Source organism: Crinia signifera, chromosome 6 (genome assembly GCF_055691185.1).
Source record: "Crinia signifera chromosome 6, ASM5569118v1, whole genome shotgun sequence".
NCBI lineage: Eukaryota > Metazoa > Chordata > Amphibia > Anura > Myobatrachidae > Crinia > Crinia signifera.
In genome coordinates this window covers 30,277,375-30,543,175 of record NC_139222.1, presented here as the reverse complement: position 1 = coordinate 30,543,175, position 265,801 = coordinate 30,277,375, and the positions used below count along the sequence as shown (strand labels likewise).

At 48.1% G+C, this 265,801-nt stretch overlaps 5 protein-coding genes and 1 long non-coding RNA gene across 8 annotated transcripts in view; 1 reads left to right on the top strand and 5 right to left on the bottom strand.

Moving 5' to 3' along the window:
- Positions 1-22,224: 22,224 nt before the first annotated feature.
- LOC146007474 (uncharacterized) lies at positions 22,225-56,226 on the bottom strand. Its single transcript, XM_083145849.1, has 2 exons — positions 56,099-56,226; positions 22,225-25,674 (listed from the first exon to the last, which is right to left on the bottom strand). Exon 2 carries the CDS (start codon positions 25,594-25,596, stop codon positions 23,566-23,568), a length of 2,031 nt encoding a protein of 676 aa, XP_083001975.1. The 5' UTR covers positions 25,597-25,674; positions 56,099-56,226; the 3' UTR covers positions 22,225-23,565.
- A 180-nt stretch (positions 56,227-56,406) lies between these two features.
- LOC146010238 (uncharacterized) lies at positions 56,407-110,124 on the top strand. The gene is made up of 2 exons (XR_014444754.1): positions 56,407-57,007; positions 108,929-110,124. It is a non-coding gene; the product is annotated as an uncharacterized LOC146010238 (long non-coding RNA).
- Positions 110,125-111,747: 1,623 nt separating this feature from the next.
- Positions 111,748-166,880, bottom strand: LOC146009567 (uncharacterized). Its single transcript, XM_083150014.1, has 4 exons — positions 165,514-166,880; positions 133,758-135,421; positions 133,188-133,338; positions 111,748-115,022 (listed from the first exon to the last, which is right to left on the bottom strand). Exons 2-4 carry the CDS (start codon positions 135,341-135,343, stop codon positions 113,355-113,357), a joined length of 3,405 nt encoding a protein of 1,134 aa, XP_083006140.1. The 5' UTR covers positions 135,344-135,421; positions 165,514-166,880; the 3' UTR covers positions 111,748-113,354.
- A 4,749-nt stretch (positions 166,881-171,629) lies between these two features.
- Positions 171,630-185,029, bottom strand: LOC146010196 (uncharacterized). Of its 3 annotated transcripts, XM_083151203.1 has the most exons (3): positions 184,234-185,028; positions 183,414-183,631; positions 171,630-174,477 (listed from the first exon to the last, which is right to left on the bottom strand). In XM_083151203.1, exon 3 carries the CDS (start codon positions 174,397-174,399, stop codon positions 173,149-173,151), a length of 1,251 nt encoding a protein of 416 aa, XP_083007329.1. In that variant the 5' UTR covers positions 174,400-174,477; positions 183,414-183,631; positions 184,234-185,028; the 3' UTR covers positions 171,630-173,148. The 3 variants fall into 3 exon arrangements, with proteins under 3 accessions (XP_083007329.1, XP_083007331.1, XP_083007332.1); XM_083151205.1 differs by lacking the exon at positions 183,414-183,631 and having other exon boundaries at positions 184,234-185,029; XM_083151206.1 differs by lacking the exons at positions 183,414-183,631; positions 184,234-185,028 and adding an exon at positions 183,040-183,404.
- A 12,627-nt stretch (positions 185,030-197,656) lies between these two features.
- LOC146010186 (uncharacterized) lies at positions 197,657-230,939 on the bottom strand. The gene is made up of 2 exons (XM_083151180.1): positions 230,767-230,939; positions 197,657-200,469 (listed from the first exon to the last, which is right to left on the bottom strand). The coding sequence occupies exon 2, from the start codon at positions 200,389-200,391 to the stop codon at positions 198,817-198,819; it is 1,575 nt and encodes a 524-aa protein (XP_083007306.1). The 5' UTR covers positions 200,392-200,469; positions 230,767-230,939; the 3' UTR covers positions 197,657-198,816.
- A 25,543-nt stretch (positions 230,940-256,482) lies between these two features.
- Positions 256,483-265,801, bottom strand: part of LOC146010185 (uncharacterized) — a 13,728-nt gene continuing 4,409 nt past the window's right edge. Inside the window, exon 2 of the mRNA XM_083151179.1 lies at positions 256,483-260,711. Within this exon, the coding sequence (XP_083007305.1) occupies positions 259,056-260,645 (1,590 nt within the window). The 5' untranslated portion in view covers positions 260,646-260,711 and the 3' untranslated portion in view covers positions 256,483-259,055. The remainder of the gene's footprint in view (positions 260,712-265,801) is intronic.

Sequence of the window (265,801 nt, the reverse complement as noted above, 5' to 3'; positions counted from 1 at the left end):
TGGTGATGGGGATGGAGTGAGAGATGCAGAGATGATGGAGATGGAGAAGTGGAGGTAGTGAGAGATGCAGGGGTGACGGGGATGGAGAGGAGGAGGGAGTGAGAGATGCAGGGGTGACGGGGATGGAGAGATGGAGGGAGTGAGGTGCAGGGGTGATGGGGATGGAGAGGTGGAGGGAGTGAGAGATGCAGTGGTGACGGGGATGGGAGAGGTGGAGATAGCGAGAGATGCAGGGGTGACGGGGATGGAGAGGTGGAGGTAGTGAGAGATGCAGGGTGACGGGGATGGAGAGGTGGAGGTAGTGAGAGATGCAGGGGTGACGAGGATGGAGAGGTGAAGGTAGTGAGAGATGCAGGGGTGGCGGGGATGGAGAGGTGGAGGTAGTGAGAGATGCAGGGGTGACGGGGATGTAGAGGTGGAGGTAGTGAGAGATGCAGGGGTGATGGGGATGGAGAGGTGGAGGGAGTGAGAGATGCAGGGGTGATGGGGGACGGAGAGGTGGAGGTAGTGAGAGATGCAGGGGGGATGGGGATGGAGAGGTGGAGGGAGTGAGAGATGCAGGGGTGACGGGGATGGAGAGGTGGAGGGGTGATGGGGATGGAGTGAGAGATGCAGAGATGATGGAGATGGAGAAGTGGAGGTAGTGAGAGATGCAGGGGTGACAGGGATGGAGAGGAGGAGGGAGTGAGAGATGCAGGGGTGACGGGGATGGAGAGATGGAGGGAGTGAGGTGCAGGGGTGATGGGGATGGAGAGATGGAGGGAGTGAGAGATGCACGGGTGACGGGGATGGAGAGGTGGAGGGAGTGAGAGATGCAGTGGTGACGGGGATGGAGAGGTGGAGATAGCGAGAGATGCAGGGGTGACGGGGATGGAGAGGTGGAGGTAGTGAGAGATGCAGGGGTGACGGGGATGGAGAGGTGGAGGTAGTGAGAGATGCAGGAGTGACGGAGATGGAGAGAGTGAGAGATGCAGGGGTTACGGGAATGGAGAGGGGGAGGGAGTGAGAGATGCAGGGGTGACGGAGATTGAGAGGTGGAGAGAGTGAGAGATGCAGGGGTGACGGAGATGGAGAGGAGGAGGAGTGAGAGATGCAGAGGTGATGGAGATGGAGAGGTGGAGGTAGTGAGAGATGCAGGGGTGACGGGGATGGAGAGGTGGAGGTAGTGAGAGATGCAGGGGTGATTGAGATAGAGAGGTGGAGATAGCGAGAGATGCAGGGGTGACGGGGATGGAGAGGTGGAGGGAGTGAGAGATGCAGAGGTGACGGGGATGGAGAGGTGGAGGGAGTGAGAGATGCAGGGGTGATGGGGATGGAGAGGTGGAGGGAGTGAGAGATGCAGGGGTGATTGAGATAGAGAGGTGGAGATAGCGAGAGATGCAGGGGTGATGGAGATGGAGAGGTGGAGATAGCGAGAGATGCAGGGGTGACGGGGATGGAGAGGTGGAGGTAGTGAGAGTTGCAGGGGTGACGGGGATGGAGAGGAGGAGGGAGTGAAAGATGCAGGGGTGACGGGGATGGAGAGGAGGAGGGAGTGAGAGATGCAGTGGTGAAGGGGATGGAGAGGTGGAGGGAGTGAGAGATGCAGGGGTGATGGGGACGGAGAGGTGGAGGTAGTGAGAGATGCAGGGGTGATGGGGATGGAGAGGTGGAGGGAGTGAGAGATGCAGGGGTGATGGGGACGGAGAGGTGGAGGTAGTGAGAGATGCAGGGGTGATGGGGATGGAGAGGTGGAGGGAGTGAGAGATGCAGGGGTGACGGGGATGGAGAGGTGGAGGGGTGATGGGGATGGAGTGAGAGATGCAGAGATGATGGAGATGGAGAGGTGGAGGTAGTGAGAGATGCAGGGGTGACGGGGATGGAGAGGAGGAGGGAGTGAGAGATGCAGGGGTGACGGGGATGGAGAGATGGAGGGAGTGAGGTGCAGGGGTGATGGGGATGGAGAGGTGGAGGGAGTGAGAGATGCAGTGGTGACGGGGATGGAGAGGTGGAGATAGCGAGAGATGCAGGGGTGACGGGGATGGAGAGGTGGAGGTAGTGAGAGATGCAGGGGTGACGGGGATGGAGAGGTGGAGGTAGTGAGAGATGCAGGGGTGACGAGGATGGAGAGGTGAAGGTAGTGAGAGATGCAGGGGTGGCGGGGATGGAGAGGTGGAGGTAGTGAGAGATGCAGGGGTGACGGGGATGTAGAGGTGGAGGTAGTGAGAGATGCAGGGGTGATGGGGATGGAGAGGTGGAGGGAGTGAGAGATGCAGGGGTGATGGGGACGGAGAGGTGGAGGTAGTGAGAGATGCAGGGGTGATGGGGATGGAGAGGTGGAGGGAGTGAGAGATGCAGGGGTGACGGGGATGGAGAGGTGGAGGGGTGATGGGGATGGAGTGAGAGATGCAGAGATGATGGCGATGGAGAGGTGGAGGTAGTGAGAGATGCAGGGGTGACGGGGATGGAGAGATGGAGGGAGTGAGGTGCAGGGGTGATGGGGATGGAGAGATGGAGGGAGTGAGAGATGCACGGGTGACGGGGATGGAGAGGTGGAGGGAGTGAGAGATGCAGTGGTGACGGGGATGGAGAGGTGGAGATAGCGAGAGATGCAGGGGTGACGGGGATGGAGAGGTGGAGGTAGTGAGAGATGCAGGGGTGACGGGGATGGAGAGGTGGAGGTAGTGAGAGATGCAGGAGTGACGGAGATGGAGAGAGTGAGAGATGCAGGGGTTACGGGAATGGAGAGGAGGAGGGAGTGAGAGATGCAGGGGTGACGGAGATTGAGAGGTGGAGAGAGTGAGAGATGCAGGGGTGACGGAGATGGAGAGGAGGAGGGAGTGAGAGATGCAGAGGTGATGGAGATGGAGAGGTGGAGGTAGTGAGAGATGCAGGGGTGACGGGGATGGAGAGGTGGAGGTAGTGAGAGATGCAGGGGTGATTGAGATAGAGAGGTGGAGATAGCGAGAGATGCAGGGGTGACGGGGATGGAGAGGTGGAGGGAGTGAGAGATGCAGAGGTGACGGGGATGGAGAGGTGGAGGGAGTGAGAGATGCAGGGGTGATGGGGATGGAGAGGTGGAGGGAGTGAGAGATGCAGGGGTGATTGAGATAGAGAGGTGGAGATAGCGAGAGATGCAGGGGTGATGGAGATGGAGAGGTGGAGATAGCGAGAGATGCAGGGGTGACGGGGATGGAGAGGTGGAGGTAGTGAGAGATGCAGGGGTGACGGGGATGGAGAGGAGGAGGGAGTGAGAGATGCAGGGGTGACGGGGATGGAGAGGAGGAGGGAGTGAGAGATGCAGTGGTGAAGGGGATGGAGAGGTGGAGGGAGTGAGAGATGCAGGGGTGATGGGGATGGAGAGGAGGAGGGAGTAAGAGATGCAGGGGTGAAGGGGTTGGAGAGGAGGAGGGAGTGAGAGATGCAGGGGTGACGAGGATGGAGAGGTGGAGGTAGTGAGAGATGCAGGGGTGACGGGGATGCAGAGGAGGAGGGAGTGAGAGATGCAGTGGTGAAGGGGATGGAGAGGTGGAGGGAGTGAGAGATGCAGTGGTGAAGGGGATGGAGAGGTGGAGGGAGTGAGAGATGCAGGGGTGATGGAGATGGAGAGGTGGAGGGAGTGAGAAATGCAGTGGTGAAGGGGATGGAGAGGTGGAGGGAGTGAGAGATGCAGTGGTGAAGGGGATGGAGAGGTGGAGGGAGTGAGAGATGCAGGGGTGATTGAGATGGAGAGGTGGAGGGAGTGAGAGATGCAGGGGTGACGGGGATGGAGAGGAGGAGGGAGTAAGAGATGCAGGGGTGAAGGGGTTGGAGAGGAGGAGGGAGTGAGAGATGCAGGGGTGACGAGGATGGAGAGGTGGAGGTAGTGAGAGATGCAGGGGTGACGGGGATGGAGAGGAGGAGGGAGTGAGAGATGCAGTGGTGAAGGGGATGGAGAGGTGGAGGGAGTGAGAGATGCAGTGGTGAAGGGGATGGAGAGGTGGAGGGAGTGAGAGATGCAGGGGTGACGGGAATGGAGAGGTGGAGGGAGTGAGAGATGTAGGGGTGACGGGGATGGAGAGGAGGAGGCAGTAAGAGATGCAGGGGTGAAGGGGTTGGAGAGGAGGAGGGAGTGAGAGATGCAGGGGTGACGAGGATGGAGAGGAGGAGGTAGTGAGAGATGCAGAGGTGATGGAGATGGAAAGATGGCCACTCAGCGCCATGGCTCTGTATGGTGTGCGCTCAGCTTCTTGGCTGCTGAGGGGCTTAAACCAGCGCCAACAAACATTTGAAATATGGCTCCTGCCCACCAGTCTATAAGAGCTCACGGACTGGCAGCCACAGTTAGCGCTTAACCCCCGGACCACAAGTTCCAATTGGCTCACTAGCTTGAGCTATATTTCAAATGTTTGTCAGCGACAGAATGAGCCGCTCAGCAGCATATGAGCTGAGCAAACACTGGGCCATGGTGAGCTCTCTCCTCTTATATGGCACTAATATGGGAAGTCTGTAATAGGCAATAATGTGGGCATTGTTTAACCCCTTCCCGACATTTGACGTATATATACGTCATGGCCGGGATGTACTTCCCGACACATGACGTATATATACGTCATGACTTTAAACTGTCACCGCGTCTATAGACGCGGTGACAGTTTAAACATGTCTACTGTCCCTGACAGCAGACATGTCCCTGCATGCCCAGGGGGGGCGGCGATGCCTCCCCCCCGTCGGCGATCGCTGTGATTGGCTGTTCAATGTGAACAGCCAGTCGCAGCGTTTTCCTGTGTTACCGGCGAATCAGACGATCGGTAACACAGGGATCAATCACCGCCGGGTGGGAGGGGGCGTGAGGGGGTCACCGGTGATGACCACACCTCACCCCACCTGCCCCCAAGGCTGTGATTGGTCCGTCGGACCGACGGACCAATCACAGCCATGGCGCGTGATTTAAACTAACGGTGACTGCGCTGCAGACGCCATTCCGGTCTGGAATTGCGTGCAGAGCGGTCACCGTGCCAATCTGTCGTGATATACTGACCTGATCCTTGCCTGATACTTACCTGATCACCGCTGGTAGCGTGCTGCCAGCAGCTGGATGCTTCCTGGAACTTGTGACTTCCTGTGTGCTGCTGCTGCAGTGTCATAGAGTCACAGATAGTGAGAGATAGTGACAGAGAGTGATAGAAAGTGCTATATTTTGTTTCTGCTGCCCCCCCCTTTTGTGCTGATCAGTATATCTGTGCTGATCAGCAACTTTTTGGGGGTGCAGGGTTTTTTTTTATATATATATATATATATATATATATATATACCTGTCAGTTGCACCAAAGGTTGTGCTGCCTGTGCAACTGACTGCTGCCCCCCCTGCTGCCCCCCCTTTTGTGCTGATCAGTATAAACTAAGTGATCAGCACCTTTTTTTGGGTCCAGGGTTTTTATTTTTTTATATATATACCCTGTCAGGTTGCACCCACAGTTGTGTGCCTGCTGCCCCTCACTGCTAATCAGTGTTGCATCACTGCATCACTGATCTGCATTTTTTTTTTTTTGGAGAGTGCAGTGGGGTTTTGTTTTTACACCCACGTTGCTTTTGTGGGTGTCCTGTGGCCGCTGAGCGCTGATCAGTGACATACATCACTGAACAGCATTTTTGGCACAGGGTTGATATAATTTTTTTTCTGCAGTTTTTTTAAATTGTTTTTTTTTTTTTGGAGAGTGCTGTGGTTTATTTTTTTTAAATTGTTTTTACACCCACGTTGCTTTTGTGGGTGTCCTGTGGCCGCTGAGCGCTGATCAGTGACGTACATCACTGAACAGCATTTTTGGCACAGGGTTGATATAATTTTTTTTCTGCAGTTTTTTTAAATAGTTTTTTTTTTGGAGAGTGCTGTGGTTTATTTTTTTGAAATTGTTTTTACACCCACGTTGCTTTTGTGGGTGTCCTGTGGCCGCTGAGCGCTGATCAGTGACGTACATCACTGAACAGCATTTTTGGCACAGGGTTGATATAATTTTTTTTCTGCAGTTTTTTTAAATTGTTTTTTTTTTTGGAGAGTGCTGTGGTTTATTTTTTTTAAATTGTTTTTACACCCACGTTGCTTTTGTGGGTGTCCTGTGGCCGCTGAGCGCTGATCAGTGACGTACATCACTGAACAGCATTTTCGGCACAGGGTTGATATAATTTTTTTTTTTTTTATTGGGATCAAATTCCTGTATAAAGTATTTTTTTTTCTGCACTACATACACACTACACACTACATACCCCCCGTGTTGAAATAAAGTTTGTACCCCCCCTACACTATACACGTGTTGAAACATTACACTTACAGAAACACAAAAATAAAAATGGCATCCCAAATGTCATCCCAGTCATCCAGAAGAATGTATTCAGCGGAGGAGGCATATGCCATGCTTGCCTCTGACTCTGACACAGCCAGTGATGCAAGCGGGGAATTTGAAGGATTCGTCTTAACCTCATCTTCCTCCTCTAGTGATGAGGGACCCCCTCAAAGACGCCCCCGTAGAGCAGCTGAGACCCCCCCCCCCCAAATGATTGATCCCGTATGGACCCCACCACCAGACAATTTAGAGCCCCAGGTTCCTGAGTTTTTGGCCATCCCAGGAATCCAATTTGATTCAACAGGTCTCAGAGAAATTGACTTTTTCAAATTATTTTTCTCTGATGATTTTATCAATTTAATGGTGGACCAAAGTAATTTATATGCCCAGCAGTTTATTGCTCAAAACCCCACGTCATCATTTGCTAGGTGGACCCCTGTAGATGCAGTAGAGATGATGACGTTTTGGGGTCTGGTGTTACATATGGGCATAGTAAAAAAAACAGAAATTAGGCAATATTGGAGTACAGATGTTCTGTACAGCACCCCACTTTACCGTATGGCCATGACTCGGACTCGTTTTGAGACAATCCTTAAATTTTTACATTACACCGATAATGCACAGTGCCCACCCAGAGATGATCCCACCTTTGACCGGCTATTCAAAGTCAGGCCGGTCATTGATCATTTCAGTGCCAAATTTGCAGAGTTGTACATCCCTGAAAAATTTATTTGTATCGACGAGTCCCTTATACATTTTAAAGGAAGGGTTAAATTCCGCCAGTACCTTCCCAGTAAGAGGGCAAGGTATGGCATAAAAATGTATAAACTGTGTGAAAGCACCTCAGGGTACACTCACAGGTTTAGGGTATATGAAGGGAAGGATTCAAGAATTGAACCGCCAGAATGCCCCCCCTCCCTCGTAGGTGTTAGTGGAAAAATTGTCTGGGATTTAGTGCACCCCTTCCTGGATAAAGGTTATCACCTCTATGTGGATAACTTTTACACTAGCATCCCCCTGTTTAAGGCCCTTGGTTCAAGAGGTACAGCAGCTTGCGGTACTGTGCGCAAGAACCAAAGAGGCCTCCCAAAAACGCACATTGCCCAAGTACTGAGAAGGGGTGAAAGCAGGGGAATATGCACCGAAAATATGTTGTTGGTCAAATATAAGGACAAGAGGGATGTCCTTATACTGACAACAATTCACGGAGACAGTACCACCTCCGTCCCTGTACGAGGTACCAGTACCCACACCTCAAAACCTAATTGTATCCTAGATTACAATCAGTACATGGGCGGAGTGGATCTTTCAGATCAGGTACTGAAGCCGTACAGTGCCCTGCGGAAAACAAAAATCTGGTACAAGAAGCTGGCCGTGTATATCATCCAGATGGCACTGTATAACGCTTACGTGCTATTCCGTTCTACCAGCCAGAGGGGGACATTTATGCACTTTCAAGAGGAAGTCATAAAGGGCCTAATATTTGGGAACCAGCAGGCAGAGGGCCACAGTACTTCTAGTACTGGCCCCCGTATTGTACCAGGGCAGCATTTTCCTGATGAAATCCCCTCCACTGCAAAAAAGGGCAGGACACAAAAAAGGTGCAAAGTTTGCTATAAAAAGGGAATAAGAAAGGATACTATTTTCCACTGTGAAACTTGCCCCGACAAATCCGGCCTATGTATAAAGGAGTGTTTTAAAATATACCACACATCTATGGATTATTAGGTTCATCATTTCACCGTGCTTCGGGGGTCTTGCTAATGCCACATAGCACCCACCATTCATTCCACCAGAATCTGAGCTGCAAAATCCAAAAATTACTCCTTCCCTTCTGAGTCCTGCCATGCACCCAACTGGTATTTTTTGGTCACATATGAGGCATTGCCATACTCGGGAGAAATTGGGGCACAGATTTTGGGGTGCTTTGTCTCCTTCATTCCTTGTGAAATTGAAAAATTTTGAGCCAGAACTGCATTTTTGTGTAAAAAATGTAATTTTTCATTTGCACAGCCCAGTTGTACCACAATTGGTGAAACCCCTGGGGGTTTGAAATGTACACTATAGCCCTAGATGAATTCCCTGAGGGGTGTAGTTTGCAAAATGGGGTCACTTGTGGGGGGGTTCCACTGTATTGGTGCTTCGGGGGTCTTGCTAATGCGACATAGCACCCACCAACATTCCACCAGAATCTGTGCTGCAAAATCCAAATATCACTCCTTCCCTTCTGAGTCCTGCCATGCACCCAAATGGTATTTTTTGGTCACATGTGAGGCATTGCCGTACTCGGGAGAAATTGGGGCACAGATTTTGGGGTGCTTTTTCGGTACTCTTTACCTAGAACGGCGCCCGTCGCGGGCATCGCGGGTACATTTATGTATGGCCGCGACGCGACCGACGCGATGCCCGCGATTTCCCATTGAAACCAATGTTAAACTTTGAAATCGTGTCGGTCGCGTCGCGGCCGTCCATAAATGTACCCGCGATGCCCGCGACGCGATGCTCCCGATTTCCCATAGGAATCAATGTTAAAAGGCGCGATGGACCCGATTTTACTGTTAAATGGCTCAATCCACACGATTTGGCCATAGGAATCAATGTTAAATGGGCCACAGAGCCCATTAACCCTTAAATGTCCCCCCAAATTTTTAACGCCACCCCACGATCCACGCCAACCCGAAGCGTGGCGAGCGCAGCGAGCCCGCGATGGGCGGCTGTACGCGTCCTCCGACCTTTTCATGCCCTACTATCCACTAGGGCGTGGTGTGAGAATATAATAGTGTGGCGAGCGCAGCAAGCCACCGAGCCCGAAGCGTGGCGAGCGCAGCGTGCCCCGCGAGGGGACGCGGATACCTTCACAGGTAGACGCGTCCCCTCGCGGGCTTCACAGGTGTCCGTGGCGAGGTGGACACCTGTGAAGCCCGCGAGGGGACGCGTCTACCTGTGAAGGTATCCGCGTCCCCTCGCGGGGCTCGCTACGCTCGCCACGCTTCGGGCTCGGTGGCTCGCTGCGCTCGCCACACTATTATATTCTCACACCACGCCCTAGTGGATAGTAGGGCATGAGAAGGTCGGAGGACGCGTACCGCCGCCCCTCGCGGGCTCGCTGCGCTCGCCACGCTTCGGGTTGGCGTGGATCGTGGGGTGGCGTTAAACATTTGGGGGGACATTTAAGGGTTAATTTGGCCTATTTGGCCCCAAATCGGGTCCATTGAGGCATTTAACAGTAAAATCGCGGTCAATCAGCCGTTTTAACATTGTTCCCTATGGGAAAATCGCGGTCATCGCGGGCATCGCGACCATCCCGATTTACCCGCGATGACCGCGATGACCGCGATCACCGCGATTTTTACCCACGACGCCCGCGATTTCAATCGCTGGCGCCGTTCTAGGTAAAGAGTACCGCTTTTTCTCCTTCATACCTTGTGAAAATGAAAAATTTTGAGCCAGAACTGCATTTTTGTGTAAAAAAATGTAATTTTTCATTTGCACAGCCCAGTTGTATCAAAATTGGTGAAACCCCTGGGGGTTTGAAATGTACACTATACCCCTAGATGAATTCCCTGAGGGGTGTAGTTTGCAAAATGGGGTCACTTGTGGGGGGGTTCCACTGTATTGGTGCTTTGGGGGTCTTGCTAATGCGACATAGCACCCACCAACATTCCACCAGAATCTGTGCTGCAAAATCCAAATATCACTCCTTCCCTTCTGAGTCCTGCCATGCACCCAAATGGTATTTTTTGGTCACATGTGAGGCATTGCCGTACTCGGGAGAAATCGTGGCACAGATTTTGGGGTGCTTTGTCTCATTCATTCCTTGTGAAAATGAAAAATTTTGAGCCAGAACTGCATTTTTGTGTAAAAAATGTAATTTTTCATTTTCACAGCCCAGTTGTACAACAATTGGTGAAACCCCTGGGGGTTTGAAATGTACACTATAGCCCTAGATGAATTCCCTGAGGGGTGTAGTTTGCAAAATGGGGTCACTTGTGGGGGGGGGGTCCTAACTTTTAGCATCTTATGGTGCCTAGAAACCTACATGGTGCCTAAAAAATATTCTCATAAAAAGGAGGCTCCAAAATCAAGTAGGTGCTCCTTCTATTATGAAGCCTGTGGTTTGGTCAACGTGCACACTAGGGCCACATATAGGATATTTATGAAAACAAAAGAATTGGGGGAATCAATTTTTAGTCACATTTCTCTAGTAAAATCTACTGTGTTCCTTAGAAAAATGTATTAAAATTTAAAATCTGCTAAAAAAATGAAATTTTGAAATTTCACCTACACTTTGTTTTAATTCCTGTGAAACACCTAAAGGGTTAACAAACTTCCAAAATGCTGTTTTGAATACTGTGAGGGGTGCAGTTTTTGAAATGGCATCATTTATGGGGGTGTCTCACATACAAGTCCCTCAAAGTCACATCAGAACTGAACTGGTCCCTAAAAAAATCAGTGTTTGAAATTTTCTTGAAAATTTGAGAATTTGCTAGTCATATTTGAAGCCTCCTAGTGTCCAAAAAAATGAAAAGGAGGTTGAAATAATGATTGCAACATAAAGTAGACATATGGTCTTTGTTAGTTATTAACTATTTTGAGTGGTATGTTTATTTGTCTCACAAGCAGAAAATTTAACATTTTGAAAATTGCTAAATTTTCCATTTTTTTACGACATTTTGGTATTTTTCACAAAAAAACACAGACTATATCGACCCAAATTTACCACTAACTTGAAGTACAATGTGTCACGAGAAAACAATCTCAAAATCACTGGGATAAGTAAAAGCAAAAAAAAGTTATCCCCACTTAAGTGATACATGTCAGATTTGAAAAAAAGGGCTCTGTCAGGAAGGCAAAAACAGGCTACGGCGGGAAGGGGTTAAGGGACACTACTGGGGGAATACTATGTAAGGGGCATAATGTGTAATGGGTACTGTAGTGTGTGACAATCTGTAATGTGCAATATGGTGTGCGTCAATGTGTAATGGGCAATACGGTGTGCGTCAATGTGTAATGGGCAATACGGTGTGCATCAGTGTGTAATGGGCAATACGTTGTGCCTCAATGTGTAATGGGCAATATGGTGTGGGACAATGTGTAATGGGCATTACAGTGTGCAACAATATATAATAGGCATTACGGTGTGTGGCATAATGTGTAATGGCCACTACAGTGTGTGGTAAAATGTGTAATTGGCATTTGTGTGTACGTAATCCGGGCGCAGTGTGTCTAAGGGGCTCTTTCAGATTGCTATCCCCAGTGGGACCCAGTATTTTGATCCTGGGTCTGACCCTTTCACACTAAAACCCGTGTCGCCCTTTATACACAGGGCGACCCGAGTTTAACCCTTCCTATAACATTCAAAAAGAAAAGAGAAAAGAAACTCTTTTTTGCTGGGGCACTACTTACTAAATCTATACAATGTTTAAAATATTTTATTCAATTTTGATAAAAAAACATACATCACATATAACTAAGACAAACATACAGTGCGAGATTAGTTTGTGCTACTAATATATACGTTTTATCTATGTGTGTAGCACAAAAATCAAGTAGAATGAACCGTGCTAGGCGAAGAATTGTACATTAGAATTCAAGAAGATATGGGTAAGAAAATTATATTACCACTTTAATAAGTTAGAGATGTCCCTGTGATCTGGTAAGTCTGAAATTGGATATTATGTATCACACAAAAGTATATTGCAACAAATTATATTATAACTTAAATCCTATTTGTGGAAAGTAAGAGTGGATAGTACAAGTAAGAAAAGATAAGGCTATCAGGGCAGATTACCTGCTGTGCTGCATCATATAGAATTACATTGGATACAGCATGAGTTTCTTCTGCTTACCAAAAAACCTTATATTTTTAAATATAGAAAACAGAGCAGAAAAAGGATTGGAGAATATTAAAGGGGAGCTTGTACAGGACTAGCCACTAACACTTACTGGTTCCTCTCATGTATGTAACAGCGGAGAGGGAGGTTCAGTGTCTAAGCTCCGTGTCTCAGAATCCTGACAGCTCTTAAGGAGTTACTGCTGTCGGCATCTAGCCCTTTGTTAACCCGCCGATGAGTGAACTCTGAATAAGTATCAGAAAAGAAAAGATTGAGAAAGTCCACAGAATATGTGGATTCTAATGTTTATAGATTGGTTAGTGTGTACAGAACACAGAATTGGTACAATATAAGTCTGGTTGGATTGTATTTTAAATATATAGCCACAAAGTTTCCCTATAGAGAATACAAGCTCAGGTTACTGGTTTTTTATGCATTACTGTTGCCCATTCCGTGAATTCACACACAAAAGTATCTACTCAAATTATTAAATTTTCATACTTAAACAATGCATATATAGCATCAAATTTCCCAAATCGGACTGGATCGCCCATATATGGATTAAGGCAATAATCAACATGTATAGAGAAGCACAAAAAACCACAAATTTTTTGCAGATTGGTCAGTGTGTATGAAACACGGAATTGATACAATCTAAGATTGATAGGTTTGTATTCAAATATATATCAACACTAGTCTTGCGCTTAAAATCTGTAAATTTACAAATTATAGAACAATAGTCAATCTATACAGAAAGACAGGAGTATTAGATTTATAGGTTAGTCAGTGTATATGAAATACAGAGTTGGTACAGTATAGGTCAGGTTTTAGATTGTATTTAAATATATATCGACATTGGTCCTGCACTTAAACTGCTATCCATAAATATACATAGTCAATCTGTACAGAGAGGCAGGAGCATGAGATTTGTACATTGGTCAGTGTGTATGAAACACAGAATTGATACAATATAAGTCTGGTTTAGATTGTATTTAAATGTCTACTGACATTAGTCCTGCGCTTGAACTGCTGAGATTGTTCAACTAAATATGGACATTAAGCAACCCATCAATATAAAGTAACGTTATGTGTGCAGACTATAACAATAGTAGTACTATCTGTTCTCAGCTATATCAACACCATCGCCATCCAATATATTGTACAGTCTGTATGCAATTAGTTCAAAAAAAATTACATAAACCTTTTAAGAGATAGTAGTAAAAGGTAGATTGCTATATGAATAAAGCGATATTTTACATTACCACTTCCCTGAGCTGAAATATGCCGCGTATAGGTCCTGGAGCGTTCTCAGCTTTTTGCAAGGTAGAAGGCTGTATCTGGATTTATTCTGTGGACGGTACTGCTGCTTGCAGTGTCAGCTTCGTTTTGGAGCAATCTCAGGCTGCTGGGGGGAGAGGAAGGCTGTATCCTCTCCTACATACACACTGACCAATCTGCAAAAAATGTGTAGTTTTTTGTGCTTCTCTATACATGTTGATTATTGCCTTAATCCATATACGGGCGATCCAGTCCGATTTGGGAAATTTGCTGCTATATATGCATTGTTTAAGTATGAAAATTTAATAATTTGAGTAGATACTTTTGTGTGTGAATTCACGGAAGGGGCAACAGTAATGCATAAAAAACCAGTAACCTGAGCTTGTATTCTCTATAGGGAAACTTTGTGGCCTCTCTGTACAGATTGACTATGTATATTTATGGATAGCAGTTTAAGTGCAGGACCAATGTCGATATATATTTAAATACAATCTAAAACCTGACCTATACTGTACCAACTCTGTATTTCATATACACTGACTAACCTTTAAATCTCACACTCCTGTCTTTCTGTATAGATTGACTATTGTTCTATAATTTGTAAATTTACAGATTTTAAGCGCAAGACTAGTGTTGATATATATTTGAATACAAACCTATCAATCTTAGATTGTATCAATTCCGTGTTTCATACACACTGACCAATCTGCAAAAAATTTGTGGTTTTTTGTGCTTCTCTATACATGTTGATTATTGCCTTAATCCATATACGGGCGATCCAGTCCGATTTGGGAAATTTGATGCTATATATGCATTGTTTAAGTATGAAAATTTAATAATTTGAGTAGATACTTTTGTGTGTGAATTCACGGAATGGGCAACAGTAATGCATAAAAAACCAGTAACCTGAGCTTGTATTCTCTATAGGGAAACTTTGTGGCTATATATTTAAAATACAATCCAACCAGACTTATATTGTACCAATTCTGTGTTCTGTACACACTAACCAATCTATAAACATTAGAATCCACATATTCTGTGGACTTTCTCAATCTTTTCTTTTCTGATACTTATTCAGAGTTCACTCATCGGCGGGTTAACAAAGGGCTAGATGCCGACAGCAGTAACTCCTTAAGAGCTGTCAGGATTCTGAGACACGGAGCTTAGACACTGAACCTCCCTCTCCGCTGTTACATACATGAGAGGAACCAGTAAGTGTTAGTGGCTAGTCCTGTACAAGCTCCCCTTTAATATTCTCCAATCCTTTTTCTGCTCTGTTTTCTATATTTAAAAATATAAGGTTTTTTGGTAAGCAGAAGAAACTCATGCTGTATCCAATGTAATTCTATATGATGCAGCACAGCAGGTAATCTGCCCTGATAGCCTTATCTTTTCTTACTTGTACTATCCACTCTTACTTTCCACAAATAGGATTTAAGTTATAATATAATTTGTTGCAATATACTTTTGTGTGATACATAATATCCAATTTCAGACTTACCAGATCACAGGGACATCTCTAACTTATTAAAGTGGTAATATAATTTTCTTACCCATATCTTCTTGAATTCTAATGTACAATTCTTCGCCTAGCACGGTTCATTCTACTTGATTTTTGTGCTACACACATAGATAAAACGTATATATTAGTAGCACAAACTAATCTCGCACTGTATGTTTGTCTTAGTTATATGTGATGTATGTTTTTTTATCAAAATTGAATAAAATATTTTAAACATTGTATAGATTTAGTAAGTAGTGCCCCAGCAAAAAAGAGTTTCTTTTCTCTTTTCTTTTTGAATATTTAATTAAAACTCTATGGGAGCACCGCCAGACATGTTATTTAGTTTATAAAATAATCCTGTATAACATGGTTAGGGTCTCCATAAATTAATAGGATATACCCTTATTTTTCCAAAAATTCTGGCTGAATGAAATTGTTTTAGCCTGTGCATAGTAACAATCCCCCCCCTTCCTTCCTATAACATACCTGCCTACTTTTCAGAGCTCCTCTTCGGTAGAAGCCCAGAGAGGAGTGAAAGGGGGAAGGCTACGTTTCGGGAGATGTAAAAAACCCCATGTCGACCTAACCCATGTGAACCAAATGACCCCGTCTCAACCCAACCCATGTCCATACCTCCCAACAGTCCCGATTTTAGTGGGACAGTCTCGATTGTCAGGGCCTGTCCCACCCGCGGGCGGCAGTGTCCCGTGGTGTGGGGGGGGGGGGCTGTTGGGAGTCCCCCCTGTCAGCTGCTAAGCAGCGGGGAATAAACGCTGCGCGCATGCGCACAGCGTCTATTCCCGCAGCCAGGGGGCTGGGGGCATGGCTAGAGGCTCACAGAGCCTCTGGGTCATGCCCCCATAGCGGCAAAATGGGGGCGTGGCCTCATGGGGAGCCGCAAGTATAGGCCACCCCCCCAAATTAGACCACACCCCAAAAAAATTTGCCACGCCTCCGGCGCGCAGCAGCAGCGTCCCGGCTGCTGAGCTACAAAAGTTGGGAGGTATGCATGTCGACCTTCCTACATGTCGACCTAGACTCATGTCGACCTACATGCTGGAGACCCAATGAACGTAGCCCTTTTGCACCCGGGTCCACAGCTTGCTACCTCTGAGACACGCACAGAGTATTTCAGCAGGGGTGTGCTACCCTTTAAGGAATGCAGTGATCAGTCTCAACTGATGGGGTCAGGCGTGTGAGGGGTGGGGAAACTGTCCGAGTATCAAAAACGGGGTCCCGTGAGGCTACGCCTATTCCATTTGGCCACACCCCTTTTCAGGTGGCATGCACGGCAGTGACTAATGGTGTTAATGCAGAGTGGGCAGCAGGTGTAACCACCCTATTGAAGACTTCTTGTCTTAACTAAAAGCTAACAGCTGGAGAGCCAAAGGTTCCCCGCCAGCTGCTCTAGTGTGGGGTTAACCCAACATTAGGGATGGGTAATCATATGATGTTTCATCGGTAACATCGGATTTATGGTTCCAATGTTCGATGTTTAACCCTGCAATGTTGAGGACGTCTACATCGCTAGATTTCTCCCCCGATGTTTTTCTCAATCTTCCAATGTTTTTTCTTTTGTGTGTCAATGTGTGCTGCTTTCAATGCTTTGCAGCCAGCTCACTCCTTGATTTATATTCATTAAAAACTTAAGAGACTGATAAAAAAAAAACATGACAGTATCACTGCTGGCTGGGCTTTCATATGTGTGTGTGGCTGTGTGCTGCTGCTGTGGGTGGTAGCTGACAGTGAAAGACAGTCTGGCCAGCCATTCAGCAGCAGCACACAGGACAGCCCCACCCCTGCCTCACTGCAACTGGTGCTGTTAGTGAGTCACTGTCGCACAGGTCTGGTTTGCATATCAGTGCTGATATACAGACCACACTGTGCTAGAAGCACTACAGCAGACAGCGACACTCCAGGAAGGGAAGAGGAACTGCATGGGTTTTCAAAGATAGTGGGTGCTAGAATGAACAGTATAATACGATATTCACTAGTAGTGACATTGTGGTGAACTCCCTTCATATTTATTTATTTATTTATTAATAGTTTCTTATATAGCGCAGCATATTCACTTGCGCTTTACAATAGGAGACAGTGATACAACAAACTGGGTATTTACAGTCAGTCAAAGGTATGAGGGCCCTGCTCGCAAGCTTACAATCTATCAATTGATTTATTATTATGCAGCAAGCATATCACAGCACCTTACAAAGGGCCTGATTCAGTTGTGGATGCAGACATTTGCACAGTTTATTTCTGTGCAGTGATTTATTAGTAACAGCGGCTGCAGATACTGATTGACAGGTACAGTAGTTTCTATTTGAGGGAGGGGATGGGGGCTTTCAAACATTAATTTGCAGTTGCACTGGCTCCAGCGTCTTTGTTCTGATGGTTATTGTAAGCAACAATAGGGTTGCTCAGATGTTTGATGTTGGCAATGTTGCATCTTTTATACTTAAGTGGTGGATTTGAGAGTGCAACTGCATCCACCTCTGAATTAGGCCCAAAGTTTTTCCATATTTAAACAATCGTGATACATTTATTTAAATTAAAGATTTTTTTTTATGAATTAGCAATAGCTTGCTATTACAAATGCCAGTATAGTCATGTTTTTTTTTATAATTTGCTACGGAGAGTCATGAAGAACCCACTAAGATTCTGGAAACTGATGGAACCAACATACCCAAATCTTGCCAAAATAGCTAGATGATATTTAACAACTGTGGCCACTTCAGTACCTTCAGAACGCCTGTTCTCTAAAGCTGGTGAAATTAAAATTAAAACCAGGAATAGGATAGATGGGAAACTAAATTTACTAAAATTACTATTTCTGCACAATGTGGATAAGAAAATTTGGGGGCCAGTTTGAAAGTATGCTGGACTGGAGTCTCCCCTTCCCCAATTTCTGTTATTCTCCTCCCAGTTTTTATTTTGTTTTATCCACCTGTATTGTGAGGCCCTTAATTGATGTACCTCAATAGTAGATTTCTATTTTGCTACAACGTGTTTTTTTCAATGTACTATGTGATTGTTCTATGTAGTATGTTCTATGTTGCACTGTGTGTACGTTTTTTTTGTTATTTTCTATGATCAGCATAAGTTATTAGCCTGTTGCTACAGTTAAAAATCTAGGTAAAAATAGCAGATTGTGAGGGGTATGGGTAAAAACCAGACCAGGATAAGACCCCCCGACCGCCGGACCGGAAATCAAAATCTGCAGTCCGGGGCTTGTAGTGTCCGGTCCGGGGGGTGTCCTGTCCAGGGGGGCTGCCTGTGACACCTGTCACCAGGTAGAGGAGGAGGGGGGAGAATAAAGCCTCCCTGTATGGTCCGGGCATGTAGCAAAAACCGGACGGCCCGGACCACACAGGGAGGCTGTAATCTCCCCTGCCCCATGTCCCTAATGATAGCTATCACAGGCACCCCCCGGACAAGACACCCCCCCGGACCGGACACTACAAGCTCCGGACTGCAGATTTTGATGTCTGGTCCGGCGGTCCGGGGTTTAGTCCGGGTCCGGTTTTTACATAGTCCCGATTGTGAGTTGTTGCAATAAAGTTTTGATAGTTAATGCTTAATGTTTTTTTCCTTCCGTAACAAATTTGATTTACCACAAAACATGAATCATATATCCATTGTGTGTGTATAAACTGTAAGCCTCCAACAAGATTAACTTAATAGAGGGATTATTTATCATTTCAGAAGCTTATTAGTGTATTATATGCTTTGGTAACCAGTTTATTTAAAAAAAATATCGAAACATCGGTTAACATCGGTTCAGAGTACCAATGTTTAGGTCTAAATGATGTTTTGCAACCAATGTTGAAAAACATAATTTGACCAATGTTTTCTTTCGATGTCCCATCCCTACCCAACATCATTCTACTTAAGCCTGCAATTTCCCCAAATACCACATGAGGGCAGCACCTCTCTAATTTTTGAACTCTCCACACAATGCTTTCTGGCCATATTGTCGGTGTTACTGTCCTAAATTTCACACCAATATTATCACAGTAATGCAAATAAGGCTCAGTGGGCAAGATATACCTTTATTATAGAGGCACGATTTACCTCAGTTGTCAGACTCGCCGGCTCTCGGACGATCAATACATTTTTTAACACTTCGGCATTACAGTAAAGTTGCCACTTTTCATAGCGTCAGATATAACTCGGTACAAACCCAAAGACGGCAACTAACCGGATTACACATTACTCGAACGCATTTGTTTTATTGCCACATAAAAATTGCTTTAAATCAGGGGTATTGAACATGCTGTTGTAGAACTGCACATCCCAGCAGGCCCTGCTCCAGTTTTCATGTATAGGCATACTAATAATGTGGCAGGGCATGCTGGGATGTGTAGTTCCACAGCAGCCATAAGGCCACATGTGGAATACACATGCTTTAACTCTTTTGGCAGAAGTGCCATAAAGCAGCATTAAATCTGCCCCTAGGATTGACATTTAGGAAGATGGACAATAACAATGTATTTAGGCCTGAAATGCTTTGCTTATTCAGCTGCTGGGGGACCCAGTTTAGTCATTACTGAGTGACCTGAAGGTGATTAGAAAGATATTCTTTAGCCCAGTGGATCTCAGAAAATACCGCACAGTAGAATGGACAAGAGGTGCAGTCTATGAGGTAAATTTACTAACATGGGAGGTTGCCTATAGCTACCAGAGACTATTATCTTCTAGAAGGTGCTAAATAAACACGTAAAATCTGATTGGTTGCCTATAGCAACATCCCTTCAATAGAACTCCAACCTTAGTAAATGTACCGCTGTAAATCTGTGGATTTCCCTTGAGTTGGCGTTCTTTAGACCCCATTGAAGTAGTCCGTTGGGTGCTGACGTCACTGCTTTCTTCACCAAGTAGGATCTCTAGCATCTGTCTTCTCCAAGGCGGCTGCCATTTTTGAAGGGACATTTTCTGCAGATTTCATAGGGATGGCCAGACCCATTGGAATCGGAGGAGACCACATGCCCCACAGCGCCGGCTCCCCCAAACCACCACTTGGGTGCCATTGTTACGCCTCTGTCCCTCCCACTTTCACCTACACCTGGCAAAAAAGGATCAGAACGCAGAATTTTATATATCTATACTCAAGTTCTGTTGCAAAGCTCCTCAGTAGTTGAGGCACAGGTACTTGTTTCCTAGCACGGCCACAATCTTGTGGATCGTGTACCTTTAAGTTAAGGTACACGATCCACACGATGGACCCGATTTCCTTTGAAATCAGGTCCATTTTGCCGGCTAAGGCACAATATCGGGGGCATCGCGTCGGTCGGGACCATTAACATTGGTCCCGACGCGACCGACGCGATGCCCCCGATTTTTCCATAGGCTTCAATGTTAAAAAATATTTTAACATTGAAATCGTGAGGAACGTGTCGGGAAAGGTAAAATATCGGGGGCATCGCGTCGGTCGGGACCATTAACATTGGTCCCGACGCGACCGACGCGATGCCCCCGATTTTTCCATAGGCTTCAATGTTAAAATATTTTTTAACATTGAAATCGTGAGAAAATGTGAAAAATGTGAAATGGGCCAATATGACCCATTTCACATTATAGATGTCCCCGTCATCACCCCACGATAGACGCCAACCCGAAGCGTGGCGAGCGCAGCGAGCCCGCGAGGGGCGGCGGTGCGCTTCCTCCGACCTTTTCATCCCCTACTATCCACGTCGGCGTGGAGTTGAGAATAGAATAGTGTGGCGAGCGCAGCGAGCCACCGAGCCCGAAGCGTGGCGAGCGCAGCGAGCCCCGCGAGGGGACGCGTGTAACTTCACAGGTATACGCGTCCCCTCGCGGGGCTCGCTGCGCACGCCACGCTTCGGGCTCGGTGGCTCGCTGCGCTCGCCACACTATTCTATTCTCAACTCCACACCGACGTGGATAGTAGGGGAATGAAAAGGTCGGAGGACGCGCACCGCCGCCCCTCGCGGGCTCGCTGCGCTCGCCACGCTTCGGGTTGGCGTCTATCGTGGGGTGGGGTTTACGCCGTTAAATTTGGGGGGGTTGGGAATATTTTACATTGAATCCAATGTAAAATCGGGTCCCAGGGACCCGATTTACATTTCATTCAATCAAAAAATCGGGTCGGTCGCGTCGATCGCATCGCATGCGACCAAATCGCATGCGATGCGATCGACACGATTTTTCCGACACGACCACCCCGATGTAAATCGGGGTGGCCGTGCTAGGAAACAAGTACCGAGGCACATTCTAAATTCTTTACACGATGGTACAGATGCCCGAGGGTGGGATGTACCACAAGGCTTGGCCACTTTCTGCATTGGTACTATGAACATATGTACTAACATATGCAATTAGTATGGCAAAGGACAGCTCTCCTGATAAGAGATGTCCTTTGTGATGCCCACACTTACATGGATGCACAAAGGGATGTGGTATGCTGCAGGGCATGCTGGGAGGAAATAGTTGCAGGATCGCAGGAGGGCCTTGTGCATGACTACTATGAAGTGTGCGCATGCACAAATCATTTGCAGTGCGAACTCGTAGCTGCGCGATCGGGTCTGAATCAGGCCTTTAGTACATATGGGAAATGTGGCCAAAGATAGATACAAAGAACATAAGGAAAAGTGGGAGGAGGGTGCAAGTAATTACTAAAGCCCCATACACATGACGCGACCGCGACTGATATTGCACACTGAATGGTATTGGCCACAATACCGTTCAGAGACGTCACCGGGACCCGCTAAACATGCCGGTCGTTTGGCTATGTTGCCAAATTGACCTGCATGTTCAGGAGATATCACTTATCGTTAACGACGTGCAGGCGAGCATGCATCGTTAACGATATTGAGTGCCCACATGAACAACATCCTCTTGTATGTGTGTATGGGGCGTAAGCCTTTCCATATAATAAACTGCCTCACAGCACTGAGGTCATGGGTTCGATCCCCACCATGGCCCTAAATGTGTAGTTTGTATATTCTCCACATGCTTGCCTGGGTTTCCTCCGGGTACTCCGGTTTCCTCCCACAATCCAAAAATATACTGGTAGGCTAATTAGCTTCCACCAAAATTATCCCTAGAGTGAATGTGTGTGCGTGTACATGTGGTAGGGATCATAGAGTGTAAGCTCCACTGGGGCAGGGACTGAGGTGAATTTTCAACTATTCTCTGTACACCGCTGCGGAATATGTGTGCGCTATATAAGTAACTGTTAATAAATAAATAGTTAGAGAGTATATACAACACAACACGTAGCCTACACCTCTTTCATCAGTTACTATGCATTTCATTATTAATAAAAATAATAAGAATAGTAATAACAGACTGATTTAATCATCAATTATTTATTCATCACATTGGGCAGTATTCAATGAGAAAAATTCGCTGTGATTTCTGGAGAGTTTGTGCTTTTCACGCGGTGGAGAGAGGTTTTTTTTCTCCAAAGGCGAGCCACCCTATTCACTGGGGAGTATTCAATGAGAAAAATTCGCTGTGATTTCTGGAGAGTTTGTGCTTTTCACGCGGTGGAGAGAGGTTTTTTTTCTCCAAAGGCGAGCCACCCTATTCAATGTGAAATGTTCTCCGTCTTTCTAAGTGATTCTCGCCGTCTCTCTCCGTGTAGAAATTCTCCATCTTTTGATGGAGAGCAGGAATGTGAACTTTTAAACTAAAAGGGTGTTTTTTTTAATTTTGGTGTAAAAAAATCAGGTTTTTTTTTCTGTGAAGGGGCATGTTATTTTTATTCATGTGCCTATAGCACATGAATATATATTTAATTTTAAAAAAAATATTTTTTTACATTTTTTTTTTTTTTACACAGTGCAGCCAGCAGGGGGCCGGAGCGCTCGAGCCGCTCATTAGATATTCATATATTCACTGCACCCGATGCACGTTCGGGTACAGTGAATACTGGGCCCCCCGCTGGCTATAAGGGGGGCCAGCCTGTGCTGTCTGGGTCCAGGGGAGCCCTGCTCCCCTCCCCATATCCCCTGCAGCAGCCAAGAGAGACTTTAATCTCTCTTGGCTGCTACGTCCCCCGGCTCCCTGACAGCTCCCTGCCGCGGACGCTCGTCCGCTGCAGGGGTTAAGACTCGCCGCGAGTGGCGGCGAGTCTTTAACACGTTGAATAGGGGGAGCAGGAGGCTCCGGAACACGGCGAGTGCATGGCGAGAGAAAAAATCTCTCGCCATGCACGGAGAAAATTTCACATTGAATACTGGCCATTCAATCTTTTTTTTTTCAGGTATAAATTATTTACATGGTGCCACAAGGATTCTGCAGCGTCGAAAATTACATAAATGAGCAAAAAACTAATAATGACAAACAGTAGATGGCTAATAGACAGTTGCATCATGGGAGAGTACACTGAAGCAATTATTAGGATGACAGAGATATAAAGGGGCAATCATTTACAATGCGTGGTTTTGCCTTGTAAGGGATTTCCCCTTTAAAAAAAAAATGTCAGAGTCTGGCCGTCTTCCTGCACGGATCCGGCCTCTGTACTGAGGGTCCTCAGTTTCCACTTGGATCCTTATTTCTTGTGTAAAACCTCTGCCTTGTAAGGGGCTATCTCTGCGGTAAATCACTTTCCACATGTGACCTTTTGATGATGAGCCAGAAATGAGGGATACGTGAACGCTTTCCCACATGTGGTGCACACGTACGGTTAAACTCCTGTGTGATTCTTTTTGTGCAGTGCAAGGCTTTTATTATATCTAAAGCGTTTCCCGCATTCCGCACACTCGTACGGCATCTCCCCGGTGTGGCTTCTGTGGTGCACCCTCAGGGATTTCTTGCTTGTAAAACGTTTCCCGCATTCCAAACATGGAAACGGACGCTCACCGGAATGGGTCATCTTATGTCTAACGAGCTCTGAGTTTATTATGAACCGCTTGTCACATTCTGAACATGCAAATGGCTTCTCTCCAGTGTGAATTTTCTGATGGTTGACGAAAGTTGCCCTGTGTTTGAAGGACTTGCCACACTCGGAACAGGTGAAAGGTCTCTCGTCCGTGTGGTTCCTCTGATGTACAACAAGCTCGCCTTTGCTACTAAATGCCTTTCCGCACTCCGAGCACACAAACGACTTCTCCCTGTGCACTCTCCTGTGCTTAATAAGATCACCGTTATCACGGTAAGATTTTCCACACTCCGAGCATGAGAAAGGCCTCTCGCCGGTGTGGCGCCTCAGGTGAACAACCAGACTCGAGCGGATTCTGAAACGTTTACCACATTCTGTACAGGGAAAAGGTTTTTCTCCTGTGTGGACTCGTTTGTGTTTCTCCAGCTCAGCCTTGCGAACAAAACCTTTCCCACATTCCTCGCATGCGAACGCTTTCACCCCGACGCCATGTAATCTCTGCCTATGTGAAATCATGCCTATTTTCTGTGTGAAGCGTTTGCCACACTCCGTACACACAAACGGTTTTTCTCCTGTGTGTGTTTTCTTATGCTGCTCAAGGTGACTTTTATCATAAAAGTGTTTGTCACATTCGCCACACACAAACTTTGCCTTGTGGCTTCGTATGTGCTCTCTGATCTCCGACATGTTCTGGAAACAGCCGCCACATGTGGGACATTTATAGGATATTTCTCCTGCATCACATAAGATAGTTTTTTCCCCTGTTTGGACTTTTGTGTGTCGGACAAATTCAGATATTTTAGAGAAACACTTTGCACATTTGTTACATGTAAATGTTTTTTCTCCCGTGTGTGTTTTCATGTGGGTGGAAAGATGAGATTGGTCAGAAAAACTCAGTTTACAATGTTTGCATTTAAATGTAAGTTCTGTGTGGACTTTTGTGTGTTTGGCAAGATCGGATTTGCGAGAAAAGCACATTTCACATTCGCTGCAGGCAAACGTTTTTTCTCCCGTGTGGGATTTCTGGTGGAGGCGAAGATAGGATTTGCTCGCAAAAGCTTTCTCGCACTCAGAACACTTATATGGCTTCTCCCCCGTGTGGGTCATCTTATGGGCACTGAGATGTCCATTTGTAGAGAAACGTTTTCCACATTCAGGACACTCAAAGTTCTTCTCTCCCGTGTGCACTATCTGGTGCATTCTCAGCTGGTATTTGGTAGGGAAACCTTTCCCACACTCAGAACACGGAAAGGGATTTGCGCCGGTGTGGGAAGCTGTGTGTAGACGACGGTGTGAGCTGGTGGTGAATCCTTTCCCACATTCTGGACATTTATATGGCTTCTCTCCCGTGTGCGTTCTCATGTGTGTTGAAAGATCGGATTTAGTTGAAAATCCTTTACCGCACTCTGAGCACGGATGCGGCTTCTCTCCGGTGTGCGTACGGTGATGTGTCTGGAGATGCTGCTTCTGCACAAAACATTTCCCACATTCTTTGCATTTATATGGTCTCTCCCCCGTGTGCACTCTCATGTGTATATTTAGGTAGGTTGTATAAGAAAAGATTTTCCCACATTCCGGACAGGGGTACTCGCCCTTCCCTTTCTGCTCAGACTTATTGTCCTCCAGGCCGGAGCCAGCCTGGGAGCTCTCCTCAGACTCAGAGCTGTACGTAGGCTCAGTAGTGCAGGCTTGCTTTTGAACCTTTTGAGCTGACCCTTTATTGTTAGGAGTCACAGACGTGGCCTCCTGTGGGTCCTGCACGCCCGCTGTTTCCGTGATGCCCTCGTTATGGTCACCCGGGCTGGGTTTTCTGACATTGCCACGTTTCTTAGACATTCTGCCGCACTCCTGATAATCCTGCCCGCTGCGATCTCCCACAGAAAACACCAGAGGAGGATCCGTGTTATTATGTTCCTGTTGGGAGATATTACAAAAGAATAAATGGTTAAATGCTATTTTGTCATATGGATACAAAATGGCGTCTTTTATGTGACAGTTATGGGTAAACTAGGTGATTCATTGCGCCCTACGGGCACTCTTCACACCGTCGTAAGAGGCTGCGCCCCCTTAATTTGTGAACATTTGTATATGAGAAAGATGGTTAGAATTGTATGAAAGATGCCTGTATTGCAACTTCAGTTATAGGTGAAATGTGTTAAATAGAGAGCATATGATGTGGAAGGGGGTGTGTATTGTTTTGTTTAATTAAAAAGCGGTTACAGAGTAAGATGTACATTGATAGTGTGGATGGTACAGTGACATTTGTGGGTGTGTGGGGGGGGGGGCTGTGTGTGCATGTTGTTTAGGTGTTTGTGTGTGCAATAGTATAGTAGGGTGTTTTTGAGTCAGCGGCTCTCCACTGGCGGAGGTCACGACACAGGAAAAAAGGAGGCTGGTAGGGGTGTGTGGGAATAAGGGGGACTAAAGAGGAGGGTGGGAGATACTGTGCTGCTTCTGCCAGTGAGTGAGGGTCTAGCGTGGCAGTACAGGATGGTGGCCCTTAGTCAGTGTCTCCTCCTACTGGGTGGGAGTTTGGGTGCATGAGAGCAGGAGGCTGGGCTATGAGGCATGATAGGGGCATGTGGGCAAAACAGCATCAGCGACTCCCCAGTGGTGGAAGTTACGGTTCAGGAGAGCAGGAAGCTGGGTAGTGATAGGGGTGTGTGAGTATACGGGGGACTAAAGAGGGGTTTAGGGGTGCCGTGAATTGCGGGAGGGGCGCAGGGGGTGCTGTGAATCAAGGGAGGGAGGGAGGGGGCGCAGGTGTCGGCGAATCGCGGGAGAGGGCGGGGGTCCGCAAAGCGTGGGAGGGGGCGTGAATTGCACGAGGGGGGGTTGCGAATCGCGGGAGGGGGGTGCGCGGGGGGTCCGTGAATTGCGGGAGGGAGGGGGCACGGGGCGCGATGAATCACCTGGTTGGTTATATATTCTTGTAGAAGGATGGTTGGATGTTGCTGTCATTCAGAATGCATTTACATAAACAGTAATAGTAGCAGTAAAAGGTCTGACTTAAAACACCTACAGTAAAACAGAACAGGTGTTATATATTATACAAAGAATTGGTTGATGATGTGTAGGTTGACGTGCACATAGTTCATAGTTGTCACTGGAAAAAAATTGCTACAAGAAAAAATCAACACAGAAAGTTCAACACATGTAAATGTTGACATAAGTGTGGCACTTCATCGGTGTCCATGTCGACATATGAGAATGAATATGAAAACATAAAAAAAAAGAAAAATAAACCTTCAAAAACTCATGGCAACCTTTTTCATTGTCGACCATAGCCGTGCCAGTGTTTTGCATGTGCCATTCAATCCTGGGGTTGCCGTGAATCACGCGCGGGGGTGGGGGAGGGAGGAGGTGAGGGGTGTCCGCGAATCACGGGAGGAGGGGTCGTGGGTGGATGCCGTGAATTGCGGGAGGATGGGTTGTGGGGGGGGGGGGTGTGGGTGCCGCGAATCGTGGGATGGGGGGGGCGCGGGGGGTTGCAGTGAATCGCGGGAGGGTGGGTCGCGGGGGCGGGGGGTTGCCGCAATGACAGGAGGGGGGGTCAGGGGTGGGGAATCGCGGTAGGGGGGGGCACCGTAAACCGCGGGAGGGGGGGTTGGAGCGAATTGCAGGAGGGGGGATGTCACGGGGTGGGGCCGCGAACCGCGGGAGACACCGGGGGTGCCGCGAATTGCGGGGGGGTGTGCTGCAAATCACGGGAAGGGGGTCGCGGGGGGTGCCGCGAATCGCCACAAGAAAAAAATCAAGAAAGGTCAACACATGTAAATGTTGACATAAGTGTGGCACTTCATTGGTGTCCATGTCGACACATGAGAATGAATATGAAAACATTGAAAAAGTGAAAAATAAATCTTGTCAACCTTTTTCATTGTCGACCATAGCCATGTCAGTGCTTTGCATGTGCCATTTAATCGTGGGGATGCTGTGAATGGGGGGGGGGGGGGAGGGAGGGAGGTGCATACCCAATATGACCCTCTCCAGGAGGGACACATTGCTCTGTTTCTGGACTTCTTAATTTATGGATTACCATCACCTGTGCTTAAACACCTTTCTTATCAATTACCCTGTTTAAAATGACAGGTGATGACAATCATAAATTAAGATGGAAGTCCACAAACAGAGCATTCTGTCCCTCCTGGAGAGGGTCATGTTGGGAGGTATGGAGGTGTGGGGCGCTCACCTGATGTGTCTGGTGTGTAGCTGTGTCTTTGCTGTGTAACATGGAGAGGCAGAGGGTGTCTGGCACTGTCTGTGGGCTCACTGGGCTGGTTCTCTGTCATGTGAGTCAGTCATGTGAGTCAGAGGCTCCACCCAGGATTATATCTCCAGACACACTTTGAGTGACAGATGTAGCCAAATATATAAGAGATTAATGTATATTAAAAATGTGTGGGCGGCAAATTGATTATCTAGAATCAGAATCAGCTTTATTGGCCAGGTATACTCACGCATACTAGGAATTTGATTTGGATTGACTGAGAACTGATGTGAATGTTCAAATATTCTCTGTACAGCGCTGTGGAATATGTGTGCGCTATATAAATAACTGATAATAATAAAATGTTTCTGTGCATTATACTGCTGAAGGAAGCACATGCCAAAGATCTGAGGAAACCAGCTGAATATTTTCATAATGATTCCACACAACCGGGCGACCGGGAAAGGAGATAAGAAACCAGACTGCACATAGGGGGCTGATTCAAACACGTTCGGTTGGGTTCATATTGGGCCCTGTTTTCTATGGTGAGCGAATATGTGCATGAATGAACGCCTTTGGTGAGTATCACACTCACTGAAGGCAATCACATCATCTGGGGAACACCCAGCAATTTATGGACAACACCATAAAAACCCTGTGCATCCCCCTGGGCATGTCGATGTCTGTGTGGGGTGGGCGGCTGACATCACATGACATCAGCACCCGCCCCCCAATTACTTATTTTTTTTTAAACCAGCACCAGGCCCAAGGGCCGGTCCTGGTTCCCAAAATACAAGGGAAAAAACTAGTAGGGGTCCCCTGTACTTTAAGAACCAGCACCAGGCCCAACCAGTTAGCAGGGTAATGCCGCAGCCAGGGGACACTTATTATATAAGAACCTGGGCAGGGGTTCTGGGGAAGTTGGGACACCCCCCCCCCCCTATCCAGAACTTACCTGTCTAGGCTGAAGCCTGGGGCTGTCCCCGGTACCCATGGGCTGTGGGTACGGGATGATTATAGTGTAAAAGAAAGAATAAACTATTGTATATAGCTGTGGAACTATAAATAACAAACTGAAAATGCGACACCCACGGACTGACAGGAGGAGTCGTGAGATGTTTGTTTACATCCGGTGGCTCCTCCTCCCAAATACCTATTGGCCAACTAGCGTGGGTGTCGCATTTTCAGTTTGTGATTTTGCCATGTCCCCTGGATGCTACATAGAACCAAGAGGACTTGATCTACGCCGGAGGACCTCCACAAGTATTATTGGTACTTGTGTAGTTTCACGGGGGGCAGGCTACGCTAAGTTACCTGCGGAGGCTGCCTAGTGTAGTCAGCGTAGTCACCGTACTGTCCCCAGGAGCTGCAGCTCTGTCCCCGGCATCCCTGGCAAGCCTAGTGAGCGCCTCTCACACAGCGCCGGTAACCGCCAGATCCCCTGCGCTGATGGACGCCGGCGGAGAGGGGATCATGCAGGCGCCGCTGGAGAGGCGCTCCATTTACCTGAGACGCAGGAGCATCTCAGACGCTTGTGCATCTCAGGAATTATCTCAGTAACCCTGCCCGTGTCCGCTTCAGGGTTCAGTAGCGCGTGCGTCTCCTGCACAAAGGGAGGGTGCGGTGCGCAAGTGCGTCTCATGCACAATAAAGGACGCATTCGCCAGTGCTCCATGTTACATACTGGCAAATGTCTCCATTTCGAACCCACACTATCCACACCAGACCTAAGCGTGGCGAGCGGGCGCGGTAGACGTCCTCCCGACTTGTTCATACCCTCACTATTCACGTTGGCGTGGAGTTGATTTTATAGAGCGAGCCACCGAGCCCGAAGCATGGCGAGCGCACGCGGATTACTGTAGGTGTATTCCGTGTCCCCTCGCCGGGCTTGCTGCATTGGCCACACTTTATATAGTCAACTCCACACCGATGTGGATAGTGGGGGTATGAACAGGTTGGGAGGACGTGTACCACGTCCGCTCGCCACGCTTCAGGCCGGCGTGGATAGTGGGGGTGTTTCAGGAACACATTCACACCTGTCATGTCAGGCAGGTTAAAATGGTCAATGGTTCTCACACAATGTAATAAGCGCTGACTGACTATGCTAACTGCATAACGCTGACTGACTACGCTAACTACGTAAGCTCCAGCTAGCCACGAATGGGTGGGAACACTACGCTGATACTGACACGGACACTGACTACGCTGACCGTGGGAGCACTACGCTGATTCTGACAGGGACACTACGCTGACTACGTAACTGCCGCTGTGAAACTACACAAGTACCGCATTATTTTCTTCTACAGGTATCCAATATTGGATTTCTTCAGGACCAGCTGATGGACGGACGGAGGTAGACCTACCTACAGGATCAAGGTAGATAAGTATATGTATGAAAGGGCTGTGTATGTAATACAGTTTTATTGTTCTAGTGTCAGTGTGTTTATTTTACTATTTGCATTGCTGTGGAACTTCCAGCGGGCCCTTTGATGCCCGCATGCTGGGACTTGTGGTTCTCCAAGTCCCTCCATGCGGGGGAGGCTTGCTGGGACTCATAGTTCCACAGCAATATACAGTAGTTCATGCTTTCTTTTACACTACAACCAGCCCGGAACCCACAACCCTGGGGTACCGGGGACAGCCCCAGGCTTCAGCCTGGGCAGCTAAGTTCTGGAGGGGATCTTATATAATAAATATCCCCCGGCTGTGGCATTACCCTGTTGGCTGGTTGGACCTGGTACTGGGACCACTACTCGTTTTGTCTCCCGTATTTTGGGAACTTTGACCGGCCCTTGGGCCTGGTGCTGGTTTTAAAAAATATGGGGAACCCCTACATGCTTTGATCCCTGATTTTTTTTTAAACAGAACCGGCTCTTTGAGCCTGGGACTGGTTACGGACATGGGGGTGAACCTACGCCATTTTTTTAAATTACTTATTTAATTTTCTCTTTTTTTTTAAACTGCAGCCATACGAATCCATACGTCATCGAAAAATATGAAGCAATAAAATACGATTACTTTGTAAATTTCCTTCCGGAATACGAATTTGTAAATGAAATACAACGTTGATGCCAGTCGTATTCATTCGTATTTAGAATACCAATTTTTGTATCTCTTATATATTTGGCTACATCTGTCACTCAAAGTGTGTCTGGAGCTATACCCCTGGGTGGAGCCTCTGACTCACATGACAGAGAACCAGCCCAGTGAGCCCACAGACAGTGCCAGACACCCTCTGCCTCTCCATGTTACACAGCAAAGACACAGCTACTCACCAGACACACCAGGTGAGCACCCCACACCTCACCCCCACACCTCCATACCTCCCAACATGACCCTCTCCAGGAGGGACAGAATGCTCTGTTTGTGGACTTCCATCTTAACTTATGATTGTCATCACCTGTCATTTTAAACAGGGTAATTGATAAGAAAGGTGTTTAAGCACAGGTGATGGTAATCCATAAATTAAGAAGAAAGTCCAGAAACAGAGCAATGTGTCCCTCCTGGAGAGGGTCATGTTGGGTATGCACCTCCCTCCCCCCCCCCCCATTCACGGCATCCCCACGATTAAATGGCACATGCAAAACACTGACATGGCTATGGTCGACAATGAAAAAGGTTGACAAGATTTATTTTTCACTTTTTCAATGTTTTCATATTCATTCTCATGTGTCGACATGGACACCAATGAAGTGCCACACTTATGTCAACATTTACATGTGTTGACCTTTCTGTGTTGATTTTTTCTTGTGGCGATTCGCGGCACCCCCCTCCCGCGATTTGCAGCACACCCCCCACAATTCGCGGCACCCCCGGTGACTCCCACGATTCGCGGCCCCACCCCGTGACACACCCCCCCCTCCTGCAATTCGCGGCACCCCGCGACCCCCCCTACCACAATTCGCGCCAACCCCCCGGGCCCCCCCCTCCGGCTGTTCACGGTGTCCCCCAAAACCCCCCCTACCGCGATTCCCCACCCCTGACCCCCCTCCTGTCATTGCGGCAACCCCCCGCCCCCGTGACCCACCCTCCCGCGATTCACTGCAACCCCCCCGCCCCCCCCCCCATCCCACGATTCGCGGAACCCACACCCCCCCTCCCGCAATTCACGGCATACACCCACGACCCCTCCTCCCGTGATTCGCGGACACCCCTCACCTCCTCCCTCCCACCCCCGCGCGTGATTCACGGCAACCCCAGGATTAAATGGCACATGCAAAACACTGGCACGGCTATGGTCGACAATGAAAAAGGTTGACATGAGTTTTTGAAGATTTATTGCATGTTTATGTGGTGACAGCATCTTCGGCGCGGCTGGGCCCGCCCACTTTAGTGACGCCGGCGGCCCGCCCACTTTAGTGACGCCGCCGGGCGGGCCCGCCCACTTTAGTGACACCGGTGGCCCGGCCCGCCCACTTTAGTGACGTCGGCGGCCCGGTCCGCCCACTTTAGTGACGTCGGCGGTCCGGGACCGCCCACAAGTGTGCCCCCGGCGCCCTGCCCAATTTCTAGAGTGAACACTAGAACAAGATGGTGCTAATAGTTGTGACAGTCAAGATATGATAGCCATACAAATCCTAGAGGAATTGGAAAATGAAAATACAACTCCTGCACCAACCCACCCAGTACCATTTGACGCCAGTAAGATAAAAAAGAAGTCCTCGTTCTTTCCAGATCAACAAATCTGCCCAGCAGTCCAAGTTTATCAGGACCCGGTGTCCAAAGATCTGGACAATCTCTTTATGAAGAAGAAGAGACACAGAGATAACATCAGCAGAAGAGAAAGGACAGCTCTCTCTGAGATTAGCAAATGGGAGGACGTAATAGTGAAGCCGTCTGATAAAGGCGGAAATATTGTGTTGTGGCCGAAATCAATGAATGTGGAGGAACTCAATAAACAATTGGGCGACTCAACCTGTTATAAAAAACTTACATTTAATCCAGGTCAGACTTTAACAACACAATATAACAACATGATACAGACCGCATACAGGAACGGCACTATTACAAAGAAAGACCATGATTTTCTCAATACTGAAAAACTCCCACCCTATACTTACTCCCAAAAGTTCACAAGAACAGGAAGACCTATCTTATCGGGAGTAGGAAGCCTAACCGAGAAGGCCAGCATTTTTGTTGACCAATATTTACGTAATCATGTGGTCACGCTACCATCATACACCCGTGACACAATGGATGTGCTGCTTAAACTCCAAAATGTTACAGTCAACCCTGGTGTCTGGCTGGTGTCATGTGACGTTGAGAGCCTGTACACCAGTATCAATCATGATAGAGGTGTACAGGCTGCACGTTACTTTCTTAATACGGAAGCACGCTCGGATTTCAATGAATTCTTGCTAGAATTGTTAGAATTTATTTTAACAAAAAATTTCTTTGTGTGCCAAGAATCCCACTACCTCCAGGTGCGGGGGACAGCGATGGGGACGGCGTGTGCCCCCACGTACGCTTACCTGTACCTGGGGTGGTGGGAGAGAGAATTTGTTTTTAGGGAGTCATTGGAAAAATATACCAATAACATCTTAATTTACATGAGGTATATAGATGACATCCTCCTCCTCTGGGAGGGCAAACAAAATGACCTGGTTAGATTCATCCAGATTCTCAACACCGACGATATGAATCTTAAATTGACAGTGGAAATGAGTCAAAAAGAAATAAACTTCCTGGACTGGACAGTCAGAATAGATGAGGAAGGTATTATCTCAACGGACATCTTTCGCAAGAAAACGGCAACCAACAGTATACTGCATTCAGACAGCTCGCACTTACCATCTACAATAAAAGCAATTCCCAAAGGGGAGCTAATGCGAGTTAAGAGAATCTGCTCTGACACAGATACCTTTCATATTCGAGAAAGGGAATTACAGGAGAGGTTCAAAAAACGAGGCTACAGTAATAGACTCATTAAGAAGGCGACTAAACAAGTTGAAGACCTTCCTCGAGAAAACCTACCGAGACCCAAACAGAAGATGGTGAAAGATGAAGTGATCCGTTTTGTAGGTACATTCAATATCCACTGGAAAGAGATTAATTCCATACTCCAGAGACACTGGAAAGTTCTGAAAACAGATCAAGATTTAAAAGAAACTCTGCCGGATAGAGTTCAGATAAGTTGGAGGAGGTCACGGAGCATTAAAGACACATTAGTCCACAGCCACCTATCAAGTGAAGTGCAACCAAGAACAAACAACAAAGGTTCAAGAAGCTGTGGTCGCTGCAAGGCATGTCAATACATGACCCCAAGAATGACATTTTAGGACAAGTACAGTAAAGAGTGGAAAATTGAAGGTCTGATAACATGCACCACAATAGGCACAGTTTACCATCTCCAGTGCCCTTGTGGTTTAAGCTATGTGGGGAAAACCTCAAGACCCCTGAAGGTGCGAGTCCTAGAACACGCAGGGACCATTTGTAATGCCCAGAGAGACTCCCTAAGGTTTAAAACACTAACCTCGGTGGCGAGACATTTCTTGCAACACCACGGAGGAGACCCAAAAGGCCTGAAAGTGTATGGTCTTAAACATATCAAACGAGGAATTAGAGGAGGAAATTTGGATAAATTACTCCTGCAGTATGAGACCAAAATGATTTTTTTGCTGGATAGTTTGTCCCCAAAAGGCCTTAACGAAGCCAACAGCTATAGCCGTTTCTCTGAAATATCATTGCCTACATGATTCCAACAATAGTCAGTTTCAAAGAATACTGATCTACTTTCTCCACAAAACAGATACCTGACCTGCCCCGGTGAAAATATATATATTTGTTCATATTTTGTTTTTGAGGGTATTTTTCTCGAATATACCAGAACCAGTAGGTAGTAATCTCCCTGTAATTAATCACAAAGAGGAAAATTTATACATAAGCAATAACTCTTATATGGAATGCAACAGTGTATCTTAACAACTTGGATGATTTTTAAGTGACCCAGGGAACAGTAGGAATGAATAACTATAAAACAGTAATTTTTATATATATATATATATATATATACTAGGTGATTCATCGCGCCCTACGGGCGCTCTTCACACCGTCGTAAGGGGCTGCGCCCCCTTAATTTGTGAACGTTTGTATATGAGAAATATGGTTAGAATTGTATGAAAGATGCCCTGTATTGCAACTTAGGTGTCCGCGAGTCGCGGAGGGTGCCGCGAATTGCAGGAGGGGAGGTCGCGGGGGGTGCCGCGAATTGCAGGAGGGGGGGTTGTGGGGGGGTGGATGCTGCGAATCGCGGGAGGGGAGGGATTGCAGAGAATCGCGGGAGGGGGGTCGCGGGGTGGGTTGCCGCAAATCGCGGGAGGGGGTTACGGGGGCGGGGGTTGCGGCGAATCATGGTAGGGGGGGTGTGCCGTGAATCACGGGAGGGGGGGTCACGGGGTGGGGTGCCGAGAATCGCGCGGGGGGGGGGGGTGCCGTGAATCGCGGGAGTGGGGGTTACGGGGGGGGGGGGGGGTGTGACGCGAATCGCCACAAGAAAAAATCAACACAGAAAGGTCAACACATGTAAATGTTGACATAAGTGTGCCACTTCATTGGTGTCCATGTTGACACATGACAATGAATATGAAAACATTCAAAAAATGAAATAAATCTTCAAAAACTCATGTCAACCTTTTTCATTGTCGACCATAGCCGTGCCAGTGTTTTGCATGTGCCATTTAATCCTGGGGCTGCCGCGAATCGCGGGGGGGTGCCGCGATTTGCGGGAGGGGGGGGGTTGCGGGGGGTAGGTGCCGCGAATCGCGGGAGAGCGGGGTTCATGGGGGTTCTGGTGGGGGGTTGCCGCGAATTGCGGGAGGGGGGGGTCGCGGGGGGGGGGGGTGCCGCGAATCGCCGGAGGGGGGGTTGCGGGGGGTGTGACGCGAATCGCCGCAAGAAAAAAATCAACACAGAAAGGTCAACACATGTAAATGTTGACATAAGTGTGGCACTTCATTGGTGTCCATGTCGACACATGAGAATGAATATGAAAATATTCAAAAAATGACAAAAAAACTTCAAAAACTCATGTCAACCTTTTTCATTGTCGACCATAGCCATGTCAGTGTTTTCCATGTGCAATTTAATTCTGGAGCTGCCGCGAATCACGGGGGGGGGGGTGCCGCGAATTGCGGGAGGGGGGGGGTCGCGGGGGTGGGTGCCGCGAATCGCGGGAGGGCGGGGTTCACAGGGGTTCCGGTGGGGGGTTGCCGCGAATTGCGGGAGGTGGGGGGTCACGGGGGGTGCCGCGAATCGCGGGAGGGGGGGTTGCGGGGGGGTGTGACGCGAATCGCCACAAGAAAAAATCAACACAGAAAGGTCAACACATGTAAATGTTGACATAAGTGTGCCACTTCATTGGTGTCCATGTCGACACATGACAATGAATATGAAAAAATTAAAAATAAATCTTCAAAAACTCATGTCAACCTTTTTCATTGTTGACCATAGCCATGTCAGTGTTTTGCATGTGCCATTTAATCCTGGGGCTGCTGCGAATTGCGGGGGGGGGGGGGGGGTGCCGCGAATCGCGGGAGGGGGGTCGCAGGGGGGGTGCCGCCAATCGTGCAAGGGGGGGTCGCGGGGGGGTTCTTTTTGCCGCGAATCGCGGGAGGGAGGTCGCGGGGGGGGTGTTTTCCGCGAATCGGGGGGGGGGGGGGGGGTCACGGGGGAGGGTTTGCCAAGATTCGCGGGAGGGGGAATCACGGGGTGGTGGTTATGCCGCGAATTGCGGGAGGGGTCGTGGGGGGGTTCTTTTTGCAGCGAATCGCGGGAGGGGGGGTCGCGGGGCTGTTTTTGCTGCTAATCGCGGTAGGGGGGGTCACGGGGGAGCGGGTGTTTTTGCCGCGAATCGCGGGAGGGGGGGGGGGCGTGCGGGGGGGGAGGTTTTGCCGCAAATCGCGGGAGGGGGGCGCTCACCTGGTGGCTGTGGAGTAGCAGTGCTGGGCAACATGGGAAGTCAGTGGGTGTCTGGCACTGTCTGTGGGCTCACTGGGCTGGTTCTCGGTCATATACCTCCCAACATGACCCTCTCCAGGAGGGACACAATGCTCTGTTTCTAGACTTCCCCTTAATGTATGATTGCCATCACCTGTTTTAAACAGGTTAATTTCTCAGAAAGGTGTTCAGCACAGATGAAGGCAATCACACATTAAGAGGAAAGTCCAGGAACAGAGCGTTATAGACACAGACACCCACTTTGAGTGACAGATGTAGCCAAATATATAGGAGATATATATATATCTGTGTTTTTTCTATACATCCATAATTAAAGATTTCTTTAGACTTTTTTTTTTTTATATAACGTTTTTATTTCAATACACATTTTCAAATATACAGGACAATAAAGCAGTATAGATCCACCACTTACATATACAAGACAAAAAATTAATACAATGACAATAGTAAAACACTAGACACAAACACATATAGGCCCTTATTCTAATCTATGCGGTACGGCCCGCGTGCGGCCGTACCGCCGATGTTTTCACACTGCACATGCGCAGAGGTCACTCTGCGCATGTGCAGGTGAAATCGCCGCACACAAAAAATATACGCCGCAAAGGGGGCGTATAGGGGCGTGAGGGGCTTCATACCCTCATTTCCCTATGTGTACGCCCCGCGTTTCATGGGCGTTCCCATGCAAACGCGGGGCGTATGCATGGTAATGAGGGTATGACGCAACTCATGGGGGCGGAAAGCTGACGTCGCCGGATGTCAGCTCTCAGCCCCCATACAAGCTATCACACGGACGATTGTCCGTGTGGTCTCAGCTTGCGGGAGCTGCTGGGGCGTGCGGACCTGTCTTCGATGGTCGACGACCATCGAATGCAGGGGGCAGCTCCCACCATGGTGGAGGCGTACGCCTCCACCATTTTTATGCGGATCGCCAGCCGTCCGTGTACGGACGGCCGTGGCGATCCGTCTCGTGGGCGGGGATTGGTTTGTGCGGCCGGAGCACCGTGTGCGGCTCCGGCCGCACCAACCAGAATAAGGGCCTTAGTCATAGCTGCTCTTCAGAGTACTACCTTCCTAAGGGAACCTTCACCCCTCTCATGGTTTAATCCTCCATTCGAAGACCTACCCACATCTTGGAATTTAAGTTACAAGCCTCCCTGTTCCCGTGCCCCCCTCTTACCCCCCTACTCTCCCCACATTTCCCACTGGGACCCGATAATCACCCGCTCACCACCGCAGTTTATAAATGACAGAAGAGGGAAGGGAAGTGGGATCAAGATATAGAAGCCAATCACAGGGAGAAAAAAAAAAAAAAACCGGGAAAACCCTGATGTGTTCCCTGTATAAAGAGGGTGCCTAGTGAAAAACCCCCATACTGATGCCTCACCATCAAGTATGGGGATTTGTGTCTTATGTCCTTGGGGTGAGAAAAAAAAAAAAAATATAAGTGACACCCTACCCCCATTCAAAATACCCTCCCCCCACCCGTCCTCTCCCCCTAACAACAGGAATACCCCTGTTACTACCCTTATGTAAGGCACAGTTAGTGCCCGCCAGTACTGGTGACACCGTCCTATGCTTCCCTACTAAACCATCTACTACTAAGGCCAAAATTCTGTGCCCGTGAAACGTATAAGTGAACGTGCCTATTTATTCAGATCATATATATATATAGGGGCTCTACCTCTGACCGTAAGGCAGTCAAGAGTCTCCCCGTGCCCTTTCCCTACCTACTGCGATTCACCGAGAAAAAAAGAGAAAAAATAAAAAAAGAGAAAAAAAAACCCTGCATGTATTAACCTCGCCTCCCTCCCCCCTCCCTCCCCCCCTCTAGATATTAATCCCCCCGCTGTTGCTAACTGTATGTAACCCTGATCTATTCCAGGGGCCCCAGATTCTCTGGTACTTATCGAGCGTCCCTCTAGATGCATGCAGATACTTTTCATGTTCACTAGTCTGATTTATCAGGTTAACCCATTCCCTATGGTAAAGAGCCAGAGGGGACAGCCACCGTCGGGCAATTATCACCTTGGCGAGGGCCACTAGACTTCTTACCAAATACTTTAACTCCCCGTTAATTGCGACATCTTTCCAAATCCCTAAAATCAAATTAATTTTACTTAACCCTGCTCTCGGTACCCCCAATAACACGAGGGTTTCCTTAATTTCCCCCCAGAACCCACACACCTCTCTACAGCTCCATAATAGATGATCGAATGTGGCCGGCCTACCCCTGCATTTAGGACAACCGTCTGATGCGGACTCAGAGAATTTCTTCATTTTTACCGGGGTAATATAAATCCTGTGGAGGATATTGAACTGGACCTGTTGTGTCCTCATTAGATTAGTCGAATGCCGGGGACTTGCCAGCGCCACCTTCCACCCAATATCATCCAACTGGGGAATATCCTCCGACCATTTAGCACGAAGGGCCCCCAGATCCTCCACTTGAGCGAAGGACTGTAGGTACCGGTACACCTTAGACATTCGCTTCCCTTTAGTGATTTGCTTTATAAAGACCTTGCATGGAGCCTCCTCCATCACCCACCCAACTGGTCTACCGCCCTGTGAGATCGCACTTCTTACTTGCAGGTACCTGAAAAATACTTCTTTGGGTATGCTAAACTCTGACTGTAACTGAGAAAAGGATTTTAATGTCCCATCCTGGCACCATTGTCCCACATTAGTAATTCCAAGTAGCAGCCATACTTTCCCACCTTGTTGTTCTTTAAGTTCCCTCATTCCTGGCAGAGAAAAGATAGGGGTGTCTGGGTCCATGCCCACTGTATTTGTTAGTTTACTGGTCCATCTCCAAACCCTAACCGACTGGCTAATCAAGGGAGGGAGATCCCGACGAAGCCCTCTCACAAATAATCTTTGTAGAGGCGAATAGTCTGGATCCACCCCCTCCACCAGACCTCGTAACTCGTCAGGGACTTCCTCCTCTTTGACCCATGCACAGATTTGAACCAACTGGGCGGCCATATAATAAAGTTTAAAATCTGGGAGAGCCAAACCGCCCCTTTACCTATCCCGGGACATTATTTCTAGTCTAACTCTTGGGCGTTTTTCTCTCCATATAAAGGAGGACACAATACTCTTAATTTTCCTAAAGTATTCATCCTTTATAAAGACAGGGGCGTGTTGAACAATGTACAGAAACATAGGCAGTATAGCCATCTTGACCAGGTTCACCCGGCCAATTTGTGAAATCTGGAGCCGTGCCCAGCTTCTGCACTTTATTCTGAGATCACTGATAAAAGGGATGAGGTTATCGGAAATAAAGTCAGCTGAGTTGCTTGCAACCACTATTCCCAGGTATCTAAATTTCTCCCCCAGCTTAAGCTGTACATCTAACATTGGCCTTGACACTGCTTTTTCCCCTAACCACATAAAGTTAGATTTTCCCCAGTTCATAGTAAGCCCAGAGTATCCCCCATAGTCCTGAATTAAATTTATCACCCCCGGCAGATCTCCAGGGTCCGCCAACCCCACCAAAAGATCGTCCGCATATAACGAAACTAAGTTCCTACAGGGCCCATCTCCCCCATTCCCACCCCCCAGGGCCGCCCGAAGGGCGCAAGCCAGGGGCTCCACCACTACTGCAAACAGCAGAGGGGATAGAGGACACCCCTGGCGCGTACCTCTGGAGAGAGAGAAGAGGGGAGATGTATACCCATTAATGGACACTCTAGCTTTAGGATCCTGATAAAGCAATGATATCCGTTTAATAAACCTTTCCCCAAACCCCAGCGCCCGCAACACCCCCCACAGAAACGGCCATTCAACTGAGTCGAACGCCTTGTTCGCATCAAAAGACGCGAGCAAGGCGTCCGACCCCCCCAGCTCCACACCCTGAAGATAAGTATATGCCCTTTTAAGATTAATCATAGTGGATTTACCCACCATAAACCCAGTCTGATCCGGGTGGACCACCTGATGTATTACTGTCTGAAGTCTGGTTGCCAAAATCTTGGCATATATCTTCGCATCTGCCGTTATTAACGATATAGGCCTGTATGAGTCCACCCGGTTAGGGTTTTTCCCACTTTTAGGGATCATAATAATTGCTGCCTCAGTCATTGACTGGGGAATACTTTCCTCATCTTCCATCTGTTGAAATACTTTCAGGAGGCGCGGACCTAGGTTATTTATAAACTTTTGATACACCTCCCCGGGGAGACCATCCAGGCCGGGGGCTTTACCCCCTGGGAAAGAATTAACCGCCAGCTTGACCTCCTCTAGTAGCAGAGGTGCCTCCAGAATATCCCTTGAGGCAGGCTCCAAGCTGGGAAGGACTATACGAGCCAGGAATCCCTCAATTTCCCCGATGTTCCGCTTAAGTTTGGACCTATAAACCTCCTCCAAATGTGTAGAAAAAAGCTCCGTAATATCAGGGGTCTTGATTATTTTATCACCATTATTTAATTCAATCATGGAAATAGTATTATGGGGATTCTCCTGCTTCATTAAATGGGCCAGGAATTTCCCAGTACGGTCAGAGTTTGCATACCACTTATGTGCCCCAAACCCCAACCTACGACACGTCACCTCTTGAAGATGCTCTACCCATTCTTTCTGGGCCAAAAGCCACTCAGACCTGGCAACATCTGTTTTCGCCTGCAAAAATACATTCTCACGATTGATCATTTTGGCCTCTAGTTCTTTTGCCAATTTACGATTTGATGTTTTTAAAAAGGCTATTTTTTTAATCACAACCCCTCTCAAATAGGCCTTAAAGGCATCCCAGACACAATTATTAGAGGCGGACCCGTCATTTCCCTCAAAGTACTCCTCAATTAAGGTTTCGATCCCACCCAGGTCACCCATTTGCTCGAGCCAGTAGGCCTGTAATTTCCAGTACTTAAACCCTATCGGGGTCTCTAAATCCAAATCCATTATCACCAGGGAGTGGTCGGATATCCCACGAGCTCTATAATCAACATGCCTGATTTTAGTGAGGGCTTTATCTGACACTAGAATCAGATCAATCCGAGAGAACGATCTGTGGGAGGGGGAATAGCACGAGAACTGCTGGGCCTCAGGATTCCTCATCCGCCAGGGATCCTTCCACCCTATTTCCTCGATGAACTCAAAGAACCTGTTGCCCTCTCTATCTATGTCCTTATCGGACCTATTCCATCTATCCAACCGAGGTTGGAGGACCTTGTTAAAGTCCCCCAAGCAAATCACTAAATTTTCTGGGAAGGAAGTCGCAAATTCCACCGCCATTCTTACCACGTCGTAGGAGAATGGGGGTGGAATGTACACAGTCAAGATACAGAACCGCACATGCTCAATAGCACACTCCAAAAATATAAATCTTCCCCCCTGATCGATCTTAACACATCCTACTTCAAATACCACAGTTTTTTTAATGAGGATCGCTACCCCACGGGAGGAAGAGGAAAAGGGGGCCTGAAAGATATGTCCAATCCATGGACGTTTTATGGATCCCGCCCGTTCCTTCGTCAAGTGGGTCTCTTGTAAACATATTATGTCAGCCTCTAGGCCCTTACACTGCTTCATCACTAGAGCTCTTTTAATCTTACAGTTCAGGCCTCTGACATTCCAGGTCAAAAATTTAACCATTTAGAACACATCAAACGTAGCAAGCCACAATTTACCATTATCCGATCCTCTACAGCTGGAACCCGTTACCCCACTAGGCCCGGCCCACAGTACCTGGCACCATGAGACCCACTTAACGGAGGGTTTGTTCTTAAAGATGCTATGACAAAAAACATTATAAGGAAACAAAAAACACATACACAGACACAAACACACAAAGATCCCCCCCATCCCCCCCCCACCTCCCTGTATACCCTGCCCCCCTGGTATACCTAAATCCCCACTCCCCATCCACACCATATCCCAACCCTACCACAGATACATACGCCCCAGGGGCAATTTACTAATGACCACCAAAGAAGCCCGCCTCCCCCCCTTAACACCCCACTCCACAGCACTCAGGATTTATATATAACGGCGGGCGAGAGCTATCGAAAAAGCAAAAAAAAAAAAAAAAAGAATGAGTAACAGTAATACTAATAGCTCTCTACCGCACTTCAGTTTCCCTGTTTCTATTTCACAGGAAACGCTCCTCAGAAATATTTAATCAAGGCATAATTCGAGGCGCCCATACGGAATGTACTCAGGACCTAACGCTCTCTGCCAGGATGCCACACCCACATTCCGCAGAGCCCTCTATACAGTCTAGGCACAGACTTATCTAACAGAGTATATAGCAAAAACAATATAATTACATCAAGAAACTGAAAACATATTATCAGCTTGCTAGGACCTGTTTCCTTCCAGGATAGGTGACATCAAGCCACCTAGCCGCCTCCCCGGGAGTGAAAAAAATTTTCGTAGCCCCGTCCGCCAAAACTCTCAATTTGGACGGATAGAGCATAGAATATTTCAATTCCAACTCCCTCAGACGAATTTTAACATCCCTAAATTTAGCCCGGTCCTTCTGAATTTCTAAAGGAAAATCTGGGAAGGCGGCAATCCTACTGCCATTATATACAAAGTCCTCCTTGTCCCTGGACAGCCTTAGGACCGTATCCCAGTCTTTGAAATTTAAAAATTTGGCAATTAGAGTCCGATGTGGACCTCCCGGAGGGGGGGCCCGCCCGGGGACCCGATGGGCCCTCTCGATAGCAAACTGGGCTGAAAAAACCTTGTCCCCAAATATCTGTAACAGCCAGTCTGTCAGGAATTTCTCTGGAGCTGCACCCTCAGCCCTCTCTTCAAACCCCAGGAATCGAATATTGTTCCGTCGAAGACGGCCTTCCATGTCCGACATTTTATATCGTATTTCAGAGATTTGGCCACACATCGATTTAACCTGGGATTGTAATGGGCCAACCAGATCCTCTACAACTGAGATTCTGGTCTCAGCCTCAGTTACTCTCTCCCGCAGTAGTTGAGCATCGTTCCTCAGCAAGGAGATATCAGACTGGACCTTGCTAATCTGTTCACCCAGGCGAGTCTCACATGTATTAATTGCCTCGAGCACTTGTTGCAACGTAACTTCAGGGACCACCGGAATTTTGCACTCTTTGGTGGGGGTAGATAATGGAGTGCTAGACTGCGACTGAGAACTGTTCCCCGCCTGAGAGCGAGCATATTTCTCCAGCCTTGCTGCAGCGGCTGTCTGGCCCGTTTTCCCCATTTTTACCCTTAATTCAAGCACTTGACGTTCTCTCACAGGTGCCCGGACCACCCCACTGGAACAGTCCGGATGGTACTTAAATACACTTAAGTTTTGCAAGGGAAAAGTCCCGACTGGGATAGGGGTATACCCCCTTTTTTCCCGGCTATCAGACTAAGTTCAGGTAAAATATAGCACTTGTTCAGTCACTTGACGTTCTCTCACAGATACCCGGACCCCCCCACTGGAACAGTCCGGATGGTACTTTAATACACTTAAATTTTGCAGAGGTAAAGTCCCGACTGGAATAGGGGTATGCCCCCCTTTTTTCACGGCTATCAAACTGAGTTCAGGTACAATATAGCACTTCACACTTTTACCCCCTTTCTCCGATTGTTATTATGGGGGTACCTGAACCTGGACCGCCCCGCTATCTGCTCCGGCCAGAGGCCACTTCAGACAGAAAAAAAAAAAAAAAAACCCCACCGGCTCTGATCCACCGTCAACCCCTAGTCCACGCAACAGTCCACAATGTGCTCCAACCCCGCTCCCAGCCAAACTGATACTAGGCTGGCAATATAGGGCCCTAGAGATAAATATAAGCCCAGAGTACCTCCAGATACGACAATAGAGGTCGCCGCTGTTCTTGGACGGAGAAGTCTTACTCACTGCTTCCTCCGAGCTCCTTCTGGAGTAATAGTGCGGCGTACCGGAGGTGCCTTGCTGAAGACAATAGACCCCGGAGTCTGCGCCTCTCACCCGCAGGCTCCCGGCGTCCCTGGACAGGCAGAGGGGGCAGCCCTCATCCACTGCGTCTCACACCCGCAGGCAGCCGCTGGGCACCCCACTCGCGCCCCTCGGTCTCCGGTCACCAGAGAACTCCCTTTCAGGCAGCGCTTCAACCACGGTACCAAGGCCCCCTGCTTCGCGTCACCGCGCGTCACAGCGCCGGGCGCCCACTCACACCAGGCGTCACAGTCCCTCCGACCAGCGAACAGGAGGCAGGAAAACAAGCGGGGGGAGACAGCCCACCGGAGCCCGGACCAGAGCCCTCTCCTTCACGCACGGTGAGGTAGAATTTCGCCGGGGAATACGATATTTTCAAGCCTTGCAGGCAACGATTTCAAACACTAAAACGGAGCGGTCTCCATACACGTGGAGTGGTGTGCCAGGAGGAGGACGGGCGCGCGCTCTCACTCACGTCCTGCCGTGGTCACGCCCCGATGCTTCTTCTTTAGACTTTTTTACATTTTATATTTTCCTTTATTTCTTATAAGAGACATATAAATTACAATGATTTTATTTTACTATGTAATAACCACCATTACATTTTCTCACCAACCAATAATCACCAATTAATTATTATGCACAAGTAACACACACTGTATGCCAAAAAAAAGGAATGATTAATTGATCATTCTGTTACACACAGATTAATTTACCACAGTGGGGTGTATTCACTGTTGGTCGTTAGGTCCATTCTGTCTAAAACAGCATATTTTACGCCTGAAAAAAAATTCTAGATGAATTGTAGTATTCACTATCATTTTTTCTAGACAGTCTAAACCATTTCACCTGTCAACTCTTTTCGTTTGCCTCGCCTGTCTAAATGAGTCATTTAGACTTTTTGTTTCACTTTGTCTAAACTCAGCCATGTTAATCTGATTTAGCCTATTCAGTGTCTGATTGTCTAAATGGATTCTACAGTTTTCAGGCAGGCTTTAGACAAAGTGAACTAGACAATTTCTTCTGTCGGGACTGCTCTACAAAACATAAACTATTAGTTTATTTATGTAGTTTTTTAAATGAATCAATGTAATTTATTGTCATTTTGCTTATAAATAAATTGTGTATGTTTATTATTGCCTATATGAATATATTTAGATTTTTTTTTTCATTTTTTTTACTCTCTCCATGTAGCAGTGTTTAAGAACCAGCACCAGGCCCAACCAGCCAGCAGGGTAATGCCATAGCCGGGGGACACTTATTATATAAGGTCCCGCGGCCGAAGCATTAAACTACTGACCAGTCAGCCTGGGCAGGGGTCCTGGAGAAGTGGGGACCCCCCCCAATGAAGGCGTCCTCCCTCCAGAACTTACTTGCCCAGGCTGAAGCCTGGGGCTGTCCCCTGGGCTTTGGGCACCGGGCTGATGAGGGTGTAAAAATAGAAAGAACCATTGGGTTCTGCTGTGGAACTATGGGTCCTAGCAAGCCTGGTCCGCATACTGGGACTTGGAGAACCACAAGTCCCAGCATGCGGCTTGCTGGGACTCTTAGTTCCACAGCAGAACCAATAGTTAAATAAAAACACAAAGACACCTGAAAAATAAAACTTTAATGCACACAGAGCCCATTCATGTAAATACTTACCTATCTTGATAGTAGTTCGGTCCCCTCGTCCAGTAGAAATCCAGTATGGGTACCTGTAGAGGGAAACCATACTCACCCGGGTCCTCAAGTCCTCTTCATTCCAAATTAGGCATCCACGGAACTTTGCAAAATAAAATAAAGCGGAATAAAATTTTAAAAAGCAGGAGGGTGAAGGTGGGAAGCAGCAGGGGGGTGAAGGTTGGCAACAGGGGGTGAAGGTTGGCAGCAGCAGGGGAGCTGAAGGTGGGTGCTGGTGGGCAGCAAGAGGGTGCAGGGGGGCAGCAGAAGGATGCAGGGGGGTGAAGGAGGGCAGCAGGGGGGTGAAGGAGGGCAGCATGAAGGTGGATGCAGGGGGGGCAGAAGGTGGATGCAGGGGGGGGCAGAAGGTGGACGCAGGGGGTGGCAGTTGGGCAGAAGGGGGTGGCAGGTGGGCAGCAGGAGGGTGCTGGTGGTTGAAATCAGCAGGAGGGTGCAGGTGGGCAGTGGGGGGTTGCAGGGGGGGTGGAGGGCATCAGGAGCATGCAGGGTGGCAGCAGGGGAATGTAGGAGGGCCAGGAGGAGATACATGGGGAGGGGGGGGCATCCATGTTGGCTGCACGTCAGGTGCGCTGGTGGCTATCAGTGGCAACAGACCAAGGTGGGGGTCACCTTGCTGGGCCAGCTGCATCAGGCAGGAGGTGTGGGCGCTGCGGCTATCAGCGAAGGGGGGGTGAAATTGCCAAGAGGGGGTGAAATTGCTTGTTGCCAGGAGGCAACACACACTATATATATATATATATATATATATATATATATATATATATATATATATATATATATACAGAAGCAGTATGATGGCACTCAGAGGATTTTTCACGAGATACACAGGACACTGGAAGTGTAGCAACGTTTCGGTTTTATTAACCTTTTTCAAGCTCCGAAACGTTGCCACACTTCCAGTGTCCTGTGTATCTCGTGAAAAATCCTCTGAGTGCCATCATACTGCTTCTGTATATACTACGTGTACCACACACGCTGAGAGGCACCAGGGGTGATACCATTGGAGATCATAAAGAGTGCCGACCCCGACACATATATATATATATTTATTTATTACTGCTGCTGCTTAAATAACATTTTTGAGGGGGTAGAGGGGTGAGCTGTCCCCGGGTGCTGGGAGGAGGGGGGTGTCTGCAGCTTATGAGGGGAGGTGGGGGTACCTGTCAGCCTGAAGTCGGAGGGGATGATGTGCGCCCCGCCGCCGCTGTCCCCGGGTGCTGGGAGGAGGGGGGTGTCTGCAGCTGCTGAGGGGAGGAGGGGGTACCGGTCAGCCTGAGGTCGGAGCCAGAGGAGATGATGTGCGCTGCCGCCGCTGCTGTACCTCCCCCCGCAGCCGCGAAGTTCCTGCGGCGAATAGACAGTCAGTGTTGGAGGTCCCTCCGGCGCATGGGAACTAGTACTAGTTCCCATGCGCCGGAGGGACCCCCGATGCTGACTGGAACTTCGCGGCTGCGGGGGGAGGTACAGCAGCGGCGGCAGTGCACATCATCTCCTCTGGCTCCGACCTCAGGCTGACCGGTACCCCCTCCTCCCCTCAGCAGCTGCAGACACCCCCCTCCTCCCAGCACCCGGGGACAGCGGCGTCGGGGCGCACATCATCCCCTCCGACTTCAGGCTGACAGGTACCCCCACCTCCCCTCATAAGCTGCAGACACCCCCCTCCTCCCAGCACCCGGGGACAGCAGCGGCAGGGCGCACATCATCCCCTCCAGCTCCGACCGGTACCCCCCCTCCTCCTGCAGCACCTGGGGACAGCTTCCCCAGCGCTGCACGCTGTGGACCCGCTGCGGGTGCCTGGACCCGCAGCGGGACCATTTACACCGGAGTTAGGACAAAACAACAAAAGTTTTAACTCCTCAACTAGAGCACTGCAACAGCACCTGACAGCGCCTCTCCTGCAGGCGAATAGGACATGCCCCCTTTCGCCTCACTGGTGTTTTAACGCCAGGAGGTGTTCCACCCTCAATTCACCCTGAATACACTAAATGGTGAAAGGGTGAAACACAATCCGCCTGTCTAGCTGATGTAAAAGCTAGAACAGGCGGAATTGGATGTCATAACGACGGACCCGGAATATGCCCCAGTATCATATACTAAGCAATTCCTTATTTCATCACACATTTGAGATGTTTTTTTGTATTTCCTCACTTCCACGTTAAGTATTTTCACCAAGGTTTATCACATGTTTTTATTTCTTTCTGACAAAAAGCATCAAAAATTAATAAATAACACGAAATTAATATAATATAAAGGGGTTTAACGATAAAAAACAACTAAAATTGGATATTATGATATAAAATTAATATTAATGATAGTACTAACATCTGATCCATTAAATGAATTAAGTAATTAATGATATTACAATATTGAACTGATATTAACAATAGTATTGTCATCCGATGTTTTTCTTACTTTACCTATGTTCAGAATATTTGTAAATTATTCACTTCAGTTACCTATAAGAATATCAGGTGACAACCAAAAAATTTGTAAATGAAGAATCATTAAGAATCCAGGCTGAAAATTAATACACTGTGACATCTAAATAGGAGATCTCACACATGCAAAATGAATATCTAATACCCTTAAATGCATACCCAATTATGATCTATGCTTGAGGCAGGGCTGGGGCATCACAAAATCAGGAGAGGAATTACTTCCTGATTTCCGTGATGGACCACTTTGATAGGACATCGCAGAGCATGTGACCAAATAGATGATGTCACACAAATAAGAACAACCAATGAACTCGCAGAATAAGCGAGAGGTGGGACATCAGCCCGATCTGACTGATAAGTGGTTAGTGAGCAGTGACTCACAATACCACGTGATCATGTGACAGTATCAGGTGGTCTGGGCATCTGATGTCACAACTACTAATGATGGAACTTCCCCAGGATCAGCATGGCAGCATGCGGATTGGTCCTAAGATACCACATGATGTAAAAATAGGATTTTCATTGGTGGACCATAAATGAATAAAGGTCTCTCAATAAGTACAATCAGGTTGGCCTTGAGAAAGCTGTTTTATTCAGTGAACACACATGTAGGAATGGATTGTAGTACTGTAATATGTGTTAGCATGATTTAACCCACTGTAGAGATCAGTTAGGAGGCGATACTGCATACCCATTAAGGGTGCAGGTAGTTTGTGGAGATTGCTAGGCAGCAGTGTAATAGGAAATAGACTGCACCTATACTGTCAGGTTAACTGCCCAGATTAATTTACTGAGCAATTCATTACTATATTAACCTGAACCAGATTCTATTATACTGATGTGAAAGTTTTGTTGCTAGATAAGAACCACCAGGTGGCAGCCAAATATTGTTGGATTGTTGTTAATTTATATAAATAAATCCACAGCAAAATTGATTACCTATCTAGGAATTTACAAAGCTGCCCAGCCTCCCAGAACAAGTGGGAGACTGAGCCCCAACAAAGGGGAAACCAGAGCGATACTGCTAAAATATCCTAGTGTGTCGGCACTCAGTGTGTCGACTCTGGGAAACCAGAGCAATACTGGTAAAATATCCCATTGTGTTGTCTCAAGCACAAACTTTTATTTCAATAAGTGGGAGACTGAGCCCCAAAAAAAGGGGAAACCAGAGCGATACTGTTAAAATATTCCAGTGTGTCGGCTCTCAGTGTGTCGACTCTGGGAAACCAGAGCAATACTGGTAAAATATCCCAGTGTGTCGGCTCAAGCACAAACTTTTATTTCAAGTTTGGAAAGGTGTCCATCAATAAATCCTTCTGTAATCTCCCTTACTTAAAAGCCACCATATATACAAGCCAATTAAGGCTACAAATAATAACTGTAACTCTATAGAGGTTGTGCTATAATTGACACAATATTTTTCAGTACTACATTGTTGTGGTTTTAAATACACCTCTTTACTCATTTCAAGCACTATACATGTGTGTATGTTATATGTTTCTCGTGTGTGTCCGTGATTTGAACTTCTTTATTTCACTGCTATTTCCCTCAGAATATTAAAAGGGAATTTGAGAATAAATTTATTAAAAGTTAAGTTTTATTGAAAATGTAATAATGTGCGTCCCATAGAACAGTCCCTCTTTTCTTCTTTGCATAAAATGTTTAGCTTATGACGGTACTTGTGAGTTATCTGGACGCCCGATTTTTTGATTGTATGCCTTAAGTTAAGGCATACAATCAGATGCGATGCGATGCGATATCGCATCGCATCGCATGCGACCATCGGATGCGATGACCCGATTTTTCCATAGGAATCAATGTTAAAATGATTCCTATGGAAAAAGGGGTCCTTTTCATACCCCTACTATCCAAGTGGGCATGGAGTTGGATATAAACCTGTGGCGAGCGTAGCGAGCCACCGAGCCCGAAGCGTGGCGAGCGAAGCGAGCCCCGCGAGGGGACGGTATTCCGTGTCCCCTCGCGGGGCTCGCTACGCTCGCCACGCTTCGGGCTCGGTGGCTCGCTACGCTCGCCACAGGTTTATATCCAACTCCATGCCCACTTGGATAGTAGGGGTATGAAAAGGACCCCTTTTTCCCATTGAATTCCATGTTAAAATGGACTCAGTCCATTTTAACATTGATTCCTATGGAAAAATCGGGTCATCGCATCGCATCGCATCGCATCGCATCCGATGGTCGCATGCGATGCGATGTGCCCGATCCGACCCGATTTTGAAATCGGGCGTCCGGATAACTCACAAGTACCCTTATGACTGTTGGGTACAGCACCCCCCAAAATTTCATTGAAAAATAGGGGTTCAATTTTCAATCGTAGGAGAAAATAAGTGCAATCAGTGTGCAGGCCTGCTCCTAGCCACTTAAATGTGGCAATCCGATATCAGGCATGAGAAGATTCCTGTTACATATATCGCATATCACATTAAGCAAACATTTTTCAACCAATGGTTCTCAAGTGTGCATCAGAGATGCCCGACAGGTGCACAGCCATTAGTTTAACTTATAATTTTGTGCCCGGGCAGTGCTGGGTGCTATGACGCTGGCCATGACCTGTGCGTCATGGTGGTGTGACATCATAGGTCTTGCTTGCCATGGTTCTGCTCCATGGGGGACTGTTCCAATGTGTGCAATTTTTTTAATCTTGTTTGGAGTGCATAACAATCACTGCATTGGACCATTGGACGAGCACATATATCACAACTGCTGGGAGCTTAATCAATGCCCACTGATCCCCAAATACACACTAAGGCCCTAATTCAGGTTGGTTTGCAGGTGTCACATGTGCGGAGAGAGTTACATGTTGGGGATTTATTGTGCAGGGTAAATACTGGCTGCATTATTTTTACACTGCAATATAGATATCAGTTTGATTACACCTCACATAAATCTAACTCTCTCTGCACATGTTACATCTGCCCCACCTGCAGTCTGTGATATCATGTGACTCCCCTGCTCCAGGCCCCTTCCCTCCCCTCACAGTGCAAACCCCTCAACAAGCGTCATACACAGCCACAGACCCCCACCATCAAAAACGGTTCCGAATTTGAGATCTTAGTCAGTACTGCTGTGTTATATTGTAGCAGTGTGATATAGGGAAGTACGGGTTACTGTAACAACCATGTCAGGATGTCACATGAAGCAGCTACAACATCACCACAAGCTTCCTGTGTACGTCTCACCAACACCCCCTCCCCCCCTTGGGAATCCTGTGGAACTATGGCCCTTATTCTGGTTTACTCGCAAAAGAAAATTTCTTCTCAAATGGACAAAACCATGCTGCACTGCAAGGGGGGGGGGCAGATGTAACATGTGTAGAGAGTATTAGATTTGGGTGAGTTATTTTGTTTCTGTGCAGGGAAAATACTGATTGTTTTATTTTTACACTGCAATATAGATCTCACTTTGAAGTAACCCCTCCAAATCTAATTCTCTCTGCACATTTTACATCCGCCCCTGCAGTGCACATGGTTTTGTCCAATTAAGTAGGAATTTGCCTTTGCGAGTTGAAAGAGAGATAAACGACCTTCAACTGTATTCAGATATCACAGGCCCAAATGCTGACATGTCAGGAGCACATTAGAAAAATGCTCTAACTTTTATTGGCATTTCCTCATGTTTATACCATAAGATACAGGCATCTCCTCCCTTCAGGGGAGGGGGTATTAGAGAAAAAACCTACTGTACATATTTAAATACTAGGTGATTCATCGCGCCCTACGGGCGCTCTTCACACCGTCGTAAGGGGCTGCGCCCCCTTAATTTGTGAACGTTTGTATTGTGAGTAATATGGTTAGAATTATATGAAAGATGCCTGTATTGCAACTTCAGTTATAGGTGAAATGTGTTAAATAGAGAGCATATGATGTGGAAGGGGGTGTGTATTGTTTTGTTTAATTAAAAAGCGGTTACAGAGAAAGATGTACATTGATAGTGTGGATGGTACAGTGACATTTGTGGGTGTGGGGGGGGGGCTGTGTGTGCATGTTGTTTAGGTGTGTGTGTGCAATAGTATAGTAGGGTGTTTCTGAGTCAGCGGCTCCCCACTGGCGGAGGTCACGACACAGGAAAACAGGAGGCTGGGTAGTGATAGGGGTGTGTGGGAATAAGGGGGACTAAAGAGGAGGGTGGGAGATACCGTGCAGCTTCTGCCAGTGGGTGAGGGTCCAGCGTGGCAGCACAGGAGTACAGGATGGTGGCCCTTAGTCAGTGTCTCCTCCTACTGGGTGGGAGTTCGGGTGCATGAGAGCAGGAGGCTGGGCTATGAGGCATGATAGGGGCATGTGGGCCAAACAGCGTCAGCGACTCCCCAGTGGTGGAAGTTACGGTTCAGGAGAGCAGGAAGCTGGGTAGTAATAGGGGTGTGTGAGTATACAGGGGACTTAAGAGGGGCTTAGGGGTGCCGTGAATTGCGGGAGGGGCGCGGGGGGTGCCATGAATCAAGGGAGGGAGGGGGCGCAGGTGTCGGCGAATCGCGTGAGAGGGCGGGGGTCTGCAAAGCGTGGGAGGGGGCGTGAATCGCGGGAGGGGGGGTTGCGAATCGCGGGAGGGGGGTGCGCGAATTGCGGGAGGGGGGGGGCACAGGGCGCGATGAATCACCTAGTTGGTTATATATTCTTGTAGAAGGATGGTAGGATGTTGCTGTCATTCAGAATGCATTTACATAAACAGTAATAGTAGCAGTAAAAGGACTTAAAACGGAATCGGTACATCTGTCAGAATGAACTTAGGTCTACAGTCATTAGGTCGACCCCATTAGTTCGACTGGCAGGAAGGTCGATCTGATTTAAGGTCGACATGACTTAAGGTCAAATTTGCATAAAGGTCGACATGGGGAAGGTCGACATGGGTTTTTCACTTTTTATCCGAATGTCGACACAGTTGACATGGACACAGTTGGCAATGAGAATCGGACCCTCGCTTCGCTCGCGATGCATCGGGCACGGTGGCTCGCTTCGCTCGCCACAGCTTTAATAACCTCCTCCACGCCCTAGTGGATGGTAGGGCATGAAATACCGCCTGTTGGCACATGTTGGCTCAAAAAACAGTGAAAAACCCCATGTCGACCTTATGACCAGTTGATCTTCCTCATGTCGACCGTTATGCAAATTCGACCTTAAGTTATGTCGACCTTGGCCTATGTCGACCTTAAGTCAGGTCGACCTTCCTGCCAGTCGACCTAGTGGGGTCCGCGAATCACGGGAGGAGGGGTCGTGGGTGGATGCCGTGAATTGCGGGAGGATGGGTCGCGGGGGGGGGTGTGGGTGCCGCGAATCGTTGGATGGGCGGGGCGCGGGGCTTGCAGTGATTCGCGGGAGGGTGGGTCGCGAGGGCGGGGGTTGCCGCAATGACAGGAGTGGGGGTCAGGGGTGGGGAATCGCGGTAGGGGGGACGTGGGGGGCACCGTGAACCACGGGAGGGGGGGCCCGGGAGGTTGGCGCGAATCGTGGGAGGGGGGGTTGCGGGGTGCCGCGAATTGCAGGAGGGGGGGGTGTCACGGGGTGGGGCCGCGAATCGCGGGAGTCACCGGGGGTGCCGCGAATTGCGGGGGGGGGGTGTTGCAAATCGCGGGAGGGGGTCGCGGGTAGCGAGTAGCAATCGCTATCTTTTTATGGAGAAGTGGAATGTGAACTTTTAAAATAAAGTGTTTTATTTTTTACATTTGGTGTAAAAAAATCAGGAATTTTATTCTGAGGAGGGGCATGCTACTTTTATTCATGTGCTGTAAGCACATGAATATATATTTAATTTTTTTTTTTTTTTTACACAGCAGCCAGCAGGGGGCGCCGGAGCCGAGCCGCTCATTACATATTCATATATTCACTGCACCCGATCGTTACGATCGGGTGTAGTGAATATAAGTCCCCCGCTGGCACCCCCGGGGAGCCCACCTAACCCCCACAAACGTTCTGGGCTAGGCAGAGAGACTTCCATCTCTCTGCCTGCCACTGTCCTCAGGCTCCCTGCGGCATACGCCGCAGGAGCTCATATTCGCCAGTCAGGGGCAGCGAACTCCTGACACGTTGAATACCAGAGCCCGCCGGCTCCGGAACGTGGCGAATGTGTAGCGAATCCTAAAAAGGATTCGCTGCACCTCGCAGGTATTCTCATTGAATACCGCCCATTGTTTAATTCCTTGTAACTTATAGTTCTTGTGATACCTTGTAATGGCGGGAATCTTCTTATTATATAACAAAGATAATCTTTACTAAGATAACCTCCATCAGAGTGAACCAGAATAAGGTTTTTTCTCACTTACACATAAAGCGTAACAGTAAAACAGGACAAAACCTGTCATTCGTAGAAACTGGTTTAATCTCGGATGTCACAATTGTTGTCCGGTTTCCAGTGTTTGGGAGCAAATGGTCGATTGTCATTTTCTCCCATCCAAGACCATGGGCGTGGATGCCGCCCCCTGTAATCTGTTGGATAATAATTGTGCAGTCTGTGCCCAGCATAAGGACCCCACAGGCAAAGTCATTATAATGGCTGGAGCCCTTTGCAGTACATATTATTGCATGCAGCAAGACAGATGGCAACGTGGATCTCACTGTGTCACTGGGCACATGATGGGCAGCCTGCCCTGTGTATTAGGAGTCACTGGGCACAGGGTGGACAGCCTGCCCTGTGTGATAACTAGCCACTGGGTACACGGTGGGCAGCCTGCCCCGTGTGGTAACTAACCACTGGGCACATGGTGGGCAGCCTGCACTGTGTGATAACTAGCCACTGGGTACACGGTGGGCAGCCTGCCCTGTGTGGTAACTAGCCACTGGGCACATGGTGGGCAGCCTGCCCTGTGTGGTAACTAACCACTGGGCACATGGTGGACAGCCTGCACTGTGTGATTACTAGCCACTGGGTACACGGTGGGCAGCCTGCCCTGTGTGGTAACTAACCACTGGGTACACGGTGGGCAGCCTGCCCTGTGTGGTAACTAGCCACTGGGCACATGGTGGGAAGCCTGCCCTGTGTGATAACTAGCCACTGGGTACACGGTGGGCAGCCTGCCCTGTGTATAAGGAGTCACCCATCTAAAGTCCCTCTAAGCATGTAAATGTAGTGTTATGTGCTGTATACTGTCCCTTATTGGCTAATGCACCTTATTATCCCCGTATAGTATATAAAAATAATACACTATAACACTCACCCGGGGTTCCTCTTTTTTTGCTGCTGCTGCCTCCTCCGAACTTTACTCTGAGTTGCTAATGCTGTCAGTGTCGGCTGTCCCTGTAACGCTGCTGCTGCAGCAGCTGCCCTGTCAGCCAATAATACGCATCTGTGCTGTTCAGGAGGTCTCCTATTCCCCCCGCGCATGCGCAGGCCATCAGCGCCGCTACCGGCAGCCATATTTGATCAGGGCACCTAAGACAATCACATCACACGTCCTTTCACCGGCTCACCAGGTGGCGGCGCTGTACCGGAATTGCGCATACTGTAAAAAGCCTTCAACAGCACATTCCTGGGTGGCTGCTGATTGCTGGCTGCACTGCATGCACCTCTTCAGCATTGCATATAGTCCTAACCTGCCCTTCCATCTATATGTCACACTATGTAGAGGGTACTTGTAGTTGGCTCTGTAAACTGAGAGGATCACAGCTTACCGAGCACCAGAGACACCGCCCATCCGAGCGTCTGCCCCCCCGCGGAACACAATTCCCCTCATTAACATGGCAAGGGGTTGTGTAATGAAAACACATCCACTTGCATGTCTCTGCAGCAGGAGAAATCATGTAATGGTCGCCTCGTCCTTACCCGCGTACCCATGGGGACACCCATAAGACACTGGGCGTTCCCATAGGCGATCCCCACCAACCAGAATGACCGCCATAGTCCATAATTTGACATTGCATGATGCGTACTTTAGTGTATAGTTGGTCACACATCTGATTCGCGCATCTCCGTGTTTATTACCTGGGGGGGGGGCTGTGACGGGATGCCGATGGCTTCTGTAGCAATAGCAACCGGTTGGAGAACGGAGCAACACTCAACACGTGTGAGCATGGTATAAGTCCGCTCTGTCTTTCCAGCTTCAGAGCCCATTACTTATACAGAACAGGTAAGGGGCATGGTGGGCTCAACATCCAATCATAAAACAATGCACGTGCAAAGAACAATGGGGGAGATTCTCTAAGCGAAAAATGCGGTAAAAACCCCGTTATCAGGGTTTTTACCGCATTTTAGGATGCTGTAAGCATCCCCCGCCGGGTTACCGCGGCTGGGGGCATCGCCAGAAAAATCTGGCGATGCCCCATAGAAGCCAATGGGCTTCTACCGCAACCCTCCGCCGACCCCCCGCCGCCCCCTCCCCCTCACCTGTGTCCGGGCAGCACAGAGCTGTGCTTCCCGGACCTGTGACCTCCTCCCTGCACTGATCCTCTTCCGGGTGCAGGGAGGAGGAGAGCCCGGCGCAGCAGCAGCAGCGCCGGGTCTGGGAGGGAGGGGGGAGCCGCCGGGACCTGCTGGGACCCGGCGACTCTCACCGCAAAGGACAGCTCTTAACGCAAGAGCTGTCCTTTGCCTTAATTATCGCATATGTTACAACATATGCGATAATTAAATATGCGATGGGCGGCGAAGGGGGGCGGAGATTCTTAGAGAATCTCCCCCAATAGGTGATAAAAACATAATATAGGGGGTTTTCCAGTAAAATGCTGAATATTGCTGACATATACGGTAACTTAAGAATTTGCACATTTCAACTAGTTTTGTTCAAGGTGTTTGTTTTTTCTGTGTCATTTCTTCAGCCTTAAGCAGTTTCTGCTATGCAAAAGCAATTTCTTAATATCTGAATTATTTTCTTATGGTACCCATACACGGTACAATTATTGCACCATAGGTTTTGCAATGCAATGAGATGAGATCTAGTACAAGTAGTATGGGCAGCACATACTGTTTGAGCTGTGCGATGAGATGTGACGGGAGCGCGCATCTCATCGCGCATAACAATTGTACCGTTTATGGGCACCTTTAGTCTGGTTCACTCACAAATTCCTTCTCAAATGGTCAAAACCATGCTGCACTGCAGGTGGGGCAGATGTAACAGGTGCAGAGAGAGTTAGATTTGGGCGGGGTTTTACTTCAAAGTGAGATCTATATTGCAGTGTAAAAATAAAGGAGCCAGTATTTACCCTGCACAGAAACAAAATGACTCACCCAAATGTGTAGTGCGTACGCTGGCATGGCTCAACGTGATTCAGGGGCCCGTATGTAGTCCACGGGGACAGTAAAGCATGAAGTCCAAAAAACAGGAAAAAAATAATGGACCTTTTTAATGTCGACATTTAGTCAAAAGTCGACCTTTTACTGTTAACTTATTAACTGTCTACCTAGACATTGTCTGTGAGTCATCTGAAATCCTGACTGCCAGGATGCTGAACATACATATGGTGGAGCAAGTTTTGGTTAGGCCAGGGGAGGGAGGGGGTTAGGTTTAGGCACTATTGGGGACTTAGGGTTAGGCTGCAGGGAGGGTTAGGCATAGGGTTGCCACCTCACTCTTCATCGATTCCTGGAGATTCCCCCACCCTCACCCTAACTCGTGCAAGTGGGTGTGTCCTTGCAAAGTGGGCGTGGCCTATTTAGCAACGTGGGCGTGTCCTCTGAATTTGGAAAAATAAATAAATAAAACGGCATGGGGTCCCCCCCACTGGCATAACCAGCACCAGGCTGAAAGAGCCAGGGCTGGTTCTAAAAAAATCAGGAAACCCCCTTTGTGTTACTTAATATTTGCAGCACCCGTTTTGGGGGATTTAGCGGCAAATATGGTTTGATAAATGGGCACCTGAGTGTTATAAGTTCCCGTAAAAAAAATGAATCTGGAATACGTTGGCTTCTGACCTCAGTGTTCGCGCGCTGATAGCCAATGCTGCTAACAATGTGATGTCATCAGCACCTAACTGTAGAACATCGGCTTCGGGCCTCCGCATCCGCGTGCTGACTGCCAACACCGCCAACCCATCAGCCGCCACCTGCCTGTGAAAATGTCTGTCATTAGTTTCTAAGATACAGCAAACAGCAACAACCCTGTGATATATGATAGATTATATATTGCCTATTGAATCATTTTAGTCCCGTCCCCTCCTCTTAGACCTGAAGGAGAGGCTTGATGATGTTTAGATCAGTTCCCACCCCCTGAAGTGCCCCTGACAATCTCTGTGCTTCTTCCGTAAAGGAGAAAGAAAACGTACGTACAGTAGGTAAGTCAGGGTTGCCGACCCTCCCGGAATTTGCGGGAGTCTCCCGAAAATCGGGTCCTTCCTCCCGGCCCCCGGAAGGGTGGGCAACCCTCCCGGAATCAGGGGGACCCCCACTGAGCCCCCCGATCGCGGCATTTATATGCCGCAATCCGCGGGTCTCAGGGGAGGGGGCGGAGCTAAAATGGCACAATCGTGACGTTTTAGCCCCGCCCCTCCTTGGATATCAGTTATTTAGTCTATTTCCCGTAATGGGGGCGGGGCTTAATGACGTCACGGTTAAGCCCCGCCCCCAAAAATCGTAATGAAAGCTTCCTCTCCGGGCTTCTCCCGGAGAGGATTTTCTAAAAGTCGGCAACCCTGAGGTAAGTATGATAGATTAAATATATAAACAAATATGGAAAAGAAGGGGTCCCTTTACCTGCTACGGGAGCAAGTGGGGGGTCCCCTGGGGGCGCAAGGTGTGACCTGCTTAACTCGAAGCAGCTGCAACAAGATCAGGTGTGTCAGACCTGAAAATATACACAGAAAAAGAAAACCAACATTTTTGCAGCGCTGTTGGAAATGAAACCAGTAACTAGTTGGATTGACTTCACAATTTTTATAATAAAATAATGTTAAAAAGAGTATCACAATTTAATAGGCCTAGGGGCCACACATATAATACATAAACTAATAAAAGTGCATGGGTGAAATAAGCAGAACTCGGATAAACTGAATTACTGTCCGTTCCTATATTGCCTTGGAATAAATGATAGGACCACCTCTGTATTCAGAGTGGGTTATAGTTACCGTCCTCCTTGCTCAATTTGGGGGGAGAATGGATCCTGATGGGGTATAAATTCCCCTTAGTACGTCCAAAAGTCCCTTGTTAGAGTAGAGTGTCCTTATAATGGGAGTGGGGCTTGCCACTTGATGTTAATAGAGCAGGTAAAAGAGGAATATTCGGTCCTTTCAGGCTGGTTCGGGCAGTTGGAAATGCAATTGTGCTGGGATCAGTAGTCCGCTTCTGCTTCTGGGGTTAGTGTCCACCTGACGCGTTTCGCTCAAAACAAGCTTTTTCAAAGGTGTAATGGATATTGGGAGGTAGGCTGCTGGCCTGATATTTATACCCATATGCACACTGGTTCATACATTGCACCTGATGGCTAATTAGTCAATCCAACATTTAAAAATCTGAAAAACAGTTGTATGTAGGGATGAGGAGGAGACACATACAATAACTTCTCAGTATATTAATCAGATATAAGAAACGATTTTTTGTTTTCAAGAAAAGTGACATAAAGTAAAACACTATGGCCCTTATTCTGGTTGGTGCGGCCAGAGCCACACACGGGGCTCCAGCCGCACAAACCAATCCCCGCCCACCCTACGGATCGCCACGGCCGTCCGTACACGGACGGCTGGCGATCCGCATTAAAATGGTGGAGGCGTACGCCTCCACCATGGTGGGAGCTGCCCCCTGCATTCGATGGTCGTCGACCATCGAAGGCAGGTCCGCACGCCGCGGCAGCTCCCGCAAGCTGAGACCACACGGACAATCGTCCGTGTGGTAGCTTGTATGGGGGCTGAAAGCTGACATCCGGCGACGTCAGCTTTCCGCCCCCATGAGTTGCGTCATGGCCTCATTACCATGCATACGCCCCGCGTTTGCATGGGAACGCCCATGAAACGCGGGGCGTACACATAGGGAAATGAGGGCATGATGCCTCTCACGCCCCTATACGCCCCCTTTGCGGCGGACGAAATACGTCTGCGGCGAAGGGGGCTGCACATGCGCAGATTGACCTCTGCGCATGTGCAGTGTAAAAACATCGGCGGTACGGCCGCACGCGGGCCGTACCGCACGAACAAGAATAAGGGCCTTTATTAGTTCCTGTTTTGTTGTGATAGGTGGAATCCGATCATGTGACTATCAAAACGAGGCTTGGCTCTATTCTCCACCATTCATATTACTTGGATGACATTGAGGCTTGTGTATTGATTGTCACGTGATCGGAGTTCAAGGCAAATAATACAATATAATGCCACTCGTTTTATGGGGAAGAGTGACCTCCGGCGCACTAACGTTAAACAAGTGCTTCCGGGTTTGAGGCATAGCTGCGGCGCTTAATGCGCACAAGATAGGGCTGGCGTTCCCCCTTTTGGACTTTTGGACGTACTAAGGGGAATTTATATCCCATCAGGATCCATTCTCCCCCCAAATTGAGCAAGGAGGACGGTAACTATAACCCACTCTGAATACAGAGGTGGTCCTATCATTTATTCCAAGGCAATATAGGAACGGACAGTAATTCAGTTTATCCGAGTTCTGCTTATTTCACCCATGCACTTTTATTAGTTTATGTATTATATGTGTGGCCCCTAGGCCTATTAAATTGTGATACTCTTTTTCTGTATATAAACAAATATAGTCTTAGCACTCAAACTAAACGTCCGGCTTCCACCCCCAGACTCCTACTTCCTGTCAGTCACCTTGATAACGGTGTGCGAAAGAGATGCAGGATGTCTTTGCAGGACTGCATCCGTAGGCTGCACCTATTTAAACAATAACTAGGCATTTCAGTAATATTAATAATTATTATTATTTATAATAATAATAAAAATAAACAGATTTAATCATCAGAATCATTTATCACATTTATTTTTTTGCAGTTATCATCTTTTATTTACATGGTGCCACAAGGGTCACGCAGCATCTAACAATACATAAATGAGAAAAAATAAACAAATATCGAGGCAATTGCAGACAAGTACATGACTAATAGACAGTTGCAGCAGGGGACAGGAATCTGGAGCAATTATCAGGGTGGCAGATACAGTATATATACAGTATACTAGGTGATTCATCGCGCCCTACGGGCGCTCTTCACACCGTCGTATGGGGCTGCGCCCCCTTAATTTGTGAACGTTTGTATTGTGAGAAATATGGTTAGAATTGTATGAAAGATGCCTGTATTGCAACTTCAGTTATAGGTGAAATGTGTTAAATAGAGAGCATATGATGTGGAAGGGGGTGTGTATTGTTTTGTTTAATTAAAAAGCGGTTACAGAGAAAGATGTACATTGATAGTGTGGATGGTACAGTGACATTTGTGGGTGTGGGGGGGGCTGTGTGTGCATGTTGTTTAGGTGTGTGTGTGTGTGCAATAGTATAGTAGGGTGTTTTTGAGTCAATGGCTCCCCACTGGTGGAGGTCACGACACAGGAAAACAGGAGGCTGGGTAGTGATAGGGGTGTGTGGGAATAAGGGGGACTAAAGAGGAGGGTGGGAGATACTGTGCAGCTTCTGCCAGTGGGTGAGGGTCCAGCGTGGCAGTACAGGATGGTGGCCCTGAGTCAGTGTCTCCTCCTACTGGGTGGTAGTTAGGGTGCATGAGAGCAGGAGGCTGGGCTATGAGGCATGATAGGGGCATGTGGGCAAAACAGCGTCAGCGACTCCCCAGTGTTGAAAGTTACCGTTTAGGAGAGCAGGAAGCTGGGTAGTGATAGGGGTGTGTGAGTATACGGGGGACTAAAGAGGGGCTTAAGGGTGCCGTGAATTGCGGGAGGGGCGCGGGGGTGCCGTGAATCAAGGGAGGGAGGGGGCGCAGGTGTCCGCGAATCGCGGGAGAGGGCGGGGGTTCGCAAAGCGCGCGAGGGGGGGTTGCGAATTGCGGGAGGGGGTGCGCGGGGGGTGCGCGATTTGCGGGAGGGGGGCACGGGCCGCGATGAATCAACCTAGTTGGTTATATATTCTTGTAGAAGGATGGTAGGATGTTGCGGTCATTCAGAATGCATTTACATAAACAGTAATAGTAGCAGTAAAAGATCTGACTTAAAGCACCTACAGTAAAACAGAACAGGTGTTATATATTATACAAAGAATTGGTTGATGATGTGTAGGTTGACGTGCACATAGTTCATAGTTGTCACTGGAAAAAAATTGCTACAAGAAAAAATCAACACAGAAAGTTCAAAACATGTAAATGTTGACATAAGTGTGGCACTTCATCGGTGTTCATGTCGACACATGAGAATGAATATGAAAACATTCAAAAAAAGAAAAATAAATCTTCAAAAACTCATGTCAACCTTTTTCATTGTCGACCAGTGTTTTGCATTTGCCATTTAATCCTGGGGTTGCCGTGAATCACGTGCGGGGGTGGGGGAGGGAGGTGAGGGGTGTCCACGAATCACGGGAGGAGGGGTCGTGGGTGGATGCCGTGAATTGCGGGAGGATGGGTCGCGGGGGGGGGGGGTGTGGCTGCCGCGAATTGTGGGATGGGGGGGTGCAGGGGGTTGCAGTAAATCGCAGGAGGGTGGGTCGCGGGGGCGGGGGGTTGCCGCAATGACAGGTGGGGGGGCAGGGGTGGGGAATCGCGGTAGGGGGGGTCGTGGGGGGCACCGGGAACGTGGTAGGGGGGGTCGTGGGGGGCACCGTGAACTGCGGGAGGGGGGGCCCGGGGGTTGGTGCGAATTGCAGGAGGGGGGGGGGGTGTGTCACAGGGTGGGGCCGCGGATCGCGGGAGTCACCGGGGGTGCCGCGAATTGCGGGGGGTGTGCTGCAAATCGCGGTAGGGGGGTCTCGGGGGGTGCCACGAATCGCCACAAGAAAAAAATCAACACAGAAAGGTCAACACATGTAAATGTTGACATAAGTGTGGCACTTCATTGGTGTCCATGTCGACACATGAGAATGAATATGAAAACATTGAAAAAGTGAAAAATAAATCTTGTCAACCTTTTTCATTGTCGACCATAGCCATGTCAGTGTTTTGCATGTGCCATTTAATCGTGGGGATGCCGTGAATGGGGGGGGGGGGGAGGGAGGGAGGTGCATACCCAATATGACCCTCTCCAGGAGGGACACATTGCTCTGTTTCTGGACTTCTTAATTTATGGATTACCATCACCTGTGCTTAAACACCTTTCTTATCAATTACCCTGTTTAAAATGACAGGTGATGACAATCATAAATTAAGATGGAAGTCCACAACAAACAGAGCATTCTGTCCCTCCTGGAGAGGGTCATGTTGGGAGGTATGGAGGTGTGGGGCTCTCACCTGGTGTGTAGCTGTGTAACATGGAGAGGCAGAGGGTGTCTGGCACTATCTGTGGGCTCACTGGGCTGGTTCTCTGTCATGTGAGTCAGTCATGTGAGTCAGAGGCTCCACCCAGGGTTATATCTCCAGACACACTTTGAGTGATAGATGTAGCCAAATATATAAGAGACTAGGTCAGAGGTTCCCAATCTTTTTTAAATCACGGCACCCTAGAGAATCAGAATTTTTTTCACGGCACCCCTAGGTCCAAAAAAAATTAATTAGATTGGGTTTATATGCGATTCTTAGTGGCAGTTATGTGGTAAAGGGCAGGATTTGCTTCTGTTTGTACACATTCTATGATTGGCAGCCACCAGCACTGGTTTTGCTCCTAAATAATTAACCATTAATAGTTTGAATTGGTCCTGGACCACCAAGCCGCGGCACCCCTGCATGTGTCCCGAGGCACCCCAGGGAGCCACGGCACACAGTTTGGGAACCACTGGACTAGGTGATTCATCGCGCCCTACGGGCGCTCTTCACACCGTCGTAAGGGGCTGCGCCCCCTTAATTTGTGAACGTTTGTATATGAGAAATATGGTTAGAATTGTATGAAAGATGCCCTGTATTGCAACTTAGGTGTCCGCGAATCGCGGGAGGGGGGGTCGCGGAGGGTGGCGCGAATTGCAGGAGGGGGGGTCGCGGGGGGTGCAGCGAATTGCAGGAGGGGGGGTTGTGGGGGGGTGGATGCTGCAAATAGCGGGAGGGGAGGGATTGCAGAGAATCGCGGGAGGGGGTCGCGGGGTGGGTTGCCGCAAATCGCGGGAGGGGGGTTACGGGGGCGGGGGTTGCGGCGAATTATGGTAGGGGGGGTCGCAGGGGGTGTGCCGTGAATCACGGGAGGGGGGGTCACGGGGTGGGGTGCCGAGAATCGCGGGGGGGTGTGTGTGTGCCGTGAATCGCGGGAGTGGGGGGGTGACGCGAATCGCCACAAGAAAAAATCAACACAGAAAGGTCAACACATGTAAATGTTGACATAAGTGTGGCACTTCATTGGTGTCCATGTCGACACATGAGAATGAATATGAAAACATTAAAAAAATGAAAAAAAAAACTTCAAAAACTCATGTCAACCTTTTTCATTGTCGACCATAGCCATGTCAGTGTTTTCCATGTGCAATTTAATTCTGGAGCTGCCGCGAATCGCGGGGGGGGGTGCCGCGAATTGCGGGAGGGGGGGTCGCGGGGGTGGGTGCCGCGAATCGCGGGAGGGGGGGTTACGGGGCGGGGGTTGCGGAGAATCATGGGAGGGGGGGTCGCGGGGGTGTGCCGTGAATCACGGGAGGGGGGGTCACGGGGTGGGGTGCAGAGAATCGCGGGGGAGGTGTGTGTGTGTGTGTGTGCCGTGAATCGCGGGAGTTGGGTTGTGGGGGGGGGGGGGGGTGACGCAAATCGCCACAAGAAAAAATCAACACAGAAAGGTCAACACATGTAAATGTTGACATAAGTGTGGCACTTCATTGGTGTCCATGTCGACACATGAGAATGAATATGAAAATATTAAAAAAATGAAAAAAAAACCTTCAAAAACTCATGTCAACCTTTTTCATTGTCGACCATAGCCATGTCAGTGTTTTCCATGTGCAATTTAATTCTGGAGCTGCCGCGAATCACGGGGGGTGCCGCGAATTGCGGGATGGGGGGGGGTCGCGGGGTTGGGTGCTGCGAATCGCGGGAGGGCGGGGTTCACAGGGGTTCCGGTGGGGGGTTGCCGCGAATTGCGGGAGGTGGGGGGTCACGGGGGGTGCCGCGAATAGCGGGGGGGGGGGTGTTGCGGGGGGGTGTGACGCGAATCGCCACAAGAAAAAATCAACACAGAAAGGTCAACACATGTAAATGTTGACATAAGTGTGCCACTTCATTGGTGTCCATGTTGACACATGACAATGAATATGAAAACATTCAAAAATAAATAAATCTTCAAAAACTCATGTCAACCTTTTTCATTGTCGACCATAGCCGTGCCAGTGTTTTGCATGTGCCATTTAATACTGGGGCTGCCGCGAATCGCGGGGGGTGCCGCGATTTGCGGGAGGGGGGGGGGGTTGCGTGGGGTGGGTGCCGCGAATCGCGGAAGAGCGGGGTTCATGGGGTTCCGGCGGGGGGTTGCCGCGAATCGCCGGAGGGGGGGTTGCGGGGGGTGTGACGCGAATCGCCACAAGAAAAAAATCAACACAGAAAGGTCAACACATGTAAATGTTGACATAAGTGTGGCACTTCATTGGTGTCCATGTCGACACATGAGAATGAATATGAAAATATTCAAAAAATGACAACAAAACTTCAAAAACTCATGTCAACCTTTTTCATTGTCGACCATAGCCATGTCAGTGTTTTCCATGTGCAATTTAATTCTGGAGCTGCCGCGAATAACAGGGGGGTGCCGCGAATTGCGGGAGGGGGGGTCGCGGGGGTGGGTGCCGCAAAATCGCGGGAGGACGGGGTTCACAGGGGTTCCGGTGGGGGGTTGCCGCGAATTGCGGGAGGTGGGGGGTCACGGGGGGTGCCGCGAATCGCCACAAGAAAAAATCAACACAGAAAGGTCAACACATGTAAATGTTGACATAAGTGTGCCACTTCATTGGTGTCCATGTCGACACATTGAATATGAAAAAATTTAAAAAATTAAAAATAAATCTTCAAAAACTCATGTCAACCTTTTTCATTGTCGACCATAGCCATGTCAGTGTTTTGCATGTGCCATTTAATCCTGGGGCTGCTGCGAATTGCGGGGGGGGGGGTGTGTGCCGCGAATCGCGGGAGGGGGGTCGCAGGGGGGGTGCCGCCAATCGTGCAAGGGGGGGTCGCGGGGGGGTTCTTTGTGCCGGGAATCGCGGGAGGGAGGTCGCGGGGGGGGGTGTTTTTTCCGCGAATCGGGGGGGGTCACGGGGGAGGGTTTGCCGCGATTCGCGGGAGGGGGGGGTCGCGGGGTGGTGGTTATGCCGCGAATTGCGGGAGGGGTCGTGGGGGGGTTCTTTTTGCAGCGAATCGCGGGAGGGGGGGGTCGCGGGGGTGTTTTTGCTGCGAATCGCGGTAGGGGGGGTCTCGGGGGAGCGGGTGTTTTTGCCGCGAATCGCGGGAGGGGGGGGGCGCGCGGGGGGGGGAGGTTTTGCCGCAAATCGCAGGAGGGGGGCGCTCACCTGGTGGCTGTGGAGTAGCAGTGCTGGGCAACATGGGAAGGCAGTGGGTGTCTGGCACTGTCTGTGGGCTCACTGGGCTGGTTCTCTGTCACATACCTCCCAACATGACCCTCTCCAGGAGGGACACAATGCTCTGTTTCTAGACTTCCCCTTAATGTATGATTGCCATCACCTGTTTTAAACAGGTTAATTTCTCAGAAAGGTGTTCAGCACAGATGAAGGCAATCACACATTAAGAGGAAAGTCCAGGAACAGAGCGTTATAGACACAGACACCCACTTTGAGTGACAGATGTAGCCAAATATATAGGAGATTACTATCAGCTGTTTACAAAGCCCAAACCACACTTTACAACAATCACAATATACAAGTGCACATAATAATACAAAATACATTCTACATATAACACTTTTATTAACATAATTTATATAAACATTCCAAATAACACTAATCCTAAAATCCAGCATATTAAACAAATACAATTATATATCATATAAAAATTGCTTAATGAGAGAGACGTAAAAAGAGAGAAAAGAGAGATCGGAAAATATGATTAGTAACATACATCATAACATTGTATATAAGATCTTAGGCCCTTATTCTGATCGGTGCGGCCCGATCAGAATATGTGGCTGCGACCGTGCAGGCGAATCCCCGCCTTCCATACGGATCGCCACCTGCCGTCCGTATGCGGATATGTGGCGATCCGCATGAAATTGGACGGGGATACGCCTCCTCCGTCTTGAGAGCAGCCCCTGCATTCGATGGTCGCCGAACATCGAATGCAGGGCCGCACGCTCCACCAGGTCCCGCAACACAAGACCACACGGACACTTGTCCGTGTGAAATCATGTATGGGGGCGGGCAGCTGACATCCGGCGATGTCAGATGCCCGCCCCGTACCCACGCGTCACGGCCTCATTACCATGCATACGCCCCGCGTTTGCATGGGAACGCCCATGAAACGCGGGGCGTATGCATAGGGTAATGAGGATAATTAGCCCCTCACGCCCCTCTACGCCCCCTGTGCGGCGTATAAAGAATCCGTGCGGCGAAATCGCCTGCACATGCGCAGAGTGACCTCTGCACATGCGCAGACGATCAACATCGGCGGTCCGTCCGCATGCAGGAATTTCCGCACCGATCAGAATAAGGGCCTTAATGACACCATAAAAAATCCCCAAAGAAATGAGATTTATTTAAAGGGGCGACACAGACGGGTCGACACTACTTATGCATGCCAATGTCCACCACTACCAACAAACTATAGACAGAATCCATGGAGCACAGCTCAACAGCTCCTCCAGCGGTAGGGGTGGGGGAAGCTTTGATGTCCCCCGGGTGGTAGGGGGTATTATATCAACCGCTCAGCCTGTAGGGCCTGGATCAGTAATTTCCACTAATTACCCCTTTACTGCACAGATGGTGGGAGATGGGGTGGGAGAAGGGGGCATTGGGCTGAATGAAGGGGCCCTGATACATAACTGCCAGGGTGGTAGAGGATGTTTAATATGCAGAGGAGGGGTGTATAGTGGAGTGGGCTTATTATTCATCATTTTCTGGTGGGAGGACAGCTTGCTTGACTGCAGATATCTCCAGTTCCCGGGACTAGATTTCTTAGATTTCAATTAAAAACTAGAGAATCCCACCTACCAAATGGTATTGGGGACTAGGGGATCACAGTTCAGGAGGCAGAGCAATCTGCCAATGAGTATATAAAACTACATACCAGGTGTGTGGAGCTGGAGCAGTAACCAGCTGCTGGAAGGCTGATATCTCTGGTTCCGGGAGAGTAGAGACAAGCTACTAGTGTCCATCAAAGGGGGAGAGACCCAGATTTTGGAATATACTCTCAGAAAAACTCTGTCAGAACCTGAAATATCTGACTGAGAAGAGCAATTAACAGGCTTGGATGGGGACCACTGTTTTGAAGTCAGATATCTCCGGTTCCCAAGGGACGATTTTTAAAATTCTTGTACCTATGGAAAGAGGGGACCCTCAGCTTTCAGACTAGGCCCCTTAGAGTCCTGGGGTTTTTTCTGAGTACTCAGAAAGCCCCCCTGCGTGCGCTACTGCATAACCATCCAGAAACTGTCCTCTATGTATGGGCATTGCATATGCAGATCCACGAACGACAGCCATCTTGGTAAGGGAATGAAGCATCCCTTGAGGAGCCATTTTGTTGGAGACTCTTTAGTAGCGCAAACCAATACAGAAACAAGCACGTTTGCTTTATGATGGTTCATTGTAAACATACTTTGTTTCATGCATAAAAGTATCTATATATAAAAGGCTAACTACTCCTCAACTCTATGAGGTGAAATACCGCCAGTGAACACTAGAGGCCACTCGACGGACTAAGATGTCATAACAAAGTGAAAGCAATTTTTAGACGGACACTGATCTGCTTAAAATTTGCTGGATATGGAGACAGGGAGCTGTGAAGACAGATTGGAGGTAGGAGCAGATAAGGGACTGGGGTGGAGAGGCTTTGAGCTAAAAACTGTCACAGCTCAAAGCAAAAGAAAACCTGTCACAGCTCAAAGTGAACGTACACTGCAGAAACCAACATTTTGATGGGCTTTTAGCTAGTTAAAAATATTGTATAAAATTACCTTCAATCTACTGTATGTGTATATGGTGTACACGGTAAATAAATGCAGTCTCTGTTTAGACGTGGCTCCCATGCCCAATATTATCTCATTATGAGAGGCTAATATTCCAAACTACAGCAAAACCTGAAATCCAAATTACTACCGGTATTCCAAGCTATTTGGATATGGGAAACTCAACCTGTATTAAAAAAAAGGCCTCTCGGTTTTTCTTAATAATCTCTTATATATTTAGCCAGATCCGTCACTCAAAGCAGTGTAGGGAACGGTGGGCGGGGTTCCACAGGTGATTGACAGGCCCGTCCACCGTTATCCACACTGCAAAATAAGGGCACAAAGGTTCTACACTGCGCTCTGTCCTACACACCACCACCGCCCAAACCCTGCCCCACGGCTACACACTGCACCCCCCCCCCCCCACACCATCCGTCCTACTCACAACCTCTTGCCGTGATCCGCCCCCTCCTCGCCCGCCACTCCCCATGACCGTTCATAATGGGTCTAAGCCCGCCCCCTACAGCGTCTCTCTCTTTGCCAGGCTCTACGTCTTACAGCCTCAGCCCCGCCCCTCCTCCCCCACCACTAGCCATGCCCGCTCAGCCCCACGGCTTCACACCGCGCCCGCACCCCACAGCCTCTCTCTCTTGACAGGCCAGGCTCTACGGCAGGCTCTGAGCCAAACACCGCCAGCCGATGCCTGCACAAATAACACGGGTCCCGCCGCGATCCGCCCCCTCCTCGGCCGCCGCTCAGCTAAGCCGCCCCCCCTCCCCGGCTACACACCGCGCCCGCCCCCCACAGCCTCTCACTCCGGCCAGCCCAGGCTCTACGCTCCGTCGAGCGCACACTCCCGTGCAAGGGACGTGTCCCCACACCCGTACGGATCTGCCAGCTGAAGCAAAACCAGCAGCCGCTGCCTGCCGCCCCCAACGCCCCTGCTGACCCGTACCCAATGTCACCCGCCGCCAGCTCATTGCTCTGTGAGCGGTGCCGCAGAGCAGAGCACGCTCCAGGGGGACAGCACTACACTAAGAAACACATCAGGGCCATCAGAGGCCACGGGGAGCTGGCCAAGGAAGGGACATGTCCTGCAGCCTTCTAACACTTACTCAGCCAAGAAGCCAGCCACCACCCCCCACCTGCTGCTGCCAACCACCACCCTCCACGACCTGCTGCCGCCAACCGCCAGCCTCTAGGACCTGCTACCACCGCCCAACAACCTCCAGGACCTGCTGTCACCCCCCGCTACTTTTCCAGACTGCCTGCCAAAGACCACAACTCTACCCCCACCCTACTGTAAGTACTACCCACCACCCCATACCACTACACCACCAACTACCCATCACGCTGTAACACAGTACACCCACTTACACACCAACGTATGCTTCCGACTCTCACAACTACACACACACACATCCATGCCTTCAATTACTCACACCTACACACACCCATCCATGCCTCCAATAATCACAACTACACACACACACACACACCCATCCATGCATCTCAAGCCGGTAGCTGCAGGGTTTAGCACACTTCTATTTATGTCTTATAATTTTTCTTTTGCCTTTAAGGTCCCTTCAACACCCTCCAGAACCTGCTGCCGACAACCGCCACCCTATACGACCTGCTGCTGCCGAACGCAACTTTCACGCAACGCCTGCCAAAGACTACAACTCTACCCCACCCATCTGTACACACTACACCACCACCTAATCTACAAACGCAGCTACAGTACCTTCCATTTCAGGCCACTACCTCCTGCATGGCACCCAGCACCCCATACAGAACAATATTACGCCAGTACACACACACCCATCCATGCCACCAATACTCACAACTACACACACACACACCCATCCATGCCTCCAATACTCACAACTACACACACACCCATCCATGCCACCAATAATTACAACAACACACACACACCCATCCATGCCTCCAATACTCACAACTACACACACACACATCCATGCCTCCCATAATCACAACTAAACACACACACACACATCCAGCCCTACAATAATCATACATACACACACACACATACACACACCCATCCATGCCTCCAATACTCACAACGACACCATACCGCTACACCACCAACGCCTCTTATAACACACCTCTCCTCCCTTCAACATTTTATCTCACGCGATATTGTGTTGCTTTTATATCTTGCCTCCGTTGATGCCGCCTTTACCACTTTAGCACACTTCATTTTATGTCTTATCGCACCAAACAACCCCCACCCCCCAACACACACACACACAATCATGCATTCCTCCAACACTCACAACTACACACACACCCATCCATCCATGACTCCAATACTCACAACTACACACACCCATCTATGCGTCCAATACTAACTACACACACACACACACACACACACACACACACACACACACATATCCATGCCTCCAATACTCACAACTACACACACTACCATTAATGCCTCTAATACTCACTACTACACACACTACCATTAATGCCTCCAATACTCACAACCACACACACACACACACACCTCCATGCCTCCAATACTCACAACTACACACACCAATCCATGCCTTGAATACTCACTACTACACACACACCCATGCATGCCTCCCATAATCACAACTAAACACACTCACACACACCCATCCATGCCTACAATAATCATACATACACACACACACACACACACACACACACACACACCCATCCATGCCTCCAATGCTCACAAAAACACACACACACATCCATGCCTCTAATACTCACAACTACACACACACACACACATCCATGGGTCCAATACTCACAAATACTTTTGCACACTTCCATTTATGTCTTCTAATATTTTCATTTCCTTAAATGTCCCTTGAAAACTCACTGTAAGACAGTACACTTTACTACATGTGTCTTCAACCTGTGGCCCTCCAGATGTTGTGAAACTACATGTTCCAACATGTATTGCCACATTTTTTCCTATAAGAGCATGCCAAAAAACCTCAGGGCATCATGGGACATGTAGTTCCACAACATCTGGAGGGCCACAGGTTGAAGACCTGTGCTTTACTACGTCTGCCCACTTACGTACCAACCACATTGTCAACCACACACTCACCTCTATGCCTCCAATACTCACAAACACACACACACACACATCCATCCATGCCACCAATACTCACAACTACACACCTATCCATGCCTCCAATACTCACACATACACACACACACACACACAAAAACCCATCCATGCCTCCAATACTCACAACTACTCCATACCACTACACCACCAACGCCTCTTATAACACACCTCTCCTCCCTTCAACATTTTATCTCACGCGATATTGTGTTGCTTTTCTAACTTGCCTCAGTTGCTGCCGCCTTTACCACTTTAGCACACTTCATTTTATGTCTTATCGCACCCAAACCCACCCCCCACACACACACACACACACACATCCATGCCTCCAACACTCACAACTACACACACACAACCATGCCTCCAACACTCACAACTACACACACACACCCATCCATGCCTTCAATACTCACAACTACACACACCCATCCATGCGTCCAATACTAACTACACACATACACACACCCATCCATACCTCAAATACTCACTACTACACACACACCCATGCATGCCTCCCATAATCACAACTAAACACAGTCACACACACCCATCCATCTCTTATATATTTAGCCAGATCTGTCACTCATCCCCTGTATAGGTAACCTTCCTGCCCAGCAGGATACACAAATCCTCCCCCTCCAGGAAAAAGTGTTGTATGTGTATAACGTTCTACACATCCCACCCCATTGACATCACCTCCCCCCGCCCAGCCAGGGCTACAGTACACACCCACCATCCACCATTACTCCACAGCCACCATCCACCATTACTCCTGCACCCCCCCCCCATCTGCCAGCAAACCACCCCCCCCTCCCGAAACCCATGACCCCCTCCCGCGATTCGTGGCACTCCCCGCGACCCCCCCTCCACCCATTCGCGGGATCCCCACGACCCCCCTCCCGCGATTCGCGGGACCCCCGCGACACCCCCCTCCCGCGATTTGTGGCACCCCCCTGACCACCTCCTCCCGCAATCCGCGGGTCCCCCGCGATTCCCCCCGCAATTCGCAGGACCCCACAACCCCCCTCCCGCGGTTCACGGAACCCGCGCTACCCCCCCTCTCGCGGTTCACGACACCCCCGCGACCCCCCATTCGCGGGACCCCCGCACCCCCCGCGTAATTCACAGGACCCCGCAACACCCCCTCCTCCCGCGATTCGCGGGACCCCCGCGACCCACCCCCGGAATTTGCGGACCCCCTCCCGCGATTCATGGCACCCCTCGCAACCCCTCCTGCGATTTGCGGACCCCCTCCCGCAATTCACGGAACCCCACAGCATCTCCGGCGCCCCCTCCCGCAATTCGCGACCACCCGTGACACCCCCCCGCAATTCACACACCCCTCCCACGATTCACGGCACCCGCCCTCCCCCCATTCGCGGGACCCCCGCGACCCCCCCTCCAGCGATTCACGGTGCACCCCCTGCCGTGATTTGCCGACCCAAGCCCCCTCCCGCGATTCACGGCACCACCGCCCCCCACACCCGGAAGTCCCGCCACCGAGTTCTGATTGACCCACGGCCTATTCAGTCAGATATATTGGATGACCATCGATAGCTACAACAATCGATGGTTATCCAAGTAATATGTTACTACTATCGATGGCATGGTGCAAAATCGCCATCAATGCCAACCATCGATGGCGTCTGCACCAATGCCCATCCCTACTCTGCAACAGCCAAAAACCTTTACTACGCCTCATGCCCACACACCTCTATCACTGCCCTGCCACCTGTTCTCCTGCCCCGTAACTTCCGCCAGTGGGAAGCCGCTCACCCTGTGTTGCCCACATTCCCCTATCATGCTTTACCACCCAGCCTCCTGCTCTCATGCACCCTAACTCCCACCCAGTAGGAGGAGACACTGACTCTGAGCCACCGTCCTGTACTCCTGTGCTGCCACGCTGGACTCTCACCCACTGGCAGAAGCTGCACAGTGTCCCCCACCCTCCTCTTTAGTCCCCCTTATGCCCACACACCCCTATCACTACCCAGCCTGCTGTTTTCCTGTGTCATGACCTCCGCCAGTGGGGAGCCGCTGACTCAGAAACACCCTACTATACTATTGCACACACACACCTAAACAACACAAACACCCCCCCCACACCCACAAATGTCACTGTACCCTCCACACTATCAATGTACATCTCACTCTGTATCCGCTTTTTAATTAAACAAAGCAATACACACCCCCTTCCAAATCATATGCTCTCTATGTAACACATTTCACCTATAACTCAAGTTGCAATACAGGCATCTTACATACAATTCTAAACATATTTCTCACAATACAAACGTTCACAAATTAAGGGGGCGCAGCCCCTTACGACGGTGTGAAGAGCGCCCGTAGGGCGCGATGAATCACCTAGTTACTATATATATATATATATATATATTAACCCTTTGGGTGCCAACTTCTCTGTGAGAGAGGAGCAAAATATCCGCTAAAAAAATGCCAGCGTCGCTCACATTTGTTATATAAATGCAAATAAAAAACTGATGTATTAAAAAAGATTCGGTACTTGTGAGTTATCTGGGCGCCCGATTTCTAAATCGGGTCGGATCGGGCACATCGCATCGCATCGCATGCGACCATCGGATGCGATGCGATGCGATGACCCGATTTTTCCATAGGAATCAATGTTAAAATGGACTAAGTCCATTTTAACATGGAATTCAATGGGAAAAGGGGTCCTTTTCATACCCCTACTATCCAAGTGGGCATGGAGTTGGATATAAACCTGTGGCGAGCGTAGCGAGCCACCGAGCCCGAAGCGTGGCGAGCGTAGCGAGCCCCGCGAGGGGACACAGAATACCGTCCCCTCGCGGGGCTCGCTACGCTCGCCACAGGTTTATATCCAACTCCATGCCCACTTGGATAGTAGGGGTATGAAAAGGACCCCTTTTTCCCATTGAATTCCATGTTAAAATGGACTCCGTCAATTTTAACATTGATTCCTATGGAAAAATCGGGTCATCGCATCCGATGGTCGCATGCGATGCGATGCGATGCGATATCGCATCGCATCTGATTGTATGCCTTAACTTAAGGCATACAATCAAAAAATCGGGCGCCCAGATAACTCATAAGTACCAAAGATTCTATTTCCTATATAAAGGTAAGGTAAACATTACAGGCCATTATGATGGATAAAATTGCTTGATTGGAAATGATTGCTCCTATTTTGACAAATTCACTCAAAGGGTTAAGAATGCATGTATTGTATTTTACATAAAGCATAAAAACAACCAATAAGATGCATGCAGCCGGCAGTAGGCCGTTTTGAGGTAGGCCAACCGAATGCAGAGGATTTTTGTAAAGGGGCAATCATTTACAATGCGTGGTTTTGCCTTGTAAGGGATTTCCCCTTTAAAAAAAAAAAAATGTCAGAGTCTGGCCGTCTTCCCGCACGGATCCGGCCTCTGTACTGAGGGTCCTCAGTTTCCACTTGGATCCTTATTTCTTGTGTAAAACCTCTACCGACAGTCAAAACCCAGACACTTGGGGTCCCGACGGCTACCAGCTATTCTCCCTCGTTGGGGTCCACGACCCCAATAGAGGGAGAATAGGTGGCGAGCGTAGCGAGCGCTACGAGCCCGCAAGGGGCTTTGCTGCGCTCGCCCCGCTGTCTGAGTCCATCAGTCGGGATCCCCATGTCGGGCTAATGACTGTCGGGATCCAGAGTGTCGGAACCATATACCACACCCCCTTGTAAGGGGCTATCTCTGCGGCAAATCACTTTCCACATTTGACCTTTTGATGATGAGCCAGAGATGAGGGATACGTGAACGCTTTCCCACATGTGCTGCACACGTACGGTAAATCTCCTGTGTGATTCTTTTTGTGCAGTGCAAGGCTTGAATTATATCTAAAGCGTTTCCCGCATTCCGCACACTCGTACGGCATCTCCCCGGTGTGGCTTCTGTGATGCACCCTCAGGGATTTCTTGCACGCAAAACGTTTCCCGCATTCCAAACATGGAAACGGCCGCTCACCGGAATGGGTCATCTTATGTCTAACGAGATCTGAGTTTATTATGAACCGCTTGTCACATTCTGAACATGCAAATGGCTTCTCGCCTGTGTGAAGTTTTTGATGGATGACGAAAGTTCCCCTGTGTTTGAAGGACTTGCCACACTCGGAACAGGTGAAAGGTCTCTCGTCGGTGTGGTTCCTCTGATGTGCAACAAGCTCGCCTTTGCTACTAAATGCCTTTCCGCACTCCGAGCACACAAACGACTTCTCCCTGTGCACTCTCCTGTGCTTAATAAGATCACCGTTATCACGGTAAGATTTTCCACACTCCGAGCACGAGAAAGGCCTCTCGCCGGTGTGGCGCCTCAGGTGAACAACCAGACTCGAGCGGATTCTGAAACGTTTACCACATTCCGTACAGGGAAAAGGTTTTTCTCCTGTGTGGACTCGTTCGTGTTTCTCCAGCTCAACCTTGAAAACAAAACCTTTCCCACATTCCGCACATGTGAACGCTTTCACCCCGACCCCATGTAGTCTCTGCCTATGTGTAATCATGCCTATTTTCTGTGTGAAGCGTTTGCCGCACTCAGTACACACAAACGGTTTTTCTCCCGTGTGTGTTTTCTTATGCTGCTCAAGGTGAGCTTTATCATAAAAGTGTTTGTCACATTCGCCACATACAAACTTTGCCTCTTTGTGGCTTCGTATGTGCTCTCTGATCTCCGACACGTTCTGGAAACAGCCGCCACATGTGGGACATTTATAGGATATTTCTCCTGCATCACATAAGACAGTTTTTTCCCCTGTTTGGACTTTTGTGTGTCGGACAAATTCAGATATTTTAGAGAAACACTTTGCACATTTGTTACATGTAAATGTTTTTTCTCCCGTGTGTGTTTTCATGTGGGTGGAAAGATGAGATTGGTCAGAAAAACTCTGTGCACATTGTTTACATTCAAATATTTTTTCTGTGTGGATTTTTTTGTGTCTGACGAGCTGAGACTTTGTAGAGAAACACTCTGCGCATTTGTTACATGTAAACCTTTTTTCTGTGTGGATTTTTTTGTGTCTGACGAGATGAGACTTTGTAGAGTAAAACTTTGCGCATTCGTTACATGTAAATGTTTTTTCTTCTGTGTGTGTTTTCATGTGGGTGGAAAGAAGAGATTGGTCAGAAAAACTCTGTGCACATTGTTTGCATTCAAAAAAAATTTCTGCGTGAATTTTTTTTCTGTGTTTGACAAGATGAGACTTTGTAGAGAAACACTCTGCGCATTTGTTACATGTAAATCTTTTTTCTGTGTGGATTTTTTTGTGTTTGACAAGATGAGACTTTGTAGAGAAACACTTTGCACATTTGTTACATGCAAATCTTTTTTCTCCCGTGTGTGTTTTCATGTGGGTGGAAAGAAGAGATTGATCAGAAAAACTCAGTTCACATTGTTTGCGTTTGCATTCAAATTTAAGTTCTGTGTGGACTTTTGTGTGTTTGGCAATATCGGATTTGTGAGAAAAGCACATTTCACATTCGCTGCAGGCAAACGTTTTTTCTCCCGTGTGGGATTTCTGGTGGAGGCGAAGATGGGCTTTTCTCGCAAAAGCTTTCTCACACTCAGAGCACTTATATGGTTTCTCCCCTGTGTGGGTCATCTTATGGGCACTGAGATGTCCATTTTTAGAGAAGCGTCTTCCACATTCAGGACACTCGAAGTTCTTCTCTCCAGTGTGGACCGTCTGGTGGTTTCTCAGCTGGGATTTGGTAGGGAAACCTTTCCCACACTCAGAACACGGAAAGGGATTTGCGCCGGTGTGGGAAGCTGTGTGTAGACGACGGTGTGAGCTGGTGGTGAAACCTTTCCCACATTCAGGACATTTATATGGCTTATCTCCTGTGTGCGTTCTCATGTGGATTGTAAGATCGTATTTAGTTGAAAATCCTTTACCGCACTCTGAGCACGGATGCGGCTTCTCCCCGGTGTGCGTACGGTGATGTGTCTGGAGATGCTGCTTCTGCACAAAACATTTCCCACATTCTTGGCATTTATATGGTCTCTCCCCCGTGTGCACTCTCAGGTGTATATTTAGGTAGGTTGTATAAGCAAAGGTTTTTCCACATTCCGGACAGGGGTACTCGCCCTTCCCTTTCTGCTCAGACTTATTGTCCTCCAGGCCGGAGCCAGCCTGGGAGCTCTCCTCAGACTCAGAGCTGTACGCAGGCTCAGTAGTGCAGGCTTGCTTTTGAATCTTTTGAGCTGACCCTTTATTGTTAGAAGTCACAGACGTGGCCTCCTGTGGGTCCTGCACGCCCGCTGTTTCCGTGATGCCCTCGTTATTGTCACCCGGGCTGGGTTTTCTGACATTGCCACGTTTCTTAGACATTCTGCCGCACTCCTGATAATCCTGCCCGCTGCGATCTCCCACAGAAAACACCAGAGGACGATCCGTGTGATTATGTTCCTGTTGGGAGATATTACAAAGGAATAAATGGTTAAATGCTATTTTATCATATGGATACAAAATGGTGACAGTTATGGGTTATAATTTGCCGGCCTGTTCGCACGCAGCAGTGTGGACGGGGGTCATGGGCCGGTGAGCATGGGTTGCACCCATGGGAACACCGAGGGCTTCATGGGTGTTCTCTTGAAAAAGCCAGGCATTCCCATGGAAATGCGCTGGTGGCGCGGCTGTCAGGGGTGGGCAGCTGACGTCACCTGATGTCAGCTGCCCACCCTCTTCCCATACAGGGGCACCGCAGATCTAAGTCAGCAGAGACTGCCTTAAGGCCCCCATACACTATGCGATTTTGGGACGATTTCATCCGATTTCGGCACTTTGGGCCGATAACCGGGTGAAATCGGCCCAAAATCGCAGGTGTGTGATATCTGATCCGATCCGATACGCGGTCCCGTGCGCATCGGATCAGGGAGGTTGGACTGTCAGCACATAAGATCACGTCCGACCTCCATGTATGCATATGCCTGCCCGCCTAACAGGCATATGCATACAGACTGACCGGGGGAACAGTGGGGCGGGCAGCGGGTCTCTGAGCGCTTAGCTGGCGCGCCGGCGAGTGCTGACCTGGCCGGGCGGTGTGATGATCACAGTCTCTCATTCAGCAGCGCTGCGGGACGGGACGTGCAGTGGCGGGTATTAGATTTTTTAAATACCTGTCAAATGACTGGCCATTCTCTGATTGGCTGAGAGCTCAGCCAATCAGAGAACGGCCAGTCATTTGACAGGTTTTTTAAAAATCGAATACCCGCCACTGCACGTCCCGCCCCGCAGCGGCAGCGCTGCTGATATCTATGAGCATCACACAGCCCGGCCAGGTCAGCACTCGCCGGCGAGTGCCACACTGCTCCCAACAAAGAGGATCACCGCCGCCCACCCGGACCTCACCGCCCGCGCCCTCGCAAGCGATTTATCACATGTCAAATTTGGCTCATCAAGTACCAAATTGTATGTGAGCCTCCTGGGGAGCTCCCGGGCGGCTCACAGGAGAATTGGGTCCGACTTATCCTAAGGACAAGTCGGCCTAATGTATGGGGGCCTTTAGATCTGCAATCTGCGAATGGATGATTATGCAAAACATCCTTTCGCATGTGTGCAGGGAGATTCGCAGTGTGCGCGGTGGGCGGACCTTCGTGTGGGCAGCGTTTAGATATAGGGCCTTATTCGAGTTCACTCTTTCTGACAAAATCCTTCTTAGATGGACAAAACCATGTGCACTGCAGGGGGGCAGATGTAACATGTGCAGATAGAAATAGATTTGGTGATTTTTTGGTGATTCTTTGCAGGGTAAATACTGGCTGCTTTATTTTAACACTGCAATATAGATCTCACTTTGAAGTAAAACCCCACCCAAATCTAATTAGATCTGCACAAGTTACATCTGCCCCCCTGCAGTGCACATGGTTTTGTCCATCTAAGAAGGATTTTGTCTGAAAGAGTGAACTCGAATAAGGCCCATAGTTGGATGTGTTATATATGGATATAGTTCTTTGATATTGATAGATTGATTCTAAATTGTATATGTATTATGTGTAAATGTGTTACTGTATAGTGCAGCACGGATGGTGCAAGGCAGGTATGTCCAAACTATGGCCTTCCAGCTGCTGTGAAACTACAATTCCCAGCATGCCTTGCCACAGTTTTGCTATTATGGAATGCTAAAACTATGGCAAGGTATGCTGGGATGTGTAGTTTCACAACAGCTGGAGGGTCATAGTTTGGACATGCCTGGTGTAATGGTTAGCATTGCTGCCTCACAGCACTAAGGTCATGGGTTCGATTCAGACCATGGCCCTAACTGCGCTGAGTTTGTATATTCAGTACTTGTGTAGTTTCATGGCAGCAGTTACGTGGCCCTAGGGTTGTGGCCCTGCACTGTGGCGTGGGCCACAGTGCAGGGCTGTGAGGGGTCAAGGGTGCAGGGAGGGAGAGGACTATTTTGCCCATTCGCTCGACCTGCTGCCTTATTCCCTGACCATCCCTGCCATGCTCACCTCTTGCCTTCAGGTCTCTCTACCTGCTCACTACCTGCCTTCAGGTCTCCTTACCTGCACCTCATGTCACCTGTCTGTCTCCCCCTCCCTCTAGACCAGTGGTTCCCAACCCTGGTCCTCAAGTACCCCCAACAGTGCACGTTTTGCAGGTCTCCACCCAGAATCAGTGAAATAATTAGCTCCACCTGTGGATATTTTGAAATGTGCCTGAACAATCTGTGCACCTGCCGGGTGACATGGAAAACGTGTACTGTTGGGGGTACTTGAGGACCAGGGTTGGAAACCACTGTTCTAGACTGTAAGCTCCTTGGAGCAGAGCCCTTTTCCCTCCTGTTCTCACAGCACTCTTCTTGCATTTCAATTACAGCTCTCTTACCTGTCTACCATCTACACCCGCATCTCTTCTCATTCACCTCCCTATATCTCAGCTGTGTTGTGTACTAAGAATTGTGCTTAAATTATGTTCTGTTTTTGTTCTTCTGTTGTTGATGTCTAGTTATGTCTTGTTCTGTGTACCCTGTACCATTCTACTGGCTGCCCAGGATTTGTGCTGCTAGCCAAGTATATACCCCGTGTCACCCCCGTAGTGTCCTATATCTGTTTTTACTTGCTATCTGTCTGGTGCAATCACCAAGTGGCGGCGCTGAATGGCTGCCTGGGTGCTGTACAGCTCAGTAAATATATGTTCCCCATGTCCGTGTCCCTCATTAGAATGCATCTAGTGCATATCTGTATGTGCAGGGGCGGACTGGCCATTTAAGTCACCGGGAACTTTCCCGGGAGGCCGGCCGCATGTGAGGCCGATAGCCGAACATGGCTCCACCCACTCGCGGGTGTAGCGCCACCCATACAATTTGGCCGGGGACCGGACACCACAGGAGGAATACAGCAGAGGTGCAGTGGAAGGTCAGGTGCGCTCTAGTAATAATGCTGTGTGCTGCTGGCTGCCTTAGCCTGCGCCTGTCATACTGTATGACAGGCAGCAGCACCAGCAGCAGGATCCCCTCACCTGCTCCTTCCCTCTCCTCTGCGCTCAGCGCTGTGCTGCCATGCCCTGTCAGATATTTCAGGCAGCGTATGTCCCCGGCCCCAGCTTCCTGATCTAACAGGAAGTCACATGGTGCACTGCACACTGTGTGCACTGGAGGAGCCCTGCTCAGCCTCAGCCCAGTAACTAGTGAGGAGAAGAGCAGCAGCAGCAGCAGAAGCCACCCCTTGGACACTCACAGGAGCAGAGAGAGGCCAGGCAAGTTGTGCTAAAAATCGGGGGGAGAGTGTCACATTAAGCTTTTTTTTTTTGTGGGGGGGGGGGTGTCACATCAAGCTTTGGGGTGGGAGGGGGGGAGAGTGTCACATTAAGCCTGGGGGGAGGGGAGAGTGTCACATTAAGCTTTGGGTGGGACTAGGGAGAGTGTGTCATCAAGCCTGGGGGGGGGGGGAGAGGGGGGGGGAGGGAGTGTCACATTAAGCCTGGGGGGGGGAGGGGAGAGTGTCACATTAAACTGTGGGTGGGAGGGAGAGTGTGTCATTAAGCCTGGGGGGGGGGGGAAGGGGGGGAGGGAGTGTCACATTAAGCTTTGGGATGGGAGCAGGGGCGGATCCAGGATAAAATAACAGGGGGGGCACCATGATAAAAGAAGGTTTAGGTGGGGCAGGGGTGGTGTTAGTGGTGCCAGTGTACATGCTAAGAGAGCGGCAGAGAGAAAGTGGGAATGGGATTAAAAATAGGCCCTGGCATTTAAAGTACGCAGGCCCACCATGGCGGCAAAAGTGAAGGCTGTAGTTGTGCGCGCGCTGAAGGCGCGTTCCGGAAAAGGGGGTGTGTCCTTGAGTAGTGTTCAACACCATATACAACTTCTACACATTATGCATCAAAATACTAGACTCCATTATACTTGCCCCTTACACATGATAAAAAATGGAATGAGCTAAAATTCACATAATGCCACACGGATTGAGCCAAAATTCACATAATGCCACACGGATTGAGACAAAATTCACATAATGCCACAGATTGAGCCAAAATTCACATAATGCCACACAGATTAAGCCAAAATTCACAATACGCTTCATAAACAGGGACATTGTCCACCAAAGGCGCGCATTAAACATTTACACCATAATGTCCATTACACGTTAAGTTACACGCCATTATGTCCATTAAGTATTATGCCAAACACCATAATATCTATTACAAATTATGCTACATAAGTGTTGCTTATCTAGATGCTCATTGCCAAGGGTTCCATGCTCATTGCCAGAGGTTCCATGCTTTTTGCCATGTGGGATTACATGCTCATTGCCATGGGCGAATACATGCTCGGGGTAAATGGGGGACAGCCGCAGCCGGGCAGAAGAGATAGCCACTGATAGTGGCAGAGCCTGGCTGTATTCAGAGCACTGCAGGTCCCGGCTATTTGAAATAATGGGGGAAATTTACCAATATGAAAAACCTAGTTTTTCGTATTGGTATTTCCCCTACGGCTGCACACGACTGTTTGAGTCGTATGCAAAGTCGTGTTCCGGAGGGGAAATTACAAAGCAGTCAGATACGACTGTGTTGTCTGTGTGTGTGTATAAGCAGCTATTCTGTAGCATAACATTTATATGTGGCTCTACTGTGTAACGTAACGTGTATTAACAGCTCTTCTGTGTGATGTAATGTGTATAAGTTTCTCTACTGTGTGGGATAATGTGTATCAGGGCTATTTCACACACTCCGGCTCCTGCCAGGCGGCAAAATCCCGTACGGCCAAAAGCCGTTCCGCGCAAAATAGTTGTTAATGGACACTATTGTGTCCATTCATACGGGACGGCCACGGCCCAGCTGCCCGGTTGCAGCCGGATCCCACCACTGGAAGGGACGGCTGCCGGGCTGTGGCCATTCCCTTCATTCTAAACTGCTGTGTGCATTCCTGGCCGTATGGGTTTTCGCCGCCCGGCAGGAGCCGGAGTGTGTGAAATAGCCCTCAGGGTACTTGTTTCCTAGCACGGCCACAATCGCGGCCATCGGGGGTAATTTTTAGTGGCCTGTGACGCGACCGACGCGATGCCCCCGATTTTTCGGTCGCGTCGTGTGCGGCTAAAAATGCTTAAATGGACCACCCGCGATGGCCGCGATTTCCCCATAGGGAACAATGTTAAATGGGTAACTTTACCCACGATGACCGCGATTTCCCATAGTAAACAATGTTAAATGGGTCAATTTACCCAAATCATCATAGTAAATGGGCCAGAAACCCCAAAAAACCCCCCTGACCAGTGAAATGTCCCCCCAAAGTAGTTTACGCCACCCCGCGATCAACGTGAACCCGAAGCGTGGCGAGCGCAGCGAGCCCGCGAGGGGCCGCGGTACGCGTCCTCTGACCTTTTCATACCCCCACTATCCACGTCGGCGTGGAGTTGAGAATAGAATAGTGTGGTGAGCGCAGCGAGCCACCGAGCCCGAAGCGTGGCGAGCGGACGCGGATACCTTCACAGGTAAACGCGTCCCTTCGCGGGCTTCACAGGTGTCGGCGTCGCCATGGACACCTGGGAAGCCCGCGAGGGGACGCGTATAACTGTGAAGGTATCCGCGTCCGCTCGCCACGCTTCGGGCTCGGTGGCTCGCTGCGCTCGCCACACTATTCTATTCTCAACTCCACGCCGACGTGGATAGTGGGGGTATGAAAAGGTCGGAGGACGCGTACCGCCGCCCCTCGCGGGCTCGCTGCGCTCGCCACGCTTCGGGTTCACGTTGATCGCGGGGTGGCGTATAGTACTTTTGGGGGGACATTTTAATGTTCAGGGGTGTTTTTGGGCCATTTACCATTGTTCCCTATGATAATTTGGGTAAATTGATCCATTTCACATTGTTTCCTATGGAAAATCGGGGTCATCGCGGGTAAATTGAGGCATTTAACATTGTTCTCTATGGGGAAATCGCGGGCCCCGATGACCGCGATCATGATCGTTGTGGCCGTGCTAGGAAACAAGTACCGCCCTCAGCGTCTCTACCTGGCATAATGTGCATACGCGGTTCTACCTGGCATAATGTGCATACGCGGTTCTACCTGGCATAATGTGCATACGCGGTTCTACCTGGCATAATGTGCATACGCGGTTCTACCTGGTATAATGGGGCAGATGTATTAAGCCTTAACAAGAGATAAATTCAAGTGTGATAAGGAGAGATAAACGTCCAGCCAATCAGCTCCTTACTGACTTTTTTCAAACACAGCCTGTAACATGGCAGTTAGCAGGTGATTGGCTGGATGTTTATCTCTCCTTATCACCCTTGCATTTATCTCTTGTTAAGGCTTAATACATCTGCCCCAATGTGTATACGCGGTTCTACCTGGCATAATGTGTATACGCGGTTCTACCTGGAAAAATGTGCACAAGGGGCCACTCGCTTCAAACTGCTGTATAGAGTTCCATACAGGTCCAAGTTGGACGAGAAGCTAGGGATACCAAACTAAAATTTGACCTTGTCCCTAAACCCAAAAAAATTCTGACACCTCTGCATACAGAAGAAGTTGGAGAATCATTTGCCACACTTCATTTATCCTATTGGTGATGTAATAATCCCGCCTTCTGTTATATTGGCTCCACCCATTATTTTATGAGGCCACTTACAGAAATCTTCCAGGGCCACTTTTAGTCCCCAATCCGCCCCTGTGTATGTGTGATGTATATCTGTACTGCCATTGTTGCTCATTCTGATAACCCTTTGTATAACAGTATGTGCATTATTTTTAATGTCTGTAAAGCGCCTTGAGTTCTGTTGGAGAAAGTGCGCTATATAAATAAAACTTACTTACTACGTAGTCAGCATAGCGTCACTGTCAGAATCAGCGTAGTGTTCCCGTGGCCAGCGTAGTCAGTGTCCCTGTCAGTATCAGCGTAGTGTTCCCGCGGCCAGCGTAGTCAGCGTCCCTGTCAGTATAAGCGCAGTGTTCCCGCCCGTTCGGATCTAGCCGGAGCTTACGTAGTAAGCGTAGTCAGTCAGCGTTACGTAGTTAGCGTAGTCAGTCAGCGTTACGCAGTTAGCATAGTCAGTTAGCGCTTATTACATTGGGTGGGATCCATTGGCCATTTTCACCTGCCTGACATGACAGGTGTGAATGTGTTCCTGAAACACCCCCACTATAAACGCCGGCCTGAAGCATAGCAAGCACAGCGAGCCCCGGGCGGGGATGCCGAATACACGTCCAATAATCCGCGTGCGCTCACGCCGCTTCAGGCTCACCACATTTTATAAAATCAACTCCACGCCAATGTTGATAGTGGGGGTATGAACAGGTCGGGGGGACGCATACTTCGCTATGCTCGCCACGCTTCGGGCAGACGTGGATAGTGGGGGTTTGAAATGGAGACATTTGCCAGTATGTAACATGGAGCACTGGCAAATGCGTCCGTTATTGTGCATGAGGTGCACTTGCGCACCACCCCACCCCCCCTATGTGCACGAGACGCACGTGCTACCGAACCCCTAACCCTGTCCATCTCCCTGATGTGGACACAGGCAGGGTTGCCGTACCCTAGCGCAAAACTTACTGAGACGCTTGTGAGTCTCAGACAGATGGAGCTCCTCTTCGCCGGCGTCCTCATGATCGCCTCTCCGCCGGCGTCCGCCAGCGCAGGGGATCTGGCGGTTAACGGCGCTGTGTGAGAAGCGCTCACTAGGCTTGCCAGGGATGCCGGGGACAGAGCTGCAGCTCCCGGGGACAGTATGGTGACTAGGCAGGGCTGCCGCGGGGACACTACGCTGACAACGCAGCTTAGCCTACGCTGAAAACGTAGCGTAGCCGGTCGCCGTGATAATACACAAGTACCGTATATTCTCCCTGTGCTTGCGTGGGTTTCCTCTGGGTACTCCGGTTTCCTCACAAAATATACTGGTAGGCTAATTGGCTCCTACACAATTAGCCCTAGAGTGAATGTGTGTGCGTGTACATGTGGTGGGGAATATAGATTGTAAGCTCCACTGGGGCAGGGACTGAGGTGAATGTTCAGATAGTCTCTGCACAGCGCTGCGGAATATGTATGCGCTATATGGGCGGGATGTATTAAAATACATCGCCGCCCATCGTGGCCACCCCGCCGCGATGCCGCCGCATATGTACTAACATATGCGGCTGGCATCGCGATGCGGTGACGGAGGCCCCCCGCGATACCTGGAATGTGATGTGCGGGGGGTCTCCGTCACCTCTCTGCCCCCTTCTGCATCCCTCACACCGGGGACAGCTAAGCAAGCTGTCCACGGCGCCGCCTCCTCCCCCCTGCAGCCGGAAGGACGTCCGGCTGCGTCACTAGGGGGAGGAAGGTGTTACCTTCCGGGTCCAGGAGGACATGGACCAGGTAAGAGAGGGAGGGGGAGAGGGGGGTCGGCGGGTTTTTCGGCGGAGGCGTCGGGTGGCGAAAAGAAGCCCATAGCTTCTATAGGGTATCGCCACCCAAAGGGCAGCCTGCCCTGTGTGATAGGAGTCACTGGGCACATGGTGGGCAGCCTGCCCTGCGTATTACGAGTCACTGGGCACATGATGGGCAGCCTGCCCTGTTTATTACGAGTCACTGGGCACATGGTGGGCAGCCTGCGTGATAGGAGTCACTGGGCACATGATGGGCAGCCTTCCCTGTTTATTACGAGTCACTGGGCACATGGTGGACAGCCTGCCCTGTGTGATAGGAGTCACTGGGCACATGGTGGGCAGCCTGCCCGGCGTATTACGAGTCACTTGGCACATGGTGGGAAGCCTGCCCTGTGTAAAAGGAGTCACCCATCTAAAGTCTCTGGAAGCATGTAAATGTAGAGTTATGTGCTATATACTGTCTGCACCTTATTATCCCAGTATAGTATATAAAACTAATACCCTATAACATATAACAACACTCACCCAGGGTTACACTTTTGCTGCTGCCTCCTCCAAACTTTCTTCTGTGTGACCCTGAGTTGCTGCTGCTGCTTGCTCTGACTGTTGGCTCAGCTGTCCCTGCCTGTAACGCTTCTGCTGCAGCTGCTGCTGTCACACACAGAGGAGCCAATAGGCTAAAGATATCTCCTATATATTTGGCTACATCTGTCACTCAAAGTGGGTGTCTGTGTCTATAACGCTCTGTTCCTGGACTTTCCTCTTAATGTGTGATTGCCTTCATCTGTGCTGAACACCTTTCTGAGAAATTAACCTGTTTAAAAACAGGTGATGGCAATCATACATTAAGGGGAAGTCTAGAAACAGAGCATTGTGTCCCTCCTGGAGAGGGTCATGTTGGAAGGTATGTGACCGAGAACCAGCCCAGTGAGCCCACAGACAGTGCCAGACACCCACTGCCTTCCCATGTTGCCCAGCACTGCTACTCCACAGCCACCAGGTGAGCGCCCCCCTCCCGCAATTTGCGGCAAAACCTCCCCCCCCGTGCGCCCCCCCCTCCCGCGATTCGCGGCAAAAACACCCGCTCCCCCGCGACCCCCCCTACCGCGATTCGCAGCAAAAACACCCCCGCGACCCCCCCCTCCCACGATTCGCTGCAAAAAAAGAACCCCCCCACGACCCCTCCTGCAATTCGCGGCATAACCACCACCCCGCGACCCCCCCCTCCCGCGAATCGCGGCAAACCCTCCCCCCGTGACCCCCCCCCCCGATTCGCGGAAAAAAACACCCCTCCCGCGATTCGTGGCAAAAAGAACCCCCCCGCGACCCCCCCTTGCACGATTGGCGGCACCCCCCTGCGACCCCCCTCCCGCGATTCGCGGCACCCCCCCCCCCCCGCAATTTGCAGCAGCCCCAGGATTAAATGGCACATGCAAAACACTGACATGTCTATGGTCGACAATGAAAAAGGTTGACATGAGTTTTTGAAGATTTATTTTAATTTTTTTAATTTTTTCATATTCATTGTCATGTGTCGACATGGACACCAATGAAGTGGCACACTTATGTTCAACATTTACATGTGTTGACCTTTCTGTGTTGATTTTTTCTTGTGGCGATTCGCGTCACACCCCCCCCCCACTCCCGCGATTCACGGCACACACACACACACCTCCCCCGCGATTCTCGGCACCCCACCCCATGACCCCCCCTCCCGTGATTCACGGCACCCCCCGTGACCCCCCCACCTCCCGCAATTCGCAGCAACCCCCCACCGGAACCCCTGCGAACCCCGCCTCCCGCGATTCGCGGCACCCACCCCCGCGACCCCCCCTCCCGCAATTCGCGGCACCCCCCGTGATTCGCGGCAGCTCCAGAATTAAATTGCACATGGAAAACACTGACATCGCTATGGTTGACAATTGTAAAAGGTTGACATGAGTTTTTGAAGTTTTTTTGTCATTTTTGAATATTTTCATTCTCATGTGTCGACATGGACACCAATGAAGTGCCACACTTATGTCAACATTTACATGTGTTGACCTTTCTGTGTTGATTTTTTCCTTGTGGCGATTCGCTTCACACCCCCCGCAACCCCCCCTCCGGCGATTCGCGGCACCCCGGCACCCCCCCGCGACCCCCCCCCTCCCGCAATTTGCGGCAACCCCCCACCGGAACCCCCATGAACCCCGCTCCCACCCCCCCGCAAACCCCCCCCCCCTCCCGCAAATCGCGGCACCCCCCGCGATTCGCGGCAGCCCCAGGATTAAATGGCACATGCAAAACACTGGCACGGCTATGGTCGACAATGAAAAAGGTTGACATGAGTTTTTGAAGATTTATTTCATTTTTTTAATGTTTTCATATTCATTGTCATGTGTCAACATGGACACCAATGAAGTGGCACACTTATGTCAACATTTACATGTGTTGACCTTTCTGTGTTGATTTTTTCTTGTGGCGATTCGCGTCCACACCCCCCCGCAACCCCCCCTCCCGCGATTCGCGGCACCCCCCGTGACCCCCAACCTCCCGCAATTCGCGGCAACCCCCCACCGGAACCCCTGTGAACCCCGCCCTCCCGCGATTCGCGGCACCCAACCCCGCGACCCCCCCTCCCGTAATTCGCGGCACCCCCCGTGATTCGCGGAGCTCCAGAATTAAATTGCACATGGAAAACACTGACATGGCTATGGTCGACAATGAAAAAGGTTGACATGAGTTTTTGAAGTTTTTTTTTTTTCATTTTTGAATATTTCATATTCATTCTCATGTGTCGACATTGACACCAATGAAGTGCCACACTAATGTCAACATTTACATGTGTTGACCTTTCTGTGTTGATTTTTTCTTGTGGCGATTCGCGTCACACCCCCCCACCCCCCGCAACCCCCACTCCCGCGATTCACGGCACACACACACCCCGCGCGATTCTCGGCACCCCACCCCGTGACCCCCCCTCCCGTGATTCACGGCACACCCCCCGCGACCCCCTACCATGATTCGCCGCAACCCCCGCCCCCGTAACCCCCCTCCCGCGATTTGCGGCAACCCACCCCGCGACCCCCCTCCCGCGATTCTCTGCAATCCCTCCCCTCCGCGATTCGCAGCATCCACCCCCCCACAACCCCCCTCCTGCAATTCGCGGCACCCCCGCGACCCCCCTCCTGCAATTCGCGGCAGCCTCCGCGACCCCCCCTCCCGCGATTCACGGACACCTAAGTTGCAATACAGGGCATCTTTCATACAATTCTAACCATATTTCTCATATACAAACGTTTCACAAATTAAGGGGGCGCAGCCCCTTTACGACGGTGGGCGCGATGAATCACCTAGTTTCATTATATTTTCAACATTTTTATTTTTTTCAAATATTTAGTTTTTTTCTGGATTTGGTTTTATATTTGGTGTCTGACCATTGTGGGTCTTACAAACTATCGGCTTATAACTGTGGCATCCTACCGTCATGGGGATGGAGGATTTTTTAAGTGAAAATAAATATTTTTTATGGAGGAACAAAAAGTCTGTCCTGAATTGTTGAAAAAAATCCCATGTTGTGGGATAGGATTCTGAAATACACATCTTTTTTCTTTTTCTCTGTGCATACCGGCTATATATCTGGAAGAATAATTCCCAGCCAATTACCAGCAGCACAGAGCTAAAGAAAACGCTATAGGAGTATAAGGACTTATACCCCTTTCACATTGCACTTTTAAAACGGTATATTGCCATTTTTTTTCCCATTTTAAAACGTTTAAGGCTGCAATGTGAAAGTGCCAGAGTTGATTTACCGGTTAAAGATAACCGGTATTTCAACACGGTTAAAAAGCAGAGTCCTACACGTTTAAAGCCGTTTTTTAGGCAGTGTGAATGGCTCTATTTCAATGGTTTGAACGTGTCTCTTGGGGGTTAAACGGGTTGAATTTTGAATGGTATTAAATGATTTTTAAAACGGTTTTCACCTGCAATGTGAAAGGTCTCAAGGCTCAGACCCGTTTTAAAGTCCCATTTAAGAATACCGTGTCATTACCCATTTCTGCAATGTGAAAGCAGTATTACTCAACCATCATTGTTCAGATCATCCCACTACCACGGGGTATAATCTTGTCCTATGGCCTCCATACACTAGGGCGACTTGTCCTAAGGACAAGTCGCCCCCGACTTCCCCTGAGCTTCCCCGGCAGCTCCCCGGGGGAGCTTGATAAGATTGGCACTTGATGTGCCATTTTTTACATGTGATAAATCGTCTCGATTTATCACATGTAAATCCGGGGAGCAGGGGGGGGGGGGGGGGGGGTAGGCTGCAGAACAGGGCTGCTGGTGGGGGGCGCTGCTAAGGCAGCGTGCAGGGAACTCTGCGGGGACAGTGACAGAGCCGGGCAGGGGGAGGAGGGAGCTGTCAGTTCTGGAAAAAAAAGCCCATACAATGAATGGGCAGCCTGTGATTGGCTGAGCGCTCTACAGCCCCCATACACTATGCGATTTTCGGCCGATTTCATCCTATTTCGGCCCTTTGGTCCGATTAATCGGGTGAAATCGGCCGAAAATCACATGTGTTTGACATCTGATCTGATGCGCGGTCCCGCGCGCATCGGATCACGGCGTCGGACCTGCAGAACATAAGATATATCGGAATCTGAGCCATCATGGGTGCTTTTTATCACCCACGATGTTCAGATCCGATATATCTTTATATACAGCCCCCCCCCCGCATTGACGGTTCCCGGCGGAGGTAGTGCAGAGAGGGACCGCAGGCATCGCAGAGCAGAGACTGTTGGCGCGGCGGGAGAATAGGAAGAAATCTTATTCAAAAGACCGGGCGGCCGCTGAGCTCAGCCAATCAGCGGCCGCCCGGTCTTTTGAATAGGATTTCTTCCTATTCTCCCGCCACGCCGACGGTCTCTGCTCTGCGATGCCTGCGGTCCCCGTCTGCACTACCTCCGCCGGGAACCGTCAATGCGGGGGGCTGTATATAAAGATATATCGGATCTGAACATCGTGGGTGATAAAAAGCACCCATGATGGCTCAGATTCCGATATATCTTATGTTCTGCAGGTCCGACGCCGTGATCCGATGCGCGCGGGACCGCGCATCAGATCAGATGTCAAACACATGTGATTTTCGGCCGATTTCACCCGATTTATCGGACCAAAGGGCCGAAATAGGATGAAATCGGCCGAAAATCGCATATGTATGGGGGCCTCTACTCCGTGAAGGATATATGTTCACAGATTTATGAGCACTCAAAAATATACCTTTAAGCTCTTGTAAAAAGCACCACCCAGTGTGAGTCCCGGTACGGAAGTACATGAGATCACCATATTTCTTTTGGTAGAAAATTCACTTCCTTATGGGTCTATAATAGATGTATAGGGAGTCGTGACGAGACTACACATTGTGTTTTTTCGTTTTTTTCATTTTTATTCATATACACTTTGAATGGAGAAATCCTGAACACCACAAAACACCTGAAAAGGACACTAAAGGCAAAGAACCCGCTACGGGCTTAGAATTCTTCATACTAACCGTGAGTGAAGTACGCCTACTATTTCCATCACATCCACATACATATTGGATACATCATTAAGAAAAAGAAACCTTTATGTGTGTGCCCCTCCCTTGTTACAAAGTGAGTGAGGTGCGCCTACAGGATTCTTTTCTCCACAAATATACCTTAAGATTCTATTATCAGTAAATAGAGTTACACATTGTTGTCCACTTTTTATTTTTATGGTATACACAACACTGGGAGTCAAGAAGGAGGCCGTAGAGGATTCACCAACAGGACATGTACCCGCTACGTGCATATACAGTGCCAGTCCCGCTGTGAGTAGGGTACGCCCATCTATGCCCTCCTACTTCACTTCAAATAGCAGAATTTAAATTATCTTTCATTGAATCTGTATCTAATCGATGGTTTTCTCTGTTGATTTGTTTTCTGAGAACCATCGATAAATCAACGGAAAGACTGAACAAAATACTGACGGTCAGAAAAACATCTGGACTGGTTGCGCCTTAGAAAGTTTGGAAAGTCCATTCTTGTATTCTTTTGCTACTGTTTTGGTTATTTGGTGATAACTGGGGATAAGTACGGAACTAAAGGCAGCATTGCGCCAGGGAAAGGTCATATCCTATATCTGTTTTTACACATTCCCATGGGCGATACCCACCACCCGAAATGACCGCCGTAGATCCATATGTTGCAAGCAGGAGGAGGAGTTTGCAGGTGCACACTAAATATATATGCTAGACCTTTTAATATCTTGCTATATTGCATTTGAGGTTATTAGCAATAGTAATCACTACAAGTCTCAGCAGGTAGCACCTCATATATCCAGGGTGTACAGTTTAGGGCCCCTCCCCCTATGTAGTCCATATGTTGGCATTGCATGACACGTTCTATAGTCTATAGTTGGTCACACATCTGATTCAAATGTGTTGACATCTCAGCACGTGGATCACCAAATTGTGTAGTGCATGGCCCAGCATGCTTTGGGCCCATATGTCGTCCACGGGGACAGTACAGCATAAAGAAAAACATGGAAGAAAAATCGGTACTTATATGTTAGTTGGGCGCCCACTAAGCATCGCATTGCATGGCTGTTTGGTACTTGTGTAGTTTCACGGCGCCGCCGCACGCCACAGTCTGTCTCAGAAACCTGGCAGCTTGCCAGATGCTCGCGTGCCACTCTAGCTATAATGTAATGAAATGTAGCGTATAAACAGGACACCCCGGCACACAAACGGGGCTTCTAAAGTACACACCCCGGCACACCGCTATCAAAGGGGGTGTCCCCAATGTAGACGCTAACATTTTAGACGCTTTTAGCATCTGAATTCACACTCCCGGCACTTCGCTCGCACAGTCTGTGCTTAGTACCGCGCGGACAGCGTAACGTAGTCAGTCAGAGCGCTACGCAGTTAGCGTAGTCAGTCAGTCAGTAGCACTGTGTGAGAGACGGAGGTATATGATGGCAGTGGCGAACCTGACTATGGCGATGGAGCGTCTGACTCTGTTCAGTCTGTCACAGACAGAGGAGGAGGCGGTGGCATTCCTGCAGGCCCACCAATTCCTGCCACAGACTCAGACCTGCCCCAATGGCCACCCCATGAGGCTGAGTGTGAAGGAGCGCATGTGGTGCTGTCACATTCGCAGCTGCCGCAAGAAATTGAGCGTGAGGTCAGCGCAGTGGTTCAGGGGGTCTCATCTGATCCGCTTCATCTACTGCTGGACGGAAGAGCTGACCAGCATAAAATTTTGCGACCGCCAGCTGAACATCTCCCAGAAGACAGCAGTCCTCTATAACAATCTGATGAGGGAGGCCTGCACGGTGGACCTGCTAGCGCAGCCTCAGCAGCGGATTGGAGGGCCAGGTACTACGTGAAGAGGAAAAGTAAGGTGGGACGGATCCTGCCCCAGCAGTGGGTGTTCGGGGGCATCTCGAGGGAGACTGGGCCAGTGTTTCATCACTGCAGTGGAGCAGCGGGATGCGACCACCTTAATGGCTGCCATTGAGGCCCACGTGGAACCGGGCACCACAATATTCACCGACTGCTGGAGGGCGAATAACACGCAGGAGCTGGAGCAGGCCGGGTACCAGCACGGAAAGGTGAACCATAAGTATAACTTTGTGAATCCTGACACTGGGGTCAACACCCAGAACATTGAGCGCTTGTGGGGCAGTTGCAAGTCCCACAATAAGCGCCAAAGGCGGACCGCGCGCCATCACCTGGACTCGTACCTCCAGGAGTTTATGTGTAGTTTAGGCACCCAGGACCCCTTTAAGCGCATCCTGTATGCACTGACCCTGCTTCCCCTACTTGAGAAGGATGATGACGACGCAGAGCCGACAGCATCCACGTCAGCAGCTGATTCCTCTGCAAGTGGTGGCGGTGATGATGCAGCAGCAGCTTCCTGTTCCTCTTCTGAATCATGACTTTTCCCTAAATTTGACTGTTCTTCACTTTGATTATCTATTGTTCTGGAATGATTTTTACCTCAGTTTTCTCGGTTACATTTAACTAAAAAACAGTTAATAGTTACAAAAAATGTCGTCATTACTGTCTCAGGTGTATTACTGAAACAGCACCACTATCCACGCCAACCCGAATCATGGCGAGCGCAGCGGTACGCGTCCCTACAACCTTTTCATACCCCCACTATCCACGTCGACGTGGAGTTGATTTTAAAAAGTGTGGCGAGCGCAGCAAAGGCAAGCGGACACGGATTACTTCACAGGTAATCTGTGTCCCCTCGCGGGGCTCACTGCGCTCGCCGCGCTTCGGGCGCGGTGGCTCACTGCGCTCGACACACTTTATAAAAATCAACTCCACGCCGACGTGGATAGTGGGGGTATGAAAAGGTTGTTGGACGCGTACCGCCACGCTTCGGGTTGGCATGGATAGTGGAATTTACAAGGTCGACAGCTGTTGCGTCGACTAGTGTCATTGTGAACAGGTTTAATAGTGTACCCCTAGACCCAACTAAATTCAGATGCTTTAGCATCTAAATTTAGATGCCTCACCACCTTAGCGGCTTGCAGGGAGTCTAGATTCAGACGCTTTAGCGCCTAAATCCAGACTCCCCCTTCCTAGAGGCTTGCAGGCAGTCTGGATTCAGACGGTTTAGCGCCTAAATTTTAGCGCCTACATGGGGGATACCCCCTTTGATAGCGGTGTGACGGGGTGTGTAGTTTAGAAGCCCCGGCACGTCAGCGGTGTGCCGGGGTGTCCACTTTACATGCCCCCATTGTCAGCAGTGCGCAGGACTACCTATTTCACTGTGGAACTACAAGTACCACAGTGACCTGTCAGCGCCTGGGCAGCGCGCTGCTGCTGCCCGGCACTACGCTGATAACGTAGCTTACAATACGTAGCTTACAGCTAGAGCGGGCACGCGCACAGTTAAACAGAGCTAGAGCGGCACGCGCACAGTTAAACAGAGCTAGAGCGGCACGCGCACAGTTAAACAGAGCATCTGGCAAGCTGCCAAGTTTCTGAGACAGACTGTGCACGCGGCGGTGCCATGAAACTACACAAGTACCGGCCGTTTTAAGGGCCGTGCGATGCGTTGCGATTTTCCTATGTAATTTATTCACTGCTCTCTTAGGGCGGGATGTACTAAAGGGAAAATTCGGTAAAACCCCTGTTTTACCGCATTTTCCTATGTATCATCACCGGTTCGCCCCGTTTTCGCTGGCCAGGGTATCGCCACCCAGAGGGTGGCAAGCCTATGGGCTTCTTTCGCCGCACACCGTCCGCGCGCCGCCCCCCCCTCCCGTCCTCCTTTAACCTCCCTCCTCCCCCTGGTGTCACAGCCGGGAGGACATCCGGCTTCAGGGGGAGGAGGAGACGCAGGGGACGCTGGCAGCCGCCGGGAGGTGACGGAGACCCCCGCAGCCCACATCACAGGTATCGCGGGGGTCTCCGTTACCGCAGCCCGATGCTGGCCGCATATGTTAGTACATATGCGGTAGCATCGCGGCGGCTGCCGTGCGAAGGGCGGAGGTGTATGTTGATACATCCCGCCCTTAGCCCCTGGGATCGCATCGCATCGCACCTCCCGCAAAATCGCATGCTATCGCATGTGATTTTATAGGGTGTACGATGCCATGACATTAGGTATACAATAATAGCATTGTATGACATACAATGAGGTTTTAGGCACACCCCCCCCCACTATCCACACCACCCGAAGCGTGGCGAGCGGCAGTGGAATGCGTCCCTCCGAACTTTTCATACTCCCACCATCCACGTCGGCGTGGAGTTGATTTTTATATAGTGTGGCGAGCCCGAGGCGTGGCGAGCGCACGCGGAATACATGTAAAGAAATCCGCATGCGCTCGCCACGCTTCAGGCAAGGCACACTATATAAAATGAACTCCACGCCGACGTGGATAGTGGAGGTATGAAAAGGTCAGAGGACGCGTACCGCCATCGCTCGTCATGCTTCGGGGTGGTGTGGATAGTGGGGGGGTGTCTAAAACCTAATTGTTTGTCATACAATGCAAATATTGTATACCTAACGTCATGGCATCGTACACCCTATAAACTCGCATGCGATTTTGCGGGAGGTGCGATGTGATGCGATCCCCCGGGGCTAAGAGAGCAGTGAATAAATTACATAGGAAATGGCCCATGCGATGCGATTTTCCTAAGTTACCGTACGTATGCTAATTGGGCGCCCAACTAACATATAAGTACCAAAAAATCAACTATTTTAGATTGTGTCAACCTTTTTAGTCGCCCCCCTGGGATGGGGGGGTCTATACATACTTGACCCCTGTCGAGATTCCCTCCATTGGAATGCCAGCGTATGTATCACGCGTGAGACACTAGGGTAGTAATGTGACGTCAGATAAGAACTAAAGGTGGCCATACACACAAACTTCCATCTAGCCTGCCCATGTGCACACTCACACGCGTGTAAAATCAGCATAGAGGACACTATGGGGAATGCAGATAGTAGGGTAGTAGAAGTTAAAATACAACCTTAAGAGGCTCATTTACAGATTATTGACGATTTGATTCAATAAACAGATTTTATAATTGCTGCTATTAGGACAATAGGAAATTAATTTCCACCAAAAATGATATTGAGGGGACAGGTGCTCCATTAAGAGCGTAAGCTAAAGTCATCGCATCAGGGATCTATAATACTGCGCAGGAGCGGCCATTAGACAGGGTACGCACCAGTGGCTGTTACTGGGGAGGGATCTGGACAATCCCTCTCCTTGAAAATTGCGCAAAATAGCCCATACACATCAATGGCAAACGTTATAGCTATTGCGATCAGAAAATAGGGAAAAACTTTGATATTTGCTGTGGAACCCCTATAATAATTTCAGGGGATAATTGCAATTTAACGGTATCCTGATTTTTTGGGGTGATTCCCACAGAGAATGTATTAAAAATCAGGCTTGTCTACATTTTGAGTTTTGATGCTTCTCCCTGACAGGAGGCTCTATGTAGCACTTCCAGGGGGTGAGGGCAAAGCTTGATGTCTGTAAGCCCACCCCTATTACAGTAAATGCCTTGATTCGCGGCTCTACGGGGAGGGGATGGGCTAAATGCCACAATTGTTTAAATGTCGGTATTTTACTGGCAGAGGGAGGGGGGTGTAGAGTGCAGCTGATGCGATGGGCAGCCATACCTGGAGGGTAGGTAAGTATGTTATAAATATAAATATGTCCCAAAACTATTACGTTGTGAGTGACTAAGAAGAAGAGGAAGAGACAGCATCCTCTCAGCTCCCACCCAGGCTGAGGCTATACATGGAAGGTAAGACACCCAGCACCAGATGTACTAAGCTTCACAGTGATAAAATAGAGAGTGATAAACAACCAACCAATCAGCTTCTGTCTAACATTTTTCAAACACAGTCTGTGACATGGCAGGTGGGAGCTGATTGGCTGGCTGTTTATCACTCTCCATTTTATCACTTTTGAAGCTTAGTACATCTGGCCCCCAATCTGTTGGTTTTCTCTGTAGCCTGAGAATCCTCCCTCTCATGTTCCTCTCAGACCTTCCAAGGGATGTATGAAAAGAGACAATAGATTGTACTGTGACATACAGTATGTGGCAGGGCTGTAACCACTTTTTAATTATCTGTTTAAATTCCGTTCACTTGTAGCTCCCCCCCCCCCCCCCCCCCTTGAAGCCCGGTGTCTCATGACAGAGGGAAGGAGATGCTCTCAGCTGGACACAGGTGGGCTTCGCCGTGCGAGTGGCCCTATTCCAGCAGCCAAGAAGTTGGGAGGTATGTCATTACATTATTAATGTGCTTGTTAATAACCAGCAGGTAGCATACCTCCCAACTTAGGACGTTCAGCAGGCGGGACGCTGCTGCTGCGCGCCAAAATTTTCTTCCGCGAGGCCACGCCCCCATTTTGCCGCTATGGGGGCATGACCCAGAGGCTCTGTGAGCCTCTAGCCATGCCCCCAGCCCCCTGGCTGTGGGAATAGACCGCTGTGCGCATACGAACAGCGTTTATTCCCCGCTGCTTAGCAGCTGACAGGGGGGACTCCCAACAGCCCCCCCACACCGCAGGACACTGCCGCCCGCGGGTGGGACAGCGGGACAGGCCCTGACAATCGGGACTGTTGGGAGGTATGAGGTAGTAGAATTTTGCAAAGCACCCCATTGAGGGGCTGTGTCATGCTCCACCAAAGGGCGTGTCTAGTTCCATATATGGAGAGATCGTGAAAAGAGATTGTGAACGTGGCACCTAGAAGCATGGGTGTGTACTGCTACATATGAGAGGAATCTAGTAAAATGACTTATATCTAAATGTAGATGATCCCCAAAGCAGTTAGTAAGAGCTACTATACTTGGTAAAGTGCTGGGAAATGGTGCTGATGATTCAATGTAAATGTATCTGTCTCTTTCAGGGAGTCTCCTGCAGAATGCAGGAGGGGAGGTAACTATGATGTAACAGTGTAATGTGGGCTAGGTGACATGAGGGAAATTGCTAGACTAATGAGGGAGAGAGGGAGATTGCTGCTATTTCAGGGAGTCTCCTGCAGAATGCAGGACTGGGTAGGCAACTATGATGTAACAGTGTAATGTGGGCTAGGTGATGTGAGGGAGATTGCTATACTAATGAGGGAGAGAGGGAGATTGCTGCTATGTCAGGGAGTCTCCTGCAGAATGCAGGAGGGGAGGTAACTATGATGTAACTGTGTAATGTGGGCTAGGTGACATGAGGGAGATTGCTAGACTAATGAGGGAGAGAGGGAGATTTCTGCTATTTCAGGGAGTCTCCTGCAGAATGCAGGAGGGGAGGTAACTATGATGTAACAGTGTAATGTGGGCTAGGTGACATGAGGGAGATTGCTAGACTAATGAGGGAGAGAGGCAGATTGCTGCTATTTCAGGGAGTCTCCTTAAGAATGCAGGAGGGGAGGTAACTATGATGTAACAGTGTAATGTGGGCTAGGTGACATGAGGGAGATTGCTAGACTAATGAGGGAGAGAGGGAGATTGCTGCTATTTCAGGGAGTCTCCTGCAGAATGCAGGACTGGGTAGGCAACTATGATGTAACAGTGTAATGTGGGCTAGGTGACGTGAGGGAGATTGCTATACTAATGAGGGAGAGAGGGAGATTGCTACTATGTCAGGGAGTCTCCTGCAGAATGCAGGAGGGGAGGTAACTATGATGTAACTGTGTAATGTGGGCTAGGTGACATGAGGGAGATTGCTATACTAATGAGGGAGAGAGGGAGATTTCTGCTATTTCAGGGAGTCTCCTGCAGAATGCAGGAGGGGAGGTAACTATGATGTAACAGTGTAATGTGGGCTAGGTGACATGAGGGAGATTGCTATACTAATGAGGGAGAGAGGGAGATTGCTGCTATGTCAGGGAGTCTCCTGCAGAATGCAGGAGGGGAGGTAACTATGATGTAACTGTGTAATGTGGGCTAGGTGACATGAGGGAGATTGCTAGACTAATGAGGGAGAGAGGGAGATTGCTGCTATTTCAGGGAGTCTCCTGCAGAATGCAGGACTGGGTAGGCAACTATGATGTAACAGTGTAATGTGGGCTAGGTGACGTGAGGGAGATTGCTATACTAATGAGGGAGAGAGGGAGATTGCTACTATGTCAGGGAGTCTCCTGCAGAATGCAGGAGGGGAGGTAACTATGATGTAACTGTGTAATGTGGGCTAGGTGACATGAGGGAGATTGCTATACTAATGAGGGAGAGAGGGAGATTTCTGCTATTTCAGGGAGTCTCCTGCAGAATGCAGGAGGGGAGGTAACTATGATGTAACAGTGTAATGTGGGCAACCAGGGCCTTATCTGTGTGGAATGTGTATTTTCCCCCACGTTTGCACATTTTTGGCCAGTTCCCTCCCACATTACATACTGGAAGGTTTCTGGCCTAAAAACTAAATAACTCTAAAGCTTGTGTGTGCTTGTGATAGAGAACAAAGGGCCCGATTCAAACCTCACGCTGGGCTGTGAGTAGTCAGAGCAGATAAATGCTGCCCCGCCATGCCCCCCCCCCCCCCCCCCCCCCCCCCCCCCCACTGTGCAGTTCATGCCCAAATAGACCGGGTTTAGCTGCGTATAGTCGTTAAACCCTTGAAATGAGCGACCACCATCCGACATTTCGGCTCACCCCCCTTCTGGAGGTTGGGAGTGGACGTTATACTACTACGCTTGTCGGCAGGAACAACTGAATACCTCTGACGAGCGTGAAAAAAATCATTGAATTGAGAGGGTCTGATTCAGACCAGGCTTGCTAGGCAGTGTATAGCGCCTCCAGCCTCCCCGACAAAGGCCCCCACCCGTATCCCTTCAGTAGAATGCGAGGGGATGTGTCTGATCACACTGTATAGACTAGAGCAGGCATTTCCAAACTCTGACCCTCTAGCTGTTGTGAAACTACAAGTCCCATCATGCCCTGCCACAATTTTAGTAGTAGGGGATGCTAAAACTATGGCAAGGCATGCTGGGATGTGTAGTTTCACAACAGCTGGAGGGCCACAGTTTGAAGATGCCTGGTCTAGAGCGTCTCTATCAGACACCATTGGCATTTCAGAGCCAATGTATAGGACTACACAAAGCTTTGTGACCAGTGGTAACAATCTCAGCACTACTGATGTTTTCTTTTAATGTCCCATTCTTAACTGGGTGTGGCTCATAGGACAGACAAGCATTAGCTCAGCCACTGATGGTCGACATGCATGAAGGTTGACATGACTGAAGGCCGACATGCATGAAAGTTGACATGACTGAAGGCCGACAGGGGCACTAGGTTGACATAAGCATTAGGTCGACATGGGGAAGATGACAGTCAAAAGGTTGACATGCGGGTTTTTCACTCTTTTCAACATGGACACTAAAAGAGTGCACCTCGTCCCCTAGCATGACTCACTGCGCTCCCCATGCTTCGGGCTCGGTGCCTTGCTATCCTCGCCACACTATAATATTCTCCCTCCACGCTCTAGTCGGCACATGTCGGCTATAAAAAGTGAAAACCCCATGTCGACCTTTTCACTGGCAACCTTCCCCATGTCAAGCTAATGCTTGTGTCGATAAAAGTGAAAAACCCCATGTCGACCTAATGTCCCTGTCAACTTAACCTATTTTGACCTTCAGTCATATCGACCTTCATGCACGTCGACTTTCAGTGGTCGACCTGGTGACCATATCCCCATAGCTCGAGAAACCACCTGCATTTACCCAGCTCACCAGGTGGTGGCGACGTAGCAGCATGTGCACACTGTAATGGGATTGCTGCAAATCCTTGATCCCATCGGCGCAGTCACCTATCACACTGCAGTATCCGGGTCTCTCATAGATATGATACTTCTATCAGGACAAGGGCAACACAGTTCTCCAGGCGATGTGAGGTGTGTGACAGTTGCATTTTTTAGTTTGCTACGCTTCCCTGGGGTACCTTGTTACCCCTCTTCAGGGGGGATGCAGTAGCTGAGCATCTTGGTGCTGCTACAGATATCCTTAGGGCTATTTTTACACGTTGCGGTTTTCGCCGTGCGGGAATAACCCGCACGGCTATTAACCGTGCCGTGTGTGTAATGTAGAAAGGACAGCAATGTGTCCTTTCATACATTCCGGGGACGGCGCGGCCGCCGGCTAGCAGCCGGATCTTACCACTGCAGCCGACGGCTGCCGTGCGGCGCCCGTCCCGTGCTTCCCGCGCAGTGATGTGTTGAAGGCAATTGGCGCCTTCACACACCACGGTTTCTGCCGCCTTGTGATGCCCGCCCCCATGTGACTAGAGGGGCGGGCTTGCCAAACGTCATCACGGGGAATAATGTTGAAATGTTTTCGGCCGGCCCCCATATGACGAGAGGGGCGGGGCTAGTGATAAAAGAGGCACTGAACTGGTTGAAAACCGCCCCCAATATGCAAAGAGGGGCGGATTTATGGTAAAGCAGACTCCACACAGAAGTGACACTTCTCTTGCTTGACTGCACTGTGTCAACATCTGTGCCCAGGATGGCTGACATATATGTCGATGTTGAAAAAATGATTTGCCTAGTTGAAGCCAGACCAGTGCTGTGGGATAAATCGATAGAAAGCTACAAGGATCGAAATGCCACTCGAAAAGCCTGGCTTGAAATCTGCATGACTCCCCAGTGGTGGAAGTTACGGTTCAGGAGAGCAGGAAGCTGGGCAGTGATAGGGGTGTGTGAGTATACGGGGTACTAAAGAGGGGCTTAGGGGTGCTGCCGTGGATGGATGCCGTGAATTGCGGGAAGGGGGGGTCGCGGGGGGGGGGGGGGGTGTGGGTACCACGAATTGTGGGAGGGGGCGCGGGGGGTTGCAGTGAATCGCGGGAGGGTGGGTCGCGTGGGCGGGGGGTTGCCGCAATGACAGGAGGGGGGATCAGGGGTGGGGCCGCGAATCGCGGGGGGTGTGCTGCAAATCGCGGGAGGGGGGTCGCCGCGAATTGCCCCAAGAAAAAATCAACACAGAAAGGTCAACACATGTAAATGTTGACATAAGTGTGGCACTTCATTGGTGTCCATGTCGACACATGAGAATGAATATGAAAACATTGAAAAAGTGAAAAATAAATCTTGTCAACCTTTTTCATTGTCGACCATAGCCATGTCAGTGTTTTGCATGTGCCATTTAATCGTGGGGATGCCGTGAATGGGGGGGGGGGAGGGAGGGAGGTGCATACCTCCCAACATGACCCTCTCCAGGAGGGACACATTGCTCTGTTTCTGGACTTTCTTCTTAATTTATGGATTACCATCACCTGTGCTTAAACACCTTTCTTATCAATTACCCAGTTTAAAACAGGTGATGACAATCATAAATTAAGCTGGAAGTCCACAACCCAGCGTTACAGCTCCAGACACACTTTGAGTGACAGATGTAGCCAAATATATAAGAGATTAAAGACAAACACAGAGGGGGAAGAGGGGGAGAGCTGTCTCCGGAAACTGGGAACAGGGGGGTCCCTGCGGCGGCAGAGAGGAGGTGGGGGTACCTGTCAGCCTGAGGTCGTAGCTGGAGGGGACGATGTGCACCACCGCTGCTGCAGGACCTGATCCAGAGGGCAATAAAGGGGCCAGCATTAGGTAAACATCAAGGGCAGGGGAAAGGGAATCCAACTCCCCACCCCCTCCCCTGCTGCACTCCCCATTGACACCTCGCATCATTTCCCCTGCAACATCGTATTGTCGATTGCAGCCAGCAAAAATGACTGGGTCATCCTGTCAACATGGGTTGTTTTGTTTGCCGCTCAACATGCAGACAGACTCTGGCCAGTTGGGATCCCAACCGCGGCCAAATGACTGTTGGGATTACAAGTGTCCGAAGCCCATACCACTCGGTTCATTTATCACCGGACTTCTGATACCTCACCCCCTCATGCTGAATGCAGCAGGTCCCAAAGCACAGCCTTCTTCAATGGAAGTCGCCTGTAGTCATTTAAAATGCAGCATCAGCAGCCGCTCTGGCTATTGATACACAAGTACGGATTGGCACAAAAGCCAGTGCAGCATTTGAATTGGCCGGCAGAGTCCTACTTTGAAGAAGGCTGTCTTTGATTCAGTGCACTAAGCGCAGCACAGCAGTGCCATTTGGGGGAGGGGGGCTGGCTCGGGCCGCAGCAGTGGTGCCATAAATCGGGCAACCCTCCTCCCCCTGTATCTGCCGCTGCTCATCTTCCAGCACAGCTCGTGTGCTGACATGAGTGTAAGGCGCCGGGACTGACACGTGTGTAGAACACACATGTACTGCCCATGTGCCCAACTTGGATGCGCTGCTTGGCCTACAGGCCATAAAAGCAATCTTATTTGCTTTAGCGGCATTATGCGTGTACAAGGCCAAAAAAAAACACTCCCCCTCATACGGAGCACCATGCTTTGGAGATGTACTTTAGCAACGCATGGCACACTATTACAGTAAATTACCCCACCATGGCATACTCAATAATAGGGCATAAAATGACACCTGACGACACATGTCAGCACCAAATGAAAATGTTGCAGCCAAATAAGTTTCACACATGGACCAGAGAAAGCATAAATGGAGTAACATCCATGGATGCATCTACTAATCCCTGCGTGACGCCTGAAATCCCTCCCCGTTGTCAAGACGAGAAACTCAAACAACTTCAAACAACAAAGATCAATGCTCTATATGTTTCCAATACATTAGGACGAGCCTGTGTGCTGCTCCATCAGCCGGCTGTCCTCACAGCAATCTGCTTCCAGAAGCACCCGTAAGCAGATTGTGGCGAACCCCGCGGGCTGTTGGAGCAGCACAAAGGCTTGTCCTCCTGAAAGTTGCATACATATATATATATATGTATTTGAAGGTGTTTGAAATGTAGGCCCTGACGACGGGGTAACTTCCAAAACGCTATTTGCCCCCTCCCTTTAAAAGTGTAATTTCCCACCAAAGTCCTGGAGAGACGACCCAGAGGAGGTGCCTGTGTGCACGAAACATGTTGGATGGTAAACAAATGCACATTTCACCTTTAATCCCAAACCCTCAGTGACGCCTTTTTAGCCTGTACCTATACATTAAGGACAGAATAGGTGCAAACAGAGCAGTGGTTAAGGGCCAATGTAATAAGATAAATTGTTTAGTACAATACCTTTTTTCACAACTTACTCTTGTAGTTATGCCTTCGAAAATGTAGGTCGTGGGCAACCTGTTTTTTACCAAAAATGATACCTCTGCCCTAAACCCTGCCTGTCCACATAATGATGCAGAATTGTTCACCTCCAACAAAACAAAAAAACACAATAGAACTCGTAATCAGTTTAATATATTTTTAATTTACTGGATGCAATTTTGGAAACAGTATTGAAATGTGAATATTTGTAATAGGCTTTAACACAATGCACCCATTTAAATTTTAGAGTTTTGCCAAGGCACAGCTCCATTGTCCGTAACAAAGTAATTTGCAAAAATTTGCCTGACATTGTTTGCTGCTAAGCCTCCTCGTGCCCTGACTTCTCGTGGACAATCCTCTAAGCCTGTTATTGTTGTAGTATCCTCAAACTGTACCCCATCTCTTTCACGTACAAAATTATGGAGAATAATGCATGCTTTGACAATTTCCACTGCAAAATCGGGATTAAAATTAATTGCTCGATGGAAAATGCGCCATTTGTTAGTTAAAATGCCAAACGAACATTCAACATATCTACGTGCCCTGCTCAAGCGGTAGTTAAAAATTCGTTTCTCCTCTGATAACTGTGTCCCCCCATAAGGTCGTAGTAGGTGCTTATGAAGTGCAAATGCTTCATCCCCTACTAAGACATATGGGACTTTTGGACTTTGGGTTCCCGGTAGGCATTTCTCCTCTGGCAGTTGATGTGTGTTAGTAGCAATTGTCCTCCACAATTCTGTTCGTTTCCAAATAGCAGAGTCACAGTCTTTACCAAAACTACCTATATTCACATGTACAAAGCGGTATTTGGAGTCGGCAATAGCCATTAACACTACAGAGTAGTAATCTTTGTAATTGAAGTACATTGATCCGCTTCTGGTTGGACATATTAGTCGAATATGTTTTCCATCTATTGCACCTATGCAATTTGGGAAGTTTGCATTCTTTTCAAAATCCACAGCAATTAATTCCCACTGTTGTTTGGTAGGTGTTGGTAGACATTGTGGCTGCATGACGGTCCAAATCGCCATACAAACTTCTTTGACGATCAGACTTGCAGTTGATATCCCAATACGGAATGTATAGTCATAGGCGTGCACAAGGGGGGTGCCGGGGGTGCACAGGCACCTCCTAATCATAGCTGAGGGCTGGGGCTTTCCAACGAGCCCAGCCCCGTGTCTCTAGCCCCCTGGGAACCGGAGATACTGCCAGGCAAAGCTGGAACGTTTTCCCTATAGGATAACATGGGACCCGCTAATTCTGACCCCCACCCAGTTCAATGGCTGCCAGTTCCCCCTTCGGCATCACTGAAGCTCGAGGTTGATTTCAGTCGAACCCAAATCGCTGGGCCTTCAATCTGATACCAGGCGGATCCATATGGATTATTTGATTCCAGGGATATTGAGGTTAAACCGTTTTTTTTTTTTTGTGTGTGTGTGTGTGCGGGCGGGCATTTGACCCTGGGCACTTGGGGTACAAGTGTCCCGTGCCCGCCACAGCCTCCTTCCCTTTTGAGCGGCTGACCAGATGCTGCCTGCCGCTGACAGGTAAAGTAGCTTCAGTGTGCGGCGTGCAGCATCCGGCCAGCGGCTCAAAAGGGAAGGAGGCTGCGGCTCCGGTGGGCATCTTATAAGAAGAGTGCACAGCGCTACCCGGAAGTGCGGATTCACGGGAGCGCTGGTGTGCAATGCGCACCCCCAGCAATGAGCATGAAACTCCCCTTGTCAACGAGCATTTAACCACCCCCTTCCCAGGAAGCATGTGACTCCTGGCAAAGAACATTTCACATCCCCCCCCCATGGCATAATCTGTAATGGCCATCACAGTCTGAGGCGTAACGTGTAATGGGCATCATGGTGTGAGGCGTAACATGTGATGGGAATTACACGTACAACGTGTAATGGGCATTATGGAATGTGGTATACTATGTAATGGCTGTGTGATGTGTAATATGCATGTAAGTATGTGTTAATTTTTGGCGCGCGCCTTCGACGTGCACAGTCCCTATTGTCCCTGTTTTAATAATATTTTTTTAAGCCCTAACATAATGTGTAATGGGCATTACGGTGTGTGGCATGTGTGATGGGCATTATTGTGCGTGACATTATGTCTAGTGTGTTTCATTATGTGTAATAATAGGAGATGATGAACACGCCCAGTAGATAGTGATGGACACGCCCCCTCCAATGGTGCACCCCCTAATAAAACGGGCTGCGCACGCCTATGTGTATAGTGTAGATCAGTAAAAGTGCAACCACTTGCTAAATACCTGTAAGATATAATGCAAACATTAGAGTTTAAATGGTTTCGAATTTCATCTACATAACATAATACTAACCAACACAAATTTATGGTCACATTGTTTTAGGTAAAGAGATAATTCGGCGATGGACGAATGTCCGTGATTCTTTTACCAAAAGTCTAAAAAAAAGAGAAGAATCAAAAAGATCGGGAGCAGGGGCATGCAAATCCAAAAAATATGTCTTCTTTGACCAACTGCACTTCCTACGCAAATTGTACATTAGTCGGGACACAGCCGAAAATGTCGCGCAGGCTGAAATTGAGGAAATGCAAGGCAGCGATGAAATACCAGAGAACATCATTCATGAAAATCTGCAAGGGGATACTGGCCAAAATCCCCCAACTACATCAGAGTGTACAACAACACCTCCTGAAACGCCATCAAGGAGTGGCAGACAAATTGGCTTCCGGCCACCAGCAAGACGTCGAAAGGCAGATGACGTTGATGCGCAAATATTGAAAGCCTTGCAAGCTGAGGCACCAAACCGCCATTCCTCCTTTTTCAAGGGGATCCTGCCTGCATTAGATAGGTTCGACGAGGATGAAACCCTTCAGTTTCAAATGGGGGTGCTGCAAATTGTGGCAAACATCAACCAACAAAAAAAAAACAAATTGCAGCCTCCAACGGTTCAATATCCATACTATCCGGCACAACAAACGGTTGCTCAATCTTTGCCAATGGGGCCAGGGTTTCCGATAGGTCAAGGAATGGCAATGGGCCAAGGTATGCCCCAACATCAAAACTTTCCCCACATTTCAATCCCACAAGCCCAACCACTTTGTACCTCCCAATTATATCCCACTTTGACATCCCAAAATACTTCCCCAGCACTAATGGCTTCCCAGTATAGTACAATTGATTTACCAACATTAGAGACATTGTAAATATAAATGTCCTCCATTCTTTTTTTCAGATGAAAACCGTATTTCGTTAAGTTTATGACCTAGATTTTGCTTTATTTACAGGGGATACATTCATTGCATCAACAAGCATTGGGTCCACACCATTTCGACAACTAGCAGAAAGGGCGACGTGGGGCCAGGTTAACATGGGTGTGGGACAACACAAACATCCATGTCAACCTCTGCCTGCGTCGACCTTTCTGCTTGGTGAGGTAATGGTGTCAACCCAATGCTTGGCAAACGTTGTCTTGTTGACCCACAGAAGCATACCCTGATTGTAACAGCTGTGAAATCAGTATATTGCAAAATATGTACATTTAAAGGCAAGTTGTTAAAAAAATAAAAACATTAGAGATGCAACCATCGTCCATTTACTTACCTCAGCGTGACTGCTAACATTTGAACTGGTGGTATACAATTTCGCATTTTAGTGTTCTCATGCCGAATATAGTGTTCCAGCCGCATGTGTAATTCATCAAACGAAGACAAGGACATACGAAAGTAATTGAAAAATTTAATCTCATCTGCACGTAGCTGTTGAAATAGTGTGCAGAATAAATCCATCTCGTCTCTTCTTAAGTTTATTGGGTGGACCCAAAAAATACGTTTTCTCTTCATGGCTTGGCGGCGCCGATGTAAGAGCCACATTGCAAGTATACGTTTGCGGTTCATGTTGCTCGGTTAGCCAGAAAGTGAGAAATGCTGCAGCATTTCCACCATCCAGCTATAAGTGCACAATTTATCCGGCAAAAAACCGGACCATGTGAAAGGTTCTGCCATCCGGCTAAAAACCGGACAAACTTTGTCCGGCTTTTTGCCGTCCGGTCAAAACCGGACAGTGTGAAACAGCCCTTACAGTATATGCCTATTAAGGGTGGGTATTGTGGTTCGCAGCCCGACCGACTACAGGGGCTCCCAGTAATGCCGCCATTGGAGACCCTGTGCTGGGTGTGCAAGAAGGGTGCACCCGGCTCTCATCCTCCCCGCCACTGGAGATCTGCCGGGTATCACTGCTGGAGCTCAGCCGGGCATCACTGCTCTGTTCCTGCATCCCCAGTCCCTGTCCCTGCATCCCCGGTCCATGCATCCCCCCCCAGTCCCTGTGTCATCCCTGGCCCTGCGACAGATCAGTGTTCAGGTCCGGGCAGCGATGCGTGATGTTAGGGAACGTGTTTGTGTGAATGTCTATGAGTTTCATGAAACAACTTGCACCCAATTGATTAGCAGATTTGAAAGAAAAAACTTCCATGCATTAGGGAGGCAACAAAATCAGGATTTGGGACAATAATCTTAGATCAAACCGCCAATTTCTTATGATTTTCACGCTGTGTAATGTTCTCAAACTGGCAGCAGCGGGGGGTGGCCGTCTGACCAGGGCCACCGACAGGGGGGTGCCGTGGGTACAGCTGTCCCGGGCCCCGTCCTCTGGAGGGGCCCGGGCAGCTGCCCACAGTGGCACGGCACACGCCCCCCCCCCTGCACCCACACAATGCATCCCCCACCCGGCGCCCCCCAGCAAGGCACACACAATACACAGTGCAGCCTGCAGAGCACCGAGCCTAGTATACAGAGGGGCTCAGTGCTCTGCAGGCTGCACTGTGCAGTGAGTGCTCCGAGTCCCGACCGTGAAGGAGGAAGAAGACGCCGCTGCTGGAGGGAGATGTTGCGCCGCCGCTGCAAGTAAGTAATAGTAATTGGAGGGGTAGGGGGAGGCGGGGTGCCGACACGGGGGGGGGGGGGTCGCTTGGGGGCCCAAGCTGAAGGTCAGTCCCGGGCCCCAACATCACTAGTGGCGGCCCTGAGTCTGACGGTGGAGGAGGCAGAAAGTAGACCTCCTAAAGACGCAGAAGTCCTGGGAGGTGGCGGCCTTTTAAGCTCTTTTGCACCCCCAGGTGAAGGCACCGCATTGTATGGCAGAAACAATTGATATGAATGAAGTGTCCTTGAAGATTCATTATTCCAAGTAGTGTAGCAAACACGGAGCATAGGATAAGATTTATTGCATGACACATTATGAATGTTACAGACCTATATACCTTAAACATTTGCATTACAGAGTCATCATAAACCAATCACATTAACTGACCACTCATATACACGGACCAATCAAATTCATAATTAGAATATATTATACACCCTTTTTTTTTTTTTTTTTTTACAATTTTTTTTTTGAAACACCAAAGTATTGTCATCCTGTCAATCATCATATTCAAACACAGGTTGTACATTAAACCACAGTTAAAATTCAAAATGACAATACTGCGGTAATTCTACATATATTTTTGAAAAAGGCAAAAACAAAAAGTCACAATGTATGTTTCGGAGCGAGAGGGAGGGGGCACGAACCCTATAGCTCCAAAAACAATGATAGGAATCGGCTATTGCAGAGTGGCAGCGGAGGCACTAGGCTGAAGGCATCATCCCCTCTTGGAATTGTCTAGGGGGAGAAAAATAAGCTTTGTGGAATATAGGGCCTTATTCTGGTTCACTCTTTCTGACAAAATCTTTCTTAAAACATGTGCACTGCAGGGGGGGCAGATGTTACTTGTGCAGAGAGAATTAGATTTGGGTGGGGTTTTACTTCAAAGTGAGATCTATATTGCAGTGTAAAAATAATGCAGCCAGTATTTACCCTGCACAGAAACAAAAACAACTCACCCAAATCTAATTCTCTCTGCACATTTTACATCTGCCCCCCTGCAGTGCACATGGTTTTGTCCATTTGAGAAGGCATTTGCCTTTGCAAGTGAACCAGAATAACCCCCAAAATTGTTTTAGATAAGTCTTTACAAGATAAGGTCGGGACAACACGCATCCAACCGTATCATGTTTCAATTGAGGTCTTAAAAAGGAGTAATGGATCGATATTGCACGTTTCGCTAGAGGTTCAGTACCCAGAAGCGAGTCTAAAGTGTTGTCCAAATCCTCCTCTGAGAAGTCTCTAAATGACTCAAATATTTAAAAAAAGGTGGGGGGCTAAAGGTACTCGCAGGCCTTTAAATGCCACACATGCTGGTACATGTGGTTCTCCCAAGTACCAGCATGTGGTGCAGGCTTGCTGGGACCTGTAGTCCCACTGTAAAGGACAATATTACTTTTTTAAACCAGCTATCAATCCCGTTTGTTAAATACGGGGGACCCCAACTCATTTTGTCCCCCATATTTTGGGAACCATGACTGGCTCAAGAGCCCATCACTGGTTCCTAAAATATGGGGGACCTCTACTTATTTTGCCCCCATATTCTGGAAACCATGGCCTGCTCAAGAGCCAGGTGCTGATCCCTAAAATACAGGGGACGCCCCACTCACTTTGTCCCCTGAATTTTGGGGACACATGAACCTTTTGATAACGAGCAAACATTGCTGATAATCACACAAAAAAATTGGCCAGTGATTGATAAAAGTTTTTGAATTTGATTAATGTTGCTCTTGCCAATCGGCCCCCAACTGTCATGTGTTCACTTCGGTTGTGTCTTCGAAAAATGACAGTTGGGGGGCAATTTCACTCGAGTGGACCATTTATCATACAAGTTTTATCACTCAGAATTCGTTATAAACCGCTTCTCACATCCTGGAAATGCAAAATGGCTTCACTCCCGTGTGTGAATTTTCTGATGCCTGCCAAGATTTGTTCTACGCTTGAAGGATTTGCCACAGTCGGAACAGGTGAACGGTCTCTCTCCTGTGTGAGACATCTGATGTAGAACAAGCTCACAGTTGTTAATAAATGCTTTCCCGCACTCCGAGCACACAAATGGCTTCTCCCCGGTGTGCACTTTAATGTGAGTGGAAAGATCCCCGCGGGCACAGAAACGTTTTCCGCACTCGGAGCATGAGAACGGCTTCTCTCCAGTGTGACGCCTCAGGTGAACCACCAGCTTTGCCGCGTCTTTGAAACTTGTACCACATTCCGGACAGGGAAAAGGTCTCTCTCCTGTGTGGAATCTCACGTGATACTTCAGCTCAGCTTTTACGTAAAAACATTTCCCACACTCCGGACACTCAAACGGTTTTATTCCGCCAATGTGAACCCTCTGCTCGTGTGAAACGAGGCCTGCTTTCTGTGTGAAGCCTTTACCACACTCTGTACACACAAATGGCTTCTCTCCAGTGTGTATTTTCTGATGTTTCTTTAGAAGACATTTCTGCTTAAAATGTTTGTCGCACTCAGTACACGCAAATGTCTTATCATGGCTCCTCCTGTGCTGGTCGAGGTCAGACGCGTTCTGGAAATAGTCACCACACTTGGGGCATGTATTGGATTTCTGCCCTGTGTGCACTTTTAGGTGCCTGGCGAGATGAACTTTGGCAGGAAAACGCATTGAACATTCGCTGCAGGCAAACGGTTTTTCTCCCGTGTGGGATTTCTGATGGAAGCGGAGACTGGCTCCGTTAGCAAAAGCTTTGCCGCACTCAGAGCACTTGTATGGCTTCTCCCCCGTGTGCATCCGCTTATGGCTGCTGAGATGTGTACTATTAGAGAAACGTTTTCCACATTCGGGACACTCAAAGTTCTTCTCTCCCGTGTGCACCATCTGGTGCCTTCTCAGCTGGTATTTGGTAGGGAAACCTTTACCACACTCAGAACACGGAAAGGGGTTTGCACCGGTGTGGGAAGCTGTGTGTATACGACGCATTGTGCTGCTAGTGAATCCTTTCCCACATTCAGGACATTTATACGGTTTCTCTCCTGTGTGCGTTCTCATGTGGGCTTTAAGATTGGATTTAAAGGGAAACCTTTTCCCGCACTCTGAGCACGGATGCGGCTTCTCCCCGGTGTGCGTATGGTGATGTGACTGGAGATGCTGCTTCTGCACAAAACATTTCCCACATTCTTTGCATTCATATGGTTTCTCCCCTGTGTGCACTCTCTGGTGTATCAGTAGGTGGGATGAACAACGGAAATGTTTTCCACATTCCGGACAGGAGTGCTCACCCTTCCCTTTCTGCTTAGACTTATTGTCCTCCAGGCCGGAGCCAGCCTGGGAGCTCTCCTCAGACTCAGAGCTATACGTAGGCTCAGTAGTGCAGGCTTGCTTTTGAACCTTTTTAGCTGAGCCTTTATTGTTAGGAGTCACAGACGTGGCCTCCTGTGGGTCCTGCACGCCCGCTGTTTCCGTGATGCCCTTGTTATGGTCACCCAGGCTGGCTTTTCTGACATTGCCACGTTTCTTGGACATTCTGCCGCACTCCTGATAATCCTGCCCGCTGCGATCTCCCACAGAATACACCACAGGACGATCCGTGTGATTATGTTCCTGTTGGGAGATATTACAAAAGAATAAATGGAGAAATACTATTTGTCATATGTATACAAAATGGCGTCTTTTATGAATACCTCCCAACCGTCCCGCTTATCGTGGGAACATCCCTTTTTTGGGATGTTCCTGCGTCCCTCTCGTGGCCGGCAGTGTCCCGCGCCGGGGGGGGGGGGGGGGGGAGGGGGGGTTGTTATTGGGAGTCCCCCCCCCCCTGTCGACCATGAATAGACTCTGTGTGCATGCGCACAGCATCTATTCTTGCATCCAAACGGGCTGGGGGCATAGGCAGCAGCTCACCGAGCGTTGAAAAAGGTTGGCGTGGCCTTGCGCAAAAAAAAAATCAATGCACAAGCTGTCCCGCCTCCCTGCCGAAGAATGTTTGCTCAGACAACTGTTATGGGTCTAGGCAGAACGTATTGCCGGATGGCTATACTGTGCATTCCACCCCCATCCCCCACAATGTGCATATCACCCACACACTGTACATCCTAACTCCCCCCCCCCCCACACTGTGCATACCACACCCATCCCAGACACTGTGCATACCACCCCCTTCCCCCACACTGTGCATACCACACCCATCCCAGACACTGTGCATACCACCCCCATCCCCCACACTGTGCATACCACACCCATCCCAGACACTGTGCATACCACCCCCATCCCCCACACTGTGCATACCACACCCATCCCAGACACTGTGCATACCACCCCCATCCCCCACACTGTGCATACCACACCCATCCCAGACACTGTGCATACCACCCCCATCCCCCACACTGTGCATACCACACCCATCCCAGACACTGTGCATACCACCCCCATCCCCCACACTGTGCATACCACACCCATCCCAGACACTGTGCATACCACCCCATCCCCCACACTGTGCATACCACACCCATCCCATAGACTGTGCATACCACCCCCATCCCCCACACTGTGCATACCACCCCCATCCCCCACACTGTGCATACCACCCCCATCCCCCACACAGTGCATACCACACCCATCCCAGACACTGTGCATACCACCCCCATCCCCCACACTGTGCATACCACACCCATCCCAGACACTGTGCATACCACCCCCATCCCCCACACTGTGCATACCACCCCCATCCCCCACACTGTGCATACCACCCCCATTTATTTATTTTTTATTTATTTACAGTTTCTTATATAGCGAGGCAGATTCCGTTGCGCTTTACAATAGTAGACAGTGATAAAACAAACTGGGTAACAACAGACAGACTTGGAGACAGGAGAGCCCTGCTGCAAGCTTACAATCTATAGGGACATAGGAGGGAAACACAAGGACAGGCATCAGTAATAGCATAGCAGTCCCACCAAGTTGCAAGGAAAGCTATATAATACATAAGTGCCTCAGAGGGTTATACGTGTGGAACTTAAATATGATAGTCTTGCCTGAAGAGGTGAGTTTTCAGGGAACACTTGAAAGATGGGGGATATTTTGTTATAAGTAGAGAGATATATACTGGTGCAGTATGGTTAATAGCTTTATATGCGAGTAGAAGTGTTTTATATTGATTACGGCAGGGGTTCCCAATCTTTTTAGAATCACGGCACCCTAGAGTACCAGAATTTTTCCAGGGCACCCCTAGGCCCAAAAATATATATATATATATATATATATATATATATATATATATATATAAAATGAAGTAGATTGTGTTTATATGTGAATCTTAGGTTCAATTATGTGGTAAAGGGCAGGATTTGCTTCTGATTGTACACATATTTATGATTGGCAGCCACCAGCACTGGTTTTGTCCATAAATAATTGATCATAAATAATTTGAATGGTCCTGGACGACCAACCCGAGGCACCCCTGCAAGTGTCCCGAGGCACCCCAGGGAGCCGCGGCACACAGTTTGGGAACCACTGGATTACGGTAAGATACAGGTAACCAATGGAGGGACTGGCAGAGCGGATCAGCAGACAATGAGCGTCTTGCAAGGAAGATCAGCCTCGCAGCAGCATTTAAAATGGATTTCAGTGTTGAGAGTCTGTTCTTGGGAAGACCAGTTAGGAGACTATTGCAATAATCAATGCGGGATATAATGAGTGCATGGATAAGAGTTTTAGTAGTGTCTTGTGTGAGATACGGTCATATTTTGGATACTGTATGTTTTTTAGATGCATGTAACATGATTTGGAGAAAGATTGAATGTGGGGAAGGAAAGACAGTTCAGAGTCGAGGATGACTCCAGGGCAACGAGCTTGCGGGGTAGGGTAGATTGTCGAGTTGTCAACAGTTATGGAGATATCAGGATGGTAACTTTTCTTAGTTGGCGATAAGACATCCAAGATGAGATGGCAGAGAGACATTCAGAGACTCGGCCCAAAACCACTGGTGACAACTCTGAGGTTGATAAATAGATATGAGTATCATCCACATATAAGTGATACTGAAATCCGAAAGAGCTGATTAGTTTGCCAAGAGATGAGGTATAGATTGAGAACAGCAGAGGACCTAAGACTGAGCTGTGCGGAACTCTGACTGACAGAGGTAGTGAAGAGAAAGTAGAGTCAGAGAAGCGAACACTGAAAGAGCGATCAGATAGATAAGATGTGAACCAGGAAAGGGCTGTATTATTAAGACCTAGGGAGTGTAGTGTTTGCAAGAGAAGAGTGTGATCCACAGTGCAGCGGAAAGATCTAGAAGAATAAGTAGTGAGTAATGGCCTTTAGACTTAGCAGTTGCCAGATCATTCATCACTTTAACCAGTGCTGTCTCAGTGGAGTGCTGGGAACGAAAGCCTGACTGAAGTGGGTCTAATAGGGTGTGAGAGTTAAGAAAGTGTGTGAGGCGAGAGTAGACAAGTCTCACCAGTAGCTTGGGGAGGCAAGGGATCTGAGAGATAGGATGGTAGGTAGAGAGAGTTAGGGTCAGAATTGTGTTTTTCAGAATGGGAGTAATCACTGCATGTTTGAACAGAAAATTAAAAGTACCAGTAGCAAGAGAGAGATTGCAGATTTTAGTTAAGGTTGGAATAAGCACAGGAGATAGAGTTTTAAGGACTTGTGCAGGTAAAGGATCGAGAGGAGAGGTAGTAGAGTAGGAGGATAAGAAGAGTGCGGATACTTCCTTTTCATTTGTGGGCTCCAATGAAGAGAAAGTGCCAGATGGTCCAGCAGGGGAAAAAAGTGGGTTAGAGGTTGTGGAAGAGCATACCATTTCATCTCAGATGTTATCAATCTTGTCCTTAAAGTAGGAGACAAGTTCTTGTGCACTGATGGTAGCTGGTGGGGAAGGAGGGGGAGGGTAAAGAAAAGACTTAAGGGGCGCATTTATCATTGGAATGCAATGCTGGGGCGGTGACATCGCCCGACATCGCATTGCGGTACCCTGCAATACCGCCAGGATGTATCATCTGGCAGGCGCAGGGACAGGGCTCCGAAAGGAGCCCCTCCCTGCGATGCCTGGAGCCGGAAGCCGGGAGGTCAGCACATGCGCGGTTATGCGCTGACCCCCGCCGGCCCCTCTTACCGCACTGCCCTGCTCGGGCAGTGAGAAGTGTAGCCATAGGCTACAATGGGCTATTGCCATCCCAGATTGGCGATAGCCCAGGGCTGCGATGCCGGGCTGCCCGATGTTGATACATCGGGCAGCTTCACATCCCCCATACAAACCTATGGGGGATGCGGCCGGCGGCGGTGCAGGGGGGATCGGAGATCCCTGCTGCGGTCCCCCTTTGATACATTTTGGTGAAACTTAATATTTGCGGTTAACCCCCGAAAACGGGTGTGTCCAAAGCATTGCAGTAGGAGTGGTAGCTAGTCTTATATGTGAGGAAATCAGTCATATTACGATATTTGCGCCATTGGTGTTCAATTTTACGTGACTGATTTCGTAGTTGTCTTGTTGCATTGGAGTGCCACGGTTGGCAGCTAAGCCTACGTGGGGTATAATGGGTAGCTGGAGCCACTTCATCAAGGGCTGTTGTCTGGTAGAGGTAGCATTAGTATTTCTGCATGTTAAGCCCTGTACACACGGGGCGATATATCGCTCATGCTGAGCGATATATCGCTCAGTGTCCAGTTTGCATCAGCGACCAGAGATGGGCACTGATGAAAAAGAAACTGCCGGGAGAGCCCGGCAGTGTAAATCAGCTGGTCACTATGGGCAGAAAACGGGAGCGCGCACCTGGCGATTTATCGCCAGTGCACACTCCCATCGCTGGCAATATGGTCGCTCAGCAACCATATTGCCAGCGATATTTGCTATGTACGCACCATTATAGTAGGCTTGCATGATTTCAGTGTCAGTGAGCTTGGGGTAATAGAGGAGAGGGTAATGAGATTGTGATCAGAGAGAGAAGGGAGTCAAATCAGAGACTGAGCACAGCCTGGTGAAAACAAGGTCAAGGCAGTGGCTTTCCTCATGAGTAGAGGAGTCAGACCACTGGGAGAGGCCGAGAGAAGAGGTTACAAAAAGGAGTTTGGAAGCCTGCAGAGATTGTGGACTGTCAATATCAATATTGAAGTCACCCAGGATGATAATGGAAATGTCAGATGATAAGAAGTGGGGGAGCCATGCAGAGAAATCTTCCAGAAATTGAGGTTTGTGAAGCCCAGGTGGGCGATAGATAGCAGCAACACGCAGAGAGAAAGGGGAAAAAATCCTAATAGAATGTACTTCAAATAATGTAAATGTGAGTGAAGGAACTGGTGGTAGAACGAAGTATTGGGACAGTAATATACCTACCCCACCTCCTTTGCAGTTACCAGGCCTGGAAGTATGAGTGAAGGGGAAACCACCATGTGACAGTGCATCCCTCACACTGTGCATATCACCCCCATCCCAGACACTGTGCATACCACCCTCATCCCAGACACTGTGTATACCACCCTCATCCCAGACACTGTGTATACCACCCTCATCCCCCACACTGTGCATACCACCCCCATTCCCCACACTGTGCATACCACCCTCATCCCCCACACTGTGCATACCACCCCCATCCCCCACACAGTGCATACCATCCCCATCCCAGACACACTGTACATCCTAGTTACCATCCCCCACACTGTGCATACCACCCCCATCCCCCACACTGTGCATACCACCCCCATCCCCCACACAGTGCATACCACCCCCATCCCCCACACTGTGCATACCACCCCCATCCCCCACACTGTGCATACCACCCTCATCCCCCACACTGTGCATACCACCCCCATCCCCCACACAGTGCATACCACCCCCATCCCCCACACATTGCATACCACCCCCATCCCCCACACAGTGCATACCACCACCATCCCCCACACAGTGCATACCACCCCCATCCCCCACACTGTGCATACCACCCCCATCCCCCACACTGTGCATACCACCCCCATCCCCCACACAGTGCATACCACCCCCATCCCCCACACAGTGCATACCACCCCCATCCCCCACACAGTGCATACCACCCCCATCCCCCACACTGTGCATACCACCCCCATCCCCCACACAGTGCATACCATCCCCATCCCAGACACACTGTACATCCTAGTTACCATCCCCCACACTGTGCATACCACCCCCATCCCCCACACAGTGCATACCACCCCCATCCCCCACACTGTGCATACCACCCCCATCCCCCACACTGTGCATACCACCCCCATCCCCCACACAGTGCATACCACCCCCATCCCCCACACAGTGCATACCACCCCCATCCCCCACACTGTGCATAACACCCCCATCCCCCACACAGTGCATAACACCCCCATCCCCCACACAGTGCATACCACCCCCATCCCCCACACAGTGCATACCACCCCCATCCCCCACACATTGCATACCACCCCCATCCCCCACACAGTGCATACCACCACCATCCCCCACACAGTGCATACCACCCCCATCCCCCACACTGTGCATACCACCCCCATCCCCCACACTGTGCATACCACCCCCATCCCCCACACAGTGCATACCACCCCCATCCCCCACACAGTGCATACCACCCCCATCCCCCACACTGTGCATACCACCCCCATCCCCCACACTGTGCATACCACCCCCATCCCCCACACTGTGCATACCACCCTCATCCCAGACACTGTGCATACCACCCTCATCCCCCACAGTGCATACAACCCCCATCCCCCACACTGTGCATACCACCCCCATCCCCCACACTGTGCATACCACCCCCATCCCAGACACTGTGCATACCACCCCCATCCCCCACACTGTGCATACCACCCTCATCCCCCACACTGTGCATACCACCCCCATCCCCCACACAGTGCATACCATCCCCATCCCAAACACACTGTACATCCTAGTTACCATCCCCCACACTGTGCATACCACCCCCATCCCCCACACTGTGCATACCACCCCCATCCCCCACACTGTGCATACCACCCCCATCCCCCACACAGTGCATACCACCCCCATCCCCCACACAGTGCATACCACCCCCATCCCCCACACAGTGCATACCACCCCCATCCCCCACACTGTGCATACCACCCCCATCCCCCACACAGTGCATACCATCCCCATCCCAGACACACTGTACATCCTAGTTACCATCCCCCACACTGTGCATACCACCCCCATCCCCCACACTGTGCATACCACCCCCATCCCCCACACTGTGCATACCACCCCCATCCCCCACACTGTGCATACCACCCCCATCCCCCACACAGTGCATACCACCCCCATCCCCCACACAGTGCATACCACCCCCATCCCCCACACAGTGCATACCACCCCCATCCCCCACACAGTGCATACCACCCCCATCCCCCACACAGTGCATACCACCCCCATCCCCCACACAGTGAATACCACCCCCATCCCCCACACAGTGCATACCACCCCCATCCCCCACACAGTGCATACCACCCCATCCCCTACACTGTGCATACCACCCCCATCCCCCACACTGTGCATACCACCCCCATCCCCCACACAGTGCATACCACCCCCATCCCCCACACAGTGCATACCACCCCCATCCCCCACACTGTGCATACCACCCCCATCCCCCACACAGTGCATACCACCCCCATCCCCCACACTGTGCATACCACCCCCATCCCCCACACAGTGCATACCACCCCCATCCCCCACACAGTGCATACCACCCCCATCCCCCACACAGTGCATACCACCCCCATCCCCCACACAGTGCATACCACCCCCATCCCCCACACAGTGCATACCACCCCCATCTCACACTGTGGTGTGGTCCATAATGGGAAAGGCCAACATGAGTTTTTCCCTTTTTTTGTGCCGAATGTAGATGGACAATGGATTAGTATATACCACGTCCCCTCGCACGGCTCGCTGCACTCTGCACACTATTATATTCTCCCTCCACGCCCTAGTGGATGGTAGGGTATGAAATACCTAATGCTTGTGCCAACCTTTCTGATCCTGTCAACCTATTTCATATGTCAATCTAAGCCCAGTTGACCTGTAATGGTTGACCTAATATAAGTTGACCTTCATATTGTTGACCCAGCGACCAGATCCCGTTAACACTTTGGGCAAAATTTACAAAGCTCCAAACAACCCAACATTTAAAAGACTGAAGTAGGGATCTGCTGCGGCAAAGGTGCGGCCGTCCCAAAAAGGGGGCGGAGCTACCGGGAGGGCGGACGTGGCTTTGGGTAGAGGGAGTGTGACCAAGAACCACGACTCCCGTTTATGTCATGTTCAGGAGTATGCCCAAATGATTGGGTTCCCCCCTATATTTCAGAAACTAGCACCGGGCTCTTGGATCAGTCCAAGTTACAAAACCACGGGGGACAATATAACTCCCCCCGCCCCTATTTTTATAACCAGCACTGGGTTCCAACAGACACTTTTTTTGTATAAGGTCACAAAGCATCGTTCTGTGGCTGGTCAGCCCTGGATGGGTCCCTGGGGGAGTGGGGATCCCCCCAAAAAATGGGGCCCTCCCCAAGGCCACCGTTGGCCAGAGCTGAAGCCTATTATCAATATCCCACTTACCTTTGATGCCGACAGAAAGGTAAGAGTACTGGGGATGCGGTCGATAGCTGGACAATAAAAAGGTCGACATGCAATAAGTCAACATGGGTAAAGTCGACATGAAAATGGTTGACGTCAGTTTTCTTGGTTTAAAAAAAAAAAAAAGGTGGTTTTCTATGTCCAAGTCCAAGTGGACATAGAGGGAATGTATAATAGTGTCCATGTCAACATAGACAAAGAACGTGACCTCAAGTTGACCTTTTTCATGTCTTCTTTCCCACATTGACCTTTGTGACGACCTTTTGACCCATATTCCAGCTGTGTGCCAAATACTCTTATGGTGTGTACACACGGTAGATGTGCCTTAAGATCCTAACCACGATCCGATCAGATAGGCACATCCGATTTGCATCCTATCTTGACTATATAGTGCAGATCCGCACTATATAGACAAGGCAGCCAAGACTTTATGGCTTCCGATACGTGAACGCGCGTCGGGATCGGATCGGGATCGCAAGGGTTAAAACCCTTGCGATCTGCATCCGATTCCGATCCGATATTGACTATATCGTCAACATCGGAAAGGAAATCGGACCGTGTGTACACAGCATTAGACACACACTAAATTATTTGCCTAAAATATCCAGATCAAAGGCATTAAATCATCCGCTGTAATTATTCCCATCACGCTGAACTGACGTAATGAACCTCAGATAACATTGGGAGGTTTTTATCTTTGATATAAATGTGTTTGGACTCCTGTGTAACTACCAGGCGCGCCATTATACAGTATATATTATCATGATAAATAAATGTCATGTTATACATGTATCTTATAAATAATTGTGTGTTATGGTCACGTCGGCCATATCAGCATACAAGCACAGTGATAATGTAACCTTTTACTGGTGTGTAGGTTTTCAGGATCTCCCTGTTTGGTGAATCCAAGGTGGTGTACGTGCACGAGCACATTATCTGTATTATACAATACAAACCTGGTTGTAATACAGCGCCTACATTCTATTTGTTCTATAACATCGTTGGATGAACTATAACGAAGCATTACACTTATTAGGACATTTTCCCCACTTATAATTGCCTTAATAAAGGTCACATCCTAAATATTTGTCGCAGTGCTCCCACAGATACGGAACCCTTTCCTACAGATGATACACCGGACGCAGGCTGCACCAGGATCTGTAGTAGAACCCACAAGGGACAAGCATTATACAGAAATGGTACTTACAGAGTTCCGCTTGCAGTACGCTCACCCTAATACATTCCTCAGCTGTTTGCTTGTTTGCTCTCTGAAAGCATACTAGCCTACTTTTTAAAACGAGTTTCAGGGAGATTATAGTTAGTAGTAGAATTTTGCACAGCACCCCATTGAGGGGGCGTGTCATGCTCCTCCCAAAGGGTGTGGCTAGTTCCATATATGGAGAGATTGTGAAAAGAGATTGTGAACATTGCACCTAGAAGCGTGGGTGTGCACTGCTAAATCTGAGAGGAATCTTTTTAAATTACGTATATCCAAATGTAGATGAGCCCCAGAGCAGTTCGTAAGAGCCACTATACTTGGTAAAGAGAAGTCAGGGATTGTTCTTCTATTGTGTTTTACACATGGTGCCATATAAATGGCCTCAGGAATGCATGCAGCCATAGGCAAACGGTAAATGGCGCTGATGATTCAATGTAAATGTGTGTATGCACGGAGCGTTTTTCACCTCAGTGATTTTGCCCATCGTCGGTCAGCATACACGCTAGGCAGAAACGCCCCATGTGTGTATGCACCTTAAATATTATGTGTATGCTTTGATTTAAAGTATTATATATAATATCTATATATCGGGTACATAGTGGCAGTGCAAGACCAAAGAACATGCAATTAGGGACTAATTAGGCCTGGATCACAAATCAGAGAAGTTGGCAGTTGTCTGCAAGTAGATAGCGGCCACCTAGACAGAAAGAGAAACTGCCCTGTGCAAATCTGCATACGCAAATCTATACGCAATATCCGCAACATCGAAGAGACTTCGTCATCTGTGCAATCTTAGTAGGCCTGAGGCAGGATGCAGTCAATTTACCTACAGTCAAAATACCGACCGCCATTGACCGATGATCAAAATACCGACCGCCATTGACCGATGATCAAAATACCGACCGCCATTGACCGATGATCAAAATACCGACTGCCAAATGCTGACATTTAAAATGTTGACAGGTCAAAAAGTCAACATGATTTTGGTCAATGGTGGACGTTTTTTGACCATTAGGATTTTGATTGTAGGTAAATCATACTAAGCTAAAGCAAATCGGGTCCCCCTCCCGATCCCCTGGGAAGGGGGGCAAGTCTCCCGCATTTCCCTACAGCCCCGGCTCCCCCTCTCCCCGCGGTCTAAAAACTATGACTTTCGCAGGTCCGCGGGGAGGGGGCGGGGCTAAATGACGCAATTCGCAGCATTTCGCAGCATTTTTAGCCCCTCCCCCCACCCACGGACCCGCAAATTGAGGCTTCAGCCCGTCATGGGGGCGGGGCTTGATGACATCACCTGTGCCCGCCCCCAAAACGAAGCCTCTACCCGCCCCCTTTCACTCCTCTCCGGGCTTCTCCCGGAAAGGAGTATGCCAAAGTCGGCAAGTATGAGCTAAAGCTGTCAGTAAACTGCGACTGAGAGAGGTAAAATGAGGCCGGCGCTGACGCCAGGAGATCCGCCCTTAAATAATCTTCCTTTCTGTCAGTCAGACTGCGGCTCTATTACCTTTATGATCCATCCCCATTGTCAGTCATCTATTCCCCTTATGCATGCGCAGTTGTTCCATAAACACTCGGTTTGCAAATTCTCAAATGAGTGATCCAGGGTGAATCAGGCCTCTAGTCAGTGCTGCTGTGTAATATTGTAGCAGTGTGATATGGGGAAGTACGGGTTACCATAACAACCGTGTCAGAATGTCACAGGAAGCAGCTGCAACATCACCGCAAGCTCCTCCCCCCCCCCCCCACGACTCCTGTGGAACTATGTGTCCCAGCAAGCATTGTAACACTAGTAGATTTTGTTTTCCATATAAGCCAGTAAGGACGCCCCTTATGGTGGTAGGAAGCAGGATATTGTAAGGATGGCCATTGACCATCGATGATTTAAAATCATTGATGGTTTGTGGCCAGTGTAGAATAGTTTTGCCACGGTTGGGGCAGAATCAGATGGTTTTCTTACATCGATGCCAAGCATAAACTAATAGGTTTTTTATTTCCCCCAATGGTCCGAGACATGGAGCATAGCTCCGCTCCCAACACCCTCTCTGCCCATGTTACATCTGCCCCACCTGCAGTGCACATGGTTTTGCCCATTTTGAGAACACATTTGTACTGCGATCAGATCTGAATAAGGGCCATTGCACATGAGCGAGGGGAAATAGCAACTAAAAATTAGCATGGATCGTAAACGCAAAGGAGCCGCAGATTGATTGACAGGAAGCCGGGTTTGGGGGAGAAATCTGACGCTTTCTGGGAGTGGTTGGAAAAACTCAAGCGTGCCCAGGCATATTTGAGGAGGCTCGATGACATCAGCGATGATCACTTCCAGCCTGTCTCTGATTAGTGGAAGCCTCAGGCCTCCTCCCATTTGCACAGACGGCAGCAACTGTTCGATGGTTCGGGAATTGTGTATGGATTTACGAGTGATAGCGGTTAGCGATCCATTCACAATTCTCTCGCAATTTAGCAAGGGGGGGGGGTCTCCTCTTTCTGTGTGGGCGGCGGCTTTCTCCTCACTGTCCACTGCCACTTCTCACATTAGCGGTTTACTCTGAATTAGGCCCTGAGCCTTGGAGCGGAGATAACGTTACCAACTAACTAACTCCAAACACAGCCTGTAACATGGACGTTAGGACTGACTGGCTATTGCTTTATCCAGTGGAATAACTATAAATTGTGCTCCCCCTGCCAAAAAAAGCCCCCCCCCCATAATGCCCCTTACACTTTATGCCACACACCGTAATGCCCCTTACACTATACGCCACACACCGTAATGCCCCGTACACTATACACCACACACCATAATGCTCCTTACACTATACGCCACACACCATAATGCCCCTTACACTATACGCCACACACCATCATGCCCCTTACACTATACGCCACACACCATAATGCCCCTTACACTATACTCCACACACCATAATGCCCCTTACACTATATACAACACACCATAATGCCCATAACACTATACGCCACACACCATAATGCCACCTACGCTATACACCACACACCATAATGCCCCTTACACTATATACAACACACCATAATGCCCCTTACACTTTACGCCACACACCATAATGCCCCGTACACTATACACCACACACTATAATGCCCCTTACACTATCTACAACACACCATAATGCCCCTTACACTATACGCCACACACCATAATGCCCCTTACACTATACACCACACACCATAATGCCCCTTACACTGTACGCCACACACCATAATGCCCCGTACACTATACACCACACACCATAATGCCCCTTACACTGTACGCCACACACCATAATGCCCCGTACACTATACACCACACACCATAATGCCCCTTACACTATATACAACACACCATAATGCCCCTTACACTTTACGCCACACACCATAATGCCCCGTACACTATACACCACACACTATAATGCCCCTTACACTATCTACAACACACCATAATGCCCCTTACACTATACGCCACACACCATAATGCCCCTTACACTATACGCCACACACCATAATGCCCCTTACACTATATACAACACACCATAATGCCCATAACACTATACGCCACACACCATAATGCCACCTACGCTATACACCACACACCATAATGCCCCTTACACTATATACAACACACCATAATGCCCCTTACACTTTACGCCACACACCATAATGCCCCGTACACTATACACCACACACTATAATGCCCCTTACACTATCTACAACACACCATAATGCCCCTTACACTATACGCCACACACCATAATGCCCCTTACACTATACACCACACACCATAATGCCCCTTACACTGTACGCCACACACCATAATGCCCCGTACACTATACACCACACACCATAATGCCCCTTACACTGTACGCCACACACCATAATGCCCCGTACACTATACACCACACACCATAATGCCCCTTACACTATATACAACACACCATAATGCCCCTTACACTTTACGCCACACACCATAATGCCCCGTACACTATACACCACACACTATAATGCCCCTTACACTATCTACAACACACCATAATGCCCCTTACACTATACGCCACACACCATAATGCCCCTTACACTATACACCACACACCATAATGCCCCTTACACTGTACGCCACACACCATAATGCCCCGTACACTATACACCACACACCATAATGCCCCTTACACTGTACGCCACACACCATAATGCCCCGTACACTATACACCACACACCATAATGCCCCTTACACTATATACAACACACCATAATGCCCCTTACACTATACGCCACACACCATAATGCCCCTTACACTATATGCCACACACCATAATGCCCCGTACACTATATACCATCACACACCATAATGCCCCTTACACTATACGCCACACAGCTGCGGTAGAATGCGGTAGTATCCTACTTGGTCGAGGAGGAGAAGGGAAGTGAACGGGCTCTAGCCTCCAGTTGTGTTAGTAACCTACCGGGTGGCCGGGGATGCTGTGACCAGGGATGTGTCAGGGAAGGCAAAGCTACACCTGTCATTATTATTACAGTAATACAAAGATATTTATAACATAGACTCTTTATCACAAATATCTGCTGTATTCCCATTCGGGCACTTGAAGGTTAAGATTGCATCTATGCGACAGTGTCTATTTGAATAAAGTTTTTTTGTAATGACAAAAATGATGTACTGGTTTACGGATAATATCGAGAAAGTTAAGGCTGTAACGTTACGGTCATGGCTGTCAGAATGCGGACACCGGTTCCAATGTAAGCGCGCAGCATGTAAATGTGTAACTTTGCTCTGTTTCGCGGCCCCCAGAAATGCTTCTGTAAATATTGATTTAAGTGAAATGGACCAAGTACAACGTGCTCATGCGTTATCTATGTGTGCACAGGCTTTGTTTGCTATAGAGGAAGAAGAGCTTCAGTGGGATACGGTCACTAGTCGACCCTATAAAGGTCAGCAAACTGAGTCTGAACTTGTCCTACACACGGGGCGATTTTGGCATTTTCGAAGCTATTTCACTAGTTTGCTTAGAAAATGCTGAAACATCGCTCCGTGTGTAGGGACCACACCGATAGTAATGCACGGCCCTGGGCACCGCTGTCGCCTGCCGATTAATCGGAGGACACTGGCCCTGACAGACTGCTCAGCAACACATCTCTGTATGCCGAGCGATCTTCCCGAGCATTCTGAGCTATCTAGCATCATTAAGAACACTTAAGGGCCCTACACACGGAGAGATTTGTTCCAGAGATTCATAATAGGAGATTCAGCAGGAGAGATTTCAAATCTGTCACAGAAATGTTCAGTGACTTCAGGGGAATAAAAAAAGTCTTCAAATTGAAATAATGGGTTGGAATAGAGCCTGGTGGAGTGTCATCTTCTTTGTCTATAATAGACAAAGAAGCATGACCAGCCCAGGGCTCTTGGAGTGGTCCTGGTTCCCAAAATACAGAGGACAAAGTGAGCGGGGGTCCCCCCGTATTTTGGGGACCAGCACCAGGCTCCTCGAACAGGGGGTGTAATGCCATTGCCAGGGGACACGCTTGATGGGGTACCGTGGCCAAAGCATTACACACCCTAACTAGTCAGACCAGGCCGGGAGTTCTTGGGGAGGTGGGGACCCCGCCAAATAAATGGGTCTCCCCTCTCCGGGGCACCCTAGGCCTGGGCTGAAGCCCGGGGCTATCCCCTGCACCCCTAGGCGGTGGGTACAGGGTTGATAGCTGGTTTAAACAGTAATATTGGTTTTTACAGTAGGGCTACAGGTCACAGCAAGCCTGCCCCACATGCTGGTACTTGGGAGAACCACAGGTACCAGCATGTGGGGCATTAAAGGCCCGCCGGTACCTATAGAAAAACAAAGGTTTTTAGATATTTGCATCTTGTATTCACCCAGGGAGGGGTGCCGGCGGGTGCGGAAGGGGGGGTTCTCTGGCCTCCTCAGGGCGGTTTCGCTCGTAAGGCCCTGCTTATCTGCCTGCGGCCACACATGCGGGAGATGAGCAGGAACTTCTGAGCGACTGCACTCATCTGACCGGTCCGTTCTGAATCTTGTGCAGATTCAGAACGGCGGGGGCGCGCGTTTAAATTGCTGTTCGCACGGAGCAGTGCAGGCGGTGGGGCCACAGACTCGAGTCGCGCCCATGGTAATGCCCAGCGTTTCATGGGTGTCCCCATGGTAAGTTCCCATGGTAATTTGTCCGTGACGCAACACAGCGAACACTTTCTGCCAATCCTACGTCTCCGAGTCTTTATTTCAGGTTTAGTTAAGTAATACCCCTTTTAGACCAAAACGCCGGGTCGCACTCGGCTTTTTGGACCCTGGTTGAAGCCGGGTGCGACCCGGCATTTAGGGGCATTTACACCGGACGGGCTTAAACGCCCGCACCCACCTCCCGCACCTTGAAGATGACAGCACGACCCAGCGTTCCCATTTACACCGCCCTCTACCCAGGTCCTAGCCGTGTTCTACCCAGGTCAGGACCTGGGTAGAAGTCCCGTGTAAAGGGACACGGGCGTTAGGGATTTACACCGCCGAAGATCCGGGTCTGACCCGCCGCTGACCCGGATTTTTCGGCGGTGTAAAAGGGGTATTAGTCAAGTGTTAAACTTCCTGCAAACACAGGTTCACACATCAGCTGCCGGGATGTGTAGAATTGCAGCTGCAGCGACTCATTTTGAGCATGTACTGGATAGGAGGGGATTTGGACCACGATTCCAGCGAATTATACAACATTTCTATAATACACCTATCACTTCATAACTGATTAATCGAACCATAGGTGGTAAAATTGGTTGATCTAGAGGAACAAGATGCGGTCGTCCACTCTCACCCTTACTTTTTAATTTAGCTCTTGATCCCATGCTTTGGGAGTTACAGAGCTGGCTTCAACTTACAGGTATTAAGTTGAGAGGGGAGGAATTGAATATTCTGCTTTTGCAGATGATATGTGTCTACTGTGTTTATATCATCACCCAGGAGGATTCAGGATGCGGTCATTGGGTCTACAGTATGTTGGTCGACAAGCATTGGGTCGACACCGTTGGGTCGACATGGTTCTATTTTGACATGGGTCAAGGTCGACATGGGTTTAGGTGGACAGGTCATTAGGTCGACACAAGCATTTGGTCGACAGTCAAAAGGTCGACGTGGGGTTTTTCACTGTTTTTTGAACCGACATGCAGTATTTCATGCCCTACCATCCACTAGGGCATGGTGTGAGAATAAAATAGTGTGACCGAAGCATTGCGAGGGCATACGGTGCACTGGAAACTGTGTCCATGTCAACTGTGTTGACATTCGGGTCAAAAAACAGTGTCGACCTAGACACTGTCCACCTAACGCTTGTGTCGACCTATTGACCTGTCGACCTAGACCCATGTCAACCTTGTCCCATGTCCACCTAGAACCATGTCAAACTCTCCCCATGTCGACCAACATGCTGTAGACCAAACAATCTCAACCCGAGGATTCTGGGACCGCGGATGGAACGTATTAAGGAATTTGGTTCGATATCGGTTTTGAGTTTAACTTTGAAAAATCCATAGTGCTAATTTATATCTATTTATATATTTATAACTTACCTCAGAATACAACATACATAACCTGTATGACTTCAATTTGGAAACTATTATGGGGCCCATTTTATCAATGATCGCATTTACAATGCAATCTGGGCGGAATATTACCACCCAGGATCGTATTGTAAAATGCGATCCTATCACGGGACAGGGCTCCGAAAGGCGCAGGACCCCCCAATTTAATTGACTACCAGCTGATTCGGAACTCATTTCATCTGTAGATGATGATATTGGTTGTAGTCAGGGCTATTTTTCTGCAGGCTCCAGCAGGAACTGTGGCCCTTATTCTAGTTCACTCTTTCTGACAAAATATTTCTTAGATGGACAAAACCATGTGCACTGCAGGTGGGGCAGATGTTACTTGTGCAGAGAGAATTAGATTTGGGTGGGGTTTTACACTGGGTCTCCTGGATGGCTCGACAAAATGTTTCAGGTGGGTTAAGTTTGAGGAGACCCAGATAAGTAAACCCACCCTCAAAAAATAACTTCAACAAATAACTAAAATATAGAAATATAAATTTATTGATTGATTCAGTAGATGTCCAATACAGCAATCACATCAACAAACTCACTAGCCCCGCCCTCATGGTCAAGAGGCGGAGTTATTTTCTCATCTTCAGATCTTCTTGGCACTTCTGCAGCCAGTGTTTTTTCTTCCAGGCAATGAGGCTATCTAACACTGACAGTATCCGGCACACTGTATATAGTTGCAGGACTCCTTACTAAGCTATTTCATAGTTCCAAAGTAAAAATTATAAAATAATATAAATGGAAAAAAAAAACATAAGGGGACACTATATCCTTTAATCTTCTAATTAACATCTAAACACAATGTATAATATGGATTATATAGATTATATAGATTAAACCACAAGGTGAACAATATTGCCCCAGGATTAAGAACCAAGGACTAAAAGTTTTCGTCTAGTTTGGTCTCAAATACCAATAACATACAACCTGACGTATGTAATGATTAACTACTGTCTCAGCCTAAGTATATGTATTGAAGCTGTATAAGTAATCTGTATCTAGTGCAAAAACAGACTGGGAACAGACTTAAATCAAACAGTGAAACTACATTTTCATCACTCCTAATCCAATTTATAATGCAAAATCTTTTTGCAATCCAACTACAAACTTGCATTAAAGCAGTCAGAGTAAACTAGCAGTTATTTGTCCACCACCGGCTGAGGGTGAGAGGTGTAGGGAGAGTATTTGGAAACCCAATGATTTTAGCTGGGTACACACTAGATGTAGTGTTCACGCTAGGCTGATTTAGCGCCTCACCCTGCACGTTTGTTAAAGGGCAAAACACACCCTGCTCATTTTGAGGTGCCCTGCTAAAACAACCCAGCCCGTCCCTTCTCGCTGCAGCTTCCAGAGCTCTACGGAGAAGCCCAGCACCGGGCACGACCATAACATAAACTGCAGCAGGCGGCGTTGGCGGACAGGCCCACCCATAATGGTGACATCGGCCCTTTTCCTCCCACACCTTGCCCTCCTGTGATGGTGGAGGAAACACTATAGATGACAGATGATAATATGAATGATTTTGCCAAATTGGATGGATAGAACTACACAATATTCATATGGTCAAGTCATTGGGAACTATTTTGCAGATGAGGTGCGCTCCTACATGTCAGTGAAATCATCGCCTGTACATGCAAGATGACCAAGGACATTGCAAGCGAGAGCCATGCTGTGGAACGCTCAGTCACTGCCGTCATCAGCAAGTGTGTATGCTCCCCAGCTGCGATGTCGCTGGGTATACACATTGAGGAATTTGGACTTTTTCAATTACCTTAATTGTGCCAATAATTTATCATCTACAACAAATGGGCCCCCATTATCTTATGTTTAACAAGCTCGGAATTAATTATAACCCACTTCTCACATCCTGGAAATGCAAAATGGCTTCACTCCCGTGTGTGAGTTTTCTGATGCCTGCCAAGATTTGATCTACGGTTGAAGGATTTGCCACAGTCGGAACAGGTGAACGGTCTCTCTCCTGTGTGAGACATCTGATGTAGAACAAGCTCGTTGTTTTTAATAAATGCTTTCCCGCACTCCGAGCACACAAACGGCTTCTCCCCGGTGTGCACTTTAATGTGAGTGGAAAGATCCCAGCGGGAGCAGTAACGTTTTCCGCACTCGGAGCATGAGAACGGCTTCTCTCCCGTGTGACGCCTCAGGTGAATCACCAACTTTGCTGCGTCTTTGAAACTTGTACCACATTCCGGACAGGGAAAAGGTCTCTCTCCTGTGTGGACTCTCTCGTGATGCTTCAGCTCAGCTTTTGCGTAAAAACATTTCCCACACTCCGGACACTCAAACGGCTTTATTCCGCCTATGTGAACCCTCTGCTCGTGTGAAACGAGGCCTGCTTTCTGTGTGAAGCCTTTACCACACTCTGTACACACAAATGGCTTCTCTCCAGTGTGTATTTTCTGGTGGTTCCTCAGAAGACATTTCTGCTTAAAATGTTTGCCGCACTCAGTACAGGCAAATGTCTTATCATGGCTCCTCCTGTGCTGGGCGAGGTCAGACGCGTTCTGGAAATAGTCACCGCACTTGGGGCATGTATTGGATTTCTGCCCTGTGTGGACTTTTAGGTGCCTGGCGAGATGAATTTTGGCAGGAAAACGCATTGAACATTCGCTGCAGGCAAACGGTTTTTCTCCCGTGTGGGATTTCTGATGGAAGCGGAGACTGGCTCTGCATGCAAAAGCTTTGCCACACTCAAAGCACTTACATGGCTTCTCCCCCGTGTGCATCCGCTTATGGGCACTGAGATGTCCATTTGTAGAGAAACATTTTCCACATTCAGGACACTCAAAGTTCTTCTCTCCAGTGTGGACCGTCTGGTGGTTTCTCAGCTGGGATTTGGTAGGGAAACCTTTACCACACTCAGAACATGGAAAGGGATTTGCGCCGGTGTGGGAAGCTGTGTGTATACGACGCTGCGAGCTGGTGGTGAATCCTTTCCCACATTCAGGACATTTATATGGCTTATCTCCCGTGTGCGTTCTCATGTGGGTTGTAAGATCGTATTTAAAAGAAAACCTTTTCCCGCACTCTGAGCACGGATGCGGCTTCTCCCCGGTGTGTGTAAGGTGATGTGACTGGAGATGCTGCTTCTGCACAAAACATTTCCCACATTCTTTGCATGTATACGGTCTCTCCCCTGTGTGCACTCTCTGGTGTATTAGTAGGTGGGATGAACGAAGGAAATGTTTTCCACATTCCGGACAGGAGTGCTCACCCTTCCATTTCTGCTCAGACTTATTGTCCTCCAGGCCGGAGCCAGCCTGGGAGCTCTCCTCAGACTCAGAGCTGTACGTAGGCTCAGTAGTGCAGGCTTGCTTTTGAACCTTTTGAGGTGACCCTTTATTATTAGGAGTCACAGACGTGGCCTCCTGTGTGTCCTGCACGCCCGCTGTTTCCGTGATGCCCTCGTTATGGTCACCCGGGCAGGGTTTTCTGACATTGCCACGTTTCTTAGACATTCTGCCGCACTCCTGATAATCCTGCCCGCTGCGATCTCCCACAGAAAACACCAGAGGAGGATCCGTGTGATTATGTTCCTGTTGGGAGATATTACAAAGGAATAAATGGATAAATACTATATGTCTTATGGATACAAAATGGCATCTTTTATGTGACAGTTAGGGTTAAAGAAATATAAATTAAATGTGTTTTGACATTAAAGTATGTTGCAAACAAGAACAAAGATGGCTGACTGGTTTGTATCTGACTAGGATAGAAGGGAATCTATCTGCAGACAACAATATATCTAACTGACCCTTTGTCTCACTTCTTGTATTGAGAGAAAAGGCGGGAAGGAAACTATGTAATGGTGAAATCTAAATCTAGAGGTTAAAATTGCACGTACACAACATATATAAATACATATATATATACTGCTCAAAGAAAACACTTTAATCACTTGGGCAGTATATATGTGGTGTCTTGGACAGGTAAACCATTCCACAAGGAGGAGTGCCGGCCCTTCCCGCAATATATATATATATATATATATATATATATATATATATATATATATATGTAGATACTTGTACGGCCCGGCACTCCAACTCAGCAATGCAGCTACCTTGGTGCCCTCAGGATCAGGGATACAGCGTAGTAAGGACAAACAGCGGCACTCACAGGATTTTGCAAAAATATTTGTATTAAAACGTGACCAAAACCAACGTTTCGGGGACTAGCCCCTTTGTCAAGGTGTAGGTAGAACAACCGTGCAGACAATGCAAACAAACTTATATAGGTGCATGGAATAGTCTTACCGATTACCGGAGCCCTGCGACGCTGGGAGGCAGAAACAGGAAGTGCGTTACCCGGATGTGATGTCATTGAGGGTACGTCTGAAGTTCCTGTCAGTATCAGGCTGGAGCGCAAGCTCCTTTTGGTTGCCAAGGTGATCATTGCGTCTCTCCCAGGCTGTCACTGGGTCTCCGCCGATCGGGGACTACAAATACATAACAGAAGTGATAAATAATACAAAACATACAGCGTGTTTATATAGTATAACGGCAAACTTATATAACATTCATGATCGTTTGGTGCTCATAGCGGACAGACCTGCTGTCCACTGTGTACACAAGTGTGTTATGTGCTGAGGACTTCGGAGGAGGCTCCACTTTTACTAAGAAAAATATGTGCCAGACTGTATGTGTGTAAGAAAATTGTGTATCTACGAAAGTGTATTATATAAAATCAGAAGTGCTTTTGTGTCTGGTCCAATGTGTGTTGTGGTGTATCTGTATGCAGTTGCCATAAGGTGTGTCGACCATCAGTGTGTCAACTGACTGTATACAGGCATCTCAAAATGTCCCATGGGGTACTCCAGTGTAACAGTATGATTTTTACATGTATATGCCTTTTATTACGTTTCTCATTGCGGATATCTTTAACTTTTTTCACTATTTGTAATAATTCATATTTAATGGGCTTGATATATATCACGTCTATATATTAAGGTGCATCTGTTGTGGTCTGTATGTCATCTGCTTAATCCCCCTATCAAATTGTTTATATCTATTAATTCACAAACCCTTTATTATATGAAATAGTCAATTAATTTATGTAAGGGTCAGGCTTCGCTGTGCTTGCCATGTTGTATCTATCTTAATATGTCTCATGCGTACTATGTTTCATTTTTGTCAGTACACACTATATTCAATTTTTAGGCAACAGCAAATATCAATTACACGTTTGAAAAAATGAAAGGGATAGGAAGATAAGCCAGAGAAGAAATTAAAGCACACAGCGATAGACCTACAAGGTCCATTTTGGGTTCTATCATCACACATCAAAAATACACTGGAAGAATAATGAAAGGGATAGAAAGATAAGCCGGAGAGGAAACTAAAGCACACAGCGATGGATCAATATGATCTCACATATTAATTTACACTAGAAAAATACCGAAAGGGATAGTGAGGTAAGCCAGAGAAGAAACAAAAGCACACGTCGATAGACTTGTAAAGTCTGTATTCGTCATTACCCCTACAGTCATTGACTGCTAACCATAGAGGGACAATGAAATAGGGCCTAAAAGACCTCTTAACGGGCCTAATTCGGCCGCTGGAACTATTTCTCAATGTAACAAATTAAAGTGTGGATCTGTTTAGTCTCTGGCCGCCTTATCAGTTACCAGTCGTACCACAGGAACCTATAAAGAAATGGCTGACAAAGCAAGGACACACCGCTGTCGGCCTATAAAGCCTGTGGATATAGTTATTGGTACACCAGAAAAAACTTGAAGAAAAGAAAAGACTTTTTAGAAATATAAAGAAGAGGTCGAGCAGAAGCTATAGCACAGCACGCTTGGCCTATACGGCCGAAGGTTCTACATGCTACTTGCACCAGAAGAATAATAAAGTAGGGAGATAAGTCCGAGAGGAGACTGTAGCCCACTGTTTGGGCCTATTGAGGCTTCTTGTATTTAGTGGTTATCCTAGACCCCATCAAAAGCTAAATTAGAGTCACTCAATGTTCATTGTTGGTGCCTCAGAGTCTACAGAAACACATTAAGGGGTAACTTGTCGTTAAGGCCATGCGGCTTGATGCAATTCAGTAGGTGTATCCATCTGGTCTCTTTTCTCAGAAGGTTTCCATCTCTGTCCCCTCTTCTGAGGGTCTCGGGGATATGGTCGACGACTGTATGCTTCAGGTCACTGAGCTTGTGTTGTTTGGCAGCAAAATGCTTCGCAACCGGTTGCTCGTTTTCTTTACCGGCCAGCGCCTTACTTATTGCTGACCTGTGTAAGGCCATTCGCGTTCTTAATGTTCTCACAGTCTTGCCTACATACAAAAGATTGCATGGGCACTGGATTACATATATTATATGCGTTGTAGTGCATGTCAATACGTGCCTTATTGGAAACACCCTGCCATCATTTGGGTGTTTAAATGTAGGACCTGTCAACATGTGTTGGCATGTTGTACAGCCTATACATTTATAGCATCCGTTGGACTTTTTCATGAAATGTCCTTCGCTGTTGTTGGGATTGTTAGAAAACCCAGTAATATCGTTATGTACGATGATGTCCTTAATATTTCTCCCCCGAGTGTGACATATCAGGGGTGTCTTGTCTTTCAAGGCTGGTAAGCTGACATCGGTCTTCACAATAGGCCACAACGCCCTGGTGGCTCTTGGCAGGACTGAGCTCGATGTACTATATCTAGAAACAAATGGCAGTGCCGTTTTGGATTTCTGTAGTTCGATGGATGTTTGCACTTTTGGAGTTAGTAGTGTATCTCTTGCAATTGACATAACCTCTCTCTTCTGTGTCTCAAGGAGTTTCGGATCATATCCTCTTTGGAGGAATCTCTCCACCATATCATCCAAAGTTTGGGGTAATTTTTCTTTATCACTGACGATTCTCGCCGCCCTTATCATCTGTGATTTGGGGAGTGCCTTCCTTAATGTCACAGGGTGAAAGCTAGATGCCCTTAGGACATTATTCTTGTCTGTGGGCTTCATATACAGGTTGGTCTCAATTCTCCCTTCAATCAGTTCAACCTTAACATCCAGATAGCTGATCATCTGTTCGGAAGTTTGATAGGTAAATTTGATTGGCGAGTCTCTGTTGTTGACATTTTCCATCAGGCCTTCAAACTCCTCAACTGTTCCTCCCCAGACCATAAACAGGTCATCAATATAGCGGGTGAACTTGATGATCTTGCCTTGTGCCAGGTCATTCTCAAAGAACATGGATTTCTCTTCCTTAAACATAAAAACATTGGCAAACGATGGCGAGACGTTGCTGCCCATGGAGCATCCTGATAGCTGCTTATAAAATTTCCCGTTAAACAGGAAATAGTTCTTTGTGAGAGTGATGCGTAATAATTTGATGAACAGTTCCACATCTAATGATTGCAAATTGTTGTGGATTAGAAACTCTCTCATTGCTTGGAGCCCCTCTTCGTGCGGTATACTTGTGTACAGGCTAGAAACGTCCATGACGCATAGCACTGTACCAAGTGGCAACAATGGTAGTTGTTTGAGGGTGTTAAGGAAATCTGTCGTATCCTTGATAAATGTAGGCTGGACACGGATGATTGGCTGTAGGATGCTATCCAGAAATTGGGAAACAGGTTGGAATATGGAATTTTGAGCTGATATAATTGGGCGACCGGGCGGGTTTGTGATATCTTTGTGAATTTTTGGTAGTGTGAAAAAAATGGGTACAGCTGGGTTGTTTTGGGTAAGAGCCTGTTGTAGTGGTTCAGATATTAGGCCGTCTTTGACTGCCTGCTTTAATAAATTATCCAGCTCTTGCTTGAACTCCACCGTAGGGTCCTTCCTCAGAAGTTCATAGACATTTCCATCTGCCAATTGCCGGTCACACTCCGTCACATATGCTGTAAGGTCTTGGATAACAAGGCCTCCGCCCTTGTCTGCCGCTCTAAATACCACATCTTGGTACTTGCTCATCTGTTTTAGGGCTTTCTGTTCTGACCTGCTCAAGTTGGTATGAGTCGGGTGTGGGGCTTTCGAGAACCTTGAGATGGATTCATCCAATAATCTGGTGTATGTAGATATAGCCGCATTTTGAGATTGTGGATCAAAGGTAGACCTCTTTTTGGACTTGATGAAGTCTTGGTGCGGTATCTCGGTGCTTTGTGTAGGGTGATGTTGAAAGTGTTCTTTCAGCCTTAAATTTCTGCTGTGTTTATATAAATCGATTTTCCACGTTAATTCGTCATGTGGGGTGGTAGGAACGAAAGAGAGTCCATTCTCTAATACTTTTAATTCGATGGGGTTAAAAATACGGTTGGAAAGGTTGTAGACCAACGACTCTACTGGTCTGCCAGTTTTTTTGACCCGCGCGCTCTGGCCCCCCCTGCGGGTGGTCGTCCGCCTCCTCTTTTCTTGGTAGCGATGGGAGTGTCCTCCTCCCTGGGTGTCCCTAAAGGGGCCAGTTGCTCAGGGGTGTCAGAGTCAACATTAAATTCACTGTCGCTGTTAGAAGAGGCTGGTGTCTTTCTCGGGGTGTTTTGTGCCCGTCTGAATGGTCTGTGTCTCTGGGGGCGATTGCGGGGATGTCCATCTCCTTCTCCGCCAGTCAGCCACCTATAGACCCTGTTGCCATCATAGTCCTCTTTAACAGCATAATATTTATTTCTTTTGAATTTCAAAAGGTCTTTTTGGTAGTTGTCAACCTGCAACTGTATTTTTTGTATCCAATCTTGAGAGGGGTCTTGAGAGAAGTCTGTTCTGTGCTTTTTCTCGAAGTCGCTCACAGCTTCTTTTGCAGCTTTCAACTCATGTCCCGCTTCTTCTATCACTAAGAGGATTAGGTCGTGGCTACACTTGTTAAGAATCCCGATCCATCGGCGGCAAAAGTTGGGATTATGCCGACCGATGGTCGGGGTATTCCTAACCCTGAAGCCTCGTGGTATCATCCTCTCCCTGTGGTACTCGGAGAGTGATACCCCATGAAGTAGATAATCTACCTCCCTCTTCTTTAAGCGGTACCACTGCTTGTATAGGACTTCCAGATTCGGCTGTTCATCCATGAGATGCAATCTCTGTTTGAACAGCAATCTCTCAGAATCATCCTCTGAAAAGCTGTAATGTTCACATCTGTCGACGGCCATACCGTGGAAACCGGGTGTCTCTCTTGTGATATCCTCAGTTTCTGCCCTGGAGGGATTACTTTTGGCTGCTGACTTCGCCATGTCGGCAATTTAGTGCAACACACTATGGAACACAGACGTAGCACAAAAAACGGTGCCCAGTGGACAGTGATACTTCCGTGATAAAGTGAAGAAAAATGTACTTTAAAATATTCCACCCTTCTTGCAGTTTGTATGCAGGGATTCAGTTCGGGGTGCCTTGGCTCCTGGGGGTGCAGAATTCACCCAATATTGTAGATACTTGTACGGCCCGGCACTCCAACTCAGCAATGCAGCTACCTTGGTGCCCTCAGGATCAGGGATACAGCGTAGTAAGGACAAACAGCGGCACTCACAGGATTTTGCAAAAATATTTGTATTAAAACGTGACCAAAACCAACGTTTCGGGGACTAGCCCCTTTGTCAAGGTGTAGGTAGAACAACCGTGCAGACAATGCAAACAAACTTATATAGGTGCATGGAATAGTCTTACCGATTACCGGAGCCCTGCGACGCTGGGAGGCAGAAACAGGAAGTGCGTTACCCGGATGTGATGTCATTGAGGGTACGTCTGAAGTTCCTGTCAGTATCAGGCTGGAGCGCAAGCTCCTTTTGGTTGCCAAGGTGATCATTGCGTCTCTCCCAGGCTGTCACTGGGTCTCCGCCGATCGGGGACTACAAATACATAACAGAAGTGATAAATAATACAAAACATACAGCGTGTTTATATAGTATAACGGCAAACTTATATAACATTCATGATCGTTTGGTGCTCATAGCGGACAGACCTGCTGTCCACTGTGTACACAAGTGTGTTATGTGCTGAGGACTTCGGAGGAGGCTCCACTTTTACTAAGAAAAATATGTGCCAGACTGTATGTGTGTAAGAAAATTGTGTATCTACGAAAGTGTATTATATAAAATCAGAAGTGCTTTTGTGTCTGGTCCAATGTGTGTTGTGGTGTATCTGTATGCAGTTGCCATAAGGTGTGTCGACCATCAGTGTGTCAACTGACTGTATACAGGCATCTCAAAATGTCCCATGGGGTACTCCAGTGTAACAGTATGATTTTTACATGTATATGCCTTTTATTACGTTTCTCATTGCGGATATCTTTAACTTTTTTCACTATTTGTAATAATTCATATTTAATGGGCTTGATATATATCACGTCTATATATTAAGGTGCATCTGTTGTGGTCTGTATGTCATCTGCTTAATCCCCCTATCAAATTGTTTATATCTATTAATTCACAAACCCTTTATTATATGAAATAGTCAATTAATTTATGTAAGGGTCAGGCTTCGCTGTGCTTGCCATGTTGTATCTATCTTAATATGTCTCATGCGTACTATGTTTCATTTTTGTCAGTACACACTATATTCAATTTTTAGGCAACAGCAAATATCAATTACACGTTTGAAAAAATGAAAGGGATAGGAAGATAAGCCAGAGAAGAAATTAAAGCACACAGCGATAGACCTACAAGGTCCATTTTGGGTTCTATCATCACACATCAAAAATACACTGGAAGAATAATGAAAGGGATAGAAAGATAAGCCGGAGAGGAAACTAAAGCACACAGCGATGGATCAATATGATCTCACATATTAATTTACACTAGAAAAATACCGAAAGGGATAGTGAGGTAAGCCAGAGAAGAAACAAAAGCACACGTCGATAGACTTGTAAAGTCTGTATTCGTCATTACCCCTACAGTCATTGACTGCTAACCATAGAGGGACAATATATATATATATATGTATATAACAAAACAGATGGAGTCAGCACTCTTCCAATAAGCAAAACTTGGCCCTGGTGCCCTCCAAACCAACACTCACAGTGGTGGCAAAGTATGCTTCCAAATGGTGCCACTCGGTTCCCACAAAACAGACACAAAGGCGTGTCCCACGCCTGTCCCAAGCCTTTGTGTCTGTTTTGGGGGAACCGAGTGCCACCATTTGGAAGCATATATATATATATATCAATTGTAAGATGGCGCCCTTTGTGATGACCTTAAGGATTAGATCAATGAAGCCTTTGAATGAATCTTACATTTTCTAAAACAAATAAAGTAAAGTCCATAAATTTCAAAAATGTATTAAGTCTCTTTCTGCACTCAGTGTTGGTGGTTATTTCAGACCGTTCAGTTATTTCAACATAGCAAACAAGAATTTCCAACGCGTTTCGTCCCAACACGGGACTTCATCAGGGGTTCGCAGATCGCATAAATAAATGACTTCCAACTGCTTTTACAGAAGTTATTTTCAACGGCTTTCATAGATGGAATAAAGCCACAGTAAGGTAATTCAATGGATTATATATCACAATTTCAGGGATACACTGTCACTCAGACTATTTTCATTCGGTAGTTGAGTCCGCCTCTCAATTTTCATAAAAGGTCTTACCTTAAAAGGTTAAAGGTCTACTGACCGCTCCATTTGTTAGGTTAGATCAGACAAACAATGTCCCTATAGGTATTTATAATGGAATGTGCTGCCTATGCTTGATTAAAAGACAGATACTGTATATTCCACACAGAGTCTGAATAGCTCAGGATGCAATTCCCACTTGCTGGAGATGTGCACTAGTGAAGGGCTCTGTCAGAATTAGTGATTAAATACACTGAGGGCACCATCTAGTGGCACTTTTTTTATAACACATGGATAATACAGTATGAGATATTTCAACGCACAATTAAAATTCAATAATATCACTGTAAACAGAATGTATATTGATGTAGACGCCCGGACATCATATTAAAAGGATGACGTGATGTCCTCTGAGAGGGTGCCGCATCACTTCCGGGTAGCTGCACCGGAGGGAGGTTCTGGACGCCGGAGAGAGGGCGGAATGGCGGCTGAAGACGGGCTCCGGCCCGAAACGTCGTTGACTTTGCAGTAAAAACACTGGATTCTTTTTTTGTGTATTTGTGGTTTTTAGAGGCTGGCAATTCTTTTTACATGGTGGCTGCAGGGTGGCAAGTTACACCTATATAATCTCTAGCGCCTAAGGCAATTTTCTGGTATTCTTTTAAAGTACCTGGAGTGACGCTTTTTTCCTGCAAGTATCTATTTACCAGAGTGAACCTCTCTTTAAGCCGGGCACCCAGGCCAAGTAATCAGCAGCGGAGCTGGTGGCGGTGAGAAGTGCCGGACCCTATAGTGGTATATATATATACTAGGTGATTCATTGCGCCCTACGGGCGCTCTTCACACCGCCGTAAGGGGCTGCGCCCCCTTAATTTGTGAACATTTGCATATGAGAAATATGGTTAGAATTGTATGAAAGATGCCTGTATTGCAACTTGAGTTATAGGTGAAATGTGTTAAATACAGAGCATATGATGTGGAAGGGGGTGTGTATTGTTTTGTTTAATTAAAAAGCGGTTACAGAGAAAGATGTACATTGATAGTGTGGATGGTACATTTGTGGGTGTGGGGGGGGGGGGGGGGCTGTGTGTGCATGTTGTTTAGGTGTGTCTGTGCAATAGTATAGTAGGGTGTTTCTGAGTCAGCGGCTCCCCACTGGCGGAGGTCACGACACAGGAAAACAGGAGGCTGGGTAGTGATAGGGGTGTGTGGGCATAAGGGGGACTAAAGAGGAGGGTGGGAGATACTGTGCAGCTTCTGCCAGTGGGTGAGGGTCCAGCGTGGCAATACAGGATGGTGGCCCTTAGTCAGTGTCTCCTCCTACTGGGTGGGAGTTCGGGTGCATGAGAGCAGGAGGCTGGGCTATGAGGCATGATAGGGGCATGTGGGCCAAACAGCGTCAGCGACTCCCCAGTGGTGGAAGTTACGGTTTAGGAGAGCAGGAAGCTGGGTAGTAATAGGGGTGTGTAAGTATACGGGGGACTAAAGAGGGGCTTAGGGGTGCCGTGAATTGCGGGAGGGGGGGGGGGGCACGGGGCGCGATGAATCACCTAGGTGGTTATATATTCTTGTAGAAGGATGGTAGGATGTTGCTGTCATTCAGAATGCATTTACATAAACAGTAATAGTAGCAGTAAAAGGTCTGACTTAAAACGGAATCGGTACATCTGTCAGAATGAACTTAGGTCTACAGTCATTAGGTCGACCCCATTAGGTCGACTGGCAGGAAGGTTGACCTGATTTAAGGTCGACATGGGCCAAGGTCGACATGACTTAAGGTCGAATTTGCATAAAGGTCGACATGAGGAAGGTCGACTGGTCATAAGGTCGACATGGGTTTTTCACTTTTTTTATCCAAATGTCGACACAGTTGACATGGACACAGTTGGCAATGAGAATAGGACCCTCGCTCGCTTCGCTCGCGATGCATCGGGCGCGGTGGCTCGCTTCGCTCGCCACAGCTTTAATAACCTCCTCCACGCCCTAGTGGATGGTAGGGCATGAAATACCGCCTTTTGGCACATGTCGGCTCAAAAAACAGTGAAAAACCCCATGTCGACCTTATGACCAGTTGACCTTCCTCATGTCGACCTTTATGCAAATTCGACCTTAAGTCATGTCGACCTTGGCCCATGTCGACCTTAAGTCAGGTCGACCTTCCTGCCAGTCGACCTAGTGGGGTCGACCTAATGACTGTAGACCTAAGTTCATTCTAATAGATGACCGCTTCCCCTTAAAACACCTACAGTAAAACAGAACAGGTGTTATATATTATACAAAGAATTGGTTGATGATGTGTAGGTTGACGTGCACATAGTTCATAGTTGTCACTGGAAAAAAATTGCTACAAGAAAAAATCAACACAGAAAGTTCAACACATGTAAATGTTGACATAAGTGTGGCACTTCATCGGTGTTCATGTCGACACATGAGAATGAATATGAAAACATTAAAAAAAAGAAAAATAAATCTTCAAAAACTCGTCAACCTTTTTCATTGTCGACCATAGCCGTGCCAGTGTTTTGCATGTGCCATTTAATCCTGGGGTTGCCGTGAATCACGCGCGGGGGTGGGGGAGGGAGGAGGTGAGGGGTGTCTGCGAATCACGGGAGGAGGGGTCGTGGGTGGATGCCGTGAATTGCGGGAGGATGGGTTGCGGGGGGGGTGTGGGTGCCGCGAATCGTGGGATGGGGGGGGGGCTGCAGTGAATCGCGGGAGGGTGGGTCGCGAGGGCGGGGGGTTGCCGCAATGACAGGAGGGGGGGTCAGGAATCGCGGTAGGGGGGTCGTGGGGGGCACCGTGAACCACGGGAGGGGGGGCCCGGGGGGTTGGCGCGAATCGTGGGAGGGGGGGTTGCGGGGTGCCGCGAATTGCAGGAGGGGGGGTGTGTCACGGGGTGGGGCCGCGAATCGCGGGAGTCACCGGGGGTGCCGCGAATTGCGGCGGGTGTGCTGCAAATCGCGGGAGGGGGTCGCGGAGGGTGCCGCGAATTGCCACAAGAAAAAAATCAAGAAAGGTCAACACATGTAAATGTTGACATAAGTGTGGCACTTCATTGGTGTCCATGTCGACACATGAGAATGAATATGAAAACATTGAAAAAGTGAAAAATAAATCTTGTCAACCTTTTTCATTGTCGACCATAGCCATGTCAGTGTTTTGCATGTGCCATTTAATCGTGGGGATGCCGTGAATGGGGGGGAGGGGGGGAGGAGGGAGGGAGGTGCATACCCAACATGACCCTCTCCAGGAGGGACACATTGCTCTGTTTCTGGACTTTCTTCTTAATTTAAGGATTACCATCACCTTTGCTTAAACACCTTTCTTATCAATTACCCTGTTTAAAATGACAGGTGATGACAATCATAAATTAAGATGGAAGTCCACAAACAGAGCATTCTGTCCCTCCTGGAGAGGGTCATGTTGGGAGGTATGGAGATGTGGGGCGCTCACCTGGTGTGTCTGGTGTGTAGCTGTGTCTTTGCTGTGTAACATGGAGACGCAGAGGGTGTCTGGCACTGCCTGTGGGCTCACTGGGCTGGTTCTCTGTCATGTGAGTCAGAGGCTCCACCCAGGGTTATAGCTCCAGACACACTTTGAGTGACAGATGTAGCCAAATATATAAGAGATATTATACCGTGTAGCTCATCATGAGCCAAGAACAACGGTTGAGTCTAATAATTGTTATATTGGAATCCTCCACTTGGTGAGCGTGAAATGTAGGTTGAAACTCAGTTATTGGTGAGATATATATATATATATATATATATATGTTCTTACAAGTGGTTAGTATTGATTTTTATTGAGACAACTCCTGTCCTTCAGCTTGATATAATATGGGCAGGGTTGCCTACCCTCCCGGATTGGCCGGGAGAGTCCCAGAAATCGGGACCCCCTCATGGCCCCCCGGAAAGGTGGGCAGTCCTCCCGGATTCTGCCTCACCCTCCGGATCTCCCCTGCAGCTCCCGGCCGCATCGTTGAATTACTGTGATTCGCGGCTATTCGCTGAGTGGGGGTGTATCTAAATATGCAAATAGCACCATTTAGCCCCTCCCCTCCACGATGCCCCACAAATCAGGGGGGGGATTACCCGTGCTGGGGGTGGGGCTTGATGACGTCTACATCAGGCCCCCACACGTGATGCTGACAGACTCCTCTCCGGGCTTCTCCCGGAGAGGAGAATTTAAAAGTAGGCCAGTATGAATATAGGGCTCGACAATTTCCGGGGTCAGGTCGCCATGGAGACCAACAGATTCTGCTTCCTGGCGACCAGATTTGCAAGGTGCAGCCTGGTATTCCCCTGGCCGGCCAGAGCAGTGCGCTTGCGGTAATGCCAACAGCCGGGTAGAGCGGTGGACAAGCCACCCGGCTGTATCACAGCAGGTCAGCGGCTACTTCAAAACTCAAGCCGGCTTGCAGTTTGACTGCCAATCAGGAACGGCAGTGCTAGCCCCCTTATTGGCTGTCGGACCACAAGCTCCGATTGCCTCAAATTTCCTGGCAGCCAAATACTGATGACCCTAAAGCCTTGCGCGGATCAGTCAGATCGGTGCAATGCTTCTTTGTGGGAAAAAAATACATAAGAAAAAAAAATGTGTGGGGTTCTCCCCTTCCCCATCATCACCATTATAACCAGCCCTGGGTTCTATGAGCTGGTCCTGGTTCCAGAAATACAGGGAAGAAATGATTGGGGTCCCCCTATATTTCAAAAACCAGCACCATGCTCTTGGACTGGTCCTAGTTACAAAAACACGGGGGACAATATGACTAGGGACCCTCCGTATTTATATAACCAGCACCGGGCTCCAACAGATACATTTTATATAAGGTCCCGCGGCCAAAGCATCATTATGTGGCTGGTCAGCCCTGGCTCCCTGGGGGAGTGGGGAGACCACAATAAAGGAGCCCCTCCCAAGGCCACCCCCAGCCAGAGCTGAAGTCTGTTAGCGGTATTCCCCTTACTGGAGGGTAAGATTACTGGGGATGCGGTCAATAGGTGGACAATAAAAAGGTTGACACTCAATAAGTCAACTACTTGTGGTCCAGTCAAAATACCTTCGGTCAATATGGTCAAATAGTCGGCACATGCAAGAAGTGAGTAAGGTCAACATACCTTAGGTCAGGGCTTGACAATTTTTTTTTTAAATCTAGGAGCCAGGACAAAAATGTGGGAGCCAGACAAGCTTAGGGTGCCCATACAATGTGCGATTGGCACCGTACATTTTTTATTTTGATGGCATCACATCTAGTTGTAAACGCATCCAATGTGCTACAATAGCGTACGTTTTGAACTGGATGTGATCTAGTTAAAAAAGAACATGCTGCACATACAGGGTGAGGTGCCAGGGGGCGAATTAGTAAGGTAATGGAAGGAGAGGTGATAAATGGTTAGGTGAGAGGGGGTGAGGCAACAGGGGAGTGATAGAAAGGGTGAGGTGATCAGGGGTTACTTAAGAGGGGGTAAGACAACAGGGGGTGATAGAGAGGGTAAGGTGGTAGAGGGGTGGTGATAAGGGGTAAGTGAGATGATGGGGATGAAGTGACAGGGGAAGAGTGTATGGGTGGGGAGGTGAGGCAAGTCTTCTGACCAGAATTCGCGGGTCTCCTGGTCCGTTCCCTGGCTGCTGCTCAGCACCTGCTTCTTGGCCACTGCATGCCTCATTATCCCCTGCTCCCCAGTGCCAGCCACCGCTTGGCTGGGGGGGGGGGGGGATCCGCTGCTCTGTTTATGGGGGGGGGGGGGATGTGGGCTATCCACTGCCGCTGATCAATTTAGGAGAGGGGAGCGGTCAGGGGGTGCCAGGGCTGCACTCTTGGGAGAGGGGGGGGGGGGGTCGGGCAGCGCTCATTATCCCCTGCTCCCCAGTGCCAGCCACCGCTGCTCTGTTTAGGGGGGGGGGGTGTTTATCCGCTGCTCGGTTTAGGAGAGGGTGGGGGGTCGGGCAGCGATGGGGCGGCACTGTTAGCAGGGGGGTTGCACTGGGGGGATGCGGTCAGCACTGCATTCTGGAGAGAGGGGGGTTGTGCTGCACGCTTAGCAGAGAGGGGACGCGGTCAGTGCTACCCGCGCTGCCGCTGCACTCTTAGGAATAAGGGGGGTGCCCGCACTGTGACTGCACTGAGGGGACGAGGACAGCGCTGCATTCTGAGGAGAGGGGGGGTCGGGGAGCGCTTCAGCTGATGCTTAGCAGAGAGGGGACGCGGTCAGCACTACCTGCGCAGCCGCTGCACTCTTAGGAAGGAGGGGGGGTGCCCGCGTTGTGACTGCACTGAGGGGACGCGGTCAGCGCTGCATTCTGAGGAGAGGGGGGGTCGGGCAGCACTGCCTGCGCTGCTGCTGCTGTGCCGTTCTGCTAGGAGGGGGAGAGGGGGGAAGGCACCGGCTGGCCATGGCCAGATTCTGCTTCCTCCCTCGTGCAAAAATCGGGCCGCCAGGAAGCAGAATCTGGTCGCACTGACGACCTGGCGCCCCGGATTTGTATAGCCCTGCCTTAGGTCAACATGGTTAAATGGTCGGCACATGCAATAACTGGGTAAGGTCAACATGAAAACGGTCAACGTGAGTTTTTCCAAAAAGGTGGTTTTCATACGTTACTATCCAAGTGGACATAGAGGGAGAATAGTCAACCTATGTCCTGTCGACAAATACTGGCCCAGTTAGCCGTTCCCCTGGGCGGGACGATACCTGCTCAGGGCAGGTGGCTGGCGTCACATGACATCAGTGCCCGCCCCCTTTTCTGCGATCTGCGGCGGAAATAAAAGTCCATTTAGACTATTATTACTGAAAGGGAGAAAAATCATTTTCTCTCCCCTTCGGGCCACATGCGAGGGGACATGTGTTCTCGTACACATCCCTTACCATGCTAGCGAGAGAATGCTGGCAGCGGGAGCAGACGGCAGCCTAGCGACGGCAGATACGCAGCCTAGCAAACAGGTCTGGCGTTATGTCGCCCACATCAGCATACAAGCACAGTGATGATGTACAGAGCCAGATTAAGGTCTAAATGGGCCTGGAGCTGAAAATGATCAAGGGCCTATTATGCGCAATAATAGTGGTTGTGGCCAGCACCTAATAATGTGGGGGGCGTGACCAGTGTTCTGGTTGGGTGGTCTGCGCATGGGTGTGTCTGTATTTGTGTAAATACTTTCAACTAATTATATATGCCTGGAAAAGGCAGGGGGCTTGCATAGGAAAAATGCAGGGAGATATATTGGCAGGTGCCCTCCAAAGGTACACCCGCAGGATGCCGATGTCCTAAGATACTTGCGGGGTGAGGCGGCACTCCAGTCATAAAAAAAATACTGGAGGAGGCGTGGCCAGCGACTGGACTGAGCAGACGCCATTACACAGAGCTCCGGGGAGAAAGCTAAGAAAAAACCTGATAAATAGCTGGAAAAGCCCCACCAAAGGAGCATCTGTGGCCAGTCCGGCAGAGGAGAGACGGAGAAGCAGACCGTCACCTGCCACAGCCGCACCGGAGCTCCGAGGCGCGAGCGCAGGATCGCGGCCTACACAGAAGACGGAGCCGCGGCCTCGAGTTCAGAGACACCGGAGACGCCGCCTGTCACGACGCGCGCCCCGGACAGGAGGGGGACACCCAGACACATCCCCAGCCCCAAGAGAAGTGAGCGGACAGGAGGGGAGACCCAGACACAGCTGCGCCAGAGCCCCGATAAGTGAACGCTGAGACGCGGCCTCCACGCAGGCCGAGACCGCGGCCTCAAGTTTGGCGACGGCCGGGGACGCTGGTGGCGTCGCCGTCCACACACCGCACGCCATAGAAGAAACAGGACACCCCGATACCGCCACAACACCCCCCCTAACGAGGTGAGCAGACAGAGGGGAGAGGCTGTAGAAGCCAGCCCCAGAGCCAGAGACCCGGCAACAGCCAGGACACGGGGAGGAGGGCAGGGACTGTGCCACAGCCCAGAAGCCTGCACAATACACGGGGAAAAAAGTCTGTATATTCAGCCCTTAGTGTGTACTTTCCAAAGAAGAGACAAAACCTTCCTATCGAGGCACAGACAGAGGGGCCTGATTCAACTCATCAAAGTATAAGGCCATAAGACCATCTGCAGCAGCTGTATTCCTCCCTCTCTTTGCCCCCCTCCACTCCACTCCACTCCATTTCATCCTACCTCATCTCATCTTATCCAAAGCATACCAGTTGGACCCACCCCACGCCAAATTGACTTCTGAACTCTAAACTCTAAAATCTAAACTCTGAATTCTGAACCCTGAACTCTAAACCTCGAACTTAGAACTCAGATCGGAACTAGTGCTGACACAATACAAAACTCTGCTACTATAGAGTAGTGTTAAGGATCACCCACATTGCTTACTGCCGCTGGCCGGAGGAGCTGCAGGGAATCCTAACACCCAGCACCAAGATACAGCCAGCACATACGCATTGCTGATGCTCACCACCATGGATAAATTTGTGGCCAAGCCGCAAAAGGCGCAAAAGAGTAGCCAACAGAGTAAGGGAAGAGGAAAGGTGGCGGCCCCCAGATCCACCCCAAACTCCCCTACGTCAGCACAAGAAGAAGACCCAGATACAGACCATAACCCGGCCTTGCCGACGCAAATGTCGACTCAAGATATCACAACCATCCTGGCAACACTCTTAGATCAAAAACTTGCCCCAATCAAAGAATCAATAGACTCTACCCTAACCCAGCTGACGCAACATACCCAGAGGCTGTCGGAAGCAGAGCAGAGAATCTCTGACCTAGAGGATGAGCTAGAGAAATCGAAAGCAACGATAACCCAACAGGAGAAATTGGTAACCACTATACATGACAAACTCGAAGATCTGGAGAACAGAAACAGAAGAAACAACGTGCGCATCATAGGTCTGCCAGAATCGGTAAAGAATCCAGAACTTATGCAGCTGGTGACGGATTGGCTACCCAGCGAACTGGGCCTTACCCCACAGGGAGTCCCCCTAATGGTAGAGAGAGTCCATCGTATAGGGCCAGACAGACAGACCAATAGAGACAGACCAAGACCGGTCATAATGCGCATACTCAATTATGCAGATAAAGTCCGCCTTTTAGACGCATACAGGAAATGCAAGGGTTTGCAATACCAAGGAGCCAAATTGCTGTTGTTCCAGGACTTCTCTTTCCTAGTTGCCGCACAAAGAAGAGAATTTGCACCGGCTTGCAAGCAGCTATTCGAAATGGGCCGCAAATTCGCGCTACTCTACCCGGCAAGGCTTCGAGTAATACATGAGGGTCGCTCCTACTTTCTAGACACCCCACAGGCAGCGAAAAACTTCATAGACTCTCTCAAAGATGAATCTGCCTCTCACATGCCAGACGCAGACTGACCCTCTAAGATAGAAAAGGACTGTCGTCACCATATCCTTTTATGTGATACACATGTTCAGGTTATTGACTAGAATAATTCATCATATATTCCAATTACCTTTAAATAACAGTTTTTTGTTGTTTAGTAATATGTTTTACGCGATAGACCCGACACAACCATGTGTGGGCACGCAATTGCAGAGTTCAGAGTTACGTTACTATAAGCGGCGACATATATGGTCGCAGTATAGGTTCCGAAAAATGTTTAAAAATGTTTGTTCAATATTTCATTGTATTGTATATGAGAAATATTATAATCCCATAGGCACAATAGGTCATTGTACATTAACCTGGTCCATTAGCTGCTATATTATCTGGGAGGGTTGTAAGCAAGACCCCAGTTACTAAAGAAACTACAAAATCATGGAGCTCTGCAACATTTATGTGCACTGCATTATTGTTGGGTATTGATTGGTCTTGCTCTAATAATAATTCTTGACCTGGTAAATTCCCTGGCAAATCATTTTCGCCCACTTGACGGTCACTGTATTTCAATTTCATGTCTTGCATTGTGTATTTACGGTTATAAAATAAAATCCGTAGTTGAATTCACTTGTTGATGATTTTTTATATATCAAATTGTTTTGAATAATTTATTTCCTATTTTCGAAATTTGACGTGTGTATATTTTTTTAAGTGTAATCAATAAAGGTTAGATTTTAAATTACTCATATGTACACCATCCTTTCACCATCTTTTCATTTCAAGTGTGCCCCGAAAACCTTGTCGTTCTTTCTATGTCTCTCCAAAAGACACCCATTTAATTCAGTTATCTCACTGAATCTTTTGGGAGCACCGCCAACCCAGTACCCTACAAAATATCTCTCTTGTTAAAAGGTCGCATGTTGGTATTACACTCAATTTGTATTTCTTTATTCTCTCTCTCACAAACTGCCTGTGACACTTCACTCAGTTATTTCTAATCATTGTACAATTACCACCAGGTCCTCTAGTCCGCTCGCTGGGACGGATGGGAGGGCCAAAAATAGAAATAGCTACAGAATGGTTAAACCTAAAACAGGTATAGGATAGAAACAAATACTACAACAGGTAGTATCACTAGAGTGCAGCGATCATTAAAGTTTGTATCGTGGAACGTAGAAGGGCTTAACTCCCCAATTAAAAGGCGTAAGATTATGACCCACTTGAAGAGACTTAAGCCGGACATATTATTTCTCCAAGAGACCCACTGGAACATAGAAGATGCTAATGTTCTAAGAGACACCTGGGTGGGGGAATTCAAGGCCGCATCTTACACCTCGAAGCGTAGAGGGGTGGTTACATTGTTCCGTAAACACCTCCCCTATACCATAAAAGATGTGTGGACAGACCCAGAAGGGCACTTTATCTTCATAAAGATAACAATGTTTGGCCTGATATACACTTTAATTAATGTATATGCCCCTGTCAGTCAACACAAACTATTCTACACATCGATTTATTCCAAGCTAGTGCAGTGGGCTGAGGGGGAACTGATTATGGGAGGAGATTTTAATTGTGTACAGTCCCTGGGCCTAGATAGGTCCACGGGAACGGGGGGGATAGGGTGAGTGATGATGCCGCCCATACCAACATACTAACCAATAATCTCAACCTATGTGACCCGTGGAGATGCCGATACCCAGTATCGAGAGTATATTAATTCTACTCCCACCCACATCACTCCTCATCCAGAATAGACTACTGGCTATTGTCTAAACCATTACTCCATAGGGTTATTGATGCTGGGATCAATCTCATAACGTTGTCTGACCATGCCCCAGTGTGGTTCACATTGTCCCTCACAGATCCGATAACAACCACATATAATTGGAGGTTCCCCTCCTACCTAGCCAATTCCTCTGACTTCCACACACATCTGAAACATGCAATCAACATGTATCAGAAAGACAATACGGAGCACGAAAAAGATATCAACTTGTTTTGGGCAGCGGCTAAGCCGGTGATCAGGGGTCAAATTATAGAATATGTGGCCAGGAAACGCAAAAAATTGAGAAGCGCCATAGAAATATGTAGTACCAAGCTGTCGGAAGCCTATAATACTATGCTATTAAACGACACAGAAGAGAACCAGGCTTCATATAGAACGGCCAAACAAGCATACGATGCTCTATGTACTGAAAGAGCACAGTTTACACATAATGCACAACGAAATAGATATTTCCGGGGTTGCAATAAGGCAGGGAAGCTATTGGCAAATTTAATACGCACACATACAACCTCATCTCAGATTCTGCAAATACAGTCCCCCAGGGGATCCCTCATAGACAACCCACAGGAAATACTACATACCTTCCAGGACTTTTATAAACAGTTGTACTCTGCACCACCTGACAACCATACAGAAGGACTAGACTTCCTCAGATTGGCCGAATCACCTACACTCACCCCAGAGGAAAGGGAATCTTTGATGTCCCCTGTCACAGAATTAGAAATATCACCCCTTATCAAATCCTTGACAAAAGGCAAGTCTCCAGGTCCTGATGGATTAGGGGCTGAGTTCTACCAAATGGCCCACGATCAGATACTAACACACATCACCTCCCTTTTTAACTCCATGCTATTAGGCAACCCCCCACCGGACAGATTTACAGAAGCTAGGATTGTAGTATTCCCCAAACCAGGGAAAGACCCCCTAAAGGTGCAATCATATAGACCCATATCCCTGCTCAATCAAGACCTCAAACTTTTCACCAAGCTACTAGCTCAGAGATTACAACCCATATTATCAAGGATTCTTCACCCGGCCCAAAACGGGTTTGTAAGAGGGCGAACCTCCGTACATAATATAAGAACACTAATTGCTGCCATGCATAAGTCGAGCCAACTCTCATCCAAGGACACCATTATAGTCAGCTGTGATGCCGACAAGGCGTTCGATAGGGTTTCCTGGCCACATATTCTAAGAGTACTACAAGCTCAACAGTTTGGGGAGGGATTCATGAACGTATTCCGTATGCTTTACTCAGGCCCCACAGCACACATAATGGTAAATGGCCTCAACTCTACAAATTTTACATTATCAAGGGGAACACGCCAAGGCTGCCCGCTTTCGCCGCTATTTTTCAATTTAGCCCTAGACCCACTAATTAGGGTCTTCGTGAAAGATGAGACCTGGAAGGGGATCCAAATCGGGGGGCTGGACATAAAGGTGTCAGCATTTGCTGATGACTTGCTACTATACATCAGTAATCCAAAAGAGGCCATACCGAACTTACAACAGATCATGACAGACTTCCACAGGGTGTCCGGATTCCTAGTCAATTTTGACAAAACAGAGGCCCTAGCGTTATATCCTGAAGCTATGCAGGGGTGGACATATGAGTTCCCATTTCGATGGACGCAGGAATACCTGACATACTTAGGTCTGAAATTTCCCAGACAGGTATCCGACATATACTCCACCAACTACTCACACTCCATCACCCAATTAAAAGCAGACTTTACAAGGTGGCAGCACCTACCCCTTTCGTACCTGGGGCGGTGCCAGCTATACAGAATGGTCTTGTTTCCTCGCCTCCTGTACCCGGTCCAGATGCTGCCTTACCTTAGAAATAAACATGATATCATGCAAATCAATAGAGCACTCACTAAATTTATATGGGCAGGCAAACGCCCGAGAATTGCGCTATTCAAGCTACAGCAACCCCTGTCTCTTGGAGGCACTAACCTCCCTAATATTCAGGGCTATGCACTAGCATCTAATGTGAGGTATGCTCTGGACTGGATACAGGGGACCAACCACTATGTGGATCGGGCGATAGACCAAGCATTCCTACCCAACTCCACACTAGTGGCGCACCTACACTCCCCAATGGGAACTATAGAAACGACCACAAAATCTAACCCTTTACTATATACCCCATACATAGCTTGGCGATCATGGAGACAACGATCCAAACTGTGCGGCACTCGGACTCTGTTCTCAACCCTAACTGGTAATAAAGAATTTCAAGAGGGCATCCCAGATCAGATATATGGGAGATGGCACAATCAGGGCCTCCAAATGATATACCAATTTCTCGACTCAGACCATACCACCATACTGTACTTACACTATCAAATTTAAAAGAAAAGTTCCCAAACATACACATCCCAATATTCGCATACTTCCAAGTCAGAAGTTATATCACCAAATTACTACCCACCCTACCGAAGGCCGAATTCACTAACACCCTTAATAACTTAATAATTACAAGCGAGGGAAGGTCAATTTCGACATCAGTAATATATGAATTCATTAGGAAGAAAACAGACCTAACCACTAATACTACGGGCCTCTCCAAATGGCAGGACGCATCGACAGGACTGAGCACCCTAGATGTAATAAGACTCACGGTCAAACTCAACAAGCAAATGGTGTCAGCATCGTATGCAGAAATGCAATACAAAATCCTACACAGGGCTTATTTCACCCCAAAGCTCAGACACATAACGGGAATAGCGGATAAATCAAATTGCTTTAAATGCTCCTCACCAGATGCAGAAATCACGCACTGTCTTTGGTCCTGCACAGTAGTACAGACCTTTTGGGCCAAGATACAGGCATACATTACTGATACACTACACATCACATTCACGATAAGTATGAACTGGGCGCTGTGGAATTACTACCCTCCCTCACTTAACCCAAAACTTGCGCAGGGCACAAAGCTGTTGCTAGCTAGAATAGCGACAGCGGCAAAAAAAACCATACTCTCCAAGTGGATACATCCAGAAGACATACCATTATCGCTATGTATGCCTAGATTGATTTATATGTACCAGATGGACTGGGTTGAATGTATGGGAGATGTAGAGACCAGATCGGAGAAATTTTTTGATATATGGCTACCTTATGTGGTAACACTACCAGCAAGCGAAAGGGATACTATAAGGAAAATTGTCTATTTATCTACTTGGTATAACATGGCTACTTTAGCGGCGGGCAAACCACCCTTCTAAGTTTTATCTAAACGGGAACGCCCACAACACACTCAAGAGATGCACTCTGGTGAATCCTATATCTGTGTTCACTCATGATATGCTGCTGTACAATGTGCCTATGCCGATGAAATTGTATGAACAATTACAATACAATGTTTGTTATTTATTTCTGTTCAATTGTGAATAAAAATATTTAAAAAAAAAAAAAAAATACTGGAAGGCAAAACTTGGTAGACAACATTTTAGCACCTTTTATGTGGTCACCTAAATTTACCACACCATATACCCCTTATACAAATCATGCAACACAATAGTAACCCCCTTATACTGTACTTGCCTCCTACACATTATGCTGCATGGAATGAGCCAAAATTCACACCAACGTAGCCAAAATTCACACTATGGCACAGGGATTGAGTCAAAATTCACGTTATACCACACAGATTAAGGCAAAATTCACAATTTTACAACACTTTTGTTGGTAAGCTGCTCAATCAGAGGTGTGTCACTCAGGTGCCAAAGGGGAGGGGTAATTCTGTCTAGGAAAAAACATTTGGTATCCCAATTGCACACTGAGTGAAACATAACTTCATAACAATCAGATAACACAGAGATTTTGGTTGCGTATATCTGCAGATATAGGGCTAAACCCCCAGGCTGTACGTCAAGGCATCTCTGTCACTGGGGGTCCCTAATACTGGGTATGGGTCTGGGATGTGGGCCCACAACATACCGACACAGGCTGAGTACTCCAGGGCAGCACACAAATGAAAATTAGAAGGGGTTAATAAGAAGCACATAGGTGCTATGTAGGGAAGTGAAGGTGTGATTAAAATACAAAATATATACAATGTGATAAGTGTTAATAAAGTGTTAGGGTGTGCTAACCTGGAGCAGACCAGCCATATCAACATGAGGGGGACCCCACTCCCAAACCCATTCCATTAGCATTATCTGCAGATATACGCAACCAAAATCTCTGTGTTATCTGATTGTTATGAAGTTATGTTTCACTCAGTGTGCAATTGGGATACCAAATGTTTTTTCCTAGACAGAATTTCCCCTCCCTTTTGGCACCTGAATGACAATACCTCTGATTGATCAGCTTACCAACAAAAGTGTTGTGCAGTTGAGAGGCATAGATGGGTCAGCATTAGGAGGGATTGCTGACACCTGAGTGCCATTGGAGAAGCCAGGGGTATCTCCAGGTAAGCTGGCTCTCAGATGTTATATGCCATTATCATGTGGCCTTACACTGGGCTATTAAGCCCAGACATATATGTTACTACTAATGGGATGGTTTTGGGAGTGTGGTCCCCCTCATGTTGATATGGCTGGTCTGCTCCAGGTTGGCACACCCTAACACTTTATTAACACTTATTTTTTCCTATCACATTGTATATATTTTGTTTTTTTAATCACACCTTCACTTCCCTACATAGCACCTATGTGCTTCTTATTAACCCCTACTAATTTTCATTTGTGTGCTGCCCTGGAGTACTCAGCCTGTGTCAGCATGTTGTGGGCCCACACCCCAGACCCATACCCAGTATTAGGGACCCCCAGTGACAGAGATGCCTTGACATATGGCCTGGGGGCTTAGCCCTATATCTGCAGATATACGCAACCAAAATCTCTGTGTTATCTGATTGTTATGAAGTTATGTTTCACTCAGTGTGCAATTGGGATACCAAATGTTTTTTCCTAGACAAAATTCACAATTTGCCACATAGATTGAGCCAAAATACACATTATTATACCAAACAGATTGAGCAATAATGCACAATATGCTTCATAAATAGGGGCATTGTGCGCCAAAGGCAAGCATTAAAAATGTACACCATAATGCCCATTACATGTTAAACCACACACCATAATCTCCATTACGTATTATGCCAAACACCATAATGCCTATTAAAAATGATGCTACATAAGTGTTGCTTACCAACATGTTCATTGCCAGGGGTTCCATGCTCATTGCCAGGGGTTCCATGCTCATTACCACGTGGGATTACATGCTCATTGCCAAGGGGGAATACATGCTTGCGGTAACTGGACAGCCGCCGCCGGGCAGAAATTACTGCCATTGACAGCCGAGCAGAGAGCAGGGGGCTGCCTGGCTGTATTCAGAGCACTGCATGTCCCGGCTATTTGAGATAATACCCCTTTCACACCAGAAAATGCAGGGACTTACCCAGGAATAGCGTCCCAGGATTATGCAGGGACATACCCGGACTGGCCCGTTTTACACCAGCCTAGTCCCTGCATTTTCTGGTGTGAGGGGGAGAGAAAACCACCCCCGCCCCCCTTTAAACAACCAGCTATACCTTCAGAACCAACCTATTCCATTTACATGTAGGCTTCGAATGATTTTGGTCTCGTGAAACTGGGCCGTTTGGTTCCAGAGAAATCTGTCAAACAACATGAACAGCCATGAAATTACATTTCAGAAATGAAAAAAAATTGGTTTACCCGCAATATCTCTAGAACCAATGAACCCATATGGACCAGGTATCAGATTGAAGTCCCAGCGATTTGGGTTCGACTGAGATCAACCTCAAGCTTCTGTGATGCCGGAGGGGGAACTGGCAGCCGTTGGAACCGAGTGGAGGTCGGAATTAGCGGATCCCATGTTATCCTATGGGGAAAACGTTCCAGGTTTGTCTGGCGGTATCTCCGGTTCCCGGAGGGCTACCGACACGGGGCTGGGCTCGTTAGAAAGCCCTGGCCCTCAGCTACAAAATAGGCCTATTTGGAGAATGGGCCTGGAGCTGTAGCTCCATCAGGCCCATTGTTAATCCGGCCCTGATGATGTAACCTTTTACTGGTGTGTAGGTTTACAGGATCTCCCTGTTTGGGAAATCCTATTTCTAAAATGGTGTACATACACAAGCGCATATTAATCACTGCGCTGGGAACCAAATTATCTCTTATATATTTAGCCAGATCTGTCACTCATCCCCTGTGTGTATAACGCTGGGCGGGGTTACAGATTGACAGCGTTATCCCTGCCCCCCCCCACGCGAGCGGGTCTGTCCGCACCCCACCACGCGCGAGCGGGTCTGCCCGCACCTACACCCCCCCCGGATCAGCGGGTCTGGCCACACCCACTTGGATCAGCGGGTCTCAGCGCACCCCACCCCCTTGTTCAGTGGGTCTGCCCGCCCCCCCTTCCCCCCACAAGCAGTGGGTCTGCCCGCAACCCCCCCCCCATCAGCGGGTCTGCATGCATCCCCCCCCCAGCAGCAGGACTTCCCTGCCCGCACACACCCCCCTCCCCCGGATCAGAGCGGGTATGACCGCCCCCCACCCAGAGCGGCGGGTCTGCCTGCACCACCACCCCCTCGCTGGGGCGGAGGGTCTGCAAACACCGGGGGGGGCATACCAGCTGCTCCGGGTTTTTTTTTTGCAGGCATAGCACCTTATGACGGTGTGAAGAGCGCACGGTGGGCGCGATGAATCATCTAGTCTGTATTATACAATAGACAAACCTGGTTGTAATACGGCACCTACATTCTATTTGTTCTATAACATCATTGGATGAACGAAGCATTACACTTATTAGGACATTTTCCCCACTTATAATTGCCTTCATAAAGGTCACATCCTAAACATTTGTCGCAGTGCTCCCACAGATACGGAACCATACTTGCCTACTTTTAAAAACCAGTTTCAGGGAGATTCCTATAGCAGCATATCTCCCGACGCAGACCCCAGTATATGGGGAGTTTGTAGGGGATAGGGAGAGGGGTATGAGGCGTAAGTTTGGGGACAGGTGGAGTAGGGTGTGTGGTGGGTATAGGGGTATGGAGATAGGTGTTATGGGGTGTATGAGGGCCATGCAGGGGTGGCAAGGGGGCGGAGAAGTGCAGGGGTAACAGGGAGGCTTAGAGGTGCAGGGGGGGGGATGAGGATGGAGAGGTAATTGATGTCATATTACCATAGGTTTTAAGTACCCCGGGCCCTCCAGAGCCTTAATCCTGTACTGCAGTGACAATTAGGGAGCAGCATGTGCTGTTAATAATACTACAGGGAGGGGGCCAGGGCCTCATCAGGCTGCAGCCTAGAGCGCTGGGTCCTAGGAGGGTGGGGGGAGCAATGCATGGCCACTCACCGCCCATGGCTCTGTGTGGTGTGTCCTCATCTCCTTGTTTGCTGAGGGGCTCAAACCAGCGCAGATGGACATTTGTAATATGGCTCCTGCCCGCCAGCCTACCAGAGTTTACAATGGTATGAGCCGCTCAGCAGCGTAGGGCCAGTATGGCACTGATATGAGAATTCTGTAAGGGGCACTAATGTGAGGCACTACTGGGGGAATTATGTGTAAGGGACATTACTGGGGGCATATTCAGTGGCGTAGTAACTGTAAGGCAGCCCCCGCTGCCGCTTGGAGGAGCGGGGGCGCCGGATGCCGGCACCCGCCCGGCACTGCTGCTACCTAGGGGTAGTGTGGGACATAAGGGTTGTTGTGAGTTACTAGAGAGCGCTGTCCGGGAGTCGGAGGTTGTGTCAGCTAGCAGTGACACATATGCGCCATGTGATTTTTTTCACATGACAATGCTAGCTGACACAACCTCCGACTCCCAGACAGCGCAGCGGCACAGTGGAAGGCTCTTCTGGTCCGCCTCCTCCTTGTGCCACGGCCTTTGCTCCTCCTTTGGAAGGGGTGACGCCGTTGCATATGACATCACCATCAGGCCCCTTCCCGACTCCCGCCGCCGCAGTCAAACGCGCCGAGCAGAGCAGCACACTGACGCAGCTGCCATCTCCGTGAAGGCGGCCTGCTCTGAAGAAGTTTTTGTCCTCCTCATCCTTTCTAATAATAAGGTGAGGGCAGTGTCAGTCTTTCAGGCCTATCTAGCTGTAGATAGGGTGTTGTGTGTGCCTTTCTATGTAGAGTGCCATACAATACAAGATATATATATATATATATATATATATATATATATATAGAGAGAGAGAAAATGGGGTATCAGAGTGCGCCAATTCATTTGCATATACAACCGTATTGTTGAACAAACAGTAATTAGAAGCAGAATCTTAAAATAAATTATTTAATCAGAAATCTTCCAAGAGATGATACAGGGCCTGTATCATCTCTTGGAAGATTTCTGATTAAATAATTTATTTTAAGATTCTGCTTCTAATTACTGTTTGTTCAACAATACGGTTGTATATGCAAATGAATTGGCGCACTCTGATACCCCATTTTCTCTATCTCTAAACCCTGGGTCCTGTCTAACAGGGGGCCCCTCAGAGGTGCTGCCTTCTCTTTGTGAGGCGCGGTTGGGTTTTTCGGTCTTATATATATATATATATATATATATATATATTTATATCTCCTATATATTTGGCTACATCTGTCACTCAAAGTGGGCGTCTGTGTCTATAACGCTCTGTTCCTGGACTTTCCTCTTAATGTGTGATTGCCTTCATCTGTGCTGAACACCTTTCTGAGAAATTAACCTGTTTAAAACAGGTGATGGCAATCATACATTAAGGGGAAGTCTAGAAACAGAGCATTGTGTCCCTCCTGGAGAGGGTCATGTTGGGAGGTATGTGACAGAGAACCAGCCCAGTGAGCCCACAGACAGTGCCAGACACCCACTGCCTTCCCATGTTGCCCAGCACTGCTACTCCACAGCCACCAGGTGAGCGCCCCCCTCCCGCGATTTGCGGCAAAACCTCCCCGCCCGCGCGCCCCCCCCTCCCGCGATTCGCGGCAAAAACACCCGCTCCCCCGCGACCCCCCCTACCGCGATTCGCAGCAAAAACACCCCCGCGACCCCCCCTCCCGCGATTCGCTGCAAAAAGAAACCCCCCACGACCCCTCCCGCAATTCGCGGCATAACCACCACCCCGCGACCCCCCCCTCCCGCGAATCGCGGCAAACCCTCCCCCGTGACCCCCCCCCCCCGATTCGCGGAAAAAACACTCCCCCCCGCGACCTCCCTCCCGCGATTCGCGGCAAAAAGACCCCCCCTCGCGACCCCCCCTTGCACGATTGGCGGCACCCCCCTGCGACCCCCCTCCCGCGATTCGCGGCACCCCCCCCCCCCCCCCCGCAATTCGCAGCAGCCCCAGGATTAAATGGCACATGCAAAACACTGACATGGCTATGGTCGACAATGAAAAAGGTTGACATGAGTTTTTGAAGATTTATTTTTAATTTTTTTAATTTTTTCATATTCATTGTCATGTGTCGACATGGACACCAATGAAGTGCCACACTTATGTCAACATTTACATGTGTTGACCTTTCTGTGTTGATTTTTTTCTTGTGGCGATTCGTGTCACACCCCCCGCAACCCCCCCTCCGGCGATTCGCGGCACCCCCCCCGCGACCCCCCCCTCCCGCAATTCGCGGCAACCCCCCACCGGAACCCCCATGAACCCCGCTCTCCCGCGATTCGCGGCACCCACCCCCCGCAACCCCCCCCTCCCGCAAATCGCGGCACCCCCCGCGATTCGCGGCAGCCCCAGGATTAAATGGCACATGCAAAACACTGGCACGGCTATGGTCGACAATGAAAAAGGTTGACATGAGTTTTTGAAGATTTATTTCATTTTTTGAATGTTTTCATATTCATTGTCACCCCCACTCCCGCGATTCACGGCACACACACACCCCCCCGCGATTCTCGGCACCCCACCCCGTGACCCCCCCCTCCCGTGATTCACGGCACACCCCCCGCGACCCCCCCTACCATGATTCGCCGCAACCCCCGCCCCCGTAACCCCCCTCCCTCGATTTGCGGCGACCCCCCTCCCGCGATTCTCTGCAATCCCTCCCCTCCCGCGATTCGCAGCATCCACCCCCCCACAACCCCCCCTCCTGCAATTCGCAGCACCCCCCGCAACCCCCCCTCCTGCAATTCGCGGCACCCTCCGCGACCCCCCCTCCCGCAATTCGCGGACACCTAAGTTGCAATACAGGGCATCTTTCATACAATTCTAACCATATTTCTCATATACAAACGTTCACAAATTAAGGGGGCGCAGCCCCTTACGACGGTGTGAAGAGCGCCCGTAGGGCGCGATGAATCACCTAGTATATATATATATATATATATATTTTACAGCTAGATATATAAATAAATAAATAAAGTGCAGTACAGTGTTGTATTTGTCTTACCAAAATGGGGGGGGGGGGAACAATTTTTTTGGGCAGGGGGGAGCAACATTTATAGTTACGCCACTGGGCATATTATATAATGGACATTACATGTGTGGCATAATGTGTAATGTGCATTATGGTATGTATTATAATGTGTAATGGGCAATACGGTGTGCGGCAATGTGTAATGTGCATTATCATGTGCAGCAATGTGTAAAGGGAATTACATGTGTGGCATAATGTGTAGTGGCCATTATGGTGTGCAACAATATGAAATGGACATTACGGTGTGCAGCATAATGTGTACTGGGTACTGCAGTGTGTGACAATGTGTAATAGGCATTACGGTGTGCACAGTCCTGCCACAGTGTGTCTAAGTCAGACCCGGTATTTTGATCCCGGGTCCAACCCTTTCACGCTAAACCCGGGTCGACCATTATACACAGGGCAACCCGGGTTTAACCCTTCTTATAACCCAAATTGAAATGCCAGGTTCGTCGACCATGGTTATTCAGTTTGGTGCTTTCACATTGCACCTTGACCCAGCAATAATAGGGTGTACAGGGCCGCAAGATTTTATGGAGGGACCCAAAATAACGGGAGGTGCCGGTATGTTTCCGGGGCAGTGGGAGGCTAATGCAAATAGCGGGAGCCTCCCTTACAGATGATACACCGGACGCAGGCTGCACTAGGATCTGTAGTAGAACCAACATAAGCATTATACAGAAATGGTACTTACAGAGTTCCCCTTGCAGTACGCTCACCCTAATACATTCCTCAGCCGTTTGCTTGCTTCTCTAAAAGGCGTCTGTACAGGAATGCAGCTTCTCTTGTCTGTGACTACGCAGAGAACATCTGGTAATATATGGGCCAATAGCTGAGTGCCAGGACGTGTGGTGGCTTCCTGTACATAAACCACCAACAGAAACAGGAAGCCCCCAGCTGACACATGCACCTAAATGCCCATACACACCGGGAGATTTTGAGCTGCAAGCAGATCAGTTTTGTCGTTTGAGCGGCTTTCATCTTAAAAGCCGCCCAGTGTGTACGGAACTTAAATATTATATATAATACTCAAAATCAAAGCATAAACATATTTACATATTGGGTACATAGCATTACTTTGGAGGCCACGTTCCTCATTCCTAATTCACCGTGGATCGCTAATCTGAGAAGTTGCAGTTTGCGAATGAACTGTGAACGCTATCCAACCGCAGTGTGATATGGGGAAGTACTGGTTACCGTAACAACCATGTCAGGATGTCACAGGAAGCAGCTACATCACCACCACAGGCTTCCTGTGTAGGTCTCGCCAACATACACCCCCCCCCCCCCTTGGGACCCCTGTGGAACTGTGAGTCCCAGCAAGCATTGTAACACTGGTGTAGTTTGTTTTCCATTTAAGCCAGTAAGGAACCCCCTTATGGTACAGGTTGATTCTCCCTTATATGTATATTCCAAAAACTGAAATATTTCCCAAAAAACCTTGATTTTCCTGAATATTTTGGGTCATTTTTCACACCTTTTTTCATAGTTACCTCGTTCGCGGCATCCCCGGTCGTAAGGATGCGTGCAATGCCTGCTTGGGACGGTAGATGCTACTGAAGAGGTTTCCAATGGCTACCATGGACGCCAATGGACACCGTGGACGCCCCGGGAGACCATCGGGGCACGGATGAAGTAAAAATTATTCCGAAATCTGCAAAAATCCTTTATCCAAAATGCCCGTGGTCCCCAGCATTTCAGATAAGGGACACTCAAGCGGTATTAGGAAGCAGGATAATGTAAGAACGGCCAGTGTAGAATAGTTTAGCCATGGATGGGGGAGTGCCAGACGGTTTCCCTCCATCGATGTCAAGCATAAACGAATAGTTTGGGTTTTCTGTTTGTCCCCAAGGGGCAGGGACATGGAGCATAGCTCCGCTCCCAACACCCACGAAGTCCTGCCCCCATGTTTTGATTGGCCCACAGGCCAATCAGTCAAAGAAAGTGGACCATTGATAGGTAGAAACATTGACGGTCATCCATTGCATAGCATGACACTATCGATGGAAAGTTGCACTATTGCCATCGATGGCAGCGGCAACAATGGCCATCCCTGGGATAATGATGTGATCAGTGTGTGACTGTCCTAGGATAATAGGTTATGGTACGCATCATAGACAGACACAAGGTCGACATGCCCAAAAGGTTGACATCCAAAAGATCGACGTGGAAAAAAGGTCAATAGTGTTCCCGCTAGGCTGTTTTAGCGGGGCGCTGCGCCCTGCCCAATTTTTACAGGGCAAAATGCGCCCTGCCCTGCTAGCAGCGCCCCGCTAAAACAGCGTGGTGCCTGCCCTGGCTGTGTGCACGGGGAAGCGCAGCGCTGCCTTAGACGGCGCTTCCCCGGCAGCACGGTAACTTTGGCGGTGCCGGGCCCGCCTCCTTTAGTGATGGCACCGGCCGGGCCCGCCCCTTTTCGTGACGTTGTGGCCCGGGCACGCCCCTTTTCGTGACGTCGCGGCCCGGGACCGCCCACAATTGTGCCATCAGCGGGCCCGGTCCGCCCCCCTTGCGCTGCCCCCGTGCAGCGGCGCCCTGCCCGCCCTCATGTCTAGAGGGAACACTAGGTCAACATGAATTTTTAATGTTTTTTTGGGTGTCTATATCGACATAGGTCACCATAGACACTGTCGAAGTGTACCACGTCACCTCGCATGGCTCGCTGCCCTCAGCATAATATTATATTCTCCCTCCACGCCCTAAACATAGAAACATAGAATTTGACGGCAGATAAGAACCACTTGGCCCATCTAGGGCGAGATGTACTGAAGGGAAAATGCGGTAAAACCCCCGTTTTACCGCATTTTCCTATGTACTAAAACCCGTTCGCAGCCGTTTCGCAGGGCAGGGTATCGCCACCTTTGGGTGGCGATACCCTATAGAAGCCTATGGGCTTCTTTTCGCCGCCCGCCGCGTCGCCGCAACCCGCCGCCTCGCCGACCCCCCCTTTCCCCCCTCCCTTGGGCTTACCTTCTTGCAGGTCCTCCTGGACCCCGGAAGGTAAGCCCTTCCTCCCCCTAGCAACGCAGCCGGACGTCCTTCCGGCTGCAGGGGGAGGAGGAAGCGCCGGGGACAGCCTGCTTAGCTGTCCCCGGCGTGAAAGCTGCAGAAGCCGGCTGGGAGGTGACGGAGACCCCCCGCAGACCACAGTACAGGTATCGCAGGGGGCCTCCATCACCGCATCGCGATGCCAGCCGCATATGTTAGTACATATGCGGCGGCATCGCGGCGGGGGGGGGGGGCGCGAAGGGCGGCGATGTATTTTAATACATCCCGCCCCTAGTCTGCCCCTTTTTTTAAACATGTTACCTCAAACCATATTTGATCCTTATTTTTTTGTAAGGATATCAATATGCCGATCCCAAGCATGTTTAAATTGTACTACTGTATTTGCGTCTACCACCTCTGTTGGGAGGCTATTCCACTTATCTACTACTCTTTCTGTGAAAAAATTCTTCCTCGCATTTCCCCTGAATCTTCCTCCCTCTAGTGTCAGTGCATGTCCTCGTGTTCTGCTGCTCCTCTTCCTGTGAAGAATGTCTCCCACCTGAATCTTCCTCCCCCCAGTGTCAGTGCATGTCCTCGTGTTCTGCTGCTCCTCTTCCTGTGACTAATGTCTCCCTCCTGTACCTTCCTCCCTCTAGTGTCAGTGCATGTCCTCGTGTTCTGCTGCTCCTCTTCCTGTGACTAATGTCTCCCACCTGTACCTTCCTCCCTCTAGTGTCAGCGCATGTCCTCGTGTTCTGCTGCTCCTCTTCCTGTGAAGAATGTCTCCCACCTGCACCTTGTTAAAGCCCTTGATATATTTGAAAGTTTCTATCATGTCCCCCCTTTCCCTTCTCTGCTCTAAAGTATACATTTTAAGATCTTTTAGTCTTTCCTGGTACGTTTTGTGATGCAGGCCATGCACCATTTTAGTTGCCCTTCTTTGTACAGTCTCTAATGTATTTATATCCTTCTGGAGATATGGCCTCCAGAACTGAACACAATACTCTAGATGAGGTCGTACCAATGACCTATACAGTGGCATTATTACTTCTTTCTTTCTACTGCTGATACCTCTCCCTATGCAACCAAGCATCTGACTTGCCTTCTACATTGCTTTGTTACATTGCCTACCTGCTTTTAAGTCCCCTGGAATAGTGACACCTAGATCCCTCTCCTCCTCAGTAGTTTCCATTATAGTGCCATTTATACTATATTGAGTCTTTGGATTTCTGAGACCCAAGTGCATGATTTTGCATTTTTTGGCATTAAACTGTAGTTGCCATTCTCTTGACCATTTCTCTAATCTGCCTAGATCCTCAATCATTTGTTTTACCCCTCCTGGTGTGTCTACCCTGTTGCATACCTTTGTGTCATCTGCAAAAAGGCACATTTTACCCTCAATTCCCTAGTGGATGATAGGGCATGAAATACCGCCTGTCGGCACATGTCGGCTGAAAATTTAGTTAAAAAATGCATGTCGACCTATTGGCTGTTGGCCTATAAACCCTGTTGACCTATTATGTGTCGACCTTTAAACACTGTCGACCGTTAGACCCTGCCGCCCATTAGTGGTCGACCATAGGACTGTCTATCATGAGTCAGTCTATGATCAGTCCGGACACCGGATAATAAACCAGTGACCCCTGCAGGCAGGAAGCTGTTAGATTACCAATCACAGGATCCCTACCATGTATGAATGGACATTTTTGAATTGGCAGCACTGCTCAGACCACTCCCACACCCCTTCCCCTAGCATCACCTCCATGACCCTGAGGCTTCCTTGGTTCCCAAACCAAGGATACCTACCCTGCCCTTCTGTGATCCCCACATTTGTTGCTACTGCTTATCAGGCCTATATACTAAGGGGCTAATTCAGAGGTCACAGCTAGTTTGTGAATTCGCAAATCGGATGACTGCGCATGCGTGAGAGAAAATAGTGAGTGAAGATGCGCATGTAAATGTTAATGCAAAGGAGCCGCAGATTGATTGACAGGAAGTCAGCACCTGGGGGAGGAAACCTAACGCTTTCTGGGAGTGGTTGGAAAAACACAGGCATGCCCAGGCATTTTTGAGGAGGGTCGATGACATCAGCGATGACCACTTCCAGCCTGTCTCTGATTAGTGGAAGCCTCAGGCCTCCTCCCATTTGCACAGACGGCAACAACTGTTTGATGGTTCGGGAATTGCGTGTGGATTTCCGAGTGATAGCGGTTAGCGATCCATTCACAATTCTCTCGCAATTTAGCAAGGGGGGGGGGTCTCCTCTTTCTGTGTGGGCGGCGGCTTCCTCCCCACTGTCCACTGCCACTTCTCACATTAGCGGTTTACTCTGAATTAGGCCCTGCGCCTTGGAGCGGAGATAAAGTTACCAACTAACTAACTCCAAACACAGCCTGTAACATGGACGTCAGGACTGACTGGCTATCGCTTTATCCAGTGGCATAATTATAATGCCCCTTACACATTACGCCACACACCGTAATGCACCTTACACTATACGCCACACATTGTAATGCCCTAACACTATACACCACAAACAAGCCCCTTTAGACTATAAGCCACATTCCATAATGCACCTTATACTATACGCCACACCATAGGTGCCGATTTATGTTTTTGCTGGTGGGTGCTCAAGCCAAAAATATAGGGGAGTGGCATCATTGGAAAGGGGCGTGGCCACAACATAATACTGATTTATATTATGCAGCACAGTTCTCTACAATATTCAAATTATGGCAAATACATAAATGCCCTCACAGTGCCAAATACATAAATGCCCCCACAGTGCAGGTACATAAATGCCTACACAGTACCTGTGCCAGCGACGAGGGAGGGGGAGTGCAGTGGGACACGGGCGGGTGGGCCGCTGCTGAGTGCTCATAAATTTCCGTGGGTGCTTGGGCCCTCAAGCACCCACAGAAATCGGCACCTACAGATGGAGCTGGCCACGCACAGACGGCAGCAACTGTTCGATGATCGTATCACATCTAGTTCAAAACAACGCTGCTTTAGCATCGCTCCATGTATGGGCACCTTAACGGGAATTTTTGCTCTTTCCGTTTGGTATAACGTGATTTTTGGCTCTTTCCGTTAGGTATAATGTTATTTTTGGCTAATTCCATTTGAATTTTGGCTCATTTTGTGTCGCATCATGATTAAGAGTCAAGTATTTGTGGGGTCTACTACTGTGCTGCATACTGTATATAAGAGGTACAGATGGGGCCGGGCTCATCTTTGCTGGTGAATCGCCAGAACGTCACCACTGGCGATCCGCCAGCAGCCCGGCTCGCCATCTGTCTGAGACGCGCGCGCGTCTCAGTGTCCGTGCGCCAGGGCAACGGGACCCTGTCCGTCTCCGCTTCAGGGAGACGGACAGGGTTAGGGGGGGGTGCGGGGAGGCGGTGGGGACCCCGGGTGACCGCCGACAAGCCGGCCGGGACCCGGGGAAGCTGTCGGAAGGGGACACGCACGCATCTCGTGCGCGCGTGTCCCCTTTCGCAAATACGTCGCCATCGCCATCCCCTGCAAAGAAGAGCCCGCCTCCATCTGTATATGGCTTTAAAGTGGCCACGCCCCTTTTTCTGGAGTTACTTTTCCATACCCCCTCTTTAAAATTACCACTTCAACCACTGCATCCCAGACAGCTCAATCCTGCAATATTGAGAATTGCAGCTGCAGCGCGACTCATGTATTGCATGTATTTGCAGGCATTTTCCCTTATATCAGCCCACGAGCCAGATCTAGACAGCCAAGATGGACAACTTAGAAAAAACTAAAGTGCAGCGCTGATGGATTTTTAAAAAATAATCATAGGAAATTGGATGATCTTTGCATGATCATTTTAATAGCCAATAAATAAAATACACATATGGAAAACAGAAAATACAAAAGATGGAAAACTTGCTCCCTTTTCCTTACTGTATAACCTTTAAAACATTTTACCCCAAATAAAGCACTTTTCTAGGGCATCACACGCTTCTCCTGGATGGCTCGCCAAAATGAGTGGACCCCCCCACCCCCTCTAAAGAAAAAGAACTAAAACAAATAACTATAATATAGAAACATAAATGTATTAATTGATCAGCAGATGTCCAATACAGCAATCACATCAGAAAACTCAGGAGCCCCGCCCTCATGGTCAAGAGGCGGAGTTATTTTCACATCTTTAGATCTTTTTAGCATTTCTGCAGCCAGTGTTATCTTCCAGGCAATGAGACTATCTAACACTGACAGTATCATAAGGGGGCACTCGATTTTCAAAATAACATCTAAATACAATGTATAATATAGATTATATAGATTAAACCACAAGGTGAACAATGTTTCCCCAGGATTAAGAACCAAGGACTAAAAGTTCTCGTCTGGTTTCTCAAATAAAAATAACATACAACCTGACTTATAAAATGATTAACTACTGTCTCAGCCTAAGTATATGTATCAAAGCTGTATAAGTAATCTGTATCTAATGCAAAAACTTACAACTCAAACAGTGAAACTATATTTTCATCACTCCTGATCACTCAAAATCAATTTTGCAATCCAACTACAAACTTGCATTGAAGCAGTCAGAGCAGACTCGCAGTGAGAGGTGTAGGGAGAATATCCCCCCCCCCCCCCCCCCCCAATGACTTAAGCTGGGTACACACTAGATGATAGATAATATGGATGATTTTCCCCGATTTCCCCAGGTTAGAACTACACAATGTTCATATCGTCAAGTCATTGGGCACTTTTTTGCAGATGAGGTGCGCTCCTACATGTAAGTGAAATCCTCCATCACCGGTACATGCAAGGTGACCGAGGACATTGCAAGTGAGGGCCATGCTGTGGAACACTCAGTCACTGCCAGCATCAGCAAGTATGTATGAATTTGGACGTTTTCAATTACCTTAATTGTGCCTTTAATTTATCAGCCACAACAAATGAGCCCCATGATCTTATGTTTAACAAGCTCGGAATTCATTATAAACCGCTTCTCACATCTTGGAGATGCAAAATGGCTTCACTCCCGTGTGTGAGTTTTCTGATGCCTGCCAAGATTTGTTCTATGGTTGAAGGATTTGCCACAGTCGGAACAGGGGAACGGTCTCTCTCCTGTGTGAGACATCTGATGTAGAACAAGCTTGTTGTTTTTAATAAATGCTTTCCCGCACTCCGAGCACACAAATGGCTTCTCCCCGGTGTGCATTTTAATGTGAGTGGAAAGATCCCCGCGGGCACAGAAACGTTTTCCGCACTCGGAGCATGAGAACGGCTTCTCTCCCGTGTGACGCCTCAGGTGAATCACCAGCTTTGCCACGTCTTTGAAACTTGTGCCACATTCCGGACAGGGAAAAGGTCTCTATCCTGTGTGGACTCTCTCGTGATTCTTCAGCTCAGCTTTTGCGTAAAAACATTTCCCACATTCCTGACACTCAAACGGTTTTATTCCGCCAATGTGAACCCTCTTCTCGTGTGAAACGAGGCCTACTTTCTGTGTGAAACCTTTACCACACTCTGTACACACAAATGGCTTCTCTCCAGTGTGTATTTTCTGATGTCTCTTTAGAAAACATTTATGCTTAAAATGTTTGCCGCACTCAGTACAGGCAAATGTCTTATCATGGCTCCTCCTGTGCTGGACGAGGTCAGACACGTTCTGGAAATAGTCACCGCACTTGGGGCATGTATTGGATTTCTGCCCTGTGTGGACTTTTAGGTGCCTGGCGAGATGAACTTTGGCAGGAAAACGCATTGAACATTCGCTGCAGGCAAACGGTTTTTCTCCCGTGTGGGATTTCTGGTGGAGACGAAGATTGGCTCTGCATGCAAAGGCTTTGCCGCACTCAGAGCACTTACATGGCTTCTCCCCCGTGTGGGTCCGCTTATGGCTGTTGAGATGTGAACTAGAAGAGAAACGTTTTCCACATTCGGGACACTCAAAGTTCTTCTCTCCAGTGTGGACCATCTGGTGGTTTCTCAGCTGGTATTTCATAGGGAAACCTTTACCACACTCAGAGCATGGAAAGGGATTTGCGCCGGTGTGGGAAGCTTCATGTATACGACGCTTTGTGCTGGTGTTGAAACCTTTACCACATTCAGGACATTTATACGGTTTCTCTCCCGTGTGCGTTCTCATGTGGGCTGTAAGTACCCATTTAAATGGAAAACTTTTCCCGCACTCTGAGCACGGATGCGGCTTCTCCCCGGTGTGTGTAAGGTGATGTGACTTGAGTTGCTGCTTCTGCGCAAAACATTTCCCACATTCTTTGCATGTAAACGGTCTCTCCCCCGTGTGCACTCTCTGGTGTATCAGTAGGTGGTATGAACAACGGAAATGTTTTCCACATTCCGGACAGGAGTGCTCACCCTTCCCTTTCTGCTCAGACTTATTGTCCTCCAGGCCGGAGCCAGCCTGGGAGCTCTCCTCAGACTCAGGGCTGTACGCAGGCTCAGTAGTGCAGGCTTGCTTTTGAACCTTTTGAGCTGACCCTTCATTGTTAGGAGTCACAGACGTGGCCTCCTGTGGGTCCTGCACGCCCGCTGTTTCGGTGATGCCCTCGTTATGGTCACCCGGGATGGGTTTTCTGGCGTTGCCACGTTTCTTAGACATTCTGCCACACTCCTGATAATCCTGCCCGCTGCGATCTCCCACAGAATACACCAGAGGAGGATCCGTGTGATTATGTTCCTGTTGGGAGATATTACAAAAGAATAAATGCTTAAATACGATTTGTCATATGGATACAAAATGGCATCTTTTATGTGACAGTTAGGGTTAAATAAATATAAATTAAATGTGTTTTGATGTAAAAGTATGCTGCAAATAAGAACAAAGATGGCTGTCTGGTTTGTATCTGACTAGGATAGAAGGGAATCTAAAAGAGGGGGGCGGTGAACAATCGCACTGGCAGTTTTTATAAGGTAACCCCTTGTTTCAATCAATATTCATAGACTTTATTATGTGGGGTGTGCTGTCACTTCAACAGTTATTTGAGCAATAACAAGGGAAGAGAAGAAAGATTATGTGCGTGACGCACTGTTAGGACAAGAAAAATTAATAAAATGTAACCTTTAATTGTTTATTTTAAGATTTGCGACATATAAAAACAATTGCCAAGGAGGCAAAGTGGAAGAAACAAAGTGTTTTTAAAAGAGGGGATATAGATCCTCTCAAATTGAACCCCAATGTCCTGTTCCCAGTGTAATTGCTAGATTAGGTGCGTGTTGCTGTATATCTTACAGTGTGTACCCACTCATGAAATGAACAAATCTGTTACAATTTTCACTTAATTAAGTTACTTTTGTTTAATATTAGTTTATAACACAGATTGTTCCCAAGGACTGTGCAGATAAATTAGGACAGCAAAGTAAATATGTCTGTTAGGTCCTTTTAAACATCAAAAAAGGGTTGCCGCCTAGTATCTGCACAGATATTGCGCAGTGTGTAGCACAGTCTTAAATAATAACAGACTACGGGGCCGACTGGTAGTACACGTGCCGTATTTCACATCTAAAGTGTACCCGTTAGATCTGATATTGGGAACACAAATCGGCTGTTAGTGTTCTCCGCCGTTTGTTTAGTTCCTCTCCGCAGGGAAAGTGACTTGTACGTATGCCACTGTTCCTGGCTGTGCTGGTAGTGCGTCGGTGTCTGTGGGGAGATCACAGTCAGTGGTGAGGCTGTGATTCTCCAACTCGCAGACCTGCGTCGCGCTCCGTCACTTGACACTGCGCCTAACAGAGGGATGCACCGGCCGGGTGCTGTATTTGCACTGGCATGCTGTAATCACATCTGAGTCTTGGGAGACCGTGGTCAGGTTCTGACCCCACAGCTCCTATCAGATGCGCCCTCTGTGAGTGGATACTGTAACGCCCTATACATCAATCAAAATACATTTCATGGGGGAAGGGGACATGGGGATATTTCACACACTAAGTGTGTCTGGTCAACGCGCGTGTCGCCACTAGCTTCATCAGGACCCTGATGAAGCTGGTGGCTTCGCCATTTCCTTCAAGCAGGACACCGAACTGCTACCCTGAGATGTCGCTTGATCGATTGGATTCCCCCATCTCCCAGAGGAGGTGACCGGGCCCTGGAATTAAGGAAATGTGAGAGCAGATGGATATATCGATTGGACACCCTATCCCCAAGAGGATTGAATAAACATAACCCTTTATCTATTTTTTTTAGATAAACCATCTCAGACTCTCGGTACACGCTGGGATATAACTATATCTTTTCGTCCATTCCCCCCATTTTTCCAATTTTTTCTGCCTTTTTCCTCCCCTTTTTCTGATCTTCCTTTGGACTCTATAAATCGTCCTAATCTGGAACTTTCATTTTTACATTTTCTTCAGATTTTTTCAATCTTTTGACCATTGATGTTTGAGTATCGTTCCAGATGTTTTCATGTTTCCCTTCATTTTTTTTTCCCTCTAATCACATTTTTTTCACTTGTTGTGTAGTACCCAGTCCCGGTATTACCCGCTTGTCGTTTTCTCCTAAAATCGCCTTATATTCAACTTGTGGATCAGCATTCGCCATGTATAAATAGACACGATACTGTAATCGCTATTTATCGCCATTACCACCAGTATAAAACCCGTTTTATTCCTAAGTGCCCACTACTTGGTTCTGCACATGCGCCAATACCTGGCACTGCCACCTCTCCTTTGCACATTTTTCCTTCACTATTTGCTTTAGCTCATTGAGGCACTTAAATATAAGTAAGAGCACGGGTTTACATGCCGATTTGCTGTATCCATTATTACTTCTATAACGGACCAGTCTTCCACTACAGCACCAATGGTGCTGATAGCCGACACACTCACTCCCGTGCAAACGGTAACTGTGGTTACTGCTTGCGTGTCACCGACAGGAAGTCGGATGAAAGCATGCGGTCCATGGACCGGAACTTCCAGGACATTGTTACGCCGGACACCTCTGCACACGGTGCGCAGTACTGGGAGGTCCTTTAACTTGATTGGCTATTTTCTAAGGGTATACAAACCCGGGACCCGGCGGCAAGCCGGCAGGTCACTGTTTGCTGGTGCAGCAGTTGGACCTCGACTTCGGTGACTCCCCTTGACTACTTTTGGATGTCCGCAACTTAGATGACTTACTCCTTGACAAAGGTCCTAGTGTTTGGACTGAAACGTTGGAGATTTTTTCTGGACTTATTGCATCACTTGGTACAGTATGTGTGTTTTTTTTTTACTTTTTTCACTTAAATAAAACCAACCACTGGTTGCAGACTTCTGCTTTGGTCTCTGAGGCAACCAGACATAGCTTATGTGGTCTGAGCATTAGAGACCCTATAATTATTTTTACCCTGCTTCTGTTATATTTCCTTAACTTATTTCCAAAAGTAGATGAGCCCCAAAACAGTTCACAAGAGTTACTATACTTGGTAAAGTGCTGGGACGTGGTGCTGATGATTCAATGTAAATGTATCTATCTCTTATTCCTGTTTTTCCCAAAACTTGTAACAGTGTAATGTGGGCTAGGTGACATGAGGGAGATTGCTAGACTAATGAGGGAGATAGGGAGATTGCTGCTATTTCAGGGAGTCGCCTGCAGAATGCAGGAGGGGAGGTAACTATCATGTATCAGTGTAATGTGGGCTAGGTGAAATGAGGGAGATTGCTAGACTAATAAGGGAGAGAGGGAGATTGCTGCTATTGTAGGGAGTCTCCTGCAGAATGCAGGAGGGGAGGTAACTATGATGTAACAGTGTAACGTGGGCTAGGTGACATGAGGGAGATTGCTAGACTAATGAGGGAGAGAGAGAGATTGCTGCTATTTCATGGAGTCTCCTGCAGAATGCAGGAGGGTAGACAACTATGATGTAACAGTGTATTGTGGGCTAGGTGACATGAGGGAAATTGCTAGACTAATGAGGGAGAGAGAGAGATTGCTGCTACATCAGGGAGTCTCCTGCAGAATGCAGGAGGGTAGGCAACTATCATGTATCAGTGTAATGTGGGCTAGGTGAAATGAGGGAGATTGCTAGACTAATAAGGGAGAGAGGGAGATTGCTGCTATTGTAGGGAGTCTCCTGCAGAATGCAGGAGGGGAGGTAACTATGATGTAACAGTGTAATGTGGGCTAGGTGACATGAGGGAGATTGCTAGACTAATGAGGGAGAGAGGGAGATTGCTGCTATGTCAGGGAGTCTCCTGCAGAATGCAGGAGGGGAGGTAACTATGATGTAACAGTGTAATGTGGGCTAGGTGCTGTGAGGGAGATTGCTAGACTAATGAGCAAGAGAGGGAGATTGCTGCTATATCAGGGAGTCTTCTGCAGAATGCAGGTGGTTAGGAAATTATGATGTAACAGTGTAATGTGGGCTAGGTGACATAAGGGGGATTGCTAGACTAATGAGGGAGAGAGGGAGATTGCTATGAGGGAGAGAGGGAGATTGCTGCTATTTCAGGGAGTCTCCAGCAGAGTGTATCAGTGTAATGTGGGCTAGGTGACATGAGGGAGATTGCTGCTATTTCAGGGAGTCTCCTGCAGAATGCAGGAGGGTAGGCAACTATGATGTAACAGTGTAATGTGGGCTAGGTGACATGAGGGAGATTGCTAGACTAATGAAGGAGGGAGATTGCTGCTATGTCAGGGAGTCTCCTGCAGAATGCAGGAGGGGAGGTAACTATGATGTAACAGTGTAATGTGGGCTAGGTGACATGAGGGAGATTGCTAGACTAATGAAGGAGAGGGAGATTGCTGCTATTTCAGGGAGTCTCCTGCAGAATGCAGGAGGGTAGGTAACTATGATGTAACAGTGTAATGAGGGCTAGGTGACATAAGGGGGATTGCTAGACTAATGAAGGAGAGAGGAAGATTGCTGCTATTTCAGGGAGTCTCCTGCAGAATGCAGGAGGCGAGGTAACTATGATGTAACAGTATAATGTGGGCTAGGTGACATGAGGGTGATTGCTAGACTAATGAGGGAGAGAGGGAAATTGCTGTTATTTTAGGGAGTCTCCTGCAGAATGCAGGAGGGTAGGTAACTATGATGTACTGTAACAGTGTAATGTGGGCTAGGTGACGTGAGGAAGATTGCTAGACTAATGAAGGAGGGAGATTGCTGCTATTTCAGGGAGTCTCCTGCAGAATGCAGGAGGGTAGGTAACTATGATGTACTGTAACAGTGTAATGTGGGCTAGGTGACGTGAGGGAGATTACTAGACTAATGAGGGAGAGGAAGATTGCTGCTATTTCAGGGAGTCTCCTGCAGAATGCACGAGGGGAGGTAACTATGATGTAACAGTGTAATGTGGGCTAGGTGACGTGAGGAAGATTGCTAGACTAATGAAGGAGAGAGGGAGATTGCTGCTATTTCAGGGAGTCTCCTGCAGAATGCAGGAGGGTAGGTAACTATGATGTACTGTAATAGTGTAATGTGGGCTAGGTGACGTGTGGGAGATTGCTAAACTAATGAGGGAGAGAGGGAGATTGCTGCTATATTAGGAAGTCTCATGCAGGAAGGTAGGCAACTATGATGCAACAGTGTAATGTGGGCTAGGTGACATGAGGGAAATTGCTAGACTAATGAGGGAGAGAGTGAGATTGCTGCTATTTCAGGGAGTCTCTTGCAGAATGCAGGAGGGGAGGTAACTATGATGTAACAGTGTAATGTGGGCTAGGTGACATGAGGGAGATTACTAGACTAATGAGGGAGAGAGGGAGATTGCTGCTATATTAGGAAGTCTCATGCAGGAAGGTAGGCAACTATGATGTAACAGTGTAATGTGGGCTAGGTGACATGAGGGAAATTGCTAGACTAATGAGGGAGAGAGTGAGATTGCTGCTATTTCAGGGAGTCTCCTGCAGAATGCAGAGGGGGAGGTAACTATGATGTAACAGTGTAATGTGGGCTAGGTGACATGGGGGTGATTGCTAGACTAATGAGGGAGAGAGGGAGATTGCTGCTATGTCAGGGAGTCTCCTGCAGAATGCAGGAGGGGAGGTAACTATGATGTAACAGTGTAATGTGGGCTAGGTGACATGAGGGAGATTGCTAGACTAATGAGGGAGAGAGTGAGATTGCTGCTATTTCAGGGAGTCTCTTGCAGAATGTAGGAGGGAAGGTAACTATGATGTAACAGTGTAATGTGGGCTAGGTGACATGAGGGAAATTGCTAGACTAATGAGGGAGAGAGTGAGATTGCTGCTATTTCAGGGAGTCTCTTGCAGAATGCAGGAGGGGAGGTAACTATGATGTAACAGTGTAATGTGGGCTAGGTGACATGGGGGTGATTGCTAGAGTAATGAGGGAGAGATGGAGATTGCTGCTATTTCAGGGAGTCTCCTGCAGAATGCAGGAGGGGAGGTAACTATGATGTAACAGTGTAATGTGGGCTAGGTGACATGAGGGAGATTGCTAGACTAATGAGGGAGAGAGAGAGATTGCTGCTATGTCAGGGAGTCTCCTGCAGAATGCAGGAGGGTAGACAACTATGATGTAACAGTGTATTGTGGGCTAGGTGACGTGAGGGAGATTGCTAGACTAATGAGGGAGAGAGGGAGATTGCTGCTATTTCATGGAGTCTCCTGCAGAATGCAGGAGGGTAGACAACTATGATGTAACAGTGTATTGTGGGCTAGGTGACATGAGGGAGATTGCTAGACTAATGAGGGAGAGAGAGAGATTGCTGCTATGTCAGGGAGTCTCCTGCAGAATGCAGGAGGGGAGGTAACTATGGCGCCAACAGACACTTTTTATATAAGGGCCCGCAGCCAAAGCATCAGTCGGTGGCTGGTCAGCCCTGGCTGGGTTCCTGGGGGAGTGGGGAGCCTCCAATAAAGGAGCCCCACCCAAGGCCACCCCTGTCCAGAGCTGAAGTCTGTTAGTGGTATTCCCCTTACCTTTGATGCCGATTGGAGGGTAAGATAACTGGGGATGCGGTTGACGGACAAAAAAAAAAGGTCGACACTCAGTAGGTCAACCATTATTGGTCCAGGGGCCATAGTTTGACACATAAAAAAGGTACACATACCTTCGGTCAATATGGTCGGCACATGCAATAAGTGGGTATGTCAACATGAAAACGGTCGATGTGAGTTTTTCCCATTTAAAAAAAAAAAAATAGGTGGTTTTCATACGTGGACATAGGGCAGTATTCAATGAGAAAAATTCTCCGTGCATGGCGGCAGGGAGTTGGCAGGGAGCCGGGGGACGGTGGCAGCCAGGGAGATTAAAGTCTCCCTGGCTGCCCCAGAACATATGTGGAGGGGAGGAGGGCTCCCTGGGACCTAGGCAGCACAAGCTGCCCCCCCCCCCCCCCTATAGCCAGCGGGGGACCCAGTATTCACTGCACCCGATCGTGCATATGTAATGATCGGGTGCAGTGAATATATGAATATCTAATGAGAGCTCCGGCCCCCTGCTGGCAGCTCTATGTAAAAAAAAAAAAAAATTAAAACAATATTTTTTTTAAATTAAATATATATTCATGTGCTATAAGCACATGAATAAAAATAGCATGCCGCTTCACAGAAAAAAAATCCTGATTTTTTTTACACCAAAATTAAAAAAAAAAACCTTTTAGTTTAAAAGTTCACATTCCAGTTCTCCATGAAAAGATGGCGAATTGCTACACGGAGAGACACGGCGAAAATCACTTAGAAAGACGGCGAAAATATCACATTGAATAGGGTGGTTCACTTTTGGAGAGCAAAATGCTCCGTCCAAGGCGAAAATAGCACAAACTCGCCATAAAACACGGCAAATTTTTCTCATTGAATACTGCCCATAGAGAGAATATATAATAGTGTCCATGTAAACGTAAGTTGACATAGACAAAGAAAGTGACCTCATGTTGACCTTTTTATGTCTCCTTTTCCGCGTCGAACTTTGTGACGACCTTTCGACCCATATTACAGCTGTGTGCCAAATACTCTTAAGCGGTGTACACACGGGGCTATATATCACTGAGCGATCTATCGCTAAACGATCTACCGCTCAGTATCCCGTTTGCATCAGCGACCAGCCGGGGGAGCCTGGCAGTGGAAATCAGCTGGTCGCAGGAGCATGTTCCTGCGACCAGCGATCACTACGGGGGAAAAACGGGAGCACGCACCCGGCGATATATCGCCGGTGCACACTCCCATCGCGGGCAATATGGTCGCTCAGCGACCACATTGCCCACAACATTATCAAAAATCGCCCCCGTGTGTACGCACCTTTAGACACACACTAAGGGCCTTATTCTGATCGGTGCGGATTTCTCCGCATGCAGTCGTCCCACCGATGGTTATCGTCTGCGCATGTGCAGAGGTCACTCTGCGCATGTGCAGGCGATTTCGCCGCACGTATTCTTTACACGCCGCACAGTGGGCGTAGAGGGGCGTGAGGGGCTACTTAGCCTCATTACCCTATGCATACGCCCCGAGTTTCATGGGCGTTCCCATGCAAACGCGGGGCGTATGCATGGTAATGAAGCCGTGACGCGTGTGTAGGGGGCGGGCATCTGACATCGCCGGATGTCAGCTGCCCGCCCCCATACATGATTTCACACGGACAAGTGTCCGTGTGGTCTTGGGTGGCGGGACCTGGTGGAGCGTGCGGCCCTGCATTCGATGTTCGGCGACCATTGAATGCAGGGGCTGCTCCCAAGACGGAGGAGGCGTATCCCCGTCCACTTTCATGCGGACCGCCACATATCCGCGTACGGACGGAGGTGGCGATCCGTATGGAAGGCGGGGATTCGCCTGCACGGTCCTGGCCGCATATTCTGATCGGGCCGCACCGATCAGAATAAGGCCCTAAATGATTTGCCTAAAATATTTTATTTATTTATTTACAGCATCTTATATAGCGCAGCAGATTCCGTAACAGCGTCTTATATAGCGCAGCAGATGACGTTACAGTTTCTTATATAGCGCAGCAGATTCCGTTGCGCTTTACAATCATAGACAGTGATAAAACAAACTGGGTAACAAAAGACAGACTTGGGGGTTAGAGGGCCCTGCTGCAAGCTTACAATCCGGATCAATGGCATTAAGTCATCCGCTGTAATTATTACCATCACGCTGAACAGACGTAATGAACCTCAGATAACATTGGGAGGTTTTTGTTTTTGATATAAATGTGTTTGGACTCCTGTGTAACTACCAGGCGCGCCATTATACAGTATATATTATCATGATAAATAAATGTCATGTTATACATTTATCTTATAAATAATTGTGTGTTATGGTCACGTCGGCCATATCAGCATACAAGCACAGTGATAATGTAACCTTTTACTGGTGTGTAGGTTTTCAGGATCTCCCTGTTTGGTGAATCCAAGGTGGTGTACGTACACGAGCGCATATTAATCACTGCAGCTGGGAACCAAGTTATCTGTATGATACAATACAAACCTGGTTGTAATACAGCGCCTGCATTCTATTTGTTCTATAACATCGTTGGATGAACTATAACGAAGCATTACACTTATTAGGACATTTTCCCCACTTATAATTGCCTTAATAAAGGTCACATCCTATACATTTGTCGCAGTGCTCCCACAGATACGGAACCCTTTCCTACAGATGATACACCGGACGCAGGCTGCACCAGGATCTGTAGTAGAACCCACAAGGGACAAGCATTATACAGAAATGGTACTTACAGAGTTCCCCTTGCAGTACGCTCACCCTAATACATTCCTCAGCCGGTTGGTTGCTTGCTTCTCTACAAGGCGTCTGTACAGGAATGCAGCTTCTCTTGTCTGTGACTACACAGAGAACATCTGGTAATAATATATGGGCCAATGGCTGAGTGCCAGGACGTGTGATGGCTTCCTGTACATAATATGGGTACTGGAATAGTGTGCCCTCAGCTGAAAGACTGTATAAGGAAATATGGAAGAAGAAGATATGTTTACTACCTTAAGTAACTTCAGGCACAGTGCAGTGACTCTATAAGACTACAGCTGTATCACTGTGTCATTAAGAAAGATATAAGAAAAATCTATATTCCTTATGAGCACTGATCTAAACCTAGTATCAGCAAACACAATACTTTAGGCCAGAGTGATTCCTACAATGCAGCTTAACAAAGAAACATGCAGTACATTTGATACACTTAGAACCATTCACTATAATTCTCCATGATAATCAGATTTAGTTTCAGTTACTTGCATAACAATTCACAGCCCTTTAATGCTGCTTTCAGACCGCAAAACTGGCTTTGACCCTGTATTTGAAAACATTTCCAAAAACGGGTCTGCCAGGTAAAACCCCTTTCACACCGCATCTCTTAAACGGTATATTACGGGAGGGTCGGCAACCCTGGTATATATATCTTTCAGACTTGCATCTCAGACCTTAAGCAGGCAAGTGTTGTAATGTCCCTTTACTGCTAGGGGTGATGGAGGAATGTCAGTGGGCCTCTGTCTGTGTACAGGGCTTATGCCCGTGTGCCACGTGATTAGGGGTTCACCCAAATACCTGTCCTCAGCTGCTGTCACTGGCTCCTGCCAGTCACTATCACTCGCCGGTTTCTGTCAGATGCTCACAGGCTGCTCTCAGACTCTTTCCTCCCTGCGCACTAGTGTGGGCGCCACCGCGTTGCCACAATCAGCCGCCGGAGGTCTGCTGGACCAAAATGGGGACTCCATGCTTCTCTGTCCCTGACCTTCTGTCAGCATGAGGTCAGGTCAAGCACTGCTCCCAACTTCAGCACTCTGTTCTGTACCCAGACTCCTCTGAGCTATCTGCAGCACACTGTACCTCACATGACTTCCTGTAGCTCCTCTAGCATCTGATATCACATGGTGCTTGTCAGCCAATCCTAGCACTTTCTGACTTCCATCACTTTCCAGGCAGCAGCAGTGATCCTGGGTCTCAGAGTCCTCCAGTTTGTACCCAGCCTGTTGCTTAGTATCCATTCTCTAACTGCAGTTGCACCTAAAGCTAGAGGAAACCAGGAATTGGGTCATCAGCAGGTAATGTCATCCAGATGGGCGAGCAGGATCCCCCTTCCCAGCCCAGATACAAAAGATATGACTGCATAGGAGTTTTACGGCTGCCAAGCTGCAATACCAGGGGGGCTGAGACATACAAGAGTGTGAATGTAGAAAGACCATAGAAGGGGGTGGGATGGAGGGGGAAAGCAAGGTACAGGGCGAGCACTTGGAATAGAGGAGTGGAAGCTGGAAAGAGAGAGAGGGAGAGGAGAATGTATATTGGGGGAGAGGAGGATATGGAAGGGAGTGAGTAGCGGAACAGATTCTGGCTGGGGCGGGAGCAGATACTTAGTAGCAAAAAAAGGAGAAACACAAAAAGAAAAAGAAGTTTGGGGAGATTCTTCATTCGAACGCTCTAAGAATCAATAGAACCAAATATGCAAATCAGACAAACAAAATGCAACAGCCACACAGTTCTGTGAGTACAGGGCACTATCCAATCATAGTAACTCATTTGCCATAGGGGCTCAGGAGAACTGGAGGGTGCCTGGCAGGGAAGGGGTGCCCCGGCACCTGGAGGGCGGCAGTTCGCCCCTCACCCCCAGCGAACTGTGTAAAAAAATTGCTGCCCCAGCGTCCCTGCAGTGCTGGGGAGGTGAGGAGTGTCCGTGCCGTAGGGGTACCTGTGGCGCCGTCATGTGTATAAAGCTGGCTGCGGCCGGTGGGGTCCCTGTAGTGAATAGCAAATAACTAGCGCTATGCGCGCGGCGGCGAGGGAAGCGCTAGTTATTTGCTATTCACTACAGGGACCCCGCCGGCCGCAGCCAGCTTTATACACATGAGGGCGCCGCAGGTACCCCTACGGCACGGACACCCCTGACCGCCCCAGCACTGCAGGGACAGCAATTTTTTTACACAGGTACCACCCTCCCTCCCTCCCCTCGGCACCGGGGCGCCCCCACCCGACTCGCCTGGGGCGCTCCGGTGCCTTGCACCGGCCCTGGCCCCATGACACTCACCTCTGTCTATTGGCCGGGGTATGGGACCATGTGAAGTGGGACCTGGCTGCTGGGATGCAAACTCAGATGCTGGGGGGTCCTGGTCCTGCTCCTGCCAGGCTACTAGCCTCCGTTTGTTGGGGACCGGGTTAGCTGCCTCCTTCTCGCACTGCTACAACAGGTTGCCGGACGCGCTGTGTTATCGCGCGTGGAGGGGAGGGGGAGGGGGAGGTTGGGGATAGCACCCGGCGGGTGAGCTCGACAGAGGATGCGTAAAAGTGCGCAATTCTGCAACTGGCCATCGATAGTGCTAAACTATGCAATGGCTGACCATTGATATTTTTACATATCGATGGTCAGCTATTGTGTTTGATTGGTTGGCCTGTGGGCCAATCAAAACACTGGGGCGGGGCTTTGCGGGTGACGGAGCTATGCTCTGTGTTCCGGCACTTTGCCCCAAAACACCCCCCCCCCAGCAAACCATCGTTTTGCTGTTCCATCGATGGAGGGAAACCATCTGGTTCTCCCCATCGATGGCAAAAGTATTCGACATCGGCCATGAACCATCGATGATTTTGAATCATCGATGGTCGATGGCCATCCCTACGGCAGGTATGATTTCATTGATCAAATTTAGCAGTGCTGCAGTAGTAGTACCAGAAGGACTCAGGGGGCAGCCAGTGGGTGCTCATGAACTTCCGTGGGTGCTTGAGCACCCAAAGAATCTGCGCCTATGAGCAACAGGAAGCCCCCAGCTGACACATGCACCTAAATGCCTATACACACTGGGAGATTTTGAGCTGCAAGCAGATCAGTTTTGTTGTTTCAGCGGGTTTCAGCTCAAAAGCCGCCCAGTGTGTGTACGGGGCAGCGATGAGCAGTGGACACTGATGCGCGCTCCAGCATCCTCCCGCTGCTCATCTTATGCTTTTACCAGCAAATGAGCGACAGGGTAGGGATGGCCACCGACCGTCGATGAATTGAAACCATCGATGTTTTGTGGCCTATGTCGAATACTTTTGCCATTGATAGGGGGAGAACCAGATGGTTTCCCTCCAGCAAAACAATGTTTTGCAGTTTTTTTATTTCTTTTAAAGTGCCGGGGCATTGAGCATAGCATTTAAAAACAGTCTATTTACCGGATAACAGCAGGTCTTTTGTTGAAGTTACACATCCACTTGTAGTTCGATTATAGGTGCACATCCTTTTGTGTGCGTGGACATTCGCGGAGTGTACAGCGGGCGTTCCTACAGTGTTTGGTTGACTCACAAAGCTACGAATTTTGCAGTTTTGCGAGTCAACCAGAATGACCTCCTAAAAGTGTCCGCTTCCTCCAGGTGCCCTGCCCTCCTTTGATCCTGGAGGGATCACAATATATCTTCCCAGTGGTCGAAGTGGGCCGGTATGCAGCGGTATGGCATACCGGCACTTCTTTTAGGAACCCGGAAGATTTTTTTTTAAATTAAAATATTGGCAGCGCAGCGCTGTGCAGCAGCAGCAGCAAGCAGGGAGAGGGCGAGCCTGCTCTATGATGCTCTGGGGTGCCGCCGAAGTCCTCCTGCCGGGCGACACGTTGAGGTGCGCCTTGCTCATAGTACTTCCACCGCTGGAGCTCCCCCCACTGGGGGCAAACATGGAGAGGGCCCAGCTTACAGTACTACTGCCACTGGAGCTCCCTCCCGGGGCGCACACAGGCATGCAAGGAGGGTGCACCCGGCTCTCATCCTCCCCGCCGTGGAGACCGGTCAGGCATCGACGCTGGAGATCTACCAGGCCTCACTGCTGGACCCCTCGTAAGTCTCTGTCCATGCAACCTCCCACAGTCCTTGTCCCTGTATCCCCCCGGACCCTGCATCCTACCCTGTCCCTGCGTCCCCCCAATCCCGATCCCTGCGTCCCCCTGTCCCTGTGTCGCCATCCCCCGGTCCCTGCATCTTCCCCGTTCCTTGTGTCCCCACCTGGTCCTTGCATCCCCCCCAATTCATGTAGCATAACATATATTTGACCTCAATCCGGGTGGGGTGTAGTATACGGTACAGACAGTCGGGATCCTGACAGTCATTAGCCTGACGTCGGGATCCCGACTGCCCGGACTCAGACAGCATGGTGAGTGTAACAAAGCCCCTTGCGGGACCCTCACGATGGAGAATAGCGGGTGGCCGTCGGGCACCTGTCTGTCGGAGTTTTGACAGTCAGGATCCCAACGTTGGGTAAATAACTTCGGGATCCCGACTGTCGGAACCGCAACCTATGGGTGACATGATGTGAATTTTGGCTCAATCTGGGTAGCATGATGTGAATTTTGGCTCAGTCCAGGTACAAGGATGTCAATCTTGGCACTTAGGTTTTGGAATAAGGTGCCCATACACAGAGCCAGGGTGGATTGGCCCTGGCGGGAAACCGGGCCTTTTCCTTTTCCATAACACATTGAATCAGGCCGCTCCCCCCCCCCCAGGTGGGCCACGGGCCGCACAGCCGCGATCCCAGCAGTCAGCGCGGCTGCAGCATTATGCCCTAATCCAAAATGGCCATGGGAGGGCTGCTGCGGCCATACGCAGCTCCTCCCATGGTCCTTTGCGGAGTGGTGATGGCGGCTCGCGGCTCCGTCCTCCTCTCTGACAGCAGCAGCGGCTCCGGCGGGGATGTGCTAGTGTGTGATGCGGGAGCCTCTCACCTGCAGAGTGTGTGCACTGCTATAGTGACAGCAGCACGCTGCCGCAGGGCAGCTATACCGCTAACAGCGCTACCCCTGACCCTACTACTGATCCGACTGTGCCCCCACCTTCTACTGGGAGCCGGTACATGGGGGATCATGGCTGTAACCAGGTGAGATCACCCTTCTGAGCGTAGGTGAAGCTGCCTTTTTTGTTGTTGTTTTGGTGTGTGTGTAATTTGTATCCCACTTCTGTTGTGATTGAAGATACACATACATGAATGTGTGTGTGTGTGTGTGTGTGTACTTTTAGAGGAGATTGGGGACAATGCAAGACATGCAGTGTATACAGATGGAGCGGGTCCCAGCTTTGCAGGGGATGGCGGAAGATTCGCCATCCGCCATCCCTGCCAGCCACCGTAAGGGGACGCACGCGCACGAGATGCGTGCGCGTCTCCTTACAACAGGGCTCCCCCGGGTCCCCGCCTCCTTGCCGCACCCCCCCCCCCCCCTAAACCCTGTCCGTCTACCTGAAGCGGAGACGGACAGGGTTCCCGTCCCCCCACCGACGGGAAACTGAGACGCGCGTGCCGATCCATCCATTGTGTATGTATGAGTGGATCTCTGCTATATACTGGATCAAATTCAAGCTTCTTTTTTTCTCAAGGCACTACCCATTTCCTCGCATCCTTCCATCTTGCCGTCTCTCACTCCAGTCATCTCACCCCCTCTCGCCCGTCACCTCACCCCCTCTATCCCTCGTCACCTCGCCCCTCATCACCTCCCCACATCCCATCATCTCCAGCCCTCTCACCCCTGCATCACTTCAGCCCCTGTCATCTTGTTTCCCCGTGACCTCACTCCCCCTGGCCCCCCCATCAGCTCACCCAGTCACCTCACCCCCCTCTCTCCTCCCCGTCACCTCCCTCCCCCTGTAACCTCACCATCTTTTGCCTCACCCCATCACCTCACCCTCTTGTCTAACCCCCCCCCCCATCACATCACCCCCTGTCTGCTCACCCAGTCACCTTACCCCCTCTCTCCTCACCCTGTCCCCTCGACATCTTTCGTCTACCCCATCACCTCACCCACACTCTCTCTTCACAGTCACCTCACACCGTCTTGTCTCACCCCCATCACCTCACCACCTTTTGTCTCACCCTCTTGCTCACCCCCTCTCCTCACCCTATCACCTCACACCCTCTTGCCTCACCACCTTTCATCTCACCCCATCACCTCACCCTCTTGCTCACCCCCTCTCCTCACCCTATCACCTCACACCCTCTTGCCTCACCCCGTCACCTCACCACCTTTGTCTCACCCCATCACCTCACACCACCACCTAACCACCCTTCATCTCACCCCATCACCTCACCCTCTTGCTCACCCCCTCTCTCCTCACCCTATCACCTCACACCCTCTTGCCTCACCCCGTCACCTCACCACCTTTGTCTCACCCCATCACCTCACATCCTCTTGCCTCAACCCCTGTCACCTAACCACCCTTCATCTCACCCCATCACCTCACCCTCTTTGCCTCACCCCCATCACCTCACCCCCTCTCTCCTCACCCTGTCACCTCACGCCCTCTTGCCTCACCACCTTTCATCTCTCCCCATCACCTCACACTCTTGCCTCTTGGTTAGGCTGAAGTAGGGAGGGGTGAATATATAGGCTCTCACCTCACCCCCTCTTGCCCCCTGTCACCCCTCTGTTTCACCCCTCTCTTCATCCCCACCCATCTTTCTTTTTTTTAGCCCCTGCCAATCAGTCCTGCTGCCAGAGAGCTCTGCCTTCTGTGTGATGATGAACGCACCATGAAACCATGCAACACTGCATAGGAATAAGGTAAGTAATATATTTTTCTCACAGTAACACAGCATTTCATCTGCCACCAACCTCCCCCTCTGTCCAACTCAGTCTATAAATCACAGAAGGCCTCACCACTACCACGGTTTCCTGTTCTGTCCATCCTATGACAGCTGTCTTGCTACGACATTGCTAGATACCACTTATTAGCTCTCCCCTTTCTAGTTCTCTCTTCAATGATCTCACCCCTACCCCGTCTCTCTGCCACCCTCTCTCACCCTTGCTGTCTCCTCTTTTTCTCTCTCCCCTTGCCCCCTCTTTCCTTTTTCTCTTTATCCGCTCTCTTCTCCCTATCCCTCTTTCTCTCAACCCTCTCTCACTCCCTCTTCATCTCTCTCTTTATCTCTCGCTCTGCCCCTAGTTCCTCTTTCTCCTCTATCTCTGTTCTCCCCACTTCTCTCCTCACGCATCTCCTCTCTCTCTTTCCTCCCTCTCTGACAGTCTCTCCCTCGTGCTGGCTCTCTACCTACTGCTGTCTCTCTCCCTCTCCTGGATCTGACCATTGAGGCGGAAGGCTCTAAAATAATCACATCCAATTTTATCAAAGAGGTGGGAACAAATGCTTATCTGCATTATGACAGTGCCCACTATCCACCCTGGAAAAAGGGAATTCCAAAAGGCCAACTAATGAGGTTATACCGTAACTGCACTAACAAGGATACTTTTGAAAAACAAGCCAAAGATATGCTCCACTCATTTTCACAGAGAGGGTACCCAAAAGAAATCACTACAAAAGCATACGAAGAAGTATTATCTCTAGATAGAGAAGCATTATTACAAAGTAAACCTAAACAGTCTTCAGAAAAGAACCAACACATTTCATTCATATCTACCTACAATAGTCACTCAAATGAAATTAAAAGAATAATTGGAAAAAATTACAAAATATTGAAACAAGATCACCTTTTAGTGGATGTAAGTATGGTTCAAAATAAAGACAGAGACTGACTCATCGCACACAAAAACAAAGGTGTTAGATTTTAGGAAGGCTGATTTTGTAGAGATGGGAAACTCTGTAAGGGATTCTTTGGCAGAGTGGAAGAACGTGGAAGGAGTGCAGGATAAGTGGGAAAAATTAAAAAGTGCAATTCTAAAAGCAACAGAACTTTGTGTTAAAAGAGTTAGGAAAAACACAAGAAAAAGAAAGCCATTGTGGTTTGCAAAAGAAGTAGCAAGTATTGTGAAAGCAAAAAAGTTGGCCTTTAAGAAATTTAAGCAGACACAGAAGAATGAGGACAAAGAGGTGTATCTTGTTAGACAGAAGGAGGCTAAGAAGGTAATCAGATGTGCAAAAGCACAGGCTGAAGAGAAAATGGCCCAGTCAGTGGGTAAAGGGGGGAAAACTTTTTTTAGGTATATAAGTGAAAGGAGAAAAACAAAAAGTGGAATAATTAGACTGAAGACAGAGAGTGGAAGTTTTCTTGAGGGGGACAATGTAATAGCAGATAATATTAATAATTATTTCTGCTCAGTATTCACTGCTGAAAGAGAGAGGAAGGGGCCACAGTTAAGTTGCAAGTATAGTCAGAAAACTGAGGGAGAGACAAGTACATTTACAGAGGAGAAAGTCCTCACAGAACTCTCAAAACTGAAAGTGGATAAATCAATGGGGCCAGATGGGATACATCCAAGGATACTAAAAGAGCTTAAAGGGGAGCTGGTAAAACCAATAACAGAATTATTCAACCAGTCACTAGCTACTGGAGTAATCCCAGAGGACTGGAAAACAGCGAATGTAGTCCCACTGCACAAAAGTGGAAGCAAGGAAGAGGTAAGCAACTATCGACCAGTGAGCCTTACATCAGTAGTAGGGAAATTGATGGAAACACTCTTAAAACAAAGAGTTGTAGAATATCTCAAAACCAGCAATTTACAGGATCCAAAACAGCATGGGTTTACTGGGGGAAGATCATGTCAAACAAATCTTATTGACTTTTTTGACTGGGTGACTAAAGTAATAGATCAAGGTGGGGCTGTAGATGTAGCTTATCTAGACTTTAGTAAAGCTTTTGACACTGTCCCACATCGCAGACTGTTAAATAAACTTGAAAGCTTGGGATTGGATTCTAAGATAGTTGAATGGATAAGAGCGTGGTTGCAGGACAGAAAACAGAGAGTTGTAGTAAATGGAGTACAGTCAAAGGAGGGAAAGGTTACAAGTGGAGTACCCCAGGGATCTGTACTTGGACCGGTGCTTTTTAATATCTTTATTGGTGATATTGCTAATGGAATTGAGGGTAAAATGTGCCTTTTTGCAGATGACACAAAGGTATGCAACAGGGTAGACACACCAGGAGGGGTAAAACAAATGATTGAGGATCTAGGCAGATTAGAGAAATGGTCAAGAGAATGGCAACTACAGTTTAATGCCAAAAAATGCAAAATCATGCACTTGGGTCTCAGAAATCCAAAGACTCAATATAGTATAAATGGCACTATAATGGAAACTACTGAGGAAGAGAGGGATCTAGGTGTCACCATTTCAGGGGACTTAAAAGCAGGTAGGCAATGTAACAAAGCAATGAAGAAGGCAAGTCAGATGCTTGGTTGCATAGGGAGAGGTATCAGCAGTAGAAAGAAAGAAGTAATAATGCCACTGTATAGGTCATTGGTACGACCTCACCTAGAGTATTGTGTTCAGTTCTGGAGGCCATATCTCCAGAAGGATATAAATACATTAGAGACTGTACCAAGAAGAGCAACTAAAATGGTGCATGGCCTACATCACAAAACGTACCAGGAAAGACTAAAAGATCTTAATATGTATACTTTAGAGCAGAGAAGGGAAAGGGGGGACATGATAGAAACTTTCAAATATATCAAGGGCTTTAACAAGGTACAGGTGGGAGACATTCTTCACAGGAAGAGGAGCAACAGAACACGAGGACATGCACTGAAACTAGAGGGAGGAAGATTCAGGGGAAATGCGAGGAAGAATTTTTTCACAGAAAGAGTAGTAGATAAGTGGAATAGCCTCCCAACAGAGGTGGTAGACGCAAATACAGTAGTACAATTTAAACATGCTTGGGATAAGCATATTGATATCCTTACAAAAAAATAAGGATCAAATATGGTTTGAGGTAACATGTTTAAAAAAAGGGGCAGACTAGATGGGCCAAGTGGTTCTTATCTGCCGTCAAATTCTATGTTTCTATGTTTCTATGTTTCTATCTTATAATAACATTATTATAAAGAATCGACACTAAGTATATACTCTCGAATTGTACTCATGCACTGCTTAAGAAATATCCCCCCTCTCCTCTCCTTCCTTCTTTGTACTATCCACCTGCTCTCCTCCATACAGTCCCCCCTTGATAAATCCCAGAAAAATTCTGAGGAGAACCATCCCCAGCCCACAGAAGAATCTAGCTCTCTGATTATTATTACAAAAAAGGTGTTTTTCTTATGTATTGCCTAATTAGGGCTTAAATTGTATGAACATCTGTACATCTCCTCATTAAATAATGTGAAGACTAATCAGGGGACATACTCCCCCAAAAATCATCAAAAAAATCTCCAAAAAATCTCTAAAAAAACGAAAAAATGGAACCTAAGTGTCTACACGAGACCAGTATGTCGACTAAGTCGACCATATCAATTTATAGCTACCATATTAATATACAATGTGTATTACTGTTATTACTCAAATACTAGGTATAATCTATACATGTATATTGCTTTCATTACTTATTATTATTATTATTATTATTATTATTATTATTATTATATTTTTTTATTTTTTTCTCTTAATGCATCTGTTTTACTTAAAAATATATCTCTGTTTATATGCAAATACACCCAAGAACAAATATATCCATCTGTTATAATTATTGGACACTTTTTAAATGCATCTATTTTATCTATATATCGCTTGCAAATACTTTGTACCACCATGGATATTGTAAAATCACATGTGCGCTCCACGAATGTTCCACTAAAATATAGGAACCTTAATTATGTGGGCTTCGGTCCCCTGGCCGGTAAGGATCTGTACTATCAATTACGCCAGCAACAACAGTCAGTTGCGTAGCAACACACCCGGAAGTGCAGTTTCGGCCATTTTGGAAAAGGGCGAAAATCGCCAGTATACTACATTGCTAGTAAACCCTATTTGTGGAGCGCATATGCGGTTCACTGAAGCGGAAGTGACGTTACCGGATATCCGGAAACGGACTTCAGTAAGTAAATGAAATGTTTTTCTTCTTTATGACTATACTTGCGCTAAAACACTCGTTTTTTTAATTAAAAAGTATGAGAAGGTTCAGTTTTGTCTCCTATTCACAACAACCTAGGGATCAACTTATTATCCTATTGTAGTAGTATATGTAATTAATGTGCAACAGGTGTAAATTGTTTCCCCCTCCTCCTGAGGGTATATAAACCCAGTCAGTGAACACCACAGACATCACCTTGATAAAGCTCTAAGCGAAACGCGTTGGTGTAGGGGAGCAGGTTCACCCTTAAATCTACAGCCTCTCATCTACTGTCCTGTAACCGGACCAACCTCCAGGAATCATCCCCTTTGCTAACCATCAAGCCCACCAGGTAGAGCACCGCTTACCATCAGGAGCTCCCTGGTCAGGAGACTGACACCCCTCTGCAAAGAGATCCAAGTGGCAACAACATCAAGCCCACCAGGTAGAGCACCCCCCAACATCTGGAGCTCCCTGGTTTGGACACCTGCATCTCCTACTAAGGATATTAAAGTGGCAACAACATCCAGCCCACCAGGTTGAGCACCCCCAACATCAGGAGCTCCCTGGTCCGAATACCTCATCTTTCCCAGCATCTCATTACCCCCGCTCTATACGGGACAATCACCTGGAGGTGTCATAGGAACGGACACAGGACATATCACGACCAGACTGTGGGTGACTATCCCTGCTCTCCATCTATTTGTGGTATCCACCATTTTTTATACTGTATTTTTTCTTAATGTATTTTTTATGTGATAATATATGTGAATATCTTAATTAAATATTTTAGAGACACCTGTTGCACATCATTTAGCAAGCGCAGTCTCAAATCCCCCTTTCCACTGTCTATTTTTTTGGGCTAGACTTCCCAAACCTAGAGACTGCTGCTCAAGCAAAGCAGCTCTGCTCAGGCGCCCCTCGGGTCACTTCTTAGTGACCCTACCCCCCCCATTTTTTCTACCCGCTCTCATTCTGTCTCTAAGGGCGGGATGTATTAATATACATCGCCGCCCAGCCGCCGCGATGCTACCGCATATGTACTAACATATGCGGCTAGCATCGGGGTGCAGTGATGGAGACCCCCGTGATACCTGTAATGTGGTGTGCGGAGGTCTCTGTCACATCCCGGCGGCTGGCAGTGTCCCCCTGCGTCTCCTCCTCCCCCCTGCAGCCGGATGTCCTGCCGGCTGTGACACCTGCGGGGGAGGAGGAGATCGATGGAGGACGGGAGGGGGGGGTCGCATGGGCGGCGATAGAAGCCCATAGGGTATGACACCGCCTCTCTCTCACACACACACCTGTAGCCTAACCCTATCCATACACACACACACATACCCTAACCACACACACACACAATTAGCCTAACCCTATCTATACACGCACACACACCTGTAGCCTAACCCTATCTATATATACACACACGTACCCTATCCACCCACAAACACACACCTGTAGCCTAACCCTACTCATACACAAACACACCTGTAGCCTAACCCTATCCATACACACACACGTACCCTAACCACACACACACACACACACAAGTAGCCTAACCCTATCCACCCACAAACACACACCTGTAGCGTAACCCTATTCATACACAAAGACACCTTTAGCCTAACGCTATCCATACACACACACACATAGCCTAACCCTATCCCTCCACAAACAAACACACCTATAGCCTAACCCTATCCACACACACACACACTTGTAGCCTACCCCTATCTACACACACACACACACACACACACACACACACACACTTGTAGCCTAACCCTATCTATACACACACATCTGTAGCCTAACCCTATCTATACACACACACATCTGTAGCCTAACCCTATCACCTCATGAGGGGGCGTGGTCAGCCAGGAGGAGGGGAAGGGATAAATAAGGTGGGAGAATCCCCTCCCCCTTGGCTGACCACGCCCCCTCACGAGATCCCACCCCCATTAGGGCTGCTTTGAGAAATTACCCGGGCTGGTTTAAAATCCCAATCCGCCCCTGCACAGAGCGATCCTGTTTTGAAAGGCGATGGGCGTTCCCCCACATGACAAAATACAAAAACTATGTGCTGCACGTACTTTTTGAACTAGATCATATCGCTCCTAGTTCAAAATGACGCTGCTTTAGCATCGCTCCATGTACCTTAACGTGAATTTTTGCTCTTTCCGTTTGGTTTAATGGGATTTTTGGCTAATTCCATTAGAATTTTGGCTCATTGTGTGTCGCATCATGATTAAGAGTCAAGTATTATGGGGTCTACTATTGTGCTGGATAATATATATAAGAGGTATATGGCTTTAAAGTGGCCACGCCCCTTTTTCTGGAGTTACTTTTCCCGTACACCTCGTTAAAATTTCCACTTCGACCACTGCATCACAGGCAGCTCGATCCTGCAAGATTGAGAATTGCAGCTGCAGCGCGACTCATTTATAGAATAAATACCTAAATCAACATCCTGTAATTCTTTTGCATTAGTTACAGTCCTGATTGGTTCCGTGTATTTACAGGCCTTTTCCCTTATAATCAGCCCAGGAGCCAGATCTAGACAGCCAAGATGGAGAACTTAGAAAAAAGAAAAGTGCAGCGCTGATGGATTTTTAAAAAAAAATTAATAGGAAATTGGATGATCTTTACATGATTATTTTAATAGCCAATAAATAAAATACACATATGGAAAACACAACATACAAAAGATGGAAAACTTGCTTCCTTTTCGGTACTTGTGTATTATCTGGGCACCCGATTTTTTTATCGGGTCGGAAAAATCGGGTCGATCGCATCGCATGCGATCGACCCGATTTTTACATAGGATCCGATGTTAAATGGTCCCGAGACCCAATTTTACATTGGGTCCAATGTTAAATGCCCCCCAGGCCCCATTTTTTATCGTATTCCCACCCTGTTCATACCCCCATGGAGTAGATTTTTTATAGTGTGGCGAGCAGACGCGGAATACATGTTAAGTAATCCGCGTCCGCTCGCCACGCTTCTGGCTCGGTGGCTCGCTGTGCTCGCCACACTATATAAAATCAACTCCATGCCCACTTGGATAGTGGGGGTATGAACAGGGTGGGTAAACAATAAAAAATGGGGTCTGGGGGGCATTTAACATTGGACCCAATGTAAAATCAGGTCTCAGGGACCATTTAACATTGGATCCAATGTAAAAATCGGGTCCATCGCATCGCATGCGATTTGGTTGCATGCAATGCGATCGACCCGATCCCCCCCCCCCCCCCCCCCAAAAAAAATCGGGTCCATCGCATCTGCTTGTATGCCTTAAGTTAAGGCAAACAATCAAAAAATCGGGCGCCCAGATATTACACAAGTACCCCCTTTTCCTTACTGTATAACCTTTAAAACATTTTACCCAAAATAAAGCACTTTTCTAGGGGTTCACACGGGTCTCCTGGATGGCTTGCCAAAATGAGTAGACCCCCCCCACCCCTCTAAAGAAAAAGAACTTAAACAAATAACTAAAATATAGAAACATAAATGTATTAATTGATCAGCAGATGTCCAATACAGCAATCACATCAGCAAACTCAGGAGCCCCGCCCTCATGGTCAAGAGGCGGAGTTATTTTCACATCTTTACTCTTCTTAGCATTTCTGCAGCCAGTGTTATCTTCCAGGCAATGAGGCTATCTAACACTGACAGTATCCTAAGGGGGCACTGTTTCCTCAATTTCCAAAATAACATCTAAATACAATGTATAATATAGATTATATAGATTAAACCACAAGGTGAACAATATTGCCCCAGGATTAAGAACCAAAGACTAAAAGTTATTGTCTGGTTTGGTCTCAAATAACAATAACATACAACCTGACTGAAAATTATTAACTACTGTCTCAGCCTAAGTATATGTATCAAAGCTGTATAAGTAATCTGTATCTAGTGCAAAAATGACTTAACTCAAACATTGAAGCAGTCAGAGCAGACTCGCAGTGAGGTGTAGGGAGAATATCCCCCCCCCCCCTAATGACTTAAGCTGGGTACACACTAGATGATAGATAATATGAATGATTTTCCCCAATTTCCCCAGGTTAGAACTACACAATGTTCATATCGTCAAGTCATTGGGCACTTTTTTGCAGATGAGGTGCGCTCCTACATGTCAGTGAAATCCTCCATCACCGGTACATGCAAGGTGACCGAGGACATTGCAAGCGAGGGCCATGCTGTGGAACGCTCAGTCACTGCCGTCATCAGCAAGTGTGTATGCTCCCCGGCTGCGATGTCGCTGGGTATACACATTTCGGAATTTGGACATTTTCAATTACCTTAATTGTGCCATTAATTTATCATCCACAACAAATGAGCCCCATGATCTTATGTTTAACAAGTTTGGAATTCATTATAAACCGCTTCTCACATCCTGGAAATGCAAAATGGCTTCACTCCCGTGTGTGAGTTTTCTGATGCCTGCCAAGATTTGTTCTACGGTTGAAGGATTTGCCACAGTCGGAACAGGTGAACGGTCTCTCGCCTGTGTGAGATATCTGATGTAGAACAAGCTCACAGTTGTTAATAAATGCTTTCCCGCACTCCGAGCACACAAATGGCTTCTCCCCGGTGTGCATTTTAATGTGAGTGGAAAGATCCCCGCGGGCATAGAAACGTTTTCCGCACTCGGAGCATGAGAACGGCTTCTCTCCAGTGTGACGCCTCAGGTGAATCACCAGATTTGTGCTGTCTTTAAAACTTGTACCACATTCCGGACAGGGAAAAGGTCTCTCTCCTGTGTGGACTCTCTCGTGTTGCTTCAGCTCAGCTTTTCCGTAAAAACATTTCCCACATTCTGGACACTCAAACGGTTTTATTCCGCCAATGTGAACCCTCTGCTCGTGTGAAACGAGGCCTACTTTCTGTGTGAAGCCTTTACCACACTCTGCACACACAAATGGCTTCTCTCCAGTGTGTATTTTCTGGTGGTTCCTTAGAAGACATTTCTGTTTAAAATGTTTGTCGCACTCAGTACAGGCAAATGTCTTATGATGGCTCCTCCTGTGCTGGACGAGGTCAGACACATTCTGGAAATAGTCACCGCACTTGGGGCATGTATTGGATTTCTGCCCTGTGTGGACTTTTAGGTGCCTGGCGAGATGAACTTTGGCAGGAAAACGCATTGAACATTCGCTGCAGGCAAACGGCTTTTCTCCCGTGTGGGATTTCTGATGGAGACGAAGATTGGCTCTGCATGCAAAGGCTTTGCCGCACTCAGAGCACTTACATGGCTTCTCCCCCGTGTGGGTCCGCTTATGGCTGTTGAGATGTGAACTAGAAGAGAAACGTTTTCCACATTCGGGACACTCAAAGTTCTTTTCTCCAGTGTGGACCATCTGGTGGTTTCTCAGCTGGGATTTCGTAGGGAAACCTTTACCACACTCAGAACATGGAAAGGGGTTTGCGCCAGTGTGGGAAGCTTCATGTATACGACGGTGTGAGCTGGTGGTGAATCCTTTCCCACATTCAGGACATTTATATGGCTTATCTCCCGTGTGTGTTCTCATGTGGGTTGTAAGATTGGATTTAAAAGGAAACCTTTTCCCGCACTCTGAGCACGGATGCGGCTTCTCCCCAGTGTGCATAAGGTGATGTGACTGGAGATGCTGCTTCTGCACAAAACATTTCCCACATTCTTTGCATGTATACGGTCTCTCCCCTGTGTGCACTCTCTGGTGTATCAGTAGGTGGGATGAACAACGGAAATGTTTTCCACATTCCGGACAGACTTTCTGCTCAGGCTTATTGTCCTCCAGGCCGGAGCCAGCCTGGGAGCTCTCCTCAGACTCAGAGCTGTACGTAGGCTCAGTAGTGCAGGCTTGCTTTTGAACCTTTTGAGCTGACCCTTCATTGTTAGGAGTCACAGACGTGGCCTCCTGTGGGTCCTGCACGCCCGCTGTTTCCGTGATGCCCTCGTTATTGTCACCCGGGCTGGGTTTTCTGACATTGCCACGTTTCTTAGACATTCTGCCGCACTCCTGATAATCCTGCCCGCTGCGATCTCCCACAGAAAACACCAGAGGAGGATCCGTGTGATTATGTTCCTGTTGGGAGATATTACAAAAGAATAAATGGATAAATACTATTTGTCATATGGATACAAAATGGCATCTTTTATGTGACAGTTAAATAAATATAAATGAAATGTGTTTTGATGGAAAAGTATGCTGCAAACAAGAACAAAGATGGCTGTCTGGTTTGTATCTGACTAGGATAGAAGGGAATCTATCTGTAGACAACAATATCTAACTGACCCTTTGTCTCTCTTCTTGTATTGAGAGAAAAGGCGGGAAGGAAACCTTGTAATGGGGAAATAGAAATCTCGAGGCAAAAATTGGAAGTACACAACACATACTGTATACATACATGTATAGTGCTCAAAGAAAACACTTGTTATAGAAAACACTTCTGAGATGCCCGTTTGGCGTCATTTATAATTGCTTACCAAATGAGTATTATATGGTTTACTGGTTCCCTTACTCAGTAGTATATATATATATACTAGGTGATTCATCGCGCCCTACGGGCGCTCTTCACACCGTCGTAAGGGGCTGCGCCCCTTAATTTGTGAACGTTTGTATTGTGAGAAATATGGTTAGAATTGTATGAAAGATGGCCTGTACTGCAACTTGAGTTATAGGTGAAATGTGTTAAAAAGAGAGCATATGATGTGGAAGGGGGTGTGTATTGTTTGTTTAATTGAAAAGCGGTTACAGAGTAAGATGTACATTGATAGTGTGGATGGTACAGTGACATTTGTGGGTGTGTGTGTGGGGGGGGGGCTGTGTGTGCATGTTGTTTAGGTGTGTGTGCAATAGTATAGTAGGGTGTTTCTGAGTCAGCGGCTCCCCACTGGCGGAGGTCACGACACAGGAAAACAGGAGGCTGGGTAGTGATAGGGGTGTGTGGGCATAAGGGGGACTAAAGAGGAGGGTGGGAGATACTGTGCAGCTTCTGCCAGTGGGTGAGGTTCCAGCGTGGCAGTACAGGAGTACAGGATGGTGGCCCTTAGTCAGTGTCTCCTCCTACTGGGTGGGAGTTCGGGTGCATGAGAGCAGGAGGCTGGGCTATGAGGCATGATAGGGGCATGTGGGCAAAACAGCGTCAGCGACTCCCCAGTGGTGGAAGTTACGGTTCAGGAGAGCAGGAAGCTGGGTAGTGATAGGGGTGTGTGAGTATACGGGGGACTAAAGAGGGGCTTAAGGGTGCCGTGAATCAAGGGAGGGAGGGGGCGCAGGTGTCGGCGAATCGCGGGAGAGGGCGGGGGTCCGCAAATCGTGGAAGGGGGCGTGAATTGCGCGAGGGGGGTTGCGAATTGCGGGAGGGGGGGTGCGCGGGGGGTCTGTGAATTGCGGGAGGGGGGGGGCACGGGGCGGGATGAATCACCTAGTTGGTTATATATTCTTGTAGAAGGATGGTAGGATATTGCTGTCATTCAGAATGCATTTACATAAACAGTAATAGTAGCAGTAAAAGGTCTGACTTAAAACACCTACAGTAAAACAGAACAGGTGTTATATATTATACAAAGAATTGGTTGATGATGTGTAGGTTGACGTGCAAATAGTTCATAGTTGTCACTGGAAAAAAATTGCTACAAGAAAAAATCAACACAGAAAGTTCAACACATGTAAATGTTGACATAAGTGTGGCACTTCATCGGTGTCCATGTTGACACATGAGAATGAATATGAAAACATTCAAAAAAGAAAAATAAATCTTCAAAAACTCATGTCAACCTTTTTCATTGTCGACCATAGCCGTGCCAGTGTTTTGCATGTGCCATTTAATCCTGGGGTTGCCATGAATCACGCGCGGGGAGGGAGGAGGTGAGGGGTGTCCGCGAATCACGGGAGGAGGGGTCGTGGGTGGATGCCGTGAATTGCGGGAGGGGGGGTCGCGGGGGGGTGTGGGTGCCGCGAATCGTGGAATGGGGGGGGCGCGGGGGGTTGCAGTGAATCGCGGGAGGGTGGGTCGCGGGGGCGGGGGGTTGCCGCAATGACAGGAGGGGGGGTCAGGGGTGGGGAATCGCGGTAGGGGGGGTCGTGGGGGCACCGTGAACCGCGGGAGGGGGGGCCCGGGGGGTTGGCGCGAATCGTGGGAGGGGGGGTCGCGGGGTGCCGCGAATTGCAGGAGGGGGGGTGTCATGGGGTGGGGCCGCGAATCGTGGGAGTCACCGGGGGTGCTGCGAATTGCGGGGGGTGTGCTGCAAATCGCGAGAGGGGGGTCGCGGGGGGTGCCGCGAATCGCCACAAGAAAAAATCAACACAGAAAGGTCAACACATGTAAATGTTGACATAAGTGTGGCACTTCATTGGTGTCCATGTCGACACATGAGAATGAATATGAAAACATTGAAAAAGTGAAAAATAAATCTTGTCAACCTTTTTCATTGTCGACCATAGCCATGTCAGTGTTTTGCATGTGCCATTTAATCGTGGGGATGCCGTGAATGGGGGGGGGGGAGGGAGGGAGGTGCATACCCAACATGACCCTCTCCAGGAGGGACACATTGCTCTGTTTCTGGACTTTCTTCTTAATTTATGGATTACCATCACCTGTGCTTAAACACCTTTCTTATCAATTACCCTGTTTAAAATGACAGGTGATGACAATCATAAATTAAGATGGAAGTCCACAAACAGAGCATTCTGTCCCTCCTGGAGAGGGTCATGTTGGGAGGTATGGAGGTGTGGGGCGCTCACCTGATGTGTCTGGTGAGTAGCTGTGTCTTTGCTGTGTAACATGGAGAGGCAGAGGGTGTCTGGCACTGTCTGTGGGCTCACTGGGCTGGTTCTCTGTCATGTGAGTCAGTCATGTGAGTCAGAGGCTCCACCCAGCGTTATAGCTCCAGGCACACTTTGAGTGACAGATGTAGCCAAATATATAAGAGATATATATATATTATATACAGTGCTCGAAGTGGAAATTTAGAAGCGGGGGTATGGTAAATAGAAGGGGTGCAGTCATGTGCGCGCTCCATGAAAAGGGGGCGTGGCCACCCAAAAGGGGCGTGTCCCTAAGCGTACCACACCAATACCATTTACACACATTATGTAAGCCCAGAGGGGAGTAGGGGAGGGGGAGAGAGAGAGAGAAGGGGGGTGACGAGCAGGAGTTTAAAAAGATAAAGGATAGCCTGCTATTAAATTATCTCTAAACGAAGCATGGGTGAATGGTGATAGGTTTTTCCTCAATAACAGGGAGATTATTACACAGAGAAATTATATGAAACCAAATCACAATAAATACAAATAAATGTATCAGATTGTTTAGCTCAAATTTGATCAGCGCTGCCTGCAACCCAGGCATCAGGGGAGTTAAATCAGGCGGCTAGCAGCAGGAGTACCACTCTCATGACCTTGGAGTCAGTTAATAATTAGCCAACTTGAGGTGGATTGTACACAATAAAGATATCACACAAAGAAATTGAAAGCAAAGCAACCAATTGAAGGTCTTAAGTTGTCAGCTCAGGATTATCAGCGCTGCAGCCCCGGCATTAGGGGAGTTATACCCCTTTTACACCAAAAACCCTGGTCGGACCCTGGTCTTTGAATGCTGGAGTATCCAGGGTCTGACCCTGCTTTATACCCCATTTACACAGCACTTTGACCTGGGTCTGCACCATTTACACTGAACCTGGGTCAGCCCTGCCTTAAATAATATATATATATATATATATATATACTAGGTGATTCATCGCGCCCTACGGGCGCTCTTCACACCGTCGTAAGGGGCTGCGCCCCCTTAATTTGTGAATGTTTGTATATGAGAAATATGGTTAGAATTGTATGAAAGATGCCCTGTATTGCAACTTAGGTGTCCGCGAATCGCGGGAGGGGGGGTCGCGGAGGGTGCCGCGAATTGCAGGAGGGGGGGTCGCGGGGGGTGCCGCGAATTGCAGGAGGGGGGGTTGTGGGGGGGTGGATGCTGCGAATCGCGGGAGGGGAGGGATTGCAGAGAATCGCGGGAGGGGGGGTCGCGGGGTGGGTTGCCGCAAATCGCGGGAGGGGGGTTACGGGGGCGGGGGTTGCGGCGAATCATGGTAGGGGGGGTCGCGGGGGGTGTGCCGTGAATCACGGGAGGGGGGGTCACGGGGTGGGGTGCCGAGAATCGCGGGGGGTGTGTGTGTGCCGTGAATCGCGGGAGTGGGGGTTGCGGGGGGGTGGGGGGGGTGTGACGCGAATCGCCACAAGAAAAAATCAACACAGAAAGGTCAACACATGTAAATGTTGACATAAGTGTGGCACTTCATTGGTGTCCATGTCGACACATGAGAATGAATATGAAAACATTCAAAAAATGAAAAAAAAACTTCAAAAACTCATGTCAACCTTTTTCATTGTCGACCATAGCCATGTCAGTGTTTTCCATGTGCAATTTAATTCTGGAGCTGCCGCGAATCGCGGGGGGTGCCGCGATTTGCGGGAGGGGGGGGGTCGCGGGGGGTGGGTGCCGCGAATCGCGGGAGAGCGGGGTTCATGGGGGTTCCGGTGGGGGGTTGCCGCGAATTGCGGGAGGGGGGGGGTCGCGGGGGGGTGCCGCGAATCGCCACAAGAAAAAAAATCAACACAGAAAGGTCAACACATGTAAATGTTGACATAAGTGTGGCACTTCATTGGTGTCCATGTCGACACATGAGAATGAAAATATTCAAAAAATGACAAAAAAACTTCAAAAACTCATGTCAACCTTTTTCATTGTCGACCATAGCCATGTCAGTGTTTTCCATGTGCAATTTAATTCTGGAGCTGCCGCGAATCACGGGGGGTGCCGCGAATTGCGGGAGGGGGGGTCGCGGGGTGGGGTGCCGAGAATCGCGGGGGAGGTGTGTGTGCCGTGAATCGCGGGAGTGGGGGTTGTGGGGGGGGGGTGTGACGCAAATCGCCACAAGAAAAAATCAACACAGAAAGGTCAACACATGTAAATGTTGACATAAGTGTGCCACTTCATTGGTGTCCATGTCGACACATGACAATGAATATGAAAAAATTAAAAATAAATCTTCAAAAACTCATGTCAACCTTTTTCATTGTCGACCATAGCCATGTCAGTGTTTTGCATGTGCCATTTAATCCTGGGGCTGCTGCAAATTGCGGGGGGGGGGTGCCGCGAATCGCGGGAGGGGGGGTCGCCGCCAATCGTGCAAGGGGGGGTCGCGGGGGGTTCTTTTTGCCGCGAATCGCGGGAGGGAGGTCGCGGGGGGGTGTTTTTTCCGCGAATCGGGGGGGGTCACGGGGGAGGGTTTGCCGCGATTCGCGGGAGGGTCGCGGGGTGGTGGTTATGCCGCGAATTGCAGGAGGGGTCGTGGGGGTTCTTTTTGCAGCGAATCGCGGTAGGGGGGTCTCGGGGAGCGGGTGTTTTTGCCGCGAATCGCGGGAGGGGGCGCGCGCGGGGGGGGAGGTTTGCCGCAAATCGCGGGAGGGGGCGCTCACCTGGAGTAGCAGTGCTGGGCAACATGGGAAGGCAGTGGGTGTCTGGCACTGTCTGTGGGCTCACTGGGCTGGTTCTCGGTCACATACCTCCCAACATGACCCTCTCCAGGAGGGACACAATGCTCTGTTTCTAGACTTCCCTTAATGTATGATTGCCATCACCTGTTTTAAACAGGGTAATTTCTCAGAAAGGTGTTCAGCACAGATGAAGGCAATCACACATTAAGAGGAAAGTCCAGGAACAGAGCGTTATAGACACAGACACCCACTTTGAGTGACAGATGTAGCCAAAATATAGGAGATATATATTATATTTATAGAAATATAATATAATATATATATATATTATATTTATATATATATATATATATTTATTATTTAAGGCAGGGCTGACCCAGGTTCAGTGTTTTTTAGGGGGTAGATGGGGAGTGCTGTCCCCGGGTGATGGGAGGAGGGGGGGTCCCTGCGGCTGCTGAGGGGAGGGGGGTACCTGTCAGTCTGAGGTCGGAGCTCACTCAGCGGAGGAGATGATGTGCGCCGCTGCTGTACCTCTCCCCGCAGCCGCGAAGTTCCTGCAGCAAATGTACAGTCAGTGACGGGGGTCCCTCAGGCGCATGGGAACTAGTACTAGTTCCTATGCGCTGGAGGGACCGCCGACACTGACTGTCCATTCGCCGCAGGGACCGGCTGCCGGGGGATGGTACAGCAGCGGCGCACATCATCCCCTCCGCTGAGCTCCGACCGCAGGCTGACAGGACAGGTACCCCCCCTCCCCTCAGCAGCCGCAGGGACCCCCCCTCCTCCCGCAGCAGCTGGGCACATCTTCCCCATCGCTGCATGCTGTGGACCTGCACCCGCAGGGGGAGCATTTACACCGCCATTTACACAGGTCCTATCCGGGTTCTGACCTGGGTAGAGGACCCATGTAAATGGACACGGATATACCCCATTTACACCGCCGATGATCCGGGTCTGACCCGCAGCTGACCCGGATTTTTCGGCGGTGTAAAAGGGGTATAAATCAGACGGCTAAGGGCTACCTTGAGATCAATTTATAATTAGCCATGGATTGTATACAAAAAAGATTATTACACAGGGAGATTGCCTACAAACCAAACAAATGAACATACCAAGTTGTCAGATGTCAGGGGATGTGATGTGAATCCGGCAGCTGGAGGGAGCACCACTCACATAACCTCTGAACACGGGGGTAACTGTCAGAGAGGGGCCGCCGCTAGTCTGCTGGTCTGGGAAAGGAGATGAAGCTGCCTACTCACAGACCGGAGCTTGTGTGTACAGGGTAGCTTGAGGGTCTGCGGTGACACAGTGGTGCGACAGCAACTGAATTCATGATGGGACAGCTTAGAGGTTATAGGCGCCCACTTGTGCACAGCGCGGGGACCTGCTTCCGAGACACGTTTCACAATCACGTATGGCTTTCTCATCTCAATCGGAATTTCAAATATCGCGCCTGCCCTGCTCGCGGTCCAGCTGTCAATCAGGAGCCGCCGCACCTGATTGGCTGGCTGACAGCGAACAGGGCAGGCGCGATATTGAAATAGCCGCAGGCGGTCCTCTAAGTCCTCACACAATTCACAGCGCTGCCGGTCTTTAGCTGGCTGTCCCCGGCAGCGCCGCTGAGTGGGTGAGGGGAGACTGCTCGCACTTGTGGGTGAGCTGGGGAGACAGTTTCTGCGCCGCTGCCACAAAATAAAAAAAATAGTGCTCGAAGTAAGTACCGGTGTGACATACCGTTGTATACCGGCCCACTTCAAACATCAGTGGCTTGACAGTGGACCACCATGCACGTGCCATTTGGCTGTGGTAACATGGACTGTAACATTGCATTTGATTACTATCCATGGTGTGTCCAATCTTTCTGCATGAATCACGCTTTTTTGCAAGATATAAAAATCCTTTTTTTTCCCCTTGAACTGGATGTATTGGCTTCTTCCTACGGGCGCTCTTCACACCGTCGTAAGGGGCTGCGCCCCCTTAATTTGTGAACATTTGTATATGAGAAAGATGGTTAGAATTGTATGAAAGATGCCTGTATTGTAACTTGAGTTATAGGTGAAATGTGTTAAATAGAGAGCATATGATGTGGAAGGGGGTGTGTATTGTTTTGTTTAATTAAAAAGCGGTTACAGAGTAAGATGTACATTGATAGTGTGGATGGTACAGTGACATTTGTGGGTGTGGGGGGCTGTGTGTGCATGTTGTTTAGGTGTGTGTGTGCAATAGTATAGTAGGGTGTTTCTGAGTCAGCGGCTCCCCACTGGCGGAGGTCACGACACAGAAAAACAGGAGGCTGGGTAGTGATAGGGGTGTGTGGGCATAAGGGGGACTAAAGAGGAGGGTGGGAGATATTGTGCAGCTTCTGCCAGTGGGTGAGGGTCCAGCGTGGCAGCACAGGAGTACAGGATGGTGGCCCTTAGTCAGTGTCTCCTCCTACTGGGTGGGAGTTAGGGTGCATGAGAGCAGGAGGCTGGGCTATGAGGCATGATAGGGGCATGTGGCCAAAACAGCGTCAGCGACTCCCCAGTGGTAGAAGTTACGGTTCAGGAGAGCAGGAAGCTGGGTAGTGATAGGGGTGTGTGAGTATACGGGGGACTAAAGAGGGGCTTAGGGGTGCCGTGAATTGCGGGAGGGGCGCAGGGGGTGCCGTGAATCAAGGGAGGGAGGGGGCGTGTCTGCGAATCGCGGGAGAGGGCGGGGGTCTGCAAAGCGTGGGAGGGTGCGTGAATCATGCGGGGGGGTTGCGAATTGCGGGAGGGGGGGTGCGCGGGGGGTGACGTGAATCGTGGGAGGGGGGCATAAATCGCGGGAGGGGGGGTGCGCGTGGGGTCTGTGAATTGCGGGATGGGGGGGGGGGCGCACGGGGCGTGATGAATCACCTAGTTGGTTATATATTCTTGTAGAAGGATGGTAGGCTGTTGCTGTCATTCAGAATGCATTTACATAAACAGTAATAGTAGCAGTAAAAGATCTGACTTAAAACACCTACAGTAAAACAGAACAGGTGTTATATATTATACAAAGAATTGGTTCATGATGTGTAGGTTGACGTGCACTAGTTGTCACTGGAAAAAAATTGCCACAAGAAAAAATCAACACAGAAAGGTCAACACATGTAAATGTTGACATAAGTGTGGCACTTCATTGTGTCCATGTCGACACATGAGAATGAATATGAAAACATAAAAAAAAAGAAAAATAAATCTTCAAAAACTCATGTCAACCTTTTTCACTGTCGACCATAGCCGTGCCAGTGTTTTGCATGTGCCATTTAATCCTGGGGTTGCCGTGAATCGCGCGCGGGGGGGGGGGGGAGGAGGTGAGGGGTGTCCACGAATCACGGGAGAGGGGGTCGTGGTGCACGTCAACCTAGACATCATCAACCAATTCTTTGTATAATATATAACACCTGTTCTGTTTTACTGTAGGTGCTTTAAGTCAGACCTTTTACTGCTACTATTACTGTTTATGTAAATGCATTCTGAATGACCGCAACATCCTACCATCCTTCTACAAGAATATATAACCAACTAGGTTGATTCATGGCGCCCCGTGCCCCCCCTCCCCAAATCGCGGACCCCGAGCGCGCACCCCCCGCGCGATTCAAGCCCCCCCTCCCACAATTCACGTCACCCCCGCGCACCCCCCTCCCGCAATTCGCAACCCCCCCTCGCGCGATTCACGCCCTCTCCCGCGCTTTGCGGACCCCCGCCCCCTCCCTCCCTTGATTCACGGCACCCCCGCGCCCCTCCCGCAATTCACGGCACCCCTAAGCCCCTCTTTAGTCCCCCGTATACTCACACACCCCTATCACTACGCAGCTTCCTGCTCTCCTGAACCGTAACTTCCATCACTGGGGAGTCGCTGACGCTGTTTTGCCCACATGCCCTGTCATGCCTCATAGCCCAGCCTCCTGCACCCTAACTCCCACCCAGTAGGAGGAGACACTGACTCAGGGCCACCATCCTGTACTGCCACGCTGGACCCTCACCCACTGGCAGAAGCAGCACAGTATCTCCCACCCTCCTCTTTAGTCCCCCTTATTCCCACACACCCCTATCACTACCCAGCCTCCTGTTTTCCTGTGTCGTGACCTCCACCAGTGGGGAGCCGCTGACTCAAAAACACCTACTATACTATTGCACACACACACCTAAACAAACATGCACACACAGCCCCCCCCCCCCACACCCACAAATGTCACTGTACCATCCACACTATCAATGTACATCTTACTCTGTAACCGCTTTTTAATTAAACAAAACAATACACACCCCCTTCCACATCATATGCTCTCTATTTAACACATTTCACCTATAACTCAAGTTGCAATACAGGCATCTTTCATACAATTCTAACCATATTTCTCACAATACACATGTTCACAAACTAAGGGGGCGCAGCCCCTTACGACGGTGTGAAGAGCGCCCACAGGGCGCGATGAATCACCTAGTATATATATATATATATATATATATATATATATATGGGGGCAGTACGGATGGTGTAATGGTTAGCATTACTGCCTCACAGCACTGAGGTCATGGGTTCAATACCCACCATGGCCCTAACTGTGCGGAGTTTGTATATTCTCCCCGTACTTGCGTGGGTTTCCTCCGGGTACTCCGGTTTCCTCCCACAATCCAAAAATATACTGCTAGGCTAATTTGGCTCCACTGCTAGGCTAATTTGGCTCCCAACAAAAAAAAAAATTAACCCTAGAATGTCTGTGTGTCCGTGTACATGTGGTAGGGAATATAGATTGTAAGCTCCACTGGGGCAGGGACTGATGTGTATGGTCAAATATTCTCTGTAAAGCGCTGCGGAATCTGTGTGCGCTATATAAGAAACTGCTAATAAATAAATAAATAAATATATATATATATATCAGGGTTGCTGACTTTAAAAAAATCCTCTCCGGGAGAAGCCCGGAGAGGAATCTTGCATTACGAGTTTTGGGGGCGGGGCTTAACTGTGGCGTCATTAAGCCCCACCCCCATTACATCAAATAGCGTAAATAACTGATATCCATGGAGGGGGCGGGGCTAAAACGTCACGATTGTGCCGTTTTAGCTCCGCCCCCTCCCCTGAGACCCGCGGATTGCGGCATATAAATGCCGCGATCGGGGGCTCAGTGGGGGTCCCCCTGATTCCGGGAGGGTTGCCCACCCTTCCCGGGGCCGGAGGAAGGACCCGATTTTTGGGAGACTCCCGCAAAATCCGGGAGGGTCGGCAACCCTGATATATATATGTGTGTATATATATATATATATATATATATATGTATGTATGTATCCTCCCTGGGAGGGGACATAAAGAGCACTCACCAATATGTAAAAAAAACAAATGTTGGTTTTATGTTTTATTTAGGTGAAAAAAAGTTAAAAAACACACAGTTCAAATATCTGGGGATACAAATAACCCTCAATTCAGAGGACTTTGTCCAGCACAATATCCTTCCAATGATGAGTAAACTAGAAACCAAATTCAAATCATGGGGTAAACTCCCGCTGTCAGTTACGGGTAGGATCAACTTAATCAAAATGGTGGTGCTTCCGCAGTTACTGTACCTGATCCAACAATCGCCAATCCCCCTTCCAAAAAATCTTTTCCGGAAATTTAATAGTACCCTTTCGTCCTTCATCTGGCATAATACCAGACCAAAGGTTCAATTGAATATACTTATGTTGGACAGGGGGGCAGGTGGACTGGGGCTTCCAGACTTCCGTGCGCATTATCTGTCTGCCCAGCTAGCCCTACTACGCCCCTGGATAGAGGAGACGGAGGACAGTGATACTGCCCTCGCACTAGTTACAGTAGCATCTCTACGCAGTCACCCCATCGATAGAATATTAAAATCAAATAACCGTTAGTTAAGCAAGCCATAAAAATCTGTCAGGAAGCCAACATAATGATGAATATTCAGTCCCTTGATCCAATGCACCCAATTGATGATCCTATGACCTTTAAAGAGTCAAGTATGATTCAAGTTAAAGAAGCTTGGAATAGATATTAGTATTGAAGAGAGGGAATAATTCCTTGGGCGCATGTGGGTGACAAATATTTTATTGGGAAAAAGATAAAAACATCACATATAACATCTGGATTAAAATACAAAGCGGACAAAAATAAATCCCTCTCACCCAGTGTAGGTGGTGGAGCCACAGATGGTAAGAAGCAGAGTGTCCCCAATAAAGATCCTGCAGGCTCCACAGGCTTAGCACTGGGCTGGGTCCTTGGGTAGTAGCAGCAGTCCAGGTCCAGGACTGCTGCTACTACCCAAGGACCCAGCCCAGTGCTAAGCCTGTGGAGCCTGCAGGGTGGATCTTTTTTTGGGACACTCTGCATTTGCCATCTGTGGCTCCACCACCTACACTGGGTGAGAGGGATTTATTTTTGTCCGCTTTGTATTTTAATCCAGATGTTATATGTGATGTTTTTACCTTTTTCCCAATAAAATATTTGTCACCCATTTGCGCCCAAGGAATTATTCACTCTCTTCAATACTAGTTCACATTGGGGTGATTTGGAAAACACCCAGAATCATTCCAGGGCTGCATTGAGGGGTGCGCAGGGAGACCTAGTTCATTTGCTATAACTTCCTGGAATAGATATTGCATAACAACCCTTGGTCAAATATACCTTCCCGGACGTATAAAAACCTTTGCCGAATTAAAGGCTGAATTTGGACTTCCCAAATCATACCTTTATAGGTACCTACAGCTGAAAACAGCACTGGCGGCGCGATTTCAGGGGGGTACCCCTCGGTTAGGAGAATCCCCGTTTAAAACAATAATAAGAGCAGGCGGGGTAAAAAAACGGGTTAGCAGAATTTACAAGTGCATTAATCGGGATAAAGGACTAGCAAGTATGGAGGTATTAAGGAATAAGTGGATCCAAGATATCGGATCAATAGAGGAGGATGATTGGCGATTTGTGGTCTCAAACATTACACGCGCTACTAATGCATTGAGGGTGCAACAGGTGCAATATTTCATTTTACACAGAGCCTTCATGTCAACAACCCGTATGGTAAAATTTAATGGACGGGCAACTACACACTGCCCTAAATGCAACCAGGAACAGGGCACGTTCTTCCATCTTCTATGGAAGTGTCAAACGCTGACCGCATTTTGGACAGAGGTAATCCAAACCTTAGTAGATTCAGGTATCCCCCGGTCCGTACTGTCGGCCAGCGGTTGTCTGTTAAATATTTTGGAGTTAAACAAGCTCGAGCCAGGTGACCGACAGTATGTTACCAATCTCTGCGCTCTAGCAAAAGTAATAATTGCTAGAAGCTGAATGGCGAAGAATGGCCCCAACCCAGCCTGCTGGAAAGCGCTAGTAATTTATACAGCTAAACAAGATAAATCCCTTACAGGATACAGAAAAGCATAAAACGTCACTGGCCGATAGTAGCAACTGACAACAATTTGAAACTTCAGCCTCATGGCCCCCTGATGATGGCATACAGAAGAGACCCGAACAACTTCTGATGCGCCCAATGTCGAGCCCTTCAGACACCTCCGGTACCACATGGCTACATAGCAAAAAAACAGGTTGTTATCGATGTTCAGGCTGCACCACCTGCAACAGTATGATTGCGGGTCCTTCCTTCACACACCCTCATACGGGTAAACCCATCAAAAACAAACACAGATTACATTGTCAAATGGACCATGTGATCTATTTGCTCCATTGCCCCTGTGGTCTGGCCTACGTCGGCAGGACCACGCGTAAATTTAGGGAAAGGATGGCCAACCACCGCTATGCACGTAGGACTGCCATCGAAACCAAGAAAGCCGATCAACCGGTTCCACACCATTTCCTTCAAGCAGGACACCAAACTGCTACCCTGAGATGTCGCTTGATCGATTGGATTCCCCCATCTCCCAGAGGAGGCGACCGGGCCCTGGAGTTAAGGAAATGTGAGAGCAGATTGATATATCGATTGGGCACCCTATCCCCAAGAGGATTGAATGAACATAACCCCTTATCTATTTTTTTTAGTTAAACCATCTCAGACTCTCAATACACGTTGGGATATAATTATATCTTTTCATCCATTCCCCCCATTTTTCCAATATTTTCTGCCTTTTGCCTCCCCCTTTTTCTGATCTTACATTGGACTCTAGAAATCATCCCAATCTGGAACTTTCATTTTTAAATTTTTCTTAAATTTTTCATGATTTTTTCAATCTTTTGACCATCGATGTTTAAGTATCGGTTCCAGGTGTTTTCATTTTTTCCTTCATTTTTTTGTGGGAGGGTCTGGATGCTATAACCGGCGTCTGACTGTGGGCAGCGCTGGCTTTTAGTCAAATTCGCCGCCTCTCCCGGCGGAAGTGATGTCAGGTGCAGCCGAAAATGTGTCCCCTGGTCTGCTGTCCTAGGCGGCGGAAGTTCGGGGCGTTGCTAAGCAACGACCCAACACTTCCGCCCAGAGCTGCCCGGAGGACCAGGAAATGCCATTGTCCCTGTGCTCACAGCGCTGTCAGCTGCTGAGCACACGGGGACCTGGCGGCGCAGACGCTGGCGCCTAACAGTACCCCCCTCTTGAGGAGGGGTCCACTGACCCCTAGAACCAGGTTTATCTGGAAACTCTTTAAAAAACCTGTTCTTCAGGGAAGGAGCATGAAGCCTGTTATCCGGAATCCAGGACCTCTCCTCCGGACCATACCCTTTCCAATGAACCAAAAATTGCAACTGGCCGCGCACAATCCTGGAATCCAAGAGTCTCTCTATGACAAACTCCTGGTGACCCTGGACTAGGACTGGTGCAGGCCTCCGTGTTTGAGGTCGGGGTGCCGGTTTAAGGAGAGAGCAATGTAAAGTATTATGGATCTTTAGGGTTCTGGGAAGTTGAAGTCTGAATGCTACTGGGTTAATCTGTTTAAGGATCCTAAATGGCCCAATGAAATGAGGACCCAGTATATGTGACTGCTGCCGAAGTTTAATGTTTCTCATAGGAAGCCACACCCAGTCTCCTGTCTTAAAGGAACATGACCTTCTATGACGGTCAAAAAAATCGGTTCGCACTTGAGACCGCAAAGAGCAAAACCTTGCGGACTTTACTCCAAATTCTCCTTTTTCTTGAAACCCAAGCGGACCTTATCCCCTTGGGGGAAGAAGACTCAAAGGAATTGACTCTGGGGTGAAGACCAAAATTAAAAAAAAAGAGACGTCTTGGTTGACGCATGCCAGGCATTATTGTAAGATAACTCGTAAAGGGCAGATTCGAAACCCAGTTATTCTGGCACTTAGAAATATAGCACCGCAAAAACTGCTCCAAAGTCTGATTAACCCTGTCTGTCAGTGGCGTAATTAATAAGTATGCGCCCCCCTGCTGAAAATTTTGCCAGCAAAGCCCCCCCCCCCCCAGACAGAGACAAGAAAGAAGACAATCATCACCCCACCGCAAAATCTCCCCTGTTTGCCAATTAAATCTGGGGTTGTGTTTTCTGAGCCACGGTAGACCTAGGACAATGGGAGCCCCAGGGCTCTGAACAACATAAAAAAACAATCTGCTCCATACAGTATGTGTATAAATGGGAGAGGGGTTAGGAAAAGGGGATCTGGGAGGGGATAGACCTGAGCCCAAGTGACACTGGATGTATTGGTAGTTTGGTCTTGTTCTGAGGACACTGAGGAAGCTCCACCCCCAGCGAAACGGCCGTCTAACCAAGCCTCACTAGCGGCTCATCCCCACTCCATGCTGCACTGGCGGCTCTTTGCAGATCTGGACCTTATATGACATAAGACCGGGCAGAGGCCACTTGGTAAGCGGCGGTAACCGCTACTTTATACCATTGTAACATTGCAATTACTTCAGTTGCCACACCGCAAACGGCAGTTTCTCTCCCCACCTTTGTCTCTCTTCTCTGGCTCTATACTCGATCACTATTTTCCCATCTACCTACTCACGCAGATAGGAGGCAGGTGCAGGGCCGGCGCCACCACTAGGCAGCTCTAGGCATTTGCCTAGGGCGCCGGCACCTGGAGGGCGGCAGTTCGCCCCTCACCCCCAGCGAACTGTGTAAAAAAACTTGCGCCCCGCGTCCCTGCAGTGCTGCTGGAGCGGTCAGGGGTGTCCGTGCCGCAGGGGTACCTGCGGCGCCGTCATGTGTAAAAAGCTGGCTGCGGCCGGCGGGGTCCCTGTAGTGAATAGAAAATAACTAGCGCTATGCGCGCGGCGGCGTGGGAAGCGCTAGTTATTTTCTATTCACTGCATGGACCCCGCCGGCCGCAGCCAGCTTTATACACATGACGGCGCCGCAGGTACCCCTACGGCACGGACACCCCTGACCGCTCCAGCAACACTGCAGGGACGCCGGGGCGCAAGTTTTTTACACAGGTACCACCCACCCCCCGGCACCGGGGCGCCTCCACCCCGACTCGCCTGGGGCGCTCCGGTGCCTTGCACCGGCCCTGGGCAGGTGCCGCTCATCTGCTACCATAGGCGTGCGCACAGGGGGTGCCGGGGGTGCACAGGCACCTCCTAATGACCCCCCGCACAATATCAGCACTTCCTAATGACCGGCATCGGCAGTGCCCCCTCCCCCGGCCGCCTAGCAGTACCTGCGCTGGGCTGGGCTCCTTCAGCTGTCAGCACTGCAGGACTCGAAGTTTCAAAGGGGGGCGTGGCCACGGGGGCCCGTGATTAGGCCACGCCCCTGCCTTTTCCTGTGCCCGGGTGACCTAGTGCAGTAGCCCTGTAGCCTACTGTTCTGTGTCAGGCTCACAGGATGGCTCCTGGCTGAAACCTGAAGGTAATGTATGCAGAGACTGCATACATGACTGTGTGAGAATGTAGTGAGGGGAACAGGGGGCCTGATTCAGGATCACTCACTAAGCATCAATCTTTTGCTGCCTAGTAAGCGGAACACCGCCCACGAATAACTGGGAAAACTGTACTGTCCCTGCTGTATTGTTACCTGCCTGGCTGATGCGGTGACCAGTGGTGCCGCTGATGGCTGCCTAGGCGCTGTACAGCTCGGCGGGTATTTGTTCCCTGTGTGATAACTGTGCTGTCTCTGCCTATATTGTTACCCACCCGGGGGTCCAGTGGTGCAGCTGATGGCTGCCAAGGCACTGCGCAGCTCAGCGAATATATGTTCCCTGTGTCTATATCCCCAGGGTACATCTAGCGTATACATATAATACATACATTAGTCACTATGCACTGTGTAATGTGACTATAGGTCACTACGTGCAAATATTCGTCACTGTGCTGTGTAATGTGACTATGGGTCACTACGTGCAAATATTCATCACTGTGCTGTGTAATGTGACTATAGGTCACTACGTGCAAATATTCGTCACTGTGCTGTGTAATGTGACTATGGGTCACTACGTGCGAATATTCATCACTGTGCTGTGTAAGGTGACTATGGGTCACTACGTGCAAATATTCGTCACTGTGCTGTGTAATGTGACTATGGGTCACTACGTGCAAATATTCATCACTGTGCTGTGTAATGTGACTATAGGTCACTACGTGCGAATATTCATCACTGTGCTGTGTAAGGTGACTATGGGTCACTACGTGCAAATATTCGTCACTGTGCTGTGTAATGTGACTATGGGTCACTACGTGCAAATATTCGTCACTGTGCTGTGTAATGTGATGTGGAAGGTGTGATTGCGACCAGCGATCAGGAGCAAAAACTTCAGAGTCCAGTTCTTAAGAAGATGTATTTTAATAAAGAATATCTCAACACAGCTCACATATAGGATGATACGAAAAGATGCATCATCTGAGCTAATGTTGAGGTCACAGAGTTATAGGGCTGAGAGACGAATCACCCCAGTGCAGAAACATATATAGTAAACCCATTTGATATAAGCTCCCCCTCCCATTACACAATATTCGTTTCATAACAGGTTTTAATCGGATACGGAATAGATACATATATGGTTATAGGATTATATCATTAGTTGGAACCATTGTAGGCCAAAGCTCAGAACCAAGACCTTGGGAAGCATCCGTTACCTTCTGGCCTAGAACAATGGTTCATGGAGGAGTGAATGGTTCACCATCCTCCTTTTGATTCGGAACATGCTGGCCGGACATCTATTTTGACATCTTTTGGCCTAAAAACCAGACATACTGGCGCTTAAGTTGTTGTTTATAACTTGTGGTCTTGTATCTGTGCTTAAGTTCAATAATTACACAAACAAAGTTAGAGAAAAACATATGAGAAGAACAATTCTGTATTTTCCCAGCTAATTACTAATGATAAGATATATTCTGCTATATTCTGCTATATTCTGCGTTGATTATCTATATGAGTATGTTACTCAGGTTATACCTATAACTTGTCTATAGGAGAATGCGACTCAAGACATGATAACCAGAATTATGGCTTTGTCAGTGACTATGGGTCACTACGTGCGAATATTCATCACTGTGCTGTGTAATGTGACTATGGGTCACTACGTGCGAATATTCGTCACTGTGCTGTGTAATGTGACTATAGGTCACTACGTGCGAATATTCGTCACTGTGCTGTGTAATGTGACTATAGGTCACTACGTGCGAATATTCGTCACTGCTGTGTAATGTGACTATGGGTCACTATGTGCGAATATTCATCACTGTGCTGTGTAATGTGACTATGGGTCACTACGTGCGAATATTCATCACTGTGCTGTGTAATGTGACTATAGGTCACTACGTGCGAATATTCATCACTGTGCTGTGTAATGTGACTATGGGTCACTACGTGCGAATATTCATCACTGTGCTGTGTAATGTGACTATAGGTCACTACGTGCGAATATTCATCACTGTGATGTGTAATGTGACTATAGGTCACTACGTGCGAATATTCATCACTGTGCTGTGTAATGTGACTATGGGTCACTACGTGCGAATATTCGTCACTGTGCTGTGTAATGTGACTATGGGTCACTACGTGCAAATATTCATCACTGTGCTGTGTAATGTGACTATGGGTCACTACGTGCGAATACTCATCACTGTGCTGTGTAATGTGACTATGGGTCACTACGTGCGAATATTCGTCACTGTGCTGTATAATGTGAATATGGGTCACTGCGCACTGTATAATGTGAATATCGGTCACTACGCGCTGTGTAATGTGACTGTGGGTCACTGCGTGCTGTGTAATGAGAATATGGGTCACTGCGCACTGTGTAATGTGAATATGGGTCACTATGTGCTGTTTAATGTGAATATGGGTCACTGCGCGCTGTATAATGTGAATATCTGTCACTAAGTGCTGTGTAATGTGACTGTGGGTCACTGCATACTGTGTAATGTGACTATAGGTCACTACGTGCGAATATTTGTCACTGTGCTGTGTAATGTAACTATGGGTCACTACGCACTGTGTAATGTGACTATGGGTCACTATGTGCGAATATTGGTCACTATGTGCTGTAAATGTGAATATGGGTCACTACGTGTGAATATTGGTCACTACGCGCTGTGTAATGTGAATATCAGTCACTAAGTGCGAATATTGGTCACTACATGCTGTGTAATGTGATTATGGGTCACTGCATGCTGTGTAATGTGATTATGGGTCACTACATGCTGTGTAATGTGAATATGGGTCACCATGCAGCCATTTTCCCAGTGGTCTTTACCGCTGCTCTGCCGGACCGTTGATGAGGTGAGTAGAATTAAATGGGTGAAGGGTGTACAGCGTGTGGGTCCCCCAGCGACACTTATGTGGCATCATATGTAATAGCCATTACAATGTGTGGTATAATATGTAATGGGCATTATGGCATGTGTCATAATGTGTACTGGGCATTCTGGCATAATGTACAATGTGCATCACGGTGTGAGGCGTAATGTGTAATGGGCATCACGGTGTGAGGAGTAATGGGCATAGTGGTCTGAGTCAATGTGTAAGGGGCATCATAGTGTGAGGTGTAATGTGTAATGGGCATCACAGTGTGAGGTGCAACATGTAATGGGCATCACAGTGTGAGGCGTAATATGTAATGTGCCTTACAGTTTGTGGCATAATGTGTAATGAGAATTACAGTGTTTGGTAGAATGTGTATTGGGCATTACGGTGGGTGGCATAACGTGTGTTGGGCATAATGGCATGTGGTATACTATGTAATCCCTATTATCCCTATTTTACAAAAATTTGTCAAGCCCTGGCATAATATGGAATGTCAATTACTGTGTGTGGCATTATGTGGAATGGGCATTATGCTGGGTGGCATTATGTGGAAAGGGCATTACTGTGTATTGCATTATGTGTGATTAACATTATGTTGTGTGGCATTATGTGTAATGGGCATTACGGTGAGTGGCATTATGTGTAATGGGCATTAGGGTGTGTGGCATTATGTGTAATGGCCATTAAATTTTCGGCGCGCACTGTCCCTGTTTCTGGTGTGTGTGATGGGAATAATTAATCCTGAAGCCCATATACATAAAAAAGTCACCTATTTAGTTTGCATTGATGCCCAGTAGGCGGTGATGGACACGCCCAGTAGGCTTTGATGGACACGCCCAGTAGGCGTGATGAACACACCCCTCCAATGGTGCACCCCCTAAGAAAATGGGCTGCGCACGCCTATGTCTGCTACCAATGCTTTAATCGTATAGCACATAACAGAAAGCAGCACACCTACCCCCAAGAGTAAGACGCCTATTTTACTATATCCCTCTTACACATCCCTTTCCTTAGGGGTACTCTCATCTCCAAAAAAGTATTGATTAGCATTTAACCCTGCACTGTTACCATAGCAACAGGGTATTTGCACTACTAAAAGGGAGAAAGCAGACACCCCACTTTTCCTAACTCAGACACTCTGTACATTCAGCTAAAAAATTGCCGAACGCCCACTGACTCTCAGAGAACCAGGACGGTTGAGAGAGTCAGCAGCAGCTTCCGCAATCTTTACAACTGTGAGTGTCACTTATCTCCGATATATATCTTTATTTGACACCCCCTTTCTTGTAACGGTTACCTACGCAATTCTATACCTAGATCGGCTCTGTATCTCTGACTTTGTCACACTAAGCAGCTTGGCATAACGAATTGATTGATAATTGGCTCATCCGAGACTGCTAAGGCCAAAAGGGATTACATCCGGACTGCACCAGAGGAGAACAATTTCTCTCTGGCCAAATACTTTGATATTGATATTTCGCTTATTACTTCCTTACCACAGTTGATAGGAACAAGAGATTTTGAATCTGAAACCCGGCTGATTTATAAGAATAGCCCTGATTGTCTGATCATTATTGTTTCCTATCAGATTACTCCTGTGGTTTATATTAACAGGTGAATACAAATTTATTCTATAATATTTAATCCCATTCAACTGTTCATCCTTAATGTTTGATGTTGTCTGTCTGTATGTCCTTTAACATTTTAAATGTAACCATTAAAAGTTAAATTTTATTAAAAACCTTTTTGACATTTAAGGAGTGCCCCCAAACAAAAGAGAGTACTTTTCTTCTTCACTTTCCATACAGTATGTGCACAGCCAACCTCTAAATTAAGATGGTACCATGCGATAAGATATAGTACCATTAGGTAAATAATTACCATCTAACCCAGTGGTCTCCAACCTTTTTTGGTATGTGAGCTACTCGTGGCAAAATAAACCACCCGAAGAGCTACTAACATTTAAAAAAAAAAAAATCTGCCTAATAACCAAATAATGCCCTTTACACATTATGCCAAACACTTTAATGCCCCTGACACATTACTCATGCCACAAGCTGTACTGTGTTGGGCGTGCCGTAGGCGCGCGTCAAAAAATGGGTGTAGCCACATGGGAAATGGGTGTGTGATATACATATGCCCCCAATAGTGCTGTTCCAGATATACATATGCCCAAATAGTACCAGATACACATATGTCCCCAATAGTGCCAGATACACATATGCTCCTATGTGCCAGATATGCCCCCACTGTGCCAGAAACAGATATGCCCCCCACTGTGCCAGAAACAGATATGCTCCCCACTGTGCCAGCAGCAGCAGAACTCACTGTTGTTGTTCCTTCTGCTGCCGGGGATAGGAGGGTCCGGTGCTTGGCTGGCTCCTCCGTCCTCCATTGCTTGCTGCAGTGCTGCCGCTTCCCTACCCTGTGACTGGTGATGTGAGGGTGGTGTTATAGAGGGGTTGACGTGAGGATGGTGTTGTAGAGAGGGTGATGTGAGGATGGTGTTATAGAGGGGGTGATGTGAGGAAGGTGTTATAGAGGGGTTGATAGGAGGATGGTGTTATAGAGAGGGTGATAGGAGGATGGTGTTATAGAGAGGGTGATAGGAGGATGGTGTTATAGAGAGGGTGATGTGATGTGAGGATGGTGTTATAGAGAGGGTGATGTGAGGATGGTGTTATAGAGGGGGTGATGTGAGGAAGGTGTTATAGAGGGGTTGATAGGAGGATGGTGTTATAGAGAGGGTGATAGGAGGATGGTGTTATAGAGAGGGTGATGTGAGGATGGTGTTATAGAGAGGGTGATGTGAGGATGGTGTTATAGAGAGGGTGATGTGATGTGAGGATGGTGTTATAGAGAGGGTGATGTGAGGATGGTGTTATAGAGAGGGTGATAGGAGGATGGTGTTATAGAGAGGGTGATGTGATGTGAGGATGGTGTTATAGAGAGGGTGATAGGAGGATGGTGTTATAGAGAGGGTGATGTGAGGATGGTGTTATAGAGAGGGTGATGTGATGTGAGGATGGTGTTATAGAGAGGGTGATAGGAGGATGGTGTTATAGAGAGGGTGATAGGAGGATGGTGTTATAGAGAGGGTGATAGGAGGATGGTGTTATAGAGAGGGTGATGTGAGGATGGTGTTATAGAGAGGGTGATGTGATGTGAGGATGGTGTTATAGAGAGGGTGGTGTTATAGAGAGGGTGATGTGATGTGAGGATGGTGTTATAGAGAGGGTGATGTGAGGATGGTGTTATAGAGAGGGTGATAGGAGGATGGTGTTATAGAGAGGGTGATGTGATGTGAGGATGGTGTTATAGAGAGGGAGATAGGAGGATACTGTGGTATGATAACATGGCACACAAGTGACGTGTGTGTGCAGTAGGTCGGCGTTATAAAGGGGTACAGGATGAGATAGTGGTGCCCGGCTGGCTCGGTCTCGCAGTACTGGCTGCTGCTACTCGAGCCACACCGTGGGTCAGCGCACTTGAGGCAGCGCCGTGACCGCAGCAGTAGCAGCACTGGGAGATTAGCAGCAGCTAACAGTGAGACGCTGCTGGCATAGGCCGGGGTTCCAGAACCGACTGCGCGGTGGCCGGGCTGCAGGAGCACAGAGGGGGATGTGGTTCACGGAGGACTAGGTCCCGGTTGCTGGCTTGCTGCAGTGCTCAGTGCCGCTTCCGTTCCCTGTGACTGGGCCGTTCGTCAGTAAATCAAAGCTCGCGATTGTCTGCCGGCCCGCAAGCTCTGATTGGCTGATGGCAGCCCAGTCACAGGGCTACACACTGAGGGTAAGGAGAGACGCGCAATGCGCTCTCCTCCCCTAGCGGCGGCGGTGGATTACACTTAGGGAGGGAGTTAGAAAAGGTGGCGAACGGGCAGGCAGGCGGCAGTGGTCGAGCCACCCAATTCGAGCGACGGGTTGGCGACCACTGATCTAACCCATAGACAGACAATGGCGAAGAAAGAGAAATAAGCGGTATCTGGTGATCTTTAGCAAATTGAAAATCAATAAAATCCCCTGCAGCCCCACTATCAATGAAATCCTGGGATTCTCAGCTCTGTACCCCCAAACTAAGTAATACCAAAATCAATAAAGAGTCTTTGGGAGAAAAAGAAGAAAGGCCCAAGAGGATTCCTCCCCTATCCTCTAGGCCCTGGCGTTTCCCGGACACTCTGGACAATTCACCACCAGGTGTCCTCTGCCTGCACAGTACAAGCAGAGACCCCGAGAGTGTCGGCAAGCCCTCTCCTGGTTCGACAGGCGAGTTGCCCCAATTTGCATGGGTTCCTCCCCCAGAACCTGGGAGTCTCCAACTAAGCCCGAGACAGGAAAGGATGGTGACTCCTGTTCAGAGTGTCTCTCCCGGATACGCCTATCAATCCTGATCGCCAGCTGCATAGACTCATCCAATGAGGCTGGCGCAGGATATTGCACTAGAAAGTCTTCGATCTGGTCTGCAAGGCCAAGACAGAATTGGCTCCGCAGAGCCGGATCATTCCAGGCAGTGTCGTTGGCATTCCTACGAAATTCGGAACAATACACTTCAGCAGTGTGACAACCTTGCTTGAATGCCCTGAGATGGGCCTCGGCAGAAGCCGCCTTGTCAGGGTCCTCATATAACACTTCTAGCGCCTCAACCGTCAGTATGTTCTGGACTATCTACTCCCAGGCCGAAAGCCCAGGTCTGGGGATCACCCTGGAGCAGAGAAATTACCAGGCCCACCCTGGTCGAAGTCTAAAATAAAGTTTACAACTTTCACGGAAATTAAAGTACTGTTTGCTGTCACTAGAAAAACGATTGGGCAAATTCATCTTAAGTTCTTTTGCTAAAACAGTACTGGGATTGGGCACCCTCCTAACCTCCTCCTGGGTCTCAACCCGTAAGGACAATTCCACCATTTGTTGAGTGAGAAGGCGGACCTGGTATGAGAGAATCTGTGACGGGGCAGCAGGACTGGAAACCATGACAAAAGGAACTGCTCAGGGAGACCAAAGACCAGAACCGTAAGACTGATGTTCTCTTCTTACTATTTTTTAGGACGGTTATAATGTAAGGGGCTGGTAATATCGTCCCCAACACGGGCTGGAGTTGATTTCCACAGGCCTGTACCCTAACTCTATTGCCCCTGGTGGTTGTCACAGAACACGTGCAGAACAAGGCTTCTCCTGAAATCGCCGCGTTCAAAGGAGCTGGTTAAGCCGGCTCCAACCCCGATGCAGTCAGGTCTTAAGATAGACAACATGTTCTCTGAGACAACCAGGGTGCAAGAGGACCTCTAGCTAACAAACACTAACCAGGCTGGGAAACCACGGGGAAGCCCAGGTATGGGGAATTCCCCAAATGCAACAATGCACAGTTGATGGAGACACAATATAAATGATGCAACTGTAACTGAGGTGGTAACAATACAGTGTAGGTGCAACAATGCACAAGGGTGGTACAAATATAAGATAATATAATGGTATATATAGTGGTGGTAAAGTACACAATGCACATGGGTGGTATACAAGAAATAGTACAAGCTGCAGGGAAACCCCGACTTATCTGGGAAGATGATGAACCGGGACAAGGGGAAAGAAAAGTATGTCACAGCATGGTGCACCTAGATTGACTAATACGAATAAAAATTAACTTTTATTTACATGATTAAAGATCGCGAAATATAAAAAAACACAGACAGAACAACATACATTGTGTTTAACCCCTTCCCGACATTTGACGTATATATACGTCATGGCCGGGATGTACTTCCCGACACATGACGTATATATACGTCATGACTTTAAACTGTCACCGCGTCTAGGGACGCGGTGACAGAGGGACGATGTCTGCTGTCCCTGACAGCAGACATGTCCCAGCATGCCCGGGGGGGGCGGCGATGCCTCCCCCCCGTCGGCGATCGCTGCGATTGGCTGTTCAATGTGAACAGCCAATCGCAGCGTTTTCCTGTGTTACCGGCGAATCAGACGCTCGGTAACACAGGGATCAATCACCGCTGGGTGTGAGGGGGCGTGAGGGGGTCACCGGTGATGACCACACCTCACCCCACCTCACCCCACCTGCCCCCAAGGCTGTGATTGGTCCGTCGGACCGACGGACCAATCACAGCCATGGCGCGTGATTTAAACTAACGGTGACTGCGCTGCAGACGCTATTCCGGTCTGGAATTGCGTGCAGAGCGGTCACCGTGCCAATCTGTCGTGATATACTGACTTGATCCTTGCCTGATACTTACCTGATCACCGCTGGTAGCGTGCTGCCAGCAGCTGGATGCTTCCTGGATCTTGTGACTTCCTGTGTGCTGCTGCTGCAGTGTCATAGTGACAGATAGTGAGAGATAGTGAGAGAGAGTGATAGAGAGTGCTATATTTTGTGTCTGCTGCCCCCCCTTTTGTGCTGATCAGTATATCTGTGCTGATCAGCAACTTTTTTGGGGGTGCAGGTTTTTTTTTTTATATATATACCTGTCAGTTGCACCAAAGGTTGTGCTGCCTGTGCAACTGACTGCTGCCCCCCCTTTTGTGCTGATCAGTATAAATTAACTGATCAGCAACTTTTTGGGGGTGCAGGTTTTTTTATATATATACCCTGTCAGGTTGCACCCACAGTTGTGTGCCTGCTGCCCCTCACTGCTAATCAGTGTTGTATCACTGCATCACTGATCTGCAGGTTTTTTTTTTGGAGAGTGCAGTGGGGTTTTGTTTTTACACCCACGTTGCTTTTGTGGGTGTCCTGTGGCCGCTGAGCGCTGATCAGTGACGTACATCACTGAACAGCATTTTTGGCACAGGGTTGATATAATTTTTTTTCTGCAGTTTTTGAAATGTACACTATACCCCTAGATGAATTCCCTGAGGGGTGTAGTTTGCAAAATGGTGTCACTTGTGGGGGGGGGTTCCACTGTATTGGTGCTTCGGGGGTCTTGCTAATGCAACATAGCACCCAACATTCATTCCACCAGAATGTGTGCTGCAAAATCCAAATATCACTCCTTCCCTTCTGAGTCCTGCCATGCACCCAAATGGTATTTTTTGGTCACATATGAGGCATTGCCGTACTCGGGAGAAATTGGGGCACAGATTTTGGGGTGCTTTGTCTCCTTCATTCCTTGTGAAAATGAAAAATTTTGAGCCAGAACTGCATTTTTGTGTAAAAAAATGTAATTTTTCATTTTCACAGCCCAGTTGTACCACAATTGGTGAAACCCCTGGGGGTTTGAAATGTACACTATACCCCTAGATGAATTTCCTGAGGGGTGTAGTTTGCAAAATGGGGTCACTTGTGGGGGGGTTCCTAACTTTTAGCATCTTATGGTGCCTAGAAACCTACATGGTGCCTAAAAAATAATCTCATAAAAAGGAGGCTCCAAAATCAAGTAGGTGCTCCTTCTATTATGAAGCCTGTGGTTTGGTCAACGTGCACACTAGGGCCACATATAGGATATTTATGAAAAAGAAAGAATTGGGGGAATCAATTTTTAGTCACATTTCTCTAGTAAAATCTACTGTGTTCCTTAGAAAAATGTATTAAAATTGAAAATCTGCAAAAAAAATGAAATTTTGAAATTTCACCTACACTTTGTTTTAATTCCTGTGAAACACCTAAAGGGTTAACAAACTTCCAAAATGCTGTTTTGAATACTGTGAGGGGTGCAGTTTTTGAAATGGCATCATTTATGGGGGTGTCTCACATACAAGTCCCTCAAAGTCACATCAGAACTGAACTGGTCCCTAAAAAAATCAGTGTTTGAAATTTTCTTGAAAATTTGAGAATTTGCTATTCATATTTTAAGCCTCCTAGTGTCCAAAAAAATTAAAAGGAGGTTGAAATAATGATGGAAACATAAAGTAGACATATGGTCTATGTTAGTTATTAACTATTTTGAGTGGTATGATTATTTGTCTCACAAGCAGAAAATTTAACATTTTGCAAATTGCAAAATTTTCAATTTTTTTACGACATTTTGGTATTTTTCACAAAAAAACACAGACTGTATCGACCAAAATTTACCACTAACTTGAAGTACAATGTGTCACGAGAAAACAATCTCAAAATCACTGGGATAAGTAAAAGCAAAAAAAAGTTATCCCCACTTAAGTGATACCTGTCAGATTTGAAAAAAAGGGCTCTGTCAGGAAGGCAAAAACAGGCTGGAAGGGGTTAAAAAACGGTGGCTCACCAAATTCGCACAATAGTCGACTATCTCAATAAGACTATTTACAGGTTTTGATTGCCAATAATAATGAGGTACTAATATGTACTGTTAATAACTCTCGGCTTGATTCCCCAGTATGAAGGTACATAGGACCGTGTGTTACACAGTGCACAGATGTCCTTGCAGTGTAATATAATGAAACAAAGTCCACTTGTTCAATTTAAGATATCATTTAATAGTCTTATGCACCACTTTCAGCTTATATTTGCTGATTGGGCAGGACTACAGCAGTGTCGACCAGTGTCAATTGGTTACGTGTATTGTCAGGTTGTATTGGTCCTTTAAATTATTTGGGAGGTCCCCGAGGGTGGCTGCTCAATTGGTTACTATGATGGAAACATAGCATATGTCAACTGTATTTGTAATAGTGACCCGCTATAGCGTGTCGGGTGTACACCACAAAATTTTATTTTACAGAGCAGTCAACATACGTGTCAACCAATATCAGGTTTAGACAAGAAAGGGGGATACACGCGCTAGAATCAATGTATATAAAGAAATAAAGGATATATAATATGTAAAAAAGTTTTAATTTTATATATATATATATATATATATATATATATATATATATATATATACAGTATATATAGATATGTATATTGCACTGGCCAGTGACATTTAATGAGTAAAAATGACAATTAAATATAAAATTTATAAGTAAATACAAAACATATTAAGGGCTGCACATTTTAAAAACATAGGATAATCATGTCTAGGCAGACTCGTTTTGATACTCCAAAGTAGTTTCTTATTAGCTGATGTCTGGCCAGACAGAAATGAGCAAAAAGTGAAAATATTGTTTAAAAATGCAAAAAAGAAACTGCCCCCAACATGCCGACACAGGCTGACTACTCCAGGGCAGCACACAAATGAAAGTTAGTAGGTGTTAAATAATGTTGGGGCCCACACTCCAGACCCATACCCAGTGTTAGGGACCCCCAGTGACAGAGATGCCTTGACGTACGGCCTGGGGGCTTAACCCTATATCTGCAGATATATGCAACCAAGATCTCTGTATTATCTGATTATTATATGTATATTTCTCATTCAGTGTGCAATAGGGATACAAACTGTTTTTTTTTCCTAACCAGATTTACCCCTCCCTGTTGGCACCTGAATGACAGACCTCTGATTGAGCAGCTTACCAATAAAAGTGTTGTGCAGTTGAGAGGCATAGATGGGTCAGCATTAGGAGGGATTGCTGACACCTGAGTGCCATTGGAGAAGCCAGGGGTATCTCCAGGTAAGCTGGCTCTCAGATGTTGTAAGCCATTATCATGTGGCCTTACACTGGGCTATTAGGCCCATAAATTTGTTATTGTGCATGGGATGGGTTTGGGAGTGTGATTCCCCCTTTGTTGGTATGGCTGGTCTGCTCCAGGGTAGCACACCCTAACACTTTATTAACATTTATGTTTTTCCCTTTCACATTGTATGTATTATTTTAATCACACCTTCACCTCCCTACATAGCACTTATGTGCTTCTTATTTAACACCTACTAACTTTCATTTGTGTGCTGCCCTGGAGTAGTCAGCCTGTGTCGGCATGTTGGGGGCCCACACCCCAGACCCATACCCAGTGTTAGGGACCCCCAGTGACAGAGATGCCTTGACGTACGGCCTGGGGGCTTAACCCTATATCTGCAGATATATGCAACCAAGATCTCTGTATTGTCTGAACCTCAGATAACATTGGAAGGTTTTTATTTTTGATATAAATGTGTTTGGACTCCTGTGTAACTACCAGGCGCGCCATTATTCAGTATATATTATTAGGTACTTGTGTATTAGCACGGCTCCCACGATTTCCATTTTATGGCATCTTACACAATTTAAAATTGTATACCATTATATATGGCATACAATGGGATGAGATGAGATAATATTTAAATTGTATAAGCACACTAATGGGTGCTTTCAATGTTAAATGCACCCCCACGCCACCCCCCCTATCAACGCCAACCCGAAGTGTGGCGAGCACAGCGAGCCCGCGAGGGGCGGCGGTACGCGTCCTCCGACCTTTTCATACCCCCACTATCCATGTTGGCGTGGAGTTGATCTTATATAGTGTGGCGAGAGGCCGCGTTTTACTTTACATGTATTCCAGCTGTGCTCGCCACACTATATAGAATCAACTCCACGCCAACATGGATAGTGGGGGTATGAAAAGGTCGGAGGATGTGTACCGCTGCACTCGCCACGCTTCGGGTTGGCGTTGATAGTGGGGGTGGCGTGGGGGTGCATTTAACATTGTAAGCACCCATTAGGGTGCTTATACAATTAAAAATCTTATATGGGGGCCAATTAACATTGAAAGCACCCATAGGGTGCTTATACAATTTAAAATCGTATCTGATCTCATCTCATTGTATGCTAAATACAATTTTAAATTGTATAAGTTCGGGTCCCATCGCATCGCATCTCATCTCACTGCATACCATATTAAGCCTTATGGTATGCAATGCGATGGGCACCGTGATAATACACAAGTACCTATTATTATGTTAAATAAATGTCATGTTATATAATTTATCAGTAATAGTCATTTATTTTTTTATCTTATAAATAATTGTGTGTAATGGTCACGTCTGCCATATCAGCATACAAGCGCAGTGATAATGTAACCTTTTACTGGTGTGTAGGTTTTCAGGATCTCCCTGTTTGGTGAATCCAAGGTGGTGTACGTACACGAGCGCATATTAATCACTGCAGCTGGGAACCAAGTTATCTGTATGATACAATACAAACCTGGTTGTAATACAGCGCCTGCATTCTATTTGTTCTATAACATCGTTGGATGAACTATAACGAAGCATTACACTTATTAGGACATTTTCCCCACTTATAATTGCCTTCATAAAGGTCACATCCTAAACATTTGTCGCAGTGCTCCCACAGATACGGAACCCTTTCCTACAGATGGTACACCGGACGCAGGCTGCACTAGGATCTGTAGTAGAACCCACAAGGGACAAGCATTATACAGAAATGGTACTTACAGAGTTCCCCTTGCAGTACGCTCACCCTAATACGTTCCTCAGCCGTTTGCTTGCTTGCTTCTCTACAAGGCGTCTGTACAGGAATGCAGCTTCTCTTGTATGTGACTACGCAGAGAACATCTGGTAATATATGGGCCAATAGCTGAGGGCCAGGACGTGTGGTAGCTTCCTGTACATAAACCACCGTCATCAACAGGAAGCCCCCAGCTGACACATGCACCTAAATGCCCATACACACTGGGAGATTTTGAGCTGCAAGCAGATCAGTTTTGCCGTTTGAGCGGCTTTCAGCTCAAAAGCCGCCCAGTGTGTGTAATGCTGGGTACACACCAAAACGATTTTGGCACAATCCCATCAATCTGGATCCAATTCAGACTGATTGGATGCAGATTTGGTCAAAATCGTTTGGTTGGATCTGAATTGGATCCGAATCCGATCCTACCTGCTGCAGTTAAGGTGGCCATACACACGCAGATTTATCTGCAGATCTGTCTGGTTGGAACAAAAACATGGTTATGGATGAGTTGACCATTTGCTTGGAAATGCTGGAAAACTGACAAACTGTCCCTCATCCATAACCATGTTTTTGTTCCAACCAGCCAGATCTGAAGATAAATCTTACTAGTGTATGGGCACCTTTAGGATCTGTAAAAGATCCATTCATCTGAATACATAGGGGATCAGATCGTATGCAAATCGTACGATACGATTTGCATACGATTTGCATCCAATCCAAATCGTTTTGGTGTGTACCCAGCATAAGGGGCAGCGGTGGACACTGATGCGCGCTCCCGCATCATTGCTGGACCCACTGCTCATCTTCTGATATTACCAGCAGATGAATGACAGGGTGGACAGCTTTCCATAGCATCCTGCTATGGAAAGCCGTCCACCCCTGGGAAAAACGCTTAGACAGGCGAGAATTGCGTTTTTCATCCCAGTGCTTTTCCCCATCATCATTGTCCAAACACGCTGGGTATAAACGCCCAATGTGCATGGACCTTAAGTATTATATAAAATACTTAAAATCAAAGCATACACATAATATTTATATTATTAGCAATACTTTGGAGGCCACATTCCTCAGGTCACGTGTGGCAGTGCTGGACCAAATAACATACAATTAGGGCCTAATTCAGCTAATAGATCACTAATCTGAGAAGTTGCAGTTTGCGAATGAACTGTGAATGGATCACTGAACGCTATCCAACTGCAGTGTGATATAGGAAAGTACGGGTTACCATAACAACCATGTCAGGATGTCACGGGAAGCAGCTACAACATCAACACAGGCTGTGGCCATCCCCACCATTCTAAAGTACTGTGTGCGGCACGGCTTCCTGGCCGTGCGGGGTTTCGCTGCCCGGCAAGTGCCGGAGCGTGTGAAATAGCTCCAAGGAATCATCCAATCAGTGTAGCTGACTGTCCTGTACGCCCAGAAGGGAGCGGAGAATTGTCATATGCAGAACTTACGGAAACTGTCATTTCAAGAAACAGAGATGTTACAGTAGAGAAAAGCGAGTCTGTACACACACACACACACAGGTTGGAGGCTGGCGATTTCTAAGCGATCTCACTAGAAAATGCCCCTACATCGCTCCGTGTGTAGTGGCCCTGCCTGACACTATTGCCTGGCAATTAATATCCAGCATGCTGGATAAATCTATAATCATCAGGGTCAGTTTTTCTCACTGTCTCGTATTATATGCAGGACGTCGGAAACAATTAAAATGCTGCACCAGCTTTTGAGCCAATCAGAGCGGCTGCCGGTACACGAGCTCTGGTTGACTCACCAGATGGTGCTGCATTTTAATTGGCTGCCGGCGTCCTTCATTGAAGAAGCCTGTGCTTTGGGACTTGCAGCAGGAGTCGAGCGGTAAGTGAAGGGAGGGGGTGGTGGTGGGGGGGAGATGGGAAAGGGGGGTGGGAATCGGACTGGAAATCAGTCCCGGGCCTCAAAATTGCTAGTGGCAGCCCTGGCTGAAGCAGCATCAGTAAACTAAGAAGTGTCTTATTCACAGTTGTTCCAGCTGCTGCCTGAGTCAATGCTGCCATCCGTCAGTAACATCATCCTAAGCGGAGCACCATAATGCTCTTCTTCATTGATGGCCTGTACCTAAGGGGAGACCGGTCGGCTGGAGTGTTGTAATTGCACTATGTGGCGCATGCTGACAGCCTTCATTTAGGGTTGCCTACTTTTAAAGCAGCACTTCAGGGGGTAGACATCATCAAGCCCTGCAAATACTGCAAATTCGGCAATTTGCAGAACTTCAAGGAGGGGGCGGGGTTAAATGATGCAATTTGCATATTTAGCCCCGCCCCTCCTCCCGAACAGCTGCAAATTACGGGAAATTAATACTGCCTCTGGGGAGATGCGGGAGGCACCGGTATCTGGGAGGGTTGCCCATCTTTACAGGGGGCCGGGAGGGTAGGCAACCCTGCCTTGATTAGCCCGGCAGATCATTTTTGACCAGGCACTGCGAGATGGGGGACAGATTGGCTGTTGTTGGGGGTACGGAGCACCCCCCTCCCAACCTGCACCTGCCTGAATCAGGGGTGGAGGGATAAATGGTCATCAACACTGCCTGCGGTGCAATCATACAGATGCTGCTCCCTGCCTGTCGGACCCGGCGCTCCATGCAGGTCTACAGACCCATTGTTACGCCACTGCCTCTCGTCCACTTCCTCCCTGCAGCCTGGGTGCCGTCCAGTCATCGAGCCACAGGCTGCAGATTCACATTCCACTGGACACAGCACTGCTCTGCAGTGGCTGTCAGTCACTGCCTGTGTTCCAGTCAGTCAGCAGCGCTGCGGATAAGAAACAAAGATCCGATCTATGGCGGGTGATGGGTGACCCTTCTCTGATAGCCCCTAAGCTTAACCCGACCAGATTCAGACAAAAGGAGCATAGCAGAAATGCCCCCTTTAGGGCTTGTCTCCCGGCGGTGGGAGCCGCCTTTGTCTCTGTGTTGATGAGACCTATAACACATTTCCTCATCCAACACACAGAAATCAGGTCCTTCCCACTGTATTGACTCCCCCACCTTCTGGATTTGCAATGTTCACCAAAACACAAACACACCCTAATGTGTGCCATGGTGAGGTGGGCATCAGTGTCATGGGCGATTTTATTACTTCAAAAAAGCGGCTCAGACACCAGTCAATAAAGTCCAGGTACCATCCTTACTAAGAAACCTTTGCAACTGTAAATGCACCAGGGGGTCTGACAAAGTTCCAGTTCGCACCATTTCTCTAGAATTTATCTCAATTGTATCTTCACCCTCCTCCCACAACCGGAGTATCCACCCTAGGAGCGATTCATTAGCCCCCTGTCACAATCTGCATGATGAGGAGGTGGTGGGTGGTATATAGGAGATTCTTAATAAACATCTGTACCCCTCCCGATCCTGTTATAGCTGTTGTCCCATCCTTTCCTACCGCTGGTAACATGGTTGTTTTGAGTCCATAGCTATCCCATCTGCTAGAACCTGTTGCTGCTGCTTTCTACTCTCTTGTGTTGAAGTGCGAGTAGTGTGTCTGACAGGGCACAACTGCCCTGTTACCATAGTGATCACTCTAGGCTGTTTCAGCAAGGCGCCGCTCCCTGCCCGATTTATTTTTAAGGACAAAGAGAGCCTTACCCATTTTGCGGCACTCTGATATAACAACAGGTCCCATCCGTCCCCGCTTCCGGAGTACTGGGGGGATGTAGGTGCCAGGTCTGCCCCCAGCAGATACTTCAGTGGGTGGGCTTGGCCCCGAAAGTGATGTTTGTACCCCCGCCCACATTAGTGACATCACCACATTATTGATGTCAGCAGGCCCGCCCTGCTGCATTGAGATCATTCTGGTTTGTTCTCACCATTGCGAATACGAAATGGTGAGCGATGTTTATGGGTTTCGCATATACCCTTAGGCGCATGTGCAGCTTTGTGCGAGCGGATGACTGCAGTCGCACCCATGGGAACACCCAGCATTTTGTGGGCGTCCCCATGAAAATACAAGGCCTTCCAATGGTAATACGCCCGTGATGTGGGTGCTGGGGGTGGGCAGGTGATGTCCCGGATGTCAGCTGCCCACCCTCTTCCCGTATAAGGTAGCTGCCAATCTGAGACACCAGAGAACGTCTTAGAATTACAAGCACCTTAGAAATAATTAGATGATCTGCGACCATGGAATGATTTCCTCATAGCACGCAAGCTGTGAATGGATGTTTTACGCAAAACACCCATTCGCATGCATGCGGGGACATTTGCGGTGTATAAATGTCAGATGACACCTTCTTTTTTGCCTGTAAGAGAATTCCGACCACCATATCAGAGAGAGACCTTTACTTTTCAACTGATGCCAATACGTAAGCCATTTCTGGGACAGTGCATCCACTCCGCATGATCCTTGTGCCGGGTACCTGGAGAAGAATCGAGGAAGCTTTTTGTTGATCTCCATGGCCATCAAGTCTATCTCTGGTTAACCGAACCTCTGGACTATTTGTTGAAATATCACCTCTTCTAGTTCCCATTCTCAGAGCCGGCCTTAGGCATAGGCAAACTAGGCAATTGCCTAGGGCATTTGGAATGCCTAGGTGCATCAGCAGCTTCTGCTGATTAAAATGATATGCAGCATGCCTATATTCTGTGTGTGAGTGAGGCTGTATCTGCATATGAAATAGTGTATTCATGGAAATCACTGTAACATAGCATTCCGTATGCAGGTACAGCCACAGTGGCACACAGAATATATTAATGCCGCATATAATTTTAATCATTGGAAGCTCCTTGTGTTTGCTGGTCATAACAATGCAAATAAGACGAATTGTCAGCAAAAAAGGCACCCATCGTTAGCAGAACTGGCCAGGAGCTGCATGGCTTATTGAGTCAAGATGTATGAGGAAACATCTGTATCCAAGCAGAGGCAGAGGTCACAGTGTTAGCGGCTGTGCGAGTGCTGTCTGTGGGTGGGTTGGTTGGTTGTGCAATAGTGTTCGGCATATGTGTAAGGAGCATTATGTGCGTCATGTATAAATGCATTAATAATGTGCGACATATGTGTAATGGGCATTATGTGGGTCATGTGTATAAGGGCATTAATAATGTGCAACCTATGTGTAAGGGGCATTATGTGTGTCATTATGTGTATGAAGGGCATTAATACAGGTTGGCATAATGTGTAAGGGGCATTATGGCTATAAGGACATTAATAATGTGTGTTATGTGTAAGGGGCATTACTGTGTGGTATTATCAGGGGTGCCGAGAGAAAGGGGTAGGGGGTACAAATTACCCAGGCCAAAGTCTGATGGAAGGGCCCAGTGGGGGCCCCCTCCCCTTAAGTGACAGCAACAGCTCTTCTCCTCTGCCCAGCACACGCTGCTTTGTGCTGAGTTGCAGTGTGACCATGGAGGTGCTTAAAATACAATATTTTCTCAGGATTTTATAGGGTATAATGTGAATAATGTGAGGAGTAATGTACATAAGGTAAAGTGGTACTACTGTGTGATGTAACGTGAATAAGGGACACCATCGCATGACATAATGTGAATAAAGTTGCACTACTGTGTGGCATAATTTGAATTGGGGGTACTATTGGGTGGCCATGCCCCTTCCCAGCAAGAACACACCCCTGTTTGGGCTGCGCACTGAATGTGTGCACTGTTTGTATTTAAAATATTGCGGGTAGGAGCACCAAAATGATGACTGCTATGATGAGGGTTGATGGTGCTGGGAAAGGGGAGCATGGTCAGAGGCAGAACTAGTGGCGGTGCTAGGGGGCACCAGCCAAAATCTTGCCTAGGGCATCATTTAGGCTAGGGCCGGCTCTGCCCATTCTCCTGGTATGAGACTCCTTCGGCTCAGCAAGTCTGCCACCTGGTTGTCTTTCCCTGGCACGTGAAGAGCTGATATGGACCTCAGATGACCTTCGGACCAATCTATGATGTTTCGAACTTCTTCCTGTAAAGATGGACTTCGGGTGCCACCTTGCCTGTTTATATAAGCCACTGTTGTGACATTGTCCGAGAATATACGTAGATGCGAACCCTCGATGTCTCTTTGAAAAAATATTATGGCTTGCCAGACTGCTCTTAACTCTCTGCGGTTGGATGACCACTTTGCTTCCTGGCTTGACCACGTTCCCTGGCATGTCTTTCCTAAGCCGTGTGCTCCCCAGCCTGTTGAGCTGGTGTCCGTTGTTATAACCTTGTACTGAGGACTCATCAAGGAAAGAACTCTTGAAGCTAACCGATCTCCTTCCCACCACTCTAGTGACTGTATCACCTGAGGTGGAATTCTTATGCGACGTTCCAGCAAGAATCGATCCACTGGATATCTCAAAAGCTCCCACTGTAAGGGTCTCATTCGCCATCCTGCCCTTGGTACAATGTCTACCGTGGAGGCCATCATGCCAAATAAACTCACAGCTAATCTTAGCTGTATCCTGGGATTCTCCCAAATTGATGCTATCACTTGCTGAATCTTGTCGCACCTTTTCTTTGCCAATGATATTTTGAATTTGACGGTATTTATAAGTACGCCTAGGAACTGAATCTCTTGAGCAGGAACTAGATGACTTTTCTCACAGTTGACTAGCCATAGCTTTGGAGAAAATCTAGGACATAGGCCCTTATTCAGATCTGATCGCAGTACAAATTTGTTCTCAAAATGGGCAAATCCATGTGCACTGCAGGTGGGGCAGATCTCACATGTGCAGAGAGAGTTAAATTTTGGGCGATGTGTGTTGAAACTGAAATCTAAATTGCAGTTTAAAAATAATGCAGCCGGTATTTACCCTGCACAGAAACAAAATAACTCACACAAATCTAACTCTCTCTATATATTTTACATCTGCCCCACCTGCAGTGCACATGGTTTTTCCCATTTTGAGAACAAATTTATACTGCGATCAGATCTGAATAAGGGCCATAGTCTGCCGTTTCTGTAGCTTCTTTTCTTGATCGGGCTGCAATTATAATATCGTGCAGGATCTTCCTCCTTCTGAGGATTTCTATGTTGACCACCAGGACTTTTGTAAATACCCTGGGGGAAGATGTGAGGCCGAATGTTAGGCATGTGAATTGGAAGTGTTTTCTTCCGACACAAAACCTTTCTGTCTTGTGCAGCGATAGTGATGTGAAAGTAGGCGTCTCTTGGGTCTATGGATATAAGATAGTCTCCTCTTCTTATCCCCGTTAGAATGGTCTTTGTCGTTTCCATTTGAAAACTTCCTTTTTATTATTCTGTCATTCAGAAACCTCAAATCTAGTATGGTCCTGAACCCTCCGGACGCTTTGTTTATTACAAAGATTACAAAGATGCGGAAATAGAACCCCAACTCCCTTTCTACATATGGAACCTCTTCAACCGCTCCTGAACCGATGAGATCCTTCAAACTTGGATACAGTGGTTCTCTCTACTCCTGGAGGAGGAAGCTTTGAAATAAAAAAATTTGCCAGTCTTGGCTTTGCGAAAAAATCTAACCGATAACCCGCGGTGACTATATTCAGCACCCATTTGTCTTGAACAGAAGTTTCCCATATTCAAGCGAATTTTAGCAGCCTTCCTGCTACTGGGACCTTCACCGCAGGAAGCATGCCGTCACTGCTTCCGTCCCCCTCTTCTGAGGGATTGGTGAAAAAAAGGCCCTGGAGGTACCAGATGCATACCTATCTCTGAACGCCCTGCCTGGTCTATAAGTTCTGGCTTGTCTGTAAGACTTTAACAACGAAGAGGAAAAGGATGTATAGGGGAACGCACTGAAAGTTAAAATGTAACTTTTATTGATTATATATTAAGAATGCCTTATATCATAGTATGGAGCGGCATATAAACAGCAAAAAATATTGGAAAAATTAAAAATACATAGAAGTTACACATAAGATAAGTGATGAGACAAAAAGATAAAGAAATAAGTGTTCTAAAATACACAGTTGTTGGTTAGGGAGGAGAACTGCAATATAACGAAGATTGAGTCTCTATTAAGTTATAGCTCCTAGTCTTGTGTGTCTAAATGTTCTGAAAGAGATACCACTGGGAGTATGATATTCAATTTTATGGATACAGGATAGTTTTTTATTATTCTCAGTATTGAAAGTGATATTTGGCTCTTGTGATTAGTACATTATAATCCGTGGCACCATACATCGTCCCGTTGCATTGGGTATTCCTCTCTCACTGGTTCCTCAATGCCAACTGACCGATGTTGGTGTAAACTAGATTCTGCACACACTGTATAATATTATGTGGAAATACCACTCACACTGTGAATATGGGTAGTCCTTTCTCACAAATTCAGCCGTGGCACTTGAACCAGTGTTTGATGTATGTTTAATACAGTAAATATATTTCTGGGGAATATTCGCAATGGGTTTTCCAATCTCACTGTTATGGTTCTGGGGCGTCCTGCCTCCCCTAACTCCGTTGCCTCTAACCAGCAGTTAACGGACGCGTGCGGTGCTAGGCTTCACCTATAATAGCCGCGTTCGAGAGAGCTGGTTAGTCCGGCTCTAACCCCGATGCCACCAGGTCTTACGTGGGACAACGCGTCTGCCAAGGCTAGCGGAGAGCAAGGGGAACCTCTTACTAATAACCCGATAAGCCAGGAGCCCAGAACCATCTACAGGAAGACGACTCCACGGGGATGGAGAGTACACGATGGAGTAATGCTACCACTGGCAACAGTTCTTTGCGATGGTATACACTATCAATAATCGGCAACAATGCTCTGCGATGGTATAAACAATCAATAATCGGCAACAATGCTCTGCGATGGTATAAACAATCAATAATCGGCAACAATGCTCTGCGATGGTATAAACAATCAATAATCGGCAACAACCCCCTCCCAGCGTACACAGGTCGTGATGGTGATACGACGTATAAGATGAGAAGATGATGGTACTAAAATCTCAACTTATCTGAAATGTCGTGGGTAGGGATGCCACGGATGGGTCAAGGAAGAACCAGGAACCAGACAGGAAAAACTGAGACGAATCCACTTGACAGGACACGGACTGACAGGCTAGAATCTCCTCAGGAACCGGGAACACTCTGCACAGAAAGTGAGAACTATATCCGGCGTCAGCCATAGTCCAGGAGGGGTTTAAATACCCCCAACAGCCAATGCCTGGTCCCTGCCTAAATCCCTGGCTAAAGGCAGCTGAGAATTAAACCCCTTCCTCCCCGCGGCCGCCTGGCGTCCCCCGTCGCCTAGGCAACCGCTGTGGCCGGGGAGGAAGTGGGAGTGCCTTGGGGCTTAAGCTGCCGCCCGCCGGCGTCCTAACGCAGCGGCGTCCTGGTTGTCTAGCAACCGCCGGGACGCGCTGCTGCGGAAGTGCCGGGCGGAGGTGGAAGGAGCGTGTGTTGCTCCTAACACCTTCCCCCCGTGACGGCGCTATGATGCGGCGGCGTCCCGGCTGCCTAGCAACAGCCGGGACGCGCCGCTGGGAGACCGCTTCGCGGCTCCTAACAGTATCCCCCCCTTGAGGAGGGGTCACCGAACCCTTGGCCCCTGGTTTCCCGGGGAATTGTTTGAAGAATAAATTTTTCAACTTAGGTGCATGCAGAAACCTCTCCGGGACCCAAGACCTTTCCTCTACCCCATAGTTTTTCCAGTGTACCAGGAATTTGAGACGCCCCCGCACCCTCTTGGAATCTAAAATTTTCTCAACCACAAATTCCTTGCGGCCGTGCACAAGAACGGGTCTGGGTTTGTGGGCCTGAGAGTTTCTATCCCGGGTGGAGGAAAACACCGGTTTAAGGAGCGAGCAATGAAAGACATTGTTAATCCTTAAGGACTTGGGTAATAACAACTTGAAAGCCACAGGGTTGATTTTTTCTTTTATTAAAAAGGGTCCAATAAATTTCGGACCTAACTTAGATGTGGCCTGATGAAGTTTGATGTTACGTGTGGATAACCACACCCTTTGCCCCACCCTGAAGAAACATGGTCTCCTATGAACGTTTACAAAACGCTTGGCGCCACGAGCTGCCTGTTCCAGGGCTACATGGATCTTTCTCCAGGACTTCCTTAAGTGAGTTACCAAGGACGAGGAAGAAGGACTCTGAGACTGAACATCAAAAGCATTGAATTTGGGATGCATGCCGGTAACACAGTAGAAAGGGGATTTCCTAGAGGCTGTGTGGCATGAATTATTATAAGAAAACTCTGCCACCGGGAGTAATTCTGCCCAATTACTTTGACATTTGGAAATGAAGCACCTTAAATACTGTTCCAGGCTCTGATTGGTTCTTTCGGTCTGCCCATTGGACTGAGGGTGGTACCCTGACGAGAGGCTAACATGAATGTCCAGACTTTTGCAAAAAGATCTCCAGAACCTGGCCACGAACTGCGATCCCCTGTCAGAGACAATATCTACCGGTAGCCCATGTAACCTAAATACATGTTGAATAAAAAGATGAGCCAGTTCCTGAGCGCTGGGAATTTTCCGTAAAGGAACAAAGTGTGCCATCTTGCTAAACCGGTCCACGGTCACCCAGATAGTGTTGTACATCCCGGATTGAGGCAACTCTACAATAAAATCCATGGAAATGTGAGACCATGGTTTACGAGGGATGGACAAAGGATGGAGTTGACCAAAGGGTGACCCTCTGGAAGCTTTGTTTCTGGCACAGACCTCACAAGACATGACAAATTGACGAGTGTCAGGACGAATGGTGGGCCACCAAACCGCTCGGGACAAAGACTCAAGAGTTTTTTTAACTCCCGGGTGACCAGAAATTTTGGAGGCGTGGAAGTCCTTGAGAACCAACAGACGGAGTCCCTTGGGAACAAAAAGACGTCCCTCTGGAGTATTCTCCGGAGCTTGAGCCTGGCCTGCCAAAACCCGTGAAGCTAAGTCCTGTGTTAACCCTGCAATGATAATGGAAGCTGGCACAATAGGAATTTCAAATGATCTGGACTCCTGAAGCGGCTGAAAACTCCGTGACAAGGCATCCGCCTTAACGTTCTTCGGACCCGGTCTGAACGTTATGACGAAATTAAACCTGGTAAAAAACAAAGCCCATCTGGCCTGTCGGGGATTCAGCCGCTTGGCCGACTCGATATATGCCAAATTTTTATGGTCAGTAATCACCGTAACCACATGCATGGCTCCCTCCAGCCAATGACGCCATTCCTGGAGAGCCCATTTAATGGCCAAGAGTTCCCGGTTGCCAACATCATAATTCCGCTCTGCGGAAGAAAATTTCCGGGAAAGATACGCACATGGATGGATCTTATTATCGGAGGGTTCTCTTTGTGACAATACGGCACCCGCCCCAATTTCTGATGCATCCACTTCCACCAGAAAAGGCTCCCTAGGATCCGGGTGTCTGAGGATAGGTGCAGAACAGAAGGCCTCCTTGAGCTTCTCAAAGGCCATCAAGGCTGGTCTGGACCAACTCTGAGGATCAGCTCCTTTCTTAGTCAATTCCACGATGGGGGCCACGATATCGGAAAAGGAGCGAATGAACCGACGATAATAGTTTGCAAAGCCCAAGAATCTCTGGACGGCCTTAAGACTGGTGGGACGCGTCCATGAGAGAACGGCCTGGACTTTGCTCGGGTCCATGGAGAACCCCTTGGGAGAGATGATATAACCAAGGAACGCAATCCGATCCACCTCAAACTCACATTTCTCCAGTTTGGCATACAGATTATTTTCCCGGAGTTTCTGAAGAACCAACTTGACATGATTGCGATGTTCTGAAAGGCTTCCGGAATAAATGAGAATATCATCCAGGTATACCACAGAAAAAACCCCAAGATAATCCCGAAGCACCTCATTAATGAAATCCTGGAAGACTGCGGGGGCATTTGAGAGCCCAAACGGCATTACAAGGTACTCATAGTGGCCAGTATGAGTGTTGAAAGCCGTTTTCCACTCGTCCCCTTCTCTAATCCTGATGAGATTATATGCTCCCCGTAAATCAATTTTAGAGAAAATAACGGCCTCCCGGACCTGATCGAATAACACTGAGATCAACGGCAAGGGATAGGAGTTTTTGACAGTAATCTTGTTCAAGGCCCGATAGTCAATGCACGGCCTCAGGGACCCGTCTTTTTTCTCTACAAAAAAAAACCCCGCCCCGACTGGGGACTTAGATGGACGAATAAATCCCTTAACGATATTTTCTTGAATATATGAATCCATCGCTTGGGTTTCTGGAATGGAGAGAGCATACAACCGCCCTTTGGGTAGAGAAGCCCCAGGGATCAAATCAATGGCACAATCGAACGGCCGATGTGGTGGTAACACATCTGCCTCTTTTTTAGAGAAAACATCGGCAAACTCTAAATATTGAGATGGTAATGAGGGAAACATCGGCTGAGTGATACGTACAGGAAGAGAGAGACATTCCTGACGACACTTGGGACCCCATTCCCGAATCTCCCCTGTCTCCCAATTAATGTTGGGGTTATGTTTCCTCATCCACGGTAACCCCAAAACCAAAGGTGCCATGGGACATTGGAAGAGGAAAAAAGAAATTTCCTCCGAGTGGAGAGATCCCACAACTAATTTGAGAAGAGGGGTGCGATGAGATATGGTGCCGTTCGTCAAAGGGTAACCATCCAAACCACAAACTGAAACAGGAGAGTCTAGAGGCAAGGATGGAATACCCAGTGAGGTGGCTAGACTGACATCACAAAAATTCCCTGCCGCACCACTATCTAAAAAGGCGGTAACCTCTGTGGTACCTCCAGCGAAAGTAATCCTGGTAGCGACTAATACAGAATTTAAAGAGGAGAACCCTGCTAAACCTAAATGACGCTCCCCTCCCTCACTTAGGCTTTGTCTTTTACCGACTTCTGAGGACACTCGATTGCCCGGTGACCTGGACCCCCACAGTAGAGGCACAAGCCCCTGCTCCTGCGACGATTTTTTTCGGAAGCAGAGAGCCGCGTGGCCCCCAACTGCATGGGTTCCTCATCGGAATCGAGCACCTCCTCCGTGGGTTTGGGAGACCACCCTCCGGAGACTTTTTCTCTCTGTCGCTCACGAAGTCGTCGGTCTATTCTAATCGTGAGCTTCATTAACTCATCCAGAGAGACAGGCACAGGGTATTGTACTAAGCAATCCTTAATGCGCTCAGATAACCCAACTCTAAACTGGCTACGGAGAGCGGGATCGTTCCACCCAGAATCGACTGCCCACCTTCTAAATTCTGTGCAGTATGTCTCTGCGGGACCCCTACCCATTCTCAGAGAACGCAGGTTAGCTTCTGCCGAGGCCACCCGGTCGGGGTCATCGTAGAGAAGACCCATAGCCGTAAAGAAATTATTCACTGAGGTGAGAGCTTCTGCACCTGCAGGAAGCCCAAAGGCCCATGTCTGGGGATCCCCCTGCAGGAGGGAAACGATTATGCCTACCCTCTGCATCTCTGATCCAGAGGACTGAGGGCGCAGCTTAAAGTACAATTTACATGCCTCCCGAAAATTAAAAAACTGGGATCGATCCCCTGAAAAACGATCCGGGAGGTTAACCTTAGGCTCAACCGGACGGGAAGTGGACAAGGAGTGGGCTACCCTCTCGTCCTGAGCATTAACCCGGAGAGTGAGATCTTGAAGTCTCTGGGTTAAATTATGTACCTGACCGGCCAGGACTTGGGCTGCAGCCTGTGGTGTGGTCTCCATGTATACCAGTGATGGGTATGATAATACTGTAATTGGCCGGATATAATGTTATGGTTCTGGGGCGTCCTGCCTCCCCTAACTCCGTTGCCTCTAACCAGCAGTTAACGGACGCGTGCGGTGCTAGGCTTCACCTATAATAGCCGCGTTCGAGAGAGCTGGTTAGTCCGGCTCTAACCCCGATGCCACCAGGTCTTACGTGGGACAACGCGTCTGCCAAGGCTAGCGGAGAGCAAGGGGAACCTCTTACTAATAACCCGATAAGCCAGGAGCCCAGAACCATCTACAGGAAGACGACTCCACGGGGATGGAGAGTACACGATGGAGTAATGCTACCACTGGCAACAGTTCTTTGCGATGGTATACACTATCAATAATCGGCAACAATGCTCTGCGATGGTATAAACAATCAATAATCGGCAACAATGCTCTGCGATGGTATAAACAATCAATAATCGGCAACAATGCTCTGCGATGGTATAAACAATCAATAATCGGCAACAACCCCCTCCCAGCGTACACAGGTCGTGATGGTGATACGACGTATAAGATGAGAAGATGATGGTACTAAAATCTCAACTTATCTGAAATGTCGTGGGTAGGGATGCCACGGATGGGTCAAGGAAGAACCAGGAACCAGACAGGAAAAACTGAGACGAATCCACTTGACAGGACACGGACTGACAGGCTAGAATCTCCTCAGGAACCGGGAACACTCTGCACAGAAAGTGAGAACTATATCCGGCGTCAGCCATAGTCCAGGAGGGGTTTAAATACCCCCAACAGCCAATGCCTGGTCCCTGCCTAAATCCCTGGCTAAAGGCAGCTGAGAATTAAACCCCTTCCTCCCCGCGGCCGCCTGGCGTCCCCCGTCGCCTAGGCAACCGCTGTGGCCGGGGAGGAAGTGGGAGTGCCTTGGGGCTTAAGCTGCCGCCCGCCGGCGTCCTAACGCAGCGGCGTCCTGGTTGTCTAGCAACCGCCGGGACGCGCTGCTGCGGAAGTGCCGGGCGGAGGTGGAAGGAGCGTGTGTTGCTCCTAACACCTTCCCCCCGTGACGGCGCTATGATGCGGCGGCGTCCCGGCTGCCTAGCAACAGCCGGGACGCGCCGCTGGGAGACCGCTTCGCGGCTCCTAACACTCACTGGTTCCCTATTTGCGGTATGGTTTCCAAGTTATCTTCATATTCACATAATAGTGTCTTTTAATGGGTTATACATTTATTCCCATGTTCCAATAATACACCTGGTTATTGCCACAATTGATGGTGAGACACAGTTCTGAAATTGTCTCTACACAGTGTGTAATACCTCAAATGTATATATAAGGGGTATCCTATGTGAGGAAGGAATATATATACCCCCAAATCTTTCTGGTTGGAAACAAAAGAGGGGGACCACAATAATTCACATATAAGATAAATACCCTAAGAACTTAGTATGGCAGGAGCATTAGAATATTTTAAAACTGAAAAACTATCATACTTACCTGTAGATACACAATTGGAATCACTGCTATAAATGCAGTTGGGATTTACTGAGAACTCACACTATTTCACATGGGAATACCCATAAACACGTTATCAACAAAGGTAAAAGCATAAGTAATCATTCACCAATTTAGGCACTGATAGGCACTGCACATTAGTATTTTTAACATACATCACATACACTGGAATAGTTTTATTTATAACTCCTCAGAATATCACCTATACAATAGGGGGACATAGCATGCACGATTATTATGGTTTAATCACTCTTCATCACTATCACGATTATATGATATTTTTCACGATTTTTCCTTCACTTTTTTGATATGTCCCTGCTTTAATTATCATTTTTAAACATTTTTTATTTATCACTAGCCTCAGTTTATCACAGTTACATGCTATCTCAATGGATCATAGAGGATGATCCATATCTAATCAATGAAAATAGTATTATCCACGATAGCACTAGATACACGACTTCTGACACCTGCAGTTTGATAAGTTTAGTATAGATATATTTAAATGCAGACAGTAGTGGAATGTTTATAGAGAATAATATACTTATAAAGTATATAAGAATATAGGTATACAGGTTCCCGGGCTGGGGCACATCCATATAGAAGGAACACACTTCCTGGTAGGGGGAATGCAGCTCCCCGATTGGCCGAGACATGATCACATGACGGCCTACATCATATGAACGGCCCATTTGAACATAGCAATGAGCTAGTGCCGATCACGTGACGCGATATGCGGATCACGTGACGCGGCATGATGCCGAGATGATATAGGATGCCGATCACGTGACGTAGGACGCTGATCACGTGGGGGCGTCCATAATGAACAGACACATCATAATCCCTCAATATGAGCGTTCTTTGAGCGTTCTTTGATTGGCCGAATTGGCCACATGATCTAAACACGGCTGAATGATTGGCTGGGTGAAATGAATAAGTAGAGTCAAGGTGAGGCTATCTGGTTGGCCTTGAAAAAGCTTAAACAGCGAAACGCTGCGTTGGTACAGTTAGGTTAGGGAGGACTCCTTGTAGCATAATGTAATGCTGTGATTTGATTAACATAATGATTGTATAACAGGAGACCAAGAGAGAGAGGACTGGGAGATAGATATGATAGTGGATTAGAAAGGCAATACAGTGTATTGTTGCAAGATTGATATAACTGCAGTTTTGGTAACTGACCACAGGAGGGCAGTCAAAGCTCATAACTGTATTGCTCTTATATGATATTTGCAGCAATAAGAAACACTGATGTTCTAACCCAATTTATTGGTATTATATAACCAATTACTGCTTATGGATACTGTTTGAATTGTTTGGAGCAACAATTATGTGGATTAATGAGAAGTGTAAATAAAATCTAAAGTATTAAATACATTTAGTGTAAACCAATAAATCACACTATAAATAGGTAACCAGTGAGAGTGGAATACCTGTTATGTGAATAAATAGACCGATCATATGAGGGCAGTTAAAGTCCTTAACTGACCATATATCACTATTGGTATACAAAAATAATAAATACAAAAGAATACCCTACATTTGAGGTATTACACACTGTGTAGAGACAATTTCAGAACTGTCTCACCATCAATTGTGGCAATAACCAGGTGTATTATTGGAACATGGGAATAAATGTATAACCCATTAAAAGACACTATTATGTGAATATGAAGATAACCTGGAAACCATACCGCAAATAGGGAACCAGTGAGAGTGGAAAACCCATTGCGAATATTCCCCAGAAATATATTTACTGTATTAAACATACATCAAACACTGGTTCAAGTGCCACGGCTGAATTTGTGAGAAAGGACCACCCATATCCACAGTGTGAGTGGTATTTCCACATAATATTATACAGTGTGTGCAGAATCTAGTTTACACCAACATCGGTCAGTTGGCATTGAGAAACCAGTGAGAGAGGAATACCCAATGCAACGGGACGATGTATGGTGCCACGGATTATAATGTACTAATCACAAGAGCCATATATCACTTTCAATACTGAGAATAATAAAAAAACTATCCTGTATCCATAAAATTGAATATCATACTCCCAGTGGTATCTCTTTCAGAACATTTAGACACACAAGACTAGGAGCTATAACTTAATAGAGACTCAATCTTCGTTATATTGCAGTTCTCCTCCCTAACCAACATCTGTGTATTTTAGAACACTTATTTCTTTATCTTTTTGTCTCATCACTTATCTTATGTGTAACTTCTATGTATTTTTAATTTTTCCAATATTTTTTGCTGTTTATATGCCGCTCCATACTATGATATAAGGCATTCTTAATATATAATCAATAAAAGTTACGTTTTAACTTTCAGTGCGTTCCCCTATACAGCCTTTTCCTCTTCGTTGTTAAAATATTGTACTTCTGTTGGGAACAGCACCCCCCTCGGTATAGATATAAATTTGGGGGTCTCTTTTGCTATTTTTTCTCAATAAGGTTGTGCGGGTATATACTCAACCCTGTAAGGGGTTAATCCAAATTTGTCTGTAAGACTGTCTGAATGGGTAATTGATAAATCTACCCCTTTTGTCCTGTGGTAGTCTAACCGACTTCCCACCTGTCATTCTTTGGATCATCTGGTCCAACTTGCTTCCGAACAAAAAGGACCCTTCATAAGGGAGAGTGGCCAGTTTACTCTTGGAGTGGGAATCTGCGGCCCAGGATCTAAGCCATAAGGCCCTTCTGGCCACCGCAGCAGATGATACTGATTTTGCAGAGAAGTCAAGTACATCTAGAGATGCTTCGCAAATATAATCAATAGCCAGTTGCACTTGATTCAGGTTTTTACTTATTTGGTCACGAGACACTTTATCCTGCAGGTCCTCTTGGATTGAGGCACACCATATTCTAGCTAACGATGCCACTGCCACACCTGACTTCATGGAGATAGAACTAGAAATATGTAACCTCTTCAGAGCACTCTCCATTTTTTTCTCCATGGAATCTTTCAACGATGCACCGTCCTCTAATGGGATGGTTGTCTTTGTGGTTACCTCAGCAACTGCTGCATCAATTTTTGGTATAGAGCACCACTTTAAAAACTCCTCATCCTCAATGGGGTACATCCGGTCCACTCTTTTAAAGGACCCCACTCTCTTATCCAGATTAACCCATTCCTTTGACACAATATCCTTTACACAATATCCTTTACCACTTTGTGTACTGGGAAAAAGCTGCCCTTTTTGGACCTGTCTTCAAACAGGATATCATATTCTGATTTAACAGGTTGTTTATAATTTAAGATCTTATAAACGATCCTTTAACACCACTTGAACTAAGTCAAGATTGAATAATCGATCATCTTCCACAACCTCTCCAGACTCTGCTGTAGAGTCATTAGTGTCTGGATCATCAGACGCCATACCGGCAGAGTCTATATCAGGGTCTGGACTACTGCGAGACTTAGATTTTTTAATACTTAAGAATTCATCTATGGTAACAAAGTTTTTCTTCATCCAAGTCATAAACTCTGTAAGTTGTGAGGATGCACTTGGCCCAGTAGGTTTCTTTGCACAATCCTGACACAGAGTACCCTTTCCAGTGAATGATTTGTCACAAGCTGGGCAATATTTGGATACATTTTCTCAGAAACAGCAGGCACACTACAAATAAACAAAGGAACCCTATTACTAATCTAGCTAAACATAATAAAGTAAATCCAGTCCTCATAAGAGGACTTACCTGGGCAGCGCAGCGCTAGCCTTCACAGAGGCATCTTCCATAACCGCAGGCTCCATTGCTTCCCGTGCGCCTCTTACACCGGCCAGGTGCATATATATACTATTTCCTGTGCCTGGAACGCATGCGGCTGCATGGAATGCACGCCGCGTGTCCAGGCATACTTACGGCGCTAGTACCACTAGTCAGGCGTATCTTCCAGCCGGTGACACGCACGCAGTCATGACACGCATGCTTCCAGCTCCAGTACTAACTAGCCAGGTGCATCTTCTGGCCGGTGCCACGCACGCGGCCATGACACAAACCAGCGCCGCTGTGATACACACACGGTAAAATGCTGCAGCCGGAGCACGGGGAGGCAAGACAGTATCCGAGGTCACCGCATGCTCCATAGCTGCCAAGGACCTCCATAACAGCGGGCTTAACACCAGTAGCTGGCTCGCCCCATCCACTGCAGGTTAGTGTCTCCAGCCACCGGCATAGACATATTTTCAGGGGGTAAGGCACCGCCATCCCCAGCACTGCCCAGCGCAGCAGCTCACAGCCTACTGCAGGAACTAAAAAATAACAAACCTACTACCTGAACTAAACTAGGAGACAGGAAAAAGACTAAGGCACATGGGGTGGAGTGAAGCTATATAGAGGAGGAGGAGGGGCGGATCCTAGGATGAAAAAACTACCTGTCTAATTAAAGGGGAAGAGGGGATAAACCCATTGTATGCGGCTGCCATGAAGTATGTAGAAGAAAAATACCTAAATTAACATCCTGTAATTCTTTTACATTAGTTACAGTCCTGATTGGTTCCATGTATTTACAGAACTTTTCCCTTATATCAGCCCAGGTTCCAGATCTAGACAGCCAAGATGGAGAACTTAGAAAAAACAAAAGTGCAGCGCTGATGGATTTAAAAAAAAAAAAAAATTAATAGGAAATTGGATGATCTTTAATGGATAATTTTAATAGTCAATAAATAAAATACACAAATGGAAAACACAAAATTCAAAAGATGGAAAACTTGCTCCCTTTTCCTTACTGTATAACCTTTAAAACATTTTACCCAAAATAAAGCACTTTTCTAGGGATTCACACGGGTCTCCTGGATGGCTCCCCAAAATGAGTGGACCCCTCACCCCCTCTAAAGAAAAAGAACTAAAACAAATAACTAAAATATAGAAACAAATGTATTAATTGATCAGCAGATGTCCAATACAGCAATCACATCAGCAAACTCAGGAGCCCCGCCCTCATGGTCAAGAGGCGGAGTTATTTTCACATCTTTAGATCTTCTTAGCATTTCTGCAGTCAGTGTTATCTTCCAGGCAATAAGACTATCTAACACTGACAGTATCATAAGGGGGCACGGTTTCCTAAATTTTCAAAATAACATCTAAATACAATGTATAATATGGATTATAGTAAGTTAGTAAGCAAGTTTAATTTATATTGTGCACTTTCCCCATCAGGACTCAAGGCGCTTTAATTATATTTTATATATTTTTGTAAGAACTTATGGTTTGAAACCCTTTCTCTGAGTCCATCCTGGTAACACGGCTTACAATGGGATGTAGGAGGGGTCCGCAGGAGCCAGGCACCTATCCTGAAAGTCTTTGGGAGCAGGCTCCTCCCTACTGCATCCCATAATGCTTCAGTTCAACTTCAAGAGCATGCTAGGATACAAAACTCAGCACAATGCAACATGACAACACATGAATGGTATAACTTACTGAGCGTAAGGGAGGGATCACCATGTCATCAGGATGGACTCAGAGAAAGGGGTTTGAACGGTAAGTTCTTACAAAAATCCCCTTTTCTCTTTCGTCCATCCTGGTGACACAGCTTACAATGGGACTTTCACGAGCCGGTCCTTTGGGAGGGTAAGCTCAGACTGACAGTTCTCATCACTGCCCATCCAAATAAAGCATCCTCAAACGCGAACTCATGAAACCTGTAACATTTGGTAAAGGTGTAAACAGAGAACCAGGTGGCAGCCCTACACAACTGCTCCGCCGTAGCCCCATGGTGCACAGCCCACGAGGAAGCAACTGACCTGGTGGTATGGGCATTGATCTGTGAAGGAACAGGTCTACCTGCCTTACAGTAGGCAAAGGCAAATACCAGAAGCAAATCAGATTTGCGAATGTCCTTTACCCTATCCACTTAAATTTGCAAGGCGCGAATCACGTCCAATTTCTTTAATTTGTCCCTATTCCTCACTCCCTCAAGGGGAGAAAACAACGGAATGAACAATGTCCTGATTTAAATGAAAAGAAGACACTACCTTAGGTAGGAACTTAGGTACTGTTCGAAGCACAGGCCTATCATCATGAAAAATCAAAAATAGCGACTTGCAGGACAGGGCTCCCAACTCTGACACACGCCTAGCCGAAGCAATGGCCAAGGAAAAAGTCAGTTTCCAAGAAACATATTTAAGATCAGCTGATCTTAACGGTTCAAAAGGAGAATTTTGCAAAACAGACAGAACTAGAGACAAATCCCAAGGTGCTACAGGCTGCCTGTATGGAGGTTTAAGTCAGGTTACGCCCTGTAAGAAGGTCTGAACCTCGGGTAACAGAGCTACCCTCTTTTGAAAGAAAATTGACAATGCAGATATCTGCACCTTTAAAGACTGTACACTAAGTCCGGCAGAGAAACCACCCGGCAGGAATTCCAAAAGTCTCTAAACTTTGAACCTAGAAGTGTGAACTCTCTGACGTTCACACCACCTGATGTAGATCTTCTAGACCCGATGGTAATTGGCTGCTGACACAGGCTTACGAGCCTGTATAACTGCATCAGAAAACCCCTTCTTTAATAAGGAGGTTTCATAAGCCACCCCGTCAAATTGAGGACGAGCTAGGTCCAGGTGTAGAAACGGTCCTTGTTTTAGCAAATCTGGGCTAAGAGGAAGATGCCAAGATTCCGTCGACAATCTCAGTATGTCAGAGTACCACGACCTCCTGGGCCAATCTGGTGCAATCAGAATAGCTTGCATGCCCTGGCCCTTCACTCTCTTCAATACCCTCGGGATCATTGGAAACGGGGGAAATACGTAAACCAGGTCGAAACGCCAAGGAATTGTCATGGCATCCACTGCCCAAGTGGTCGAGTCCCTTGACCGGGAACAAAACCTCGGCAACTGACAGTTGCTACTAGACGCCATTAAGTCTATCTCTGGTAGGCCCTAGCGGTCCACAATCTCCTGAAAAACTTCCTGATGAAGTGCCCATCCTCCCTCCAGCAGATCCGCCCTGCTGAGGAAATCCACTTCCACATTCCAGATCCCCGGAATGAACACAGCCAATAACACTGGAATATTGATTTCTGCCCAGGTGAAAATCCGCAATACTTCCTTCATTGCCAACTTGCTGCGAGTTCTGCCCTGGTGGTTCACATAAGCCACTGTTGTGGCATTGTCGGACTGTACTCGTAGCGGTGATCCTTTCAAAAATTCTTCCGCCTGTAGCAAAGCATTCCAGACTGCCCAAAGTTCCAAGATATTGATCGGGAGACTGAATTCTTCCCTGGACCAGAGACCATGTAACCTTAGGTGAAGAACTACCGCCCCCAACCCCTGAGACTGGCATCGGTCGTAATGACCAGCCAATCCCAGGAGCAAAAGGAATGTGCCAGCTGTAAAGTCTCTACATCTTTCCACCAGTTCGGGGATTCTCTCGACTCCTGAGACAGAACCAACATTTCCTGATTCATAGTCTTTGCGTTCCCCGACCAACATGACAGTATGTTCCACTGAAAAATCCTTGAGTGGAATCTGGCAAACTGAAGAGTCTCGAACGTTGCCACCATTTTCCCAAGCAACCGTACTCCCTGCCACACCGTTGGTGCAGGGGCTTGTAAAATTGTCAACACCATCTGACGAATCTTAGCCTCCTTGGGTTCTGGTAGAAACACCCTGTGAAGGTGTGTGTCCAAAATCACCGCTAGAAATTGTAGACTCTGCGTGGGTGTCAAATGAGACTTGGGAAGATTTAGTACCCACCCCTGGTCTCGTAAGAATTGTGTCGCGATGGTCAGATGTTCCTGAAGCTTCTCCGCCGACTCCGCCTTGAATAAAAGGTCGTCCAGATAAGGTATAATTACTATTCCTTTCAGTCTGAGGGCTGCAGCCATGACCACCATCACTTTTGTGAATACCCTCAGAGCCGTTGCCAGACCAAACGGCAGAGCTTGAAACTGCCCATGGTTCTCTCCTATTGCAAACCGATGTAGGGACTGATGTTCCTTGTAAATGGGTACATGGAGGTACACATCCTGAATATCCACAGATGCCAGAAATTCTCCCGGCTCTATGCTTAAGAGCACTGAGCGCAGAGACTCCATGTGAAAATGAGCTACCCATAGATGAAGATTTAAAGATTTCAAATTTGGAATGGGTCTGAAAGACCCGTCTGGTTTGAGAACTAAGAAAAGGATTAAATAAAACCCCTTCTTTCCTTCCTCCTGAGGTACCGGGACCACTACTCCTTTCTCTTTGAGTGTCAAAGGTGCCCCCAGAAGCGTGGACCTCAGAAACGAGATCCGTGTTAAGGGAGTAGGAAGAAATCTCTTTGGAGGGACATCCCTGAGATTTATCCGGTAACCGTCGGAAACAATAAAATAAACCCAAGGATCCCCGGTGGAATCTTTCCACCTGTCCCAAAATTGCAGGAGATGACCCCCCACTCTGAGCCCAGAACGGGAAGCCTCCGCCCCATCATGCAGCGGATTTATCCTCAACTTTTGCTGCATGTTTCTTTGTAAAGGCCCCAAACTGGGATTTGGGGGTCTTTCCTCTACTGGCCTGGAATCTACCACGCCCTGCCTGTCATCTGTTAGAACGCTCCGCCCCGAAAGGAGGAGCGAAAGGACGGTTTAAAAACTCCATACTTAGATCCCGTAGTTTTTGCTGCAGTTTGGAGAAACGTACTCTTTCCTCCCGTAGCCTGTTTTATAATGGCTTCCAGTTCCGTCCCAAAGAGTAACTCACCCTAAAACGGTAAAGTTTCAAGGGACTTTTTGGATTCGCTATCAGCCTCCCATGCCTTTAGCCAAAGTGCTCTTCTTGCTGTAACAGACGTTGCGGAGACCCTAGATGCCATTGTAGTGCCTTCCTCCCCGGCCTCACACACATACTCTGTAGCACATCTCAACTTTTCAGCCAATGTAAAAGCCTCCGAATCATGCTGGAGTGGACCGCTCAGAGCCTCCGCCCACTTGATCATTGCTTTAGCAACCCAAGCAGAAGCAATAATGGGACGTAGCATGAAACCCACGCCTTCGAAAAAATGCCTTAAGACAACCTTCCACTCTTTTATCCAGTGGGTCCTTATAGGCCGCACCCCCTTGTACTGGGAAGGCTGTGGACTTAGATTATCTGGCCATGTATGCATCTACCAATGGAACCTTTTCCCATAACTTTACATGTTCCTCCGGCATGGGGTACATATTAGCATATTTCTTAGACATTAACAATCTCTTGTCAGGGGTTTTCCCTGCTTCACCAAGCAAGGAAATCATACCTTCATTAGAAGGAAAAGAAATAGGGTCCCTGCGACTCTTTTTAAATACACAGTGCGCAGGAGCTTTTTCTTCCTCAATTAGATTTAATGCCTGCTTCACAGCCAAAATTAAATCCTCAATACCAGGAACCGAAGCATCATCTTTTTCACTCTAGGGTTTCTATGAGCAATATCCTCAGAGGATTTGGTAAACTGCTCCATAAGAGAGGTCATTTCATGAACCCCCTGTGCAGTGTCCTTCATAGCTTGCAGTAAAATAGGGTCCCCCTGAGCTGGGGTAGCAGACCCCACAGAAGTCTGAGATATGGCCAGGAGACCCTAACAAGGAATCATTTTGCCTGTTTAAAGCCTCTGTTAAGGCATTCATGGACCTTCCTAAAGCAGCAGCCAATGCTGGTTCAGCTTGCTCAGACCTTGGGACCTGCGACCCACTGGGGACAGCGTCACATGAAGGGCACAATTCCCCCTGGTCCCCCTGTTCACATGTTATCTTAACTCCACACAATTTGCAGTAAATAAACATGCCCCACGCTCCCTCCTCCAAAGCAACAGAAGTACACCAGTCAGTCATGTTAAAAAACACAATGCAAAACGTCAGGCAAAGCACAGAATAATGTATCAGTGTACTTATCTGTCTGCTATCGTCTGTTGCCAGCGATCAGCGGGGGAAGCGCTTTTCAGGAGAGACCACTCTGTGTTCAGAAATCCACCCTGTTTCAGCTCCACATCATGGAGAGAAATGGCGCCAGTGCACAGAGCAGGAAGAGACCAAGTCTCTGCTTCAGCGGGGAGGGTAGCCTTATTGGCATCTTTTCCCCCTTTAGCCGCTCCCACAAGTGGCTCTCCTTACCTCCAGTGTCTCCCCTTCACTGTGGGACCACTGGACTCCTGTAAATGACATCAACTCCATGGTGGGATTTCTGTCTTTAAGCTCATCCAAGATGGCGGCCGCCATCGTCCATCTCCCGAGATCCCCCTCTAAGCCAGGAACTGGTAAGGACACCCCCAGAGCCCAGGAAAAACCTCTTTTAGCTAGAGGTTAAGCGCTGTGCAGAGGGAGCAGACAGCTTCCCTCTGCACACAGAGAGCTGACAGGGCGCGATTCTGTCAGCCTCGGCTGCGCTCTCAGTGTGTGTGAACTTCATAAGAAGTAACACACTGGCCAAAAACCTGCTCTAACTAGTGAATTAAGAAAAAAAATAAAAACCTAACAAGTCTAATAAAAATCCAAAGAAAAAAGGGCAGCTGCAGCAGCAGCAGCAGCTGCTCAGCATAGCACCCACTCCTGTGGGCACCTAAAATGAACTGAAGCATTATGGGATGCAGTAGGGAGGAGCCTTCTCCCAAAGACTTTCAGCATAGGTGCCTGGCTCCTGCGGACCCCTCCTACATCCCCATTGTAAGCCGTACACCAGGATTGATGAAAGAGAAACTATATTTTCATCACTCCTGATACAATTTGCAATGCAAAATCAATTTTGCAATCCAACTACAAACTTGCATTGAAGCAGTCAGAGCAGACTCGCAGTGAGGGGTGTAGGGAGAATATTCCCCCCTAATGACTTAAGCTGGGTACACCCTATATGATAGATAATATGGATGATTTTCCCCGATTTCCCCAGGTTAGAACTACACAATGTTCATATCGTCAAGTCATTGGGCACTTTTTTGCAGATGAGGTGCGCTCCTACATGTCAGTGAAATCCTCCATCACCTGTACATGCAAGATAACCGAGGACATTGCAAGCGAGGTCCATGTGGAACGCTCAGGGGGAGATTAAACTAAAAATGCGGTAAAAACCCCGTTATCTGGGTTTTTACCACATTTTGGGATGCTCTAAGCATCCCCCACCAGGTTACCGCGGCAGGGGGCATAGCCAGTAAACTGCCCCATAGAAGCCTATGGGCTTCTAACGTGACACCACGCCACCCCGCACCGACCCACCGCCGCCCCGCACCGACCCCCCCTTACCTGTGTCCGGACAGCACAGAGCTGTGCTCCCCGGACCTGTGGCCTCCTCCTCCCTGCACTATGATCCTCTTCCAGGTGCAGGGAGGAGGAGAGCCAGCCCCAACAGCAGCAGAGTGTCGGGTAAGGGAGGGAGGGGGAGGCGCCGGGTCCCGCTGGGACCCGCTGACTCACCGCAAAGGACAGCTCTTAATGCAAGAGCTGTCCTTTGCCATAATTATTGCATATGTTAATGCATATATGTTGAAGCAAGTGGGCACTCTTAAGATTTTTCACCCTGCACGGCGGCAGGTTTTAAAGGTAAATAAGTTGAAAACACACAAGTTTAGTGGGTCAACGTTTCGGGCTCCTGGCCCTTTATCAAGACATCAAAAAACACTGTGCAAAAACATACATTTATAGGTAAATGGGGTGTACCTCGTGCAACAAACACCTGAGAGCCTCAAGTCGGGGTGGTGATGACGTCATCGGCGCATAGAGCGTCCATGGTCACCGGGTGTCCCGGGGGCATGTGTCTAACGTGAGTGGGTAGTCAAGGCAACGAAAATGAAGTGTGTCCTGTGCAAGTGCGCACTGAAGGGAGCCTGTGTGGCAGGTGAAAAGACAGTGTATACCGGATAGTGCATAGCGCATCATCGAATAAACGGACTGACTGAAGTAGTGCTGTGTTTGCTGCAAGGGTAGTTAACAGGGTACAAGCGTTGGTTGTGTACATAAACAGCCAAATACATAATGTGTGTAAAACATAACGGCAGGTACAGGATAAAGGTAATGTAATTCATGACATGACAACGGGTCCACAGAATGATGTGGTGTGTGACCGCCACTGGGCAAGCGGCATGTCTGCTCATCAGGAACTGACATGTTTCGTATGGAAAAGTTTATAAGCAATAAAGCAGCATGTACTCAAAGTTGTATAGGCATAGAAAGCAAAATTACAATAGGGAAGCAACAAGTCCAGTGATCAGAACTCATGTGAGTATACTGAACGGCAAATCGTCTATAAGATAACAACATGCTGGCAGTCTACAAAAATATATCTAATAGACAGTAAACATGAATGGGTAGCGTAGAAGAATCTGCGAAACAGCAAGTGGAGTAATACAATCATAGCCACTAGCTGGGAAATACCAACAAAGCAACAGAATGTCAAACACGTATCCAGTGTCTCAAACTGATGGCAGCTGTCTGGCAATGGACATGCTGGGTTGCAATAGTTCAGACGGGACAGAGCCGGATAGGGGGACAGCGTTTGAACAATAATGGGGCATCCGGAGACACCGACATGGTAAGCCAGTCCAGGTTAGTCAACATCACTCTTGTAACAGTGTGTCAACTGGACAGCAAACAAACCCGACTGAGCATAAGTTCCGGGCGCTGGGGTGTTCAGAGTAAGGCTTCTAACGTGACACCACGCCACCCCGCACCGACCCACCGCCGCCCCGCACCGACCCCCCCTTACCTGTGTCCGGACAGCACAGAGCTGTGCTCCCCGGACCTGTGGCCTCCTCCTCCCTGCACTATGATCCTCTTCCAGGTGCAGGGAGGAGGAGAGCCAGCCCCAACAGCAGCAGAGTGTCGGGTAAGGGAGGGAGGGGGAGGCGCCGGGTCCCGCTGGGACCCGCTGACTCACCGCAAAGGACAGCTCTTAATGCAAGAGCTGTCCTTTGCCATAATTATTGCATATGTTAATGCATATGCGATAATTATAAATGCGATGGGCGGTGATACGGGGCAGTAAGGTGATGCGGATGTTAGAGCATCCCCCCTTCCCCCAGTCACTGCCGGCATCAGCAAGTGTGTATGCTCCCCAGCTGCAATGTCGCTGGGTATACACATTTCGGAATTTGGACTTTTCAATTACCTTAATTGTGCCAATAATGTATCATCCACAACAAATGGGCCCCATGATCTTATGTTTAACGAGCTCGGAATTAATTATAAACCGCTTCTGACATCCTGGAAATGCAAAATGGCTTCACTCCCGTGTGTGAGTTTTCTGATGCTTGCCAAGATTTGTTCTACGCTTGAAGGATTTGCCACAGTCGGAACAGGTGAACGGTCTCTCGCCTGTGTGAGACATCTGATGTAGAACAAGCTGGCAGTTGCTAATAAATGCTTTTCCGCACTCCGAGCACACAAACGGCTTCTCCCCGGTGTGAACTTTAATGTGAGAACAAAGATTCCCGCGGGTGCAGAAACGTTTTCCGCATTCGGAGCATGAAAACGGCTTCTCTCCAGTGTGACGCCTCAGGTGAATCACCAGATTTGTGCTGTCTTTGAAACTTGTACCACATTCCGGACAGGGAAAAGGTCTCTCTCCTGTGTGGACTCTCTCGTGTTGCTTGAGCTCAGCTTTTCCGTAAAAACATTTCCCACATTCTGGACACTCAAACGGTTTTATTCCGCCAATGTGAACCCTCTGCTCGTGTGAAATGAGGCCTGCTTTCTGTGTGAAGCCTTTACCACACTCTGCACACACAAATGGCTTCTCTCCAGTGTGTATTTTCTGGTGGTTCCTCAGAAGACATTTCTGCTTAAAATGTTTGTCGCACTCAGTACATGCAAATGTCTTATCATGGCTCCTCCTGTGCTGGGCGAGGTCAGACGCGTTCTGGAAATAGTCACCGCACTTGGGGCATGTATTGGATTTCTGCCCTGTGTGGACTTTTAGGTGCCTGGCGAGATGAACTTTGGCAGGAAAACGCATTGAACATTCGCTGCAGGCAAACGGCTTTTCTCCCGTGTGGGATTTCTGATGGAGACGAAGATTGGCTCTGCATGCAAAGGCTTTGCCGCACTCAGAGCACTTACATGGCTTCTCCCCCGTGTGCATCCGCTTATGGCTGTTGAGATGTGAACTAGAAGAGAAACATTTTCCACATTCAGGACACTCAAAGTTCTTCTCTCCAGTGTGGACCATCTGGTGGTTTCTCAGCTGGGATTTCGTAGGGAAACCTTTACCACACTCAGAGCATGGAAAGGGATTTGCGCCTGTGTGGGAAGCTTCGTGCACACGACGGTGTGAGCTAGTGGTGAATCCTTTCCCACATTCGGGACATTTATACGGCTTATCCCCCGTGTGCGATCTCATGTGGGTTGTAAGTGCCCATTTAAAAGGAAACCTTTTCCCGCACTCTGAGCACGGATGCGGTTTCTCCCCGGTGTGCGTAAGGTGATGTGACTGGAGATGCTGCTTCTGAACAAAACATTTCCCACATTCTTTGCATGTATACGGTCTCTCCCCCGTGTGCACTCTCTGGTGTATCAGTAGGTGGGATGAACGAAGGAAATGTTTTCCACATTCCGGACAGGAGTGCTCACCCTTCCCTTTCAGCTCAGACTTATTGTCCTCCAGGCCGGAGCCAGCCTGGGAGCTCTCCTCAGACTCAGAGCTGTACGCAGGCTCAGTAGTGCAGGCTTGCTTTTGAACCTTTTGAGCTGACCCTTCATTGTTAGGAGTCACAGACGTGGCCTCCTGTGGGTCCTGCACGCCCGTTATTTCGGTGATGCCCTCGTTATGGTCACCTAGGCTGGGTTTTCTGACATTGCCACGTTTCTTAGACATTCTGACGCACTCCTGATAATCCTGCCCGCTGTAATCTCCCACAGAAAACACTGTGTAATAACGTTCCTGTTGGGAGACATGATATTACTAATGTATTTTTTTGATTTAACACAATTTTATTGTTTTCATCGAAAAGAAGTACGATACAATACATCAATTATATTCAAAAGTGAACCGTAAATGGGTGATAAGACAATTATGCCATTACCGCTGTCACATGTAATCAGACTGAGGAAACAAGATTAGATTTTTTACAGTGTTCTGGTCAGGTAAAATAACAAGCGTAACATAATATATGATTGTATAGTTTATGTTGGTTTATCCTAGATAATAATTCTTAGAAACATTCATTTAGGATTAGACTATATATCGATCTTAAAACAATTCAATCACTAGAATATTTCTATAAAGACAAGACAGAACGGGGAGAGGGAGAGAGGGGTGGGAAGACGGGGGGGAGGGGGATTACTAATGTATTTAAATAAATTAATAAAGTGTTTTTTTTTACTTTTTTTTTTTCCACTGGCTATTGTTACTTGTTTAATTATGTATATTCTTACGGGATACATACGGATGGCCGGCGGTCAAAATCCTGAAGGAGGGAATCCAGACAGGAGTCAGGTAAGTATACGTACCCTCGCCCCTTTCTGTACACTCATCACAAGGTTCTATTCCCTCTCTATGGGGGTTGTGGACCCCCACAATGGAGAATAGACCCTGTGCACCGGAATAGCGGCTGGTGGGAACGTCGACAGTCGAGATTTTGGCTTTGGCATCCTGGCCGCCAAGATCCCAACTGCCGGCATAATAACAACATCCCATGCACACTACCCCGGCCCCCATACTTATCGATCGGCAGGATGCCGACTGTTGTCATTCCTGCGCCAGGTCTTTTGACAGCTGTCGAGATGCCAGCATCACTATAAGTTAAGGGACTGACAGGACAGCGTAGGTGCCGCAGTTTCATATGGCAGGAGTGTCTGCTGGCCAGAGCTTAGTATGGGCCACCATCAGTGAAGGTGGGAAGGCTGGGTGTGCCGTAAGTGGCAGAAAGAGCAGATAGTGGGGTTAGGTCAGCCCCATCTGACAGCAGCCACCCCTATACAGCTGCTCGCCACCGCCAACCCTATACAGCTGCTCACCACCACCAAACTCACCTCTTCTGGGAGGGCTCGTTCAGAGCACAGGAATTTAAGTCCTCATTGACCAACTATCTTATACTACTATTTCCTGGCTGCTGGTGGCAACACTGGACAGCACTCCCCCTGCTTCTTGGCCAGAAGTAGATATGCTACAATTCAGATGGAGGTCAATATTTAATGCAGCAACAAGGACATTCTGATCTTGGCGATCCAGCACAGAAAGGTCATACCACCCCATAAGCTATGTACACCTGCCATTAATCAACATCTGAATATTAGTGGAATGTATTCACTATATTTTACTGTACCACAAGGGAGACATTACAGGAAGCTTGGGGTAGGGATGTTTTGGCTTCCATGCCCTACAATGTTCTACAGGCAGTAGAAGGCAGGCAGACATGTACACCTTCATTTACATCCCACTGTAGTTAAAACACACATTTCCCAGCATGTGATACACGTAGGGTGGCCAATCCCGGGATCTGTGGGATACTCGCCTAAAATCACCAGGATTTGAAGGACCAATCCTGGGATTTCAGGATAACTTTGCGCATGTGCAAGTTGGATATTTAAATGCCGGGCATCGCTAAGCAGCGCAACAGCAGAGGTCAGACTAAACAGCCCAAAAGTCTCTACACTGCCTGACTGCATTAACGCCCGCCTGCTGAGTCGCCAGACTTCTATAAAATCTACATTTTAGTAAATATACCCCAAAATCTCAACCTCATATTACAGTATGATACCTAATACCCCTTTTACACCAGAGGTTGGACCCGGGATATTGCCGCTCCAGTCCGGGGCAGGGCATGGTGTAAATGGGCTGAAAAAAAATAACACGGGTACTGTTCCCCGGGAATCTGACCCGGCAAATGTTCAGGGTCGGACACGGGGCTTATCCGGGGCTCAGGGTGGTGTAAATGGTCATTATCCGGGTTATTTGGTGGGTAGAGGGGCGCGAAGAGCTGATTGGTGCTTCTGCGGCTCTGGCAGATGATGTCATCTGCTGGAGACCCGCACAGGGCGCATGTAGCAGCGCAGCAGCAGCGTTACCACGCTCTGTGCTGCAAGCACACTCCACACTGTGTTTACAGCCTCATCTGCTGCAGCACACACTGGCTGTCACGCAGTGTGTTCCACTTTGGCTGACCCCAAACCTGATCACAGGGTGAGAAGCTGCTTCAAACTCTCAATTGCTGAAAAGTACAGCACAAACTGCAACACAGCTACTCCGTCTGCCATCTTTGCTGCAATGCTGGGAGCAGAACCCACTCCCTCCCTTTTCCCTTTCTTGTGACCTCATCTCAAACAGCCCAAAGGTCCATTTTTAATGACACCAGCAAGGAAAGACAGGGCTGATCCGTTTTCAGTGTGAAAGGGCCTTACCCAGGAATAACCCGGATTGAATTGCAGTGTAAATGGGGTCTGAGGCAGGGCATGCCCTGGCAATTTCCCGTGTTCGATTTCCCGGGTCCTACCCGGTATTCTGGTGTAAAAGTGGTATAAGACATGCAGCTATTTGCTTCTGTATAGGAAACCTCATCATTGCAGCTGTATGAGAAGCGTTGTAAAGGATAGTTCTACAATTCCAGCTAAGCAGATCTATGTAGTGTGCAGCCACACACTACATAGATCTGCTTAGCTGCAGTGATTTAAACTGATTGTTACAACTAGCTTTATAGACTAGGCTTTCTACACAGGAGTGAATAGCTCCAGGCCTTAGATTTGTGACTTTAGTACATGAGGTTGAGAGTTTGAGTCTCGGGCTGATCCTTATGTGTTTTAAATACAGGGGCAGAAATTCGCCCAGTTCAGATCAAAACAGGATTTTGCGGTCAGGTAAGTTACAGGAAGTTTACTGCCGGCATCTATTCATAGCGAGGGGAAAGATAGGTGCAGCCCAGCTTCTCCGAAAGTGCTGGCATGCCCCCTAAATGGACAGACCGGTCAACCACGCCCCTTTTTCTGGGAGTGAATGCCGGGATGCTCTCTTCACACCGCAGTCCCCTGCCCTGTCTGGCGTAATCACTAAGCGGTAAATATACTAAGCTCACACGTTCCTACCACGTGTTATCACTATCTCTGTAGCTATCGGCCATGTTTATGTGTCTTGGGTTCAAGTTTGGTCATTTACGAAGCTCCTATGTTTTGCTCATTTTTGTATTTTCTGATGGTGAAGGGATTCGTATTCCAGTGCCGTGTTTTCTGGCCACATTTGCTAAACTCTGCTGAACATGGCTGGATTTTACGCTGGTTCATGTTTAACATGTGTGGCCGCATTCACAGAAATGCGTCCAATCGCAGAATTTATTTTGGAATGTTTGTCACAGCCATCTAAAGACGCCCCAAACTAAGCGAACCATGTGGGTTTACTTCAAGGAGTTGGTTGGAGGTGTGTGTGTGTGTGTGTAGTGGATTTGAAACAGTTGTGTAGCAATTTTATGATTGTGTTTTGAGCTTGTAAGTGGTCTTGCGATTCTTGTTGTTCTGTTTTTCTGTGTTATTTGTGATTATAATAAAGTATTTTGTCTGTGTTTGAGTGTGTGTGTCTGTGGGAGGGGGGATGTGCTGTGCGGTGGAAGGAGAGGAGTGTGTTTGTCTTTATTTTATAAGTGTTGTCATGTAGGACGTGGGGGATAGTCAGGTGGGGGAGGTGGCAGTTGTGGCACCACAGAGAGGAGCCTGCAGAACAATGGCAGGGTGAAACATACAATTTACGTTCACTGAGAATATGGCCCTGGAGCAAGAGGTCATGGGACATCGCCGGCAGCGGTTTGGCCGCAATGCTGCAAACATGTTGCCATCTGCCAGAAGGTCCTGACAGCCGTGAATGTGGAGGGAGTTATAAGCGATTTAGGATATCAAGAGGCGTGTCCAGGCCAAAATGTCTAAGGAGGCGTAGATGTCACGGCAGACTGGAGGTGGCTCTCCTTATGTTGCAACCCACCTAGAATACGAGTAGCCACCTTAAGATCCTCATTCCCCCAGCGGTTGATCGGGCAACTTACGGTGCATTTGTTATAAACATACTTTTATTAATGGATGTAAACTGCAGCAAATAATAATCTTGCATTACATGGATGTCATGACATTTGTCTGATGTGAACTTATACTGCAGATTAATTGTGACCATGTTTTTTTTTTGCTGAATATGGATTACAAGTCATTTCTACATAGGTGGTCTATTGGTCTGTGTTTACTTTTGTCTCTTCCTTCCAAAAAATGTAAATCTTAACAGCATGTTTAAATCTTAAACACGGATCCAGTCCAGGTTTTGGTTGCAGCTCAGCAATCAGCTGCCGCAGAGTTGACTGGTGGCACCTGTAAGCTGCCTTTGAAAATGGTTTCTGTGGACAATTCCAATGCTCCTGGTGGTGGACTTAGCTGCCCAGGCAATAGGCTGGGGGTATGGGCTAAGGTAGGAGCCTTTGGAGTACTGTACCAAAGTGTTAAAAGATTGTAACCTGTAATGCTGTATTCTGCTTGCTAAATTCCATGTGATTGATAGGACTGCTGTGCAGAAATAAAGATGCTGTTACTTTTACCTGGTCTATGTGATCCTCGTCATGATACGCACGTCTTTGTTAATTCAAGGTATTTTTAAGCAAAGGTGTAATTGTTGTGATGTTGTTTTTAGGGCCTTCATCCGCTATTACTGAACCTCATCACTGTTTATCCATGGTGTCCACCAGGCCTCCTCAGTGTAGACCTTAATTTTAGTAAGATATCAAATCAGTGGACCCTGATTTGAGAAAGCGTAATCCATTGGGACAATTCACAGCAGGACACGTAGCTGGATACTCTGGTAACCTGTCTGTGGGCGAGGACCGCATTTCAGCCACTTATTCACAGACGCGGCAGGAGAGTCGCCACCTCCGCTAGTCAGTGCTTCCTCCCAGCAGTTGCACAAATGGTGACAAGCTCCCCAGGCGGCGGTAGAGCAGTCACCCGATATTGAGGACCATGCCAAAAGACAGGCATCCAGCGGCGGCTAGGGAGGACTCGGGCCCCTGAACT

Bases quoted from the DNA above. Each gene is read 5' to 3' on its own strand.
- LOC146009567 (XM_083150014.1), bottom strand. From the start codon at position 135,343: ATGTCTAAGAAACGTGGCAATGTCAGAAAACCCTGCCCGGGTGACCAT. The intron at 133,339-133,757 runs GTGAAGCCATTT...CCACCATCACAG, and splicing joins CAGAAAACTCACACACGGGA to GAGGGCAAGGTGTGGGAGGA. The intron at 115,023-133,187 runs GTTGTTTTAGCA...ATCTCCCAACAG, and splicing joins AGCGAGAAGGGACGGGCTGG to GAACATAATCACACGGATCG.
- LOC146007474 (XM_083145849.1), bottom strand. From the start codon at position 25,596: ATGTCTAAGAAACGTGGCAATGTCAGAAAACCCAGCCCGGGTGACCAT.
- LOC146010186 (XM_083151180.1), bottom strand. From the start codon at position 200,391: ATGTCTAAGAAACGTGGCAATGTCAGAAAACCCAGCCCGGGTGACAAT.
- LOC146010196 (XM_083151205.1), bottom strand. From the start codon at position 174,399: ATGTCTAAGAAACGTGGCAACGCCAGAAAACCCATCCCGGGTGACCAT.